We start from the raw sequence: 288,358 nt of genomic DNA on the forward strand, positions 1-288,358 counted from the left end.
CACTGATCTACAAGAAATACAAGAGGAAAAATTTCAAATTGTGATCTTCGATATGCTAAAAGGCTTCACAGTAAATATACAGGAAATAAAAGAGGAAACTGAGATCTTAAAAAAGAATCAGAAAGAAGCCTGGAATGAAATAAGAGTCAATAAATAAAATGAAGACAGCAATAGGAAGAAATTGTGAAAGATTAGATGAAACGGATAACAGAACATTACTGTTAGAAGACAGTTCATCCAAAATCGAGTGCACGGTCAACAGTATACAGAAGACATTACAACAACAGAACGTAAACATCCAACAACTATGGGGTAATATGAAATATCCTAACTTATGGATAAAAGGCATTGAAGAAGGGATGGAGGCACAGACCAAGGGTATCTGTAATGTCTTTAGAGAAATAATTTCAAAGAATTTTTCAAACATAGATAAAGACTTGGACATCTACATAGAGGAAACATAGAACGCTGTTAAGAAAGGGTCAAAGAAAAACCTTCTAACATCATGTAATAATCAAAATGACTAACATAGAGGTTAGGGGAAAAAATCTTAAAAGCAATGAGAGCAAAAGAACAGTTGACATCCAGAAGTAAAACAATAAAAATCACTCCAGACCTTACAACCCATATCAGGGATGCCAGGAGAGACATAATGTAATCCAAACCCTGAAACAAAATAACTTTTAATCAAGACTGCTATATCCAGCAAAGTTATTATTTAAAATTGATGGAGAAGTAAAAATGTTCCAAGATATGCAGAAATTAAAAAAAATCATGAATACTAAGCCAGCACTAGAGAAAATACTTAAAAATAAATCATATAGAAAAAAATAGCAAATCTCAGAACAAGAGAATTAATTTGATCAGCAGGACAACTAAGCAAAGAAGAAATAGCACTACATCAAATAGAATATAGAACACAAAATAATATGATACAAAAATCATGTCTCAATAATAACAGTGAATGTCAAAGAACTTAACTCACCAATTAAAAGACATACTAGTAATGTGGATTAATAAATACAATACAAATATATGCTGCTTGCAAGAAACTCACCTTATAGCCAAAGATATTCATATGCTAAAGGTGAAAATATAGAGCAGTAGAACAATGCTTATATCTAATAAATCGGACTTTAGACTGAAACACATCAGAAGAGCCAAAGCAGGACACTTAATAATAAATGGAACAATCCAGTGAGAGGATATAATGATAGTGAAAGTTGACAAACCAAATGTGGGTGCACCCACATTTATAACACAAACTCTTCAAGACATTAGGTCTCAAACAGACCCAAATACAATAATATTGGGAAATTTCAACACACCACTCGTGCCACTAGATCAATCTTCAAGGCAAAAGACTCTTCAGAACTAAAGAAAATTGAGCCGGGTGTGGTGGCATATACTTGTAATCCCCGTGCTTGGGAGGTGGAGACAGGAGGATTGTGCAGGTTCAAAGCCAGACATGTTGGCTTAAGAGGCCCTGTTTCAAAATAAAAATATATTAAAAAATAGGTATGGGAGTGTAGCCCGGAGGTAGAAGGGCTTCCAGGAATTCCAGTACCACCACACACACACACACACACACAAAAAAAAAAAAAAAAAAAAAAAAAAAAAACTAAAGAAAATTAAAAATCAAATAGACCTAATAGACATATACAGAATATTTCAACCAGCAGAGTACCCATTCTTCTTAGCTGCCCATTGAACCTTCTCCAAATAGATCACATCTTGGGCTAAAAAGCAAACACCAACAAATTATAAAGATGTAATATAATTATCTGCATCCTTCTAGATCACAACAGAATGAAACTAGAAATGAAACAGGAAGATCCAAAGAAATTATATAAATACATAAAGACTGAATAATACACTCCTAAATAAGGAGTGGATAAGATCCAAAATAAGGGGAGAAATAAAAATATTCTGGAATTAAAGAAAAGATACAATATACCATAATATATGGGGCACTTTGAAAGCAGTGTTAACAGGAAAGCTTCTAGAATTGATTGCTTAAATAAGAAGAGAAAGTCATAAAATAAACAACCTAATGACACATCTCAAGAACCTAGAAAAACAGCAAAGCCAGCAGAATAAATAATTAAAAGCAGAGCAGAAATGAATGAAATAGAAAATAAAAATAAAAAGATTTAAAAAAACACATAACTGTTTCTTTGAAAAGATTAATAAGATTGACAACCCCCTGGCCAACCTAGCCAAAATAAAGAAAATCAAATAAAATTATTAAAATCAGAAATGCAAAAGGAAAAAGAGGTATCACCCCAGATAGTGGGGAAATTCAGAGGATCATTAGAAACTATTTTGAAAATTTATACTCCAATAGACTAAAAAACATGGAAGAAATCAACAGATTACTAAGCACATATAACCTACCTATATTAACCAAGAGGCTATTAAATTCTAAACCAATTAACAGCAAACAAAGAAATAGAAACAACAATAAAAATTCTGCCATCAAAAAAAGCTCAGGCCCAGATGGGCTTCCATCTGATTTCTACAAACTTTTAGAGAATAACTAAATTCAATACTCTACAACTTATCCCAGGAAGTATAAAGAGATGAAATTTTTTCAAACTTCTTCTGTGAGGCTAGTATCACATTGGTACCAAAACTAAGTAAAGATACTCAAGAAAAACCAAATTACAGATCAATATATTCGGTGAATATAGAGCAAAAATTCTAAACAAAATACTAGCTATGCACATTCAAAACCATATCAATAGAATTGTACATCATGACAAAGTTGGTTTCATTCCAGAAAAGCAAGAGTAGTTCAACGTACACAAACCAATATATGTTATTCACCAAATAGAACTGAGAACTAAAATCACATGATCATATCAATAGATGCTGAAAAAGCATTTGACAAAATTCAACACTCATTTATGTTAAAAACAGTGGATAAAATTGGAATAAAAGTAATGTATCTCAACATTATTAAGGCAATATTCAGTAAACTGACAGCCAACATCATATTGAATGGGAAAAAAATGCAAGAATTCCCTCTATAATCAGGAACAAGACAAGGTTGACCACTATCACCACTTATTTTCAGTATAGTACTTGAAACTCTTGCCAGAGCAATAAGAAAAAAAAAGCTATCAAAGAAATTCAAGAAAGAAATGAAGAATTAAATTATCTTTGTTTGTAGATGGCATGATTCTATATCTAGAAAATCCAAAACCTCAACCCAAAGACTCTTGGATCAGGTTAACCAATTCAGCAAAGTAGAGATACAAAATCAACCTAAATAAATCAGTAGATTTCTATATGCCAAAAATGAATCAAAAAAAGAAATACAGAAAATAATTCTATTTATAATATCTTCAAAACCAATAAAATGCCTAGGAATAAACCTAACCAAATGTAAAAAACCTCTGCAATGAAAATGACAAAATATTAAGGAAAGAAATTAAAGACCTTGGAAAATAGAAAGATTTTTCTTGCTCATGGATATTCAGAATAAATATCATCAAAATAATCATTCTACCAAAGGTAACCTACAGAATTAATTCAATCCCTATTAAAATACCAATGACATTATTCATAGACCTAAAAAATTCAGTCATGAATTTTTAGAGGAAAAAAAAGATCAAGAATTGACAAAATAATTTTTAGCAATAAGAACCATGTTGTAGGCATCACAATTCCTAACTTCAAATTATACTACAGAGCTCCAGTACTCAAAGCAGCATGGTATTGGCACAAAAACACGCACACAGACCAATGGAACAGAATAAACCCACACACTTATAGTCAACTGATCTTCAACAAAGTGGCTAAATTTATATGCTGGTGAAAAGACACCTTTTCAAGAAATGGCGCTGGAAAAACTGGCTATCCATTTGTAGAAAAATGGAAATAAATCCTTACCTCTAACCATGCGAATCAACACGAGATGGATCAAAGACCCATGAATCAGAGACTGTGAAGTTTTAGAGAAGGGCATAGGTTCAACACTCCAACATATAGGCACAGGTAGCAACTTCCTCAACAAGGCCTCCAATGCTCAGAAAATTAAAACAAGATTTAACACATGGGGTGGCATCAGACTAAAAAGTTTCTGCTCATCCAAGGAAATCATCAAGAATCTAAAAAGAAAAGGAGGAGGAGGAGAAGAAAGATGAAACCCTATTAAAAAAAGCCCTAATATACATGGATGCACACTCACAACATATCAAAATCAATCACTAAGCAAAACATGAGAAGGAGGGAAGAGGGAGAGAATGGGGTGGGAATTGGGGAAGGACTAAATGAGTGATATGTGCATGTATGCCTCTACCATCTTATATCCTGTTAAGATGTATCACTAAGATGCACCAACAAAAATAATAAATAAATAAAAATTAAAAGCAAAAAAAAGAATCTAAATAGAAAGCCTATAGAATGAGAGAAGATCTTTATAATATGAGAGAAGCTATCTTTCTGAAGGAGGGCTAATATCCAGAACATAAAAGGTGCTTAAAAACTTTACCCCAGCAAAACAAATAAACAAATCAAGAACTGGGCAACTGAATTGAATAGACAGTTTACAAAAGAAGAAATCCAATAGCCAATAGATCCATAAAAGTGTTCAAAATTATTAGAAATCAAGGAAATGCAAATCAAAGCTACACAGATGCTACCTAACCCCAATCAGACTGGTAATCAACAAAAGTAAAATAGCAATAAATGTTGGTGAAGATGTGGGGAAATAGAATCTTTTCTACACTGTATGTAGGATTACAATCTAGTTCAGCTCTATGAATATTCCTTAGAAAACTTGGAATGGATACACCATATGATCTGGCTACACCTCTACTGAGTATCTTTCTACAGGGGTTGAAATCAGAGAACTACAGTAATATATGCATACCCATGTTCATAGCAGCACAATTCACAATGGCCAAATTATGGAACCAACCTAGGTCTCCATCAACAGATGAATGGACTACAAAACCATAGGAAATATACACAATGCAATTTTACTCCATAATAAAGAAAAGCAAAATTATGTCATTTGAAGAAGATGGAAAAACCGGAAGAACATTACATTAAGTGAGATTAGCCAAGGACAGAAAGAGAAGGGATATATATGTTTCTCTAATATTTTTGAGCTGGGGAGTATTTGGGATACTAGAGGGACTCCAGATAATGAAGAAAATCCTTGGTGATGCCAGGCAGGAAGGGTAATGAAGGAAAAATTATGAAGTTCATTAATGGAAATACTATCTGTGAATATGTGTATACATGTGAATATAACATTGTTAACCTAGATACTTGATATTGGGATGGAAGAAAATGAGAAGGTGGGCATGGGGAAAGGGCACCAAGTATTGTGTGAATGCATGCCATTGTTAACAAGATGTAAAATATGATATGAGATGATAATGCATCAATATAAAAATAATGCACCCAAACAAAGAGTATTCAACATGTAGATGGTAATTCTGAGTATTTGAGTTTTTTATTGTGGTTTTGAAAAAGATAATTAACTTTTCTTGTCTCTTGTCAGTTAAGTAGCAATCAGGCTGATCTCTTTGTTGCTAGTCCTTCAGTTCTTTTTGACTCCTCTGGAATTGAAAGACAGTTCCTTTGAGGCAAAAAGCAACAATGTCTTCAATGTGTCTATGTTTTTTCAACTTAGAAACACTGAGCATATCTTCACCACTGAAAGATCTCCATTTACACATTCTGTGTTTTTTTTTTAATTTTATATTCAAACACAATGCCCTTTATAGTCATTCCCTAGGAATGCAAATCTTACATTCTTGGCATTAAATTTTCTAAATGGAATTTGCTGTACAGATAAAGTACAAAACACAGCAAGCTTTGACTCTGAGGACATTTCCTTTGATAACGCACACTCCAAACATCTATGGAAATAATAGTTCTTAGCCTCTGTCTTTTTTTTTCCTTTAGAGCAATGACTTTTGCAATGTGAGATGAAGATATTAGAGCCAATTCTCTAAAATATTTCAATTAATTTCTCAAAGAGATATCCTGCCTTATTCTGAATCTAAATCAAGTGAGGCTGTACACTTCAGGACACAATTTAGAGGACTGGCACCAGCCTAAAGCAGTTAGACTGCAGGAGAATTGATATAGGCTATTTAAGCATCAGGATTGACTATGTTTCATTTTTGACACATGAGTTTATGCTTGTTGAATTAGGGTGCTTTAACTCTAGAGTAGCAATAAACTCAATAGAAAGTGTCAGCTGGGATTATAATGCATGTTAAATAAATTTCACCAGTGCTGAAATAGCCTTCATTAACTCTTTAGTAAAGTGCCTGGTTGCTAAATCAGTCTCATCAGTTTTGAGTATAGTAAGATTTGAGACCAACTTCTCTCCTCAATAGACCTGTCTTGTCATTTTTTTGTGCATGTGTGTTGTTCTGGTATTGAATCCAGGGTCATTCTTCCTTTGAGGTATACCTCCATCCCTGTGTTCTTTAAATTTTATTTTGAAACATGGAATCACTAAGTAGCTGAGGACCTTGCTAAGTTGCTAATACTGACCTCAAACCTGTGATCCTAAACTTAGCTTCCCCAAAACTGGGATTATAGGCATGCACTACCACTCCAAGCTTTTTATAGTTATTGAATTTTAATATTAGAAAGTAATACCTATTAGTGGAAGACTTCTTCTAGAATGCACTCACAAAATTATATGACAGCTAACACCTATAATAATTACTTGCTTCTTTTATGTTTTCAGGCATCACTAAAAAGTGAACTAAAACCATTCTTAAAAAATTAAGCTTTGCCCCAGGCGTGGTGGCGCACGCTTGTAATCCCCATGCTTGGGAGGCAGAGAGGAGGATCACGCAGGTTCGAAGCCAGCTGTGCACGCTGGCTTAGGAGACCCTGTTTCCAAATAAAAAATGTAAAAATAGGTCTGGGAGTGTAGCCCGAGGTAGAAGGGCTTCCAGAAACACCAGTACCACCAAAAAAAAAAAGAAGAAGAAAATTAAGCTTTGCTCATTGAGGTCTGAAAACAAAGTCTTCATTGTTGGAATGAAACTAATTGGACATCTGGAAATCTTGTGTTGGAAAAACAGACATACAGATAAGTTGTTCAAAAAATATGACTGGCCAGGCACACACCTGTAATCCCAGTTCTTGGGAGGCTGAGACAGGAGGATCACAGGTTTGATGACCACCTCAGAATTTTGGTGAGATTATCAGCAATCTAGGAAGATTCTGTTTCAAAATAAAAAAAAATAAAATAGGTCAGGGACTGTACAATTCTTCCTTCAGAGCATGTTTTCCAAAAGTAATCCTTTTTAATAAATTTAAGAGGCAATAGGTTTGATAAAAGCATTTGCTAGTTTATGATGCATGGAGTCAGAGGAAAAAATACTGGACAACAGAATTTTGAAAGATGCCTTTTATGAAATACACTTTTCCTCCCTTGAATCAAGGGGTCAGCCCTGCCCACACCCCAAGTTATTAGTCTTAGTTGGCTTTCCTGGCTGGTGAGAAGCGCCACTGCTCAATACTGGTTTTCCTCTTGTGCCACTGTTTTGCTCATCAGCCATGTTGCAGCAAAGTCAGCTGAGAATTTACCAAAGCTGTGCTTTCTGCCCCTTTATGGGTCAGGTAAGACTCTTTCTCCTAAATATAGATTCCTTTTAAATGTTATTGTTCAACTTCTTTTTCTTATTATCTCTAGTACTACTTTATTAAAATGTTAAAATACTTATGATTTGTGCTCTAATGATTAGTTTAGTAACATACTTTAACTTGTTTTTTTCAGTATTATTTTATTAAAATGTTAAAATACTTATAATCTTCTTTGTGCTCTAATAATAGTGTGGTAACATAATTTAACCTTTTTTTTTTTTTCAGTACTGGGGATGGAACCCAGAGACTTTCTACCTCTGCGCTACACTGCTATATTTTATTTTGAAACAGGGTCTCACTAAGTTGCTGAGAGCCTCACTAAGTAGCTGAGGCTGACTTTAAGCCTTCACAATCCTCCTGTCTTAGCTTCCCAAGTACTGAGATTACAAGTGTGTACCACCATGCCCTGCTCTAATTTAACCATTTTAATAAATTAAAATAATGAAGATTCTGGATCCAAATTTAAAACACCAGTTATGTAATTTCTTAGCAATCTCTTTTGTCCAATCTTGATCACCACCACCAAAATCAAGGCTGACTATTGCTAATTGAGCAAAGACCAGACTTCAGCCTGCCAAATAAATTTCTCTGAAATCTTGTCCACATTAAATTCTCTTTCACCAGCTACAATTTTCACAATCTACATTGTCGAAAATGCATGTCAATCCTTGTTCTAACCTTTGGTTCTTTTACATCCTTATCAAAGCACTTCAGTGTGTAGGCTGTTACCCATTACCGGAGTCCAGTGATAGTAGTAATGTACCAATAATTTTTGTCTTTTGCTCTAGATTAGTGATCCTTTCTGTTTTTCATTTTTATGAATTTGATTGTTCTTTTTTTGTGGCTTTGGGGATGGAATCCAGGGGTATTTGACCTCTGAGTTACACTCCCTTCCCTATATTTTACTCTTTATTTTGAAACTGGGTCTCACTGATTTGAAAAGTTCCTCACTAAATAGCTGAGGCTGTTGGTGAACCGCGATGCTCTGGTCTCAGCCTCCTGAATGCTGGGATTACAAGTGTACACCACCACACCTGGATCTTGATTGGTCAATTTTTAAATGACTAAAATATGATCTAGATTTTGTTCTGGTATGTCTTTACTGTATGAAAATCCTCCTTTGGCCCTTCTAGCAAAATGTTACCTCCTGCCTTTAAGCAATCTTACATTTCTTGCTTATTTTCCCAAAATGATTGATAGTTATATAAAAATATATCTTACAAGAGAGAACAAAAGAATGTATAAATATAGTTAATCTTGTAGACATCTTCATATGGTTCATATAATGGGTCATAGACTTCTAGAAAATCTGTAGTTCATGGGCCCACTATGATTATATGTTTCTAATACAAATTAGAAAGCTGGGTTGTTGGGATTGAGGTAAGTTGTTTCATCACCTAGGTTATACTATGACAACCAACTGATTATCAAGAATCTGGTAGTCTGGAGAATCTCCTGTCCTAGAGAATGTGGGTCCTGAATCCTGTACACTCAGAATTACAATTGAGGGACAACTGAAGTCATTCTTTTGGTGAGAGCTGATATGAAAATGTAGCAATATTTAACTGTCTCCAATAATTAATCAACATACCATCTAAATGCAGGCATTTACTAAAATTTTAATCCATAAAAAGTACTTGGAAGAAATTCTGGCCAGGAATGGGGTGGTAAATATGTATGCTGGTTATTTTCCACTGGATCTCTCAGCAACTCTTCTCTGGCTTGATCTCTTCCCAGGAACAGAAACCTCTATAGAGAACTGCACCACCTAGGTTCTCCTGCTATCCAGCTTTAGATTGGATCCAACCAATGGGAGGAAATGTCAGGGAATCAGAAAGAGGTAGGGGAGAAAATAGGGAACTTCCTTTTTGTCTTCTATTTCTGTTGCCTTCTCTGGCTGCAACACAGTGGCTCCTAGCTAAGCTCCAGCAGGGGGCTCTTTCTCCAGGATTGCACAGCTCTTTCCACCCTTCATCCCTCCAGCTTCAGATAAGATAATGCCCTCCCTGTTTTGCTGGTCTTTGAGTGTTTCAACTTCACATTTCCATTTCTTAACTCTGCCCATATCTCTCTAAATAGTCCCTTCATTGCAATCTATCCATTTATATAAGTGGTTCCCAGCCTGTGCTGTACATAATCATCACCAGTGGAGTTTCTTAAAACTAGCAATGCTTGTTCCCCATCCCCAGAGATGAGTTTAACAGGCTTGGGGTGGGCCTGTTGTTTTCTGCAAGTAATGAAGGCAGAGTTGAGAACCATTTATGGAAGCCAACTAAGCAAATTCTGTCTTCCTGCCAAGACCCTGACTGATAGAGTACTCACTGAATGCTACCTATTGTGGTTATAACAAAAACTGCCATCTGCCACCACCTTTATGTCAACTATTCTAGTGTTAATCACTCTTTCCAGTTTATAGATAAGGATATTTTAATACAGCAGTTAAGTAGTTTTCTGAAAAGCACAAGGTTTCTCAATGAGAGTTAGAATTCAATTTATTTGGCTCAACACCTCGAGTTCTTATGTACTTTCTACAATGATACACTGCCAAGGTCAGACTTCTCAAGTTATAATGTGCTTATGAAAGACTTCTTAAGTTCTAATGTGCCTATGAAAGACAAAGATCTTATTCAAATGCTGATTTTAATATAGTAATTCTGAGGCTGGAAAGTGCACTTCTGACAGCCTCCCAGATGGTGCTAATGGGCTGGTCCAATGACTTCACTTTGATTAATCAAGGGTGAAAACAACTATCTCCCACCTTCTTAAACCTTCAACTTCTCCTATCATCATCATTTTCACCTGATGACCTTGCAGCTGAGAAAATAATCATCCAAGAGACTCTGCCACATGGTCACACTATCACATCTACCCACGTATTCACATCTGCACCTGCCCCTCACCTGTAATTACAGATATAATCTTTGTGATCACACTTCAGACCATTCCATCCAGTCCACTAGACCTCATCTTCCCTTGTTTGCTCAAGGGAATATATTCATGAATACCCTCCTTTCTTCTTTACTATTATTTTCTTTCCTCCTTCCTGGATTATTTCTACCTATATAACATACAAACAATCTTTTTCATATTATAAAGCAACAAATATTTAAATTTTATTTCTCCCTTCACCAATTCTAGTCTAATATTTTATTTCTTTATAAATTAAGTAATATTTTTTGTCTCCAACCACATTCTTCTCATCCTTAGACCCATTGCATTTTAATAAGCTCTCATCAAAGTCAATAATGAGATTCACATTGCTAAGCCCAGTGGTCAATTCCAGTCTCCACCTAATTGCTCATCAGAATTTGATACATTTATTAACTTAATGTGGTTTCTTCACCTGTACTTCAGAACATCATACTCTCTTGGCTAGTCTTTCACCTCAGCAACAACCCATGTTAATCTCCTCTGGTTCTGTTGGTGTAGGTAGATTAGCTAGACATAGACAAGGATAGGTGGAAAGAACAATTGTGGAAAAGGTCCTGTTCAGGAATTGGCTCAGAGACACCATTCTCCCTTCACATTTTACACATCATATTCCCAAGGTCATACATGCACTCATAAGCTGCTCTGTTGGTCAATTGACCATTATATGACCTTTTGTTGATGGCACTAGGCCAGAAAGAGTAAAATGACACAAGAACACAGGAACATGTCCTTAATTTTAACAGCACAAGCATACAACTTCTCCCAAATAAAAAACAATTTCACAAAACACTGGGTAAAAAGAGGCATGGCTTCCTGCCCCTCCAAGGTTTCCTTCTGACTACTAGCATCCTAGATTATAATGCTGCACTTGAATATCAACCTCCAGTAACAGTTTCTCATCTTATCACTGGCTTCTTAACTTTCCTGTGCTACAAGACTCAATCTTTGGTTCTCACTTCTTTCTATAATGACTTTTTGGATGACACCCTTCAGCCACATGACTTTAAATATCATACATAGGCCAAATTTATACCATAGGTTCAGATATTTTATCTAAAATTCAGGATCATAAATAGAAATTGCCTATGCAACATCTATATTGACATAACTAAAAACTACTTAAACATAATATATTCAAAACTAAACTTCTTATGGTCTTTCTGATGGTCTTTCTAAAGCTTATCTCACCCACAGTTTTCTCCATCTTGGCCAGCGCATCCTTCCAGGTAAAAAATCTTGAAGTCAAGCTAATATGTGATCTATCATAATTTCTTCACAATGCTCCACTTCTTACCACCTTTACTGCTACCAATTCTTTATGAGCCTCTTGTTCAGAATACTAGTATCCTAAATTCTACACTTGCTACCCAATTTCCACAATGTAGTTCAAAAAGTGTCATTTAAAAATGTAAGTCATATTATGTGGCTTCATTGGTCAATATCCTGTGAAAGACATTTTATTTCAGAGTACAAAGTCTCAGGTCAGTCCAAAGAATCTGCATAATCTACCCTCCTTTTTACCCTCCCCAATCATAGTTTGCTGCAATTTTTCAATCTGTCATTTTTCTCTAGACACATTGACACTCTTGAACTTTCCCAGCAGCTTCTGGAAGGAGAGATAGAGTCCAGAAGAGAAGATGAAGAATGAAAGCTGGAGAGGGAGGCAGGAAGTTACAGAGCAAAACAGGAAGAAAAAGAAAGAGAGAGAGGAGAGAGAGAGAGAGAGAGAGAGAGAGAGAGAGAGAGAGAGAGAGAGAGAGAGAAGAGAAGAAAAGAAGAAGAAAGAAGAAGAAGAAGAAGAAGAAGAAGAAGAAGAAGAAGAAGAAGAAGAAGAAGAAGAAGACAGAAAATCAGAGAGCAAAATGAGAAGGCAGAGAGGTTGACAGCAAACAGAGAGGAAGAGTGAAATCAAGAGAAGACAGAAAACCAACCCCCCTGCAGTCTTCTGCCTCATTTTCTTTTCACTATCATTGCTCTCTCTCATTCTGATATATGGATAGCTAGCTCTAGCAGCACCTTGAACTTTTGCTTACAGGTTACCTTCTCAGCGAGTTTCTTAATGCTTAATTGCACTTGTCCTCCATCTACTATCTCTTTATCTGGGCTTTCTGATTTCTATTAGCTTGCTCAAAAAAAATTTTTTTTGATGGTACTGGGGTTCCTGGAAGCCCGTCTACCTCCAGGCTACACTCCCAGACCTATTTTATTTTTATTTGGAAACAGGGTCTCCTAAGCCAGTGCGGCTGGCTTTGAACCTGTGCGATCCTCCTGTCTCCGCCTCCCAAGCGCAGGGATTACAAGCGTGCACCACCATGCCTGACAGCTTGCTCAGTTTTAAATTTCTTTTTCACAGTATGCATTCTCCTTATACATTATATTCATTACATTGTTGCCTATAAGTATTCAAGAGGCTAGGAATCATTGTATTTTGCTTCATTTAAGTACCTAAAAAGGTTTCTCACATATAGTTATGGTATTCAAAGAATTCTGTTGTAAAGTGAATGAAATAAAAAAAGTAGTTTTATAGTTTTAAGGTGTCATATAATAAACTTTTGTGAGTCAAGAAACAAGGGTCTAAAGGGTCTAAGTTTCCTCTGTATAGTAATGAAAATCAGACATACAAAAAAGTGAAGACAGAAGCTCAATCTTTTTCTAAATTTAATTGGTTATCCATGTCCTAAGAAATGACTTCCAGCTATTCAGAAGTAAGATTTATTGAGAGAATTCCAGGAAGTTGTTGACCAAGAAAAGGAGTATTTATGAGTCCTGCTAACACTTGATCTCTATTGCCACAAAATCAGTGTTTTTCATAGCCAGAAAACACGAGCAGCAGAGAAATAAAAAATGTAAACACAAGGGACAGAGAAAAAGAAGACTAGAAGAACAACTAGAGACCAGTGCAATCTTGCCTCACAGCACCAGGCTCCAGAGAGGAAAGGTAAACAAGGAGCTGAAGTGAGCAGCTGCGGATCATTCGGGTGTAATTCAGCATTTTTTTTTTTTTTTTTAGCACAAAGAACGTCTCAAACTCCCAGTGGCCAAGTTCATCACAGCCTCCAGGGACACAGAACAGAGCTCAAAAGCAGAAAAGAAATATGCCAGCCTCACGGCTAAGGGCATGGCAGTGGCGCCATATTGCCAGCAGCAGTGGCAAGATCACCACGTCCACAACAGCTCCAAATCAGCACGCACAATAACTGCAAATGAAATTGCAGCCCCTAGCCAGGTGTGGTGGTGCACACTTGTAATCCCCATGCTTGGGAGGCAGAGACAGGGGGATTGCGCAGGTTCAAAGCCAGCTGTGCTGGCTTAAGAGACCCTGTTTTCAAAAATAAAAAAAAAGTATAAAATAGGTCTGGGAGTGTATCCTGGAAGTAGTATGGCTTCCAGGAACCCCAGAACCACCAAAAGAAGAAAAGAAAGAAAGAAAGAAAGAAAGAAAGAAAGAAAGAAAGAAAGAAAGAAAGAAACTGCAGCCCCTAAAAGAGAAATCCCAGCAATGCACCTTCAGGGACTTGCACAGCTTTGATAATCTCCCTGGATCTGAGATTTTGCAGTCCAACCCAGTGAAGGAGTACAACTGGCAGAGATACCACACCCTAGTCACAGCTCCCTGTGGGAAAACGCCCAGCCTGGCAGCAGCCTCAATTAACTCCCTGGTTCTGAGACTTTGCGATACAACCCAGTAAAGGAGTAGTGGTGGCTGAGTTAACCACAAATGAGAGATCCAGAGCACCCTAAGTGAAGTCGTGGTAACCCAGGGAAGAACCCAGAGAAGGCACAAACTTTTGAAATCATGGGAAAGAGGAACAACAATAGAGCAATGAACACCCACAACCCCATAATATCAGAACCTGATAACACAGAAATTCAGAGATCTCAAGAAGATTAAATCAGGAATATAACTATAGAAATAATACAGGACCTTTGAAAAGAATTTAGAGAGTCTAAAAGAAATAAAGAATGCAATCATTGAAGTAAAGGCATCAATTCAAACTATAAACAATCAATTAGGCCACATGGAGAATAGAATCTTGCTCCTAGAAGAAGATCACTCCAAAAATGAACACATAATTTATAACTTAGAAAAAAAATCAGACAGCAGGAATCTGACACTGAAGAAATATGGGCCCATTTTAAGAGAGCTAATGTAAGAATAATCATAATAGAGGAGGGAAAAGAAGGTAAAACCAAAGGGATCAATAATCTCTTCAAAGAAATTATAACAGAAAATTTTCCAAACATAGAGCAAGAGGTCAATACAGAGGTCCAGGAAACTTATAGAACTCCCTTTAGATAGGATCAGAGAAGAGGTTCCCCATGCCACATAATTGTCAAAATGACCAATGTAGAAGCCAAGCAGAGAATCTTAAAGGCAACAAAAACAAAAGGCCAAGTGACATTCAGAGGAAAACCAATTAGAATCACTCCAAACTTCCCAAACCAAGTCATGGAAGCCAGAAAGGCTTGGAGTAACATATTCCAAACTCTGAAAGAAAACAACTTTCATCCAAAAATTTCCTACCCAGCAAAAATATCTGTCAAATTAGATGGGGAAATAAGAAGCTTCCATGATAAACAGAAACTGAAGGAATTTTTGTCTTCAAAACCAGCGCTAGAGAAAAGACTCAAAGAGATTAACTACAAAGAGGAAATAGGTAATATACACCAGAACCGGAGTAACAAGATTTTCCATCCACCAGACAACTAAGCAAAGAAGAATAAACAGTATTTCAAAGAGAAATAAAATCTTAACATGTTAGAAATTAAAATTTATCTCTTGGGCCAGGCATGGTGGTACACACTTGTAATCCCTGCGCTTGGGAGATGGAGACAGGAGGATTGAGCAGGTTTGAAGCCAGTCGCGCTGGCATAAGAGACACTGTTTCAAAAATATAAAATAGGTCTGGGAGTGTAGCCCAGAGGTAGAAGGGCTTCCAGGAACCGCAGTACCACCAAAAAAGAAAAAAAAATCTCTCAATAATCACACTGAATGTAAATGGCCTCAATTCCCTAATAAAAAGATATAAAGTGGCAAAATGGATTTAAAACCAGAATCCATCCATCTGCTGCTTACAAGAAACACACCTTACAAGTAAAGATAGGAACAAACTCAAGGTAAAGGGCTGGAGCAAAGTAATTCATGTTAAGTAGCCATCCTAACAAATGTGAAGTAGTATTTCACTATAGTTTTTATTTGTAATTTCTTAATGATTAGTTATATTATGATAATGATGAGTGATATTTATGTGTTTATTGGTCATATAAAAATCTTTGGAGATTCATTATCTATTTTTGTCTTTTACCTATTTCTAAATTGTATTATTTGCCTTTATTGTTGCTAATTTTTAGGATTTTTATTTGGAATATTAATATACCTTCAGATATAGCATTTGGAAATATTTTATCCCATTCTATCAGTAATTTTTAATTCTATTTACATTGTCTTTGGATATAGATTTTTAAATTTTTTTAATAAAGATTGTTTATTGTTTTGTTGCCTGTGCCTTTGGAATCATAACCAAGAAATCACTGCCAATTTCAATGTTGTGAAGTTTTATGACCCAGGTTTTCTTCTGAAAGTTTATAATCTTAAAATTTACATTTAAGTCTTTTATCTATTTTGAGTTAATATTTGTATATGGTGTTAGGTAAGGGTCCAATTTTATTATTTTTCAGGTAATTATTATTTTTCAACAATATTTAGTGAAAAGATTATTATTTCCTTTACCAAATGTTCTTGGAAACCTTGTAAAAATAGCTTGACAATATATGGAAGAATTTATTTCTAGGATTTTTATTTTATTCCATTAGTTTATATATCTGCCTTTATAGCAGTACTACACTGTTTTGATTATTGTAGCTTTATATGGTTTGAAGTCAGAAAATATATATCTTCTAGCTGTGTTCTTTTTTGAGATTGTTTTGTGTATTTAGAGTTCATATTCATGTTAGGATAGTTTTTTTTTTCTGAAAAAAAAAAGTATGATAGTTTCACCTTAAAAAAATAAAGACAAAATATCCTCTGGTAAGCAAGAAACCATAAAAGAAATATTGAAATGTTATCTCTAAGTGATCAAAATTTTGATATCAGACAAATGAATCTGTTATGTGAGATTATCATTGTTAATTTTGAATAAATTGCTATAATATTAAAATAAAGAAAGAAAGAAAGAAAGAAAAAAGATTTATTGATATGTAAGATAAATTCTTTTCCCTAAGCTTTGGCCTAATCTAAAATATCTAAGTCTAAGTGAATAGCTTTTGCCTACTTTATGTGCTCAACAGCACTTGCCAAATTTTATATGATAAAAAAATCCAAGAACATGAATTTGGGGATGACAAAATGTATAAGTGAATATAGCAGTTTTATGGTAATGTTCAATAAACTTTTCTTTGCACAGAACTCTTAGAGTAATGTTCTTAGATAATTGGAGGTTTATTAAATAGCTTTGTTTCCCTCAAATATTAACCTGGTTATTTATCAAGAAAACAGGTATTTATTGCTTTCAGGCAGAAAATAAGTCAAGTAGGTTTACAACCCCTTTTCATCTCAAAAGCTTTCTTTTAGCTTCTTTATCCTCAGAGAAAATTACCAAATAAATCCTTAAGAGGTATACAATTAGTAGGCATCATTTATTTTTCTCAGCTTAGGATGTGGAGATGTGATCGACCTCCACTTAAAAATATATATTTTTGACAGCAGAGTTTTCTCAAGGCTTTTTCTTGGAGCAAATAAACCATATAAATATATGCAAAAGAACCTGACAGGAGGCATGCAGATGGCTTGGATCATGAATCGCAAACAATGGTTCCATAGCTAGCCTTTATTAAGTGAAAGAAGGGTCTCACATTCTTATCCCCAAAATAATTTGAAACAGGGTGAATAAATCACCTGGAATCCTCTTCATTCTTTTGATTATCCAAAGCTTTCAAAGATCCAGGAAAGTGTCCCCCAAATTTTGGAAAGAATAATTACAGGTATAATTAATTGTCAGAGACTCTGAAAATCTCAATCCTAAATTCAGAGAGTACTCAATAGTGTTCTCCAGACACAGGGTATCTTTGAATGCTCTAAGTTTCAATCATTTTAGTAATGATCTTAAAAATGCATGAGATGACAGTGCGAAGGAGAGAAAGTTGTAAGATTTTGCATATCTTTTGTGGTAGAGGAAAACCAGGACCAAAGGAACCTGGAGAATCTTTATCTGCAGTGGTGTGCATGAATCAGCAACAAGTGGAATGGGAATCCAAGTACTACTTGCAGATCCGGTCAGTACATGCTTTACACACATATGCTGCTGTGTGTTTTGTATGGGTATACCACTAAATAAAGTCTATAAGAATCCTTCCAGCTCATATCAAGGTTGTTTTAAAGCCAACTACTATAGGAAAGTATGCTGTCTGGACTCACCAGCTTCACTTTGTCTACAGACTTAAGACACTCACCCAGACATCCATTTGTTCTGTTTATTTTCTTCTTATTTTATATGGATGAGTAATTCCCTGCATACAACATGAGTGACTGCTTGAACATAATGGGAAAGCAAGGGATTTTGAGATTGGCTGCTTGTAGTAGAAGGGAAGACTAACCATAAAAGAGAAGAAATGTTTTCTTAGCCATCATCACTTGATTTCTGGCTGAGGGCTCTATAGCAAAAAAAAAAAAAAAATGTTTATGAAAAGTATACAAATATATGCTGTATGTGACACGGGAGACTTCAAAAGGCAGTAAGTTCCAAAGAAATGGGTAAACTCATGTATTTTTATGCTAAACTTAAGGAAGATGAGAGTGGTCTTGAAAAAGTATAGTTAGGATTATGATGTAATGGTAATCAACTGGGAGAGTGGTGTGGAAAGGACTAGCTAAGACCTGTTTGTTCAGAATCTACTGTGTCTTCAGTGATAAGGTTGTTTCTTTTCTCCAGGTGTAGGGTGGGTACCACTGGATTGAAGATTTTATTACTTACTTTAGGGGAAAGGGTGAGGAGAAGGCACTTTTCTTCTGCTGTTTCCTCAAATGCCAAAGTGCCATATTTTACAGCAGCATCTTTCAGTCTTATTTTTTTATTTAATTTGAAAAGCATGAGAGTAATAAAAATAATAACTTCCCCATGGGTTGAATGTAGGAATCTAGTATTGAAGGCAATTTAAAACTTAAATCTTAATTCCTAAGTATTTTACTGTTTGGGGGGATATTATGAAAGAAAATTTTTTAAATTTCTTTTTCAGTGAATTTATGTTTGGCATACAGAAAAGCCTCTGATTTCTTAAGTTATATTTTGTATCCAGACACTTTGCTGAATTTGCTTTCTATTTGTTCTCTTTTGATTTCCTTCTCTTGCTTTTGCTCTGACTAAAATCTCCAATACTATATTGAAAAAAAGTCGTAATAGCGAACAACCTTGTCTTGTTCTTATTTTTAAGGGAAACTCTAGCTGTTTTGCCCATTAGTTTTTATCCCAGAAAAGCAAGGCTGGTTTAACATATGCAAATCAATACACATTATTCAACACATAAATAGAATTAAGAACAAAAAGCACATAATCATATCAATAGATACTGAAAAAAACATTTGACAAAATCCAATACCAATTTATGTTAAAAACACTGCAGAAAATTGGAATAGAAGAAACATATTTCAACATCATTAAGGCAATATGCAATAAACCCAAAGCCAACATCATATTGAATTGGGAAAAGCTGCAAGAATTTCCTTTAAAATCAGGAACAAGACAAGGATGCCCACTACCTCCACTCCTTTTCAATATAATCTTTGAGACTCTTGCCACAGCAATAAGACAAGAGAAGGAAATCAAATGAATTCAAATAGGAAAAGAGGAATTAAAAATTATCCTTCTTTGCAGATGACATGATTCTTTATCTAGAAGGCCCAAAGAACTCAGCCAAAAGACTTCTGGAGCTGATTAACTAATTCAGCAAAGTTGCAGGATACAAAATCAACCTAAAGAAATCAGTTGCTGTTCTTTATGCCAACAATAAATACACAACAAAACAAATAGAGAAAATGATTACATTTACTATACCCTCAAAACCAATAAAATACCTAGGAATAAACCTAACCAAAGATGTAGGCTGGAAAGGTTGTGGAGAAGTAAAAACTCTACTAATATTGTTGTTAGAATTGCAAATTAGTGCAATAAATTTTGAAAACTGTATAGAGGATCCTCAGAAGAATAAGAATGATTTTTCCATATGACCCAGCTATAGAACTCCTAAATATCTATTAAAAGAATTAAAGCCAAACTACCAGAGTAATGTATGCATATTTATGTTTAAAGCAGCACAATTGCCAAACTATGGAACAAAAAAAAGATGTCCATCAACAAGTGAATGGATTACAAAACTATGGTATATGTACACAGTGGAATTTTTCTCAGATAAAAATAACAAAATTATATCATTTTCAGGGAAATAGATGGAACTGGAGAACATCATGCTAAGTGAGACTAGTCAGTCACAAAAAGTAAAAAAAAAATGGGGTGTTCTCTCTTATATGTGGAATCTATGGAGAAAAAGGGATGTAGGAGGTTCTTCAGACAAAGAGGAGAAACCTTAGATGAGTGAAGAAAGCAACCTGACTGAGGGAGATGGGGGGGAAAGAGAAACACCTCAATGGAAATGAAGCACATACACAAACTTATCCAAGTCACTGTACTGAGCATGGGAGGAAAGGAATTGGAGAAAATAGGGCAGGCCCTAGGGGAGGGTTCAATGAGTGTTGTGTGTATATATGTCTCTATCACCTTAAGTTTCATCAAGATGTGTGATTATAATGCTCCAATACAATACAACAAATATAGTAAAATAGATGTTTTACAAATATTAGATTTTAAAGTGATATATAACCATGTGGCTCACAGTATAAGTCAACTATTTATCATCTTACTTTAAGAAATTGAGTTAGCTGATGGGGAAGATATATGAAAAAATTAGATTTGTTCTTCTATAATACTGCCATTATTATGCTTCTGTTGTCTTGCTTATCTAAATACTTTACATTCATGGGATTGTCCTCCCTGTCTTGTAATCTCTAAAATAAACTCATGAAATTTATGAAGTTTATCTTTTTGAAATATTTCTAGTTTGGGACATCTGATATATAGACTGATTTATAAAGTTAATCCAGGATCACTTGTTCTTTCCCCTCCTCTGTCTGCACTTCAGCTATATAAATTTCTGCCTACTGATAGCACTAAGAGCAGCATTTGGTTATTTCTTTCAAAGAGGATCACTTCTATAGATGATCAAATGAGCTATAGAATATTGTTATGGGCTCCAATTATAAACACCTTTTAAAATTATTTTTTGGTTCTAGGTCATGCTTTTGATGACCCAATTTTCTACCTATAGGAGGAACTTAGAAGGTATCTATTACCAAAAATAATGATTTTTCAGGAAGGAAAATATAAGCTCTCTTTACCAAAAGAATATTTTCAATAGCATAATATATGCATATAAGATAGTATGGAAGTGGTATTACAAATAGATAAGAAAAACCAAGTTACTTTTCTAGCAAAAATTAGCATAGAACCAACTACAAATTGCCTAGATCAAGAACAGGAAATTAGCTAGAAGGGCACATAGAAATATAGGTTAATAAACAAAAGATAGGTTGATTGCAGGTAAATTTTTTTTTAACAAGTTTCTTGTCAAGTCTCACAAGTTTTTAATACACATTTGTCATTTCTGACTTAGTAAAGGAAACTAGTGTATTTCCAAAATTATAATTATTTACTGAAGTTTTCTTTAAAATTAGTCTAGGAAATTATTGATAATATAGCTACTTACCAGTAATAAAGTACATACCCACTACTCTTGTAAGTATTTTTTGTCTTGCAAGAACCTGCAGTAACTTGCTGGGCTCCTCTCCCTTTTTTAGCACAATGTAAGGAACATGTAAAAATGAAAATTTGCTAGAGAAAACCAAGTCAGAAATAGAATGTTGGAAATCTTTAAAAAAAAACTTTAATATCTTAGATTTATATAAGATTGTGTTTCAGGGAGCTATAGAATATTTAATCTTCAATCCATAAAGTGGATAATAGATACTACTACTCTTTTTGATAGCCAAAGAATCTTGCTCTTATAAACTATTGAAAGTCCAACTCTCACTTTGTTTATGTACCTTCACCTTTAATTTATAATAACTTCTCTCTTAATAAAGAGAGTTCTTAGAAAGAAATAATAAAGCATTGCTTATCTTTCACTCTGTTACATTGGGTCTCTTTTAGTACCTTTTTGCTTTTTATTCTGCTCATTGACATTTTCTATTTTCTCTTTTTCTTTTCCAATTTGAGAAAATGGTTAGAAAGAAAGTTGTGTAGCGTGTACTTTGGTATATTCATGAATAATAGAATATTTTTTGGATTTTCTATATCTGCAAAACATGCATTTTAGAAAAATTGACATGGCCAATGTTGACTAAGGGGAATATAAAATTCTGGAAATACCAATAAACATGATTGAAATGGAAAAGTTTTTAAAATAACATTGCCCAATGTTGCTTTCGTGTACCTTAGATGAAGTTTTTATATTTGTGGAAACTAGATAATTAACAAAATATATACAGTATTTCAAAATATAGAGGGAGAAATATTTAAAGGGCTGATATAAAAACTTGACCAAGTAACATAGAAGAAAACTTCAGGCAAATCTCACTGGCAAAAGTAGATGCTATCAAAGGAGATAGCAAAACAAAATTGTAAAACCCTTTAAACTGACTTTCAAATGGACACCTGAGGTAGGGGAAAAAGCATCAGTGAATTTTTTAAATTTAAGTTTATAAAGTGTACTATAGTGATCATGAGATTGCTTTGAGGAATAAGACAAAATGAAGCAGAGGAACATGGATCGCAAATATAGTTGTATGGTTCAGAATTTTAAAAATTATGATTTAGATAGGAAAACTAATTGCTGGTGGGTCCAATTGATCTGGAAATATTCAAAAGGAAGCCTAAGCATAGTTTTTCTCGGAAGTCAACAAGTTTTAGTGGTCAACACTATCTCTCACCATAATTGTTTATGTTCTTTATGTGGTAATTGTTCTCTCTGAAAAGCCTGCATTCCTGACTACTTATCAACAATTAAAGTTTGTGGTGCTCATTCTACAGCTGCGTTTGGTTGTGGCAGGAGTTTCCCTTCATACTGCTGCTGTCAAAATAACAACGATGTATCTGCCAACTTGTAAGAGAATGAGATTTAAAAGTAATATAAATATAAATTTTCTTCTTTAATGTGATAGTAAAGTTATTTGGCTTCATTAGAATATTGGGAACTGTTTTCTCTTTTTCAGATCTCTTGAACATTATTTAACACAGTATTAAACATAATTAATCCATAGGAGATTAAGATTCACCCAGTATTAAAAGTTAAACCATAGGAGGTTAATTTATATGGCTGTTAAAATCATTTAATAGATAAACATAATCTGAGACTGTCTAAGGAGCAGAATATGAAAAATTCCTAAATTTTAATTTGTCATAAAAATTTTTCTTCAAGGATTAAAACTGCTCAATAAAATATACTTTGGGATACTCTAGAAATATTCCAATTAAAGTGAAGAACAATAGAAGCCTGGGAGGTGTCTATAATTTTAAACTTTTTTTCTAAAGTTCTAATACAATACAACAAAATTAATTTTTATATATTTTTTCTTTCATTTATAAGTGGAACATATTGAAAATGATATACATTTAGACTGTGCTTGGTGGCCTCTCTTCCCCTACAAAATTAATTTAATGAATAAATGTTAAAAGCAAGAGAAGAAAATATTTCTATTTGAAAATTGCAATTTTTTCTACAAAATGCAAAATAATTAGCTAAAACACTGTTAAAATTAATAAAAAATTGTAAAAGAACACTATTATAACATATAACCTCTTTTATAAAGGGATGTAAAGTAAAATTCAAAACGCTAACTTTTTCTAATGCTCAGATTGACTACTTTGTTAAAAAAAAAAGCAAAAATAGAATTTTAATTGGGTAAGGACTTTTGTTAAAATAATTTCACAAAGTGATTTTTTAGTGTCTATCTAACAATTTGTTGAGCTCCATTATAACATGAATTTAAACTTGCTAAGTTCACCATTCCACTCTTTAATTTCTTAAACTCTCTTCTTTAAGGCTAAGAGTGAGGACTTCTTTGGTTTCATCACCAGCACTAGCCATGCTTTATTTTTCCCACAAGAGCCATTTTTCACAAATAAACTAAGTTTTGTTCACTTTAAAACAGATACTTTATATGAAAGAAAAGGGGAAGAATGGGGTAAGATAAGGCACGCATGAGGAGGAGAAGCTGGCTTATATATACTGTGGTATCATGACTTTCTCCCATGGGTACTGTTCTAATTCATGCCACCACAAAACTACAGATTATTTGTGGTATGAACCCTTGTGATTGCATCTAAAGAATACTAAATGCTAATAGTAGTAATATAATATTAAAGCCTTGAATGCCAAGAGTCTAATGAACCTTTATTATACATACTTTAATTGGTGCATTAAGATATAATTATATATCAGTGAGGTTCAAAGTCATACAAACAAACATGCACACAGGTCTTGATGTGTTTCTTTCAAGTCCTATACTCCTCTTCATACACAATAGTGAAAATGGTAGTGATACCTTCACACATGGGCATAGCATAATTTGAACTGTTCCTTTAATCACTTCTTTCTTTTTCTCTACCCTCCTTTTTCCTTCCTTCTCCTCTCTCCTTATCCTCTTTTACTATTCTACTGGTCTCTCTTATAAATTATCTAAAGTTCTTTCTGTGTCCTATTATCTCTCTAGTTGCCACATATGAGAGAAAACATTTGACCCTTTACTTTCTGAAATTGGATGATTCCACTTAGCATATTTTCTATTTCCATCCTTTTTCCTGCAAATGACATGACCTTGTTCCCATTTATGGATAAGTAAATTTCCATTCTGTATCTACATAACATTTTTATTATCCATTCATTTTCTCATGAACACATATATTGGTTATATACCAGTTATTGTGAATTACAATACTATAAACTTTTTATAAGTACAGTAATATTTATCACCATGAAGATTAATTTTATTGTTTTTAAAAAGTACCCTAAAATATTTTACTCCAAGTCATCTAAGATAAACACACACACACACACACACACACACACACACACACAAAAAAAAAAAAAATATATATATATATATATATATATATATATATATATATATATATATATATATGAATGGAAAATCAGGGAGCTGCAGAAGAAATAGGTAACACACACCAGAATCAGAGAAACAAGATTTTCCATCCAACAGACAACTAAGATTGGTTATCTTTGGAGATTCATTATTTACATTAGTCTTTTACCTATCTCTAAATTGTATTGTTTGCTATTATTGTTGCTAATTTTTAGGATTTATAGTTGGAATATTAATATACCTTCGGATACAGCATTTGGAAATATTTTATCCCATTCTATCAGTAACTTTTAACTCTGTTTACATTGTCTTTGGATATACAATTTTTTTTAATTTTTAAAAAAATTTTTTCTTTTAACAATTTTTTATTGAACATAAATAATATATATTGAAACTATATTTGGTGCCCTCTCCCCCCCCACCCCCGTTTTTCCTTCCCCCCTCCCACCAATGGTTGTTCAGGTTAACCATGTCATATTCATAATTTTACACATATTAAGATGTAGACCCTCATTAATCAAGATCAGCCTTCCTCCTATCCTATCTTTTTATTCAAATTTTGCTGATATTTCCCCTTCATTATCTGGAGTCCCATTGGTATCTTCTGTGTTTCCTAGTTTGGACATATTAGAAGAAACATATGTACCTTCTCCTTCTGTGCTTGGTTGATCTCACTTAACATAATGTTCTCCAGGGCTTTCTATCTTCTTGCAAATGATATAATTTTGTTCTACTTTATGGCTGAATAGAATTCCATTGTGTGTATTTCCCAAAGTTTTGCTATCCATTCATCTGTTGATGGAGATCTGGGTTGGTTCCATATTTTGGCTATTACAAATTGTAATATGTAATATTACATATTACATGCTATGAACATAGGTATGCATATGTTGCTGTAGTTCTCTGAATTCAACCCCTTTGGAAAGATACCCAGGAGTGGTATAGCTGGATCATATGGTAGATCTATTCCCACCTTTCTTAGGAATCTCCACACAGATCTCCATAGTGGCTGAACTAGTTTGCACTCCCACCAACAGTGTAAAAGAGTTCCTCTTTCCCCACATCCTCGCCAGCATTTGTTGTTATTTGATTTCTTTATGCTTGCCACTCTGACTGGGGTTAGATGGAATCTCAGGGTAGTTTTGATTTGCATCTCCCTGATGGCAAGTGATGAAGAACATCTTTTCATGTATCTATTGGCCCTTGGTATCTCTTCTTTTGTGAAGTGTCTATTTAGTTCATTTGCCCATTTCTTGATTGGGTTGTTTATTTTGCTAGTATAGAGTCTTTTAAGCTCTTTGTATATTCTGGATATTAGCCCCCTATCAGAATGGTGGCTGGTAAAGATCTTTTCCCATTCTGTAGGCTTCCTCTTTAGGTTATTGATAGTTTCCTTTGATGAGAAGAAACTTTTTAGTTTGATGCTATCCCACGTGTTTATTCTTGCTTTAATTTCCTGAGCTTTGGGGGTTTTGTTGAGAAAGTTACTGCCTGTACCAATATGTTGTAGTGTTGAGCCTATACTCTCCTCTAATAACTTCACAGTGTCAGGTCTAATTTCTAAGTATTTGATCCATCTTGAGTTGATTCCTGTGCATGGTGAGATATAGGGGTTTAGATTCATCTTTTTACAAATGGTTAGTCAGTTCTCCCAGCACCACTTGTTGAAAAGGCTGTCTTTCTCCAATGTATGTGTTTGGCCCCTTAGTCAAAGACTGATTGACTAAAGATGTGTGGGTTTGTTTCTGTATCTTCTATTCTAATCCACTGGTCAGTATATCTGTTACTGTGCCAGTACCATGCTGTTTTTACTACTATTGCTCTATAGTATAATTTGAATTCTGGGATTGTGATGCCTCCTGCATGTTTCTTATTGCTGAGAATTGCTTTGGCTTTGCTGGGTCTTTTCTTTCTCCATATTAAGTTCATGATTGATTTTTCTAAGTCCCTGAAGAACTTTATTCTAGGTATTTTATTGGTTTTGAGGTTATAGTGAATGGAATTGTTTTCTTTGTTTCTTTCATTGTGGATTCATTGTTGGCGTAAAGAAAAGCCACTGATTTCTTTAGGTTGATTTTGTAATCTGCGACTTTGCTGAATTTGTCAATCAACTCCAGAAGTCTTTTGTTTGAGTCATTTGGGTCTTCCAGATAAAGGATCATGTCATCTGCCAATAAGGATAATTTTAATTCCTCTCTTCCTATGTGAATTCCTTTGATTTCCTTCTCTTGTCTTATTGCTGTGGCAAGGGTCTCAAGGAGTATATTGAAAAGGAGTGGTGACAGTGGGCATCCTTGTCTTGTTCCTGATTTCAGAGGAAATCTTGCAGTTTTTCCCCATTCAATATAATGTTGGCTTTGGGTTTACAGTATACTGCCTTAATGATGTTGAAGTGTGTTCCTTCTATCCCAATATTCTGCAGTGTTTTTTTTTTTTTAACATAAATGGGTGTTGGGTTTTGTCGAATGCTTTTTCAGCATCTATTGCTATGATGATGTGGGTTTTTTTCTTGGTTCAATTTATGTGGTGAATAACATATATTGATTTGAATATGTTGAACCAGCCTTGTTTTACTGGGATGAGACCAACTTGGTCATGATGTTTTTTTCTTTACTTGGTGGTTCTCTGTCCTTCTTATGTGGGCACTCGATGCAAGAAACTTTCCTCTAAATACTGCCTTCACAGTGTCCCATAGATTTTGGTAGTTTGTGTCTGTTTTAATTTTCCATAAATTTCTTTACTTCTTCCCTAATTTCTGCTCTTACCCATTCATCATTCAATAGTATATCATTCAATCTCCATGTATTTGAATAATTTCTTCTGATTTTCCTGTTGTTGATTTCTACTTTTATTCCATTATGGTCTGAAAGAATGCAAGAAATTATATTACATCTTTTGAATTTGCAGGCGCTTTCTTTGTGTCCCAGGATGTGGTCTATTTTGGAGAAGGTTCCATGGGCTGCAGAGAAGAATGTGTATTCTCTAGTTCCTGGCTGAAATAATCTGTAAATGTCTATTAGGTCAATTTGGTTTATAGTTTTCTTTAGTTCTAAGGATTCTTTACTCATCTTTTGTCTTGAAGATCTATCCAGTGGTGTGAGAGGCATATTAAAGTCTCCCACAATTATTGTATTTGGGTCTATTTGGGATCTGATGTCCAGAAGGATTTGTTTTACAAATGTGATTGCACCCGCGTTTGGGGTATACATATTTACTATTATTATATCATCTTGGTGTATTGTTCCTTTTAATAAAAGGAAGTGCCCTGATTTGTCTCTTCTGATGTGTCTTAGTTTAAAGTCTGTTTTGTTTGATATCAGGGTTGCTAGCCCAATTCTTTTTTGGTCTCCAATTGCATAGTATATCTTTTTCCATCCTTTCACTTTCAGTCTGTGAATGTCTTTGGCTACAAAGTGAGTTTCTTGCAGACAGCATATATTTGGATTATGTATTTTAATCCACATTGCTAATCTATGTCTTTTGATTGGTGAGTTAAGTCCTTTGATATTAAGGGATATTATTAATATATGATTTTTGTTTTCTGCCATTTTGTGTTCTGTCTACTATTGGCTGGTTTGGTCTTTCTTCTTTACTTAAATGCCCACTTATTAACTTACTCTCTTCTCTGGTTCTTAAGTCTGCTTCTTTTTTCTTCCCTATGGTTTATTTCTTTAAGAATTTTCTCTAGTGTTGGCTTTGAATTCATAAATCTTTTAAGATTCTGTTTATCCTGAAATACTTTTGTTTCCCCAATGATTTTGAATAGTAGTTTTGCTGGATAGAGTAGTTTTGGTTGGAAGTTATTTTCTTCTGAATCATATCATACCAGTCTTTCCTAGCATTCAAGACCTGGGTTTTATAGTCTGGATTGATTCCTATTGTTTTTCCTCTATATGTCACCCATCCTTTTGTTCTCACTGCTTTTAAGATTCTTTCCTTGGCCTCTATGTTGGTCATTTTGGCTATTATGTGGCATGGGTAGGTCCTTCTTTGGTCCTGTCTCAATGGTGTTCTGTATGCCTCCTGGACATGAAGATCCAAGTCTCTTTCCATGGTTGGAAAATTCTCTGAAATTATTTCTTTGAAGAGATTATGGATGCCCTTGGTCTATATCTCTATTTCTTCTTCAATGCCTATTATCCATAAGTTAGGGTGCTTCATATTATCCCATATTTTCTGGATGTTTAGGTTTTGTTGCTGTAAAGATTTCTCTATATTGCTGACTGCGCTTTCGGTTTTGGATGTACTGTCTTTTAACATTAATATTCTGTTTTCCTTTTCATCAAATCTTCCAGAATTTCTTTCTATTGCTGTCTTCATTTCACTTATTGACTCTTTCATTTCATTCCAGACCTCTTTCTCATTTTTTCTTAATGTTTCCAACTCATCTTTCTTCTCCTCTAGACTTGTTTTAAATCCTTTTATCATATTGTAAATCAAGATTCGGAACTCTCCTTCTTGCATTTCTTGTAGATCAGTATTCGTGACTTCTGTCGTTTCTCCACTATTCCTGGTTCTCATATTTTCAAAGTCCTCAGGCCTGTTCTTCTGTTGTCTTCCCATTGATTGTGGGTATTGTGTATAGTCCAGTCTTAGTAGTAGGTATTTAGAAGATTTAACAGGTAAGCAGTACCTTTTCAAGTGGTGAGGGTTGGGTGATGGTGGAGTAGCAGGGGTCAGAAGTCAGAAACCATGAACACCAAAACTTTGTTTCTCTTCTTCATAAAATGACAATAAACAGTAGCCAATGCCAACGGTTCTTGAGTGCGCTGTCGCAGACTAGGTGAACTTGCTGCCTCCACCGAAGGCAATGTGATGCTGCTGCCACCTCTTCAGCCGTGAAGTTGGCATATTTTTTTTTTCTGGTTTTGAGCTCTACTCTGAGTCCCTGGATGGCATGCTGAGCCCAGCCCCTGGGAGCTTTAGACGCTCCTTGCAGCAAAAAAACTGCTAAATTACACCCAGCTGTTCTGCAGCTGCTCACCTCAGCTCCCTGTCCACCCCTCCTCTCTAGAGCCTGGTGGCTGGTTGAGTGTGCTGATCTGGAGCCGTCTGGTAAATTCTCTGCTGCCAGCAGTAGTATGGTGCTGCTGCCATGTCCATGCCGTTAGGCTGGTGTATCTCTTCTCCGGTTCTGAGCTCTGTTCTGAGTCCCCCTCCTCTCTGGAGCCCAGCGTTGGGAGGGAAGATGGTGCTGGTGGTGCGGCTTCATGCCCGCTGGAATGCAGGCTGGTTTTCTCTATGGCGTCTGGTCTTAATTCTAACCTTCCTTCTCTCTGTCCCTTGTACTTACAGTTTTTATTTCTCTGCTGTTGGTGTTTTCTGGCTATGAAAAGCGTTGATTTTGTAGTAATAAAGATAGATTGTTAGCGGGATTCGTAAGCGCTGCTTTACTCAGTCGCCATCTTCCTGGAAGTCCATCTTAGGTCTTTTTATTGAGGAGTTGGGACCATTTATGTTCAGTGTGATTATTGAGAGATGATTTTTAATTTTCAAGAGATTTAACTTTTGTTTGAGGTAGTGTTTGTTCTTCTTTGCTTAATTGTTTGCTGAATGAAAATGTTTTATTTCTCTTGTTCTGATAATGTATTACTTATTTCTCTTTTACAGTTAATGTCTTTGAGTATTTTTTCTAATGCTGGTTTGGAAGATATAAATTTCTTTAGCTTCTGTTTGTCATGAAAGATTTTTATTTTTCTTACTAATTTGAGAGATAGTTTTGCTAGGTAGGAAATTTTTGGCTACAAATTGTTTTCTTTTAGAGTTTGAAATATGTTACTCCAGGCCCTTCTGGCTTTCATGAGTTGGTTTGGGAAGTCTGGAGTTATTCTAATTTTTTGCTTCTGAATGTCACTTGGTCTTTTGTTTTTATTGCTCTTAAGATTCTCTTTGGCTTCTAAATTGGTCAGTTTGAGTATTATGCGGTGTGATGAACCTTTTCTCTAATCTTTTCTAAAATGGTTCTATAAGTTTGGAAATTTTTCTGATATTACTTCTTTGAAAAGATTGTTGATCCCTATAGTTTCACATTCGATTTCCTCTTTTATGACAATTATTCTTATATAAGGTCCTGTTGTTTTGGGATTGTGGGAGCTCACTTTTTCCTTATTATTCCTCCTTCTCATGATTTCAGAACCTTGTATCTGTTTCTTTTGGTAGATTTATCTCAGTCTTTAGGTGTCAGCTGGTATATCCACAGGCAAGTTGTGTTTTATTCAACAGTAAAAGCTGAGTGAGGAGGGAAGTGAAATAGTGAAGTTGTAAATACAGGAACAGAGTAAAGGTACAGAGAGAAATAAACACAATGAGAGTATTAGTTTGGTTGTTTGGTTAGGTAGTATAGAGATTAGAAATAGTAAATAATTAATAGTATTCTAGTAATAAATGTAGAGTTTTTACTATACTGGTATAAAGTGGATTTAATACAAGATAAAGAAGTGAAAAGAAGAGAGAAAAAATAAGAAAAGGGATGGAGAGAAGAGAGTGGCTATGTAAGAGGGAAGAACCTTGAGAGAGGGGTTGGGAATAGGGGAATCAAATAATCATATGCACACACATACAAAAACACAGAATGAAAACAATATAATGCAACTCCATAAATATATGAATATTCAGCTGACTGGGCCTCTGTAGTCTTTCTCTGTGAAGACACAGAGTGCCACTGGCACCTTTACTACTGCAAGCCTGGTTCTCTTAGTCTTTCTTAGTCTATGCAGATGAATGGTATCAATGGGGCTGAATCTAGTGTTAAGTGTAGATCACCCTCCAAGTTTTCCACAGGTTTGGAGTCTCAGTCTCTTCATGTCTCTGTAGGTGGCAAATGCCTCTGAGACTAAGCTCAATATAAGACCCTCTTTTCTGCACAGCTAAGGCTGGGCTGGTCTAACTCCTCCTCATTCACCATAATTGGGTGGTCTGTGGTGATCCCACTGTTCCTACTAGTTGAATCTAGTGTTAAAATAGGTTTCCCCCCACACTTTCTACTGATGCAGAGCCTGAGTCTGTTCAAGTCTCTGCTATGTCCAACAACAGACTCCATTCCTACCTTTGCTGGGTCAAACCACAAAATCTCAGACCTAGGGAGTTTATCATGGTGTGCGAGTCCTTGGGGGCGCTGCACTGGGGGTTCTTTCACAGGGGCAGCAGGTTCACTTACTGATGGGGATTGGGTGGTGTTTCTGAGCACTGGTCTGGATCTCTGGAGAGCATGGTGAGCTCAACAGTCACTGCGGCAAATTGCAGCCAGTGTTTATGCAGGAGAAACTGATAAATTACAATTTCTTTGATCTACAGACTCTTACTTCAGGTTCTTGGTTGTTTTTCTGTTTATCTCTGAAGTTGGGTTCAATGAGTCAAGATGGCACTGCTGTGGTGCTGGCAGCTGCAGGGCAGGTGGGTTTCTTTTCTGGTGGTGTTGAGTACCACTCTAGATCTCTGGAGGGTATGGTGAGCTTGGCTGCCACTGCTGGAAGTTGCAGCCAGTGTTTGCACAGGAGAAGTTGAAAACTTGCAGTTCTGCTGATCTGCAGCTACTTACTTCAGGTCCTTGGTATTTTTTTTTTTTCTTATTTGTCTCTGGAGTCAGGTGCAGTGAGACAAGATGGTGTCTTTCTGGTGCCCATGACTGCAAGGTTGGCATATTTCTTTTATTCTCTCTGATCAGTCTTCTTGCCTTTTTTACCTGTCACTTTATTATTTTTAAGTTGTGGTGTTTTCTGGTTTTGTAAGAATGCTATTTTTAAGGCAATGAAGATCAAGTGTCAGCAGGACTGGTATGTTCTGCTTTCCTGGTCACCATATTCCCAAAACTCTGGCAGTTATCTCTTGTAAGTCAAAACAACAAACAACTTACAGTGCCAGGAAGATTAAAAAGGCCAAATTTTTAGTTGTTTAAAAAAAACCTTTTAGTCCGGGTTGGTGGTGCACGTTTGTAATCCCCGCACTTGGGAGGCGGAAACAGGAGGATTGCACAGGCTCAAAGCCAGCCACGCTGGCTTAAGAGACCCTGTTTCCAAATTTAAAAAAAGTATAAAATAGGTCTGGGAGTGTAGCCTGGAGATAAAAGGGCTTCCAGAAACCCCAGTACCACCAAAAAACCCCCAAAACCAAAAAACAAAAAATACAAATCTTTTTCCTTTCTTATGTTTTCTGTTTCTTGGCATATTATAGGGCTCTTTGGTAATTGATACTATTTTGAGTAAAATTAATTAACATTCTAAATAATTTGCATGATTATTACATTCATCATATGATATTATAATGCAAATTTAATGGACAACTTGTATGGTGAAATCACCAAATTTACTCAACTTGTATTTGCAATATATACATATATATGCTTTGTTCTTACCAGAATAATAAAATGCACAAAATTAATTAATTTTTAATTTCTTGATACATATACTTTTTTTGTGTGGTACTGGGGGTGGAACCCAGTACCTATATTATATTTTATTTGGAAACAGGGTCTCACTAAGTTTCTGAGAGCCTCACTATGTAGCTGAGGCTGGCTTTGAACCCGTGTGATCCTCCTGTCTCAGCCTACCAAATGCAGGGATTACAAGCGTGTACCACCACACCCGGCAATACATATACATTTTATACTTGGTTTATCAATACATAAAAAATAAGTAAAAAGGAAAGAAAAAACTGAATTGCATTCCCTTTCTCTTTTCTCCTGTCATTTTCAATATAAAACTTTGCATGATAGAGGAATGTGAACACCAATAGAAATTAATATAAAATGTTTCTTGGTTAGCATTTCTTAGGTAGAATTGCCTTGCTTCTATATTCAAAGCAAATACTTTCTAGTAAAAAGTATTGCTTTGTGCTATATCAGTTAGCTTTCTATCACCATCATAAAGTACCTGAGGTAATTAATTGATAGAAATAAGGCTATTTTTTCTCATAGACCTGGAGATTTGAGTAATATGGCACATACACATTGATTTGGGTGTCTAGTATTGGTGGTGCATCATGGTGGGTGTGGCAGTATTAGAAAATTGCTTTGTTATTAATTTACAAAATGTAAAAAGTAGTCAGGGCCTGGGTGCTGTGTAGGCACTCAGGCAGAGAAGGGGCAGGAGCTATTACAATGATGAGTTCCTGTCTGTCTTTACCCTTTGTTCTAATGATTAATCTATTGTAAAAGCCTCAGAGTCAATTGAAGCTTTTAGCCCTAAAACTGTATAGAGGCAATCAGTGCCTTTGTTTACCTCATCTCCTCTGTGACCTGGCCTGGGTATAGGAAAGGTAAACTTAATGAGTGGAATCAAAACACTCTATTTGATGAGTAACTAGTACTGCCCAATACAATAGAGGCTAGGGCTAGGTAGATTCTTGACCTCTGCACTTGGTAAGTGCACTGTCCAGAGACAGAGGCACTACCTGCCTAAGGAATAAGTTACTAGCCCATTACCTTGGTAATGCTGATAAGAAGATACCAATACAAAAATCTATTTAAAGTTTGGGGGTCCCCAAAATAGGCCAGAGTTTCATTCTTGGGCTCTCCAGCAGGCAGGTCAGTATGCCACTTTTTCCTTGTCGTTTCTATTTCCTACTAATTATGTAGTAAAGATTTTTTAAAGCTGCACCAAGCTGCTTATCAGTTTTATTTTTTCTATTCAACAAACTTTACTTGAACAAATAAAAGAAACCCCACCATTTAAACTGTAACAGTGGGAGTATTTGGTTGAGCATACTGCTTTTCTCACAAGGCAGGAAGCAGAGGGAGATGAGATCAGGGTTCCACAGTTCTATTGAGGGACATGTACCTAGTGACTTAAGGACTACCCACAAGGCTTTGCTTCTTAAAGGACAATAGGGACTTCCGGGAAGATGGCGACCGAGAAAAGCGGGGCTTAAGAGCCCCGCTAACAACAAATCTCCATTACCACAAAATCAGCGCCTTTCAAAGCCAGAAAACAACATCACCAGAGAAACAAAAAAAAAAATCACCAGGCTCCAGAGAGAAAGCGGACTGAGAACAGAGCCACAGAGGAGATCCTCACGCCCAAGGATGCGGCTTCACGCCCGAGGACGCAGCAGCAGTGCCATACTGCTGGCGGCACTGGCGAATTCACGGAACGGCCACAGCAAGCCGAGGGGAGCCGCTGCGGAAAGGCCTGCAGGATTTCTCGGCGCAGAGGGCATCTAAAGCTCCCAGTGGCTGAGCTCAGCACACGCTGCAGGGATTCAGAGTGGAAATCAAAACCAAGAAAAAAAAAATGCCAGCCCCATAGCCGAGGGCATAGCAGCGGCGCCATATTGCCACCGGCGGCAACAGCACCGAATTCACCGAATTCAGTACAGCTACATCTGCGTACTCAAGAACAGTGAGTCAAATTGTGGGCCACAGCGGAGAAATCCCAGTACTGTACTCACTGGGACTTGACCCAGTGGGAGAGGGGCGGTGGCAGTGATATCACACCATAGGAGAACGTGCAACCTGGCACCCCCCATAGTCTAAAGCAGCCTCTATCGACTCTCTGGGTCAGAGACTCTGTGATACAACCCAGTAAAGGAGTAGTGGGGTCTGAGATACTACTGACTCGAGATCCAGAGCACCTTAAGTGAAGTCATAGTGACCCAAGGGAAGAACCCAGAGAAGGCACAAACTTCTGAAATCATGGGAAAGAGGAATAATACTGGAGCAATGAATGCTCACAACCCCACAACATCAGAACCCGATAAAACTGAAAATCAGAGATTTCTAGAAGATCAAATCAGGAAAATAACTGTAGAAATAATAGAGGTGCTTCGAAAAGAACTCAGAGAGAGCCAAAAAGAGATAAAGGATGCAATTAATGAAGTAAAGGCCTCAATTCAAAGCACAAACAACTGATTAGACCACATGAAGAACAGAATCTCGCTCTTAGAAGATGATCATTCCAAAAATGAACGCATAGTTTCTAATCTAGGAAAAAATATCCGACAGCAGGAATCTGATATTGAAGAAATATGGGCCCATTTTAAGAGAGCTAACCTAAGAATAATTGCAATAGAGGAGGGAAAAGAAAGTGAAACCAAAGGGATCAACAATCTCTTCAAGGAAGTAATAGCAGAAAATTTTCCAGACATAGAGCAAGAGGTTGATACGCAGGTCCAGGAAATGTATAGAACTCCCTTTAGACAGGATCGGAGAAGAGGATCCCCACGCCACATAATTGTCAAAATGACCAATGTGGAATGCAAGCAGAGAATCTTAAAGGCAACAAAAGCAAAGGGCCAAGTGACATTCAGAGGCAAACCAATTAGAATCACTCCAGACTTCCCAAACCAAGTTATGAGAGCCAGAAGGGCTTGGAGTAACATATTCCCAATTTTGAAAGAAGACAACTTCCAGCCAAAAATTTCCTACCCAGCAAAACTTTCTATCAAATTAGATGGAGAAATAAGAAGCTTCCATGACAAACAGAAACTGAAGGAATTTATGTCTTCAAAACCAGCACTAGAGAAAATACTCAAAGAGATTAACTATAAAGAAGAAATAGGTAACACACATCAGAACTAGAGAAACAAGATTTTCCATCCAACAGACAACTAAGATTGGTTATCTGTGGAGATTCATTACTTATGTTAGTCTTTTACCTATCTGTAAAGGGTATTGTTTGCCTTTGTTGTTGTTAATTTTTAGGATTTCTAGTTGGAATATTAATATACCTTCAGATATAGCATTTGGAAATATTTTATCCCATTCTATTAGTAACTGTTAACTCTGTTTACATTGTCTTTGGATATACAATATGTTTTTTATTTTTTGGGGAGTTTGTATACTCTTCTGTTGCCTGTGCCATTGAAATCATAACCAAGAAATCACTGCCAATTTCAATGTTGTGAGGTTTTATGACCCAGATTTTCTCCTAAAAGTTTATAGTCTTAAGATTTATATATAGGTCTTTTATCTATTTTGAGTTAATATTTGTATATGGGATTAGGTAAGGGCCCAATTTTCTTCTTTTCCATGTAATTATTATTTTTCAACAATATTTAGTTAAAAGATTATTATTCCCACCACCAACTGTTCGTGGAAACCTTGTCAAAAATAACTTGAAAATATAGGGAAGAATTTAGCTCTAGGCTTTTATTTAACTCCAATGGTTTATATATCTGCCTTTAGAATAGTACTACACTGTTTCAATTATTGTAGCTTTATATGGTTTGAAATCAGAAAATATACATCTTCTAGCTTTGTTCTTTTTCAAGATTGTTGTGGGTACCTAGAGTCCATATTCCATATTAGGATAGATTTTTTTTCTGAAAAATAAATATATAAATATATGATAGTTTCACCTAAAAAATAGAAAAAATAGATTCTCTGGTAAGAAAGAAAGCAAAAAGAAATATTGAAATGTTATCTTTAAGTCATCAAAAGCTTGGTATCAGACAAATGAAACTGTTATGTGAGATTATCATTTTTAATTTTTGATAAATTGCTATAATACTAGATGTCAACTACTAAGCCAAGCATGGGAGGGAGGGATAGGGAGAGAATGGGGTGGGGATCGGGTGGGGGCTGACTGGGCAATGTGTGCATGTATGTCTACAAAAGTATGTATCCCACTATGATGTATGAGTACAGTGCACCAATTAAAAATAAAAAATAAAAAAATAAAAATAAATAAATAAATAAATAAAATGCACATGGACACATGGTTCCAGAACATCTCAAAAAAAAAAAAAAAAAAGGACAATAGGGACTCCCAAAAATAGCAACCTGGGTAAAAAACATTTATATATATAGACCTTTGGGAAACACTCATTCAAACCATAGCACTGGGGTGATTATTACCCTCATTTAGTTATAGAGAGGAGAAGCATATTATGTATTCACTTTAGTATTAGTAAACTTCCATGCATATGGATCCGCTGAAATTGTGTGCTAATAGTGAATATTATAAGTGGGGAGTCACACAACAAGTGCATCCATATTGTGTACTTATCTCATGTTATTGCTCTTTGTACCATAGTGGCTCATGTGTAATCTCAGTGCTCAAGGGGCAGAGATGAGGGGATTACAAGTTTGAGGCCTGCCTGGGCAACTAAGTGAGAACTTTTTTTTAAAGAAAATTTTTAAAAATTGACTGAGTGTATAGCTCAGATATATACTGAAACAGAACTACTGGGATCAATTCCTAACACTAGAAAAAAAAAGAGTGATAGGAAAACTTTGAACTGGGCCTCATTGAACAGTGGAGTTGCAAATCCAGATTTCTGTATCTGCTTACAACTTTCTGCAGTGTAGTTGACAAGGGTGATCACTGAACACATTTTAATGGGAAGTCACATAAAATTTTTCCTAAAACCTACTATACCATATTCTCAAAAATTATTGTGCTGCTAAAGAACATAGTTTAACAAAACTTATTCCATATTACTTTTAAAAAGTAATTATTTTTATTGCAATTCAAACAGCCTGAAATTAATGTATTGGTTATTATTTTGTTTATAGATATTTTGTTTCTAAGAGTTTTACCAAACTTTTGTGCTACATACAGAGATCTTCTTGGGCTGACTCCCAGTTCTGAGGACTATGGAGCCAAGCCCAGATTTAAAGGTCAAGAACTAGAAAATATTTGTATGCTTGAAACTATAAAATTAGGAAAAATGACCCAGTGACCTCAGCATTGAAGAGAGAAATATAAAATTGCATTGCTCTTTATCTCCTGCTACATGGAGTCTCACAGGGGAAATCTATTATATTTTAGAAAGAAAATTAATTGAATGTATAAGTTGATGTTTTTAAACCTTTAGTTTAATATGGATGTGTTAAACTTTAGAAGTTAGGAGAAAAAGAAGGGTTAAAAATTTAGATCTTCTAACGAGAATCCAGCCACAGAGCTTTATGAAAAACAGACAATTAAGGACTTGATTATCATGTACATGACCTTGGCTCTAATACTAGTCTCAGGAGACTTTAAACATCTTGCATTTTATGGATGTTTGTCTTAAGAGTAATGTCCCTTGAATTTTTCGTCACTCTCTATCATTTGGGTTAAGATTATTAATATGATGAATAAAATATCCCAAATATCTGGAACAAAAGAGAAATCTATCACTCAGTTACGTAAAGAGTGTGACAAAAATTCAAGAAAATAAAGACTATACAGAAGGCACAGAGTTGAGAAAGAAAAAAATCCAAGAGTAAATACGGGTTTTGTGCCTTCCAAACCTACTTTCTTAATTTAAATACATTTTGGTCTGTTTTTTAGGTGATTTTTCTCTGTGATCTTAAATGGATTTTTACAAGGTCTGTGGAGTTTCTGCGTGTTGTTACATATGTTTTAGAATGGCTAATGTTCAGTTTTGCATGTGTTTTATTTTATTCCCTTAGCTGCCTTAAAAGTAGGACAAGAATTATTTAAAGTGGAAAAGAGATTATTTCAGTTTAAGAGTCCCAATAGAATTGGGGAAACTTAGAAAGTGTAAAGAGTTCTATATTCCTATTATGTGTGACTCAAAAGCCACCAATGGTTTTATGCAATCTCTCTCTAGGATTTTATTTCTCCCTAGCACTATTTTTCAGACTTGCACAGCAGCTAATCCTTATAAAGGAAAAGCCACACATGAAATTTAAACAGCAACACTTTTTACTGAAATTCCTGCAGGACTATATCTTCCCCCTCTACAACCAAAATAAGTTGATTACATGCAATAGAGTCAACCTTTCCCTTTGAAATTTATCTTTGGATATAAGCCAAAAATTAACTAAGAAATGTATAGAGAATCAGGTGTAATCAAATGCAGATTACCTGTAGTATGTTTTTATAGCCTCTAAAAGTAGCACTTCTTGAAGGGAAGACATATTATGACAGAAGCATGCTAATTACACATATCTAATTTATAATATAGCTAGTTCTTGTAAATGTCATTATATAAGATGTCTTTATATTTGTGGAGAACTCCAAAAAATCTTGTGAAGGGCTAAATTTTATGACTTCTTTTTTTTTCTAAAAAGACTAGATATTTGAAGACTCCTATAGATTTTTCCCCCAAATCCGTTGTTAGCAAATATGGAAAGAGAAAAACAAAGGGTTATAAGGACAACAAAACCCATGAAGCCCTTTTTTTCTTGGGATATCAAACCCTGAAGTGTTCTTAAAAAGATCAAGAGCCATTGATTTTCATTCTCTTCTTAAAGCCTTAGAGTACTTCAGAACCATATTTTTATATTTACTTTTATTAGTATATTGTAATTATATATCATAGAGAGGTTCAACATGATACAAACATAACTACACATAGCACTTGATGTATTTCTTTCTCCATCCCACTCAGCTCCTTCTTTCTTTCTCCTTGTATACATGTTGATGAGATTGGTATTCATTCTTTCATATGTGTTCATATAATTATTTGAACTGTATCCTTTCACAATCCTCCACATTAAAAAAAAACAAGAAAAGATCATAGTATGAATCTCTCAGTCCTTACCCCATTTCAATCGAATATAGTCTTTATTTTGTTGGTCTTCTATGGGAACTTGTAAAAATTTTGTTTTGATGAAGTTACCTTTTTTTTCTTCCTAATGATCAATTTGTTTATTTTTTTCTTTAGGTTATTAAGATACAAGCTATCAGATTTCTAAACAATATAAAGTATCCCACTATTTTTAGTACCAGAACCCTTATTTGATATGGAATAAATTTAACCAGCTCACACAGTACATTTCATGCTATCCTTTGCAGCTAGGTTGATTATGATACCAACCTCTGGCCAGTAAGATGAAAGAAATTGACAATGTGGAGCAGCTGAGAGGAGGAAGCTGACTTGTCCAGAGATTTTTCCTCCTTCCTGCTCTTTCTTTTTAAGATCTGGAATATTAATTTTATAGCTTAATCCTAAAAGTACAGCATAGAGAATAGTTGTTTTAGTTTTATATGATTTATTGGGGCTTACACATCAGACTTACTCTATTATTTATTTTATTTATTTATTTATTTTGTGTGTGTGTGTGTGTGTGGGTCTGGGGATACAACCCAGGGGCATTCTACCTCTGAAATATACCCCTGTCCTATTTTTTATTCTTTATTTTGAAACAGGGTTTCACTGAGTTGCAAAGGGGCTCACTAAGTAGCTGAGGTTGTCTGAGAACCACGATCCTCTGGTCTCACCCTGCTGAATGCTGGGATTGCACGTGTGCACCACCACATCCGGCTTTACTCTATTATTTAGAAGTAAACCTTTGTGTATTCAAACTACTTATAATATCCACATATACCTTATGCTTTATCTGTGTTTATTATATTTTTTTCAGAAAACAGCTGACATTATGTCTTATACCCACTGTAAATAAAGGTTAATCAGGGCCAGTGAATTTTATTCAGTCTCTCCCCTCCCCCAAATGCTAAGGGTTGAACCTACGGCCTCATTTGTGCTAGGCAAATGGTCTACTACTGAGCTATAGACCAAGCTCATATTAATAAAGATTAATAATGTACTTTTCTCCTTACCACATAGAATCAGACCTTTCAAGATAATTTAACATTTTCAGTGACTAGAAATTAATATTTGCTCTTCCATGTAGCACTTATCAAGGATATTTGGCATTTTATCACTAGTTTATTTAGCAGTTACTATTAAGAATTGCCAACAGAATGTAGGATAACTGGAGAGATTTTTCATTTTAAAGTGGGGATGTTTATTTTCCCTAGCATTTACCTTGCAGACAAGTTTGTAATAAAATTATTTTTCTTTTATTGATGAATTATAATTATATATTATAATGAGATTCAAAATGGTACATTTATATACACTTAGTATATTCCTTCTGAATCCCATTCTGGTTCCCTCTCTTTTCCCATGCATGCTAATGAAATTGGTGCTGATACCTTCATATATGAATATAACATTATTTGAACTGTTCCCTTCCTCATGCCTTGGTTTTCTACTATACATCTCCTTTACCCAATACACTTCCATTTTTTTATTGATCTCTCTCCTCATTCATCTAAAGTCCCCTTTGTTTCCTTTTTTCTCTCTAGCTTCCACATAATTTTTTTCTTATTTATGGCTTGATAAAATTTCATATTATGTATATGCCACAATTTCCTTGTCTATTCATCTGTTGACAGATACCTAGGTTGGTTCCCTAATTTGGCTATTGTGAACTGTGTTGTTGTAAGCATAAATATGTATATATCATTATAGTATTATAATTTTACTTTTTAGGAACGATACCAAAAAAGACTATATTTGTGTCATATGATAGTTCCACTTGTAGTCTTTTGAGAAATATCCATACTAATATTTATAGTGGTGAAAGTTCTTGGTTTTAAACTAAAAGCTCCAGGAAAATAAAAATATCTTATTTTGAAATTGTTAGAGACTTTGAAATTCTATCATGTGTTCAGGGTAGCTATGAAAAGCAATTTCATGTTTTAAACTTTTACCTTAGTTGTGAGAATTAATTGTGCTTTCAGTACTTGAAATATGCATATAGAAACTCCTAAAGACATTGACTAGATTAATAAATAAATCTAACATGCACTGAGGATACTTCTGACTTCAGAATCATTGGGGCATAGAATAATTGAGCTAGATATGCACTGGAGATCACATGGTGAAACTTTTAAATTTCTCTTTCATGTTAGTGGGTAAAAAAGAAGTATAAACAATTTTCTGCTAATTTTAATGTTTTTACCCTCAGCATTGAGTTAAGAAAATATACTAGCCATACACCAATAGAAAATAAAATAAAAGATAAAAGTAAGTTAGACTCTTGATTCCCAACTGGCTTCTGGCCTTTAGAAATATTGTCAGTGATGTTTATTATGTTACTTCCTTCTGGATACATGTTTACTCACTGTCAGAAGAAAGATCTCAAAAATTTATCATGCTCTGTTGGCTTTTGGTTGAGGTTCTTGAGAGTATTTGTTGCTTTACAAAAGCTCTTCAGTTTAATGGACTCCCACATATTGATCCACCTTTTAGTTTCTTGTGCCTTTGAAGTCTTGTTGAAAAAGTTTTTACCTGTGTCTATGTGTTGCAGTGCTGGAACTATGCCCTCTTCAAGGAGCCTCAAGGTCTCTGTTCTGATTTTCAAATCTCTTATCCATCTTGAATTGACTCTTGTGCAGGGTGAGAAAGTATGGTTTATTTAAACATTTCTGCATATAGTTAGCCAGTTTTGCCAACATCATTTGTTGAAGAGGCTAGTTTTTATTTCCAGTGTATTTTTTTGCCACTTTGTCAAAAACCAGTTGGCTATAAGTGTGCAATTTTGTTTTTGAGTCTTCTATTATGCCCCATTTGCCTATCGAGAATATACAGAGAACTCAAGAAACGCAGCACTAAGAAAACAACCCAATAAAAAATGGGCAATTAAGTAAGCCGGGTGTGGTGGCGCATGCTTGTAACCCCAGCATTCGGGAGGCTGAGACCTGAAGGATCACGGTTTTTGGACAGGCTCAGCTACTTAGTGAGGTCCTCTGCAACTCAGTGAGACCCGGTTTCAAAATAAAGAATAAAAAATAGGGTAGGGGTGTAGCTCAGAGGTAGAATGCCCCCGAGTTCCATCCCTAGACCTGCAAAAAAAAAAAAAAAATGGCAATTAAGCTAAATAGACACCTCATGGAAAAATAAAATCAAATGTCCAATAAATACATAAAAATGTTCAACATCATTAGAAATCAGAGAGATGCAAATCAAAACTACCTTGAGGTTTCACCGAACTCCAAATAGAATGGCAATCATTCAAAACACAAACAACAACAAATGCTGACAAGGATATAGAGAAGTGGAAACTCTAATACATTGTTGGTGGGATTGCAAATTAGTGCAATTACTTTAGAAAACAGAATGGAAGATCCTCAGAAGAATGGGAACAAACTTATCATATAATACAGCAATACCACTACTGGGTACCTAGCCAAAAGAATAGAAATCAGATTCACAAACTAATGCACGCATATCTGCGCTTATAGCTGCACAATTCACCAATGTCAACTATGGAACCAATCAAGATGTTCATCAACAGATAAATGGATTACAAAATTAAGGGATATGTATACAATTGAATTTTACTCAGCTATAAAGAAAAAAATAATTACATTTACAGGAAAATGAATGGAACTGGAGAACATTATGTTAAGTGAGATTAGTCAGTCACAAAAAATAAGAAATTAGATGCTCTTCCTAATATGCAGAAGCTAGGGAGAAAATGAGTCATAGGAGAAACTCTAGATGAAGAAGAAGATACTACAGATAAACAAATAAGGCAACCTAGCTAAGAGGATGGGAGGGAAGAAAAGGGAAATTTTCTAATATACATGATGTACATTAACAAACCTATCAAAGTCAATCACTTAACAAAACATGAGAAAGAGGGAGGGGGAGAGAATGGGGTGGAAATTGGAAAAGGGCTAATTGGGTGATGTTTGCACATATGCCTCCACCATCTTGTACCCCATTAAGGTGTATAACTACAATGCATAAATAAATTTTAAAAAGTTCTCAGTGTTTTTTATTTAGTTTTTTGCTGAGTCTAATCTCTCGGCAAGTCTCTATTTTCTGGAAAAAAAAAAAAAAGAAAAACAAAACCAAGAACCATTTTGAAGGTGACATTTTTTCTGGTCACTAATTGGAATCTAGGAAGATATCCAGATGAGGCAACTTTACAGTTGTGATTAAAGAAAAAGTTACAGATATGGAGGTAAAGAGAAGTATATATATTAAAACTTCTTTTTTTATATTTTATATTTCTCTCTAGCATCTACATCTGAGTAAAAACATATGCCTTTTACATTCTGTGACTGGCAGATCTAACTTAACATAGTATTGTCTAGTTCCATCCATTTTCCTGCAAATGGCATTTTGTTCTTCTTTGTGGATGAGAAGTCTATTGTGTATATAAACAACAGTTTTTAAAAAATTAGAAACAAATTATTAGAACTGCAAAAACAGGAAATGTATTATAGCCTAAAATAAATTTTATCACATACAGCATATATTTGCAATCTTTAAACAGTATTTTGTTCAAATTCTTTTAGTTTATTTATTTCATTTTGTTAAATCAAGAATTTAGTGAACTGTGTCTGTATCTCTTTTAAACAAAAAACTCATGCTCTAAAATTTAAAAAATATACTGTACTAAATGAATTTTATTTTTATGTTTAAATGATTTATTTTTGTTAACAATTATAAAAATAAGAATTAACATTCTTTTCTACAGTGGTTGCACTAATTTTCAGTCCCACCAATAGTGTATTAGAGTTTTCATTTCTCCACATCCTCATCAGCATTTTTTGTATATTTCATGATTGCCATTCTAATTGGGATTAGGTAAAAATCTCATGGTAGTTTTTATTTTTTTTCTCTCTAATTGCTAATAATGTTGAACATTTTTCATACATTTATTGGACATTTGGCTTTCTTATTTTGTGAAGTTGTCTACTCACTTTCCCATTTTTGGTTGGATTATTTATTTTCTTGGTGGTGAATTTCTTGAGTTCTTTGCATATTCTAGATATTAATCCTCTATTGGAGGAGCAGCTGGAAAAAATATTTTCTCATTCTGTCAGCTCCCTGTTGAGGTTCTTGATAGTTTTTTTTTTTTTTTTTTTTGCTGCACAGAAACTCTTCAGTTTCATGCAATACCATGTATCAATTTTCTTTTTTCTTTTAATTTCTTTTGCCTTTGGGGTCTTGAGGCAGTTTTTACCTGTGCCTATGTTTTGAAGCATTGGACCTATGCCCTCTTAAAAGAGCTACAAAGTCTCTGTTATAATTTTCAGGTCTTTGGTCCTTCTTGAATTGACTCTTATGCTAGGTAAAAAAAAAAAGTGGGGCTTATTTCCATTTTACTGTATATGGTTAACCAGTTCTGACAACACCTTTGGTCAAAGGTGTTTCCAATGTGTGTTTTTGGCATCTTTATAAAAAAGTGAATGGCTATAAGTGTGAGGATGTGTTTTGAGTCTTCTATTCTGCTCCATTGGTCTATGTGTCTGTTTTTGTTCCAGTACCATGCTGTTTTTTGTTTTTTGTTTTTTTTTAAACTGTGGCCTTGCAGTACAGTTTGAAGTCAGGTATTGTGATACCTCCTGCATGGTTCTTGTTGCTAAGAAATACTTTTGCTATTCTGGGTTTTCTGTTGTTCCAAATGAATTTAAGGACTGATTTTTTATCTTTGTGAAGAATGACCTTCATAATTTAATGAGTATTGCTTTGATCTGTGTATCACTTTTGGAAAAATGGCCATTTTGGTAATATTTGTTCTGCCTATTCAAGAGGAAAATCTTTTCATCTTCTAAGGTCTTCCTTAATTTCTTTGTTCAATATCTTATAATTTTTTTTGTAGAGGTCCTTTACCTTCTTTGTTAGGTTTATTTCTAAATATTTTACTCTTTGGGTGGATATCATGAGTGAAAGTGTTTTCTGGACTTATGTTTTTAGTGGATGTATGGGTAACATATAGAAAAGCTTTGTATTTTTTAAGATTGATTTTTGTATCCAGACACTTTGTTTAATTTGTTGATCAGTTCTCTGAGCATTTTAGTTGAGTTTGTTGGGCAAAGAAAGATAATTTTAGTTCTTCTTTCTCTATTTGTACTTCTTTGATTTTCTTCTCTTGCCTTATTGTTCTGGCTAGAGTCTAGAGTAGTATATTGAAATTAGTGGTGTCAATGAACATCCTTATCTTGTTCCTGTTTTTAAGATAAACTCACAGATTTTTTTCCCTTTCAATATGGTGTTGGCTGTGGACCTATTTTATATTGCCTTTATGATATTAAGCTATGTTTGTTCTATTCTGATTCTCTGCAGTGCTTTTAGCATGAATGGGTGTTGGACTTTGTCAAATGCTTTTTCAGTGTCTATTGAAATGATCATGTGATTTTTGCCTTTAATTCTATTTATGTGGTGATTAAAATGGAGTTTTTAAAAATGTATTTAACCATACTTGCATCTCTGGAATGAATCCAACTTTGTTTTGATGTATAATTTTCTGGATGTATTTTTAAATTCTCATTGTTAGTATTTTGTTTAGCAGTTTTGCATCTAAGTTTATCAATTATAGAAGCCTGTAGTTTTCTTTCTTTGAGCTGTTGGTTTTGGTATTAAATGTGATGTTGGTTTCATAGAATATATTTGGGATGTTCCTAGATTTTTATATTTTATGAAATAGTTGAGGAGTATTTGGATTATCTCTTCCTTCTATAAAGGTTTTATAAAATTCGCCTGGAAAACTATGGTCCTGGACTTTTCTTGATGGTAATCTCTTTACTGGTGTGTAATCACTTTATTTCCATTGGTTAGTTTAAATTTCCTACATCTTCTTGATTCAATTTAGGAAGGTTTTATGTGTTTAGGAAATGGTCAATTTCTTCTAGGTTTTCTATTTTGTTGAAATAAAATTTTTCAAGGTTGTTTCTGGTAATCCTCTGGATTTTCTCTGTGTTGGTGCTTTTTGGTCTTTAAATTTAGTAATTTAGTAATTTAAATTTAGTAGTTTGGATTCATTCTCTCTTTCTTTTGGTTAGGTTGTCTGGTGGTTTATCTATCTTATTTATTTTTTAAGAAACAACATTTGGATTTTGTTGGGTTTTTTGTATTGCTTTTTTATTCTGTCTTCATTAATTTTTTTGCTCTGATTTTAATAATTTCCTATTATCTACTGGCATTTGGCTTAAACTGTTCCTGTTCTTAAAGGACTTTAAAGAGGGTCATTAAATTATTTATTTGATAATTTTCTGTTCTTATGTGAGGACTCAGTTCTATGAATTTTCTTTAATACTGCCTTTGAGGTGTCCCAGAAGTTTTGATATGCTGTGTCTGTTTTGATTTGTTTCTAGGAATTTGCTAATTTCTCCCCTTATTCATTCTATGACCCATACCTGATTCAGAAGTGTGGTGTTCAATTTCCAAATGTTTATGTGGTTTCTCTGGGAATTCTCTCTTTTTTTTTTCTAGTTTTATTCCATTCTGATTTGAAAAAACACAAAGCATTATGTCACACTTTTTTTTTTCCACAGAGATGTGGTCTGTTATGGAGAAAGTTCCATGAGCAGCTGAAAAAAAATTATTAATTCAGCTGTATTTGGGTGGAACATTCTATATGTTTCTAATAGGTCCACTTGGCTTATGGAGTTCTTTAGGTCTGAGGCATCTTTACTGATCTGTTTTAGAGAAGATCAGTACAATTGTATAAGAGGGATATTGAATTCCTCCAGTATTATTGTATTGGGATCTATATGTGGTCTAATATCTCAAAAATTTTGTTCTAAGAAGGTGGTTGAACCTATGTTTGGAACATAAATATTGACTGTTGTTATATTCTTTTGCTGTATTGTTCCTTTTACCAGTAAAAAGGGACCTGCTTTGTCTCTTCTGACAAATTAACTTTGAAGTGTAATTTGTCTGATATAGTTTTTCCTCCTGCTTGTCTTTGAGTTCCATTAGTATTGATCATATTGCTCAGGCCCTTCACCTTTATTTTGTAAATATCTTTACTTGCAAGTTGTGTTTCTTGCAGGCAGCATATAGATGGATTACAGTTCTTAATCTACTTTGCCACAGTATGTCTTTTTATTGGGGAGGTGAGGACATTTATATTAAGCATAATAATTGAGAGATAATTTTTATTTTTTATTTTTTTCATTTTATTTTTATTTATTTATTTATTTTTACTTTTTTTTTTATTGTTGCACTCGGCTCACTGTCCACCGCTCCCCTCTGGAGTCTGGTGGGCTGTTGAGTGTGTTGGTCTGGTGCTGTCCAGTAAAGTTGCCACTGCCGCCGGCAGTAAGGTGCTGCTGCTGCGTCCTCGACCGTGAGGCCGGCATATCTCCTCTGTGGCTCTGAGCTCCATTCTGAGTCCCCCTTCTCTCTGGGGCCTGGTGCTGCAAGGAAAGATGGTGCCCGCTGCTCCACGCCACGGCTCCGGCTGCAGCACTGTGGTCTGGTTTCTTTCTGGTGGGAATTGGCAATGATATTTCTAAATCTATTAAAGGACTTAACCCAAGTCCATTTTTTCTGTTTCCTGATTCACTGATGAGGATGAATGGTTCAGGGTCTTACCTGGAGTTCTTCAAAGCCTCTAGAGGCAAGCTTTAACTACCAAGAAATGCCATCTCCTGCTCCACTCCAATATAAAATCAACATGAGATCTAGTCCTAGCTTTTATAATAGGTGGCTCCTGACTGCTGTTTCAGGCTGCTACTCTCTCCTTTTTAAACAATATGGACCTGTGGTCTTCTAAGTAGTGTTTTTTTCCAAGAACAGTCAGATTTCCTATTAGTTTGTACAATGGCTTCAAGAATAACTGTATTCTCAGATGAAATTACCAACACAATGAGTCATGCAGGAGATCCTGATGAAGCCAGTTTGAGCTATTCTCATGTTTATATGGCCACAGAAAAATCAAAAGCTTAACATTTAGAGTCTGACCTGCATTTAAATGCATTTACTGGACCGCTGGGTATTTATCTGTTGAGGGTTTAATGGAGTACTCCCTTCTTTCAATTATAAGCCATTTTAATCTATCCAGGAATTTTGACCAAAAAAAGTCAGGGATGTTAGAACCACTAATTAAGCACTAAATAAATCATGATCCCTGACTCTGGTGTAGAGGGACACATTACTTCCTCTGTTTGGCCTAGCTGATGGACCTCTATAAAATTCTTAGCAGGCACTTATGTCCCGGAAGAACCTCTCTGGAATGAAATCATGGGGTGCTTGAGGACAACACCTCTCTCACATTTCCAAGGTAATTGTCAATCTCGTAGGAACAGAGGAGATGCCCTGGGCTTGTAATTTCTCGGAATGCCCTCTGGGATGGAAATAACATATTATATTTTAAAAATTCAAGCACTCACTGGAGAAGACTTGCTCTTTTGTTTTACTGGACTAGGTGAGGTACTTTCTGTCTATTAGAAAACATATCTTATCCATCTGGGTATGGTGGCGCAGGCTTGTAATCCCAGCATTTGGGAAGTGGAGACAGGAGGATTGCAGTTTGTAGCTAGCCTCAGCTACACATTGGGGCCCTCCACAACTCAGTGAGACCCTGTTTCAAACAGAAAGAATAAAAAAAATAGGGCAGGAGGTATATCTTGAAGTCAAATTCCCCTGGGTTCCATACCCACAACTGCATAATTTTTTTTTAATTTTTTTCTCAAAAGAATAGACTTCTCCATCTGAGAAGTGCTAAGGTGGCCTATCTTGAAAATACAAGCATTCTCTGACATTGTGATAATTTAAGCAAAGGACTGATGTCTATTAGTCAAAAAAGATATAGAAAAAAAATAGAGTGAGGCCCTTAAGAATGCTAAAGTTTTGTCTGTATTCTTTCACAAAGCTAGTACAGACCAATATCCAGAAAAATTGTGCTTGATATAGGGAATGTTTAGGGAACTGAAAGAGGAGGATATGGTGGATAAAAAGCAGAAGACATGGGAAAAGGGTTGTGTGGACTCTTTTTGTCTTTACTTGTAGTTGGGTGAGTAATTTTGGACTTAACACCCTCGATTTTTGTACTGTATAAACAATGTCTAAAAATATTATAAGTAATATCTAGAGGACTGAGTTAGATGTTTTCAGATACTTCTTTATTTCTTAGAACTTTAAACTCATCCTCAAATTAAAGGGAACAAATGATAGAACCATATTATGAAGGGAAATTCAGTATTACTAGTTTGTCAAGATAGGCCTCATCTAAAATTTTTCTCAAGTAAAGGTTAATAATAAATTGATGAATTTTTCTTATAAAAACAGAATGTGGTGACAACTTAAATCTTTGGGTTTTTTATGTTTATTTTTCCAAGCAAAAAATGATTAAAATTAGGGTGACAGTCTATTGTATCTTCCTATAATTTCTTTCTTTGTATTCTTGATAGTAACCTGATGACTTTTGGGGATGGATGGTATAGATAGACAAGTCAGTTGATGGAATTTGGAATTATTTTTCATCTTTATTCTTTGCATGTATAAGATGCCATGAAATGAGACTTTAAGAACAAAGTTTTCATTTTAATTCTGGCAATATATTTTTATGTCTCATAGTCATGTTAACAATACAAGATAGAAAATTGATAAGTGGTAAGTAGAATCAGGCTACCTGGTGTAGTATGCAAGTGACCAAACCCTCCTCAGAAAGAAAGTAAAAATAGAATTTTTCATAATTTCTCCAAAGAGCAGAGGACTGCCTCTGAGTTTCTAGTCCATAGATCTAGCCACTTGTGGAGTATATTCACTTCACATCAAAGGAGATATATTAAAAGAATAAAATGTTTTTCCAATGTTACAATTTTTAATGTCACCAAATCCAGAAAGAAGGATTCATATTCTGATCATGTGAGATAAGTATGAACTTGGCTTCATTTTATATCATAAAAAAACAATGATAACTGAGACCATGTTTCAAAATAAAGAATAAAAAATAGGGCTGGGGGTATAGCTCAGATGTAGAATGCTCTGGGTTCAATCTCCAATAATGCTAAATAAATAAATAAGAAGAAATAAAAATCACAGATAAGAAACCAAAGATGAAAAGTATGGAGAATATTTGATGGAATTAAGTTTTATATTTCTGTTACTTTCAATGCATTTTGTCTTTATTGATCTTAATACCATTTGTGATGGTGAACTTGAGCCAATTCAGAACTGTCATTTATATTTTATAATTAGAAATGTCATATAATATATAGACACTGTGCTTTTTTTCAAAAAGCATATTTCTGAGCAAAATAAAACCCTCAATTACTACAGATTTTGAGTTATGTCAGCAGCTTGTGAGTTAAGCAGAGAAAACTCAATGTCAAATGCCATTTCTTCATTCAACAAACATGAAATGTTTCTCCCCTGCAGTGGTAATCTCTGGGATTTCATGTCAAATAATTCCCAAACCCCCTACACAAATCAGCATTGCCTTTAGTATTTCCAATACAACCAGTTTTCTCTCTGTGCTTAGCTCTAGAAACTAAATTTCTTCCAATGTGTTTATTCATGAAGTAGTAATAAAATAGGTGGTAATCATTAAACAATAAACATACTGTTTGTGATTTGCACTAAATTTATTGGAGCAAATACTGCAGGAAATCTTGAAAAGAAACAACATAAAAATATAATATGTTGGCACCATAAACACTAAGCATTAAAACATATCCTGGAATCCAATCTAAGTTCCACAATCTTGATTTTTTCTTTTCCTTTTATTGGTGTTGTTTTATTTGTTTGTTTGTTTATGTACTACTGGGAATTAAACTGAATACCTAGCACATGAAGTACTTTATCAATGAGTTACATCCCTAGACGATTTTTTCTTCTTATTTTTATTTAAGCCCCACTTCTTCGATATGTTCACTCACCTACCAAATATTCCTTGGGTGTCAATTTGCAAGCACTTCATGCTCTCTTTTAAGCATTGGTGAAACACTAAAATTATATTTTGGATTCATCTTGGGCTATAAATGAAAACAACACAAACCTTTTACCATCTGGAAAGCTACTGGGTTTTGAATATTTTTAACTCTCTAAAATTCATGCTAAAACAATCTCTAGTACAGCAGTATTAAGAACTTTTAAGAGGTGATTAAGTCATAAGGGTTCCTCTTTCATAAATGGGATCAAGGCCCTTTTGAAGGAGGCTTCCAATGGTCCTTGTGCCTTCTGTCTTCCTCCATGGAAAGAAATTCACCAAGCTACCACATTGAAACCAAGAAAGCAAGCCCTCACTAGGCATCAAACCTGCCAGGGACTTCATCTTGGATCCCAGCTTCCAGAACTGTGAAAAATTAATCTCTATTGTTTATAAATTTTTTAGTTTGCAGTATTTTGTTGTGGCAGCTCAAATGGACTAAGATAAAGGTTATTTGTATTTTTTTGTAAAGAGGCAGGGTCTCACTAAATTGCCCACTATTCAATATTTTGTTATAGTAGTTCAAATGGACTAAGATTAAGGTGATTTATTTTGTTTTTTATTTGTTTGTTTTATTTTAATAAATACAGTGTCTTCTCTGTTGCCCAGGCTGGTCTTGGGGCTCAAATGATTCTTCTGCCTAAGCCTTTCTAGTGGCTGGGACTATAGACATGTTCTACTATGCCCAACTTAATTTCTATTTAATGGGGGATGAAGCTTCATAGTAAATGACTTTTTTTTTTGAGAGTATAGATGAGGATGGTCATGGTAGAACAAACCTGTAATCTTCAGTATTTGTGAGGCTGAGACAAAATGATCTTAAGTTCAAGGCCAGCCTCAGCAACTTAATGAAATCCTGCTTTGAAATTAAAAAAAAATAGGGCCAGGTGTGTAGTTCAGAGACAGAGTGTGTGAGTAGAAGTAGTTCAGAGGTAGAAAGTACATAAATTGTCTCTACTAATACACACACACACACTGGATGGAGTGATTTGTTGGAGAATTGAGCCTCTCATTCTTTTCTCTTCTACCTATGCAAACGACCAGCCCAAAGATGGACTAATTTAATCCCAAAGTTAAAGTTCAAGGCCTGACCATTCATTTACAATAGCATACTGATTTTAGCAAGTTAGGAAAGCGAAGTTGAGAAAGATTTAACAGGTAGAGAAAAGCCCCATAGAGCCTTCCAGAGGGAATAGTACCACTACTCAATAGTGTCTTCTAACATCCTCTAGTACAATCCTGTCATGGCCTATAAAATCTACCCTTACATTAATTTCTGAAAGAAAGAGGATGATCTCATGGTCATCTTCTTCCCACTTTTTTCTGCATGTGGAGCTGGAAGCCCCTGGAGGGAGGATCTGGAATGATGGCGCTCATTATACACAATATCATAGGGTTAGCAACTGTTTCTTTCTGTTCTTTCTTCAGCGCTGCTTTATAGGCTTCTCATGGTTCTGTTAATCAAATAATACAATGCAAATGAGCACATGGCTAACCAACAAGTGGTAAATGATGAAATTTGTGCATACCAAAGATAGAGCAGAAAAATTCCGATTTTAAATACTCTTTTTGCTGTATTATAGTTATGCCTCATTGGTTCAAAGTGACACAAATATGCATGTAATGCACACAGAACTTGGTGTGTTCCCCACTACATCCCGATCCACTCTCCCTTTTTGGCATATATGTTAATGAGGTTGTAGTGATACTATATATAGAGAGAGACATATTATTTGAAATGTTTCCTTCTTCAATCCTTCATTACCTGTCTTCACTCACTCCTCCAGTCTTCTTCCACTATTGTACTGGTCTGTCTCCTAATTTATCTGAAGTCCTTCTTGTTTCCTATTTTCTATCTAGCTTCTGCATATGAGGAAAAACATATCACCATTGACTTTTGAGACTGGACAAGCTCACTTAGGATAATAGTCTATAGTTCCATCATTGTCTTACAAATGACATAATTTTTTATTCTTTATAGCTCAATAAAATTCCAATGTGTATACATTTTCTTTATTCATTCATCTGCAAACAGACACCTAGGTTGGTTCCATAATTTGGCTATTGTAAATTGAGTTTCTATGAACATGGATATAAATTAATCACTATAGTATCCTGGCTTTGTTTTGGAAAGATACTGCAACATGACCCAGAAAAATCTTTTGATTCTTTGATTCCTTCAGGAAATGATTTTCTATATTTAGCCAGATGTCAATGTCACTAGCAAATGGAAAGACCAACTATATTAGCCCTATGCTGTTTCTAACTAATATAACTGATCAGAGTTAATCAGTAATGTTACCTCATAGACCCTGCTTTCAGAGAAGACATGGAAGAAGCTGTCCTGGCTTTCTATGGTTATAAGAACAAGACTGAGTAAAACCCTGGCTGCTTTGGAGTGGTTAACCTCCGGGAGAAAGAGACTTCTACAGTGGTAAGGAAGAAAGAAAGAAAGAAAGAAATGAGCACAGGTGGTTTCCTCCTCACATGACTGAGGTTTCTGTCCATTGGAGCAGCATTCTTAGAATCCTCTAACTCTGATTCCTAATTTTCCCTTTATAATTTTAGGTCACAACCCAAACTCTAATCCCTTTAATATTTTGAAAAAGAGGACAGGCTCACAAAAATTTATCTTTACACCTATGTTGTCTGGCTTTTGCTTTTTCTGGCTTGTGCATTATCCATAAACTATCTGGAGCACATTTTTTATCATTCATTATTTACTCTAAAGGTCTTGGGCTAAACCAACAGAAATTATTCTTTAGGATATCATTTCATACATTGGAGCCCTGGAAACTAAAATTTTATTTAAATTGAAATGACTAAAACAAAGCATTCAAAGCAGTGGATCTTAGGTGCTTCTGTGGTCTTATAATTGGTAGACTTGTGCAAAATCCAAATTATTTTTATACATATAAATAGCACATAAAAATCTTTACTCATATTGTTATAGTGTGTCTTTAAATTCATGAGTGCAGTATTGTGTGCCGTTTTAATAGGCATTGATAATCAATGATAGATAATTAATTTAGTTAATAACTAGTTAAGTAGTAAGTTCTTAATGTTGTATATATAGATCAACATTTATAAGTTTTGTTTAAAAGTTTTAAAATGACGGGCAGAGAGCAACTAAACGGGAAACACCCAAAAGCAACTGCCCAGGCCTAGCTCGCCTGTGGGTCTTAGATAAGAAGCCCCTGCCTATGCCTAGTTTGAAGTTAGATGCTTTAGGAATTGGTTTAAGTTTTATAAGTTTGCTGTGACTTAAGATGAATAATTATGACAGTAATATCACTAGGTAATATCAATAGTATTATGATCAGTGGTATTGTGCACCAATAGTTCAATAGTATTGGGTGTTAATTATAAGCAAGCTCAAACAGCCAATATTAACAGGCAAATTCCTAGAGAAGCTAAAAGTATAGGGTATCCACCCTGGCTAAGAGCATTTGCCCCTATCAGGGCTGTAAACCTAGATAAGAGGTCCTCTGCCCCTACTCCCATTATCTTAAAAAATGTTCATACAAGTTATGAGGGAATTGTAGAGCAGAAAATTTAAAAAGTGTCATCAATGATGTAAAACAGTGACTTTCAGTTTAATGTAAATGGTATAAATTTGGCCCCTGACTGGAGCTCTGGGCCCTTGTCATTTCTGCTGTGCCAGCGGTGCTTGGGTCCAGGTTCAAACCTGCAATAATGTGTGGCTTTGTGGACAGACAATTGGCTTTGGAAAGTTATTCTTGCCTGGTTACCATACAACAATATGTCACCCAAGCTTTTCAAATAGTTGTTGCAAGTGTGCTTATCTGTTTTTCAAGGTACATCTTCCTTCTGCTTCATCCATGAGATTTTTTTTTTTATCATTCTTGTCCTCCTTGTTTAATTTTCTCTCTGAACTCCTGCAGTCTGAATACTGCTTTACAAATATTTGTTATTCAGTATTTCCTGCTGGAAGCAAACATCACTCTAGCTATTTTAAGCTTACAGTGATTTAATAAAGAGATTTGGATGCTTGCAGAATTGTTGGAAGGGTTAGCAGAATGGTCTTCAAACTGAGCATCAATAAGACAAGTTTAAAGGTCTTATTGGCAATAAGATCTTATTGACCCTTCAGAAGAAAAACTTACCCCTGTCACATTATGGGTGTAATCATGGGATCTGCTGGGTTCAATGTCTATCCATAGAGCTAGAATTAAGCTTTCTGTAAGCCATTTCTATCATCTTGTAACTACCTCTTTGCAAAGTCCACAATGTTAGTTACTGGAAGCTGCAGGAAATCAGGTCTATAACACCTGGCTTTAGGCAAAAACAAGTGTAGCAGCAAAAAAGTTCTTAATTCACTTCTTCCAAATCTTCAAGAGTTTTTTCCAAATCTCATATGGTGTACTTTGTTGTAAAAATCTAATTTTCATCCAGAACTCCAGTTTTAAAAAGACTTGGAAATAGAGAGTTTAGGCTTTTATATTCTTGAGGCAGAAAAAAAGCATACTAGAAGGAATTTGGGAGAGATGAGGCATGTCAATTTACTATAGCAAACATAGATGAAACATATGTTACTATAAATTATTCTGTTTTCTACTCTCATATTTGCTAAAAAACAAAGAAAAATTGAGAATAAGATCACTTTTCAAATTTCTGAATAAATGCCTTGAAATACCTAGAACAATTTAGTCTCAATAAATATTTATAAATTGATTGCTTCACCAAATAATTTTTATACTTAAAATATGATCATTTAATTATAGTTTTTCTGGGTATAGCAGTTTTGGTTGGAATTTATTTTCTTCCAGGGTCTGGATCACATTATACAAGTCTCTCCTGGCATTCATGACTTGGGTTGTGTAGTCTGGGGTGATTTTGATTGTTTTGCCCCTATATGTCACTCATCCTTTTGTTCTCACTGCTTTTAAGATTCTTTCATTAGCCTCGATGTTGGTCATTTGGACTATTACATGGTGTGGGGAGGTCCTTCTTTGATCTTGTCTTAATGATGTTGTGTATGTCTACTGGACATGAAGATCCAAGTCTCTTTCTATGTTTAGAAAATTCTCTAAAATTATTTATCTGAAGAGATTATGAATGCACTTTGTCTGTACCTCTATCTCTTCTTCAATGCATTTTATTCATAAGTTAAGACATTTCATGTTGTCCCATAGTTGTTGGATGTTTAGATTTTGTTGCTATAATGACTTCTGCATGCTGTTGACTGTTTTTTTTTTTTTTTTGGTTTTGAATGAACTGTCTTCTGACAGTGATATTCTACTTTCCATTTCATCTAATCTTCCGAATTTCTTTCTATTGCTGTCTTCATTTCATTTATTGACTATTTCATTTCATTCCAACCTCTTTCTGATTATTTCTTAGTGTTTCTATTTCCTCCTTCATTTTCTGTAGACTTGTTTTAAAGCTTTTTTTCAGTTAATTTCCCTTTTATTGAATAGTTGTTTTTTTTGGTGTTGAGTTTCTTAAGTTCTTTAATATTCTTGATATTTTTAAATTTTTTATTGGTGTATTATATTCAAACATCATATGGGGGTAAAAAACTTGTGTGTACAAACCTGTACACATCGCTGATTTAACCCCTTCCCAATTCCCACCCCATTCCCTCCCCGTCCCTCCTTCCATTCCTTAGCTTAGTGATTGACTTTGAAATGTTTAAGTACATTGTGTGTTTTAGAGATTTTCCTCTTCCCCCCTCCTTTTTCCTCCTTTAGGTTGTCTTGTTTGCTCCTCTATAGGATTTCCTTTTTCAAAAGTTCCTCCTATGACCCATTTCTCCCTAACTCTCACATATTAGGGAAAGCATCTGATTTCTTATTTTTTGTGGCTGACTAATCTCACTTAGCATAATGTCCTCCAGTTCCACCCATTTCCCTGAAAATGAGTAATTGAGTTTTTTTTAATGGCTGAGAATAATTGCATTGTGTACATATCCCACAGTTGTGTAATCCATTCATCTGTTGATGGACATCTTGGCTGGTTCCATAGTTTGGCTATGGTGAATTGTGCAGCTATGAACATAAATACACATGCATTAGTTTTGTAGTTTGGTTTTCTATCTTTTGGGTAGATACCCAGAAGTGGTATTGCTGGATCAAATGGTAGATTTGTTCCCATTCTTCTGAGGATTCTTCATACTGTTTTCCAAAGTGGTTGCACTAATTTTCAATCCCACTAAAAATGTCTTAGAGTTCCCACTTCTCCACATCCTCGCCAGCATCTGTTGTTGTTTGTGTTTTGAATGATTGCCATTCTAGTTGGAGTTAGGTGAAATCTCAGGGTAGTTTTGATTTGCATCTCTCTGATTGCTAGTGATATTGAGCAGTTTTTTCATGCATTTATTGGCCATTTGAATTTCTTCTTTTGTGAAGTGTCTATTTAGTTCATTTGCCCATTTTGTTATTGGATGCTTTGTTTTCTTAGTGTTGAGTTTCTTGAGTTCTCTGTATATTCTAGATATTAGTCCTCTATCGGTGGTGTAGGTGGCAAAAATCTTCTCCCATTCTGTTGGCTCTCAAATGAGGTTCTTGATAGTTTCCTTTGCTGAACAGAAGCTCTTCAGTTTCATGCAATCCCATGTATTGATTCTCCTTTTAATTTGTTGTGCCTTTGGGGTCTTGTTGAGAAAGTGTTTATCTGTGCCTATGTGTTGTAGTGTTGTACCTATGCCCTCTTCAAGGAGCTTCAAGGTCTCTGGTTTAATTTCCAAGTCTTTGATCCATCTTGAGTTGACTTTTGTACAGGGTGAGAAATTGGGATTAATTTCCAATTTTCTGCATATGGTTAACCAGTTTTGCCAACACCATTTGTTGAAGAGGCTATCTTTTTTCCAGTGTATGTTTTTGGCCCCTTTGTCAAAAATCAATTGGCTGAAAGTGTGTGAACTTATTACTGGGTCTTCTATTCTGCTCCATTGGTCTATATATCTGTTCTTTTGCCAGTACCATGCTGTTTTTATTACAATGGCTTTGTAGTATAGTTTAAAGTCAGATATTGTGATTCCTCCTGCATGGTTTTTGTTTCTGAGAACTACCTTGGCTATTCTGGGCTTTTTGTTATTCCAGATAAATTTAAGGACTGATTTTTCTGTCTGTGAGGAATGATCTTGGTAGTTTAATGGGCATTGTGTTAAATCTTTAGATCACTTTTGGAAGGATGGCCATTTTAATGATATTTATTCTGCCAATCCATGAACATGGAAGATTGTTCCACCTTCTAAGATCTTCTTCAATTTCTTTTTTCAGTGTTTTATAATTTTCTTTGTAGAGATCTTTTACCTCCTTGGTCAAGTTTATTCCTGGTATTTTATTTTTTGTGGAAGATCCTGAGTGGAAGTGTTTTCTGAATTTCTTTTTCAGTGGATTTATAATTGGTGTACAGAAAAGCTTCTGATTTTTTAAGATTGATTTTGTATCTAGATACTTTGCTGAATTTGTTGATAAGTTCTATAAGCCTTTTGGTTGAGTTTGTTGAACTCGGTTGAGTTTGTTGGACTCGGTTGAGTTTGTGGACTCGGTGAATTCACTGCTGATGCTCCTGGCAATATGGCACTACTGCCATGCCCTCAGCCATGAGACTGGCATATTTCTTCTCTGGTTTTCAGCTCCACTCTGAGTCCCTGCAGGGTGTGCTGAGCCCGGACCTTGGGAGCTTTAGAAGTTCCTTGCACCGAAAAAACTGCTAAATGCTGCTCGGCTGTTCAGCTGCTGCTCACCTAAGGTCACTGTCCACCCCTCCTTTCTGGAGCCTGGTGGCTGGTTGATTGTGTTTGTCTGGAGATGTCTGGTGAACTTGCTGCTGCCGCCAGCAGTAAGGCACTACTGCTGTATCCTTGGCCGTGAGGCTGGCATATCTCCTCTCTGGATTTGAGGTCTGTCCTGAATCTCCCTCCTCTCTGGAGCCTGGTGCTGTGAGGAAAATGGAGCCCACGCTGCTCCATGCTGCGGCTCTGACTGTGGCACTGTGGGTTGGTTTCTTTCTGGTGTCTCATTTTTCCAGCCCTCTTTTTCTCTGTCCCTTGTATTTACAGTTTTTATTTCTTTGCTGATGGTGTTTTCTGGCTCTGAAAGGCACTGGTTTTGTGGTAATAGAGATTGATTGTTAGCGGCTCGTAAGCACTGCGTTTCTCCTTCACCATCTTCTAAAGCTTTTTTATCATATTGTAGACAGGATTTAAAATTCCCCTTCTTGCATTTCTTGTAGGTCAGTATTCATGATTTTTGTTGTCTCTCTTCCCAGTTCTCCTATTGTCAAGGTTCTCAGGCCTGTTTTTCTGATGTCTTCCCATCATTTGTGAGTATTATATTAAATCCTGTCTTAGTAGTAGGAATTTAGAAGTGTCAGCAGGTAAGCAGTGCCTTTTCAGTGGTGAGGGTTGGGTAATGGTGTAGTAGCTGGGGTGATGGGTGCAGTAGTTGGGTAAGGTAGATAATATAATTAGGTTGAGGAATATTTTAAGTATAATAAGGTGGTATCTGGTTGAGAATGGGAGAAGGATAGATAGTAGGACTCTTGTAGTTATTAGAATATTTAAGTATGGAGATATGAAATACCTTGAGTATTAAACAAAGAGATATAGTAAAGAGACAAAGAAATTTTGTTTTGTTTTTTTTTTGTTTTTTTGTTTGTTTGTTTGTTTGTTTTTGGTGGTACTGGGGATGGAACTAGGGAACTTCTACCTCCAGGCTACACTCCCAGACCTATTTTATATTTTATTTGGAAACAGGGTCTCTTAAACCAGGCGAGGCTGGCTTTGAACCTGGGTGATCCTCCTCTCTCAGCCTCCCAAGTGCTGGGATTACAAGTGTGCACCACCACGCCCAACTAAAAAGAAAGTTTTGAGAGAAGATAGTAGATAGGCTAGAGTGAAGGATTTTGTAAAAGGAGGGGGGAGAAGCAAACAAATACAAATAAAGTAAAAAAACAAGATACAATGGCTAACTATTATACATCAAATACAAACAAACAAAAATCAACCAAAAGAAAACAAAAAGAATTAAGAAAGAAAAAAACCGATGAAAATAAAATAGAAAGAACTATCATCCCTGTGAGACAACAAAGTGAAACTACCAAACAAGAAACCCAAATAAAAGGAAAAAAGAAAAAAATAAACCCCCCAAAACCAAACCAAAAAAACAACAACAATAACAAACAGTCCTACTAATTTATGGATATGGGGCAGGCCACTATAAATATCTGAATGTCTGATCGCTGTGGTAGCTTCTGTAGTATATTCCAATATCTCTTATTTGCTTTGCACCCAATTGTCAGCTTCTGAACCCACTCTCTGAGTTTTGGGGCCCCTTTCTTGCCTATAATAACTTTGCCTTTAAGTACCAGGGTGTCAGGAGTCACTTTAAGTGAATTCTATGCAAGTCCCTGGTTCTGTAATTCCAGCCTGTAGTCTGCACCTCTGCTCTCAGTACTTTTTTGCCCAAGGGTGGTGGGCATCAAATGTAGTCTTGGAGTGACTCCTTGTGGCCCTGTGCATATATCACACCTTAAGGAACTTACTTGTGTCTCTGTATGTTCTAATTGGACTAGCCCACCTGGCCCCACAGTGCACATGGATGTACATGGTTATCGCCATGTCTGGTGGCACACACTGGGTGCACACTGGGTCCCTTGCCTCATCTGGTTGTGCACTGTTACCTGGCTCCCCAATCTGGGGCTCTACAGAATTGGCTTCTCTGCTGGATCCCACTGCTTCTCTGTGTGCACATGGTTACCAGGTCTGGTTCTGGGTCCCTGCGCCACTGCTGAGCAAACAGTGCCAGTCAGATGTTCGTGTGCAGTTTGCCACTTAAGATGTTGTAGCTCTGTGGCCACTTTCAAACACTTGGGTTTTTTTCTGAGTTTCTTGTGGCTGCCATGCTGGGACTCGTGGATTGGGCTGGGGGCCCACGATGGCTCCAGTGACTGGCAGTGTCTGCAGCAGGACTGTCATGCACTCGGGTTTTTTTGCAGTGGATCTTGTAGTTCAGAGTTACTGAATTCCTCCCACTGTCATCACTAGATCTGTTTAGGGTCATAAGCTATGTTTATTTTTATTAAGATGCTGCCTTCTCAGTCGTTGAACTTAATTTGTTTCAGCTAATGAGACATGCTGTGTCCTTCTGTCACTATTTTAGTTTACTTTTAGTTTCAGAAGAACACAGCTTATCTTGAAATTAGTGCCTTTCTTTCCCTTCATCAGGACTTTCACTCCTGAGCACTGTGAGGCTGCAGAAAACCTCTCTCTGTGTCCTTCCACCTCAGCCCCTCAACTCTCTGGTTCCCAACGCACAGTAAAAGTCCTGCAGGGGAAAAGTAACATGTGGTGAAAATTGGCTGCATGTTGGAGGCTTCTTCATAGCCCAATCTGTTATGCTTGTTCTGTACAAGTAGTAAAGGTTGTGATGGCTTTTCTTCCTTACCAAGGAATCTATTTAGTTTGGTTCATGAATATTCTGCTCATCCTTAGACTTGGAAAGTCCAAGTCTAAGGTGGAGTGGAGAGGACATTGAGGCACAGCTGCCATCTCTCTATCTGGGAAGGCCTCATCCCTCTCTGGAATTTAGATTATTTTGTTTGTTTACATACTCCACAGAGTATCCAGTGTTTTCCAGAAGTTTTTATGGGAGCAGTGGTTTGTCAGAAACTTTTACCTTTTAACTGGAAACAGAATTCCATTCTTCAATAACATTGGGGGGCATCAGAAAGCCTTGTTGATAAATCAATTCCAAATAGTTCTAAAATAGATATTAGGCTTTGAGCATATTTTTGTCTACTAACATTGGAAGAAACACACACAGAGTGATAAATGTGGTTGTGTTCCCTCTCATTATGTGTTCTTAAGGCCTTGTTACATGTAACTCCATTGGCAGAACAAAAAGGATTTGGAGTAGTAGCTGCTAACAAAGTCTGAATTTTGTTACAATTGAAAAGATCATAAAGCAGAGATTGCTTTGATATGTTGCAATGGCCTCATATGGTACTTTTAAATTTGCATTAAACAAAGCTAGATCAAGTATTATGATGGTGAGTTATATTTGCATTATTTTTTATTGGCATAAATTTTGTTAAATACTGGGGTTTGAACTCAGGAATATTCCACACTTTCAGCCCTTTTATAATTTAAAATTTTTTATTTTTGAAACAATGCTTTGCTGAGAGTCCCTTACTAAATTTCTGAGACTGGACTCTAACCTGTGATCCTTCTGTCTCAGCTTCCCAAGTACTGGGATTACAGGTGTGTACCACCTCACTTCCCTGGTTTCTGTTCTTTTTCATTACTTCAAGTAATACTCAAAAAGCAAGAATTTACTTACTAATATTTTATAAAAATGTATATAAGATAATCTTTAGATATCTGTTCTACTCATTAAAATGCAATGCTTTTTATTTGAACAGCATTTCCCGATGCTTTAGAGAACACTGATTCTTGCAGATGATCCAGGGAAAATGATTCTATAGATAATGTATCTTGGGAGTACTAGAAAATAAAATCATTCTATTAATATCACCAGTGAATATGTTAAGGATATAAATAACTGTGCAATAAACCTTTTTAACATTGACATTTTCACATAACTACTCTGTAAAGAAATCTCTCAATCCTTCAAAATCTCTCTCTCTCTCTCTCCTCTCTCTCTCTCTCTCTCTCTCTCTCTCTCTCTCTCTCTCTCTCTCATAATGGTAGTAAGAACTAAATCTAGGGCCTTGATTATCCTAGGAAAGTGCTCTGTCACCAAGGTACATGTCCAACTTTTTCTTAAATTATTTTGAGGAGGGATTTGCTACTTGCCCAGGCTGGCCTCGTAGCTGGATTTAGATTTACTGGTATGTGGCATAACACTCCTCTTTCTCTCTCTCTCTCTCTCTCTCTCTCTCTCTCTCTCTCTCTCTCTCTCTCTCTCATATATATATATATATATATATATTATATATATATAATATATATACATAATATATATATATATATATTATATATATATCCCTCTTTTTCTCTTTCTCTCATCAAGTAACATGCATTACTATTCCATGGATCTAGTGTTCTATGAAGTACACATTGGGAATTATTTTTCTAAGAGGGTAATAAAGTTAATAACAACAATCTGTAGAAAATTTTTAATTATTAATAATAATTGAGATGTAGACAGCTACATTTTTATATATAATACAGCCTAAAAGTCTGTCTTTGTAGATATTTGAGAGGCAATTGAATAGACTTTGGATTTTACATGTATTTTTCTATATGTATTTTTATGTTTCTTAATAGTATAAATCTTGCAAACAAGAAGAATGACCAGTCTTTATGAGAATAAGAAATAATGTTCACCTGAAATTATGGGCTCTCTGGGAATTTTTCAGTTAGATTTTGAATGGGAAGTTAGTTCTCTTAAAGAAGCATATCAATGTGCCTTTATGTCCATATATCTTAAATAATATGTAGGTATTTAATTGTGTTTATTTCCTAATGTCTTCTGACTTTATTGGCAAGATCTCGATGTCTTGACAATATAATCTTGAATAAAAGCTATTGATTTAATTTCCATGAAATTAGCTGGACAAGTTTTGCTAGTTGAAACTAATTTTTAGCTATTATTAATACTAATTTCTATACAGTCAAGAAACTTACTGCAGCATTTCATTTTGAATCCCACACACAAGGGTGATACAACTCCATGATGTCATTCAGAAAATTTAAATTTTTAGAAACACAATGTAAGAATTATCTCACCTGATGGTGAAACATGAATCTCTAGGCATTCTTGCACAGTGTTGATGTTCTCCTTGCCTGGAACTGCCCGAACCCCCCAGTGTTCCTCTCGTTGAAACCCTATTCATCCTTAGGGTTTCAACTTAAATGTTTCTTTCTCACAGAAAAAGAATATAACCTTCCAACAAAGCCATTAAAATTAGCTCCCTATATTTATTCTCTCTCACAATAACATATTTTCTAAAATTTTAAACTTATTTAAAATTTGAAATATTGAATTTCTGTCTGCTACTAGACTATGATCTTTATGAAGGGTGAAATTTTATCTTTTTTCTGTGTGTGTGTGTGTGTGTGTGTGTGTGTGTGTTTGTGTGTGTGTGTGTGTGTGTAACTGGAGATTGAACCCAAGGGTGTTCTAACTCTGAGCTACACTCCCAACTCTTTTTATTTTATTTTAATTATTTTTTTGAAATAGAACTCACTAAATTGCTGAAACTGTCCTCAAAGTGATCCTCCTCTCTTAGTTTCCCAAGTAATAGGATTTGAGGCATGTACCACTATGCTTGGCTATTGCTTCTTCTTTTTGTGGGTCAAGGGTTTTACTTATGCAAGATAAAGAAGTTCTGGAAATCTAATGTGTGAAAATGTGGCTATAGGTAACAATATCATGTTATATATTCATAATTTGTTAAGAGTTTACATTCTAGGTATTCTTACCACATTGGGAGAGAGGGAAAAATGATACATATGGGAAGATAATGAATTGGTTAGTTTGTGGGGAATATCTCACATTGTATATGCAATTTAAATTAACTAGTTTTACTATACCTCAATAAATTAAAAATAAAAACAAGGTATACATTTCAGCATCTCTGAATTCCATTACATAATTTGATCCTAGCAAAGCCAAGTTTAGATTGAGAGCCCCATTCACAAGTGTAGTATGATTTTGCTCTGCATCTACCTTGGTTTCAAGATAAGATAGAAGTTTAATTGATTGACTGCAAATCACATGAAATAAGTTTATATTCATAAAATTTTTCCTCAAAAATAGCTTTAAATTCAAATATTGATTTTAGTAGTAAGAGTAGTTACATTCAATTGCTCAAAACATTTGGACTTCTTTGCCAAATGTGTGTGTGGGTGTGTGTGTGTGTGTGTGTGTGTGTGTGTGTGTGTGTGTGTGTGTGTGTATGCATGCATTTGTGTGTGTATTTTACCAGGAAATGAAATTAGAGACATTCTACCTTTGAGTCACCCTCCCAGCCCTATTTCAGCCCTATTTATTTATTTATTTATTTATTTATTTATTTATTTAATTTTTTTGGAAACATTCTCGCTAAGTTGCCAAGCCTAGCTTCTAAGTTGTGATTCTCCTGTTTTAGTCTCTCAAGTACTGGGATAACTGTTGTATGTAATAGTTCTTGGCTCTAAATTTTTGTTTTAAAAGAAGTCTATATGGCTGAGGCAGTACTCCTAGTACTTGGGAGGCTGAAACAGGAAGATTAAAGGTTCAAAGCCAGGCTTAGCAATTTAGTGAGATTCTGTTTCAAAATAAAAAGTAATAGAGGTATAGTTCAGAAGTAGAAGGCCCCTGGATTCAATCCCCAGTACCAAGGGAAAAAAAGAGACTTTCTGTGTCATTGAAAAGCCTTCTGGTTAACAAAGAAACAGCTGGTGGTAAAGACACAATTTGTATTCTGTGCTCCAAATGAGACTGTGAGCACCTGTTCCCATAGGCCAGGATTGTGTGTGTGTGTGTGTGTGTGTGTGTGTGTGTGTGTGTATTTTTTTTTTAATTTATCAGCAGTTTCTTTCCATTTACTTCTAAAAGTTTGTAAACTTCTCTAAATACAAGTGACTATTCATTCTGGTATTGCTATAGTGATATTAGGTGATATAACTTGCCTGGAGTACTATTAAAATAGCCCTACAATAAATATAAGTGTAAACACTACTAATTTGTTCTAAAATGGTGATGGTTGCTAAAAACATATTTTCCTCAGTACTTTTCTTCCTATGTCTTTCTGATGCCCAAGGGAAAATTTTTTTTTTAAATCATTGCTAAAGATTAGAAAAGGTATTCAGGATGAACTTACTTCCAGCAGGTCCTAAAGAAATGCTGAAAAAGTGTTAGGAGGTTGGGAGAGAAATTCCCAACCTGCTCTTCTTCCTCCTCTCCCAGGAACACACTGGATGGTAATACTTGGTGCTAGAAAAATTGAACCCAAAGATAAGGCATTTATTTATGTCTAACAGAATGGACCATCAGGAGGGGAAAAGTGACCATTGCAGCAGAACAAAGTGATACTTGCTTTAATTTCCTGAGCATTGGGGGTCTTGTTGAGGAATTTTCTGCTTGTACATATATGTTGGAGTGTTAGACCTGTACCTTCCTCTAGTAGCTTCACTATCTTTGGTTTAACTCCACATTGATCTCCATAGTGGTAAATTTCTTAGATTCTGGTTTTCTGCAGGTTTTTTCAAAAATATAAATGGATGTTTGATTTTGTCAAATGCTTTTTCAGCACCTATTGAGATGATCATGTGATTTTTGTCCTTGGTTCTATTTGTGTGGTAGATAACATGTATTTTTCTGCAAATGTTGAAACATCCTTACTTTTCTGGGAGAAAACCAACTTGGTTGTGGCATACAATTTTTTCAATGTAGTTTTGAATGGACATGACTAGTATTTTGCTTAGAATTTCTGTATCTATGTTCATAAATGATATTGGTCTATATTTTTTCTTGAGGTATCTTTATTTTATTTTGATACTAATGTGATAGTGACCTCATAGAAGGAGTTGGGAAGAATTCCATCTCTTTTGATTGCATGGAATAACTTGGGAAGTATTGGGTTTAGTTCTTCTGTAAAGGTTTTGTAGAATTCAGCTGAAAATCCATGTGGACCTGGACTTTTCTTTGATGGTAGACTTTTTATTGCCATTTTTGTCTCCTTTTTGCTATTGTTTAGTTTAGGTTTTCTATGTACTCTTGGTTAAGTTTATATACGTTATATGTGTCTAAAACTCTGTTGATTTCTTTCATAGGTGTAGGATGATATCAAAATAAAATGTTTCTGAACATCAAAGGAAAGCATCAAGAGTCTAAAGAGAAAGCATATGAAATATGAGAAAATCTTTGCAACTATCTCTCTACTAAAGGACTGATATCTAGACTATACAAAGAATGTAAAAGTCATTACACTAAAATTTATCATTAGCAATCAGGGAGATGCAATTCAAAACTATAATGAAATTCCTTCTTACCCCAATCAGAATGGCAATCATCAAGTGTCAAATAACAATAAATATTGGCAATGATGTGGGAAAACAGAAACTCTTTTTACTGTTGATCAGATTGCAAACAAGTTCAGCTGCTATGGGAGATCAGTGTGGAGACTTCTTAAAAAACTGAAGTGGATCTATCATATGATCCAGCTATACAACTCCTGAATATCTTTTCAAAGGGGCCAAAATCAGAGAATTACAGTATTGTATGCATACTCATGTTCATAGAAGCACAGTTCACAATAGCCAAATTATGGCACCAACCCAGGTGTCCATCAACAAATGAATGTATTACATAATTATGGGAAATGCACACAATGGAATTCTACTCAGCAATAAAAAAGAACAAAATTAGGTCATTTGCAAGAAAATGGAAGAACCTGGAAAACATCTTAAATGAAATTAGCCAGTCACAAAAAGTAAAGGGTTACCAGAAAGACTCCAGACAATAGAGGAGAAATCCCAGTGGAGACAGGGAGATGGTCTAAGAAAGGGAGAGAGAGAAGACTGAGGCTCAGCAATGGAAATACTACCATCAACTATGTGTACATATATGAATATACCAATGTCAATCTCAGTACTCTGTATGGGAAAGGGAGTGGATGAAGAGGTGAGGAGAGGGGGAACAAAGTGCCATGTCCATGTATGTCACTGTTAACATGATTTATATTATAATGTGAGACTATAATGCACCAATAAAAGCACATTATTTAAAGAAAAAGAAAGAATAAGATGAGGCTAAGTAATCTTGAGAGAATACTTTGAGCCTCTCCTTTTCTCTTTTCTGTTCTTCCTCCCTTTTCTCCAAGTCTAAGCACAATCCTCATAGAAGAAGCTATTGACATCCCTTAATCTCAAAATTATCTCCAGCATAACACATTTTTATCAATTGTTTTTGTAGTAGATGATGTGTAAGTATAAGATAAAATGCAAAACAGTCTTTCTTCTTTGTGGCTCAGTTCCAACAGGCTTAAACTGACATAAATTGATTCATGTGAGATAATTTCAAAGGGCTAGACCTCTATAATGAACAATTAGCTGATCATAGTTTTTACAGCTGGAAGTTATCTAATCAGATGTCTTCATTTTACAGATGAGGATTAAGTCCTTGGCTCTATTCTGAAACAGCCATAAAAGTTCTTGGCTGCTTTAAGAAGCAACTCCAATGACTCCCCATTACCTTCTACATTCAGTGCAAGCCAACATTACTACTGGATAGAGACTTAATAGAAGCCAGAAGTGTTTCCAAAGGGACTTGGATGTTGGCATGCTTTTTTCACAAGCCACAGTTCTAACTTCCTGAGTTGGCATTTGCTGTGAATTATTCTATGTGCAAGCAGTGATACTTGTATTTAAGATCAAAGGTGGATAGTTTTTTAAAAATATATTAAGAGAATTCTAAGAGACAAACTTCACTTTATTTTTTAACGTATTCTTACTGGTACATAGTAATTAAATATCATAATGAAGTATAGAATGATAGGAAAGCACATGCACATAGCACTTAGTGTGTTTCCTTCTGGGTCCCATCCCACTTGCTCCTCTTACCCATACATGCCTTCAAGATTGATATTGATAATTTTGTAATGTACATAGAATTATTTGAAATGTTGTCTTCATTAAGTCTGCTTTCCCCCTCCACTCCACTCGAGTCTCTCCCCCTTTATCTGATACCCCTTTTGCTTCTTAGTTTTTCTCTAGGTTTCACTTATGCAATAAATCATACAACCATTCACTTTCTGAGACTGACTAATCTTATTTTTTTAGTCACTTCAAATTTGAAAATAATTCTTAATTAACTTCTACTTATTTCTTTTTAAATTTTTTGATTAACATACATTAATTTATACAAGCTAATAGAGTTACACATGAACTTTTTCATTTGAAACAGGGTCTCATTAAGTTGCAGAGGGCCTCACATGTAGCTTAGACTGGCCGCAAACCTGCAAAACTCCAGTCTTAGCCTCCCAAGTACTGGAATTACACCTGGCTCCTCAGGCACTTTTGATGCCAGCAAAATTTCTGACACTGGCAGCCCCAGTGAAGAGGGACCTCAAGTACCTACCCTCTGACCAGGCAGAAGCCTAAAGCCTGCATAAGGAGAGATGGTATCAAGAACTGTAGTACTTCCTCTGTGGTCGCACTCACAGCCAGCCCTGATAGAAGCACATGGTCAGACATGGTGTCGGGGGGGACCATGACAGGGTCATATAGCTTTCCTCTCTACAAGTGACTAGGGCCAAAATAGTGGCTTGAATCATGGATTTTCTCCAGACCCTTAGCTTCAGTACATACCTGGGAAAGGGAAGGAGCTCTAGATAAAGAAAGAGAAACCATAGATGAGAAAATAAGGTGACCTAACTTAGGGGGATGGGAGTAGGAAAGAGGGAAATTCCCTAATGTACATTCACAAACATATCAAAGTAAATCACTAAGCTAAGCATGAGAAGGGAGGGAGGAAAGAATGGAGTGGGAATTGGGAAAGGGCTAAGTGAGTGATGTGTGCATGTATGCCTCTACCATCTTGTACCCCATTAATATCTATGATTACAATGCACCAATAAAAAGGGAAAAGGTGATTTTTTCTATGCAGAAGTTAATTAGGAAGCAGTAGAAAGCAAAGTATAGTAGAGTCTAGAATTAAACTCATTACAGATTTTTGATGTTAAAGTCTTATAAAATTTATTTATTTTAAACTACATGTGTGCTTATTTCTATTGTGGTTGGTTTTCTTTGTTCTCTTTTCTTCCTCCTCATTACCACTGTGGAAATGGATGTGAACCTGAAACATCTTGTTCCATTTCTCTTCTGGTTAAATGTCACAAGGTCTCAGTGGAGAATTGGCAGTCATTCTAATTCATCTTTCATTCCTTACTTTTTGTCCTCCAAATTTGATAACTGTTTCCTTCCTTAGATAAAATTCCAGTCTCTTCTCCTACTAAAAACTATTCTCTTTTCACTTTTAAGCAGCAAACTGATTCATTATTATTCACCACTTGAAACTCTCCCCAGACTTCCTGTTCTTTTATTTGTTCTTATGGATAAGAGGATACAATGTGAGCTAGAAGATAATATTATAAAATGCATTTTATGTGAATGAATGAGGCACCAAAACAATTCTAATTATGTCTTGAAGATCAGGATAGAAAAGACAGACAATTTGGGGGGTAGGAGCATCTTTAGTAGAAGATCATAGGGCTCTGACCTTAATCTTGTCTTGTATAGAGTATTTGAATGAACACAGGGGACACATTAAATTTGCCATTGAACCAAAGTATGGAGAGATAATTAAAAGCAAAAGCAAAACAAGAAACAAATTACTCCTGTGTTTTAGAATTGTGGGCTAAATCCAAGAGAAGAAAACTTAGGAATGAATACAAAATTTATATTTAGTATTAAGAGTAGTTGATTGTTATATGAGAAAGTAATACACAGCATCTCTGTGTCTTTTTGATGATCTTAAAGGTTTTTAAGGTATTAATCAAGTACTGTTTAGAATGTCCTCTTATTATTGGTCCTGGGAATTGAACTCAGGGATGCTCTAACTCCAAGCTATACCCCCATTCCTTCCTTCAACAACTTAGCAAGACTGTCGGAAACTTACTGAGACCCTGTTTCAAAATAAAAAGGGCTAGGAGTGTAGCTCATAGCTGAAAGCCCCTTTTCTTTCATACAGTTACTTATTGTTTTCCCCTTGCCATATTGAACTCTTTGGAAGAAAGTCATTCTGCAAAGCTGACATGTCAGTGAAGAATTGTGCTCTACTTTATTGATGGTGTCATTCCTACATAAATTATTTGCAGTTGCACATAGATTTCTTTTTTCTATAGTTACTAATTTATTAAATAATTAATGTGGATCAGTATGGACCTATACATAGTTTTACACTTTGAATTATAATCTAATAGTACTTTATTTTTGTTCAAAATGCCTGAATTTGGCAATTGGGAGTTCATCCACTCCCTTTGACCTATCTTTATCAATGTGATTGCCATTATTTTGGGAGTTAGGTGAAATTCCAGGGTACTTTTGGTTTGCGTGTCTCTGATTCTTAATTATGTTGAACATTTTTTATACATTTATTGGTTATTTGAATTTCTTTTTGTAAAGTGTCTTTTTAGTTCGTTTGCCAATTTTTGTTAATTATTTTTTTCTTAGCTGTGAGTTTCTTGAATTCTCTTTATATCCTAGATATTAGACTTATATCAGAGGAGTAGTTAGTAAAATTTCTCTCCCATCCTGTTGGCTCTCTTGAGGTTTTGATAGATTTCCTTTGCTATACAGAAGCTATTCAGTTTAATGAAACCTAACATATTGATCTTCCCTTTAATTTGTTGTAGCTACAAATTTATAGTAATAAAAACAGCATGGAATTGGAACAAAAACAGACACATAGACCAATGAAGTGAATAGAAGACTCAGAAACAAATCCTTACCCTTATAGACAATTGACTTTTGACAAAGGGGCCAAAAACATACACTGGAAGAAAGATAGCCTCTTCATCAAATTGTTGGCAAAACTGCTTAACAATATGCAGAAAAATAGAAATAAGTCCCACTTTATTACCCTAAATAAGAGTCAATTCAAGATGGTCCATCTTGGACCTTGCAGCTCCTTGAAGAGGGCATAGATCCAACACTTCAACACATAGGCACAGGTAAAAACTTTCTCAAAAAATCACTTTTTAAAATGAAATTTGTACTCCTGGCTTAGAAAGCCCAGTGAAAAATCTCAAGAAAAATGGGATTTAAAGAACTTCTTAGTTTTTAGAAATGCTTCTTAGAGTGAATCCAGCAAAACCATGTGTGCCTGAGGCATTTCCCAGAATTATTTCCTGGAATCAAAGCTCTCTCTTGATTTTTTTTTTTTTTTTTTTTTTTTTTTTTTGGTGTGGTACTGAATATTCTACCTCTGAGCTACACAGAGGCTGGCTGCAAACCTTGATCCTCCTTTCTCAGCCTCCCATATGCTGGAATTACAAGCATGCACAACCATGCTTGGCTCCTTGGATGTTTTTAGAGTATGCTCATTCTATGTGCTAAAGAGATAATAGCTACCATCTATGAAAGACTTACTACATACATGATCTTATGTTTCTCTGATTCTGATAACAACTGGAGGGGGTAGATGCAATTCTTTTCATTTATACATAAGAAACTGGCAGAAAGTCTGAGCAACCTGTGACTGATATCAAGGAACAGCCTCAAGAATTCTCAATTCTCTGGAACTGTGGGGATTCCTGGCTATCTCAGAGATAACAACTATTCACGTGGGATAGAAGACCTTGTTTCAAAAATTCATATCTGAATAAGGAGAAATATAAAAATAAAATTTGAACCTTACAACTAAGCATTTGACTTCAAACCCATCAGTCTTGACAAATTGGCTTTTTGCTCTTTTACTACATGTTCTGGCTTATGAAGCACAGAACTTTTGGAAGTCATGGCCAGATAGCTATGTTATTGAGAATCATAATCTTTTACCTGATATCTCAAGAGGAAATTTAGAGTTGGAACTTTTAAAAGAAAGTGACATAATGATTGATACTAGTTCAGAGGAGCTGAGACTTAAAATCACTTTTGTTTCTTTCAAAAGCAAGAAACATTTATTTAATTCTGTAGGGGCAAAAACCCTAAGTTCATCCTTAGGGCAACATTTTTTTTTTTTGTTTCTGTCTGATCCTCCCCCATACGTTATGCTTCTATCCTCAGAGGTCTATGAAATATTTCAAACAATAACAAGATGATTTGCAGTTTTTGAAAATAGTAAGTAGCTAGCATAGAACATCAGATTTTATTGTTTCTAAACTTTCTATTAAAACTTTATATATTCTTCCTTGTACCTGCAGAGAATATTTACTATATCAGTGTTATTTCTCAGTCTTGGCTGATTAATATTCTGGCAATAACATTGAGAAAACTACTGTTTCTGTAGAATTAACATTAGCACATTCTTCTTGGAAGATCACATTCTTCAGTCTGCAGTCTGATAATTCTCCAGTCTGCTGGCATAGGGCCACAGTAAACTGGAATGTCTTTTGTTTTATCTACCTCTGTGAAAGTTGGTGGGCTTACTTATTATTGCTCTTCATAGAGCATGACTATATTTATTGCCATTTGGTGCAAGCCTATCCAGCCACATGATTCCAAGGCAATTATTTTAAAAATAAATTCTTAAAGTTTTTACTAGACTATTAGGTAAGTGCTCCTGAATCCTATATGGTGGTATCACTATTCACTCTGCAAGGCAAGAAGGTGAATGTAGGCAAAGGGAACATTGAGGATCCCTTGCCACAAACTAAATTAGACTCTACACAAGTGAGAACAGTCTCTTACATCATTTCAGTTATTCATATACATAGAGTAATAAACCTGGTTTAGATATAGAGAAGAGTTGCTATAATAGCCTTAGCCCATGGAATGCCGGATTTTATTTGTTGATTACTTGGGGAACTCTCTTCTAGAACCCAGGCAGAAATAACCTGATTTCTGTCTATTAGGAGTTTTAAGAAATACATTTTGTACAGAAGCAATACATAAGGTCCCTCATGATTCATCTATACCCATGCCTTAAACCAATTAGAGTCAATGATTATTGGCATTTTTCTGGATCAGGGTCCATGACATTGTACTTGAGCCCCTGTCCCTGATCACTGTTATATTGCAAAATAGAAACATAGTTATTGGTGTATTTATATCATATCCTTCCAATTAGGTTTTCTGGTATGTTGTCCTAACTTGAAGGATTCAAATCCAGCTTTTTAAATCTAGAAGTACCAATCCTGGCTTATTTTTCTCCCTTTTCTTTTATCATCTGTGATTAATAATCATCTACCTTTCAAAATGTACTTCATCATCCATACCTCTAGGAGGTTAATATCTTCTCTTTATTTTGGAGATTTTAAAAATAAATAAATAAATAAATAAATAAATTATTAATTTATTTTATTGGTTCATTGTACTCATAGATCTTTATCGATTTCAAGATGAGAGAGACATACATGCACACATCACTCATTTTGCCCTTCCCCAATTCCCACCCTATTTCCTTCCTACTTCCTCCTTCTCACGTTTGGATAACTGACTTTGATGTGTTTATGACTGTCTATCATGAGCATTAGGGAATTTACCTCTTTCCCCCTCTCACCTCCCTCAGTTAAGTTGCCTTATTTACTCATCTAAGGTTCTATTTTTTATTGGTACATTGCAATTATATATCATATTGAAATTCATAGTGATACAAACACATGCACATATCACTTGGTGAGCTTTGCCCTGGGTCCTGTCCAGCTTTTTTCCATTCCCTGTACATGATCTTGATATTGGCATTGATACTTTCATATGTATGCATAACATCAATGGAAGTGTTTTCTTCATTAATTTTCCACCTCCTATTTTAATTTTGTTCTTTTGGTTGCTGAGTAGAATTTATTGTGTGTATATTTCATAATTTTGTAATCCATTCATTTGTTGGTTCCATAATTTGGGCACTGTGAATTGTGCTGCTTTAAACATGGATGTGGATATATCAATATAATATTATTATTTTATTTTCATTGAAAAGATACCCAGGAGTGGGATAGCTGGATAGCGTGGGCTTCTATTTCCAGTTCTCTGAGTAACCTCCACACTCATCTCCATAGCAGCTGCCCTAATTTGCCATCTAACAAAAAGTGTAGACAAGTTTCTATTTCCCACATCCTCTTCAGTATTTATGATTGTTTGACATCTTAGTGATTGCCATTCTGATTTGGTTTAGACGGAATCTCAATGTAGTTTTGATTTGCATCCCTCTGATTGCTAATGATGTTGAACTTTTAAAATATATTTTATACTGGACATTTGTATTTCTTCTTTTGTGAAGTGTCTCTTTAGTTTGATTACCCATTACTTGATTGGGTTCTTTTCTTTGTAATGGCAAGTCTTTTAAGATTTTTGTATATGGTAGATATTAGTCCTCTGTCAGAGAAGCAGCTGCTAAAGACTTTATCCCATTCTACAGGCCCTTTTTACACTCTTAATGGTTTTCTTTGCTGCAGAAAGCTTTTAATTTAATATCATCTCTCATTTATTAATTCTTATTTTAATTTACAGAGTTTGGGGCATCTTATTGATGAAGTTTCTACCAGTGCCTATATGTTGAAGTGTTTGTTGGTCGTAGGCCCTCCTCTAGTAATTTCAGAGTCTCTGGTCCAATTCCTGGGGCTTTAATCCATCTTGAGTTAACTTTAATATTCTCTCTTTGTGCCTTTTTTTTTTTTGTGTGTGTGTGTGTGTGGTACTGGGGTTTCTGGAAACCCTTCTACCTCTGGGCTACACTCCCAGACCTATTTTTTATATTTTTATTTGGAAACAGGGTTTCTTAAACCAGTGAGGCTGGCTTTGAACCTGTGTGATCCTCCTGTCTCTGCCTCCCAAGCATGGGGATTACAAGCATACACCACCATGCTCAGCTTCTTTGTGACTTTTTTAGAATTATATTCTGTTCAGCATTGGTTAAAATTGTGTATGTGATAAGTGACTTTTGAGAAGAAATATAGGACTCTAAAAATCTGCTTGTAATAAATTGAGATGCTTGGCCCTTGGTAAGGAATATGGCTGACTGGACCAGTGTAGGGTTTCTAAAGTCAGCAGCACCAGTGTGTGAGGGCTCCTGTTGCTCATATTGTCTGGTCATACAGTGAGGAAGGAAGGTTTTCTCTCATTTAGAGGTTAAGGAAAAACTAGCCCTCTGCTGAATTCCTTAATAACTATGATCTTTTTAACCAGAGTTTATACAAAACTACTTTGAAAGTTCTTTCACAACTCCTGGATATGTTTGTGTTTTGATCTGTGAAGTAATATGAACATAAATATTTGTCTGCTTTGATGAACTCTTACAAGTGAGGAAAATTTGAATTCTATAGATCTGCAGGTTTGGACTGCAAAGATTTATCATTGGATTGCCTATGAAATCAAAGCTTAGAAGAATGACTCTCAGTGCCTGCTATCAACTACTTCATGTTTTCAGAAATTAGATGTGATGGGGTGCAAAGAAAAACCACAAGGATGGCATTGTGACATTGTGCAGCAGTGTGTATCATTCACTGCTAGATTTTATAGAACATTTTCTACTGGGAAAAATGAAATTTCATAAGCAGGAGAATATATGATTAAACACATTGAATCAAGTTATTTCACTTATTATAAATATAAAAATAAACTCTTCATACAAAGGACTAAGTCCTAACCACTTAGTCACAGTGCCTTCACCCACCCCTAACCCTTTGAAATCACCAATATGTTCTCACTTTCTATAATTTTGTCATTTTGAGATTTTTTTTACTAGTGTGCTTGAATCCTTTATTTTTTATGAAAATATATTATCTGGGATGGAATCACAATGTAATTGCTTGATTTTTAAAAATAGAATGAATTTACTTTTCTACATAAAGTTGTTTAGTATGTGCTTACATCAAACTGGCCATTCAGCTGGGCATGGTGGCGCACTCTTGTAATCCCCGCACTTGGGAGGCTAAGACAGGAGGATCATGCAGGTTTGAAGCCAGTCGCACTGGCTTAAGAGACCCTGTTTCCAAATAAAAATATAAAATAGGTCTGGGAGTGTAGCTGGAGGTAGAAGGGCTTCCAGGAACCCTAGTACCACCAAAACAAAAAACAAAAAACCTCACCATTCAATTCAATAATATCAAATAAGTACTTTCAATGATAATATTCATATAATCTGGTCTAGAAAAGCCATAGCTTCTGACTGGCAAATAGAGGACTCAAGAATCTACTAATGTGAGATAGTAAAAATAGGCTGTGGAGAAATTATTAAAATGTTGGGCAACACCAAGTGTTGTGTGCATGTATATCAATGACAACATGATTTACATTATAGCATAATACTATTATGCACAAATAAAAGCATATAAAATATTTTAATAAACAAATTGGGCAAGAAATCTTCATCTCTAGAAATTCATATTGGACAAAAATTTATATTGTGTAATATATTAAAAAGAATCTCAAATATTTACAGTGCCTTCAACCAGGAAACAATTGTTGGGAATATTATATGAATGGACTAATATAGTATGTGATCTTTTGAAACTGGGTTTTTCACTCTGCATAGTTCCCTTGAGATCTAAGTTTTACTGCATATTAGTACTTTGTTTCTTTTCAGTGCTCAAAAGTATTCTATGATATGGATATACTACAGTTTGTCTAATCATTCATCAAGTAGACAATATCCAGTTGTTTCTAGTTTGGGGTTATTACAAATAGAGAGGCTATAAACATTTGTAAATAGATGTTTGTGTGTATATGTTTTCATTTTTCTGAGATAAATAACCAGAAGTGTGATTTCTGTATCATATGATTCAGTATTTAATTTTTAAGAAACTCCCAAATTATTTTTAGAGTAGCCACACAAGTTTGTATTTCCACTTTTTACATATTCTTGCCAAGAGAAGCTATATCATTATTTTTATTTTATACTTTATTTGGAAACAAGGTCTCACTAAGTTGCTGAGAGCCTCATTAAGTAGCTGAGGCTGGCTTCAAACCTGTGCAATTCTCCTGTCTCAGCCTCCCAAGCACTGGGATTACAAGTATGTGCCACCACACCCAGTATTATTTTTATTTTAGCAGCTTCAGTAGATGTATAGTACTCCCCACTTCTATTTATTTGTTTATTTGTTTATTTATTTATTACTTGTTTATTTATTTTTATGGTACTAGAGATTAAACCAAGGGCATTCTACCTCTGAGCTACACCATCAGCTCTATTTTTAGCTCTTTATTTTGTAACAGGTTTTCAGTAAGTTTGGAGGGCCTTACTAAGTAGCTGAGTCTGGCTGCTAACCCAAGGTCCTCCTGTCTCAGACTTCCAAGTACAGAAACTCATAATGCAGCAGCTTTTGGCTGGGTTTGTTAAGTTTCTTATTAGAACTACTTTCTTTGTCAAAGCCATGCACTTGCTAAATATTAGATTAGTTGTGTTGAGTTAGTATGTTGTTAAAAAATACTTCAGAGGCTGTATAGAATTTGAACATGCTATATTATCTTTTGTATTTTCTTCTCAGGCATATTAATGTTTGATTAGTTCAGTGTATCTCTTCTCAGTGTGTTGGACACTAATGTATAAAAGTGACAGTTTCTTCCCACTTACTTGGCTGTGGAGAGCTACTTACCCAGATTATACCACTGACTGCCAATTATTATGAACAATCTTATCATTACTTCCTTCCCTGTGTAGATGGTATATTTGATGAGATTTCAAACATCTGTTCTTCTTCCAAATGTAGCTCAGTGACTCAGTTTCCCTTCTCCAGAAGTAGAATTGAAGAGAATTCTAATCACAAGCCAGTCAAGTGGAAAAGAGTGATACCATAAATTTACCAAGGCACCAAAAAAAAAAAAACCAGCCTATTGGGAAGAAAACATATAAACCACAGTAATTTGAACTATCACCTGCTTAAGTGTTCAAGTCAAAGAGAACTCTAAATCATAAATACATGCATTTATAGTCTTTCACTGGCACGGAGGAAGAAGAAATGTAAAGGAACTGTAGCTGGAAAGAAAATTTAAAGCACATCTCTATACATTCCTCTATTACGTGTGTGCTTTTAGGCTATTCAAAAGGCCCCATATTTTCAGAAAAAAACATACAGAAACACTGCTTTTTCCAGAAACGCTATTGATAGAAGTGCCTTCAAGAAGATCAAATATAGAAGATGTTTTCTTCCACTTTTGTTAGCCTCATGAGGATGGCAAACAAGATTTTAAAATTCTTTAATCCAAGAAGTTTGGAGTTCACTGATGCCCCTTGGTATGATTAACTATGAAAATATGTTATCTTCTGGCAGATTGAAATAGCTGTATTTTTAGGAACAGGTCAAAAAGGTTTCCTCAGAATTGTCACAAGTGTCAAAAACCTTAGATCCAGGTCAAATGTAGCATGTATTTTCTACCCAGTTGTTATAAAAAAAAAAAAAAACAAATACTTAAGAATGTAGAAATCTAGTATTCAAACAATTTCTGAAGAAATAAGCAAGGCATTTTAATGAGTTAAACAGGAAAAAAACTTTTAATGAATAATGCTGTCTTGTTTTGAAGACTACTTCTGAAATAATATAAGGTTCTCTTTGAATTCATTTTTCCTTCTCTCAGGCGCTATACAAAATTTTATTTTGTATTACTGCAGGCTCTGAAGGCTGCTATTGCCTTTACCTATCTTGTCACATCATGTGTTAATAAACCTTCATATATTAGATTATTATAGAAATATAGAGTAAACTGATTTTGCTTTGAGATCTGTTACAATTGTTATTTCTGCCTGAAAAAAAAACCTTTGGCTTATTTACTAGGAATAATTTTCCTGGGATTTGTTTGACTAAAATATTTTTATTTTATCTTCTTTCTTTAAAAAATGTATCAAGGTAAAATTACATAGAAATTTTAAAGGTATCAAATATGTCTTCTGAAATGGTCATGTATATTAATATTTATAGTTGACATAAATCACGAGGGTTGTAATCTCATCAGTGGATAAATCTATTGTAATGGATTGATTGGGTAGTAACCTAGGCAGGTATATTGGCTGGAGAAAGTGGGTCCCTGGGCGTGTGAACTTAGGAATCCCCTCGCTTGCTCTTTCTTTCTTCTGGCCCCAGTGATGTGAGAGCAGAAACTTTTTGCTCTCTCCCTCTCTGCTTTCTGCTGCTATGCCCTTAGCTCTGCAGAACTAGCCTCATATCAACTGAACCTCTAAAATCTCCAAAACTGTGAGCAAAATAAATATTTTTTTACTGCCTGGCATGGTGGCACATGCTTATAATCCCAGCATTTGGGAGGCTGAGATCAGAGGATTGTTGTTCAAGGTTAACCTCAGATACTTAGTGAGGTTCTTTGCAACTCAGTGAGACCCTGTTTCAAAATAAAGAATAAAAAAAATAGAACTGGGGGTGTAAATCAGAGGTAGAATGCCCCTAGGTTTCATTGCAAATGCAGCAAAACAAACAAACAAACAAACAACCTTTTTTCCTCTAAATTGTGTGGTCGGGATTATTGGGTCACAGCAGTGAAAATGCTGAGACACCAGGCCAGCTACACAGCACTGCTATTGCCCTAGAAAGTTTCCTCATGCTCCTTTCCAGTCTATCTTAACTATCTCCCAAAACCAAAGCAACTGCTATTTTAATTTCTATACCCATAGATACTTCTCACAAAAATGGAATCTTGCAATATATATTTATCTGGTTCTATTGATCAGCATGTTTTTTTAGGTTTAGCTATGTATCAATATCTTTTTATATTACTGAATACTAGCCCAATGTGTGAAAGTACTACAGTTTATTAAAGCACTCTACTGGTCATAGACAATTTGGATTGTTTCCAACTTTTTTGCTATTATTAAATGCTTAGTGAATTTTAGTAAAAGTTTAAGCACATGTTTTTAATTTGTATGAGTGAATTACTAGAAATGAAATTTATGAATGTATATGTTACATATATATATGTAAACATAAGGTACAAATAACTTCTCTAGTTGTTATACTATTTTATAGTTTCATCCATGGTATATGATAGTAGCCATTTCTTTGAATGTTCTTGAACATTTGGAATTTGAATGAGATTTGCAGCTGCACTAAAACCATTAAATACTTAGGTATGAAGTATATAAAATATTTATATCTATAGAATATTATTTATATTGTTGCTATAATGCTGCTGATTCTGCTGTTGAACTTATTCATAGATCTTTTTGTTTTAGTTATTGTGCTTCTTAGTTCTTTTTCATTTTGTTTTACTTTATATTCTCTATTTCTTGTTAGTGTCTATATTTGCTGAGAGTACTGTTTTTTTCATATTTCTTAAACATATTTTTATTGCCCAAAGAATTCTTATCATGAATGCCATAAAATTATTTCAGATAATTTTAATACTCCAGATCTTGGTGTTCTTTCACTTAGTTTGAAATCTTCCTTTTTTTTTTATAGTGAAAGCTTTTTTTCCCATTGAAACCTAAAACTTTCATATTGGACAATGAAACTGTTTTTTTTTTTTTTTTAACATTCTGTTTTCTCTGGCTTTCTCTGACACTGTTCTGACAGATAAAGGTGAGCCACTGCCTCTTCTCATGCCATTCTAGTGGGAAGGGGAGACTTGCCTTATACTTCTGGGAAAAGATCAAAGCCCAGGATCTTTTCATCATCTCCACCGCTGCCATAGGATAAGGACTTGTTACCATTTGTCAACAGGGATGGAAATTCTGGCTCCTGATGTAGTCTTTTCTAACCTTTCTCTCACACACAGGATTATTGATGCATCTTATTACAGCCTTACAGAACGACTGTTTTACTTTCCACTAAAACTTTAATGGGTGAGGTGGGCCTAAAAAGTATATACAGTTTTAGTATGATGCAGTGGTCAACTTGTATAAGTTTTTCATCTTGGTAGGCTACCTTTTTTTTATTTTTGGCTTTTATCAGTTTTTGATTTTTTGTTTTTGTTTTGTTTTCCCACCCCCCATGGCTCTAGCATTTCTCAGTTAATTTTCTTATCTTCAAGGGTGAAATATATGAAAAAAATCCACAGAATTCGCTATTAGCCATTTTGCATATTTTAAAGTCCCGAGACAGTTTTCTCATTTTCTATTTTTTTGCTTCTTCATATGTTTATTTTACATATGATTTTTGTGGAGTTTTACATTGTACTTAGAGAAATAGAGAAAAGTATATCTATCCCATCTTCCCAGAAGTGAAAATATTCTGCTGTTCTTTTGTGAAATAATTTATCCTTGATGCTTGAAACTTTCACAAAAACTATAGAATATGCTGGTCAATTTCTAAAAAAAAAAAAAAGCTTAGGATTTAGTAGGGAATATATGAAATCTATGGATGAGTTTGGGAAAAATTGTCATATTTAAAATACTATCTTTTGTAATCCATTACCACTAATAGAGATCTTCATATGTTTTAATCATTAATTTCACTCATCAAGTTTTATAGTTTTCACAATATAAATTCTGCAAATTTATTATGTACTTTATATACTTTACCTCTAAGTATGTAATGGCTTCAGAGATATTTTTTATATAGTATAGGTTTTTTTAATTTAAATTTTTAATTTTTCAATGAAAGTATACATATTGACTCAGTCTTCAAATTAAAATCTTATTTTCATATTTTACTGCAGATTTTAAAAATTTTCTATATAGATAACTCTGGTACTGCCAAACAAGACAGTTTTATTTTTTCCTTTTCTCAATCAGAATGTTTTACTTTGGTTTTCTTATCTATTTGTGCTTATTAGAATTTCTAGTGTAATATGGAATAGAGGTGGTAAGAGCAAACATTCATGTCATACACTTAACCTTTTAGATAAAGTATTTGCTATTTAGCCACTAAGTATGATATTATTTGTGGGATTTTTTAATAGCCTTCATCTGAGGATGTTCTTATCTAGTTTTAGTTTGCTAAGAAGTGTTAAAGTTTGTCAAGCTGAAGAAAAAATTATATCACTTAGAAATTTGGATCCATAAAGAGAATTGAAAATTTCAGAAAAATATATTTATCAAACTGCATTACATTTTTAAGAACTATAATTTCTTTTAAACACAATTGATTTAAAAAATATTGTGCTTCATATATATATATATATATATATATATATATATATATATATGTATATATATGTAGGAGGAGAGTATGTGACAGTAGCACAAAGAATGATAGGGAAGTATAATATTGTACACACAAAGAATGATAGGGAAGTATGCTATTATATGTTCTTGACATCATAATTAACTAATATAGTATTAATGTATTTATAATATTTATCAAAGTTTAATAAATTAATAACCAATACACACTGCTAAATAATTACACTAATAAATATTTTTTTCTCTCTTTATTTATTTTTTATATAACAATTTTTTATTGAACATAAATAGTATACATTTACACTATATTTGGTGCCCTTTCCCCCCCCGCCCCCATTTTCCCTTCCCCCCTCCCGCCAATGGTTGTCCAGGTTAACCATGTCTTATTCATAATTTTACACATGTTCAAGTGTAGACCCTTATTAATCAAGACCGGCCTTCCTCCTCTACTATCTTACCATCCAAACTTAGCTAGTATTTCCCCTTCAATATCTGGAGTCCCACTGGTATTCTTTGTGTTTCCTAGTTTGGGCATATTAGAGGAAACATATGTATCTTCTTCTTCTGTGCTTGGCTGATCTCACTTAACATAATGTTCTCCAGGGCTTTCCATCTTCTTTCAAATGATATAATTTTGTTCTTCTTTATGGCTGAATAGAATTCCATTGTGTGTATTTCCCACAGTTTTGCTATCCATTCATCTGTTGATGGTGATCTGGGTTGGTTCCATATTTTGGCTATTACAAATTGTGCTGCTATGAACATAGGTATGCATATGTTGCTGTAGTTCTCTGAATTCAACCCCTTTGGAAAGATACCCAGGAGTGGTATAGCTGGATCATATGGTGGATCTATTCCCACCTTTCTTAGGAATCTCCACACAGATCTCTATAGTGGTTGAACTAGTTTGCATTCCCACCAACAGTGTAAAAGAGTTCCTCTTTCCCCACATCCTCGCCAGCATTTGTTGTTATTTGATTTCTTTATGCTTGCCACTCTGACTGGGGTTAGATGGAATCTCAGTGTAGTTTTGATTTGCATCTCCCTGATGGCCAGTGATGAAGAACATCTTTTCATGTATCTATTAGCCCTTTGTATCTCTTCTTTTGTGAAGTGTCTATTTAGTTCATTTGCCCATTTCTTGATTGGGTTGTTTGTTTTGCTAGTGTAGAGTCTTTTGAGCTCTTTGTATACTCTGGATATTAGCCCCCTATCAGAATGGTGGCTGGTAAAGATCCTTTCCCATTCTGTAGGCTTCCTCTTTAGGTTATTGATAGTTTCCTTTGATGAGAAGAAACTTTTTAGTTTGATGTTATCCCACTTGTTTATTCTTGCTTTAATTTCCTGAGCTTTGGAGGTTTTGTTGAGAAAGTTACTGCCTGTGCCAATATGTTGTAGTGTTGAACCTATGCTCTCCTCTACTAGCTTCACAGTCTCAGGTCTAATTTCTAAGTCTTTGATCCATCTTGAGTTGATTCCTGTGTTTGGTGAGATATAGGGGTTTAGATTCATCTTTTTACAAATGCTTAGCCAGTTCTCCCAGCACCACTTGTTGAAAAGGCTGTCTTTTCTCCAGCGTATGTGTTTGGCCCCTTTGTCAAAGATTAATTGACTAAAGATGTGTGGGTTTATTTCTGTATCTTCTATTCTAATCCACTGGTCAGTATATCTGTTTTTGTGCCAGTACCATGCTGTTTTTACTACTATTGCTCTATAGTATAGTTTGAGGTCTGGGATTGTAATGCCTCCTGCGTGTTTCTTGTTATTGAGAATTGCTTTGGCTATTCTAGGTCTTCTTTCTCCATATGAAATTCATGATTGATTTTTCTAGGTCTCTGAAGAATGTCACTGGTATTTTAATGGGAATTGCATTGAACCTATAGATCAGTTTTGGCAGAATGGCCATTTTGATGATATTTATTCTGCCTATCCATGAGCACGGGAGATCTTTCCATCTTCCAAGGTCTTCTTCAATTTCTTTCTTTAATGTTTTATAGTTTTTGTTGTAGAGGTCTTTTACATCTTGGGTTAGGTTTATTCCTAGGTATTTTATTGGTTTTGAGGTTATAGTGAATGGAATTGTTGTTTTTATTTCTTTCATTGTGGATTCGTTGTTGGCATAAAGAAAAGCCACTGATTTCTTTAGGTTGATTTTGTAACCTGCGACTTTGCTGAATTTGTCAATCAGGTCCAGAAGTCTTTTGGTTGAGTTCTTTGGGTCTTACAGATAAAGGATCATGTCATCTGCGAATAAGGATAATTTTAATTCCTCTCTTCCTATGTGAATTCCTTTGATTTCCTTCTCTTGTCTGATTGCTGCAGCAAGAGTCTCAAGGACTATATTGAAAAGGAGTGGTGATGGTGGGCATTCTTGTCTTGTTCCTGACTGTAGCGGAAATTCTTGCAGTTTTTCCCCATTCAGTATAATGTTGGCTTTGGGTTTGCAGTATATTGCCTTAATGATGTTGAAGTACTTTCCTTCTATCCCAATTTTTTGCAGTGTTTTTAACATAAATGGGTGTTGGATTTTGTCGAATGCTTTTTCAGCATCTATTGCTATGATGATGTGGTTTTTGTTCTTGGTTCTATTTATGTGGTGAATAACATGTATTGATTTGCGTATGTTGAACCAGCCTTGTTTTTCTGGGATGAAACCAACTTGGTCATGATGTATTATTCTCTTGATATAGTTTTGAATGCGTATAGCTAGTATTTTGTTTAGAATTTTTGCATCTATGTTCATTAAGGATATTGGTCTGTAGTTTTCCTTTCTTGAGGTATCTTTATTTGGTTTGGGGATTAAAGTGATACTGGCCTCATAGAAGGAATTTGGAAGAGTTCCATCTCTTTCAATTTCCTGGATTAAGTTATGCAGTATTGGTATTAGTTGTTCACTGAAGGTTTTGTAGAATTCAGCTGGGAACCCATCTGGGCCTGGGCTTTTCTTTGGTGGAAGAATTTTTATTGCCATTTCTATTTCTTTGGTTGTTATTGGTTGGTTTAGGCTTGCTATGTCCTCTTGGCTAAGTGTAGAAAGGTTAACTGTGCTTAGAAATCTATCAATTTCTTCCAGGTTTTCAAGTCTATTGGAGTATAAATTTTTAAAGTAGTTTCTGATAATATTTTGAATTTCTTCACTATCTGTGGTGATATCTCCTTTTTCATTTCTAATTTTGATAATTTGAGTTGATTCTCTTTTTCTTTTGGTCAGGTTGGCCAGGGGTTTATCAATTCTATTAATCTTTTCAAAGAACCAACTTTTTGTTTTATTGATTCTCTGAATTGTTTTTTTGTTCTCTATTTCATTTATTTCTGCTCTAATTTTGATGATTTCTTGCCTTCTGCTGGCTTTGGGAATATACTGTTGCAGAATTTCTAGATCCTTGAGTTGTGTCATTAGGTTCTTTACTTGGTGGTTCTCCGTCCTTTTTATGTGGGCACTCAATGCAATAAACTTTCCTCTTAGTACTGCCTTCATGGTGTCCCATAGGTTTTGGTAGGTTGTGTCTCTGTTTTCGTTTGTTTCCATAAATTTCTTTATTTCTTCCCTAATTTCTGCTCTTACCCATTCGTCATTCAATAGTGTATCATTCATTCTCCATGAATTTGAATACTTTCTTTCGAGTTTCCTGTTGTTGATTTCCACTTTTATTCCGTTGTGGTCTGAAAAGATGCAAGGAATTATATTATATTTTTTGAATTTGCTGGTATTTTCTTTGTGTCCCAGGATGTGATCAATTTTGGAGAAGGTTCCATGGGCTGCTGAGAAGAAAGTGTATTCTGTAGTTCCTGGTTGAAATACTCTGAAAATGTCTATTAGGTCCATTTGGTTTATGGTTTCCTTTAGATCTAAAACGTCTTTACTCATCTTTTGCTTTGAAGATCGATCCAGTGGTGTGAGAGGCGTATTAAAGTCTCCCAGAATTATTATATTTGGGTCTACTTGGGATCTTATGTCCAGAAGGGTTTGTTTTACAAATGTGGTTGCACCCATATTTGGGGCATAAATATTTACTATCATTATATCTTCTTGGTATAGTGTTCCTTTTAGTAAAAGAAGGTGCCCTGATTTGTCTCTTTTGCTGTGTTTTAGTTTAAAGTCTGTTTTGTTGGATATTAGGGTTGCTACCCCTGCTCTTTTTTGGTCACTGGTGGCATGGTATATCTTTTTCCATCCTTTCACCTTCAGCCTGTGAATGTCTTTGGCTGTGAGGTGTGTTTCTTGCAGACAGCATATATTTGGATTATGTTTCCTAATCCACATTGCCAGTCTGTGTCTTTTGATTGGTGAGTTAAGTCCTTTGACATTAAGAGATATTATTGATATATGATTTTTGTTTTCTGCCATTTTGTGTTCTGTCTACTCTTGGGTGGTGTGATCTTTCTTCTTTACTTAAGTGGCCCACTTATTAACTTCCTCTCTTCTCTGATTCTGAAGTCTGCTTCTTTTTTCTTCCTTATGGTTTATTTCTTTAAGAATTTTCTCTAATGTTGGCTTTGAATTCATGAATATTTTGAGATTCTGTTTATCGTGAAAGACTTTGGATTCACCATTGATCTTGAATAGTAGTTTTGCTTGATAGATTAGTTTGGGCTGGAAGTTATTTTCTTCCAGGGTCTGAATCACGTCGTACCAGTCTCTCCTAGCATTCCTAACCTGGGTTGTATAGTCTGGGGTGATTCTTATTGTTTTGCCTCTATATGTCACCCGTCCTTTTGTTCTCGCTGCTTTTAAGATTCCTTCCTTAGCCTCTATATTGGTCATTTTGGTTATTATGTGGCATGGAGTGGTATTTCTTTGGTTTTGTCTCAGTGGAGTTCTGTATGCCTCCTGGACTTGAAGATTGAAGTCTCTTTCCATATTTGGAAAATTCTCTGAGATTATTTCCTTGAAGATATTACAGATGCCCTTGGTCTGTACCTCTATCCCTTCCTCAATGCCTATTATTCGTAAATTAGGGCGCTTCATATTATCCCATAATTGCTGGATGTTTAGGTTTTGTTGCTGTAAAGATTTCTGTATATCGCTGACTGTGTTTTCGGTTTGGGATGTACTGTCTTCTAATATTGATATTCTGTTTTCCATTTCATCTAATCTTCCAGAGTTTCTTTCAATTGCTGTCTTCATTTCACTTATTGCCTCCTTCATTTCATTCCAGAATTCTTTCTGATTCTTTTTTAGTGTTTCTAATTATCTTTAACCTCCTCTATACTTGTTTTAAATCCTTTCATCATATTGAACAACAAGATTCTGAACTCCCCTTCTTGCATTTCTAGTAGGTCAGTATTCATGATTTCTGCTGTCTCTTCATAATTCCTGGTTCTCATATTTGTAGCGTTCTCTGTCCTGTTTTTCTGGTTTCTACCCATCGTTCATGAGTATTATGCTTAGTCAATCTTAATATTAGGAGTTGGGGTATCGGCTAGTCAGCAGAGTCTTTCCAGTGTTGAGGGTGGGTGATGTGGGAGGAGCTGGGGTGATTAGTAAAGGAGTCGGATTAGGTAGAGGAGATGTTTAGGTTGAGAAAGACATTAAGTATGGTAAGGTAAAATCTTGCTAGGAATGAGAGAGAGTTAACTACTAGGACTCTTGTTGTTCATGGAGTAATTATGGATGTGAGAAATACTTAGAGTATTAGACCAGGAGGTATATTATGTGGAAAAGTTTTGGGGGAGAAAAGTATGTAGGGTTAGTGTGGGAAGGTTTGTACATAGGGATGATGGAAGGAGCAGACAGACATAAAAAAAGAAAAGAAAAAAAAATCCACTCAAGATACCAAGACTATTATGTAATCCAGGAAAAAGGGAGGAAAACCAATCAAAGGAGGAGAATGAAAATAAAGGAAGGAAAGAGGAAGAAAGAGGAAAAAAGAACAAGAATAAAATAAAAGGAACTAGCAGCTGTGTGAAATAAAAAAAATAAGGCAAACTATCCAATATATATATAAAAAAAAACATGTGAAAGTAAGAGAAGTGTGGGTTAAAAGAAAAAAATAAATAAAACAGCAATAACCATACCAAAACAAAAGCACTGTAAAAGCAAAATAAAACAAAACATCCACATTAAAAGTAAAATAAACAGTCCTCCTTATTTACGCATATGGGGTCAGGTCTATATAATATGTGCATATCTGATTGCTTTGGTAACTTTCAGAATACCATCCAATGTCTCTTAGTTTTCTTTGTACTCTATTTTTTATCTTCTTAGGTCACTCTGGGTGTTTGGACACCTTCTCTCCTTTAGCTGCTTTAGGTTTATGTGTCCGGATGTCTGGTTTCACTTTTATTTGATTCTGTACAATTCACAGGTTCTGCAAAATTCTAACCTGTGGTCAGTACCTCTGCACCCACCACCCTAGACTCTAGCCTGTGCTTCCCTACAACATGGGTGGAGCATGAACAAGGTATAATTAGAACCTACCCCTGAGGTCCTGTGCAGATATTGTGGCCCGATGGATTTTCCTGTGTCTCTGGAAATTCCAGTTGGGTTAGCCGGTGTGGTCCCAAGATGTACCCTGGGCAAATGGGTGCTGGTTCCTGGGTGCCCACGCTTGTTGCCAGAGCTCTGCCTATTCCAAGAGTGCAGGCTGGGTGTGCTGCTTTTACTGGACCCAGGAGTGAGTGGATGCAGCTGTCTTTTGCTGCTGGTATGCTCTTCCAAGGTGTATTGAGCTGAGTTCTCGCTTTAGAACTAAGCATCTGGCTACCAGGAGGGTGGGAACACCCAGCGGTGGGCCAGGAGTGCAGGATAGGTGCTCAAGGATCCAGTGCGTGGTGCCCAGTAATGGTCTCTGCCTCCCGCGGGATGTAGAAACTGGGGGTGCCCCAAGGAGATTTCCGGTTTACCCAGGGCTTTCGCAGCCTGGAAGGCAGTCTCTGGCAAGGTGGCGGGGGGGGGGGGGGCTAGACACACAGGCAGGCTCCACTTTAGTGGAGAGAGTGGGACAGGCACTGACTGCTAGCAGGGGACCGGGGCGCAGCCCAGGTGCGCAGAGGGGAGTGCTCGGGTCTGAGGCTTGGGCGTGCTGGGGGGTTGGGGTGCAGCGCACGCTAGGGTCCACACTTCCCTGAGCGCCCGCAGGTACCTGTCTTCCTTGGTTCAGGATTCGTGGGAGTCTCTATGCTGTTGTGATCCAGTCGCTGGTGAGCACACAGAATTCTGACGTGGGTGCTGCTCGCTGTTTTCAGTCCCGGATTATCTTGCTGTGGGACTATCGGGACTATCGGGCAGGCAGCTCCGCCAGCCCGTGAAAGCAGCCTGCTGCCGCCGATCAGCGTTCCGGTCAGATTGTATCTGCAGCTGGTCCGGTGTCCGATCTATGTTCTTCTTCTTCTTCAAGTTCAGAGTTCCCCCAAGGTACCAGGATTTGTTTTGGTTCCTGGTATGTATTTATTTTGTTGATTAAGACACAGCTTTCTAAGTTTTTGAACTTTATTTGCTTCAGCTACTGAGGAGTGCTGTGTCCCTCAGTCGCCATTTTGAAAAAAAATAATTACACTAATAAATATTTTTATTAATAAAGATTTTTATCTTTAGCTAATGCATCTTTGTCTGCCTTGGACATACTTCTTTTATCTTTCAAAGATTCCAAGTGTGTTCCTGCCCAGGTGTTTTGTACTTTTAGTCCAGAACATCACTCCATTCGTGGGTGGCTCTTTTCTCACTGAAGTTAGCTTTTCAGAAAGGCTCTTTAATCCTCCTCAGTCTACAAAGCTCTTCTTTTGTCTATTGTATGCCTAAAATTATTTTATTTGCTTTTAGTACATCGTTGTTTCCCTGCAACCATGATTATTACCTCCTGAATTCTTTGAATCTGGCCTTAGCACAAGCTTATATTTTATAATCCTCAAAAGCTTCATTTCAATATATAGGGACAGAACCAAGTTACAGATACTGTATCTAAAGAAAGCACTATAATCTAGGTTTGAAATGTTCTGATATCAGAGTAATTTTCTGGTGGTAATTTGCTGTGATTCTTGGTAGCCACTATTCTCATCAGGCAAGTCAAGATTACTTGACTTTTAATTTAACCTCTTTTCTATTGAAGTACGTTTGGTGGAATGTTAACAAGTAGTCAAATGAAGGAGAACTCTAGATAAATAAGGAGAAACTAGAGATGAGCAAATAAGGAGGCCTAACTAGGGGTGGTGGGAGGGGGTAAGAGGAAAATTCCTTAATGTACATGATGTACATTGATGAACATATCAAAGTCATTCACTACGCCAAACAAAAGGAGGGAGTGGGTAGGGAATGGGGCAGGATTTGGGGAAGATCTAAATGAGTGATTTTTGCATGTATGCCTCTACCATCTTGTACCTCGTTAAGATGCATGACTACAATGCACCCATAAAATATTTTTAAAAAGAAATGTAAAGAGAATAAAAAAAAACAAGCAACTCAATGAAATTTTAAGTAATTTGTAGTTGGCCATAGCTCAAAAACCTAATCTAAAGAAGATGTTAACTTTGTATTCTTAACTTTCAGCAAAGAAACTTTCTTCTTTGAAATATAATTTTCACCATTATGTAGTGATGACCTTTCTTAGATTATGATGGCAACCTCGTATGAACATATGGCCATTATATTTTTTGGCATTTTTCTCATGCTATTACTTATACCTAAGCTTTTTGCTACTCTGTCAAATTAATTGCCTCGTCTATTCATTTTTCTTCAGTGTCTAAGTAACTTTATCTCAAGATGTTTTCTCACCCAGTTTTATTGAGCACTTATTCCATACCAGTCTTTGTGCCAGGTCATGGGTATACATCTCATTTACAAGCCTCCTAAGATTCTTGGAGATTGGACTGTTATTTTAAAATAAAGAAAGTGAGATAAACCTTTATAACATTTCCAAAAGTACAAACTTAAGGATAGAGCTAGGATTCAAACTCAAGTCTGTCTCACTTTAGAACCTGCAGGTGCAAATGCAAAGAGGTTACCATCTCATTCATCTGTGTTTATTTATTTAGCTTTGTACACTCCCTACCAAAAGTTACATTTGAATTCTATCATATGTATGTTTTATTCTAAATATTTTATTTAAAATATTAGTTCAAATATTTTTCTATATACTTTATTCTAAATAAATATTTTAATTCTAAATATTTCTGTTAAACTAAAATTTAAGTATTTCATTTAAAAGTTCTATATATTCTCATTCCTTGGCCCAAAATCCCAAAAAACTCAACATATTATAATCATTTCCAGTGTTTTTTGCAACTGATTCAACTTCCAACAAAATTATTATTGTCCCTGGTTTCTAACTAGGCAAGAAAGTTTTGACTGATGTCATTAGAAATTGTGTGTGTGTGTGTGTATGTGTGTGTGTGTGTATGCACACATGTGCATGTGTGTGTGTGCACATGTGTGTGTGTGTGAGAAAGAGATAGAGCGAGAGCGAGAGTGAGAGCGAGAGCGAGAGCGAGAGTGAGAGCGGAAGAGAGAGATTTAGGTTATAGTAAGACTATAAGGAAAAAAAACTTGATTCAGATGATATCTAGTTACTACATCACTATTTGTATCAAGCTAATATTAAGAGCTATATAATATTAATAATCCAGGCAACCATTTTTATTTTTAATTTGAGGACACAGTTTTTTAAAAGTAGCCCCTTTACAGGGGAAATCAGAGAGGTTTTTGTCCAATGATTCACAGACAAAGACCTTTCCAAAATACTCTTTCATATTTTCAGGATACATATTTACACCATCAGAACGGGTACTTAATACCAGATGAAAGTATTTGTTTGTTCCTCTTCACATTTTTAAGAGAAATTGATTAAAGTTGCCCATCCTTAGCATATGAAAGAAACAGATCTGTATATGCTAAAATGAACAGCTAGAAGGGAAAGTCAAGCCAGGTGTCTGTAAAGATTTACTGAGCTTCAGGAAAAGGAGGACTATGTCAGTAAAGCATGTGTGTATGTGGTTGGCCTAGAATCTATAGACACCCTTGCCACCAGATAGCTAGCCATGCTTCATTTCACCAGAATTATAATTCATTTTTGCATTATCTTTCACAAAACTCTAATATTTAATGACAAGAGAATGTATCAAAGTCTATATTGTCTCACATTGTTCTAAGGTCTTTTTCACAACCTGTTCTTTTGTTTTCTTTAACACAACGGTGGGAAATTAATTATCCATGTCTTTAAAGGATGTGATAATATGCCATATTCAACAGAAACTCTCATTCTTTTCTTCTTATCATTTATCTTTCTTGGGCAAAATTAATCTACTTTCTTCTGAGTTTTCTGTGGCATCCCTCTTATAGTGTTTGGCAGGCTCCTAAATGACTTTCCTAATTTCACCCAGACATGTAGAAAAATTCCAAGGTTGTGGCTTTGGTCTCTCTCTAATCCTTGAAGGGCAGTATAAAGCATAGAACCAACCCTCTGAATTCAGTGACTGCTCTCATTGGATTGAAAAGTCTAATACCATAAATCTTTAGCTTTGCATAAACATTTCTCACTCTCAGTGTTCCATTTTAGTGTCTGAAGTGGTGGTTGCTGATCCCACTATAAAGAAAAAACAAGTTCATAGTTTCTAACCAATCACAAACCCTAGCAATTCTGACTCTTGCTGCCCTTTTGGCATTACTCAGCTCTAGTTCTGTATGAATCCTATCTTAGTATAAATTATATGTTTTACTTTTTTTGCATGTGGTACTGAGGATAGAACTCAAGGACATTCTACCTAAGAGCTACACCACCAGCCAGACTTTTTATTCTTTATTTTGAAACAGGGTCTCACTTAGTTGCAAAGGGCTTCAGTAAGTAGTTGAGGCTGTCCTCAAACTGGTATCCATCTGTCTCAGCCTCCCAAATGCTGCAATTACAAGCATGTGTCACTACACTCCGCTTTGTTTTTCTCTTTTTATATGGAATTATTCTTTATAAAACATACCTAAATCAGTGTTGTCCCTTCTTTCCTCTTTCTTTACCCTCCCTTTTCCTCCACTCTTCTTTTTCTTCTTCTCTCCCTGGAGCCTGTAAACTCCAACATTTCAAATATTTACACAACTCAGAACTTGCAGGAACCTGAATCAATACTCTGTGTCCCATAGGTATGCCCTTTCATTTTAGAAGATCTTACTTCCCTCTTCTGGAATATCAGTATGTACTTCTTTATGAAAAGAATTTAAGGAGTTCCCATGGTCTATTAAAGGTTCTTTTTCCAGCAGTGTTGGGTCTTCCTGGCATTATTAACTTTAAACAGAAGACAATGGTTCATCCATTCTGAGATGTAAAAAAAAAGCTTCATGAATGCAAAAATTTCAATCTACTTTGTTTACAGCACTTATCGGGCACAGAGTAGATTCTGTCAAAATTCAGAAAATTAACTAATGTGATTCTTAAGTATCAATTTGAGTTAAAAATTGTTTTATGTTTTATTTTTTATTGGTGCATTGTAGTCTTACTTCTTAATGGAATACATGCACACATTGCCCAATTAGCCCTTACTTAATTTTCACCCCATTTCCACCCCTTTTCTCCTTCTCATGTTTGGTTTAATGATTGATATTGATATGTTTGTTGAAGTACATCATATGCATTAGAGATTTTTCCTCTTCACCATTCCCATCTCCTCAGATTGCCTTATTTGCTCATCTATAGTATCTCTTTCTTTGTCTAGAGTTCCTCCTATGACCCATTTTCTCCCTAGCTTCAGCATATTAGAGAGAACATCCAATTTCTCATTATTTGTGACTGACTAACTTACCTAGAATAACGTTCATCAGTTTATTCCATTTACCTTGAAATGATGTAATTGTGTTTTTCTTTATGGCTGAGTAAAATTTCATTGTGTACATATTCCATAGTTTTGTAATCTGTTGATGGACATCTTGGCTGTTTCCATAGTTTGGCAATTGTGAATTGCGCAGGTATGAACATAGATACACATGCATTAGTTTGGTACTTCTGTGTCCATTCTTTTGGATAGATACCCAGAAATGGTATTGCTTGATCACATGGTAAGTTCTTTCTCATTCTTCTGAGGACCCTCCATACTGTTTTCTAAAGTGGTTGTACTAATTTGCAACCCCACAAACAATGTATTAGAGTTTCCATTTCTATACATCCTCACCAGCATTTGTTGTTGTTTGTGTTTTGAATGATTGCCATTGTAGTTGGAGTTAGGTTAAATCTCAGGTTAGTTTTGATTTGCCTCGCTCTAATTGCTAATAATGTTGAGCTTTTTTTATACATTTATTGGCCATTAAAATTATTTCTTTTGTGAAGTGCCTATTTAGTTCACTTGCCTATTTTTTATTGTGTTACTGTATTCTTAGTGCTGAGTTTCTGAGTTTTCTGTATGTTCTAGATATTAGTCCTCCATTTGAGTAATAGTTGGTATAATTTTTCTCCCATTCTGTTGGCTTTCAGTTGAGGTTCTTGATAGTTTCCTTTGCTGTATAGAAGCTCTTTGGTTTAATACAATCTCATGTATTTATCTGCCTTTTAGTTTTTTCTGCCTTTGGGATCTTGTTGAGAATGTTTTTACCTGTGCATTTGTGTTGCAATGTTGGACTTATACCCTCTTCAAGGAGCTTCAAGGTTTCTAGTCTAATTTCCAAGTCCTTGATCCATCTTAAATTGACTTTTGTGAAGGGTGAGAAAGTGGAGTTTATTTTTATTTTTTTTCTGAATATGTTTAGCCAGTTTTGCCAACACTATTTGTTGAATAGGCTCTCTCTTTTTTCAGTGTATGTTTTTGGCCCCATTTAAAAAAATTAACTAACTGTATATGTATATTCATTTCTGAGTTTTCTGTTCTGCTCCATTACTCTATGTGTTTGTTTTTGTGCCAGTATCATGCTTTTTTAATTACTATGACTTTGTATTATAATTTGAAGTCAGATATTATGATGCCTTCTGCCTGTTTTTTGTTGCTGAAATCTACTTTGGTTATTCTGGGTTTTTTGTTGTTCCAAATGAATTTAAGGGCAATTTTTTCTATGTCTGTGAGAAATGGTGTTGGTAATTTAATGGGTATTGTGTTGAATCTGTAGATTATCTCTGGAAGTATGGCCACTTTGATGATATTTATTCTGTGTATCCAAGTACATGAAAGGTCTTTCAGTCTTCTAAGGTCTCTGAATTCTCTTTTCAATGTTTTATAATTTTCTTTGTAGGGTTCTTCCTTGGTCAAGATTCTTCTTAAGTATTTTATTTGGTTTATGTGGGATATCCTGAGTGGAAATGTTTTCTGAATTTATTTTTAGTGAATTTATTGTTGGCATACAGGGAAGTTTCTAATTATTTAGATTGTTTTGTATCCAGACACTTTGGATTAAATTTATCTATTCTATAAGCCTTTTGTTGAGTTTGTTGGGTCTTCTCAAGTATAGTATCATGCCATCTACAAATAGTGATAATTTTAGTTTTTCTTTTCCCACTTGTACTCTTTTAATTTTATTTTCTTGCCTTAGTGCTCTTGCTAGAGTCTCAGGTACTATATTGAAAAGAAGTGGTAATAATGGATATCCTTGTCTTGTTCCTGTTTTTAAGGGGAATTCTCACAGTTTTCTCCCATTTAATATGGTGCTGACTGTGGAGCTATTGTATATTGCCTTTATGATGTTGAGGTAAGTTTCTTCTATTCTGATTCTCTGTAGTGCTTTTAGCATAAACAGACATTAGATTTTGTCAAATGCTTTTTCAGCATCTTTTGAAATGATCATGTGATTTTTGTCTTTGGCTCTATTTATGTCAAGAATTACATGGATTGATATTCATATGTTAAGCCAGCCTTGCATCCCTGGGATAAACCCTACTTGGTCATGGGTATAATTTTCTTGACATGGTTTTGAATGCGTGTTGATAGCAGTTTTGCATCTATGTTCATCAATGATATAGGCCTGTAGTATTCTTTTCCTTGAGCTGTCTTTATTTGGTTTTGGTATTAATGTGATGTTGGTTTCATAGAATGTATTTGGGAAAGTCCCATTTGTTTCAATTTCACAAAATAGATTGAGAAATATTGAGATTAACTCTTCTATAAAGATTTTATAAAATTCACTTTTGGAAACCAAAAACCTGGTCCTGGGCTTTTGTTTGATGGTAGGTACTTATTGCTGCTTCAGTCTTTTTGATTGCTATGGTTGCTTAAATATTCTATATCTTCTTGACTCATTTTAGGAAGGTTGTAAGTGTCTAGATATTTGTCAGTTTCTTTTAGATTTTTTATTTGTTTGACTATATTTTCAAAGTTATTTTTGTTAATCCTCTTGATTTCTACACTGTTAGTGGTAATATTATTTTTATCATCTCATATTTATAATTTGGTTGATTCTCCCTTTATTTTTGTTAGGTTGGCTTGTGGTTTATCTATCTTGCTAATTTTTTCAAGAAACCAGCTTTTGGTTTTGTTGATTTTCTGTATTTTATTTTATTTATTTATTTATTTATTTATTTTTTTTTTTGTGGTGCTGGGCTGGGGGTGGAATCTGGAGTCTTTTCTTCCACCAGGCTATACTTACTCCCAGACCTATTTTTATACTTTATTTGGAAACAGAGTCTTACTAATTTTCTGAGAGTCTCACAAAGTAGCTGAGGCTGGCTTCAAACCTGTACAATCCTCCTATCTCAGCCTCCCAAGTACTGGGATAACAAGTGTATGCCATCATTCTCTACTTCATTCTCTACTTCATTGATTTCTGCTCTGATTAATTATTATCTGTATTCTCCTGGCTTCAAGGTTAGACTGTTCCTGTTTTTCTAGGACTTTGAAGTGTGTAATTAGATTATTTATTTGGAGATTTTCTGTTCTTCATATGTTGGCACTCAGTGCTATGAATTTCCTCTTAATACTACCTTCAAGGTGTTCCAGAGGTTTTGATATGTTGTATCTTTTTTTGTTTATTTCTAGGAATTCCTTCTTGTATGACCCATTCTTTTTTCAGCAGTGTGGTGTTCAGTTTCCACATGTTAATGTGGTTTCTCTAGGTCTTCTTATAGTTGACTTCTAGTTTCATTCTATTGTGATCTGAAAAGAAATAGGGAAATATGACACATTTTTAAAATTTGCTAGTGCTCACTCTCACTTTCTGGCAAAGATGTGATCTATTTTGAAGAAGGTTTCATTAGCAGCTGAGAAAAATGTAAACTCTCCTGTAGTTGGGTGGAATATTTTATATGTTTCTAATAGGTCCATTTTATTGATGATGTTCTTTAGTCTGAGGCATCTATACTGACCTTTTCTTTAGAAGATTGGTCTAGCAGTGTAAGAGGGGTATTGAAGTCTTGCAATATTATTTTATTGGAACTTATGGGTGTACTTAACATCACAAAGAGTGTGTTTTTATAAAATTATCTGCACCTATGTTTGGCACATAAATATTGACTATTATCATTTTCTCTTGCTGAAATGTTCCATTCTCCAGAAAAAATGACCTGCTTGTTTCTTCTAATAATCTTGGGTTTGAAGTGTAACTTGTCTAATATCATAGTTGCTACTTCTGCTTGTCTTCAAGTTTCATTGGCATGAATTAATTTGCTCCAGCCCTTTACCTTTAGTTTGTTACTATCTTTACTTGTAAGATGTATTTCTTGCAGGCAGTAGATAAATAGATTCTGTTTTTTTAATCCACTTTAACATATTAAGTCTTTTTATTCAGGAGTTGAGGCCATTTATGTTCAGTGTGATTATTGAGAGATGATTTTTAGTTCCTAATATTTTGAGTTTTAACTTTTGTTTGAAGAAGTGATTGCTTTTTGCTTAGTTGTTTGTTTGGTGTAAATCATTGTCTCTCTGGTTCTGGCATGTATTACTTATTTCTTCTCTGCAGTTAATCACTCTGAGTATTTTCTCTAATGCTGGTTTGGAAGACATAAATTCTTTCAGCTTCTGATTTTCATGTAATATTTTTATTTTCTCATCTAATTTGAGGGATAGTTTTGCTGTGTAGAAAATTTTGGACTGCAAGTTGTTTTCTTTCAGAGTTTGGAATATGGTACTCCAGGCCCTTCTGGTTTTCATGACTTGGTTTGGGAAGTCTGAAGTGATTCTAATTTATTTGCCTCTGAATGACCCTTGATCTTTTTTGTTGTTGTTGTTGCCTTTAAGATTCTCTCCTTGGCTTCTATATTTATCAGTTTGACTATCATGTGATGTGGTAAACCTTTTCTTTTCTCTGATCTATAATTTCTATAAGTTTCCTGTACCTGTGTATCAACCTCTTGTTCTATGTTTGAAATTTTTTCCGATATTACTTCTTTGAAAAGATTTTTAAAACTTTTTTATTAGTGCATTGTCATCATATATTTTAATAAAATAAAAGACTTGTGGAGACATACATGTACACATAATTCAATTAGCCCATACCCAATCCCCACCCCATTCCCTCTCCTTCCTTCCTTCCTTCCTTCCTTCCTTCCTTCCTTCCAATGCTTGGCTTAGTGATTGACTTTGATATGTGTAAGTACATCAGTGCTTTAGAGAGTTTCCCTATTTCCCCCTCCCATCCCCTCAGTTAGGTCACCTTATTTACTCCTCTGTAGGATCTCTTTCTTCATCTGGAGTTCCTCCTATTACCTATTTTTCCTAGCTTTCAAATATTAGGGAAACCATCCAAATTCTTATTTTTTGTGACTTACTAATCTCAGTTAAGTGAAAGGATTGTTGATCCTTTTGTTTTCACCTTCTATTCCCTCTTCTATACCTAATATTCTTATGTTAACTCTTAAGATAGGCCTATATCTCTTCAAAGTCCAATTCATGCTGTTGAATTGTTTTTTAAATTATATACTATGCATTAATTTTTTGAGTGATCATCTTCTAAGAGCAAGATTCTATTCTTCATGTGGTCTAATCTCTTGTTTATATTTTGTATTGATTACATCAATAATTGCATCTTTTATTTATTTCAGGCTTTCTCTAAATTATTTTCAGAAATCCTGTGTTATTTCTACTGTTAAATTTCAGATTTGTCCTTTTAGCAATCACTACAATTCTGTGTTGTCAGTTTCTGTTATTGTGGGGTTGTAGAAGCTCATTGCTTTCTTGTTATTTTTTCTTCTCTTGATTTAAGAAGTTTGTATCTGTTGCTTTTAATAAATTTCTTTCAGTCTCTAGATGTCAGCTGATTTATACATGGTCAATTTTTGCTGTATTCAATGGTAAGGGTTGAGTGAAGAGAAAATTGAAGTCATAAATGCAAGAATAAGGTAAAGCCACAGATAGAACCATATAGAATGAGAGTATGGGTTTGTTAAGGTAGTATATTGTAGAGATTAGAGATATTGAAAATATGGTAGAATTCTAGTAGCTACTATAGAACACTTAGTATAGTGATATGAAGTGGATTTAATACAAGACAAAAAAGAGGGAAAAAAGGGATGTAGAGGTAAGTACAAAGGAAAACTTGTAAAAGGGGTGATAATAGGGCAAACAAGCATACAAAAAAATCCAAAAAACAAAACAAAGCAACAAAAAAAAATGCAACCCTAAAACTATATGAATAGTCAGCAAACTTGACCTATGCAGTCTTTCTCTGTGCCAAAGCCAAGTACCACTAGCACCTTTACTGTTGCAAGCCTGGTTTTCTGAGTCTCTTTCAGTCTCTTTCAGCAGATGGCTGGTATCAATGGAGTTGGATCTACTTTTAAGTGTAAGTCTCCCTCCACACTTTCCACTGCTATGAGGCCTGCATCTCTCCCTGTCTGCATAGGCGGCAGGTGCCTAAGTGTTGCTGAGTGCCACTATGGATCTCTGGAGGTGTGATGAGCTTGGCTGCCACTGCTGCAAGTTGAAGCTAATGTTTGTGCAGGAGAAACTGACCACTTACAATTCCAATGAGCTGCAGCCTCTTACTTTGTTTCAAGTTGTTGAGGTTTTTTGTGAGTCTCCAGCTTTTGGGCATGGTGAGGCAAGATTGTGCTGCCATGATACTTGATACTCATAGACACAGAAGGTATAAGTGAGTGGGGTCCTTTTCTGCTCTCTGATTGTCTTTCTAGCTTATTTTTCTGCTGCCTTTCACTTGTTATGCTTCATTAAAACCTTTACTGCTTTCTTTCTTTTGTCAAAATGCTGTTTTTTGGCACTGGAGACTAAGTTTCAGCAGGACTCATATGTCCTGCTTCCCTGGGTCGCCATCTTCCTGAAGTTTCTTATTTTCAATTTTTATCATAGTTCATGTTTAAGCTCTATAATGAAAACATTTTAAAGAATTTTATATTATAAAATTTAGCATTTTAAGTATTTCCATTTCATCTTAAGTGAAATTATTGAAAATAATGATGGATTTGAGCTTATGTGAGAAACCCACACTTTTGGAAGAATCATCATGGCTACCCAGGAAGAGCCCTAAACTTTATTTTAACATGTATTGTTTGCTGATGACAGTATATGAAACCATATTTGGGGAGTGGCATATCACTTATGAATTTAAAAAGTATATATTCATTGTGGTTGCTGAGTTTTGTTACCTGAGTTCCATACCAACAATTAGCCTTTTTTAATATTAATATATTAGATATACATTTTATAGTCTGAAAAATAGCTATCATGTCCAGGCCCAAAGTGCCAATGTATTAATGTCACATCAGGAGTTGTAATTGTGCACTTAATTGGCATAGTAATAGGAAGGTAGTATGTGAGAACATCCCCATTCTATTGGCATAGAAAAAAAACTTCATATAAAGAACAGAAAAATTAAGGCAAAATCTGTCATCTTCCAATGATCAAAGAATTCTTAGTACTATTGATATTTCTGTAGTAGAAACTACAACTTGGAGAGGCCATTCTGATGGCTTGCTAGAAAATGAACTGGCAATCCTGATGTGGAGCTTGTCATGGATTCAGCTTTCAAAGCTCAATGAGCAAGAGTTATAAGTTGCTCAGGTAACTGTCCTCCTGGTGAAAATGGTACCCTGCTGGAGAATGTAGCTGAAATCAAAGCCTATTTATATAGGCAGCCATCCTCTGATATTCCAGCTGTGGCATGTTTACCACTTTACTATAAGCTATCTAGAATATATGATCAATTTTGGGGTGCTAAAGGAGATGGATAGGCTTCAGAGTGACTGTATAGTTTTAAAAGTCTTTATATTTTATACCTGAATTTTTGGCTGTTTAGACTCCCAAGTTCTTCCTTCCTCCTTTATAAATTAAGAATATTATGGTCACGTCAAACAGAGACACAACAAATTCATGGATGTGGATTGTTTTTTAGGAATGGGAACATATACAAGTAAATAACATATCCCTTGGAAAATTATAAATATTCAGTTATCTCATCATTTAGTAAAGAATATCAAAACTGATTTTAATAATCACTGTCTTAATTCCTATAAAATATTAAAATTTCAAATAAAAGCACAAACTGCTTACAGTAAACTATTAAGTGATAAACATAGAATATGATTTAAATATACATGTAGTTACAATTACAGTTAAAAATAAAATGAAGCCAAGCATGATAATGCACACTTTTAATCTCAGTACTTGGGAGGCTGAGACAGGAGGATTGTGGTTCCCAGCCAGCCTCAACTACTTAGTGAGGCCTCCTGTAAGTTACTGAGACCTTGTTTCAAAATAAAGAATAGGGCTGTAGCTTGATGGTAGAATGCCTCTGAGTTTCATCTTCAGTATTGCAAAAAAATTAAAATAAATAAAAGTAAAGCCTCATTAAAAATACATTTAAAAAGTTAATGCAATGGGTTCATGCATATTTCTCCTATTTTTCCTGTGTGTATATTTAATTTTGATAATAAGTATATCTTATTATAATGGAGATAAAGTAACCTTTCATTTCAGTTGGCAAAATAAAACATTAAGAATGTAAAAATGCCGTGAAAATTAAGCAAAGTAAACTCATCATCAGATTACTAGAAATATGCAGAAATGTTAAACTTGATGAATCATTTATAAAAGCCAGTTAATAATTACATGGCAAATACATTGTTCTATGATGATTCTACATTATAGGGAATTCTGTGGGGAGCTATAAAGGTTTTCACCTAAAAGAATATTTCTGACTCAGCTGACTGTCCTTTGCCCAGAGTCAACAAGGTTTGGGGTCATGGAAGCTTCAAAGTAATCAAGGTATGAGAGAAGATCAGGTGGTGATGGCACGAGGGTATTGATTGACCTGCCCGCGATGTATGTGTTTTGGATCTGTCTTTATTGTATTCAGGTGGTGATAGCATGAGGTTAGAGGTTGGCAACCCTCCCATGCTTCAAGAGAAATAAACACAGGGTCGGCTCAATAGAGATTGGCTACCCTCCCATGCTTCAAGAGAAATAAACTCGGGGTCGGCCAATAGAGATATTGACCCAGGAGTAGACAGGTGACCCTCCTATGCTTGAATTAAATTCTTTGAATTAAATTCTTAGAATTAATGTGTTTCTTAGCTATAACTGCATAAAACTTATAATAATTTTAGTGAGTTATTTAGTATTCTAACCACCCCCAAAATATTTCTCTGGTCTAAGTTAAGAAAATTATTTTATTGGAAAGATAGTCCTAATAGCTTAGCTCGATGGCCTTAGCCTCATTGTTGTAATTATAAATTATTTACTGAAATCTAATATTAGTAGATATGTGTTTACTGAATGATACAGTATCAAAATTTTGGGTCTTTTATTTGCATCTGTATTTGAAGGGGGGAAAGGGGGTAACTTATTTTAGTCTACATTTTAAAACTAGCCAAAATTATTATTTTTCGCTAATTTTCTTTATTACACATTTTGTCTCTATCCTTGTTTTCTATGCTTGGTCATTCTTACTACACATATATTTGTCTTGAAGGCATTTTTCTTTTAAAACAAAATTGCTACTTATAAAACAATTGCAAAGATATTATAGAATTTCCATATATGCCCAGCCAGTTTTCTGTTATTGATATTGTTTATTAGAGTGGTACATTAGTCACAGTCAGTCCTTGGACCCAAAGTAGTTCTCAACAATACAAACTATGCAGTTGAAAAAATAGACATAGAACAATGGAAAAGAATAGAAGACTCGGAAACAAATACACATATACAGCCTATTGATTTTTGAAAAGAGGACCAAAAACATACACTGGAAAAAAGATAGCCTCTTCAACAAATGGTTTTGACAAAACTGGTTAAACATATGCAGAAAAGTGAAAATAAACCCCAGTTTATCACTTTATACAAAAGTCAATTTATCATGGATCAGGGACTTGGAAATCAGACCAGAGACTGTGGATCTCCTTGAAGAGGGCATAGGTCCATCACTGCAACATATAAGCACAGGTAAAAAATTTCTCAAAAAGATTCCAAAGGCACAAGAAACTACAAGACAGATCAATACATGAGATTGCTTTAAACTGAAGAGCTTTTGTACAGCAAAGGAAACTACCAAGAACCTCAACAGGGAGTAGACAGAATGGGAGAAAAATTTTACCAACTATATTATTCAGATAGAGGACTAATATCTAGAATATACAGAGAACTCAAGAAACTCAGCACTAAGACAGCATGTAACCCAATCAAAAAATGGGCAAGTGAACTAAATAAACACTTCACAAAATAAATTTAAATGGCCAATAAATGTATAAAAATGTTCAACATCATTAACAATCAGAGAGATGCAAATCAAAACCACCCTAAGATTTCACCTAACTCCAACTAGAATAGTAATCATTCAAAATACAAGCAACAACTAATTCTTGTGAGAATGTGGAGAAATGAACTTTAATACATTGTTGGTGAGAGTAAAAAAATAGTGCAACCAGTTTGGAAAACAGTATGGAGGATCCTCAGAAAAATGGGAATGAACTTACCATTTGATCCAGCAATAACACTTCTGGGTATCTACCCCAAAGAATGGAAAACAAACTACCAAACTAATGCATGTGTATCTATGTTCATAGCTGCACAATTCACCATAGCCAAACTATGGAAACAGCCAAAATGTCCATCAACAAATAAATGGATTACAACACTATGGAATATGTACACAATTGAATTCTACTCAGCCATAAAGAAAAACAAAATTATGCCATTTACATGGAAATGGATGAAACTGGAGACCATTATGCTAAGTGAGATTGGTCAGTCAAAAAATGTAAGAAATCAGATGGTCTCCCTAATATGCAGAAGCTAAGGAGAAAATGGGTCATAGGAGCAACTCTAAAAGAAGGAGAAAACATAGATGAGCAAATAAGAAGGCCTAGCTGGAGGTGATGGGAGGGGAGAAGAGAAAAATTTCTTCATGTACATGATGCACATTCACAAACATATTAAAGTCAACCACTAAGCTGAACATGAGAAGGAGAAGTTGGGGAGGGAATTGGGTGGGAACTGTGTAAGGGCTAATTGAGTGATGTGTGCATATCTGCCTCTACCAACTTGTATTCCATTAAGATGTATGACTACAATGCACCAATAACAAATTTAAAAACTAATTTCTTTACCAATATTGTAAAGTGTTTTCTACATGTTTCCTTTTATTAATTTAATTGTTTTAGGTTTATCATTTAGGTCTTTGATTAATTTTGAGTTGTTTTTTTGTGTACAATGAATAATGAGTTCTAGTTTTATTCTTTTGTATTTGTATATCAATTCTATCAACATTGAATTGAAGAGAAAGTCTTTTCTTCTGTGTTTTGGTATTTTGTGAAAAAGCTGGTGGCTGTTCAAATGTAGATTAATTTGTGATTCTTTGTTCTCTTTTGTTTTTTTTTTTTTTTTTTTTGGTGGTATTGGGGATGGAATCCTTTTACCTCCAGGCTATACTCCCAGACCTATTTTATATTTTTATTTGGAAACAGGGTCTCTTAAGCCAGCGAAGCTGGCTTCGAACCTGTGCAAGCCTCCTGTCTCCACCTCCCAAGTGTGGGGATTACAAGCGTGTGCCACTATGCTCGGCTGTTCTATCGTTTTGTTTTTTTGTTTTTTTTTTTTTAATACCAGTAATACACTGTTTTTGTTAGAGTAAGTATATAGTGTGTTTTAAACTTAGGTGTTTTGATGCCTCCAGCATTTTTCTCTCCTGAAGATCACTTTAGCTATTCTGGGTCTTTTATATTTTCATGTGTATTTTAAGATTTTTTTTATATTTCTGTCAATACATTTGTTGGTCTTTTGATGGTAATTGTTGGTAATTGAATCTATAGATTGCTTTAGGAATTATAGTCACTTTAACAATATTAATTTCTCCAACCCATGACAATGAGATTTCAATTCTTTTTTTGAAAAAAATATTTTGGTAGTACTAGAGATGGAACCCAAGGGCATTGTGCCTCCAAGCTACATCCTAGCCATAGGTTTTTTTTTTTCTATTTTTATAACATTTTATATAACTCATAAAACAGTGCTTGTATAAAAAATTTACACAAAGTTCTAGAGAGCATACAGTTTCAAAAATGTCCTGGGTTTTTGTTACATTCAGTTTTCTAAGGATGCACTCAAATCAATGGTAGAATGTAGACATGTGGTGTTTCATTATCTTTGGTAAAACTATTCTCATTGTCTTCTCACAGTATTAACTCTGATATCCTTGTGCAGGATCTGCTCTCACTAGGATGTCAGAAAAACTAAGGCTGGATCTATAAGAGGCAAGTAGTTCCAAACAGCAAAACGTCCCCTGGGCCTCCACCCGATCTGCACAGCTCAAGCACCTCTGACTGGTAGTCTCAAGAACCCCTCACAAGCAAGAAACAATTTTTGAGGGCAAAGGTGAAAACTGAGGCCATCTATACAGGAACCCAAGTGTCCATGCCACTGTGTGGTCAGGCCAGTGACTCTTCCCATATACACAGCCAGACCAGTCACCACTAATTAGATCCCATTGGTTGGTAGATGATAGCTGCTGCCACCCACCCCCCAAGAGGAAAGGAAAGTTTGGGGCCAACACTGAAGGGGGAGGGGCACACTGGCGCTAATGACACTAGACACCACTTTATTCCATGTCAAATGTTTGTCATCACATAGACACGGCTGTGTGAACTGAAGCAGGATCGGAACACAGAACTTTCATGACTATCTTTTTACATTCTTTAATCTTGTTACATTCTGTGACATACTATTTTACTTAACATCAGAATGTGTCTGTGCTAATTCTTTAGTCCTTGAGATATAAGGAAAAAAATAAAACCCCAAAACCAAAGAATTTAGACAGGAGGGGAAGAAGGATGGGGGATGCCAACAGACTACTCTAGTACATATTAAGTTCTTTTTTCCTTTTTGGTGATATTGGGGCTCCTGGAAACCCTTATACCTCTGCGCTACACTCCAAGACCTAGGTTTTTATATTTTTATTTGGAAACAGGGTCTCTTAAGCCAGCGCGGCTGGCTTCAAACCTGTGCAATGCTCCTGTCTCTGCCTCCTGAGCTCGGGGATTACAAGTGTGTGCCACCACGCCCGGCTCGAACATATTAAGTCCTGAAAAAAATAAGTATTTGTACTTCATTTGCTTCATGCCCATCAGAGCCACCTGTATGAATGGAGAAGTGAGGACACCATACAGAGCACTTAGTCCAGAGGGATAGAAAACAGCTCCCAGAGTGTGTCCACCTCTTCACTGAAAAGGACTGTAGGATTATGGGGGAAGAAATCTGACACAGGAAAGGTGTTAAGGAAAACACCAAAATATAGTTTCCAAATACTTAACATGCTCTAGGTTACAAAGATCCATTTAAATTCTAGAATGCATTTAATTCCTAGAATGTGAGTAGACAGAATTTTAAAAAAATAATATATGATTGTGCTTCTGAAGTTTCAGGGTCACATTCCACTCTCTAGAAAGCAGAGCAATTTTCACATGGCTTGGAATCCTCTTGGATACATGGTAAAGACCAGAATAAATTCCACAGGAACCCTCCCCTGATCAGTGGGGCCAGCAGGAAAGTGTCACAGCTACTTGAGTATTAGTGAAGACTAAGACATAGAGAAAGGTCCATGTGAGGGAAAGGAAGTCTTTACTGCCCTTTTTTTTCCAGGCACAGAGACAAAGATTTTATTCACATCAGTCCCCTTCATCTCATGTCATTTTTTTAGTAAGAAGTGTGTGTGTTCAGAAGTGTGTGTGTGGTATGTGTGACAGATCAAGTCTCTGTGCATTTTTCAATTTCAGTAATTTAGGTTTGCAGTTTTAACAGTAATAATCTGTGAATGACACTGAACAACTTTGCTCAAAATTCTGTTATAGATATAAAAAACATGCTCATTGGGTGCAAATAACAGCATATCATACAGCCACTGGAATTAAGTTCTTAAACTGTATGAAGAAAATTCAGAGCTGGGCGTGGTGGTGCACGCTTGTAATCCCAACATTCAGGAGGCTGAGATGGGAGGATCGCTGTTCTTGGACATCCTCAGCTACTTAGTGAAGCCCTCTGCAACTTAGTGAGACCCTGTTTCAAAATAAAGAATAAAAATAGGGGAGTGGGTATAGCTTGGAAGTCAAATGCCCCTAGGTTCCATCCTCAGACCTGCAAAAAAAAAAAAGAAAGAAAATTCAGATTATTTATATTATTTCTGCAAAATCTTAAGGTAACAAAATATTACACCGTTAGGTTATTAAATCTGTAACCTCCTATAAGAATTTTATGACTACCCTTGTATGATTTGACTCATTTCCCAAGTCTCTGGTCAGCTATATTGTTTGAGTAAGACTGTTTCCTTCTCCTCCTTGGCATGTGGCTCCAGTGCAGGGCAGGTAAAAGTAACATCTATAAGACTTGACCTGCAGGGGGACCCCATTTGGCGCACCTGGAGAATAGGGTGCTGGCTTGGGGCTGCGTAAGCAATCTCCCAGTTAGGGAGACAGAGTCGTGCAACCTAGAAACCAGGTGATGTGCAGGGGCCAGGACAGCAGACCCTCTAGGGGGTCTGAGGGCAAAGTTCTGAGTGGACCTGGGAGGGAAACAGAAGCCACATTTGAGATAGCCTGTGTTCTTCCAATACCAGGTATCCCCCAGAGGGCTCCAGGCCAGGCCTGTCTAAAGGAGCAAGGGTGTGCTGATAATGGGAAGCTAGCACTGAGGTGTGGGGAAGTCACCACAGAGCTTCCAGAACTATGACTTTTTACAAATGCCCACATGGAAAGTAAATAGTTCTTCGTGAACCTAAAAAGGCCCACCCTTAAATCAAACTGTAAATCAAATGCCCACACCCACTGTTCTCCAAGGAAAGACACAGCTCAAATAAAGACACTGTAAATGTGTTTCAGGTCTAGCTACATTCATATCATCATCCAGTGTTCTGTCTACAGGGTAAGCATAACGTTCTGATAAGGCAGAGACAGATAGGAAGGAGCCCTACAAGCCCTCCAGGCCCCACATTGGAAGGAGAACCTTCCGTGGTCAGAGGGGCTTTGCTCTTCTATCTCATCCCTTATGCTGCCGTCCAAGGGGCATGCCTCTTCCCAAATCAGATGCCAAAGACAAGGTCAGTAAATCAGTCTCTATGCCACCTGAAGCTATGATTACCCCTCATGCATGAACATATGCACTTCTAAAAAATCCATTCATCTGCAATCACATTTAAAAATCTCAGCAACCACTGGGCGTGGTGGTGCACGCTTGTAATCCTTGTGCTTGGAAAGTGGGGACAGGAGGATCGCGCTGGTTTGAAGCCAGCCCCGCTGGCTTAAGAGACCCTGTTTCCCAAAGTAAAAGTATAAAATAGGTCTGGGAGTGTAGCCAGAGGTAGAAGGGCTTCCAGGGACCCCAGTACCACCAAAAAAAAAAAAAAAAAAAAAAAAAAAATCTCAGGAACCAAAGTTATCTTATAGTACTTCATATCACATACTTAAAAGGATGTTCTAAGTAAAATGGCCTCCAAAGAGCCCAATGACTTTTAAAAATAATGGTTTTGATTTAATTAAAAATAAAAATGTTAGAAATGGAAGGTATAAAGTATGGGGAGAGGAATGGGAGTTGTTGAATTTGCATTTTGCATTGTGAGGGGTGGGAGGGCACAGCCAGGCAGAGAAGACCCTAGTCCTCTAGCCTTTCTGCTCTCACAGCTGAGCTCCACCTGACTCAGGACAAAGTACAAGAGAACAAATTCAAGGCTCCTTTCTTGTGGTTGGGCAGGTGTTTACTTGTGCAAATGTAGGAAGCCACTCCCCACTGACATAATGTGCCTGTCTGTGAATACCATATGCGTGCTCCGAAGTGACGCTTGGTCCCAAGGGTGCCCACTGTCCAGCCTTTTGGTGACCCCAAGTCTCTGGGCAGCCCACAGGCCGGTCACTTCTCTACTTGCTTTGAGGATGTCACACTTTTTCCTGTTGGGCCAGTGACATCGCTCATCAATGCTGGGGATACATTCATAGTGCCACATCTCTTCCATCTTCTCTACGGGTAGATGGCTTCCATCTAGTGGCGGATAAGCCTCAGCCGCGGGTGTCTAGCTGCTTCTTGTTGCAGGGTCCAGAATGGCTGTACTGCAGCCGGAGGTTCTCAGCGGTATAGTTCTGGAAAGAGCCTGACCCGGAGCCAGGCGGCAGTTTCCCACCAACAGGCTCTGCTGCAGGATCTTGCGCACCTCCTTGTCCTAGAGGAGGTAGGGAGAAGGCACTAGGAAGTCGGGCGAGGGCACGACCAGCTAGTCCAGAGGGATCTTGGCGAAGTCCTTGCTGCTCCTTTCGGGGGTCAGAGGGGCCCTCTCAAACTCCTCTCGAAACCTCTCGGGGTTAATTTCATAGTTCGCCAGGTTCCTGCATTCTTGGCCCAGCACGTGGACCTTGCGCTGCTGCTGGTAGGAGCGCCTCTGCTCAGTGTCCCAGTGCCGGCAGCGCTCCTCCAGCTTGCCCAGGAACTCCAGAGTCCAGACACAGCCATTCTTGGCGCTGGAGTAGAGCAGCTGCATGCAGAGCAGCTGCACTTAGTGGCAGATCAGCTTGATGCGGGTGGGGTTCAGCTGCTTCTTGCCCAGGGAGCCACTGTAGTTGTACTGTTTCCACAGGTTCTTGTGGGTGAAGAGGGTTTTTTTAAAAAAAATTTTATTGGTGCATTGTATTTATACATCATAACGAAGCAAAAAACTTGTGTATACATAAATGCACACATCACCCAGCCAGGCACCATGCAGTCCCCATTCCACTCCCTCCCCATTCCTCTCTCTCATGCTTGGTTTAGTGGTTGACTATGATATAAATAAGTACATCGTGTGTTTTAAAGAGTTTCCTTCTCTCCCCCTCCCATCCCCACAGTTAGGTTGCCTTTTTTGCTCCTCTATAGGACCTCCTTTTTCACCTGGAGATCCTCCTATGACCCCTTTCACCTTAGCTTTCACATATTAGAGAAAGCATCCGATTTCTTACTTTTTGTGACTGACTAATCTCGCTTAGCATAATGTCCTCAAGATCCACCCATTTCCCTGTAAAAGCTACAATTGTGTTTTTTTATGGCTGAGTAAAATTTCATTGTGTACATATCCCAGTTTTGTAATCCATTCATCTTTTGATGGACATCTTGGCTGCTTCCATAGTTTAACTCTGGTGAATTGTACAGCTATGAACACAGATACACATGCATTAGTTTGGTAGTTTGGTTTCCTTTCTTTTGGGTAGATATCCAGAAGTGGTATTGCTGGATCCAATGGTAAATTTGTTCCCCTTCTTCTGAGGATTCTCCATACTGTTTTCCAAAGTGGTTGCACTAATTTGCAATCCTACCAACAGTGTTTTAGAGTTCCCACTTCTCCACATCCTCGCCAGCATTTGTTGTTGTTTGTGTTTTGAATGGTGGCCATTCTAGTTGGGGTAAGGTGAAATCTCAGTGTAGTTTTGATTTACATCTCTCTGATTGCCAATGATGTTGAGCATTTTTTCATGCATTTATTGGCCATTTGAATTTCTTCTTTTGTAAAGTGCCTATTTAGTTTGCTTGCCCATTTTTTGATTGGATTGTTTTTTTAGTGTTGAGTTTCTTGAGTTCTCTTTATACTCTAGATATTAGTCCTCTATTGGAGGAGTAGGTAGTGAAAATCTTCTCCCATTCAATTGGGTCTCGATTGAGATTTTCGACAATTTCCTTTGCTGTACAGAAGCTCTTCAGTTTCATGCAATCCCACGTATTGATTTCCCTTTAGTTTGTTCTGCCTTTGGGGTCTTGTTGAGAAAGTTTTTATCTGTGCCTGTGTGTTGCAGTGTTGGACCTCTGCCCTCTTCAAGGAGCCTCAAGGTCTGTGGTTGAATTTCCAAGTCTTTGATCCATCTTGAATTGACTCTTGTGCAGGGTGAGAAAGTGGGATTAATTTCCAATTTTCTGTATATGGTTAACCACTTTTGCCAACACCATTTGTTGATCTTCCTAACTCAGACTTTCAAGTACTAGAATTGCAGGTGTACACCACCATAATAAGATAGATTAGGGACTATTCTAAAGAAGAAATTAAACTGGGAATTGGGGAAGACCCTCAGCTACTAAATAATAAGCCTAGACCAACATGACTACAGTGGAAAATATTCAAAGAAGGATGCAAAAGCACAAAAACAAAAACAAAACTATAAAATACAAATGGAAAGAACTTGGTGACTAATTGAATATATGAGAATCCTAGAGAGGGTGCAATGATGCCATGATGGCTTTGAGAAAGTGGGGGTGAGGTGAACCCACAAGTGCCCTGTTCAAATCTGTTCCATGTAGCCCCTGAGTCTATCTCTCAACTGTGGTAGATGTCAGCTGCTAAGATTTGCAATTATACTCTTGTTTAGAGGAAGGTCCTTAAAGACTAATTGTCCTCATTGCAAAGACTGGAGCTATCTATTTCCCAAGAGGCAGCAAGCCAATCTTTTCCTCCTGGTGATCTGTGACAGCTAATGGGCTGTGGGTATGCCTTGGGGTAGAATTTTGGATGCATCAACTCTGTGGAGCTATTCAGAGGTTCCAGTAGATCCAATTGCTACTATACTTGAACTGCAACTCCATCTTCACTTCCTTCTGCTCCTGTCCTATCTGTTCTCCTCACTTCCTTCCAGATTTCTCCTGGCAGAACATCCTCAATAAATCACTTACATAAGAATCCCTGTCTCAGTCTTTGCCTCTATGAAAATTGACCCAAGATAGAAGGGTCAGAAACAGCAAAAGGGAGAAAAAAGGAAAGCAATAGAGTGGTGCTGATTAGAACCTATCTGACAAGTATTATCAATCTTCTCCCAACACAGTTTGAATTCTCTTGGGTTGCACTGCACAGGGGAAGGCTACAATCCCATCTAAAGAAAGAAATCATGAGATACTGACAAAGTAGACATGTTTTAAGTAGCTTGATCTAAATTGACTTTTTTATATCACTTCTTTAACTAGAGAGCTAAGTAGGTGCCCATTGAATTAGTATCTTTTATTGGATGACCTAAATTTTAAAGTCTCAGTATTTTCTAAGTAGAGATAGAGAACCTATGAGTACCTTGGGATCAGCAGCATGTCCCTAACAATTTTTCAAGTGTTTTATTTTTGGCAAAAGTCAGTTTAATTCATTTTGCAAGTGCTCTTCCCTTCAGTTTTGAAGCCTTTGGGCATTTCAAAGGAAATTTAATCCATATGTTTCTTATTCATTTACATTTTAAGTCATAAAAATGTTATTTTTATAAGGGCTGTTTGATATCCAAGAAACTTTCTGAGCCTTTTAAAAAATCTCTTTAAAGTCTTGGTTGGAGCCAGAGAACAGACATGGTGTGTGATACACCACCCAAAAATGTAATCCAGACAGACTCAGCCATAGACTGGCCTCAGAATAGTACTCTCTGCATCTAGGCAAAAAGTCATGGCATCGAGATGATCAAGAAAGTTGGTCTGGACACTAGAGAGTCCTTGAGAAACACAGGAGAAGCCAAAAACAAATGACAGCAAAGACAAGCATGTGATCCATCACTGTGTCACAGATAAGGACTAGATTCTTGTGCCTACTACAAGTTGCCATTCCTGCTGATGCTCAGAAAGATCTTTATACTTAGGCAGGTCAAAATCCTCTGTCACCACCCAAATACTTTATGGAAATAAAATGGTGTCTTTCCTCAGCATTGTATATTTCAAAATAATCTCCAAAGGCTTAAGCAATGTTTTACCACAGAGTACTAGGGAGGACTAAAAATGGTGATTTACAAAATATTCACAATACATCAATAAATGAAAAATGTGTCGACAAACCTATACATGCACAATAGGACCACATTTTTTACAAGAAAAAAGTAGCCAGATGTGGTGGTGCACACCTATAATCTCACTACTTGGAAGGCTGAGATAGGAGGATCACAGGTTTGAGGCCAGCCTCAGCAACTTATCAAAATCCTATTTCAAAATAAAAAATAAAATTACAAAAAAGAACTGAAGATGTAGCTCTAAGGTAGAACAACCTAACTCTGGTTAAATCCCCAGTATCGAAAAAAGAAAAAAAGAATATCAGAACTATGTTTATATATGTACATTTAAAATCTAAGTACTTTTCAAATAGAGAATGGAGAAACCACAACAACTAGTGATCAGCACCATATCTCTAGCAATTTATTTAACTCATTTTACAAGTGCAAAATTAAAATATTAAACAGTAATTCTAGTTGTTGAGATTGGAGTGTTTTTGTTTTGTTTGCTTGGCTATATTTTCTAACTTTTCTGCAACATGCATAGTGTAACTTAAAAAATATAATTTTGGTCTGTACTTTAAACATTGTAGAGAAAGTATTTCTCAAATATTATGAGGGAGCAATGCCCTTACTATTTCTTCTGCCTGGGAACAATAGTGTGCGGGGTCCAAGCCGGAGGGGGTGCTAAAACAAACACTGGATGATCAAATCGTCTGAGAGTCAATGGAATTTAAGTTCTCATCTGGAACGGCTGACTCTGTGGTAACCACGATTTCTGAACCCCAAATTGGTCACACAGTCTAACACATGGGGAGTGTGGAGCAGGATAGATTATTTTAAATCAGAACTGTTCTCAAAACTCCAAGACATATGGTGGTTCTGGCTATAGGGCTTGTTACTTAAGAAGACAAAAAATAAAATATTTCTAAGGGGCACTTTAAGGAACACTCTCTAAAAGAGAAAGTAACAGCTGGTAATTTATAAAGTTGTAGCTGCTGGTACCAAACATCTCCTGATCAAGATCTCTTGATTCTCAAGTAGATGCATACAGCATTATAAATTCAAAAGACTATTACTTTCACATCTATTGGCATCTAGTCAGTTTCTGTTTTAAGCACTCCCTGCACAACTGTACATGACTGCCAATATTATTATCCATGATTCTCCTGAAACACAAATACTTTCCTCTGAAGAGTCCCTCTCTCTAGTATCATTAGCACTCTGTCCCTTTCCACTTTTCCAGCATCCCCACCAACCTCAAGCCTGGTTCTAAATAACAATCATTTTCCTTTCTGTACAGCTGAGCTTATTGGAGCCTCTTTGATCATAGCAAGGAAGGGAAGCAAAGCAGAAACATTTTTTTTTCTGAACCCCATTGGTGGAGAAAAGCTAGATATTTAATCTTGAAAGTTTTTCTTTATTAAAATATTTAAAATGATTCCAAGCCGGGCATGGTGGTGCACACTTGTAATCCCCGCGCTTGGGAGGCAGAGACAGGAGAATCGCGCAGGTTCGAAGCCAGCCACACGTGCTGGCTTAGGAAACCCTGTTTCCAAATTTAAAAAAATATAAAAAATAGGTCTGGGAGTGTAGCCTGGAGGCAGAAGGGCTTCCAGGAACCCCAGTACCACCAAATAAATAAATAAATAAAATTATTCCAAAATATTCAAATCAAAATGAGTAAATGGGAAACTAAAATAAAATGAAGTTATTTAAAAACCTTGGGAAGATTCACTTTTAAATACTCTCTGGTGATTCTATTTAAATATGTTATATTCTCAGCTTCTGAAATGACTGAGTCTATCCTAAGTGGTTGTTAATGTTAAAGCTCAAAAATTATAAAAAGTTAAATCAATCAGCCGTCACAATTAATTGTACTCTCCTACCAAACACTTTCTGCTGGATTCACGAGGATATGAGCTCTCAGTTCCATGTCCTATTGAATAGTTCCCAAAGTCTGAAAATCTATCCTCTAAGGGACAGCATTTTCTTCAGAAATTTACAATGACAATTTTCTTTGCTGTACAGAAGCTTTTCAGTTTAAAGCAAGCCCATGTGTTTATCTGCCTTTTAGTTTCTTGTGCCTTTGAGGTCTTGTTGAGAAAATTTTACCCCTGACTATGTGTTGAAGTGTTGGGCCTATGCCTTCTTCAGGGAGCTACAAGGTCTTTGATCTGATTTCCAAGTCTTTGATCTTTCTTGAATTGATTCTTGTGCAGGGTGAAAAAGTGGAGTTTATTTACATTTTTTCTGCATTTGATTAACCAGTTTTGCCAACATCATTTGTTGAACAGGCTATCTTTTTTCCAGTGTATATTTTTGGCCCCCTTTTTCAAAAATCAATTGGCTGTATGTGTATAGATTTGTTTCTGAGCTTCTACTCTGCTCCATTGATCTATGTGTCTGTTTCTTTTTGTGCCAATACCATGCTGTTTCTATTATTATGGCTTTATAGTGTAGTTTGAAGTCAGGTACTGTGATATCTCGTACAAGGTTCTTGTAGCTGAAAATTTCTTTGGCTATTTTGGTTTTGTTGTTGTGGTTGTTGCTATTGTAAACAAGGAATTGCATTAAACTGAAGAGCTTCTGTACAGCAAAGGAAACTATCAAGAACCTCAACAGAAAGCCAAAAGAATGGGAGAAAAATTTTGTCAACTATTCCTCCAATAAAGAAGTACTATCTAGATAGGATATACAGAGAACTGAAGAAATTCAGTACTAAGAAAACAAATAATCCAATCAAAAAATGGACAAGAGTACTAAATAGACACTTCACAAAAAAGAAACTCAAATGGCCAATAAATGTTTAAAAATATTCAACATTATTTGCAATCAGAGAGATGCAAATTAAAACTACCCTGAGATTTTACCTAACTCCCATTAAAATGGCAATCATTAAAAATACAAACAATTGCCGGGTGTGGTTGAACACACTTTGTAATCCCAGCATCTGGGAGGCTGAAACAGGAGGATCACACAGGTTTGAAGACAGCTTCATCTACTTAGTGAGGCTCTCAGCAATTTAGGAGACCTTGTTTATAAATAAAGTATAAAATAGGTCTGGGAGTATAGCACAAAGGTAGAAAATCCCCTGGGTTTTACCCCCAGTAACACACACACACACACACACACACACACACACACACACATGCACACACACACACATGCACACACACACACACACACACACACACACACACACTACAAACAACAACAAATACTGACAAGGGTGTGGAGAAGGAGAAACTCTAATACATTGTTGGTAAGATTGTAAATTAGTGCAACCTCTTTGGAAAACAGTATGGAGGATTCACAGAAGAATGGAAATTAATCTACCATATGATCCAGCAATACCACTTCTGGGTATCTACCCAAAAGAATGAAGACCAAACTACCAAACTAATGCATGCATATCTATGTTTATAGCCCCACAATTTACAATTGGAAAACTATGGAACCAGCCAAGATGTCCATCAACAGATGAATGGATAACAAAACTATGGAATATGTACACAACGGTATTTTACTCAGCCATATAAAAGAATAAAATTTTGTCATCTGCAGGGAAATGAATGGAACATTATGCTGAGAGATTAGTCAGAACCCAAAAGTAAAAAATCAGATGCTCTTTCTAATATGCAGAAACTAGGGAGAAAAAGGGTCATAAGAGAAAGTCTCAACAATAAAAAAAACCTTAGATGAGCAAATAAAGAGACCTAATTCAGGGGGATAGAAGGAGGTAGGAGTAAAATTCTCTAATACATGATGTAAATTCACAAACATTTCAAAGTCAATCACAAAGCCAAACATGAGAAAGAGGAAGGGGGAGGGAATGAGGTGGGAATTGGGAAAGGGCTAAGTGCACTGAATTGCAACCATTACACTATGTAGTAGGAAACAGAGATGAGAGATTAAATCCCTGCTCTGAAATAATTAATACTATTTTATTTGGACAAACTACTAGGTAATGCCATCCACCATCCCTCCACCAACTATAATCAAACTTCACCCTTGGCTTGACTAATTTCCAAACATTTTTTAACACTCAATGCCATCTTTCCCAGTGATTGGTTTGTCCATTCAGTGAGTTCCTCAAGTTAGTTATTGAATAAATGAATGGTTAGTTAATATGATGAGATAGGTTTTTATTAGGCATCTACAGTCTGTAACAACATTTCTCTTAGACTCAATTTTCTTATCTGGTTTAATAGTTGCAAAACTCCTTTGGTATTTATTAGAGCTATTGGGAGAATTTAATTAAATGGTATGTATAAAATTTCTAGTACAATACCAAACATGTGATGCATATTCTCTTCTTTTCCCTCTTTTAAGGGTAGGGGTCTGAGCAGGAGAAAAGATGCATTCAGCTCATCTTCAAAGTTTTGCTCATGTTTGGCAACATTGATATTTGCCAAGTTGTCCCCTGTTAAGTTAGCCCAGCCTAATTCAGATGGCTCTGTTCTTTCTCATCAGCTGGAATAAAAGTGATATTTAATTATGGATTTGTGATGGTAGTAAAGAGTTTATAATCATAGTTTAATTTGCACAATGGAGAAACACCTGCATTGTAGCATGTAGAACAGAATTGTTATAAGAAATGCCCCCATGGCAGCACAGACACAGTTAATGAACTAACAAATACTGTCAAGTGACCTTTCTTTTGTCAAGTATTAAATTGTAAGGGAGGGGGAAGAGAAAGGTTAGAACTGCATACTTGCTACAGAGTTCAAATTCTGGACTTCTCCTGGCTAACTTTTATTATAAATGACCATATTTGGGGGTTGTCAGTACACTAATCTCCCTTGTGGCCTGACACTATTACTCTAGAACTGTGACCTCTTTCTTACAGCCTAGCACCTGGCAGGAAGCACAGTGTTTTTTCCATATTATGAATGGCCCTTTGCAGGTCTGTTTTGGCCAGAAGATGCAACTTGGTCCTCTCTGCTGCAAAATTCACCCTTTTCAGTCTTATTTCCTAGTCCAGCTCTCCAGAGATTGTGATCAATACTTGCCCTTAATGTTTGCTAAGAAACTCATGAATTTAGAACTTTTCGTCATCATTCCTTATTTCAAATACCTGGTCAGTTCCAGTTCTTTTTATTCAGTCTGACATTACAACTTACATTGCTACAACATTTTGGGTGGGGTCTTTGGAGTTGAACTAGGGGATATTCTACCTCTGACCACACCTCTTTATTTTGAAACAGAATCCCATTAAGTTGCTGAAGCTCTAAGTTGCAGAGGCTGGCCTCAAATCTGAAATCTCCTGTCTCAGTCTTCAGAATACTGGATTCCAGGCATGTGCCACCAAACTCAGCTGATACAAATAGATTTTAAGGTATGTTCCTGTTACCTTTAGAAAGCATAAAAGTTCATTAGCTTTCAAAAAAAGTTTTTTGATACTGGGAATTGGAGCAATTTTAATTTTTAGTTTGAAACAGGATCTTGTTAAGTTGCTTAGACTGGCCTTGAATCTGTGGTCCTTCTGTCTCAGACTCTCAAGTATTAAGATTGCAAGCATGGGCCACTGCATCTGACTCTTGAGTCATTATTTCAATTCCTGTTTTACTTATATGTGGATTCCAGAATCATTTTTCTTTAAACACTTTCATTTTTTCCCAACAAAATGATGAATTTTTTTCACCTTTTCTCAAGTTCTTTCAATGACTATCTAACAAACAGCTAAAAGAGAATTTATTTGGGGATTTAATGGTTCATATAAAACTTTCCAGAAAAATGGATAGGCCCAAAGCAGAATGTTATCTCAGAGGATCTCTGACATTGCAAGTCTTCACTCTCATTCTCTTCTTTTGGCTCCTCCCATGAGCGTCCCTTCTAACTGTCAGGTCTTCTTTGTCAAGTAAGTACTAGCTGGGAAGAAGCTTGCTGCACTCCCTGAGATGGTGGTGAGGAGTGTAAAGGGGGTAAATACAGAAGCAAAGGGGCCTTACTTAAGCTGAGATAAAAGTAACTTCCATTTCTAGAATGGAGAAATGGATACTAGTCATTGAAAGCCTAGGTTCCAAAAAAAGAGGAATTAAAAATTCACCTCCAGTTTGAGGTACAAGTCAGATTTGGTTGATGGAAAAATATACAGTGAGATGAGAAAGAGGCTTAGAAGGAATTTGATATCTCCAGTGCCAATATCATGTGCTATTTTTGTTTCTATAGCTCAGTAGTACAATTTGAAATTGTGATGTCTCCTACATGTTTCTTATTGCTCAGAGTTGGTTGGGCTATTCTGGGTCTTTGTGTGTGTGTGTGTGGAGGGTACTAGGAATGGAACCCAGGGACATTCTACCTCCATGCTATACCCCCACCCTATTTTTTTATTCTTTATATTGGTACAGGGTCTACCTAGGTTGCAAATGGCCTCACTAAGTAGCTGAGGCTGGATGAAAACCAAAATCACCCTGTCTCAGCATCCCAAATGCTGGAATTACAAGCGTGCACCACCATACCCATCTCTTTTGTTTTTCCATGTTAGGACTTTTTAAAATTCAAGTTATGCTACAGAGATATGGTAACAATACAATAGGGTATTGATACAAAAATAAATCAACAGAATAACATAGGCAATACACAAACAAATCCTCATGCTTTACAGCCATTGACTTTTGGCAAAAATTCTAAAACACTGAAGATAAATATTTTAATAAATGGTGCTAGGAAAAGTGGATATCTATCTGTAAGAAAATGAAATCAGATCCCAATCTTTCACTTTGCATAAGAGTCAACTCAAGAGGAATCAGAGGCCTACAAATTCTTTTTTATTATCCTTTATTTATTTTTTAATTTTTATTGAACATAAATGGTATACATTTAAACTATACTTGATGCCCTCTCCCCTCCCCCTGTTTTCTCTTTCCCCCTCCCACCAATGATTGCCCTGGGTAACCATGCCATATTCATAATTTTACACAGATTTGGATGTGGGCCCTCATTAATCAAGTTCAGCCTTCCTCCTCTCCTATCTTTCCATTCAAGCCTTGCTGGTATTTCCCCTTCATTATCTGAAGTACCACTGGTATCCTCTGTGTTCCCTAGTTTGGGCATACTAGAACCAACCCAGGTCTCCATTAACAGATGAATGGATTGCAAAAGTCTGGGAAATATACACAATGGAATTCTACTCAGCCATAAAGAAAAACAAAATCATACCATTTGCAAGAAGATGCAAAGTCCTGGAGAGCATTATGTTAAGTGAGATCAGCCAAGCACAGAAAGGCCTACAAATTCTACCAAAAACATTGCAATTACTAGTAAAGGATGTAGGTCCAGTTTTCCAATATGCAAATACTGGTAGAGTATTATTTCTCCAATATGCAAATACTGGTAGAGTCTTATTTCTTCAATAAGACCTGAAAAGCTCAAGAAGTAACACTGAGAATTAATAAATAAGATGGTATGCAGTTAAAAAGTTCTGCACTTTAAAGGAAACCATCAGGAGTCTGAAGAAAATACTTATACAAATTGGAGAAAGCCTTTTCCAGATACGTCTCTGATAGAGGATTCATGTCTTAAATACATAAAAAAACACAAAAAAGAAAAACAATAAATAAAATAACAATAAAAATAAAAAACAATAAAACAAAATTGGCAATTGAACCAAAAAACACTTCTCAAAAGAAGATAAAAATAGTCATAAATATATTAAAAAGATATTCAATACCATTAGCAATCAAGGAAATAGAAATCAAAATTAGATTGGTTTCCTAATTTGACTATTATAAAATGTGCTGCTGTGATCCTGGATCTGCAAATATTATTAAAATATTCTGATTTAAATTCTTTGGGGAAGATGCCCAGGAGCACTATCTCTGGGTTAGCATCATTATGAATAAAGGAAACTGACAGAATTTTCCTTAAGACCAGGAACAAGACAAGGATATCCACTGTCTCCACTCCTATTCAACATAGTACTCAAAACTCAAGCCTCAGTAAGTAACATGAAAAGAAAAAGGAATCAAAGGAATACAAATAGGTATAGAAGAACTGAAGTTATCTTTGTTTGCAATGACATATCTTTTATTTAGAAAATCTAAAACAAAAATACAGAAGACTTCTATAGGTGATAGTTTTAGCAAAGTAGCAGGATACAAAATCAACCTATAAAAATAATTATCATTCTTTTATACCAATCATAAATCATATGAAAAAAATTAAAATAAAACAAATCACAGTAACCTCAAAAAGGATAAAATTTTTAGGAATAAATTTAGCCAAGGAGGTGAACGACATCTACAATGAAAATTATAAATCACTAAATAAACAAATTGAAGATTTTAGAAGCTAGAAAGACCTCCCATCATCTTGTATAGGCAGAATAAACATAATCAAAATGGATATTCTACCAAAAGTAATCTACATATTCATCAAAATGTCATCATTATTTTTCACAGACCTAGAGAAATCAGTTATAAAATTCATAAAGAAAAACAAAAAAACCTGGAATAGACAAAGCAATTCTCAGCAATAAGAACCATGGAGAAGGCATCATTGTATCTGACTTCGAATTATACTACAAAGCAATAAAAACAGCCTGGCATCAGCACAAAAACAGACATATAACAAAGCCTCATATTTATAACCAGTTGATTTTTAAAATAGAAAACAGTATACACTGTTGGAATTACAAATGAATATAAGCACTATGGAGATCAATTGTAGGTTTCTCAAAAAATAGAAATGGAATAAGTATATGACTCAGCTCTACCACTCCTCAGTATTTTAAGAAGAATTGAAGTATGAATACTATATTGATACATTCATATATAGCAGCACAATTCACAATAACCAAAGTATGGAATCAACCTAGATGTCCATCAACATATGAATGCATAAAGAAAATGTGGCATATACACACAGGAAAATTTTATTTAGTTATAGAGGAGAACAAAATACTATAATTTACAGAAAACTGATGGGATTAGAGAATATTATGCTATGAGGATAGTCTCAGAAAGTCAAGAGTTGAATGTTCTCTACCATATGTGGAAACTAGAGAAAAAAATGGAAAGAAAAACGGACTTTAGATAAGTGAGGAAAGTATTCAATAGGATAGTAGAAAGAATTAGGAGAAGAGGGAGAAAACTGATAAAAGAAAATTCAAATCATGCTCTACCTATGTATAAAGGTATCACTATTATTATTTGAGGTAGTTTGTGTAGCAAGCAGGGTAGAGCCTGAAGGGAAACACCAAGATCTGTGTGCATATTTGCTTGTATAACTTTGAACCTCACTATGCTATGCTATTATGATTCACCAATAAAAATATTTTCAAAGAGACATTCTGTGTTTTTAATTACTTCTTTCTTTCTTAAAAATATGTTCTTTCTTCATTTTGGTAAGAACACAAGCTCCTAAATTTCTCCCTCAAGTTTCTGAATCTCCCTCAAGTCTGCTTCTCCATTGGTGAATCTTTTCATATATACATATACATATGTATATACATATATACATATATATATACATATATACACACATATATACTATATATATACATACATATAATATATATATATATATATATATATATATATATATAATCCAGTGGAGTTTTACTCAAGTATAAAGAACAAATTTATGTTACTGGCAAGAAAAGAAAATGAATGGAACTGAAGAACATCATGTAAACTCAGATCATCCAGTCTCAGAAAAATCAAGAGTGGCATGTTTTCTCTCATATGTGGAAGTTAGAGACAAAATAGAAAAGAAAGAGGCTTCATTAAAATAGGAGGTTCTGGGCATGGTGGTGCACGCTTGTAATCACCATGCTTGGGAGGCTGAGACAGGAGGATCGCACGGGTTCGAAGCTAGCCTCAGCTACTTAGTGAGGCTCTCAGCAACTTAGTGAGACCCTGTTTCCAAATAAAATATAAAAAAGGTCTGGGAGTATAGCCCAGAGGTAGAAAGCCTCTGGGTTCCACCCCTAGTACCCTAGTACCACCAAAAAAAAAAAAAAATAGGAGAGAGATCAGTAGAGTAATGGAAGGAGATGGTGAAGGAAGGAGGAAAAGAAAAAGAAAGAAAACAGTCTGGATTGTGTTATATGCATATATGATGGTATCACTATGAAGCTTACTGACATGTACAATTACAGTGCACCACTAAAAAAAAAATTGACCATTAAACCTCTTACTGCATTACTTAATTTCAGTATTTCAGTTCTTTTCCCAGCTTTATCTTCAGCATGTTTTTACCTATTTAATTTTTTATTTTTTACTTTTTATTTCTTTGTTTCTTTTTTCCTTTGTTTCTTTTTCTTTTCTTTTCTTTTCTTTTTTTTTTTTTTGGTGGTATGGGTTCCTGGAAGCCCTTCTACCTCAGGGTTACACTCCCAGACCTATTTTATACTTTTATTTTTGGAAACAGGGTCTCTTAAACTGGCTTTGAACCTGCGTGATCCTCCTGTTTCCGCCTCCCAAGCGTGGGGATTACAAGCATGCGCCACCACGCCCAGCTACCTTTTATTTCTATATATCTCCTAAAACAGTTCCTGACACAAAGTAAGAATGTGACTAATACTTGTGAAATGAATGAATGATGCCCTATGTTCCTAATATAAGGTTCAATAATATGCCCCAATTCTCCCCTCTATTAATTCTTGGGTAGAATTCTTTGATGTATAGCAATCATAAATTTGGAATCAAACAAGAGTTTCTGTCTGTGTGTAGACCCATTTCTATTTTAAGAGTCATGTGGTGTCTCATTTCCTGAAGTTTTTGGTGGCACAAGGACGGCCATTTGAGGACTGTGTGTGCACCTACCATGAGTTCCTGGACTATAGAAGTCACTGGAACACAAAATAAAATTATGGAAAGTGACTAGCTGCAGGAGCTTTGGCACTCTGCCTCAGAACTTTGAGGGGAAAGAAGACAGAACTGTTGAAAAAGTGTCTGCACATATCAATTGGTCTGCCATGCATTTCCTCTGGAGTAACACTAATTTGAGAAGAAAAAAATTCCAATTTTTATAGCTAATAAGTATATATATATATATATCAAGACAGATCATTATGTGTGCATATGCCCAAAATCTGTGTATAGACACATCTATACTAACACTTAGAGGTTAAATTATTAGCCACAGTAGAAGAAATAAACAAGCATATCTCTTCTTTATGGTTCTTTTTACACTTTGGGCTTCTAGGAAACCTATTAGATTTTAATGCATATGTCCTTATTAGGTGCTATCACTGCATGACAAAACTGACTCATCCTAATGTCCTGGGCATGGTGACACATGTGAGACAGTAAGATCGAAGGTTTGAGGACAGTCTCTACAAGTACTGATACTCTCATCAACCTACCAAGACCCTGTTTCTAAATAAAAATAAAAAACAATAGGGCTGGAGATGTAGCTTAGAGGTAGAATGCCCTTGAATTAGATCCTCTGTGCCACACACACACACACACACACACACACACACACACACACACAGAATATAGAATAAAAGGGACAATAGAAATATTTTAGTCCACGTCTCTTGACACAAAAGAACAACAGAGTTCCAGAGCAGAGCAGTTCCATCCTTTCCACCAAATTCTGTAAGTTCATGAGATAAAGTAGATCAGATTTTAGTTTATATACATGTAAACACATTTACACTTTAATTTGCTCATTATCATTAAAAGTGACATTCCATGCCCAAGCTAGTAATTTTGAAACAAAAATATTCAATTAATAAAGGGATTTATTTTTTTTATTTTTTACTTTTTGGTGGTACTGGGGTTTCTGGAAGCCCTTCTACCTCCGGGATACACTCCCAGACCTATTTTTATATTTTTTTTAAATTTGGAAACAGGGTCTCCTAAGCCAGCGTGCGGCTAGCTTCGAACCTGCGCGATCCTCCTGTCTCTGCCTCCCAAGAGCGGGGATTACAAGCGTGCGCCACCACGCCCAGCTTAATAAAGGGATTTCTATCTACCTTCTATATTAGCCAATTTTTTCTGTGACATGGAATTTAGTCAAACCCACAAATATACATATATCAGGCATCTGTATTCTGCCTCTTTGTCAACCTTGTTTTCAGTTTGATAGCTATTAAGTTACAGTGCAGATCAAGCCATTTCTCCCTCCTGTGACTTAGATTCTCCATCCTAGAAAGAGTTCATTAGCAACTGCACCATGTTTTATACACTTAAGAGCCACAACATAGTGAAATTTTCATGTCAAATGTTTCCAGAGACCAGTTGAAAGTTTCAAATAAAAAATGCTTAAGTGGCATATTTCCCCCCTTCCTTTGCTCATACATAGGTCAGTTCTTTGAGGAACACTGACATTACTAACAAAAGTTATGAGCATTAAAGAGGATAGGAAAGGTGAGCTACTTAGCCAGAGCCTTCTTAACTATGTAGATGGCTAGAAAGATGCCTGGCAAAATACAAAGTTATTTTTGTATACTACTAACACATTAGGGAATTGTACTAATTTTTAAGTTATAAATGTCCAGTGATAGCTGCTTTAACCAGAAGAGATAGAAAAGTCAAGAAGATTAAATAACCCTCTTTACTTAACAAGGCAATAAAGAGTCATCCTATGAGAATGCAAAGAAAATGGTTGAGGCTAGTAGAAGGACTCTATCAGGCTTACAGAAGCTAGATATCAGTACTTCCTACCACTGACCCGTGGCAGACTTGCAACATAGAAACAGTTTGCATGCAACAGCCCTGCTGGAAGAAGGGGCCCAGGGCTGGTTTTGAAGCTAAATTAGTGAGTACATCAATTTTATCTTAAGTTGATCATTTATTCTGAGTAGGCTTATGGGACTGATAAGAACTGGAAGGACTATATCCCCCTTGAACACACATTTATCTTTCTATCTGTTACTCCAGTTTATATATAAACAAATCCTCTTGCACCTTCTTTATCATAAAAAAATAGTAGTTGGTATAGGAACAAATAAAATGGAAAAAAAAAAGCTGTCCTATCTTACTAGAGTGCTAAGAGATCTTAGAAATCATCTTCTCTGTGGTCAAAAGGCCACATGAGAAGCTAAACTTATTGATAATTGTTTATTGATCAACAATCATTAACTATTGTTGGTTAATTATTGATTAATTTTTGAGTAATAAAAACAGGAGTTTTATAATAATATTATCACTACTTTGTGCATATTTGAAAATGTTCACGATAAAGAAAATAGGAAGAAAGGACAATGAATAAAGAAGGAAAGCCTCAAATTCTATGAAAAAGAAATACTGGGCCAGACCATGTGGAGCATGCCAGACCACTGGAGAAACCGGGGCCTGGTATTAAGAACCTGGGTCCCAGGCAGGAGTCAGGCGGAGCACGCTGGAGCCCGGAAGAGCAGAGGCCCAGATTGCAGGACTCTGGGCCCCGGGCCAGACCGTGCAGAACATGCCAGACCCCTGAAGAAATTGGGGCCTGGTCATAAGACCCTGGGTCCCGGGTGGGGGTCAGGTGGGGCACTCTGGAGCCCGGAAGAGCCAGGCCCAGGTTGCAGGACTCTGGGCCCTGGGCTGGACCGCGCGGAGCACACCAGACCCCAGGAAAAACCAGGGCTCGGTCATAAGACCCTGGGTCCCTGGCGGGGGTCAGGCGGGGCACGCCGGAGCCCAGAAGAGCTGGGGCCTGCTGTGAGGCAAGGCCGCTACTGGGGCCTCCGAGGCCAAGATCGGAGCCTGCGGAGGTGTGAGGCTGGTGACGGACACAGCAAAGCTGGGATTGGAGCCTGCTGTGAGGCAAGGCCAGTGCTGGGGCCTCCGAGGCCGGGATCGGAGCCAGCCGAGGGGTTAGGCTGGTGTCATGGCCAGGGAGACCAGAATGGGGGCCTCCCATGAGGCAAGGCCGTGGCTTGAGTCAGCGAGGTCTGCATGAGACAGCGGGTAGCCAGGCCACTACTGGGGCCGTCAAGAGTGGGATCGGTACTTGCAATGTGGCATGCACAGAGAAATATCACAGAAAATAAAAACCAGATGCTTCCCCTAATCAGCAATAACTAGGAGGAAAGGGGCAGCAGGAAGTGGTCGAGCTATAGAAAGGACCCTATAGTGAAGCAATTAAGGTGACCAATCAGAGGGTATGGAATAGGGAAGGATGGAGTCCCTTTAAAACGCAGGAGGTACATAAACCAATGTATCAGAGTTAATCACCAAACAAGCATGGAATCGAGGGAGGGGGAGGGAATGGGATGGGGACTGGATGTGGGCTAATTGGGTGATGTGTGCTTGTATATCTTCTCAAGTCTTGTATTCCAATGTGATATATGATTACAATGCACCAATAAAAATAAATTAAAAAAAAAGAAATACTGATGATTTTCCCTACAGTAAAGGTGAAGAGCCATGCAGCAAAACCTGGGCTTTGAGCCCTGTACTAAATATACCTAAATAAACCAGACACGCACTCTGGCTTCAACATGGCTCCTTCCCTCTTGCTAAAATTGTCCCTACTGCCTCAGCACTTTGAAACAAGTAGCTGCTTTTGAGAAGTGGACCAATGCTGAGTCTGGATTAACCACAGGCAAAAATTCAGATGTGAAGTTAAAATGCTCTCTCTCTACCTCTGTGCTACCAGAAAGATCAGCCCAGCATTCCTGCCTCCAAGCTGCATGGCTGCACCATGAAGAACCACGATCAGTCAAGTATATTGGATCCTATCAGCAATTATGTAGACTCATTTTCTCTTGTTTGTTTTTGGTGGTACTTGGCACTAAATCCAAAGGGATACCTTCGAGATATACTCCCAAGCCCAATTTTTATTTTTTGTTTTGAAGCAGGGTCTCAGTAGGTTAATAAGAGTCTCACTCAGTTGTTGAGGCTCTCCTTGAACTTTCACTCCTCCTGTTTTACTGGGATTACAGATATGTACCACCACACCTTATTTCTTAAAATAGGAAAAATAGACTCTTATTTAGACTCTTATTTTTAAAAAATTCCTTATTACTCAGCAGCCCAGAAATCCATGTAAGCTTTTTATATGCCAAATTAATAACCTGTGCATTCAGATGCTAAGTTCAGAAGGTGTTTTGAGGAGAAATAAGGGAATTTGACATGATAAATAGGGAGAGTTGCCTCTCTGTGGAAAACCAAAATGAGTAAATAGAACCAGTCATATGCCAACCATGGCAGCTTTCCTCAATGCTGCTGAGAACTCATACGACCACTCACAGGCTGAAAGAAAGGTGGGAACATTGGTGAGGTACCTGAGAGTAATTTTTATCAAGTCCACTTGATTCATTAAAAAGTTACACAAAAGGCACCAAGTGCCAAGCACTGTGCTACGTGCTGCAAATAAGAAACAAACAGCTTCAAAATAAAAGTAAGATTTAGAAATAAATGAACAATGATAATATACTGTAAACACGTGTTGCTTTTTTTTTGGCACTGGGTATTTAACCTGGAGCATTCTACCTCTGAGTACATCCACATCCCTTTTTATTTTGAAACAGGGTTTTACTACATTGCTGAAGCTATTCTTGAGCCTTTTATCCTCTTCCCTCCGATGATTATATAAAGAATTACAAGTATAGGGCACCATATTTATCTACTGCTAGGTATTTATAGAAGAAGAAATCATATGAAGCCAATTAAAAAAGAAACATGGCATTTGGGCTGAGTCATGAAGAATGAATAGGAGCTCACCTATCGATGGTTTGGAAAGCACATGTGGTAGTGTCAAAAGTTTCTCTCCATTGTTGTACAGAAGCTCTTTAGTTTCATGCAATCCCATGTATTGATTCACCTTTTAGTTTCTTGTGCCTTTGGGGTCTTGTTGAGAAAGTTTTTATCTGTGCATATGTGTTGCAGTGTTGGACTTATGCCCTCTTCAAGGAGCCTCAAGGTCTCTGGTCTAATTTCCAAGTCTTTGATCCATCTTGAATTGACTTTTGTGCAGGGTGAGAAAGTGGGATTTATTTCCATTTTTCTTCATATGCTTAACCAGTTTTGCCAACACTATTTGTTGAACAAGTTATCTTTTTTCCAGTGTATGTTTTGGCCCCTTTGTCAAATATCACTTGTCTGTAAGTGTGTGGATTTGTTTCTGAGTCTTCTACTCTGCTCCACTAGTCTCTGTACCTGTTTTGTGCCAATACCATGATGTTTTTTTTTTATTACAATGGCTTTGTAGTAAGATTTAAAGTCAAGTATTGTGATTCCTCCTGCATGGCTTTTGTTGCTGAGAACTACTTTGGCTATTTTGGGGTTTTGTTGTTCCAAATGAACTTAAGGACTAATTTTTTCTGTCTATGAGGAACAAACTTGGTAACTTAATGGGCATTGCATTGAATCTGCCATTTTGATGATGTGCATATCTATGTTCATAGCTGCACAATTCACCATTGTCAAACTATGAAACCAGCTAAGATGTCCATCAACAAATGAATGAATTACAAAACTGTGGGATATGTACACAATGAAATTTTACTCATCCATAAAGAAAAACACAATTATATCATTTACGGGGAAATGGATGGAACTGGAGGACATTATCCTAAGTGAGATTACTCAGTCACAAAAAAAGAAGAAATTGGATGATTTCCCTAATCATGAGAAATGGGTAACAGGAGGAACTATAGGTGAAGAAAGAGATCCTATAGAGGAGCAAATAAGGCGACTGAACTGAAGGGATGGGAGGGTGAAAGAGGGAAACTCTCTAAGGCACATGATGTATTTAACATACATATCAAAGTCAGTCACTAAGCTAAGCATGGGAAGGAGGGATGGAGAGGGAATGGGTTGTGGATTGGGTAAGGACTAATTGGATGATGTGTGCATGTATGTCTCCACAAGTCTTTTATCCCATTAAGATGTATGATTATATTGCACAAAAAAATTAAAATAAAAAATATTTCTCTCCATTCTTCTCTCTGCAAAAGAAAGATTTCATAGCCAAATTATGGAACCAACCTAGGTGTCTAATGAAAATGTGATAAAAAATGTGATTGTATGTATGTATGTATATATGTTATATATGTATGTCAACAAGTATATATATATATGTATATATATATGTATATATATATATATATAGAGAGAGAGAGAGAGAGAGAGAGGAGAAAGAGAGAGAGAGAGAGAGAGGGAGGGAGGGAGGAAGGAGGGCGAGAGAGAGAAGAGAGAGAATGGGATTTTTTTTCTTTTTTTCTTTTTTTGGTGGTACTGGGGTTCCTGGAAGACTTTCTATCTCCGGGCTACACTCCCAGACCTATTTTTACATTTTTTAAAATTTGGACACAGGGTCTCCTAAGCCAGCGCATGTGGCTGGCTTCAAACCTGCACGATTCTCCTGTCTCTGCCTCCCAAGCACGGGGATTACAAGCATGCGCCAGCATGCCAGGTGAGAGAATGGGATTTTAATCAGCCATAAAAAAATTATTATATTATGTTCAGGAAAATGGTTGGAACTAGAGAATATTATGATGGTCAGTCTCAGAAAGTCAAGGGTGGAATGTTTTCTGTCATATTTGAAAGTTAGAAAATAAGAAACAAAAGGAACTTTATATACTTGAGGAGAATGATCAATAGAATAGTGAAAGAAAGAGTGAATTGGGAAGTATAAAAGGAAGACCTGATGAAAGGAACCATCAAATCATACTATGCCCATGTATGAAGGTATCACTGCCAAGCTCATTATGATGTGTGGGGAGGGGTGGGCAATGGGGCAGGACATGAAGGTGAATAGACCTGTGTGCATGTTTGTATGATTTTGAACTTCCCTGTGATGTTAACTTAGAATGCACTAATGAAAATATTAAAAAGAGAGAGGTGAACATAAAACTATTCTCAAATCTCTCTGAAGGCTTATCTTTGATTTTCTTTGTTTAATAGTACTGTTTAACTAAAATTACAGGCTGTGTTTCTGGCAATTTGGAAGAGAGACTTTAGTATGTAGATTTGTTTCAGTGGTCCATATAGTTCACGACCAAGACACAGGCTCTGCCACCATGTAGAAAGGGAACAACAACAACAAAAGAACACAAACATCCTTGAGACCTTCTAAGTCACTCTCCAGCCTGAGAGAGAAGGTGGGTTCTGCTGTTGCATCTGCACTATACTTTACGTGAGACCTGGGCACCAAGGGCCAATTTTGCTTTCCGTGAAAGGAGACATCCCATTTAAGAAGGGCCATGAGAGAGAGCAGGACCAGAAACAAGGTAAACATACCTCCAGTTCCCCTGTCAGCCTTGACCATTTACAACCCTGGAACACAGTGCTTCCACTCAGGGACTGATGGAAACCAGCTTCGTTAGAGAAGGCTTCTTCATCCCCCATCCATCCTGCTAAGTTCCCTTGTCCCTCCCCAGGTAACCAGGCATTCTATAGATATTCATAGGAAATTGCTTTAAATTCTAGAATCTCCTCTCCTAGCCCCTCACTAAGTTCAGCTCCTGCATAATCCTATCTTTGTTTCTTATAGATATCCAATCAAGCCTTCCCAGGAGGACTTGAGTCCACAGGACCCTATCAGTGGTGTGTTGAATCCCATATCTTCTTCCTGGACACAGCCATGAAAAGCCATCTCTGGTTCAAATCCCACCTTAGCTAGGCCTCCCCTGAGTAGAGTGTTTATTTTGGAGAACTCTAGCACCAAGTACTCCTTAAGGCTTGAGTTAAATATCCACTGGTGAACCTCATCCATATCCCAGGACCTGTCCTGCAGCAAGTGCAGCACACCTCCACTGGGAAAGGGAAGCTTCAACAAACATCTCGCCAAACTGGAAGGAGCAGGATGCTGGAATATCTTACTTCTTTGTTTCTCCAGTTTCAGGAAAATAGACAAAAGTAATCTCAAGGGGTGACAGGACTCTTATCAGCCGAAAAAAAACTCAAGGAAACTTCAGCTATTTTTGCAGGTTTATTGTTTATTTTCTATGCAATCACCCTGATAGCCCCCTCTGGGCTCACTTCCCTTCCTTGTAAACAACTGGATCTAATTAAACTTCTTCTGTTGAATAAAAGTATATAACCTTGGAGAGTATAAAAAATGGCCTCACTCCCAAGACTTCAAAAACACATGGTCCTTCCATCAGGCCCTTGACAAGGTAAATTTGTGTCGTCGCTATCTTGTTCTGAAGGACTCCGGTTACTTCACATCTGTTCTCTGTCTAATCTTTGTATGAACATTATGGTGGTCTTGGCAGCTCAGCACATGCAGTGGTCTCTTAACTGTTTCCTGACCAAAACTTCCAAGCTTGCAGACTTGATTTTTATGAGAGCTTTCCATTTTTTCCAAGACTGTATCCTAGATTTTGTGTGTTCTTTGACTTTAACATGGAGGAACTGTCCTGCTCCTCTCACTGGGTGAGTTCAGGGACAGACCCAGGACCTCTAGAGGAGAGGAAGTTAATTTTTCTCCCATTTTCAAAATGTAGTAAAAAGATTACATTGAAGGGAAAATTATGTTGAAAATGTGTATGGTGGAGAGCATATTTGCTAATCTGTGGTTATAATTAGAACTTATAAAAAATTAAATAGAGTTGAGTGCTTGGCTGTAATCTTGGGAGTCTGAGACAGGAGGATTATTGGCTGGGGCCAGACTCGGCAAATTAGCAAGACACTAAGCAAAATAGTGAGACCATGTTTCAAAATTTAAAAAATAAAATGCCAAGGGATGGATATCCCTGGGTTCAATTCTTAAGCCCCTCCCAATTAAATTAAATAGAATAAAATACTAGAGCATATTATATTAGGCTATTATTTTATAAAACATTTGCTTTAATTGTATGTGCATGAATATGTGCATGTGTGCGTGTTTGTGTGTGTGTGTGTGTGTGTGTGTGTGTGTGTGTGTGTCCAGAGTGATAATTTAAATGTACCTCCTGTAAGGTAAGTTGTAGCCAAAACAGTTTAAAACTATTCTGCAGTGCCCAGGTTTCTCAGCTTCACAGCATTGCCCTTTTCTAGTGATGTGACTATGAGCAAGTCCATTATCTTCTCTGAGTCCCTCTTTTCTCATTTGCAAATTGGAAAGAATAGGTGCCTATTTACCCAACAGGATTGTTGAGAAGATCCCAATAAACTAATGAATGTAATGAGCCTAACACCAAAGCTCTTTATCAATCAAAATCCATTCCACAGAACAAAAAGGGCCCACAAGAAGGACACTGAGTAGAACAAGGAAGGAATCCTCAGCCCCAACTTGTTTTCAGACTCTCATATATCACTTAATTTATTCAGAAATATGTATCAGGCAGCAACTATGCACTGAGGACTGTTGAAGTGGCTAGGGATAAACAAGATCCTCGCCCTTATTTTGCTTATCTTCTAGTGAAGGCTGCCTAATTTAAATGTGCTTAATTATTTGGCTATAATGATTACATAACCATTGTTATATAATTATTAAAATGTACTTAATTAGCCATCATTATTATATAATAATTGTTATATAATATGACAATATTAATTATATATTAATATAAGCTGGGTGAGGTGGTACACTCTTATAATCCTAATACTTGGGAGGCTGATAGGAAGAACAAAAGTTTAAGAATAGTCTCAGCAAGTAGTGAGATTCTCATCAGCCTAATGAAACCCAGTTCCAAAATAAAAATAAAATAGGACTGAGGTATAGCTCAGAGGTAGAATGCCCCAGGGCTCAATTCCCAGTACTGAAATAATAATGATAATGATAATAATAAGTATTATGTAATTATTATTAATTTACTTAATTAAAATAAGAAAAAGATACTATGTGATATGATGTTATATTCTGGGGAGTAGTTTGCATATGTTCATGCCTTTGTAAGTTTTATCTAATATTCCATGCAAAATTGTTTTAGTAAAGTTTAGTGGCTAAAAGTATCTAAAAAATTATTGTATAATTGTGCAACTTTGGAGTACTATGCAGGATAGCCAAAGATCCATTTTGCAAAGCACACTCTCAGAAATCTCTCCCTTTAGGGGCTTTATGGAACAGTCTCTCTTGATTATGACTCAGTTATGTCAGCATCAGGTTTAATAAAACTTGGCTCTACACTAACAGGAAAGGCTTCTTGTCTGAAAGGAAGTAAACATATGGAATTTATTACTTGAACTGGTGGTAAAAACCAAAATATAAACAAGTTCAAGGCAGATTTTGATAAATAATACATGGTTAATAAATATATAGTGGTACTAAAGATTTTTAAAAGACATTATGAAAACGAAATTAGGGGTCCTGAGAGACTCTGCTCCTGTGTGCTAAGTTGCCTCCTTCTTTTCCATCATCAGCACTATATTTTTGCTCTATTATGACAGAATCTGCACCTCTCAGGCTTGGGTGAATATTTTTAGCACCAAAGTTCAAACCAGAGGAAGGGATCATAGACCATCTGAAGCAGTTGAATAGACAAGGCTGGGAAACCCAGGGGCTCACCTCAGCTTCAAATCTTAACAAACGTGTTAACATTTCTAAGGCTCACTTTCCTCTTTGTAAAATCAAGCTCAATGCACTTGGAGGCCTCACACAGCACAGGAAAAACAAAAACAGAAAAGCCATGATCCTGCCTTTATTTGGGGAGAAGCCCGGATGCTGTTTCCATGATGCTTCATGAGGGAACAATGTGCTTGTGAGTAACCCTTGATCTTAGATCTGTTTTTCAGTCTTGTGAATGCAAAGTTCATTTTGTCAGCACATGAGAATTGGAAAGTAGGACTTGCTTCTCCAGGGTACTGCATATTAGCTAAGCTAGTGAGAATTTGCATATATAAAAGAAATACAATTTTTACTAAAATTGTGAAAATCAAATCTATTTTACTATGAAGTAGAACAAGGTCAGCCAATTGTGGTGTGTTGACCAGATCTGTGTGATGACTGGCTGTGTAAGTAAAGGGTCATGGAGCCCAGAAATGCCACTCATTTGTCTACTGTATGTGCTGCTCTTGTACCACAGTCGCAGAGTTGTATGGTTGCAACAGAGATGCTGTGGTCTGCAGTGCCTAAAATATTTAGACAGCCATGCTCCTCACAAAAAAAGCTTCCAAAATTCTGGATGAGCATATTTTTTTTTCATCACAACTAACACATTTTCTCCTTGGAGGAATGATTTAGAGTGAGAATTTTGGTTAATGAGTTTTGATTAATAGAAGAAGTGGGATTACTTAGATGATATTGAGTATTTCTCAGCTAAAAAAAGTACAAGACATTTTGTCTATAACTGGGACAGCTTGCCAGGGAAGCTATAACAGTAAAATCCACTTAGAAAGCCTGTTTGTGCTGTGCTTGCATGAATACAGCCTAAATTTGTTTATTTTTGTCCTTTGTTACCATGCTTCTGTTGCGGAATAATTGCTATCAGATCAATATTCCCCCTTCGTAACATGAATAAAACCAGTCTTGTTTTCTTCCTTTATAGGGTCCATCTCAACACAGTCACACACCTGAGTGAAATATTGATAGGACTCCAAAGCCAAGAATGTACTCTAAGGATGGATGAAGTCGTGGTGAGGAGATACATAGGACCAGCAGCCAAAGTAGAATGATCAAAACCTCCTGATTAACAATGAAACCAACTCTCCTGGGAGTCAAAAGAAGTTTCAAGATTCCAGTTATTACTGGTGATAAGCAGACACTATCTAAATACCAGGAAACAACTTTAGCCACAAAGAATTAATAAGCTACCAAGGATAAACTGGCCATGAATCCTCAAAAATGAAGCCACTAGCCAGGCGTGGTGGTGCTCGCTTGTAATCCCCGTGCTTGGGAGGTGGAGACAGGAGGATTGCGCAGGTTCGAAGCCAGCAGCACTGGTGTAAGAGACCCTGTTTCAAAAATATAAAAACAGGTCTGGGAGTATAGCCCGGAGGTAGAAGGGCTACCAGGAACCCCAGTACCACCACCAAAAAAAAAAAAAATGAGGCCATTAGACAATTTTAAAAAATCAACATGAATTGGATGTTGCTGCTGAGACCCCACACTTGAGAGGGAATCTCAAAGAAGGATATAAAGCCCTAGAAAAGCCAGCCCCACAAGACCCACATGGTGTGTCTCTCTGTCTCTCTTTCTCTCTTTCTTTCTCTCTCTCTCTCTCTCTCTCTCTCTCTCTCTCTCTCTCACACACACACACACACACACACACACACAAACACACACACACACACACACACACACACACACACACACACACACACACACACACACTTCATCACATGAATTTGGGAGAAGGAGAAGTATCTTCCTGGGATGTACTGCTCCCAGCTAGAGACTAGAAGGCATCTGCTGAATATTAAAGCCAACCCAGGTTCCTAGGGTGACCTCTAGCTCTTTTTGGTAGATCCTGCAGGCTTTTGGAGAAGGCAATGTGCAATCAGTGGGGCTGAGCAAAAGGCAGCTGCTGGACACCACAGTCCCCACTGCCCAGAATAGTGATCTTCTTCTTTTACTCTCCCATTCTCTTTAAAATAACTCCCCTGCTCAGCTTCCTGGTAACTACAAGTATCATTCCTCAAACTCCATCAGACCACAAACTCAGTAAGAAAACCATTGGTTTCAGTGTTAATAAGTACTTTTTGCAACACAGAAAATTGAAGAAAATCATGTCTAGCCAACTCATTGGTACTATAATTAAATTTTTTCTTCCTTCCTCTTTAAAATTCCACCATCTAAGTTGGGTATGTAGCTCAATAGTAATGTTTACCTAGCATGTGTGAGACCCTAGTTCCATTTTCAGCACAAAAATAATAAAATAAGTAATAAATAATTCCACTTCTAACTTGAGTCTTTTCCTCACGACATAGTCACCCTGTCTTTCTCATTTTGAATTTCATTTCCCTGTGTATCGTCATGGCTTTTCTTTTGTACACATAAACTTATGTTCTCCTACTTTATATTCTATATTCCTCACAAGGAGTCTGTAGCTAACCAAGCCAAAAAAAAAAGAAGAAAGAGAAAGAGTAAAATAGAGAAGAAAGCTTGTATACTTTATATTTTAGATGTTATCCCTGCCATATTTCAAAGCATAAATTGCTAGGCATTGAATTATGTCCCCTTCATAAAAAGGTATGTTGAAATGCTAGGTTAAGCTAGTACCAGAGTGTTATAGATTTAAATATCAAAGTGTTCAACACCAGAGTGTTGTAGATTTAAAGATCAAATAATACTAAAGTAGGTTGAGCCTCTAACTCAATATGATGAGTATCTTTTAAGAAGCTAGCCATGTAAAGAAAGAGACTTATAGTAGAATGCTATGTGACCACAAAGGCAAAAACTTGAACTATGCAGCTGCAAGCCAAAAAAGTCAAAGGTTTCCAGAACATGCCAGAAGCCAAGAATCACCAAAGAACGATTCCTCTACACATCTCAAACAAGATGAGCTTGCCATTATCTTCCCCACCCCAGCTTCACTGATAAGTAAAAATTGCAAATATTTTTGGAGTTCAAAATGATGTTCTAATAAACCTATGATTAAAATGATTAAATAAAGATGAACCTCATATATATCAACTCACATACCGTTTTTGTGGTGAGAACACTTAAGATCTACTCTAAACTGTTATCAAATATATACTACATTATTTTAACTACACTCATAAGAACATACAAAAGAGCTCTAGAACTTATTCATCCTAACAGAAACCTTATATCCTTTACTAATATCTCCCCATTACCCTTTCCCCTGCTTCAGCCCATGACAACAACTATTTTGCCTTCTACTTCTATCATTCAACTTCCACATATAAATGAAATAATGAAGTATTTGTCTTTCTGTGTGTTTGGCTTATTTCCTTTAGAATAATGTACTATAGACAGGAAATACTAGTTTATATCTCTAGTAACAGTGCAGGAAACTATTTTATTTTCTCCACAACCTCACCCACACTTTTCTTCTTGATAACAGCCATTCTAACAGGTTAGAAGTGACATCTCATTGTATTTTTTATTTGTATTTCCTTTTCTTTTATATATTTTTTATTTTGTATTGATGCATTGTATTCATACATCATAATGGGATAAAAAAAAAACTTGTGTAGACATACATGCACACATTGCCCAGTTAGACCCTACACCATCCCCAGCCCATTCCCTCCCCATTCCTTCTTCCCATCTCTCATCCCCTCAGTTAGGTTGCCTTGTTTGCTCCTCTATAGGATCTCCTTTTTCACCTGGAGATCCTCCTATGACCCATTTCACCTTAGATTTCACGTATTAGGGAAAACATCCTATTTTTTTTTTTTTGGTGGTACTGGGATTCCTGGAAGCCCTTCTACCTCCAAGCTATACTCCCAGACCTATTTTATATTTTTTATTTGGAAACAGGATCTCTTAAGCCATCACAGCTGACTTCAGACCTGTGCGATCCTCCTGTCTCCACCTCCCAAGTGCAGGGATTACAACTGTGCACCACTATGCCCGACCAATTTCTTAGTTTTTGCAACTGACTAATCTTGCTTTTAGCATAATGTCCTCCAGTTCGATCCATTTCTCTGAAACTGATGTAATTGTTGTTTTTTTTTTTAATGGCTGAGTAAAATCCCATTTTGTACATATCCCACAGTTTTTTAATCTATTCATCTGTTGATGGACATCTTGGCTGGTTCCATAGTTTGATGATTAATGTAGGGGAGCATTTTTTATATATCTGTTAAACATTTATATCTTCTTTAGAGAAATACCTGTTCTGATTTTCTTCACTTTTGTTAATTCTTTTCTCTATAGGCAGAAGCTTTAACTTGATGCATCCCATAACTCTTTTATTACTTTTGTTGCTCCTGCTTTTGTGGTCTTATCCCCACAGACTTACTGTCCAGACCAATCTCAAAATTTTCTGCTATGTTTTCTTCTTATAGTTTTAGTGTTGGGTCTTAGCATTTTCTTTTTAAAAATGTACTATACTTGGCCACTCCTGTTTTTGGTTTGGAGAAATCAATCCATTTGCACTCAAAGGAACAAGGTCTTACTACTGCTACTTTGTTTTATAGATTCATCCTTTCTTCCTTTCTTTCTTTATTTTTTTTTATTTATTTATTTATTTATTTATTTATTATTTTGTGGGCCTGGGGATGAAACCCAGGGGCATTTGACCTCTGAGCTATACCTCCCGCCCTATTTTTTATTCTTTATTTTTTTTAATTTTATTTTATTGGTGCACTGTATTCATACATCATAGTGGGATACAAACTTTTGTAGACATATATGCACACATCGCCCAGTCAACCCCCACCCGATCCCCACCCCATTCTCTCCCCATCCCTCCTTCCCATGCTTGGCTTAGTGGTTGACATCTAGTATTATAGCAATTTATCCAAAATTAAAAATGATAATCTCACATAACAGTTTCATTTGTCTGATACCAAGCTTTTGATGATTTAAAGATAACATTTCAATATTTCTTTTTGCTTTCTTTCTTACCTGAGCATATTTTTTTCTGTTTTTTTAGGTGAAACTATCATATATTTATATATTTATTTTTCAGAAAAAAAAATCTATCCTAATATGGAATATGAATTCTAGATACCCAAAACGATCTTGAAAAAGAACAAAGCTAGCAGATATATATTTTCTGATTTCAAACCATATAAAGCTACAATAATTTAAACAGTGTAGTACTGTTCTAAAGGCAGATATATAGACCATTGGAGTTAAATACAAGCCTAGAGCTAAATTCTTCCCTATATTGTCAAGTTATTTTTGACAAGGTTTCCACGAACATTTGGTGGTGGAAATAATAGTCTTTTAACTAAATATTGTTGAAAAATAATAATTACATGGAAAAGAATAAAATTGGACCCTTACCTAATCCCTCATACAAGTATTAACTCAAAATAGATAAAAGACCTAAATATAAATCTTAAGACTATAAACTTTTAGAAGAAAATCTGGGTCATAAAACCTCACAACATTGAAATTGGCAGTGATTTCTTGGATATGATTTCAATGGCATAGGCAACAGAAGAATATACAAACTCCCTAAAAAATAAGAGAAAATATTGTATATCCAAAGACAATGTAAACAGAGTTAAAAGTTACTAATAGAATTGGATAAAATATTTCCAAATGCTATATCTGAAGGTATATTAATATTCCAACTAGAAATCCTAAAAATTAACAACAATAAAGGCAAACAATACAATTTAGAGATAGGTAAAAGACTAACATAAATAATGAATCTCCACAGATAACCAATCTTAGTTGTCTGTTGGATGGAAACTCTTGTTTCTCTGGTTCTGGTGAGTGTTACCTATTTCTTCTTTGTAGTTAATCTCTTTGAGTATTTTCTCTAGCGCTGGTTTTGAAGACATAAATTCCTTCAGTTTCTGTTTGTCATGGAAGCTTCTTATTTCTCCATCTAATTTGATAGAAAGTTTTGCTGGATAGGAAATTTTTGGCTGGAAGTTGTTTTCTTTCAGAGTTTGGAATATGTTACTCCAAACCCTTCTGGCTCTCATGACTTGGTTTGGGAAGTCTGGAGTGATTCTAATTGGTTTGCCTCTGAATGTCACTTGGCCCTTTGTTTTTGTTGCCTTTAAGATTCTCTGCTTGGCTTCCACATTGGTCATTTTGACAATTATGTGGCGTGAGGATCCTCTTCTCCGATCCTGTCTAAAGGGAGTTCTATAAGTTTCCTGGATCTGTGTATCAACCTCTTGCTCTATATTTGGAAAATTTTCTGCTATTACTTCCTTGAAGAGATTGTTGATCCCTTTGGTATCACTTTCTTTTCCCTCCTCTATTCCAATTATTCTTAGGTTAGCTCTCTTAAGATGGGCCCATATTTCTTCAATGTCAGATTCCTGCTGTTGGATATTTTTTTCTAGATTAGAAACTATGCGTTCATTTTTGGATTGCTCATCTTCTAAGAGCGAGATTCTGTTCTCCATGTGGTCTAATCGGTTGTTTGTGCTTTGAATTGAGGCCTTTACTTCATTAATTGCATCCTTTATCTCTTTTTGGCTCTCTCTGAGTTCTTTTCGAAGCACCTCTATTATTTCTACTGTTATTTTCCTGATTTGATCTTCTAAAAATCTCTGATTTTCTGTTTTATCGGGTTCTGATGTTGTGGGGTTGTGCGCATTCATTACTCCAGTGTTATTCCTCTTTCCCATGATTTCGGAGGTTTGTGCCTTCTCTGGGTTCTTCACTTGGGTCACTATGGCTTCACTTAAGGTGCTCTGGATCTCGAGTCTGTATTATCTCAGACCCCACTACTCCTTTACTGGGTTGTATCACAGAGTCTCCGACCCAGGGAGTCGATAGAGGCTGCTTTAGACTGTGGGGGGCGCCAGGTTGCCCGTTCTCCTATGGTGTGATATCTCTGCCACCGCCACCCCCTCACTGAGTCAAGTCCCAGGGGGTACAGTACTGGGATTTCTCCTCTGTGGCCCGCAATTTGACTCACTGTTCTTGAGTACACAGATGTAGCTGTACTGGACTCGGTGAATTCCCTGCTGCTGCTGCCGCCAGTGGCAATATGGCGCCGCTGCCACGCCCTCGGCCGTGAAGCTGGCGTTATTTTTTCTTCTCTGGTTTTGATTTCCACTCTGAATCCCTGCAGCGTGTGCTGAGCTCAGCCACTGGGAGCTTTAAATGCTGTCTGCGCCGAAAGATCCCGCCTGGCTGTTCCGCAGTGGCTCACCTCGGCTTGCTGTAGCCGTCCGTTGAGTTTGCCGCTGCCGCGTCCTCGGGCGCGTGTGTCTCCTCTGTGGCCCTGAGCTCTGTTCTCAGTCCGCTTTCTCTCTGGAGCCTGGTGGTTTTTTTGTTTTTCTGGTGATGGTGTTTTCTGGCTATGAAAGGCGCTGGTTTTGTGGTAATGGAAATTGGTTGTTAGCGGGGCTCTTAAGCCCCGCTTTTCTCGGTCGCCATCTTCCCGGAAGTCTTCCTTTCTTGTCTTGTATTTTCAAGGTTTCTTGTAGTAAGCTTTGATCTCTTTATCTTTGATGTACCCACTATAAGTTATAGCTCATGGTTACCTTAAGACTCAAGTAGAACATCTTAAAGTTGTAATGTTCTATTTTAAGCTCATAAATTATACACAAAACTCTACATGCCTACTCTGCCAGTTTTTATATTTCTGTTGTCTGTTTTTATCTTATATCACATATTTCTTAGTAAGTTATTGAATATATAGTTATTTTTAACATTTTGTACTGTTAATCTTTGTATGAGATATAAATTATTTTATGCATTATCATTATAGTATTAGAGTATTTTACTCCACTATTCTAATACTATACTTTACTACTATTCTAATACTTCAGTATTCTAATACAATACTATAATACTAATACTATAATACTAATACTACTAATACTAGTTGTATAGTATTGTTACTATACTATTCTAATCTATCATTTACTTACTTTTGCCTATTCTTTTTATGTTTTCACATTAGCCATTATTTATTTAGATAGCATTCCATCTCTTTCTCTCTATTCTCCTTTAATTCTATAATGTTAATACTAACTTTCATCATAATAACCCATGAATTCCATAGTTCTTTTTTTAATTGGTGCATTATAGTAATACATCTCAAAGGAGTACAAGATGGTAGAAGCATCCATGCACACATCACTCATTTAGCCCTTCCCAATTCCTACCACATTCCCTCTCCCTTCCCTTCTTCTTATGCTTGGCTTAGTAATTGACTTTTATATGTCTGTAAATGTACAATGTATATATTAAGGAATTTCCTTCTTCCCCCTTCTCATTACCGCCATTTAAGCCTCCTTATTTGCTCAGATATGGTTTCTTCTCCTTCGTCTTTCATTCTTATTTTGGATATTTTTAGACAAACTACCTTTGAGTTCACAGATACTTTATTCTGCTTACGAATTCTGTATTGCATTTTTCTTCATTTCATTCATTGTGTCCTTGGTTCCAGAACTTCTGCTTGGTTCTTTTCAATTATTTCAATATCTGTTGAACTTGTTTTGTTCATGTTTCATTTTTCTGATTTCACTTGTGCTTTTCTTGTATTTTACTGTTGGATTATTCTTTCTTAAAATAATTGTTTTATTTTTCAGAAAATATCATACAACTCCATTTTGAGGCTATTATTGGAAAATTATGATGATCCTTTGTTAGTGTTATACTTTCTTGGTTTTGCATGCTTCTTGTTGGATTTTGTTAATGTCTGTTCACTTAATGGAAGAGTCATCTCTTCTAGACTTTATGAATTGGTTTTTATGGGGAAAGACATTGCACTATGATTAAAAACTAGGGCACTGTGTATTTGAATGCTGGCAATTCTGATTCCAGTGAGAATGCAGCCTGATAACCTTTATGCAAATCTGCCAGCAGAGTTTGGTATTGACAAAGACTTTAGTGAACTTTAGCAGCCCAAGATGTGGGCATCCACAGTGGTGGCAAGAAATGCTGAAGTCCTCTTGATTTTTCATTCTTCACTTTGCATGTCATGGTTAAGATATTTCCTGGTGCCAGGTCTAGGTTGAGGATATGCTTGTGGTGACTCTGGTGTCTGATGTGTGGTGTCTAGATCACCAGTGTCTTCAAAGTCTGTAGCACTGATGCCTCAGTGGTAGTAGTGCATAAAATGTGAGTATTCATTGAGCAGCCAAGGAGCTGAGTCTGGAGTGCAGGTGAACCCAGTTCTACAGCATCTGTAAGTGCCAAAGCCTTAGCCAAATCATTATGATGGAAAATCCAGTGTATATACAGAAGATGTGCCTGGAGAAATTAAAGCTCTATGGCCCAAGATATGACTAGACCATAATGGCAGTGACTCTAGTATCTAAGGCATCAGGATGTATGATGCAGCCATGAAGATAGATAAGGAGCATAGCACCTCCAGGGTATGAGGAGTAAACTGGCCCACTGTCAAGGTAGCTCAGATGTCAGAGACACAAGTTTTATGAAGAGCAGCAAATATGGAGTCCACAATATGGGCACACTGCAAGCAAGGCCAAAGGCAAGCTAGCCTGCACAGTGGTGGCTCTGGTGTCTGGATACACAAAATTTGGATGTAGATACAGGGCAGCTAAGAAGCTGAAATGCTGGCATATGCTGAATGGGTCCAGGGCCCAGATACATGCAGAGTTTGGAGAAGTGGTAGTCCCAGTCTTTGAACAGCTTGCCATATCCTTCTTGCAGAGGTGAGAGGAGTGCAGCAACAACTCTCACACTGAGGGAGAGGGGGATTTTTCAGTGATGGCCTTGGTAACCTCAATCTCAAAGGATGCAGGTGTCTTCTTCAGAGGAAGTCTGTGGGAATCATGGTGACACCTTTTGTGTAGCCAATATTGATCTCCCTTTTTTGGTTTCTGGCTGTCTCCAGGCATCTCAAGGTCTCCACAGCAATCTCTTCTGTGCAGTTCTTTTGGCTTTTGTTCACTTTTTGTTATTAGGGTTTATTTTGTTTTGGGTACTAGAGGTTGAACCCAGAGGCATTCTATCTCTAAGGCCTATTTGATTTTTTATTTTGAAACAGGGTCTCATCCAGTTGCTTAGGTTAATCTTAAACCTGCAATTCCTGTCACAATCTTCTGAGTTCTGGGATTATAGGTGTGTGCCACCATGGACAGTTTGAAGCTTTATTGGATTCTTGAGCCCTTCCAAGACCTCATTTGTGCATGGATAGCTACCTATTTGTTTTTTATTTGGAGGGATGAAGACTAGTTCTGTTATCTAGTCAATGGCACCCCTCTCCATACTGTCATCTAGATTTTTAAACTTCCAGTCATTGGAACTGTGAGACCACAAATTTCCATTGTCCAAAATCAATTATTTTGTGGTGCTTTGTTACCACAGCCATAGAAAACTAAAACACTAATATATTGGATCAAATTGTGTGCTTGAGGGTAAGACTTTGGGCATCCTAATATATTTCAGTGCACTGCTTTTATAGTTGAAACCTCTGAGAAAATCTATCTCTTTTTCCAATTTTTGAAGCTCCTTGTGTGTGACTCCACTTATGTCTTACATCTGGGAGGGCAGACATTTTTCTTTAAGAATGGTTTATTTGTTTTCACACCGATAGAAATTTTTATTAAAAAAATTTGCACAAATTATTATTTCTTATACATGAACACATTTTTTAAAATATGTGGAAGTGGCAGAGTTCTCTATTTGTGGCATTCAGTAGATTAATAAATCAATACCCTTGCTCCCAAATGCCTTTTTTCCTATGACTGTGACTTCCTGTACTACTCATTAACCTCTACATCTGGAACCAGCCCACACCCCTCCTCCAAATAAGATACAATCCATGTAGATCCACATCCTTAAAGAAACGCATAATTCACAACAGTTTTGTCTGTCACTGGTAAATAACAGTAATGATGATTACAGGAGTTTGGGACTTTTAAATCCATAAACTTAGCTCAAGAATTTTGATTCATAGCTAGATACAAAATATTGTGTGAATGTTGATTAGCAGGTGGTTCCATCAAGTTGACGAATTGATTACACTGTCTCCATCATTACTCATAATTCATTTTCCCTTCAGAATTTATATGTAAGAGTTTGGAGCCCTTGCATGTTTGGGTTTTAGATTCTGGAAGGAATACAATGTAATTTTCTGGCATTCTCTGTTGAGTGATATGTGTGCTGCTCCCATTGGATAATTTGTTTTATGCATGTGTTACAGGACTGGAGTTTGACTTCTGCTTTGGAGATCTCTGCTTTGAATTTGCATGTGTTGGCCCTTCTGGACCTTGTAATTGCACATTTGGATGAAAAAAAAAGTGCTTCCCCAAGAGACAGTTACTCTACATTCTCAGAAAATAGTTAATTTTTTCCTGAATTTTTTCAACTAGGAAGAATCACAAAGAGTAGATTTTAAGGTTGGCAGAAAAATACCCAACTACAATAACTTGAAAATGTGTTGGAAATTTCTTTAAGGAACATGATATTTGGAAACAAGCAAAATGAGAATCACTGAGGTCTCTGATAAGCAGCAAACTCTACTAAAAAGTTTGGTTTGTTTGTGTCTTTGATGATTGTACATGACTAGTGGCTTATCTAATTCTGAGCATGAACATTTGATGGCTTCTGTTAAGCAGAAGGAAGGAAAGCAAATTACCCTGAAGGTAATGGTATTGGAGTATAGCCACCTTTGACATGGTCTCTGTTAGAGTCATTCTTTTATACAGTGATAAACTAGCTACATACATAAAGAATGGCATTGGTCATCATGTCTTCCTCTCCTCCTCCTTCTTCTCCTTCTTCTTCTTCTTCTTCTTCTTCTTCTTCTTCTTCTTCTTCTTCTTCTTCTTCTTCTTTTTTGCAATACTGGGGATGGAACCCAGGATGACCTCTGAGCTACATAACCCCCAGCCCTATTTTTTTGAAACAGGGTCTCACTGAGTTGTAAAGGGTCTCACTAAATAGCTGAGGCTGTCTTCAAACCGTGATCCTCCTATCTCAGCCTCCCAAATATTGGGATTACAAGAATGTGCCACCATTCTGACGAGGTCATCTTGTCTTAAGATAAAAAAATTATTTGCTGTGTCTTAGACAGGCTGAATTTATTTGCTGTAGCACCACTTCCACTGAGTAAGATAACATAGTCTCAATCTTTCAGTTTCTTAAGATCCCTTCAGAATAAAGGGTCATGCCCACAGGGCATTAGTCAGAATACCAGTACTAACAGAGATCAGGTCTGCAAGAACAGCTGCAAAAGGAAACCTGGGTTCATACAAAAGTACTAAATCTAGGTAATTTATATCTTCCTTTTGCTAGGGTAATAAGATATTTTCTAGTGGTCAGGCACCTTGTATGGTGTCAGGAGAAAGCCAGATATACCCGGCTCCATCTCCATAAAGACAAGGCTATATCTTGTTGCTATTGTAAAGGACTTGCATTAATTAGGGTCTGTGATGCAGAAAGATGGCACACTAAGAAGTATAACTAAGGAAAGTTCAATAGATAATCTCCAGTAAAGGTGAAGGGAGCCACCAGGGGATGTAAAAGTACTAAGGAACTGGAAACAGCATGGCCTTGTTACTACTCCTAAGCCTGAAGAACCAGAAGGGAGTGCCACCACTAAAGCCTAGGGAGTTAGAGGGATGATGGAGGGGCACCTAGCAAGTCTTTTGCTATATAGATGATTACACCTCTGACACAATGGCTGTGAGGCAGGAAGGAAATCAGAAATAAACCCTAGGCCCCTCTCCTTCCATCCTGCAACTGCCTTTCTATGCGCTCCTTTAACCCAAACCAATGGGAATAACTGGACAAAGTTTCCCTCCATGTGCTGTCTATATGAGGCCTCCTCTTTAAGTAAGAAGATAAATGAGTGAGCCAGTAACAGTAGTGCCTATAATACCAGTTCCTGGGAAGCTGAGACAGGGATGTCCCATGTTCAAAAGTAGCCTTAGTAACATATCAAGACCCTCGGCAACTTAGAGAGACCCTGTTTGAAAATAAAAAATAAAATAGGACTGGGGTTATGGCTTGGAGCTAAAATGCACCTGAACTCAATAACTAGAAAAGAGAGAGAGAGAGAGAGAGAGAGAGAGAGAGAGAGAGAGAGAGAGAGCAGGAGAGGAAGAAGAAAGGGAAGGAGGAGGAGAAGGTAAAGGAGGATAAGGTAGTGGAGGAGGAGCAGAGGAGGAGGAGGAGGAGGAGAAGGAGAAAAGAAGAAGAAGGAAAGAAAGAAAGAAAGAAAGAAAGAAAGAAAGAAAGAAAGAAAGAAAGAAAGAAGGAAGGTGATGGGGTGTGTCTATACAGCGCCTAAGAAGATTCGGCCTGAGCGGGCCTACGGCCTAAGGCAAAACTTTAAGTAATGGGGTGTGTCTATACAGCACCTAAGAAGATTTGGCCTGAGTGGCCTATGGCCTAAGGCAAAACTTTAAGTAAAGTGATTCAGTAAAAAACAGTCAAGATGGCGCCTGGAGGAAGCTAGGAAGGCGTGGTTTCCCCATTCACTATGGGTGGGGAAACTGAGCGGTTTTTCCCTTTCTACCTTTAAAGGAGCTTCCCACACACATGAATGGCTCATGTACTGGCCTGGGATTGGCTGTAAACTACATGCTAGTGATCTTTATCCCAGATAGGCTAGGCTATTTCTCATGGAAATTCCCCTCGTGGCTTGGTGCTATATAAAAACTGCTTGGAGAGAAATAAATGAGATCTCGCTTGACTTGACTCTCGGCTCGTGGGTTCGAGTCATCTGGTACTCATCATCTCGCCAAGCCCCGTCAGCTGTTGGGCAGGATTCCCGACAGTCTGGTGCCCTGTGTGAGGACCCCCTCTTCACCCCGTAACGAAAGAAATCGCTGGCGAGCAATCAGTCTTCGGGTGAGTATCTCCCCATATATTAATATGGGTATTAATATGGGGAAGTTCAGTTCTAAACCTGACCCTGCCCTAGAATCCCTTCACTCATTCTCAAGAGCTGAGGACTTAATCTTGCTGATAACCAAGCCACCCAGGCCTGGGGGTACCTTTTAAAAACTACCCCATGGCTCCCTAAAAGTTATCTTTATGATTGGGATACCAGAATCAAGTTGAAGAGCAGACAGAGCAAGGGGAGATCCCCCCCCTTGCGGTTCTCCCCACCGTCTCCGCACTTAAAAGTTGTTTTCCACCGAGACCCCTGGAGAAACTCACTGACCGTATCCCCAAGCCAGCGAAAAAGGGGGCTGCCGAGCATACACCCCCCTGTGCTCCCAAAGCCCCTAAAAAACCTCCCGATCCCTCCGATCACTTTGGGGACGCCAAGGACTCCCCACAGTGCCTTTCCCTGACAAATTCCTTCTCCATACCCTCTGCTCCGCCGCTCTATGCTGATGTAGGGAGAGCTGGAGAAACTGTGGGCCTCTTTCCCATCAACGTCATCCCAGGAACAAACCATCCAGCCACCTGGTACCCCTGGAAACAGCAGGATCTTAAAGAGCTCCGAAAGGCAGTGGCGGAGGATGGTCCCAATTCCCCCTGGGCAGATACCCTAGTGGAAGGGCTGGCCCATCAGGCTTTAGTCCCCCGGGACTGAAGAGAGCTAACAAAGGCAGTTCTCCCTGGGCCGCTCTTTATGAAATGGATGGCCTATTACCAGGAGGAATGCCGAATCTTGGGGGAAAGAAATCAAAATGCCGATCCCGCCATCCCCATAACCTACGGCATGCTTACAGGGACGGCGGAGCCGCACACCACTGGCCTACAACAGGCAGCCTTGCCCCCCCCCATACCAGGATCAGGTTAGGGCAGCGGCACTGGCGGCATGGAGGAAATTAGATGATGGGCCCACTGAGGCCCCTATTGCGGCAATCACTCAAAAGCCCGGTGAGGATCTACCAATATTTATAGAGAGAGTATATAACAGCCTTAAGAGGAAGTTTCTGGCTGGTCCATTAAGAGACAAATTTGTTAAAATGCTTGTGTGGGACGGGATGACAGCCGACCATAGGCTGGCCTGCACAGGTTTGAAGGGGCATACTTTAGAGAGATGGATCGTGGCCTCTTGGGACGTTGGCTCTATGAGCCATCAACTCCAAACTATGGCAGTTGCGGTAAAGGAAGGGCAATGGGAGGGCATACAGACTCTGATACAGGCAATGCAGCAATCAAGGGTTGCCCCCCCCCACGTGTTTCAAATGCAGAAGGGAGGGCCATTTCCGCCAAGAGTGCCCGTTCCAGGCTACGCCTCCTATGGGAGGAGGGAAGAAAGGGGAAACTCCCCGGAAACCCTGCCCCAAATGTCGTAAGGGTTTTCATTGGGCCCGGGACTGCCGGTCCAAATTTAACTTAAAAGGAGGAGCTTTTAACCTCCCAAGGGGGCTTCCCCCAGTCCCGGTAAAAAATGGGTTAAGACCCAAGATGGTCGTCACAATTGGAGATAAAAATTCTAAATATTTAATTGATACTAGAGCTGATCGAAAGCGAATCAGGTTCAGATCCCCAAATCCGAAGTGGCAGAGATGTTGCCGGGAGGCATCCAGTGCGGTAACGCGACCGATCCGGAAGAAGCCGGCGGGAGCCCCGGGGAGAGTTCTCTTTTCTTTGTAAAGAGCAGGGCGCCCTGGAATGGGTTCGCCCCAAGAGAGGGGCCTGTGCCTTGGAAAGCATCGCGGTTCCGGTGGCGTCCAGCGAGCTCTCGCTGGCCCTTGAAAATCAGGGGGAAAGAGTGTAAATTTCACACGGGGCCGCAGCAGGTCTCCAAGATAAACAGCCTCTGGCATGCTGGAACAACAGCAGTCGCACATGGGACAGTAGGTCCTAAGGAGATGGGCGAGTGCTGTTCAAAAGGGATGGGTGTTCAAAAGGGACGGGCGATGGCCTGCACAAAAGTTCAAGCCCTATCTGTAAAAGAGGCCATGGATTTTCATAGATTAACCCATGTAAATTGGAGGGGATTAAAACACAAATATCCTCAAATCCCTAATAAGGATTTTAAAAAAATTGTTCGCACTTGTAAATCATGTCAACCCATCCTGCAACTACCCCTCTTCAATCATCTGGAGTTAATACGAGAGGCCTATGCCCCAATGGATTATACAAGTGGATGTAACTCATTTTCAACCATTTGAAAAACTTAAGTATATTTTTGTTTTTATAGATAACTATTCCAGGGCTAATTGGGCCTCAGCTCATTCAGGAGAAAAGACAAAACATGCTATAAATTATTTTCTTCATTGTTTTGCTATTCTTGATATTCCTAAACAAATCAACTGATAATGGCCCTTGTTTTATTAGTCAACATTCCATCTCCTTCCTACAATTATGGAAAATTATTCACACCATGGGCATTCCATATAACCCAAAAGGACAAGCTTTAATAAAAAATATATAATCATATCCTAAAGGTTCAATTACAAAAACAAAAGGGGGAGTTACTACCCTCACATGATCAATTAAGAAAAGCATTATTAACCCTAAATACTTTAAATTTTTCAAAAGACTCCAACCTGTCCCCTTTTCATAGGCATTGGACCACAGAGATTCCCTTTTTCCTCCATCAAAGTAAAATGGAGAGATCCCCTGACGGGAATGTGGAGGAGCCCAGATCCCCTCATAACTGCAGGAAGGGGCTTTGGGTGTGTCTTCCCCTATGATGATAAAAGACCACTTTGGGTCCCAGCAAGAGATATCAAACACCTGCCTACAATAACTGATAATTATGATTTCAGGGAAGAGGAAATCCCTGAAATTAGTCCTTTGTTTTTTATTTTAAAAGAAGATAGTCATGAAAACCCTAATGTTCGTCATCCTGTCCCTGCAAATACGGTATAGTATGCCAGGCTTTGGAGACGCAGGTAAGGCAAGGGAAATATTAAATGCAGGCCTTTGCACCCTTGCCTCCCTGCTCTCCGATATAAATATTATCCTTGAGGAGAAATCAATGCCCATCCCCCCCTTTTTTTTTATTGGGGAGGGCGAAAAAGGAGAGCAGTACAAGCCATTCTGCTCTTAATCGGCCTGGAGATTACTGCCAAAACTGCCATGGGTGTGGTAGGCCTGGAGGTTACTGCCAGAACTGCCATGGGTGTGGCTGGCCTTGGGATGGCCTTTGAGTTACATAGGAGACTCCCTCCGAATAATTGATGGTATTAAGTCTATCTCAGAAATTGTCTGAGACTTACAAGCCCAATTAAACTCCCTAGCCTATGTAATATCACAAAAAATGAATATTAGATTTATTAACAGCCAAAAAGGGAGGCATCTGCTTATTTTTGCAGGAACAAGATAAGATTAAGCAGCTCCAACATGATCTGGAGAGATGGCGAGGAGATCTTCAGGAGGATCTGTTCTGGACCGGCTTTCATGGACTTTTGCCCTATTTTCTTCCTTTGTTGGACCCCTTGCTGTTTATCATAGTTTTGTGCATCGTAGACACCTGTGAATTTAATAAAAGTACATTACCAAAGGCTTGCCAACACAGAAAACAAATCTTAGGATTGGCGCTCTGAATACGACCACCCTCTCCCGCCTTACAATTTCCCCAGATGGGAAAAATTAAAGCATGTTAAAGGGCTGGTAGCCAATGACGGGTAAGATTCCCAGGGGCCATGAAAACCTAAGACAGGAAGTACAGCATGATCTGTATGATCCAATGATGGGTAATCCATGGTACTTGATGGGGACAACCTAAGACAGGCACAGTCCCGATAAAATAAAAGAAAAAGGGGGATATGATGGGGTGTGTCTATACAGCACCTAAGAAGATTTGGCCTGAGCGGCCTACGGCCTAAGGCAAAACTTTAAGTAAAGTGATTCAGTAAAAAAGTCAAGATGGCGCCTGGAGGAAGCTAGGAAGGCGTGGTTTCCCCATTCACTATGGGTGGGGAAACTGAGCGGTTTTTCCCTTTCTACCTTTAAAGGAGCTTCCCGCACACATGAATGGCTCATGTACTGGCCTGGGATTGGCTGTAAACTACATGCTAGTGATCTTTATCCCGGATAGGCTAGGCTATTTCTCATGGAAATTCCCCTCGTGGCTTGGTGCTATATAAAAACTGCTTGGAGAGAAATAAATGAGATCTCGCTTGACTTGACTCCCATCTCGTGGGTTTGTGTTCAAGTCGTCTGGTACTCATCATCTCGCCAAGCCCTGTCAGCTGTCGGGCAGGATTCCTGACAGGAAGGAAGGAAGGAAGGAAAAGAGGAAAAAGAAAAATAGAGAGTGGGATTGGATTGCAGGGAAAACATACAAAATAATTTTTGACTTATTCTCCTAAAAATTCTGTATAAGGTTGTATTACAGTGTGGGATTTATCATGGATCCTTTTCTTAACTCAGTAATAGAAGTAAAGAGCCAGAAATCTCAGTTGCAAAGCCAAGAGGTTTATTACAAAGTGAAAGAAAAAGCACCACACTAAGGTGATGGAGTGCTACCAATAAGACATTTCTATCCCCTGGATTTTCAGGGTTTGCATCTAATTTCTATTTTATTATATAATGAGAGCCAACATCTAGAGCTTACCAGGTCCATCATAACTAAGTATATGTTTTTTATCAGTAACTGGGTGAGGAGATACATGGATTTTTTAATCTCCCTTTAAATCCAGGTGTCTGTAACACTTTAGGCCACAGTGTCTCCTTTTATCCAATTTTTGTTGCTATGCCAGTAGCCTACTTGATACAGCAGTACATGAATCATCTACCTGTAACCAGCTCAGTTGCAACCATAGTTTACTTGAGATAAATCATCTTTGTTCTGCTTAAGGTCACCTGTCAATTTTACTCTCTATTCCTCAAGTATATATTCTCACTCAATTATTGTGTTAATATAGGGCATATAGGTATTTCTTGCTGGGGAAGGGGAGAGTACTATTTCCAGAAATATATAGAATGTAAAATAAACTTTGGCATGATGATGTGGTTTCTGTAGAGAAATTACTAATTTACAAAAAGAACAGAATGTTTTTCAAAGAGTAAATATTCAGAGGGACAAAGAGGTAGTTGTGTTAGTAACAAAAGCTAAAAATTAGAGCTTCCTGAAGTTTCCTGAAGTAGAGCTTGTTTTGTAACAGGAGTGCCTCATATAAAAGGCTCTTCAGATCTGGCCTTTCAGACACAGCAATATATAAAAGAACAATGACTGATAATGCAGTGAAAACTCAACAGAGCTGTGATCTTAGCACTTAGCATGATCACCACTGACTGGCACTGAATCAGACAGCAAGTATATCCAAGATGAAATGGACACATACCCACCAAACCAGCATATTCTGTTTTCAAACATGTGGGCCACTGGCAGCAAGAAATAACAGCAACTGTGAGCTGATCAGTCTGACTCCCCTTCTCCATATGTGTACCACAGTATGAAGACATGAGATATTATGGCTTTAAAGAATCCACTGCTTGATCTGGGAGTGGTGGCGCACGCTTGTAATCCCAGCATTCCAGCATTCTGGAGGCTGAGACCTGGAGGATCGCGATTCGCGGACAAGCCTCAGCTACTTAGTGAGGCCCTCTGCAACTCAGTGAGACCCGGTTTCAAAATAAAGAATAAAAAAATGGGGCTGGGGGGTAGCTCAGAGGTCAAATGCCCCTGGATTCCATCCCCAGACCTAAAAAAAAAAAAAAAAAAGAATCCATTGCTTATATCTGGAGAAAATATTTACACAGAAAAGAACACATCAAAACACGGAAGTATAGCTGGGCGTGGTGGCGCACGCTTGTAATCCCCGCGCTTGGGAGGCAGAGACAGGAGGATCGCGCAGGTTCGAAACCAGCCATGCGCGCTGGCTTAGGAGACCCTGTTTCCAAATATAAAATGTAAAAAGAGGTCTGGGAGTGTAGCCCAGAGGTAGAAGGGCTTCCAGGAACCCCAGTACCACCAAAAAAACAAAACAAAACAAAAAAAAAAAAAAAAAACACGGAAGTATATTGAATTGTCCCTATGCTCTAAGGATTCAGTCTCCCAGTAAGACTAAGCCCAGTAAGATCGAGATTGTTGAGGAATATGGATGAAAACAGAAGAAAGTCACATGCTAAGCAAAGCTTCCATGGATGGCAATACATAAGGTATGCAAGGAAGGTGATGAGAGACTCCTTTGGATGAAGAAGAGTGCATGGAACTTGTTAGAGCCTAGAGAGTTGATGAAAGCAGCATTTAAAGAAAAACTCTGTGGTCCTGGGCGCATCAGATGGATTGTATTGGGCAACTGGAAATAATCATACAGAGGAGGGAACTACAATACCTCAGAAAAAGTTGAGGTATGAAATGATAAAGAGTTATGATAATGGAAATGGAAGGACAAGTTGACTCAGGAGACACCGAGAGAGAATATTTAAGAGGCCTTTCTGGCTCATTGAAAGTGGAAGGAGAGCCGGGCGTGGTGGCGCACGTTTGTAATCCCAGCATTCGGGAGGCTGAGACCTGGAGGATCGCGGTTCGCTGACAGCCTCAGCTACTTAGTGAGGCCCTCTGCAACTCAGTGAGACCCGGTTTCAAAATAAAGAATAAAAAATAGGGCAGGGGGTGTAGCCCGGAGGTCAAATGCCCCTGGGTTCCATTCCCAGACCCGCAAAAAAAAAAAAAAAAAAAAAAAAAGAAAGTGGAAGGAGGACAGAAGAGAGAATGACCAATGAGTATGAGCTTTGTACCTTTAGTAACTCAGAAAAGGATGTTTCTATAAAGAGATGAGGCTTACTTAGCATGCTGTTCTTCGGGTCTTTTCATCTTGTTAAGAATGACATAATTTTGTTCTTTATTGCAGAGTAGAATTCCATTGTGTGTATTTTCCATAATTTTGTAATCCATTCATTTGTTGATGGACACCTTTATTGGTTCCATAGTTTGGCTATTGTGAATTGTGCTGTTATGAACATGGGTATGCATATGTTACTGTAGTTCTCTAATTTCAAATCCTTTGGAAAGATACCCAGGAGTGATATAGCTGGATCATATGGTGGATTCATTCCCAGTTTTCTAAGAAAAACTGCTCTCTATAGCAGCTGAGATAGTTTGCACTGCCACCAATAGTGTAGAATAATTTCTATTTCCCCACATCCTTGCCAGCATTGTTGTTATTTGACTTCTTATGCTTGCCATTCTGATTGGGATTAGATGGAAACTCAGAGTAGTTTGTGTTTGCAGCTCCCTGATTACTAATAATGTTGAACTTTTTTTTCATGTATCTATTGGCCATTTTTATCTCTTCTTTTGTGAAGTGTTTATTCAATTCAGTTGCCCATTTCCTGATTGTGTTATTTGTTTTGCTAGTTTAAAGACTTTTAAGCTCTTTGTCTATTCTGGATATTAGCCTTCTATCAGAATTGTGGCTGGTAAAGTTCTCCCATTCTGGAGGCTTTCTCTTTAGATTCTTGATGATATCCTTCAATGAGCAGAAACTTTTTGGTTTGATGCCATCAAAATAGTTTCTGGTGACCCTCTGAATTTTCCCAGTGTCTCTGGTAATGTCTCTCTTTTTATTTCTGATTTTAATGATTTGAGTTGATTTTCTTTCTTTTAATTAGGTTTGCCAGGGGTTTGTCTATCTTATTAATCTTTTCAAAGCACCAGTTTTTTGCTTTGTTAATCATTTGTATTGTTTTTTATTATCTATTTTACTTATTTGTGCTCTGATTTTAATTATTTTCTACCTTTTGCTGGCTTTGGGATTAGATTGCTGTTGTTTTTTTTTAGGTCATTCACATGTATCATTAAGGTGTTTATTGATGACTTATATGGGTACTCAATGCTATAAAGTTTCTTAACACTGCCTTCAGAATATCTCATAGATTTTGGTATGTTGTGTTTCTATTTTTGTTTAATTTCAGAATTTTTTATTTCTACCTTTATTGCTTATCTTATCCACTCTTCATCCAATAATGTATCATTCAATCTTTTTATATTTATATGTTATTTTGGTCTTCCTGTTTTTGATTTCTACTTTCATTCTATTGTGATCTGAAAATATTCAAGGAATTATATTACATCTTTTGAATTTGCTGGTGCTTAATCTGTGGGCCAAGATGTGATCTATTTTGAAGAAGGTTCCATGTGCAGCTGAGAAGAATGTGTACTGTGTTGTTTCTTGATGAACTATTCTGTATATATCTATTAGGTCCATTTGGTTTATAATTTTCTTCAGTTCTGAAGAGTCTTTACTCATCTTTTGCCTGGATAATTGATCTAGTGTTGAGAATTGTATGTTGAAATCTCTCAATATTATTGGGATGATTCATTACCTGATGTCTTGAAGAATTTGTTTTACAAATGCAGGTACAGCTACATTTGATGTTTAAATGTTTACTATCACTATATCTCCTTGCTGGTTTGTTCTTCTTATTCATACATAGCTCCCTGCTTTGTCTCTCCCAAGGTCTTTTAACATTAAGTCTGTTTTATTAGATATCAGAGTTACTACTCCTGATTTTTTTTTTGTCTTCATTGGTTAGATATATCTTTTCCATCCTTTCACTTTTAGCCTATAAATATCTTTGGCTGTAAGATGAGTTTATTTAAAGCAGCATATATTTGGATTATGTTTTTTAAATTTTTATTTTATTTTATTTTTAGATTTAATACTACTATTTTATTGTTGTTTTTATATATTTTATGGAAAGTAAATGTTATACATTTAATCTGTATTTGGTGCCGTCTCCCTCCGTCATTTTAAATCCCCCCTCCCAGCAATTAATACCCAGGCTAACCTTGCTGTATTCATACTTTTATACTTATTTGGAAGTAGCCCCTCATTAATCAAGTTCAGCCTCCTTCCTTTCTTAGCTTTCCATTCAAACTTTGCAGAGATTTCCCTTCCATTATCTGGACTCCCTCTGGTATACCCAATGCTCACTAGTTTGGGCATATTAGAGGAAACATATGTCCCTTCTCTTTCTGTGTTTGGCTGATCTCACTTAACATAATGGTTTCCAGCACTTTCCATCTTCTTACAAATGGCATGATTTTGTTCTTCTTTATAGCTGAATAGAATTCCATTGTATGTATTTCCCACAATTTTCCAAATCATTCATCTGTTGATGGGGACCTAGGTTGTTTCCATATTTAGGCTATTACAAATTGTGCTATGAACATAGGTATGCATATGTTGCTGTAGTTCTCTGTTTTCAACCCCTTTGGAAAAATACCCAGGAATGGTAAAGCTGGATCATATGGTGGATCTATTCCCAGTTTTCTAAGGAATCTCCACACAGATGTCCATAGTGGCTGAACTAGTTTGCACTCCCACCAACAATGTAAAAGAGTTCCTCTTTCCCCACATCCCCACCAGCATTTGTTGTTATTTGAATTCTTTATGCTTGCCAATCTGACTGGGGTTAGGTGGAATCTCAGCATAGTTTTGATTTGCATCTCCCTGATGGCTAATGATGAAGAACATATTTTCATTAATCTATTGGCCATTTGTATCTCTTCTTTTGAAAAGTGTCTATTCAATTCGAATGCACATTTCTTCATTAGGTTGTTTGTTTTGCTAGTATAGAGTCTTTTGAGCTCTTTGTAAATTCTGGATATTTGCCCCCTATTGGAGTGCTGACTGGTAAAGATCTTCTCCCATTATGTAGGCTTCATTTTTAGGTTCTTGATGGTTTCCTTTGATGAGAAGAAGCTTTTTAGTTTGATGCTATCTGACTTGTTAATTCTTGCTTTCATTTCCTGAGCTTGGAGGTTTTGTTGACAAAATTACTGCCTGTGCCGATATGTTGTAGTGTTGAGCCTATGCTCTCCTCTAATAACTTCAAAGTCTCTGGTCTAATTTCTAAGTCTTTGATCCATCTTGAGTTGTTTCTCTGCATGGTGAGAGGTAAGGATTTAATTCCATCTTTCTATAAATGGATAGCCAGTTTTCCCATCAATATTTGTTGAAAAGGCTGTCTTTTCTCCAGTGTATGAGTTTGGCCCCTTTGTCAAAGATTAATTGACTGTAGGTGTATGGATTTGTTTTTGTATCTTCTATTCTGTTCCACTGGTCAGTGTGCCTGTTATTATTATGCCAGTACCATGCTGTTTTTACTACTATTGATCTGTAGTATAGTTTGAAGTCTGGGATTGTGATGCCTCCTGCATGATTCTTATTGCTGAGAATTGCTTTGGCTATTCTGGGTCTTTTCTTTCTCCATATAAAGTTCATGATTGCTTTTTCTAAGTCTGTGAAGAATGTTGTTGGTACTTTAATGGGAATTGCATTGAATCTATAAATCATTTTTGGCAGAATGGCCATTTTGATGATAATTATTCTGCCTATCCACGATCACAGGATCCATCTTCCAAGGTCTTCTTCAATTTCTTTCTTTAATGTTTTATACTTTTTGTTGTAGAAGTCTTTTACATCTTTGGTTAGGTTTATTCCTAGGTATTTTTATTGGCTTTGAGGTTATAGTGAATGAAATTTATTGTTTTATTACTTTCATTGTGGATTCATTGTTGGTGTAAATAAAAGCCACTGATTTCTTTAGGTTGATTTTGTATCCTGCAACTTTGCTGAATTTGTTAATTAACTCCAGAAGTCTTTTGGTTGAGTTCTTAGAGTCTTCTAGATAAAGGATCATGTCATCTGCAAATAAGGATAATTTTAATTCCTTTCTTCCTATGTGAATTCCTTTGATTTCCTCTCTTTTCTTATTGCTGTGGCAAGAGTTTCAAGGACTATATTGAAGAGGAGTGGTGATAGTGGGCATCCTTGTCTTGTTCCTGATTTTAGGGGAAATTCTTGCTGTTTTTCTGCATTCAGTATAATGTTGGCTTTGGGTTTGTTTTATATTGCCTTCATGATGTTGAGGTATGTTCCTTCTATTCCAATTTTCTGTAGTGTTTTAACATGAATGGGTGTTGGATTTTGTCGAATGCCTTTTCAGCATCTATTGCTATAATGATGTGGCTTTTATTCTTGATTCTATTTATGTGGTGAATGACATGTATTGATTTGTGTATGTTGAACCAGCCTTATTTTTCCGGGAAGAAACCAACTTGGTCATGATGTATTATTCTCTTGATATGGTTTTGAATGCGTATGGCTAGTATTTTGTTTAGAATTTTTGCATCTATGTTCATTAAATATATTGGTCTGTAGTTTTCCTTTCTTGAGGTATCTTTATTTGGTTTGGGGATTAATGTGATACTGGCCTCATAGAAGGAATTTGGGAGAGTTCCATCTCTTTCAATTTCCTGGATTAAGTTATGCAGTATTGGTTTTAGTTCTTTACTGAAGGTCTTGTAGAATTCAGCTGGAAACCCATCTGGGCCTCGGCTTTTCTTTGATGGAAGAATTTTTATTGCCATTTCTATTTCATTGTTTGCTATTGGTTGGTTTAGGCTTGCTCTGTCCTCTTGGTTCAGTTTAAGTAGGTTAACTGTGTTTAGGAATCTACCAATTTCTTCCATGTTTTTTGTCTATTGGAGTATAAATTTTTAAAGTAGTTTCTGATAATCCTTTTAATTTCTCTACAATCTGTGGTGATGTCTCCTTTTTCATTTCTGATTTTAGTAATTTGAGTTGATTATCTTTTTCTTGAGGTTAGGTTGGCCAGGGGTTTATTAATTTTATTAATCTTTTAAAAGAACCAGCTTTTTGTTTTGTTGATTCTTTGAATTGATTTTTTGTTCTGTTTCATTTTTTTAAAATTTTTTATTGGTGCACTGTATTCAAACATCATAGTGGGATACAAAAAAATTTTGTAGACATACATGTACACATCGCCCAGACAGCCCCCACCCGATCCCCACCCCATTCCCTCCCCATCCCTCCTTCCCATGCTTGGCTTAGTGGTTGATATCTAATATTATAGCAATTTATCCAAAATTAAAAATGATAATCTCACATAACAGTTTCATTTATCTGATACCAAGCTTTTGATAACTTAAAGATAACATTTTAATATTTCTTTTTGCTTTCTTTCTTACCAGAGAATATTTTTTAGATGAAACTATCATATATTTATATATTTATTTTTCAGGAAAAAGTCTATCCTAATATGTAATATGGACTCTAGATACCCAAAATGATCTCGAAAAAGAACAAAGCTAGAAGATATATATTTTCTAATTTCAAACCATATAAAGCTACAATAATTGAAACAGTGTAGTATTGTTATAAAGGCAGATATATAAACCATTGGAGTTAAATAAAAGCCCAGAGATACATTCTTCCATATATTGTCAAGTTATTTTTGACAAGGTTTCCACAAACATTTGGTGGAGGAAATAATAATCTTTTAACTAAATATTGTTGAAACATAATAATTACATGAAAAATATTAAAATTGGACCCTTACCTAATGCCATATACAAATATTAACTCAAAATAGATAAAAGACCTAAATATAAATCTTAAGACTATAAACTTTTAGAAGAAAATCTGGATCATAAAACCTCACAACATTGAAATTGGCAGTGATTTCTTGGATATTATTTCAGTGGCACAGGCAACAAAAGGGTATACAAACTCCCTAAAAAATAAAATATTGTATATCCAAATACAACGTAAACAGTTAAAAGTTACTGATAGAATGGGATAAAATATTTCCAAATGCTATATCTGAAAGTATATTAATATTCCAACTAGAAATCCTAAAAATTAGCAACAATAAAAGCAAACAATACAATTTAGAGATATGTAACAGACTAACATAAATAATGAATCTCCAAAGATAACCAATCTTAGTTGTCTGTTGGATGGAAAATCTTGTTTCTCTGGTTCTGGTGTGTGTTACCTATTTCTTCTTTGTAGTTAATCTCTTTGAGTATTTTCTCTAGTGCTGGTTTTGAAAACATAAATTCCTTCAGTTTCTGTTTGTCATGGAAGCTTCTTATTTCTCCATTTAATTTGATGTAAAATTTTGCTGGGTAGGAAATTTTTGGCTGGAAGTTGTTTTCTTTCAGAGTTTGGAATATGTTACTCCAAGCCCTTCTGGCTCTCATGACTTGGTTTGGGAAGTCTGGAGTGATTCTAATTGGTTTGCCTCTGAATGTCACTTGGCCTTTTGTTTTTGTTGCCTTTAAGATTCTCTGCCTGGCTTCCACATTGGTCATTTTGACAATTATGTGGCGTGAGGATCCTCTTCTCCGATCCTGTCTAAAGGGAGTTGTATAAGTTTCCTGTACCTGTGTATCGATCTCTTGCTCTATGTTTGGAAAATTTTCTGCTATTGCTTCCTTGAAGATATTGTTGATCCCTTTGGTTTCACCTTCTTTTCCCTCCTCTATGCCCATTATTCTTAGGTTAGCTCTCTTAAAATGGGCCCATATTTCTTCAATGTCATATTCCTGCTGTCAGATATTTTTTTCTAGATTAGAAACTATGCATTTATTTTTGGATTGCTCATCTTCTAAGAGCAAGATTCTATTCTCCATGTGTTCTAATTGGTTGTTTGTGCTTTGAATTGAGGCCTTTACTTCATTAATTGCATCCTTTATCTCTTTTTGGCTCTCTCTGAATTCTTTTTGAAACACCTCTATTATTTCTACAGTTATTTTCCTGATTTGATCTTCTAGAAATCTCTGAATTTCTGTTTTATCGGGTTCTGATGTTGTGGAATTGTGGGCATCCATTGCTCCATTGTTATTCCTCTTTCCCATGATTTCGGGAGTTTGTGCCTTCTCTGGATTCTTCCCTTGGGTCACTATGACTTCACTTAAGGTGCTCTGGATCTCGAGTCTGTGGTATCTCAGTCACCACTACTCCTTTACTGGGTTGTATCGCAAAGTCTCAGACCCAGGGAGTCAATAGAGGCTGCTTTAGACTATTGCGGGTGCCAGGTTGCGCGTTCTCCTATGGTGTGATATCTCTGCCACCTCCACTCCCCCACTGGTTCAAGTCCCTGGGAGTCAGTACTGGGATTTCTCTTCTGGGGCCACAATTTGACTCACTGTTGTTGAATACACAGATGGAGCTGTACAGATGGACTCGGTGAATTCGCTGCTGCTGCCGCTGCTGCTGCTGCTGGTGGCAATATGGCGCCGCTGCCATGCCCTCAGCCATGAGGCTGGCGTATTTCTTCTTTGTTTTTGAACTCTGCTCTGAGTCCCTGCAGCGTGTGCTGAGCCCAGCCACTGGGAGCTTTAGATGCTCCCTGCACCGAAAAATCTGCCAAATCCCACCGGGCTCTTCCGCAGCAGCTCACCACAGCTCGCTGTCCGGGCTCTTCCACAGCGGCTCACCTCGGCTCGCTGTCCAGGCTCTTCCACAGCGGCTCACCTCGGCTCACTGTCTGGGCTCTTCTGCAGCGGCTCACCTTGGCTCGCTGTCCAGGCTCTTCAGCAGCGGCTCACCTCAGCTCGCTGTCCACCGCTCCTCTCTGGAGCCTGGTGGGCTGTTGAGTGTGTTGGTCTGTGGTGGTAGCCATCCGGTGAGCTCGCTGCTGCCACAGGCAGTAAGGCGCTGCTGCCACGTCCTCAGCTGTGAGGCTGGTGTATCTCCTCTGTGGCTCTCAGCTCTGTTATGAGACCCCCTCCTCTCTGGGGCTAGTGATTTTTTGGTTTCTCTGGTGATGGTGTTTTCTGGCTATGAAAGGCACTGATTTTGTGGTAATAGAGATTAGTTGTTAGCGGGGCTCTTAAGCCCCGCTTTTCTCGGTCACCATCTTCCCAGAAGTCACCATTTATTTCTGCTCAAATTTTAATAATTCCTGTCTTCTGCTGGCTTTGGGAATAGACTGTTGCAGTCTCTCTAGGTCCTTGAGTTGTGCCAATAGGATCTGAACTTGGTGATTCTTTTTTTTTTTTTTTTTTTTTGGTGGTACTGGGGTTCCTGGAAGCCCTTCTACCTCCGGGCTACACTCCCAGACCTATTTTTACATTTTTATTCGGAAACAGGGTCTCTGAAGCCAGCACGCGCGGCTGGCTTCAAACCTGCGCAATCCTCCTGTCTCTGCCTCCCAAGCGCGGGGATTACAAGCGTGCGCCACCACGCCCGGCTGAACTTGGTGATTCTTAATCCTTCTTATGTGGGCACTCAATGCTATAAACTTTCCTCTTAATACTGCCTTCATAGTGTCCCATAGATTTTGGTAAGTTGTGTCTCTGTTTTCATTTATTTCCAAAAAAAAATCTTTATTTTTTTCTAATCTCTGATCTTATTCATTCATCATTCAATAGTGTATCATTCAGTCTCCATGTATTTGCATAGTTTCTTTTGAGTTTCCTGTTGTTGATTTCTACTTTAATTCCATAGTGGTCTGAAAAGATGAAAGGAATTATATTACATCTTTTGAATTTGCTGGTGCTTTCTTTGTGTCCCAGGATGTGATCTATTTTGGAGAAGGTTCCATGGGCTGATGAAAAGAATGTGTATTCTGTAGTTTCTGGATGAAATATTCTGGATATGTCTATTAAGTCCATTTGGTTTATAGTTTTCTTTAGTTCTAAAGAGTCTTTACTCATCTTTCACCTTGAAGATCAATCCAGTGCTTTGAGAGGCATATTAAAGTCTCCCAGAATTATTGTATTTGGGTCTATTTGAGATCTGATGTACCGAAGGGTTTGTTTTACAAATGTGGTTGCACTCACATTTGGGGCATCAACATTTACTATCACTATATTGTCTTGGTGTATTGTTCCTTTTAATAAAAGGCAGTGCCCTGATTTGTCTCTTCTGATGTGTCTTAGTTTAAAGTCTGTTTTGTTGGATATCAGGATTTCTACCCCTGCCCTTTTTCGTTCTCCAGTAGCATAGTATATCTTTTTCCATCCTTTCACTTTTAGTCTGTGAATGTCTTTGGCTGTTAGGTGTGTTTCTTGCAAACAGCATGATTTTTGTTTTCTGTCATCTTGTGTTCTGTCATTTGTTTGGTAGCTTTTTCTTTCTTCTTTACTTTAGAAGCCCTTCTGATCACTTTCCTCTCTTCTCTGATTCTGAAGTCTGCTTCTTTTTTCTTTTTTATGGTTTATTTCTTTAAGTATTTTCTCTATTGTTGGCTTTGAATTCATAAAATTTTTGAGATTTTGTTTATCTTGAAATACTTTTGTTTCTCTTTCAATTTTTATAGTAGTTTTGCTTGATAAAGTAGTTTTGGTTGGAAGTTATTTTCTTCCAAGGTCTGGATCATGTCATACCAGTCTCTCCTGGCATTCATGACCTGGGTTGTATATCCTGCGGTGATTATTATTGTTTTGCCTGTGTATGTCACCCAACGTTTTGTTCGCACTGCTTTTAAGATCTTTTCCTTGGCCTCTATGTTAGTCATTTTGACTCTTATGTTGCATGGGGAGATCCTTCTTTGATCTTGTCTTAATGGTGTTCTGTAAGTCTCCTGAACATGAAGATCTATGTTCCTTTCCATGTTTTGAAAATTCTCCGAAATTATTTTTTCATGAAGAGATTATGGATGCCCCTGGTCTGTACCTCAATTCCTTCTTCAATGCCTTTTGTCCGTAAGTTAGGGTGTTTCATGTTGTCCCAAATTTGCTGTATGTTTAGGTTTTGTTGCTGTAATGATTTCTGTATACTATTGACTGTGTTTTCGGTTTGGGAGGAACTGTCTTCTAACAGTGATATTCTACTTTCCATTTCATCTAATCTTTCAGAACTTCTTTCTATTGCTGACTTCACTTCATTTATTGACTCTTCCATTTCATTCCAGACCTCTTTCTTATTCTTTCTTAGTATTTCGAATTCATCTTTCATCTCCTCTAAACTTGTTTTAAATCATTTCATCATACTGTAGATCAAGATTCGGAATTCCCCTTCTTGCATTTCTTGTAGGTCAGTATTTGTGACTTCTGTCATTTCTCTACTATTCCTGGTTCTCATGTTTTCAGAGTTCTCAGGCCTGCTTTTCTGCTGTCTTCCCATCATTTGTTGGTATTATTTTTAGCCCAGTCTTAGTAGTAGGAATTTACAAAAGTGAACTGGTAAGCAGTACTTTTTTTGAGTGGTGAGGGTTGGGTGATGGTGTAGTAGCTAGGGTGATAGGTGCAGGAGTCTGGTAAGGTAGAAAATATGATTAGTTTGTGGAAGAATTTACATATAATAAGGTTGTATCTGGTTGAGAATGGGAGAAGTTTAGATAGTAAGGCTGTTGTATTTATTGGAATATATAAGTATGGAGATGTGATCAATTTTGTGTATTAAACACAGAGATATATTTAGAGGACAAAGAGAAAGTTTTGAGGGAAGATAGTATATAGCCTAAATTGAAGACTTTGTAGGAGGAGTTGGGGAAAGGAGCAGAGACAAACCGATAAAGAAAAAAATTAAGGTACAAAGGCTAACTTTTATACATCATGTATAGACAGCAACTTCAACAACAACAACAAAAAATACCACCAAGAGAGAACAGAAAAGATTAAGAGAATAAACAGGATGAGAATAAAATAAAATAAAACAAAGCACTAACCACCATATATAAGTAAAAGAAGTAACCAAAAACTTATCTCCCCAGAAAACCAAAAACCAAAACAAACCCAAAGAACCAAAATATAAAACAAACAATACCAAATTGCAAAAATAAAAAATAAAATATAAAAGGACAGAAAAATAATAAAAAAATAAAAAATAACAGTCCTACTACATTACTAATATATGGTGAATGTGCCACTGTCTTGTATTTGCTTGGAGTATCCCCTTGTGGCCCCATGCAGATATCACGCCTTAAGCACCCTTCTGTGATACTGGAGTTGAGATGGTCCCCTCTGTGCATACTGGCACTCACAGTTATCACACTCACTGTGTGCTCACCGGGTTCTGTGGCTACTCTGAGTTTACTGTGTTATCTGCCTGTCCAATCTGTGACTCTGAAGTTCTGGCAGCTCTTCCACTGATTTGCTGCTCCCATGGTTAGCAGGTTCGCTTCCGGGTCCCTGAAGGTCTCCAGGCTTGTCTGCGTGGCCACCTTTGGTGGAAGATCAATGCCACTCAGTAGCTTCAGTTAGCTCACAACTTCAGGTACTGGAACTCTCTGGCCACTTTCAGACTTTATGAATATTAAGGACCCAAAAGTCCTGTTTGGGCTAGGAGCCCTGCGGCTGCCTGCGCCTTTGCCTGCACCTGCAATCCTCTGGCCGCCTCTGTCTTCAGCTCACTTTCTGCTTTCTTTGTGTGTTGCAGTGAATCTTGCAATTCAGTTGTTGGATTTCTTCTGCCATAGTCCCTGAGTCTGTTTTGGGTCATACACTGAATTTTTTCTTTATTAAGATGCATCCATCTCAGTAGTTAAACTTAATTTGCTTCAGCTAGTGAGATATGCTGCATCTCTCTGTTGCCATCTTGATCTCGCTCCTCTTATTTTTTTTTTAATCCACATTGCCAGTCTATGTCCTTTAACTGGTGAGTTAAGGCCTTTGACATTCAGTGTTATTATTGAGATATGATTTTATTTTCTATAATTTTATGTTCCATATTCTGTTTTGTGTAGTGCTATTTCTTATTTGCTTAGTTGCCTTGCTGATCAAATTCATCTCTTCTCTCATTCTGAAATTTGCTTCCTTTTTTCTTTATGATTTATTTCTTTAAGTATTTTATTTAGTGCTTCCTTAGTATTTATAAATTTTAAGATTCTGCTTATCTTGAAATACTTTTATTTGTCCATCTATTTTAAATATAATTTTGCTGAATATAGCAGTTTGGTTGGAAATTATTTTCCTCCATGGTATGGATTGTACCATACTACTGTCTTCCAAATTCATGATTTGGGTTATTAAGTCTGGAGTGATTTCCATTGTTTTGCCTTGAATGTCACCCTTTGTTCATACTGCTTTCAAGATTCTAAGATTATTTTCTTAACTTCTATTTTGGTCATTTTTATTATTACCTGGTGTGAGGAGGTATTCTTTGATTTCATTTTAAAAGTGTTCTGTATGTCTCCTGTATGTAGATGTCCAAGTCTTTTTTTATATATAGAAAATTTTTTGAATTTATGTCTCTGAAGAGATTACAAATACCCTTGGTCTTGCCTCTATCCCTTCTTCAGTGCCTTTTATTTATAAGTTAGGACATTTAATATTGTTTCATAGTTGTTGGACGTTTAGGCTCTTTTGTTGCAATGTCTTCTGTATATTGTTGACTGTGATTTCAGTTTTGAATGAACTATCTTTTAACAGTGATATTCTGTTTTCCATTTCATCTAATCTTTAAGAATTTTTTTCTATTACTGTCTTTATTTATTGACTCCTTCATTTTATTCCATACCTCTTTCTGATTCTTTCTGAAATCTCAATTTTCTCTTTTATTTTTCTATACACTTACTGTGAGACTTTTCATCTCATTGAAGATCAGAATTTTAAATTATCCTTTTTGCATTTCTTGTAGGTCAATATACATGATTTCCCGTATTGAGCTGTGGGAATTATTTCCTCACTGTTCCTTGTTTTTATATTTTCAGAATTATCGGTTTTGTTTTCCTATTATCTTGGCATCTTTTTTCTCTTTGTTTGTTAGTCACTGTTAATAGGTGCTGTTCCAAATTGCTGTTGAAAGAGATAGTTTCAGTTACCACTCACATTTTGATATTTACCCTGAAGACTGTGCCTACTATCATCCCACTGTTTTTCTACTTGTAGATCATCAATACTGAGTTGTTCTGGGGTTCCTTCTGCCTGATGCTATGGTAGTGTTGATAATTTTTAGATGTTAAGGTCATGTATTCTGTCTGCCACTACCTCAGAGCTATGGGCAGAATAGGTTGTAACCTATGCTTTTTTGTGTGTGTAGTACTGGGATGGAACCCTTCTACCTCTGGGCTACTCTCCCAGACCTATTTTTTTATATTTTATTTAGAAACAGGGTCTCTTAAGCCAGTGAGGCTGGCTTCAAGCCTGCATGATCCTCCTGTCTCTGCCTCCCAAGTGAGAGGATTACAAGCATGTGCCATCAGGCCCAGCATAACCTATGCATTTTTTATACCACTGTTAAGTGTTTCCATTTATCAGCTGTGGTTAGTTTATCTTTAGTGTCTGGATTTTCTTTCCTGTGGAACATCTATGGTCCAATCTTAGCCATAGGTATTTAAAGATGACAGCAGGTCTATGCAAAGGGAAGTTGTGTTTTTTCTAATGATAAGGATTAGGTGAGGGGGGAGGAGCTGGAGTAATTGGTACAGGAATTGAGTAGAGAATATGACTGAGTTAAATTTGAGTTTAATAAGATAGTATCTGTAGCCAGGTGTGGTGGCACATGCTTGTAATCCCAGCATTTGGGAGTCTGAGACAGGAGGATTGTGGTTTGTGGACAGTCTCAGCTACTACTTAGTGAGGCCCTTTGCAAGTCAGTGAGACCTTGTTTCAAAATAAATAATAAGAAATAGGGCTTGGGATGTAGCTAATCCTGATTACTTTCTAATGGCCACATCTCTAGCAATCACAGTTGGATTAGGTTTTCAGCCTCTTAATACCCCCACAATATTGATTAAACTATAACATGAGTTTGGGAAAACAAATCATATTAAAACTATAGAATTAAATAAGTGGACATTCATTTTTAGGCCAGAAACTTTTCAATTACTAAAGTAAAACACAGAATCAACTCTCCAAAATATAGGCACCAAAATACTTTCTCAATTATACCCTTAAAGGTCAGGAAATAAACCTTAAAATTAATAAAAGTAATGTCATAAAATGAAAAAACTTTCTCATAGCAAAGGAGAGCATCAAGAGTCTAAAAGGAAAGTCTACAGAATGGGAGAAAATCTTTTCCAGCTGCTCCTTTGATAGAAAACTAACATCTAGAATACACAAAGAATGTGAAAAACAACACTAAAAAAAAACACAATCAAAAAGTAATTAAACTGAATAAAGAGTTCTGAAAAAATTGGCCAATAAGAATACGGAAAAATGTTCAATATTGCTATCAATAAGAGAAATACAAAGCCTAATTTCCTTGCGATATTATCTAACTTAAATTAGAATGACTACCATCAATAATACACACAAATTCTGGTGAGAATGTGGGGAAATAGAAAGTGTGTGTGTGTGTGTGTGTGTGTGTGTGTGTGTGTGTGTGTGTTACTAGGAATGGAACCCAGGGGCATTTTACCTCTGAGCTGTATCACCAGCCTCATTTCCTTTTTTACTTTGAAACAGAGCCTCACTAATTTGTGAAGGCTTGCAGAAGACATGCAATTCTGTCTCAGCCTACCAAGTACTAGGATTACAAGTGTGCATCACCATGCCTGGCTGGAAATAGAAACTCTTATTGTTGTTTGTACTATTAATCAGTACAACTACTATAAAGAGCAGTATGGAGGTTCCTCAAAAGACTAGGAATAGAACCACCATATAACACAGGTATACCATTTCTGGGCATCTTTCCAAAACAAAGTCATAATACTATAGAAATACATGCATATTCATGTTTATTGAAGCACAATTCACTAGAGTTAAATTACTGAACCTACCTAAGTGTCTATAAGTATATAAATGAATAAATAAAATTTACTATATACATAAAGTGGAATTTCACTCAGTCATTAAGAACAAAATTATGTCACTTGCAGGCATATGGATAGAACTAGAGAAAATTATTCTAAGTGTAATCAGCCAGTCTCAAAAAGTAAAGGGCTGTATTTCTCTCTTCTGGCCAGAAGCTAGAGGAACAATAGAAAACATAATGGATTTTAAACAATGTGGAGGGAGACCTACAGAGTCATGGAAAGGGATTAATAGAGAGTTAGGGAGCAGAAGAGAAAGGCCTGAGGAAGGAAGCAGATCAAATAGCAATATGTGATAATATTATGACCAATCTCACTAACATATACAAGAAAGGAGGAGGGAGTCAGGTGGATGTGAAGGGAAATACACTGAGTTGTGTACATGTGTTTTATCACATTGAAAATTGCTATGATGTTTAATTGCAATACACTAATGAAGTCATTTAAAAATCATTATGAACTTAAATCATTATGCAATAAAATTCAGAGGAAAACAATGAAATTCTATTTAAGGTTTTACAAGTATTTCTTAAAAAATACAAAAGGCTATAAATGATAAAAATCATTTATAAACAATTATCAAACTTTTTAATATTTGCTATTTGAGATTCTGCACATCAAAGGAAACAAGAACAAAAAAGAGTCTATAGGATGAGATAAAATCTTTGACAGTTAGTTATTCCTCTGGCAGAGGACTAATATTCAAAATATATAAAGAACTAAAAATTTAACACAAAAAAACACAAATAACCAATTAGGTAATTGGCAGTTGAAATAGACATTTTTGAAAGGAATAATATATGTGGCCAACAAATATATGTAAAAAAGTTCATCATCATTAACATTGAGGGAAAAGAAAACCAAAATAACACTGAGACTCCATCTGATATTCCAGTTGAATGGCATCATCAAGAATACAAAAAATAATAAATGCTGGCAAACACGTGGGGGAAAACAAAATGCTTATAAACTGTTGGTTAGATTATAAATTACTACAACTAATATGGAGATCAGTATAGAGGTTTCTCAAAAGACTAGAAATAGAATCACCATATGACCCAGTCAAACCACTCCTGTATATATTTTGAAAAAGGATTAAAGTTACAATACTGTAGTGACATGTGCATACCCATGTCTATAGCAGCACAATTCAGAATCCAAGTTACTACACCAACCTAGGGGTTAGTCAGCAGATGAATGGTTAAAAATGTAACATAAACACACAAAAGAGTTTTATCATCCATGAAGAACATTGTCATTTGTAGGGAAATTAATTAAACTAGGCAACATGATGCCATGTGAAGTCAGCCAGGCCCCATATTTTCTCTCATATGTGAAAGCTAAAGAAAAAATAGAAAATAAGAGGGACCTCATAAAAATGAGGGGAAGACCAATAAAACAGTAGAAAAAAAGGCTTGGGGAAGAAAACAGACCAAATAATGTTATGTGTGTATATGAATGTACCAGGATCAATCTCACTATTACATATGAAATGGGAGTAGAAGATGAGCAGAATGGGAAGAAAAATATACTAAGTAATTTTGTACATAAGTAAATGTATCATCTGAATCTCAATATGATGTATAATTTCAATATATCAGTGAGAATGTCAGATCAATGGAAAGTTTTAATAAACAAATATTAACAAATAATGCATGTAAAACATTTGTCTTTTGTAAAACGTGATTAAGCATGTAAAAAGATCAAAGACTAGAAGAAAAAAATTTTAAGTTATGTATATAACAAAGGACTTAACCATAAAAAGAATTCTTACAGCTCAATAAGAATGCAGAAACTTTTATAAAAATCAACAATTTGAATAAAATCTTTATTAATGAAGGTTTACAAATGACATTAAGATATATAAACTACATCATTCACCAGGTAAATAAAATTAAACTACAATGATATGCGATTATTCATCCATTATAATGAGTACAATTAATGTTAATAAGAAGGTCAAGTGACTTGAATTCCTTGAATTCCGGAGGGTGGAAAAGTAATATTGTACGAGTGCTTTGAAAATGCTATTTGGTAATTTTTTCAAAACTTAAACACAAGACCCAGACATTCCACTCTAAGTATTTACACAAAACAAATAAAAACATATGTTCACAAAAAGACTTATATACAATTATTTATAGCAGCTTTTTGTGCAATAACCAAAAATTGAAAACAATCCACAGCAGTTTTATGCATTTAGCAAAAATTAGAAACAATCCATATGTTTACAACAGATTATGGATAAACAAAAAGCAGTGCATTCATACAACAAAATAGTATTTAACAATAAAAAGAAACAACTAATATATACAATATGAATTAATGCCAATATCATTGTGGTCAGTGTAAGAGCCAGAAATAAGATTATGATCCATAAAATTCTAGCCAATAAAAAAGCTATGAAAAAGAAATAAGAGGACAGAAAAGAATCCAGAAGAAATGTTGGATAGCAATAGCTATATTCTCTATTTGCTTGAGGCTATCATTTCACAGATAGATACAAAACTGTGCACTTTACTTTTTTTTTTTTGCATTGGTGCATTATAATCATACATCTTAATGGGGTACAAGATAGTATAAACATATATGCACAAATCACTCATTTAGCCCTTCCTCTTTCTCACTCCATTCCCTCTTCCCTCCCTCCTTTTCATGTTTGGCTTAGTGATTGAATTTGATATGTTTATGATTGTACATTATATACAGTAGAGAATTCCTTTTTTCATCGCTCCCATTCTTCTCAGTTGGGTAGCCTTATTTGCTCACCTATGGTTTATTTTTCTTTGTCTAGAGCTCCTCTTATGACCCTTTTTTATTCCTAACTTCTGCATATTAGGGAGAACAGCTGACTTTTTAGTTTTTGTTACTGACTACTCTTGCTTAGCAAAATGTTCTTCAGTTCCATTCATTTTCCTGCAAATGATGTAAGTTTTTCTTTATGGCTGAGTAAAATTTCATTGTGTACATATCTCATAGTTTTGTAATCCATTCATCTGTTGATGGACATCTTGACTGGTTCCATAGTTCGGCAATTGTGAATTATGTGGTTATGAGCATAGATATGCATGCATTAGTTTGGTAGTTTGGTAGTTTGGTTTTAATTCTTTTGAGTAGATATCCAGAAGTGGTATTGCTGGATAATATGATAGATCCATTCCTGTTTTTCTGAGGAACCACATACTGTTTTGGAAATTGATTGCACTAATTTGCAGTCTCATCAACAATGTATTAGAGTTTCTACTTCTTCACATCTTCACCAGCATATGTTGTGGTTTGTGTTTTCAACAATTGCCATTGGAGTTAGGTAATTGGAGTTAGGTAAAACATTAAGGTAGCTTTGATTTTCATTTCTCTGATTGCTAATAATTTTGAACATTTTTCATACATTTATTAACCATTTGAATTTCTTCTTTTGTAAAGTGTCTAGTTCACTTGCCCATTTTGACTGGGTTGTTTTCTTAGCTGTGAGTTTCTTGAGTTTTCTGTATATTCTAGATATTAGTCTTCTATTGGAAGAGTAGTTGGCCTCCTCCCACAGATAATAGAGTTCTTTACATCCTTATACTTATTCCTAAGTAATTTTTGTATGATATCATAGGGGAAATATTTTCTGGTTTTCTTTTTGAGCAAATTTATTGTTGGCTTAGAGGAAAGCTTCTAATTTTTTAAGACTGAGCTTATATCCAGACAATTTGTTGATCAGTTTTATATGTCATTTTGTTGAATTCTTTGGTCTTCTAATTTGTTTGGTCTTCTAACTATAGTATTATGTCATCGGCAAGAGTCTCGAAGACTATATTGAAAAGAAGTGATGATAGCAAGCATCCTTGTTTTGTTCCTGATTTTAGAGAAAATTCTTGCAGTATTTCCAAATCAATATGATGTTGGTTTGGGGTTTATTGTATATTCCTTAATGATGTTGAAATATGTTCCTTCTATTCCAATTTCTGCAGTGTTTTTCACACAAATAGGTGTTGGATTTTTTCAAATGCTTTTTAGCATTTATTGATATTGTCATGTGGTTTTGTTTTCAGTTCATTTTATGTGGTGAATAACATGCATTTATTTGTGTATGTTGAACCAGCCTTGCTTTACGGGGATGAAACCAACTTGGTAATGGTGTACAATTTTCTTGATATAATTTTGAATGTGTATGGCTAGTATTTTGTTTAGATTTTTTCTTCTATTTCCATCAAGGATATTGGTCTGTAATTTTCTTTAGGTATCTTTATTTGGCTTTGGTATTAATGTGATACTGGTCTTGTAGAAGGAATTTGGAAGAATACTACCTCTTTCATTTTCCCTGAATAAGTTGTAAAGTATTGGGATTAATTCTTCACTGAAGGTTTTGTAGAATTTAGCTGGAAACCTGTCAGGGCCTGGGCTTTTCTTTGATTGCAGATATTTTTTATTTGCTGTATCAATTTCTTTGCTTGCTATTGGTTGGTTTAGGGTTATGTCCTCTTGGTTCAATTTAGATAGGTTACATGTGCTTAGAAATCTATCAATTTCTTCCACATTTTCAAGTCTATTGGAGTATAAGTTTTCAAAATATTTTCTGAAAATCCTGTAAATTTCCTCACTGTGGTGATATCTCCTTTTTCATTTCTGATTTTAATTATTTGAATTGATTCTTTCAGTTAGGTTGGCCAGGGGTTTGCCAATCCTATTAATCTTTTCAAAGTACCAACTTTTGGAGGGGGCAAGGTGGTAATAGGACATGCATTCCTCGGAGCAGCCCTGAACACCAGATTTTGGTAATATCAGATTGGGACAACTTAAGGGAACATTTTCAGCTGTGACTTTCTATCTAGAATACAGGAGAGAGAGTGGATAATGGCAGAGTTAGAAGCAAGATGACAACGAGGCACCTGCCATGCAAGAAAAGTGATTTTTGGAAGAATATCCCAGAAGAGATTAGAGAAAAGGCCAGGTCATCTGGGGAACTCTTTTTTTGTGGCAATTATTTATTATTATTTTTTTGTAATCATACATCACTTTGGAATACAAGACTTGAGAGGATATACAAGCACATATCATCCAATAAGCCCTCATCCAATCCCCATCCCATTTCCTCTCCCTTCCTCAATCCCATGCTTAATTGGTGATTATCTTTGATATAATTGTTTACACACCTCATGAGTTTTAAAGAGATTCCATCCTCCCCCCTCCCCTCCCCTCTGACTGGTCACCTTAATTGCTTTTCAATAGGGACCTTTCTACTACTCGACCTCTTCCTGTTATCCCTTTCCTCCTAGTTCTTGCTAATTAGGGGAAGCATCTGGATTTTATTTTCTGTGCTATTTTTCTGTGCATGCCAGATTGCAAGTTCTGAACCCACTCTTGATGGCCCCAGTAGTAGCCTGGCCACCCGGAGGACTCTGATCCTGACCTCACTGGCTCCAGCAGCGGCCCTGCCTCATGGGAGGCCCCAATCCTGGCCTCGCTGGCCCCCGCACCAAACTAATCTCTCAGCTGGCTCCTCTCCCAGCCTCAGAGGACCCAGCAGCAGCCTAGCCTCACGACAGGCTCTGATCCTGGCCTCACTGACCCTGGAACTGGCCTAACCCCTCAGCAGGCTCCTATCCTGGTATCACAAGTCCCAGCTCTGTCCTTGCCTCATAGCAGTTTCCAATCCTGGCCTTGCTGGCCCTGGCACTGGCCTTACCCCTCGGCAGAGTCTGATCCTGGTCTTGTAGGTCCCAGCACCAGTTTTGACTCACAGCAGGCTTCGATCCCAACATTGCTGGCACCGGTCTTGCCTTGCAGCAGGCTCTGATCCCAGCCTCCCTGGCTCCGGCACTGGCCTAACCCATCAGCTGGCCCGATCCCGCCCTCGGAGGCCCCAGCACCAGCCGTGCCCCATGGCTCACTCTGATCCCAGACTCGCTGACCCAGGCACCAGTCTAATCCCTCAGCAGGCTCCGATTCTGGCCGGAGGCCCCAGCACCAGCCTTGCCTCATGGAAGGCTCCTATCCCGGCCTTGTTGGCCCCAACACTGGCCTAACTGCTCATCAGGCTCCAATCCCAGCCTCAGAGGCCCCAGTACCAGCCTTTTCTCCCAGCAGACTCCAATCCTGGCCTCACTGGCCCTGGCACTGGCCCAAACCCTTGGCAAGCTCCAATTCCGGCCTCAGAGGCCCCAGCACCAGCCTTGCCTCACAGCAGGCTCCGATCCTGGCCTTGCTGACCCCAGGACCAGCCTAACTCCTTGGCAGGTTCCAATCCTGGCTTTGGAAGCCTCAGTAGTTGCCTTGCCTCACAGCAGGCTCCAATCTCAGCTTTCCTGGCCCTGGCACCAACCTCACCCCTTGGCAGGCTCTGATCCGAGCACCCTTTCACCCAGAAGGTTGTCTCACGTTGCCAAGGGTGCATGGTGGTAGTATTCCGCCTTTGAGGTAATTTCTTCAAAAGTTCCAGATGTATTAGGTCAGATCTCTGCCTCCCCTGAGTACTTGCCACTGCCAATGTGACTGCCTCAACCATTTCTAATCTTTCCCAAGCTCTTTTTCCATACTGCATAATGTCCAGTGTTCCTAAGCATGTGCGACAGTAGCATTCGACCTTTGGGATAATTTCTTCAGACGATCAGGGTGGGTTGGATCAGATGCCTGCCTCTCCTAAATCCAAATCTCCACCGCCATCTCTGCCACTGCTGCTGCCACCGCCTTCCTCCTAGGTCTCTGCTAGACTCTCTCGTTACAGGTGATAAACAGGATTCTTAGCAATGTAGAGAAGCAGTCCTCCTTCACAGTGGTGGCAGCAAGGGCAATGGCAGCCAGTGCTTGGGAGAGGCAGAGATCTGATCCAATCTGCCTTGGCCTTGAACTTTTGAAGAAATTTCCCCAAAGGTAGACTGCTACAGCATGTTCTGGGAGACATCAGCCCTCATGGCCACTGCTCTCCTCTGTGTAGTGCGGGAGGCCAGGGTGCACATGGAGCAGCAGAGCCTGCTACAGAGAGCTGTGGACCTCTCCCTTCAGAGGGGAGACAAAATTTATTTCCACAGGGTATTTGGGCGTCCAGCTTTTGCAAAAGACATGGTCTGCTGCTGCCACGCATGCTCAGGAATTCTGTACAATGTGCTATGTGTGAAATTTGTTTGGGAAAGAACCAAGATAGTTGCAGTGGCTAGTCATTGGGAGAGGCAGGGATCTGATCCAATCCACCTTGAACTTTGGAAGAAATCTCCCCACAGGTAGGCTGCTATGGCCACACATGCTCAGGAATTCTTGACAACTAGCTGTGTGGGAAAAGTGGTTGGGAGAGAGTGGAGATGGTGGTGGCAGCAGCAGTGGCAGAAGCCAGTAATTGAGGGGGCAGAGATCTGATCCAATCCACCTTGATCTCTTGAAGAAATCTCCCCAAAAGTAGAATGATACCACCGCACATGCTCAGGAATTCTGCACAACTTGCTGTGTGGGAAAGTGTTTGGAAGAGAACTGAGATGGTGGTGGTAGCAACAGTGGCAGTGGCAAGTGTTTGGGAGAGGCTGAGATCTGATTCAATCCACCATGATCTTTTGAAAAAATCTCCCCAAAGGTAGAATGCTACCACCACACATGGATGGGAATTTGGGATGGCATGCTGTGTGAAAAAGGTGCTTGGAGAAGAACTGAGATGGCAGTGGCAGTGGCAGCAGTGGCCAGTGTTTGGGAGAGGCAGAGATCCAATCCAATTCACCTTAAAATTTTGAAGAAATCTCCCCAAAGGTAGACTGCTACTGCCACACATGCTCGGGAATTCTGGAAAGCATGCTGTTTGGGAAAGGTGTTCAGGCGAGAACCGAGATGGTGGTGGTGGCAGTGGTGACCAGTATTTGGAGGGGCAGACGGATCCAGTCTAATCCACCTTGAAAATTTTAGAAGATCTCCCCAAAAGTAGACTGCTCCTGCCACACATGCTCAGAAATTCTGGACAAGATGCTAAGTAGTAAAAGTGTTTGGGGCATATCAGAGGGAGGACCAAATAGCTGGGTTGGACCCCCATGCTGCCTGTTCTGGGAAACATCAGCCCTCATGGCCACCACACTCCTCTGTGCAGCACGGGAGGCCAGGGTGCACATGGAGCAGCAGAGCCTGCTCTCTGAAGTGAAGCTGTGGACCTCTGCCTTCGGAGGGGAGACAAAATTTATTCCCACTAGGTATTCAGGGTCCCAGCTTTTGCAAAAGACATGTACTGGTTTCTCATATTTAAAAAAAATGGAAAAATTCCAGGGGTGGTGGCACACACTTGTTATCCCTGTGCTTGGGAGGCGGAGACAGGAGGATCATGTAGGTTTGAAGCCAGTCTCTCTGGCTTAAGAGACCCTGTTTCCAAATAAAAATATATGAAAATGTCTCTGGGAGTGTATCCCAGGGGTAGAAGGGATTCCAGGAACTACAATACCACCAAAAAAAAAAAAAAAAGGAAGAAAAAAGGGAACATCTGTAGACGACCGGCTCACAGTGACAGAGACCAGAACCTGCTGCACAGCAAGGCTGGTGTCAGGGCCTCTGAGGCCAGGATAGGAGCCTCCCATGAGGCGAGGCCGGTGCTGGGGCCAGTGAGGCCAGGATCTGAGCCTGCCATGTGGTGAGGCCGGTGCTGGAGTCAGCGAGGCCTGGATAGCAGCCTGTCTTAAGGCAAGGCCTTTACCAGGGCCAGCAAGGCAGGGATCAGAGCCTGCCATGAGGCAAGGCTGGTGATTGGACCAGAAAGGCTGGGAAAGGAGCCTGCCTTAAGGCAAGGCCGGTGGTGGGGCTAGCGAGGCCGAGTTCGGAGCCTGCCATGAAGCAAGGTCAGTGATGGGGCCACCGAGGCCAGGATCAGAGCCTGCCACATGATGAGGCTGGTGCTGGGGCCTTAGAGGCCAGGATAAGAGCCTGACAAGAGGCAAGGACTCTGCTCTGCTGGAGCCAGCTAGGCTGGGATTGAAGCCTGCTATGAGGCAAGGCTGCTTTTAGGGCTTTTGAGGCCAGGATCAGAGCCTGCTGAGTGGTAAGGCTGGTGCTGGTGCCAGTGAGGCTGGGATCAGAGCCTGCCTTAAGGCAAGGCCAGTGCTGGGGCCTCTGAGGCCAGGATTGGAGCCTGCTGAGCGTTGAGGCCAGGGCTGGGACCAGCGAGGCTGGGATAGGAGCCTGCTATAAGGCAAGGCCAGTGCCAGGGCAGGCAAGGCCAGCATCAAAACCTGCCATGAGGTGAGACCAGCGAGGCCGTGACCAGAGCCTACCTTGTGGTTGGGGCCGGTGTTGGGGCCAGCAATGCTGGGATCGGAGCCTGCCATGAAGCAAGGCTGGTCTGGGGGCCAATACCACAAAAAAAGGCCAAGATCAGAGCCTGCTATGCAGCAAGGCCAGGGCCTGAGAGCCCAGGATCAGAGCGTGCCCTGAGGTAAGGTTGGTGTTGGTGCCTGCAAAGCTGGAATTGGAGCTTGCCAGGTGCTGAGTCTGGTGCTGGGTCCAGTGAGGCTGGGATTAGAGCCTGCCATGAGGCAAGGGCAGAGCTGGGGCCACTAAGGCTGGGATTGGAACCTTCCATGTGGCAAGGCCAGTGTTGGGGCTTGCAAGATCAGGGTGGAGCCTTCCAAGTGGTGAGGCCAGTTTTGGGGCCAGCAAGTCCAGGATCTGAGCCTGCCATGCTGTGAGGAAAATGCTGGGACTAGCGAGGACATAATTGGAGTCTGCCAGGCAGCAAGGCTGGGATAGGAGACTGTGGTGTGGCAAGGCCAGTGCCAGGGCCAAAGAGGCTGGGATGGGAGCCTGCCAGGCTTTGAGGCTGGTGCCAAGGCCTGCAAGACCATGATTGGAGCCTGATGTGCAGCAAAGCCTGTGCTGGGGTCTTAGAGGCCAGAATCAGAGCCTGCCATGAGGCAAGGCCAGTGTTGGGGCTTACGAGGCCAGCATCAAAACCTGCCATGGGGTGAGGCCAGTGCCAGGGCCAGTGAGGCTGTGATCAGAGCCTGCCGTGCAGTGAGGCTGGTGCCAGGGCCTTCAAGAATGGGAATGAGGCCTGCAATGCGGCATCTACAGGGAAATATCACAGAAAATAAAAAAAATCAGATGCTTTCCCTAATATGCAAAAACTAGGAAGGAATGTGTAATAGGAGGAAATCTAGTTGAGAAAAGGGCACTATGAAGAAGCAATTAAGGTGGCCTATCAGAAGGGATGGGAGGGAGGAAGATGGAATCTCTTTTAAACACATGATGTACTTAAATATATCAAAGTCAATCACTAAAACAAGCATGGGATTGAGGGAAGGGGAATGAATGAGATGGGGATTGGATAAAGGTGAATTGGGTGATGTGTGCTTGCATATCGTCACAAGTCCTGTATTTCATTGAGATGCTTAGCAACAGTGTGCCAATAAAAATGTATCAAACAAATTAATTATGTCTGTTTTAATTTTTTCCCAGTTAAAAAAAGTACCAACTTTTTGTTTTGTTGATTCTTTGAATTGTTTTTTTTATTCTCTAAATTATATATTTATGCTTTTATTTAAATTATCTTCTGCCTTCTACTGGCTTTGGGATTAGGCTGTTGCAAGTTTTCAAGGTCCTTGAGATTTGTCATTAGGTTTTTTACTTGGTAACTCTCTGCTCTTCATATGTGGGTACTCAGTGCTATAAACTTTCCTCTTAACACTGCCTTCAAATTGTTTCATAGATTTTGGTATGTTGTGTCTCTATTTTTTATTTATGTCCAGAAATTTATTTGTTTTTCCCTCATTTATTATCTTACCCATTCATTAGTGCTCAGACTTAGTAGTATATATTTTAGTTAAGAAAACATGTATTAACAGTCACAAGGGCTTAAAGAAGATTGTTCAGGAAGAATGAAAAGATAGCAATGCCTCTTTTCAAAATCTTTGAATGGTATTAGGTTTTCTGCTCTACTCTACAGAAAGAGAATAAATGAGTGACCTGTTTTTATTTGTGTGTTGGATGGGGGTATACTGGATATTTAATCTAGGGGAATTCTATCTCTGAGCTATACCACCAGCCCTATTTTATTTGTTATTTTGGAGCAGCTTCTTGCCAAGTTGCTGAGGGCCTTGCTAAATTGATAAGGCTGTCCTCTAACCTGAGATCCTCTTGTCTCAATCTCCCAAGTGCTGATGTTATGGACATGCCCTATTGTTCCTGATTAAATTTGTGTTTTTAAGCCAAAGTCATTATTATAATAGCAAGTTCAGCACTATGGACTTTATGTCCTGAGTGTTATAGATTTGCTTCTAATATTGCAGAAATAAGAAGAATGATTATTACACCCATTGAGAAAATTAGGGATAGGAGTTAGATTGCTGGAGAAATAAAATATCAAAGGGATTCTTTGACAAAACAAGGAGATGTTTGAATGCATTCACATAGGGTGTGGCATAGCTATAGAGACACATTGGGCCAAAGGACCTTTCAAATTCTTTTCACCCAGGTTCTTACAGCTTTTGCTGAACATATTTAAGAAATCATTTAAGGATGGCAAGAAAGCCTATTTTCCTAGTTCATTTGACTAAAAAGTTCACTTAAAAAAACTCAGGAGTAAGGTCTATACACTTTGAATATCTGTATCTCTTCAGGAGACCAATTCTGAAATGGAAACTAAAAATCCTTTCATCTGCTTTCTTAATATTGAAGCAATCTAGTGTTTGCTTGTAATCCATGTGTTTAGCATTTTCAGAGTCAGCTTTCTTTCTGGTTCACAAGCCACTAGGGAATTTCTCCTTACAGTTGGACAAGCCATTGTGACCTCTAAGTTATGAGCCTAAAAATTCTCTAAAGAAAATTAGTAGTAATAAACTCAAGAAGGATTTCTATTGTCTGAGAAAGTTTGATATTGAAGGCAAGTAAGCACAAGCAAACCTGCACTAAGGCTTCTGCTCTATAATTCTAGACAATGCAGGGGTTTTAGAGTAAGAATTGATCATACTCCACCAGCTCTGAGTTTATAAATAAATTAGCTGCTGATGAGAGAAGGTTCAAACAAAAAAAGTATCAAGCCAGGCATGGTGGCACAAGCATGGAATCCTAGTACTTGGATAGCTGAGAAAAGAGGATTGCAGGTTTGAGACCAACCTTAACAACTTAGTTAGACCCTCAGCAACTTAGTGTGATCCTATTTCAAAATAAAATGTAAAAAGGGCTCATGGGGGTATAGCTCAGAGGTAGAATACCCCTGAGTTCAATTCCTAATACCCAATAATAATCATATACATAATTAATATTATTAATATAATAATAATTCCAGACAAAACACTGGTATTACCAGGAATTATTCCCCCAGTTAAAAAAAATCAGTGGAAGCTTTCCTTTGATGCAGACTAGATTTCAAAAGACATCTCTAAGTAAAAGTTAATATTAGAGTTTGGAGAGAGAGCCTAGTTCATCCTTTCTCTCTTTCTTTATTTCTTTATCTATCTTTCTTCCCCTTTTCTTTTTTTATTCCATAATCTGAAGCCATATATTTTGTGTAGCAAACTTGAAATCAATGCTCCTGTCCAGAGATTTGACTTAAACTATTTTAAAATACCAACATCATGCATTTACATACAGGTTATCTGCACATCATTAAATGTGAAAAATATAAATACTTTTTTAAAAGCACCAATATTTTTAAGTGCCTCACTCCTCACTGATAGCCAAACATAACATATGCGTGAGACAGTGTAAAAAATGAACTTTCATTGGTGAATCTCTCAATAAATTTGTTCTTACATTTTTTTGGTACTAGGGATTGAACACAGGGGTGTTTACTTCAGAGCTATACTCCCAGGTAGTTTTTATTCATTTTTTTAAAGAATCTCTGTACACTTTATTTTTTATTTTTAGTTTTTATTAATTTTTATTAATTTTTTATTGGTGCATTGTATTTATACATCATAATGGGGTAAAAAATTTGTGTAGGCATAAATGCACACATCACCCAGCCAGCCCCCACCCAGTACCCACCTCACTCCCTCCCCATCCCTCCCTCCCATGCTTGGTTTAGTGGTTGACTTTGATATGTTTAAGTACATCATGTTCTTTAAAGCGTTTCCATCTCCCCAACTCCCACCCCCACAGTTAGGTTGTCTTATTTGCTCCTCTATAGGATCTCTTTTTGCACTTGGAGTTCCTCCTATGACCCCATTCACCCTAGCTTTCACATATTAGGGAAAGCATCTAATTCCTTACTTTTAGGACTGACTAATCTCACTTAGCATAATGTACTCAAGATCCATCCATTTCCCTGAAAATACTGCAATTGTATTTTCTTATGGCTGAGTAAAATCCCATTGTGTATATATCCCACAGTTTTTTAATCCATTCATCTGTTGTTGAACATCTTGGCTGGTTCCAGTTTGGCTATGGTGAATTGTGCAGCTAAGAACATAGATTCACATGCATTAGTTTGGTAGTTTGGTTTCCTGTCTTTTGAGGAGATACCCAGAAATAGTATAGCTGGATCGAATGGTAGATTTGTTCCCATTCTTCTGAGGATTCTCCATACTGTTTTCCAAAGTGGTTGCACTAATTTGCAATCCCACCAACAATGTTTTAGAGTTCCCACTTCCCCACATCCTCACCAGCATTTGTTATTGTTCGTGTTTTGAATGATTGCCATTCTAGTTGAAGTTAGGTGAAATATCACACCATTAGACAGATCATCTAAACAAAAGGTCACTAAACATGCCTCAGAACTAGAGAACACCATTATTCACATAGACCTGTTGGACATATATAGGATATTTCACCCAACTACAGTGGAGTTTACATTTTTCTCAGCTGCTCATGGAATCTTGTCCGAAACCGAACACATCCTGGGACACAAAATGAGCACTAGTAAATTCAAAAAATGTGTCATATTTCCCTGTGTCTTTTCAGACCATAATGGAATAAAATTAGAAACCAACTATAAAAAGACCCAAAGAAACCACATGAACATGTGGAGGCTGAACAGCACACTTCTGAATGAAGAATGGGTCATAGAAGATATGAGGTGAAATCAAGAAATTTCTAGAAACAAATGAAAATAAAGACACAACATATAAAAACCTCTGGGACATACTGAAGGCAGTATTAAAAGGAAAATTTATAGCACTGAGTGCTCACATATGAAAAACAGAAAATCATCATAAATAACCTAATGACACACCTCAATGCCCTTGAGAAACAGGAACAATCTAATCCCAAAGCCAGTAGAAGGCAGGAAATTATTAAAATCAGAGCAGAAATTAATGAAATGCAGAATAAAAGAAACAATACAGAAAATCAAGAAAACCAAAAGCTGGTTTCTTGAAAAAATTAACAAGATCAACAAACCACTAGCCAACCTAACAATAAAAGAGAGAATCAACCTAAATTATGAAGATAAGAGATGATAAAGAAAATATCACTACTGACAGTGTAGAAATCCAAAGGATTATCAGAAACTATCTTGAATAACTATACTCCAACAAAATGGAAAATCTAGAGGAAATTGACAACTTTCTAGATAAATACAACCTTACTCAGTCAAGCAGGTATAGAATACTTAAACCAACCAATAGCAATCAAAGAGATTGAAACAGCAATAAAGATCCTACCATCAAAAAAAGCCCAGGACCAGATGGCCAAGTGACTTCTATACTCCTCAATTTATTTTGTGAAATAGAAAAAACAGAATTCTCCCAAATACATTCTATGAAGCCAACATCACATTAATATCAAAACCAAACAAAGACAGTTCAAGGAAGGAGAACTATAGGCCTATATCTTTGATGAATTTGGATGCAAAACTGCTAAACAAAATACTAGCAACACACATTCAAAAACCCATAAAGAAAATCATGCGCCATGACCAGGTAGAGTTCATCCCAGGGATGCAAGGCTGGTTCAACATATGAAAATCAATCCATGTAATTCATTATATAAACAGAACCAAAGACAAAAATCATGTGATCATTTCAATAGATGCTGAAAAAGCATTTGATAAAAATCCAATATTCATTTATGATAAAAGCAATGCAGAGAATCAGAATAGAAGGAACATATCTCAACATCATAAAGGCAATCTACAATAAGCCCACAGCCAACATCATACTAAATGTGGAAAAACTTCAAGAATTCCTCCTAAAAACAGGAATAAGACAAGGATGTCCATTTTCACCACTTCTCCTCAATACAGTACTTGTTTTTATTATTTAATTTAAAACAGTCTTGCTAGGTTAATGAGGCTGGTCTAAAATCTACATTACTTCTCACTCAGCCTCTTACTGGGGTTATAGATGTGCACCACTACACACAATTGTTCTTGTCTTTGGTGCCTTTGGTTTTGGTACCAGGCTCTCTTTTGCAGTGATACTTTCCATCTCATGTCCCAATTTTCAATTTTATTTCATTCCTATATTAAGGTCTGACATAGAGATGGTATTCAGCCAAGTATTGTTAAATAACTTTACATAGGTGATTGTTATATAAATGACTTTTATGCCATAAAGCAACAAATTGAACACTTACTATGTACTATAAAGACTAGAAAGATGAAAACACACATTTTTAGAAAGAGAATCTGTGGTAAGTGCTTTATCACTGAACTAATTTTTCAACTTTAAATTTTTTCTATTTTTTCCAGAAGTAACTGAAATCTATTGATTGACTTTCTTCAGAGTATTTTCAATGAGGCTTCCTCCAAAGTCCAACCCTTTTTTCCCAAATTCCACTACAAAATCTTATGATTACCTAAGAGCATTTTTGAGAAATTATTACATACAGTTCAAAAGTTATGTGCTGGGCATCTTGGCATATGCTTATAATCCCAGTACTTGAGAGGCTGAGACAGGAGGATTGCAGGTTCATAGCCAGCCTCGGAGACTTAGTGAAGCTCTCCACAATTTAGTGAGACCCTGCTTTAAAATAAATACTAATAAATAAGTAGACCTTGGGTGTGGTCCAGAGGTAGAATGCCCTGGGTTCAATGCCTAGTTCCACAAAAAAAAAGTGCTCCCTCAGTACAAAAATTCATTGATTTCCCATCTTCACTCTCAATATATGAGGAAGTGGCATAGAATTAGAGGATCTACAGCAGTTGGGATGTTGGACCACATACTGCTTAACTACTAAGAACCCAAGGTTTTGTTTTACACTATTCTACCATATCCTCGAAAGAAGGAAAAGAACTTTGACCACTCTTCCTGAGAGCAATTAATGGTTGATTTGCTATGTTTTGAATGTATATTTGAGTGAATTCCAAAAATGTGCCTACCCTTGCCAGGGGGCATATAAAATACACAAATCTTTTATAATAAAATATTCTGATTGGATATATCATTAATGATCATGAGTACTGTTTGGGGTATAAGGCCTGTTCTGAAATTCAACCTTAAGCAGAAACTCTGTTTTAGCAAATGGGCAAAGGTACAAACTCAAAACAAACAACCTTATTCAATGTATGTTTGAAAATTTCTACATATCTTTCTTTGCAGATATCGTCTTTGGCAATAATTCCCATTCTGTTGCTAATGTTCATTAAATGACTTTGAGTGAACCAATAGTCTGTAAAATAACTTAAAAGTTGTTTTGAGAGTAAATATATCCAAGATATCAAATATTTAGTATTGTGCCTGGCATTGCAAAGTTATTCATTAAATACATGTTCATTTGATTTTGTCTTTTCAACATATGTGGCACTATAAACATATTTTATTACTTGAAAATTTATATAAGCTTTGGGAAAATACACTTGAGTGTCTTTCTCTTTCTTTCTTTCTTTCTTTCTTTCTTGATTCTGGTGTGTGCCTATGTTGCTGGTGATGGAACCCAGAGACATTCTACCTCTGATTCACACTCCCAGATCAATTTTTTATTTGAAGGGGCCTCACTACACTGCAAAGGCTGTCCACAAACCTATAATTCTCTTGTTTAAGCCTCCAAGTACTGGGATTACAATTGTGTGCCACCACTCCTGACAATGTTCCTTCTAATAGTGTATTTAAACATTAAAGAACTTTGGTGTAGATCCTGATTGAGTGTACCATAAAATGAGGATTCGCTTAATTCTTATAGGATGTCTGTGCATATTCTGTGTGGAATTTTGTGTCATACATACTTTTGGTTTGAAAGCTAAGGTAAATAATGAACAAGGAAAAAGTGTTTTCCAAATCTTTTATTTTTTCTTCTCAGCAAAAATTTTAAAGCTCTAGTAATTTGGACTAATGATAACATGATTAAAAGGCTTTGTAATCCCCGTGCTTGGGAGGCAGAGAAAGGAGTATTGGTAGTAAAATAAATGTCTCTGTTTGGGGTAACAGATCAGTGCCTAAAACCCTTCAAAGAAACTACATCCACAAAATGGTGGAATATTCCCCCACTCTTTCTGACTGGTCCACCAGTCAAAAATTTATCTATTTCTCTGATAAAGAACCAATCTCTAGAATATACAAGAAATTTAAACCTAATATAAAAAATCAAATAATCTAATCAACCAAATAGGCAAGTGAACTAAATAGATACTTCACAAAAAATAAATACAAATGGTAACTATATTTAAGTAACTATACTATGATTCTAACTAACCCCAATTAAAATGAAAATAATAAAAATACAAACCATAATAAGTGTTGATGAAGATTTGAGGAAAGAAAATCTCTAATATACTGTTGATAGTATTGAAAATTAGTGCAGGTCTTATGGAAATAAGTGTGGACTGGCAATAAACCTACTACATAATTCAGCTATACCTCACCTGGGTATCTTTCCAAAGAAATGAAAGTAAGAATATTATAATGGCACATGCATTATAGCAGCACAATTCACAATAGCCAAATTATGGAGCCAAACTAGTTGTCAATCAAAAGATGAAAAGATAATGAAATTTATTCATTCCAGAGGGAAAAGGGACCTAGACTGGAGTAAAAAATTTGTAACAGGCTAATATAAATTAAATTTCCAACTAAAAGATCATCAGGGCAAGAGACTCAGGGTTTTGTTTAGAAACTTTTCCCATTTCCTTATTTCAAACCTTTCTTTTTGCAGTGTTAGTCCAAATCATGTGTTCCTGTCACTAAAGAAGATAGAAACTGGGTTCATTCTCTATATAAAATCCTAGTATAACAGATTTTTTCTATTTTTATTTTTCCTCATGTTTCCTATAAGCCAAATTTGGTTATTATGAATGCAAATAAAACAAATTTTACATTAATAAAAATAATCTCTAGCCAGGTGTGGTGGCACACACTTGTAATTCCAGCATTTAGGAGGCAGACACTGAAGGATCATGGTTCTTAGATAGTCTCAGCTACTTAATGAGGCTCTTTGCAACTCAATTAAACCTTGTTTCAAAATAAAAAAAAAATAGAGCTGGGAGTGTAGCTCCAAGGTAGAATGCCCCTGGGTTCCATCCCTAGTACCACAAATAAATAAGTAAATAAATAATCGCAAAACATATTCCTAGAGTACTAGACCATATTTTAGAAAGTTGCACAAGATTCCAGAATCAATAGAATTAATTCAAATGATCTTTAAAATTCCTTACAACAGAATGTAATTAAAAAGCCTAGTTCTTTAGATTTAGGCATTCTTACACAGCATATCCAGTTATATGCAATATTTGGAGTCTTTCCAAAGTTATGGTTATTAATATATGTAAAAAATAGGTTTATAGAAAGTGGAGTTCAGATCAGTAAAAAAGGAAAGCAGTTAGGGCCTGGTTACTGCCAGTCACTCAAGTAGCAGTTATAATGCAATGTACCCTCACTAAAAGTAATTAGCAAGTGAATAGAGGAGGTAAGACCTAGGAGTTTCACATTCTACAAACAGGTTTGCATAATAAATGATATCTAGCAAGAGGCTAAGAATTCCCCAAGAGTATGGGAAGACAGTACTGACCTTTGTGAAAAGGGAACAAATACCATGTGGCCCCTAACCTTGTGAAGCATTCAGGTCTTAACAAAGAAAGCTAGACTTATATCAAAAGAGGTCTGCAAGGAGTTAAGGGGTAGACTTACACCTAGGTCATAGAATTACATGGTAGAGTAAGATGGGGAACTTTGTATCTATAAAAAGTTGTTTTATATTTGAACTCTGGTGATGTCATTTTGGGGTACTCCCCTATACTACCCTCTGATAGTATAGGGCTGTAACTGTATTTTTTTTCTATCTTTGTAATAATAAACTCATTTAAGTCTTTAGCAAGAGTTTGGACTAGTGTATATCTATCCTAAGTCTGGACAAGGACTCGCATTTATGGGAACAGTTTCTGGGAGCCTAACAGAGGTCCCTGGGAACAGTTCTCCAATCCATAACGGTTTAAACTGTAATGGTTACTATTACAAATAATAATTCTCCATCTCAAACTCCATTTCAAGCTGGAAATATAAAAAACAAAAAAGCTCCTATTTAAAGGACATAAAGGGGAGATTAAGCACTGTAGTTTTAACTACACTGTAGTTTTAACTATTTGGAAATGTAGTTTTAACATTTCCAAATATTCAGCCTTTTAAAGTTATTCTTTGTATTCTATCCAAGATAAGTATATTTTAGCTGTTTCCGAAACCAAATATATAATCAAAAGAGAAGATTTATCATTTATGAGAAGAGTCCACATTATTTGATTGTATACATTTGGTTATGCTTGTTGATTCTTGAAATGAACACATTATGTTTTAGTCTTACCTTGTTTTATGTATGATTTGGGGATTTTTTTTCTTCTTTTTCAAGACTCCATGCCATTGGAAAGTAGTCTCTTTCTTATCAGGGTTGTTCACTTATAAAAGTCATTAGGTAATTGCTGTTGAAAGGTCTGCTATTTCATAGTTGTAAAGAAATTCTATTAAAAGATATTGTGCAATTAATCATTATAGGCCTTTCATAATAAGAATATTTAAAATATGACCAGGGATATACTCTATCTTGCTCAGAATAGTATAAGCTGCTGACTTGGGTGTTTTTCTTTGTCCAAAGCTTGAAGAATGGTAAAACTGTCTCATTTTTTAAGGTAGTGAGAATTGAATCCAGAATTGTTCTGCCTCTGAAATACAGCCAAGCCCTTTATTTATTTATTTATTTATTTATTTATTTATTTATTTATTTTATTTTGAAACAGGATCTTGCTAAGTTGCTGAGAAACTTACTACATTGCTGAGGATCTTGATACATTGCTGAGGCTGGCCTTGAACCTGAAATTCTCCTGTCTCAGCCTTCTATGTACTGGTATTATGGAGTACACCACCACACCCAGCAAAAGCATCTCATTTTTTAATACACAGAAACTTGTTGGCTTACATGGAGTTTTGTACTGACTAAATATGATAAGTGAAAAATATTATAAGTCAAAACTGCACTTACTACACTTACCTTGTGGTGCCTCTCAGCCTAGCAACACAGCACATTGTGAAGTATCAGGGTTGTCCACCCTGATGATTGTATGGCTGCCTGGGAGCTGTGTAAAACAGCATCACTAACCTGGCCTAAGAAAAAATGCAGAATATAGTTTCAATCACTTTAGCACCATCATAATGTAAAAATGTCTAGACTTTATTCATCACAAACGAAAGCACTGTAATTTGGGGGTCTTCTGTACCTTAAGAGTGAATAAAAGCATATAGAAAGAGGTAAGGCTTGTGGCAGGATAATGAGGCTATTAGAGAGATAGCAGAGTGAAATGGAAAGCAAGTGTTCTGTAGGGTAGCTAAAAATGCTACTGTCTAGGATTCCTTCAAAATAGCCCTGATCTGGGTTTAGTTAATTCCCATCATGATAATTAATAATCTTTAATAATTCTTATATTTATTTATTATTACTGTCTAAATCCTATCTATTGATGTCCCAAATGATGACAGCCATAAAAACCCTCTCTCATTGAAACTGAAAATTATTTCAACCTTGTCATCTTACCCAACTTTCTTTTAAAGCCATGTTTAGTTCTTTCATTGATATATGTGTCAAATTCTTTTAGGGTATGCTTATCTCATAGAGGCTATGGAATTCAGTTGAGTACAGAACATTTTCTCATATTCGGCTCTTCTGAGATTATACCCTGTCTACTTGCTGTGCTTAATTATTTTCTTGATAGAGGTAACTGCTTTCAAGGGAAGGCTAAATGACTGCCCACACTCTACACAGACAGCTTTCTATTGTTGCTACATTTAGCTTATAATCAAACAAATGAAAGCAGGCAACTTTCTTAAATACATTGCAACTATCACTAGCTTTCATTGACCATTATCTTTAATTCATTTGTATTTAACTGGTGAGTAAATGCAAGAGTAAAATAATTCTGATAGGCTCATAACGCCATCTAGTGGAGTGTCTTCCAAACACCATCTAATGGACCTTTTTTTTTTTTTCCTTACCCTTCAAATTAATCCTTATTTTGAAGAAATATCTCTAGCTACTAGCCAAGAATTTTTGGTTGGAATCAAACCCTGAGTCAAGTTTGTGATAGCATTTATAACAATGGTGCCATCTTTGGGAAAATTGACTTATCATCTGTGTGGCTTGGGTTTCTCATATGTTCAATGGATGGAGTTAATACCATTGGAACAAAAGTTATCTGCACAAAATTGTAGCCCAATGCACTCCATTCAGCCTAATTAAAAGTATTCAATATTATATATCTCATATTCACCATCTCATGCTCACAAATATAATCACTTAGTTATCTTGGGTATTATAAGTATAAATGACATTTGTATAAAGTTATCTTATTATATAAGAGTTTTATAAATTTCATATAACCCTAATAGTTTCTTTGCAAAGGTGGTATGATGTACTCATGAGACACATGAGGAAATTAAAATTTGTAAAAATTAGTGACCTGAATAAAATCTGATACCTATAAGAAACTCAAACTCAATGATAGATTTTCAAAACCATAAATTAGTTGTACATTGAGTGATACTTAATGACAAAGGAGGTCTTTTCTAAAAAATGCTGAGATAAGTAAGTATATGCTCATCTGTTAATATGATTAGTAAGCATAAAAAGGAAAATTGTATCGTTATTTCAACAGATGCTTAGAAAAAACTTGATAAAACTCAACTCCCAGTCTTAATAATAATAATTGTAGTATGTACTAAAAAGATGTTGTTGTGGCATGATAAAGACTCTAGGCAAGTCCTTAGATATAATGGTGAAGCATTATAATTATTTCTAGAGAATATCCAGTAATGACAGTATTTCTGGAATTATCACTGTTAATTCAACCATATACTTGAACCTCAGTCAATGCAATAAGACAAGATATAGATTTGGCAATTAAAAGTTATTTCACTGTTTACCAAAAAATGACCAGAGCCTTTAGAATTACTAGGAAAGAACATAGAACCAACTCTCTAAATATATAAGTACTGGTGGCAAATTTCTTTAATAAGACTTTAAAAGCTCAAGAAATAAAAATGAGAATCAATAAATGGGTAGTATCAAATTGAAAAGCTTCTGTGCAACAAATAAAACAATTAAGAGTCTGAAACAAGAGTCCACAAATTGGTAGAAAATCTTTGCCAGCTATTTTTCTAATGGAGGGCTAATATCTATAATATACAAAGAACTTAAGAAATAACACTAAAAAATCAACCGGGTGTGGTGGCACATGTCTAAAATAAAACTACTTGGGAAGCTGAAATGGGATCCTGAATTTGAGACCAGGTCCAGAAATTTGGTGAGATTTTCAGCAACCTAGTAAGACCCTGATTCAAAAAACTAACAAGAACATAAACAAAGGCCTGGATGTAACTTGAAGGCAAAATTCCTCTGGGTTCAATTACTAAAATATAAAAGCAATTGAACCAAATAGACATTTCTCAAAAAAGGAATATAAAAAAATAAATATATGAAAAATGTTCAACATCATTGTAAAGGAGAAATCCAAATCAAAACTATACTGAAATTTTATCTAACTCCAGGTAGAATGGTAATCAACAAGAATACAAGCAATAATAAATGCTATCAAAGATGTAGTGAAATAGAAAATTTATACACTGTTACTGTAATTGAAAATTAGTACAGCTGCAATGGAGATTAGTATGGAGGCTCCTCAGAAGACTGGGAATAAAATCACCATATGAATTAACTATACTATGGCTAAGTATGTTTCCAAAGGAATTAAACTCATAATACTATAGTAACACATGTATTTTCATGCTCAAGAATAGCACAATTTATAATAATGAAACTATGAACTAGCCTTGGTGTTTATCAACAGAAAAATGAAGTACAAAACTGTGGTATGTATACACAATACAATTCTACTCAGCCATAACAAAAAAAATTATGTCATTTCCAAAAAAATGCAACTAAAGAATATTATGCTAAGCTTAGCCAGTCATAGAAAGTGAAGTGTGGCATGTTTCATATATGAAAGCTAGAGAAAAATTAGGAAACAAAAGACACTTCAGATAAATGAGGAAAGATACCGGTGGAATCATAGAGCAGATTTGGGGAGGGAAATATGAAGGGCAGAAAAAACATTTGATAAAGTTAACAGATCAAATAATTTTATGTTCATATATGAAGTTATCAATACCAATATCAATAACATGTATATGGAGAAAGAGAGAGCTGAGTAAGATCTGGAGGGATGCACACTATGTGCTGTGTGTATGTGTTTCTATTAAGCTGAACCTCATTATGACATATAATTACAATGCATTGGTAAATGAATATTTTTAAAAAGACATTAGAATTAACACCATAGAAATACACAGGATTGTTGTAGAAATAGCATTCAGTAAAATTCAACATCTCTTCATGATAAACATACCAAAGAAACTAGGTATAAAAGGAATGTCCCTCAATCTGATAAAGCCATTTGTAATAACTCAACAGCTAACATTGTACTGCATGGACAAAAGCTTAAAGCTTTCTCTAAAAGAATTAGAACAAGACAGGATGACCACTTTTGCCACTTTCAGTCCATGCACTAATAGAAGTTCTAGCCAGACCAATTAAGAACGAAAAAGGACATCCAAATTAAAAAGAAGTCAAGACAGGCACAGTGGTATGCTACTGTAATCATAGTACACAAAAGACAATCTGATAATTGTGGGCTTGAGACCAGGCCTTGGCAAGGAACAAGACCTTGTTTCAAAATAAAAGATAAAAAGGCAAAAATTTTTCTCTCATTTTGTAGGCTCTCTGTTAAGTTTCTTTTTTTTTTTTTCTTTTTGGTGGTACTGGGGTTCCTGGAAGCCCTTCTACCTCCGGGCTACACTCCCAGACCTATTTTATATTTTTGAAACAGGGTCTCTTATGCCAGCGTGGCTGGCTTTCGAAACTGCGCGATCCTCCTGTCTCCGCCAAAGCGCGGGGATTACAAGCGTGCACCACCATGCCCGGTTCTGTTAAATTTCTTGATAGTTTCCTTTGCTGTATAGCTTTTCAGTTTGATGCAATCTCATGTATTGTTTCTCCTGTATTGTGCTTTTGGGGTCTTCTTGAGAAATTATTTTACCTGAACTTATGTGTTACAGTGTTGGGCCTAAGCCCTCTTCAAGAAGCTACAAGTTCTCTGGTCTAATGTTCAAGTCTTTGATCCATCTTAAATTGACTCTTGTGCAGGGTGAGAAAGTGGGGTTTATTTCCATTTCTATGCATTTGACTAACCAGTTTTGTCAACCCCATTTGTTAAAGAGGCTATTTTTTCCAGTGTATGTCTTTTGCCCTATTGTCAAAAATTAATTGGCTGTAAGTGTGTGGATTTGTTTCTGAGTCTTTTATCCTGCTCCATGTGTCTGTTTTTGTGCTAGTACCTTGCTGTTTTTATTACTATAGCTTTGTAATATAGTTTGAAGTCAGGTATTATGATGTCTCCTGCATGGTGTTTGTTGCTCAAGACTACTTTGGCTATTATGGGTTTTTTGTTGTTCCAAATGAATTTAAGGGCTGATTTTTCTATATCTGTGAAAAATGATATTGGTAATTTAATGGGTCTTGCATTCAATCTGTAGATCACTTTTGAAAGTATGGCAATTTTGATGATATTTATTCTGCCTATCCATGAACATAGAAAATCTTTTGCCAACTATTCCTCCAATAGAGAACTGATATCTAATATACAGAGAACTCAAGACACTCAGAGCTAAGAAAACAAATAATTCAATCAGAAATGAGCATGAGAACATATAGATACTTCACAAAAGATAAAATGTAAATGGCCAATAAATGCATGAAAAAATTCTAAACATCATTAGGAATTAGAGAGATGCAAGTCAAAACTACCCTGAAATTTCACCTAACTCTAACTAGAATGATAATCATTAAAAAACATAAACAATAACAAATGCTGGTGAAGATATGGAGTAGAAACTCTAATACATTGTTGGTGGGATTGCAAAGAACTGCAAATAATTTGGAAAACTGTATGGAGGATCTTCAGAAGAATGAAAATGAACTTACCATTTGATCCAGCAATACCACTTCTGAGTATCTATCCAAAAGAAAGAAAACCAAATTACCAAACTAATGCATGTTTATCTATGTTCATAGCAACACAATTCACAATTGCCAAACTATATAACTAGCCAAGATGTCCATTAACATATGAATAGGTTACAAAACTGTGGGATATGTACACAATAAAATTTTACCCAGTCATAAAGATAAACAAAATTGTGTCATTTACAGGAAAATGGATGGAACTGGAGAGCATTATGCTAAGTGAGATTAGTCACTAAAAGTAAAAAATCAAAGCTCTCCCTAATATGTGGAAGCTAGGGAGAAAAAGGGTCATAGAAGGAAATGTAGATGAAAGAAGAAAAACCATAAATGAGCAAATAAGGTGACCTAACTTGGGATGATGGGAGGTGGAAAGAAAAAAATTTCATAATGTCCATGATGTACATTTACAAACATATTAAAGTCAATCAGTAAGCAAATATAAGAAGGATAAAGGGGTGAGAAGGAATGGGGTGGTAATTAAGGAATGACTAAAAAAGTGATGTGGGCATATATGCCTCTACATTCATGTACTCCAATAAGATGTATGACTACAATGTACCAATAAAACCATTTTAAAAAGTAAATAACATAAACTAAAATATAAAGGGTTTGGGGGCAGTGTACACAGAGATAGATGCTGAGGAAGATGATTCATATGATTCTGAAGACCTTTCTGCACAGAAATGAAGGAAATACAAACAACCAAATACAATTTTGAAATTTGGGATCTGTGTTTTGAAATGACTTTATTTGTAGAATGAGAAGTATATATGGTTACCTTTCTGAATATAGAGATATGAGAAGAGAGTTATGAAGGAAAAAAAAAAAACAACAAAGAGCCTCATCTCCCCATCCTATGCTATCAGTGTAGTTGGTCTCTCTAGGACTGAAAAAAGACAAATTTAACTGTGGAGTTGGAAAATCTTGTTTGTGCAATAGACTTGTACAATTAAAAGCAGATGAATATAATCCAGAACATATTTCTGTGCTTAGCACCACTGACTTCAGAGGATGAGTAGTAAACAATGACCACTTTTTATACTGTGGGTACATAACACAAAGTGGTGAAGATGGAGTAAAGTGTAAAATCCATGTCAATGAACAGAATTCATTGATGACCAGATATTCTTGCCTCATCGAAGTTTGTGTTTGCAATCATACATAAAATATGTAGCTGCCTCTAAATTACAGTTCGCAGAAAATCTAATGTACATTTGCACTGATCAACTAGGCTTGGAGCAAGACTTTGAGCAAAAGTAAATGCCTGAAGGGAAGCTCAAAGAAAATCGATTTTTACTGGTCATCAATGTGAGTCAGGGGTGCAATAGGAAATTTGATGATGCATCAGCAGAAGACCTCGTGTGTGTCATATGTGGTGGTCCATTTGGTGTGGATCTTATTCTTTCACTCTTCCTTGATTTTCATTCTTGCAGTGTCGCTCAAACTGGAGAGAGTAATTTCTTAATGCTTGATAAAACTACTGGTGAGAAAAGGATACAAATACAGATCACAATATTATCACATCTGTCCTAAATTGGAGTAAAAAATGATGAATTGGTTTATGATTTTATATTAGTTTACTCTGCCAAATGGAAAGCATGAATGGAAATGTATCGAGCATTTCTCTCAGAAGTTCAAGACACCATTCCTGTACAACTGGTGGCAGTTACCAACAGTCAACCATATTTTTTGTTTTGAAAATGAGGCCATCAAGGAATTGATGACAGAAGGAGAACCCATTGCAATGGAAATTACTGATAAATTTACAGCATTGTATTCATTCACTCAGTATCACTGGAAAATTGAGGTCTTTACTTTCTTTTTAGTGATTTTTCCAAAGAAAAATATGATAGAAATTTCTATTTGTTTGATAATAGAAGAGAATCAACCAATCAAAGTGAAAATGTTTTTCTACCATCTCTGAGAGATTGCATTTCTTATGACAACTACCCTGATTCAGATGATGACATAGAAGTATCACCTCCTTACAGTCCAATTGGGGATGATGTACAGTTGCTTCCAATACCTAGTGACCATGTGAGATACAGGTTAGACCTGGAAGAAAATGTTCATAGCACCTCAAACTCTCCTGTTCATAGCACCTCAAACTGCTATGATCATGAATGTAACAATAAAGTGCCTCCACCTATTAAACCTAAACCTAAGACAAATGTGAAAAAATGAATATAAACCTTTCAAAAACAACCGAAGCTGGTGTTGGTAAAAATCCAAGAAAACAGACTTCCCATGTGTCTCTGGAACATCCTAAAGATGTGGATGCTGCAGAATCCACAGACACAATATTCAATCAGAAGGGCTATTCTGATTAGATTTATGTTGTCCCAGATGATAGAATCAAATTATTAAAAGTTGAAACTCATTTGTAAATAACACCCAGGAAGATGAAGAAAATTGATTTTCCGATATGACCTCAAAAGGTTATGGGGGATGAAGGCCTTCAAAATACAAATATAAATCTAAAGACTTGTTTAGTAAACCCAAGTCATACTATAAAAGAACACATTCAAATGCAAGTAATGATGAAGCTTTCTCTACTTCTTAAATAGAAAGAAAAGGAAGACATTGTGGAAGTGAAAAAGTTACACTTCTTTCTCCTGTTGAAACTTGGAAAGGTGGTATTGATAATTCTGCAATCACTTCTCACCATGAGATAGATAAGGAGATGATGAAGAAAATCCACAAAGTAGAAGATAAAAAGAAAACTAATAAGAACTTCAGTCCACCATGTAGTAGAAATTGGGAAAGTATTTTGAAATATCACTCCAGGATCTGGTTACAGTTGAGAAGCCCATACCACTGTTTGTTGAAAAGTGTGTGGAATTTATTAAAGATACAGGGTTATGTATTGAAGAATTATGAATTAGGTACTAATTCTACTGTTTTAGTGGAAACAAACTGATTAAGATAGCATTCAAAAAGTTTCATCAAAATTATAATATCAATCTCGTCTCAAAGAAGTAACAATAAATGCTGGAGCTGGGGCTCTTAAAGCTTTTTGCAGATATCCCAGATCCTTTAATTTCATATTATCTCCATTCAGAATTATTAGAAGCAGCAAAAATCTGAGGTAAAACTGAATATATTCATGCTTTGAAAAATTATTAAGAAACTTCATCCTGTAAACTATGATGTATTCAGATATGTGATATCACATCTAAGCAGTGTTAGTCAGCAAAATAAAATCTGGTTTTGGCCAACCTTGATGAGACCTCATTTTGAAAATTGAGAGTTTCTGTCTGCAACTAAATCCATTAGTCTGTCATTGAAACATTCATTCAATGGTCCAATTTTTCTTTTACAATGGAGAAATTGTAGATACTGAAAACACTGTGGTTCCTCCACCACCTTTAAACCCAGGACAGTTGGTAGAATTGATGGTACCACTTCACTTACTACCACCATTGGAACCTCAAATGATACAACCACAATTACAGACAAATCCTCTTGAAATTATTTAAGTAGAAAGTGATTGCAGACAGCCTGAAACTGGACAAAAATAAACCTAGATGTACTTCAGGCTTCATACAGATAATTCACATTAAAAATGATGAGACATTTTCTTTCAGAACTGTATGGTTATTCCTTATTAATTTATATTACAAATCTCAAAACATGTGATAACCATGACTTAAGAGGGTTAATTTTTATAAACAAAAATAGCTATAAAATATAAAGCTAGTGCTGAATGCAACCTTTTGGCAATTAGTATATAATTCCTCTGGCAATTTCTGTCACATATTGTGAATGAATTTTTTTTGGCAATTAAATGATTTTAAAACTCACATATATAAAACATCTAATGCTATTCAGCCTGCTTTATGGCTGATTTTGTTATTTGTTGTGCTAATTTGGACAGCTTAATTTACATTTTAGTAGTCTATATAGACAACTAAAAGCCCAAGTTAAATATTTTATAATTTCAGGCTTCTTCGGTCATGCTAGAGATGTTGTTTGAAAGAAAAATTACACTCAGCATATTTTAAATTTCTACACCTTCATTTTTACTTCTAAGTAAATCTGGATTATTTGATAAGGGGAAATGTACCTATTTCTTTCATGTGCATACCAAGGACATAAATGTGGCTAAAGATAATTGATATTGTTGTGCAATGGTAGTTGTCACCAATTTATTTTTTATTTACTTTTTTATTGGTGCATTGAATTTATACATCATAATGGAGTAAAGAACTTGTTTAGGCATAAATGCACACATCACCCAGCCAGCCCCCACCCAGTACCCACCTCACTCCCTCACCATTCCTTCCTCCCATGCTTGGTTTATTGGTTGACTTCGATATTAATAAGAATATCATACACTTTAAAGCGTTTCCCTCTCCCCACCTCCCATGCCCACAGTTAGGTTGCCTTATTTGCTTCTCTATAGGATCTCTTTTCACCTGGAGTTTCTCCTATTACCCCATTCACCCTAGCTTTCACATATTAGGGAAAGCATCTGATTCCTTACTTTTTGTGACTGACTAATCTCACTTAGCATAATGTCCTCAAGGTCCATCAATTTCCCTGAAAATACTGCAATTTTATTTTGTTTTAATGGCTGAGTAAAATTTCATTGTGTACATATCCCAGTTTTGTAATCCATTCTTCTCTTGATGAACATCTTGGCTGGTTCCACAGTTTGGCTATGGTGAATTGTGCAGCTATGAACATAGATACACATGCATTAGTTTGGTAGTTTGGTTTCCTGTCTTTTGAGGAGATACCCAGAATTGGTATTGCTGGATCTAATGGTAGATTTGTTCCCATTCTTCTGAGGATTCTCCATACTGTTTTCCAAAGTGGTTGCACTAATTTTAAATCCTACCAACAATGGTTTAGAGTTCCCACTTCCCCACATCCTCACCAGCAATTGTCATTGTTCGTGTTTGAATGATTGCCATTCTAGTTGGAGTTAGGTGAAATCTCAGGGTAGTTTTGATTTACATCTCTTTGATTGCCAATGATGTTGAGCATTTTTTCATACCTTTATAGGCCATTTGAATTTCCTCTTTTATGAAGTGTCTATTTAGTTCACTTGCCCATTTTTTGATTGGATGATTTGTTTTTTTAGTGTTGAGTTTGTTAAGTTCTCTATATAGTCTAGATATTAGTCCTGTATTAGAGGGGTAGGAGGCAAAAATCTGCTGTTCTGTTGGCTCTTGATTGAGGTTCTTGACAGTTTCCTTTGCTGAACAGAAGCTTTTCAATTTCGTGCAAGACCATGCATTGATTCACCTTTTGGGTTGTTGTGCCTTTGGGGTCTTGTTGAGCAAGTGTTTATTTGTGCCTATGTGTTGCAGTGTTGGACCAATGCCCTCTTTGAGGAGCCTTAAGCTCTCTGGTCTAATTTCTAAGTCTTTGATCCATCCTGAATTCACTCTTGTGCAGGGTGAGAAAGTGGGATTAATTTCCAATTTTCTGCATATGGTTAACTAGTTTTGCCAACACCATTTGTTGAGCAGGTTATCTTTTTCCAGTGTATGTTTTTGGCTCCTGTGTCAAAAATCAATTGGCTGAAAGTGTGTGGTCTTGTTTCTGAGTCTTCTATTCTCCTCCACTGGTCTATGTATCTGTTTTTGTGCCAGTATCATGCTGTTTTTATTACAATGGCTTTGTAATATAGTTTAGTCAGGTATTGTGATAACTCCTACACAGTTTTTGTTGCTGAGAAGTACTTCAGCTATTCTTGTCCTTTGTTATTCCAAATAAATTTAAGGACTGATTTTTCGACTTCCGGGAAGATGGCGATGGAGAAAAGCGGGGCTTATGAGCCCTGCTAACAACCAATCTCTATTACCACAAAATCAGTGCCTTTCATAGCCAGAAAACACTATCAGCAGAGAAAAAAAATGTAATTACAGGGGACAGAGAAAAAAGAGGGCTGGAAAAACGAGACACCAGAAAGAAACTAGACCACAGTGCTGCGGCTGGAGCCATGGTGCGGAGCAGCGGGTGCCATCTTCCCTTGAATCACCAGGCCCCAGAGAGGCGGGGGAGCTCAGAGCCAGAGAGGAGATATGCCAGCCTCATGCCTGAGGATGCAGCAGCAGCGCCATACTGCCAGCGGCAGTGGCGAGTTCACTGGATGTCACTAGACCAATGCACTCAACAGCCCACCAGGCTCCAGAGAGGAATGGCTGACAGCATGCCAAGGAGAGCCACTGTGGATCAGCTGGGAGGTATTTCAGCAGATTTTTTCAGCGCAGGGAGCATCTAAAGCTTCCAGTGGCTGGGCTCAGCACACCCTGCAGGGACTCAGAGTGAAGCTCAAAACCAGAGAAGAAATATGCCAGCCTCATGGCCAAGGGTGTGGCAGCGGTGCCATATTGCCACCAGCGGCAGCAGCAGCAAATTTACCGAGTCCACTACAGCTCCATCAGTGCACTCAACAACCATGAGTCAAATTGCGGTTCCTAGCAGAGAAATCCCAGTACTGCACTCCCAGGGACTTGACCCAGTGGGGGAGTGGCAGTGGCAGAGATATCACACCATAGGAGAATGCCCAACCTGGCACCCCCTACAGTCTAAAGCAGCCTCTATCGACTCCCTGGGTCTGAGACTCTGCAATACAACCTAGTAAAGGAGTAGTGGGGACTGAGATACCACAGACTTGAGATCCAGAGCACCTTAAGTGAAGTTGTAGTGACCCAAGGGAAGAACCCAGAGAAGGAACAAACTTCTGAAATCATAGGAAAGAAGAATAACAATGGAGCAATGAATGCCCACAACTCCTCAACATCAGAACCTGATAAAACAGAAATTCAGAGATTTCTAGAAGATCAAATCAGGAAAATAACTGTAGAAATAATAGAGGTGTTTCAAAAAGAATTCAGAGAGAGCCAAAAAGAGATAAAGGATGCAATTAATGAAGTAAAGGCCTCAATTCAAAGTACAAACAACCGATTAGACCACATGGAGAATAGAATCTTGTTCTTAGAAGATGAGCAATCCAAAAATGAATGCATAGTTTCTAATCTAGAAAAAAATATTCAACAGCAGGAATCTGACATTGAAGAAATATGGGCCCATTTTAAGAGAGCTAACCTAAGAATAATGGGCATAGAGGAGAGAAAAGAAGGTGAAACCAAAGGGATCAACAATATCTTCAAGGAAGCAATAGCAGAAAATTTTCCAAACATAGAGCAAGAGGTCGATACATAGGTACAGGAAACTTATACAAAAGTTTTTTTTTTATCCCTTTATAATGTATGAATACAGTGCACCAATAAAAAAAAAGAAATAGAAAAAAGGACTGATTTTTCTATATCTGTGAGGAATGATCTTGGTAGTTTAATGGGCATTGCATTAGATCTGTAGATCACTTTTGGAAGGATGGCCAGTTTGATAATATTTATTCTGCCTATCCATGAGCATGGAAGATCTTTCCACCTTCTAAGATCTTTGATGTATATTTTTCAATGCTTTATAATTTTTTTGTAGAGATCTTTTACCTCCTTGGTTAAGTTTTTTCCTAAGTATTTTATTTTTTGTGGGTGATCTTGAATGGAAGTGTTTTCAGAATTTTTTAAAGTGAGTATATGGTTGCTGTACAGAAAGCTTTTGATTTTTTCAGATTAATTTTGTATCCAAACACTTTGCTGAATTTGTTGATCAGTTCTATAAGCCTTTTGTTTGAGTTTATTGGGTTTTCTAAATATAGTATATTATCATATGCAAATAGTGAAAGTTTGAGTTCTTCTTTTCCTATTGTACTACTTTTATTTCTTTCTCTTGCTTTATTGCTCTGGCTAGAGTCTCAAGCACTATCTTGAAGAGAAGTTGTGATAATGGACATCCTTGTCTTATTCCTGTTTTTGGGAGGAATTCTTGAAATATTTCCCCTATTTAGTATGATGTTGGCTGTGGGCTTATCGTACATTGCCTTTATGATATTTTCCTTCTATTTCAATTCTCTGCAGTACTTTTATCATAAATGGATGTTGGATTTTATCAAATGCTTTTTCAGCATCTATTGAAATGATCATGTGATTTTTGTCTTTGGTTCTATTTATATGATGAATTACATGGATTGATTTTCGTATGTTGAACCAGCCTTGCATCCCTGGGATGAACCCTACCTGGTCATGGCGTATGATTTTCTTTATGTGTTTTTGAACGTGTGTTGCTAATATTTTGTTTAGCAGTTTTGCATCCAAATTCATCAAAGAAACAGGCCTGTAGTTCTCCTTCCTTGAACTGTCTTTGTTTGGTTTGGTATTAATGTGATGTTGGCTTCATAGAATGTATTTAGAAGAATTTCGTTTTTTCTATTTCACAAAATAAATTGAGGAGTATAGAAGTCACTTGGCCATCTGGTCCTGGGCTTTTCTTTGATGGTAGGATCTTTATTGCTGTTTCAAACTCTTTGATTGTTATTGATTGGTTTAAGTATTCTATATCTTCTTGACCCAGCTTAGGAAGGTTGTGTTTATCTATAAAGTTGTCAGTTTCCTCCAGATTTTCCATTTTGTTGGAGTATAGTTTTTCAAAATAGTTTCTGATAATCCTATGTATTTCTATACTGTCAGTAGTAATATCACCTTTTTCATCTCTTATCTTCATAATTTGGGTTGATTCTCCCTTTTTTTTTAGTTAGGATGGCTAGTGGTTTGTCAATATTGTTGATTTTTTCAAGAAACCAGCTTTTGGTTTTGTTGATTTTCTGTATTTTTTTTATTCTCTACTTCATTAATTTCTGCTCTGATTTTAATAATTTTCTGTCTTCTACTGGCTTTGGGATTAGATTGTTTCTGTTTCTTAAGGGCTTTGAGGTGTGTCATTGGGTTATTTATGATGATTTTCTGTTTTTCTTCTGTGAGCACTCAGTGCTATAAATTTTCCTCTTAATACTGCCTTCAAAGTTTCTTAGAGGTTTTGGTATGTTGTGTCTTTATTTCCATTTGCTTCTAGAAATTTCACCTCTTATGTCTTCTATGACCCATTCTTCATTCAGAAGTGTGATGTTCAGCCTCTACATGTTCATGTGGTTTCTTTGGGTCTTTTTATAGTTGATTTCTAACTTCATTCCATTATGGTCTGGAAAGACACAGGGAAGTACGCCACATTTTTCAAATTTGCTAGTGCTCATTTTGTGTCCCAGGATGTGTCTGATTTTGGGGAAGGTTCCATAAGCAGCTGAGAAAATGTGTAATTTGCTGTAGTTGGGTGAAATATTCTATGTGTCCAACAGGTCCATGTGATTAATGGTGTTCTTTTGTTCTGAGGCATCTTTACTGACCTTTTGTCTAGATGATCTGTCTAATGGTGTGAGAGGTGTGTTGAAGTCTCCCAGTACTATTGTATTTGGATTTATGTGTGGTTTTAGGTCACATAGAGTTTCTTTTATAAAAGTACCTGTGCCCATATTTGGGGCATAAATGTTGATTATTGTTATTTACTCTTGTATTGTTCTTTTTATCAGTAAAAAATTACCTTTTTGTTTCTTCTGTTAAGCTTAGGCTTGAAGTCTAAATTGTCTGATATCATAATTGCTACTCCTGCTTGTCTTTGAGTTCTATTGGCTTGCAATACCTTGCTCCATCCCTTTACCTTAAGTTTGTTTCTATTTTTACTTGTAACATGTGTTTCTTGCAAGCAGCAGATAAATGGGTTTTGTTTTTTAACCCATCTTGCCACTTTATGTCTTTTTATTGGGGAGTTGAGGCCATTTACATTCAGTGTGATTATTGAGCGATGACTTTTAATTTCTAACATGTTGAGATTTTATATCTCTTTGAAGTAGTCTTTGTTCTTTTTCACTTAGTTGTCTTCTGGATGGAAGTTCTTGTTTCTCTGGTTCTGGTGTGTATTATTTATTTTGTCTGTAATTAATCTCTTTGAGTATTTTCTCTAGTCCTTGTTTTGAAGACATAAATTCCTTCAGCTTCTGTTTGTCATGTAAGCTTCTTATTTCCTCATCTAATTTGAAAGAGTTTTGCTGGGTAGGAAATTTTTGGCTGGAAGTTGTTTTCTTTTAGAGTTTAGAATGTATTACTCCAGGACCTTCTGGCTTTCATGACTTGGTTTGGGAAGTCTGGAGTGATTCTGATAGGTTTGCCTCTGAATGGCACTTGGCCTTTTGTTTTTGTTGCCTTTAAGATTCTCTGCTTGCCTTCTACATTGGATATTTTGACTGTTATGTAGCGTGGGGAACCATTTCTCATATCTTGTCTAAAGGGAGTTCTATGCATTTCCTGAACCTGTGTATCGACCTCTTGCTCTATGTTTGGAAAATTTTCTATTACTTCTTTGAAGAGATTGTTAATCCCTTTGGTTTCATGTTTTTTCCCTCCTCTATGCTGATAATTCTTAGGTTAGCTCTCTTAAGATAGACCCATATTTCTTCAATGTCCAATTTCTGTTGATGAATTGTTTTTTCTAATTTATGACCTATGCATTCATTCTTGGAGTGATCATCTTCTAGTAGCTAGATTCTATTCTCCTAATTGATTGTTTATAGTTTGAATTGATACCTTTACTTCAATGATTGCATCCTTTATTTCTTTCAGACTCTCTCTAAATTCTTTTCTAAAATCCTGAATTATTTCTACAGTTACATTCCTCATTTAATCTTCTGGAAATCTCTGGATTTCTATGTTATCAGGTTTTGTTATTGTGGAGTTGTGGGAGCTCATTTCTCTGTTGTTATTTCTCCTCCCATAATTTCAGAAGTTTGTACCTGTTGCTTCTGGTAGATTTATTTCCGTCTCTAGGTGTCAGCTGATATATTCAAGGGCAAGTTGTGATCAATAGTGAAGGTTGTGTAAGGAGGGAAGAGAGGGAGCAAATGGAAGAATAGGGTAAGGTTAGATAGGGTCAAATAGTATGAGTTTATGAGTTTGTTAAAGTATTATATACTAGAGATTAGAGATAGTACCAATGTAGTAGAATTCTAGTAACCAATATATAGTTTCTGGTATAGTGATACCAGATTCAATACATGACTAGGGAGTGATTAAAAAAAGAGAAAAGATAGATGAGAGAGAGGAGAAAGTAGATTTGTATAAGGGAAGAAGCATGGGAGAGGATTTGGTATGAGGGTTAAAGAACAACAAAAACAAACAAAGCAAAACAAAAATCATAAAAAGAAAACAAAAGACCCACAAACCTCTTCCAAAAAAAAAAAAAAGCAAAAAAGCAATCAGGTATACATACACTCACACACACAAAAAAAAAGAATGAAAAAACCCAAACAATCCCACCAATGAATTGATGCAACACTACAAACAAATTCAGCAGTCTCTCTAGGTAGATACCAATTGCTATAGTGACCTTTCCCTTTGTGAGACTGGTTCTCTTAGTCTTTTCCATCGATTCAGATGGATGATATCAATGTGGTTGGAATTAATGTTGAGTGAAGGTCACCCTCCACAATTTCCACAGACTTGGAGCCTAGATCTTTCCCTGACTCTGTTGCCAGCATATGCCTCTGAGATGAAACTCAGTGTAGGGGTCTCAGTTCTTCACAGCTTGGGCTGGGATATTCTGACCTCTCTCTGTTCCCCCCAATTGGAATGTCTGTGGTATTCCAGGCAATCCTGCTTGTTGGGTTTAGAGTTAAGTGTAAGATTCCCCCTACACTTTCCACTGGTCTGAGCCTGAGTCAGTCTGGGCTTCTGATATGATCAACAGCAGATCCCACTCCTACCTTCTTTGGGTTCTACTCCAGTTTACCAGGAATTCACTTATTGTGTTCTGGATCTCTGGGGGGTGTGGTTATATCAGCTGCCACTCCTCCTTCTCTGAGTTGTATCACAAAGTCTCAGACCAAAGGATTTTGTTGCAGCTGTGCCAGACTCAGGTTTCTGGGCCGGGGGCTTTCCTTCAGGGAATTGCGATTAGAGTTTTGTAATTTCTGCCACCCCTATTCCTCTACCACCTTGAACCACAAGAACTCAGACCCAGAGAATTTATCAAAGCTGGTTGAGTCCCTGTGGATGCAATGCTGGGATTTCTTCTGTAGGGGCCGCTACTTCACTTATGATTGTAGTGGTGCTCTACTGGTGCTTTCACTGGTGCTCTCATGGGCATGGTTAACTCACTAGCTTTCTGGCAATATGGTGTCACAGCTGCACCCTTGGCAGTAAGGCTGGCATATCTCCCTTCTGGTTTGAGCTCCACTCTGAGTCCCTCGAGACAGTAATCGGCTTGGCCACTGAAACTTTTAGCTCATCTTTACACTGAAAGTACTGCTGAATTACATCCACCTGGACTGCATCTGATCACTTCAGCTCTTTTCCTTATCCTCCCTGGAGTCTGATTCTGTGCCACAGTGGCATTGGGTGGCCCCTGCCATGGCTGGCCGCTTTCTTTTCTGCTTCTCAGGTTATTCTATTCTTCCTTTTTTCTGTCTTTTGTATTTATAGCTTTTATTTCTCTACTGATAGTAGTTTCTGACTCTTTAAGGCATTATTTTTGCCTCTATGGAGATCAAGTGTCAGCAGTGTTGATAAAAGCTGCTTTACTCAGTCACCATCTTCCCATAGGTCCACCAACTCATTTCTTTATGATCCATAATGAGATAAACATTTTGTATACAATTCTGTAAACAAATGCGTGTTCAAAAGATCTATTATGGCCTAATAATCTTAATATAATATATTTTAGATATTTTAATTTTTTCCCTTTTAGGGAATACATTTAGTGTAGTATAGAAAAATGCTTCTATAATGAGATAAACATTTTGTATACAATTCTGTAAACAAATGCGTGTTCAAAAGATCTATTATGGCCTAATAATCTTAATATAATATATTTTAGATATTTTAATTTTTTAAAATTAAATAGATAATGAGATAAACATTTTGTATACAATTCTGTAAACAAATGCGTGTTCAAAAGATCTATTATGGCCTAATAATCTTAATATAATATATTTTAGATATTTTAATTTTTTCCCTTTTAGGGAATACATTTAGTGTAGTATAGAAAAATGCTTCATGATATTTTCATATAAGATTATATGACTTTTCATACATAAAAATAAAATTTGTTGTAGAAAATTCTTTAACCCAAACAGTTTAGAACTTTAATCTGTTCCTTGAATCTGATTTTATGTGGCCCTTAGAAATATACCAAAAAAACATTGCTAATACAGCTATAAAAATACTTGGGGTACTGACAGACTCCTTGGAATATGTATATATAAAATGACAAACTTGTATTCATATTCTTTTCTCTGATGTGTTGTATGAAAATCCAAATCTTTCACATTTTAAACCAGTTTCTTTGATGTTGGTACCAGAGTTGTTATAAATGACTGATTGCTGCTTTGGGAGGTTAAATATTTGGTTAGTAAAATAGAACCAGAATACTAATTACGGATAAAATTTTTAGGTTAGGTGGCACAGGTATTAAACCATGCCTAAATAACACCATCAACCAAATGGACCTGTTAGACACATATAGAATATTCCATCAACCACAGCAGAGTTTGCATTTTTTTCAGCTGCTCACAGAACCTTCACCAAAATAGATCACATTCTGGGGCACCAAGTAGGCACAACCAAGTTAAAAAAAGTGACATACTTCCCTGTGTCTTTTCAGACCATAATGGAATAAAGCTAGAAATTAACTATAGGAAGACTCAGAGAAACCATATAAACATGTGGATACTGAACACCACACTGCTGAATAAATAATGAGTCATAGAAGTAAGAAGTGAAATCAAGAAATTTTGAGAAAAAAACAAAAATAGAGATACAATATATCAAAACCTCTGAAACACTTGGAATGCAGTATTAAGAGGAAAATTCATAGCACTGAGTATTCATATAAGAACAAAAAATTACCAAATATATAACCTAATGACACACCTCAAAACCTTTGAAAAACAAGAACAATCTAACCCCAAAGCCAGTAGAAGACAGGAAATTACAAAAATCAGAGCAGAAATCAATGAAGTACAGAATAAAAAAATAATACAAAAAATCAACAAAACCAAAAGCTGGTCTATCAAAAAAATTAACAAGATAGATAAACCACTAGCCAACTTAACCAAAAAAAAGAATCAACCCCCCAAAAAAAGATAAGAGATGAAAAAGGAGATATCACTATGACAGTATAGAATTACAAAGGATTATCAGAAACTACTTTGAAAAACTATCCTCCACCAAAGTGAAAAATCTGGAGAAAACTGACAACCTTCTAGATAAATATAACCTTTCTAAACTGAGTCAAATATATATAAAAATTTTAAATCAACCAATAGCAATCAAAGTGATTGGAACAACATTAAAGAACCAAACATCAAAGAAAAGCCTAGGATCAGATGGTTTCCCAAGTGAATTTTATAAAATATTTATAGAAGACCTCATCCAGATACTTCTCAATTTATTTCATAAAATAGAAAAAAGTGAGACTCTCCCAAATACATTTTATGAAGCCAAAATCGGATTAATACCAAAAACCAAATAAAGACAGTTCAAGGAAGGAAAACTACAGGCTTATATCTTTGATGAACTTGGATGCAAAACTGTAAAACAAAATACTAGCAATTCACATTCAAAACCACATAAAGAAAATCATACACCATGACCAGGTAGGGTTCAACCTAGGAATGCAAGGCTAGTTCAGCATATAAAAATTAATCCATGTATATCATCACATAAACAAAACCAAAGACAAAAATTACATGATCATTTCAATAGATACTGAAAAAGCATTTGACAAAATCCAACATCCATTTATGATAAAAGCACTGCAGAGAATCAGAATAGAAGAAACATACCTCAACACCATAAAGGCAATTTACAATAGGTCTGCAGCTAAAATCATATTAAATGAGAAAGCTGTGAGAATTCCCCCTAAAAACAGGAACAAGACAAAGATGTCAATTTTCACCATTTCTCTTGAATATAGTTCTTGAGACTCTAGCCAGAGCAATATGGCAAGAAAAGAAAATCAAAAAGTATAAATAGAAAAAAAGGAACTCAAACTTTCACATTTGCAGATGACATGATGCAATATTGAAGATCCAACAAATTCAACCAAAAGGCTTATAGAACTGAACAACAAATTTAGCAAAGTGTCTAGATATAAAATCAATCTTAAAAAAACAAAATCTTTTTTGTATAACCAATCATAAACTCACTGAAAAAAATATCCAGAAAACATTTCCACTCAGGATTTCCCACAATAAAATAAAATACTTAGGAATAAATTTAACCAAGGAGGTAAAAGTCCTCTATAAAGAAAATTATAAAGCATTAAAAAAAAGACAGTGTTCAAGACCAGTGAATGGTAACTTAGACTATGTTTGAGCCAGGCATAGTTGTATGCTTTTGTGATTCCATGGCCAGGAAGATGATAGGTTTTCAGACTGTCTTAGTGACTTATCAAGGCCCTCTGCAATTTAGTAAGACTTTGTTTCTAAATACAAAATAACATAGGGCTGGGAGTGTAACTCAGAATAGAATGCCACTGGGTGTGGTTGTTGTGGTGCATGCTTATAATCCCAGCATTCAGGAGGCTGAGACCTGAGGATTGTGGTTCATGGACAGCCTCAGTTACTTAGTGAGGCCCTCTGAAACTTTGTGAGATCCTGTTTCAAAGTGAAAAATAAAAATAGGATATGGGGTGTAGCTTGGAGGTTTAATGCCCCTGGGTTCCATCCCCAGACTTACAAAAAATAAAAAAGTATGTCACTGGGTTAAATTCTCAGTAACAACAACAACAATAACAAAAACAGAGAGCATTAAAAATGAATTAGAGGTGTAACTCAGTGGTATAACTTTACTGGGTTTAAATTCTAGTACTATAAAAATAAATACATAATAAATAAAGACATGATAAATTTGACTTTTCAAAATGTTATGGTGATTTGGGATTTTTTAAAGTGTTGTTCTCTACTCATCTACTCTTTTATCTTTTTCTTTTTTTGGTACTGGGGATTGAACCCAGGGGCATTCTACCTCTGAGCCATACTCCTAGCCCCTTTTATTTATTTATTTTTTATTTTGAAACAGGGTCTCAGTAAGTTGTTAAGGCTGATTTAAAATCTGTGATCTTCTTGTGTAAGCCTCCCAAATACTGAATACAGGCATGCTCCATTTGAATGTGGCTGGTCATTATTCTTTTAAGGTGAGAGCACTGCCAGGAAAACCCTAAGATTCCTAAAATGAAATTGGAATATATGAGAGAACCCTGAAAAGGCTGGGGAAGTTGAATCTTTACATTCTGATAGATTTATCCTGCCAGAAGACATTCCTCCCTACCCTCTATTAAATCAGATTATCCACTTTTTCCTGAAGGAACTAATTTAGCATTGCCTGTGGAAATAAAGTGAGATAATGCTGATACTCCTCTGGACCTATCCTCCCTAACCACCTTCACCTATAAGCCTATAACTAGAAGCAAATGTAAGCAGACCCCTAGAGGTAAGGTACAGAGTGTGACCCATGTGGAAATATACTCCAAAGGGACTCCTTGAGTTTTCTAATTCATACAAACAGAGGCCTGGGGAATATGTGTAGGAGTAGATTTTTAAGGTATGAGATAATGGTGTGGAATAACATACAACTAGATCAGGTTGAATTTATTGATATGGGCCAAGTAAGCAGAAATTCTAAATTTAATGAAGCAGCTTGCAATGTTAAAAAAGGTACTACTATTTCATTTGGTGGGTTAGTTGAGGTATGGACCAAAAGATGGCCTACTGTGAATGAGTTGAAATGCCTGATCTCCTTTGTTTTTGTGTGTAGGAGGGCCTTCAAAGGCCCAGAGAGCCTAGAATGCTAGAGTAGATTAATCATATAAGACTTTCTCCTTCGCAATGTACATGTCCAAAGGATGTGCCCTTCACTTGTACTTTATGAAACAAAATTGAGGGGAGGGGTGAAACTATCCCTGAAGGGGTCTATTATTGTTATTCTGTTTCCTGTATCTTACAGTGGGAGACACAATTGATCAACCGTTAGACTTAAATGTGATGGGTATTATTGTATTCCATAGTGGCAGGGGCCAACTGGTGGCTCTTTACTGCCAGAGGCAAGGTGGATTACATATCATAATGGCCAGCAGAGGTGAAACAATGAACAGAATTGTCTGACTTGTTCGGATCTATGGGGTTGGATGATTAGTCATGGTGTTCCCAGAAGTGAAATAGATAGAATCCCCCCCCCATTTTTATTTTATTTATATAAGCAGAACAATTCCAGAACAAGTGAACCTGACACAAATCACAAGAGGAGGGAATCTTGGCTCCTCAACCAATTCCGAGATTTGAGTCAGCTTTATAGATCCAGGTCCCATTGACTGAAGAGAAGGCCAGTCCCCTTGAGGAAGGACCTTGATACAGGACCAAAAAGTTCTACCATTAATCTTTCTCCCATTCTTCCCCAAAGGGACCTATGGCTTTTCACCAGGGGAACTATACATGGGGAAAAAGGAAATTAATTTTGGGGACTACTTGACACTGGATTTGAATTGATGTTGAATCCAGAAGATCTGAAATGTCATTGTGGTCCTATGATCAAAGTAGGTACTAATGGAGGTCAGATGTTCAAAGGTGTTTTACCCAAGGTCTAACTCATAGTGGGTCCAGTGGGTCCCCAAATTCATCTTGTGGTTATTTCTCCAGTTGCAGAATGTAAAATTGGACTCTTGACACAATCCCCCCCATTAGTTCTTTAGCCTATGGAATCAGGGCTATTATGGTGGGAAGGCCAGATAGAATCCATTAGAGATAACTTTCTCTGGGAAAATAGGGAGTCAAAAACAATATTGCATATGTGGAGGGATTGCAGAGATGAGTGCCATCATCAAGAAGCAGGAGTGGGGGTTCCCAATACACCCCCACTTAATTCTTCTATTTGGCCTGTACAGAAAACAGATGGAACTTGCAACCTGACAGTTGATTATCATAAGCTTAATAAAGAAGTGACTCGAACTGCAGCTGCTGTTCTAGATGTGGTTTCTTTGCTTGAGCAAATTAACATGTCTCCTGGCATCTAGTATGAAGCTATTGACTTGGCCAATTGCTTTTTCTTCATATCTATTCATAAAACCCACGAGAAGCAATTTGCTTTCATTTGGCAAGGCCAAGATATTCACTGTCCTACCTCAGGGGTGTGTCCATTCTCCAACCCTGTGTCATAATTTGGTTTGCAGAGATATTAATCATCTTTATCTTTTACAGGATATTACATTGGTCCATTACATTGATTGAAGAAAGTGAGCAAGAGGTAGCAGCCACTCTAGACTTGTTTATGAATCATTTACATGCCTAGGAATAGAAAATAAATCAAACTAAAATTCAAGAACCTCCTACTTCAGTGAAATTTCTAGTCCAGTGGTGTGAGGCATGCTGAGACATTCCTTCTAAAATAAAGGATAATTTGTTGTATCTGGCCCCTCCCACAACAAAGAAAGAGGCACAATGCCTGGTGGGCCTATTTGGCTTTTGGGGGCAACACATTCCTCACTTGGGTGTGTTACTCCAGCACATCTCCTGAGTGACTTGAAAAGCTGCTAGTATTGAGTGGGGCCCAGAGCAGAAGGCTTTTGAACAAGTCCTAGCTGCTGTGCAGGTGCTTTTCCACTTGGTCCTATGATCCAGCAGAACTTTGGTATGTGAGTTGCCAGTGCCAGATTGAGATGCTTTCTGGGGCCTTTAACAAGCCCTCATAGGTGAATCACAGAAGAGGCCCTTGAGATTTTAGAGCAAGGCCCTGCCATCATTTGCAGACAATTACTCTCTCTTTGAGAAGCAGCTTTTGGCTTGCTACTAGGCCTTAGTGGAAACTGAACTCTTAATAATGAGCCACCAAGTTATCATGTTACCTGAGCTGCCCATCATGAACTAGATGCTGTCTGATTCCAAATCATAAAGTTGGTTTTGTGCAGTAATAATGCATTATCAAATGAAAATGGTACATAGGGCCTGAGCTGATCCTAAAGACACAAATTACATGAGGAAGTGCTGATTTGGTTATAGCCACTGACAAATGTCCAATCTGTCAGCAACAGAGACTGACACTGATCACCGAGTATGGCAGCATTCCTTGAGGTGATTAGCCAGAAACTTGGTGGCAGGTTGATTACATTGGACCCTGTTCACCATGGAAAGGGCAGCACTTTGTTTTTCCTGGGATATACACTTATTCTTTTGGGTATGGATTTGATTTTTTGACACATAAAACCTCTGCCCAAACTATCATCTGTGGAGTTATAGAATGCTTTATCCATCATCATGGTAGTCTACACAGCATTGCCAAAAAAGAAGTGTGGCAAAGAGCTCATGCTCATGTTATTCACTGGTATTACTATGCTCCTCACCATTCTGAAACAGTTGGTTTGACTGAACATTATAATGACCTTCTGAAGACTCAGTAACAGTGCTAGCTAGGTGGCATTACCTTGCTGGGCTGGGACAAGGTTTTCCAGAACGCTGTAAATTTTCTAAATTAGTATACAGTATATGGCACTATTTTCCCTATAACCAGACTTCATGGGTCCAAGAATCAAGGGGTTGAAATTTAAATAGCACCACTCACCATTACCCCTAGTGACCTACTAGCCGAATGTTTTCTTTCTGTTCCTGCAACTTTATGCTCTGCAGACCTTCAGATTTCAGTTCCAGAAGCAGGAATGCTTTTACCAGGAGACATAACAATGATTCCACTAAACTGGAAGTGAAGACACTCCCAGGCCACTTTGGGCTCCTCATGCGCTTGAGTCAATAGGCTATAAATGTAGTAATGGTGTTAGCTGGGATAAATGGACCAGACTTCCAAGGGGAAATTGAATGTTTACCTCACAATGTAGGTGAGAAGTATGCCAGGGAAGTAGAAGATTCCCTAGGACATCTCCTAAATTGTTATGTCCTATTAATACAGTCAATGGAAAACTACAACAGCCTAATTCAGGAAGAATGGCAAATATTTCAAACCCTCCAGAAAAGAAGATGTGAGTCCTCTCTTCAGATAAAGAACCAAGACTTGCTGAAGTGATGGCCAAAGGCAGAAGTAATACAGAATGGGTAGTAAAGGTAGTTATAACTAACAATTATGGCCATAAGACCAGTTATAGAAACAAGGATTGTAATTGCCATAAATATTCCTTTTCTATTTTGTTAAGAATATGTATATTGTTAAGAATATGCATATTTCCCATTTTGTTAAGAATGAGTGTATATATATATATATATATATATATATATATATATATATATACACACATATGTTTACATGTATTAAGCAGATATCTGTTTTATCTCCTCCCTTCCTCCTCTACCATGTAACATAATATTGATAATATTGATGGGCTTGATATAAGTACTTAAGTACTGATAAATCTACATTACAGTATCTAAGTATCAGGAGTAAGCATCACTCAGAAAACTTTGCCTCATATTCATGGAAAGTAGCAGGCATATGGGAAAGTTTTATCATGTTAGGCAAGATTTTGCTATTGTGTTTATTTGAAGATTAATATAATATAAAGAGACAGGGTTAGAAGTCAAGTTGATAAGGGGTGGATTTGTGATGATTAGTCTGGATTATCAAACTGACTAGATTATAAAACACCTAAGATTGTGTGACTTTGGATGTGTTGATGAGATTATTAATTTGTGTAATGGCAAATTGAAGGGGAAGTTCTGCCCTGAATGTAGGCAGTATAATTCTAATAGATGCAGGAACTAGATAAAAAAGAAGAAAGACGCATAAAGGCATGTGTCATTCTTCCTGAATAAAGTGTCTGTTCTCATCTAAATATTGGTCTTCAGTTCTTCTAACTAAATCTTCATGGTCATTTGTCTGGAAAGTTCCCTGACCTTTCTATCTTGGACTGGTAATGAATTATGATCACTCTGATTCTGAAACTCCAGCTCTTGGACCACTCCACCAGCTTTTCTGGCTCTCTGTGTCTACTCAGAAACATGGGACCACACTACTTTGGACTATAAGCTGATTTAATAAATCTTTTTCCATATACATGTTCTGTGAATTCTGTTATTCTAGTGAACTCTGATCAATACAATTAATCTACATGTATATACTGGTATTAAAATCTGCAACATAGATGATAAAGAGTTTTTAAAATTTCTCAAAAGGAGTCCTAATCCAAAATTTTTCCTTCATTTAAAATAAAGTGCCCTAATTATACCAACCAGTGGGTTTCAAATATCCTCCATTCCCTTCTAACTCTTTTGAACTCCATGATCTGTGAGCGGACTAAGCAATAGAAGGGAATGCAACTCTTTTTAAAGTTCAACTCCAGTGAAATGAAGGGATAAGGTTTATGAGAATCTTCTTCAGAAGAGATAGAAAACTCAGAGGAAATTCTCTGGGGGTTATAAGTTTTTTTCACAGTTGTTTTCTCTTCCCACAATATCGTTCTGGATTAATAAAAGTTTCTCAACTGAATTATATTCAATTTTAATCTTTGAAACCAACTGTCTATATATTAAAAATTTTAATCTTCTTAGCCAAACCTTATATTTCATACTATATTTAATCTATGACTAATTAAAATGGGCACTTTATCCTCTACTGCAACATTTTTGTCTAATATATAATTTTCAGACTGATCTCTGGAAAGTTTTTTCTTCATTCATGGCATTTTACATTAGCCAACTTGCATTAATATAAAAATCATGGAAGAATTCCCACTTTTCAGAGTAAGAGCAAATCTGTCCATCTCTTAATTATTTTGTTTTTACTATCCAGGTCATTCCAGTTACTTACAATGCATATCAAAAGCACATTTTAATAACTTGAAATCAATTTAATTATTAATATTATTACATGTATAATCTGTAAGTCTTGGACACTTTTAAATAAAGGACTCACAAAATACCCTGCATTTGCAAAGATTCAAAATAAAAATGCTGTATGGTATTTATATTATTAAAAACATCTTTAATAAAACATACTATGGGACAATGACTAGGATATTATGATATAATTTCATCTATAATTAATACTAAAGTACTCTTGACAGGATACAAAGTTAATGTAGAGACGCCTAGAGTTTTATATTTTCTATCTGGATGAGATCCATGGGTGGAGTTCATTTAGCTGATTCCCTGGTATTATATATGACAATGCAGATATTTAAGTTGCCAACTTAAAAGTTGGCAACTTTTAAGGTTATGCAAAACTGGTGAATATAGGGCAAGGATCCAGGAATGTTTTTGCTCCAAAGAAGTCATAAAAATGGGTAAACATGTAGGCTCAGTGTTACTTGATAGCTGTGGGAAGAACAACATAAACTTCTGTGAATTTTAGTTTTCAGAGAGGAAAAAGGACATAGTTATTACACAGACATTTTTAGGATCATTTGAAGTACTTGTGTGAAAGTATCCTATAAATATAGTGGTGTCATTAAGGAATAATGATGTGTGTTTTGTATCTAAAATGGAGCTATCATTAATGAGATCTTGAGGAGCCAGAATGTTATGATACCTCTACCAGGGCACTTTACTTCTTACCAATATTAAAAATGACTGATATGGATATCCCCTTGGTTCTTTGAATAATCTTAAAAACAGGAAATTGGTTCTTGAAAATCAATACTTGCTGTAGTTCTAACTATAACTTTAACAGCTGTTTCATCTATCTTAAATAGAAATCACTCTGCCACTGAAATCTGAGCATATTCCATGTGACTGACAGTTCTTCCTGAAGCTATAACTGAGCCTGTTGGATAAAGGTTAATTGGTATCTGTGGAGTGCTAATGATACCACATTGATGAAATTACAGGATCACTGATAGAGAAAAGCTCCTAAGCACTGGAAGCCAGAGGGAAGTTCTAAATAATAGTTATTGATTTGTTTTTTCTGAAGGCCACTAAGTAGCACAAACAACTCAGAAGAACAAAAATTATCCACAGGGCTTACATTCATTTATAGTTTATTTCTTAGCTTTCAATTTTCTGCCTGCCAATAGCCAACTATAATTTAATAAATATGTGTCTCAAAATAAGTAGTTTATACCTCAGATAAAGAAATAAGAATTTTTTTTCTTTTATTTCTTCATATTTAGCTGGATCTCTTTTGATGGGTGTGTAGTTATAAAGCTTGATAATCAGGCAGAAACCTTGAGCTTTATTGTGGTTTTAAGACAAATGAAGGACCAAAGGAGTGGTAGACTAAAAGCATTTAAAAACAGTTAACTTCAGAGAATGCCTCATGATCCCTAGTGTCCAAGCTATGCTTCACTCTTGTCTGAATTAGGCCCAAGAATTATCTGACCTGTCTCATCTAGTGGTAGATTGAACTCTGAGAAACACTACCTTTTTCTTCCAGTGTCATTTCTATCACTATTGGCATATATTGACCAAGAAGTTGTACAGCTTCCTCTTGAGTTTTACATATACTGCCTTATGTAATTATATACACCCTAGGAGCCTGGTATTATTATCTCTATTTGATGGTTGAGGCAATTGGAAATCAGGGGGTTAATAAGCCCCCTGGGGTTCAGATGGTCATGTCAGAGCTGAAGCTGAACTTTTGTACCTGTGTAGGGTCCCCAGAGCCACAGTTTAGAAAATATTCCTCCTTTCCAGTTACTCAACTTCTTTCTCAGGGATCCCCAATTTTTCAGAGCAAGATATCTATGTTCTTATGAAATTCATTTAGTCTACCTGAGAGATCTGACCAGGTCCTTGCTATAGTTTTAGCAAACATAAAAAAAACCACTTCTAAATGCATAACAGTCTGACAGTAAGTGTGTGATGGTTAGACATCAAGTAATTCTTCAGTTCTCTGCAGATGCCAACAAAGTGTCTTACAATCAGTTTAATCTAGTCCAACTGTGTGAAATTAGGACAGACCCCACAGGTTAGGGACTCAGTCTCATAAGATTGTCTCCCAGTGCAGATGTCTAGAGAAAGTAGTGAGTTCACACATTATACACACTTCTTGTCTAATGGGGATACAAATTAGGGCTCCCACTAATCCCTTTCTCGGTTTTAAGAATTTGTTATAACAGCTCAAAAATGTTAGTGGAACACTTTAGCTGCAATTCCAGTTCATTACACAGAATAAGAATGAGTAACCAGATGAAGAGGAACAGCAGGGAAGGTCTGGAAGGCCTTGAGCACAAGAACTCTGTCCCTAGGGAGGCATGTATGCCACCTTCCTGACATGCAATATGTTCACCAATCTGCTGAACCCTGCAGTTAGGGTTTCTATGGAGGTCTGTTATATTAACACAACTGGCTACACAATTGGCCACTGGTACTTAATCGATAGTTTTTCTTCCTGGAGTTTGAAGGTAGGGCCAAAAGTTGCAACTTTCTAATTACCTATTTGGCAACCAGGCCTCATTGTACCAAAGTCAACTCATTAGCATAATATCAGGTATGTTTGAAAAGGGCTTATTATGAAAAAAAAAAGAATGTGCCTATTACATTTTTCCCTCAATAAGTCACAGAGTTTTCAACATTCTGTGCCAGGAACCAGGGGTAGAGACCAAGTACATAATTCTTACTATGTCACTTTGTGTACAAATGTGTTGTGGGATTGGGGGACTAGAAATTGAACCTAGGGGGTTCTGCCTCTGAGTTATACTTACAACCCTTTTATTTATTTATTTGTGGTACTGGGGTTCCTGGAAGCCCTTCTACCTCAGGGATACACTCCCAGACCTATTTTATACTTTTTTATTTTTGGAAACAGGGTCTTTTAAGCCAGAGGGGCTGCCTTCAAACCAGCGCCATCCTCCTGTCTCCCCCTCCCAAGTGCAGGGATTACAAGTATGCACCACCATGCCTGGCACTATTTTATTTTTAATTAAACAATCCATTCATTTCACAGCTCCTGGAATAATGGACATTTTATTTAACATCTGCCATGAGTAAGAAGCAGTTTTAGATGCTAACATTAGCCAGGATCTATTTATGAGCCATCATGGTTTATCAAATTGCCTATATTTTTGGACAACAACTCAACTATATTTCAATTTTCTATTTTATAAATTATCAATGATCAAGTTTAAAATCTCAGCCTCTTCCTACTACCTAGCATATGCTGATAACCCTCCAACTTTGAGCTGACTAGAATTTAGGAGATATATAATTACAAATCAAATTGAAAAATGTAAATATGCTTGGGGTTGGGGGAAAGCACAACATGCCTTGTTGTTGTTATTATTATTATTATTATTATTATTATTATTATTATTTGTAATCATACATCACTTTGGAGTACAAGACTTGAGAGGATATACAAGCATATATCATCCAATAAGCCCTCATCCAATCCCCATCCCATTTTCTCCCCCTCCCTCGATCCCATGCTTAATTGGTGATTATCTTTGATATAATTGTTTATGCACTTTATGAGTTTTAAAGAGATTCCATCCTCCCCCATCTCCTCCCATCTGATTGGTCACCTTACTTGCTTCTCAATAGGGCCCTTTATACTACTTGTCCTACTCCTGTTACCCCTTTCCTTTTAGTTCTTGCTAATTAGGGGAAGCATCTGGATTTTATTTTCTGTGCTATTTCTCTGTGCATGCCGGATTGCAAGTTTTGAACACACTCTTGATGGCCCCAGCAGTGGCCTGGCCACCTGGAAGACACTGATCCCAACATCGCTGGCTCCAGCACTGGCCTTGCCTCCTGGGAGGCCCCGATCCTGGTCTCGCTGGCCCCCACACCAAACTAACCCCTCAACTGGCTCCACTCCTGGCCTCAGAGGCCCCAGGACTGGCCTAGCCTCATGACAGGCTCTGATCCCAGCCTCGTTGACCCTGGCACTGGCCTAACCCCTCAGCAGGCTCCTATCTTGGTCTTGCAAGTCCCAGCTCCATCCTTGCCTCACAGAAGTTTCCGATCTTGGCCTCGCAGCCCCAGCACTGGCCTTACCCCTCATCAGAGTCTGATCCCGGCCTCAGAGGCCCCAGCACCGGCCATACCTCAAGGCAGGTTTTGATCCCAGCCTCACCAGCACTGCCACCAGCCTAACACCTCGGCTGGTGCTGATCCCTGCCTCTGAGGCCTCAGTAGCAGCCTTGCCTCATGGCAGGTTCCGATCCCGGCCTTGTTAGCCCCAGCACTGACCTCACTCCTTGGCAGGCTCCGATCCCAGCCTCAGAGGCCCCAGCACTGGCCATACCTCAAGGCAGGCTCTGATCCCAGCCTCGCTGGCCCCGGCATTGGCCTAACCCCTCAGCAGGCTCCTATGCAGGCCACAGAGGGCCCAGCACCAGCTTTGCCTCACAGCAGGCTCCGATCCTGGACTCAATGGCACTGGCACTGGCCTAACCCCTCAGCAGGCTCCAATCCCAGCCTCGGAGGCCTCAGCACCGGCCTTGCCTCACGGCAGGCTCCGTCCCTCGCCTAATGCATCAGCTGGCTCCAATCCCGACCTTGGAGGCCCCAACACCAGTCTTGCCTCACGGCTGGCTCCGATCCCAGTCTTGCTGACCTTGGCACTGGCCTAACTCCTCAACAGCCTTTGATTCAGGCCTAGGAGGCTCCAGCACCGGCCTTGCCTCACAGCAGGCTCTGATCCCAGCCTCGTTGGCCCCGGCACTGGCCTAACCACTCAGCAGGCTCCAGTTCCGGCCTTGGAGGCCCCAGCACCAGCCTTGTCTTGTGACAGGCTCCAATCCTGGCCTCCCTGGTCCTGGCACCAGCTCAAACCCTTGGCAGCCTCTGATCCCGGCCTAGGAGGCCCCAGCACCGGCCTTGCCTCATGGCAGGCCTTGCTGACCCTGGGACTGGCCTAACCCCTTGGCACGCTCTGATCCCAGCCTTGGAGGCATCAGTAGTGGCCTTGCCTCACAGCAGACTCCATTCCCAGCCTCGCTGGCCCTGGCACTGGCACTGGCCTCACCACTTGGCAGGCTCTGATCTGAGCACACTCTTCACCCAGAAGGTTGTCCCACATTCCCAAGGGTGCGTGGTGGTAGTATTCTGCCTCTGAGGTAATTTCTTCAAAAGTTCCAGGTATATTACGCCAGATCTCTGCCTCCCCTGAGTACTTGCTGCTGCCAATGTAACTGCCTCCACCATTTCAAGTCTTTCCCAAGTTCTTTTCTCATACCACATAATGTCCAGTGTTCCTAAGCATGTGCGACAGTAGCATTCGACCTTTGGGGTAATTTCTTCAGAGGATCAGCATGGGTTGAATCAGATGTCTGCCTCTCCCAAATTCAGGTCTCCACCGCCATCTCGGCCACTGCTGCTGCCACTGCCTTCCTCCTAGGTCTCTGCAAAACTCTCTCCTTACAGGTGATGTCCAGGATTCTTAACAATGTAGAAAAGCAGCAGTCCTCCTTTGTGGGGAATTTTTCCAAAAGTTCCAGTTCAGATGGATATGTTTTGTCTGCATCTCCAATATTCTAGCTGCCACCAGGGTCATCTTAAACCCTCTCGAATATTTTTCTTTTTTTGTTTCCCTTTTTAAAAAAAAAAAAATAAGAGAAGAGAGTATGTGTTGTTTGGGGGGATGTGGGATCAGGCACTTGGTAGTGATGAAAAATTTATTTTTTCTTCCCAGGTAGGAGGGGGGCTCCTAAGGGTGCCCCACCTGCACCCGCCCACCTACCCAGGGTTGGGGCCTTGCGGCTTCGACCTCTGGGGCCTTCCGGGTGTGTAGGGGTCACCTAAGAGAGCCCCGCTCAAGCCTGCCGACCCTCTCGGGGTTGGCTCCATGCGGCCTGGACCTCAGGGGCCTTCTGGGTGGGGGATGGTCACCTAAGGGTGCCCCGCCCATGCCCGCCCACCCTCCCAGGTTGAGGCCATGTGGCTCAGACCTCTGGCCTTCCGGGTGGGGGGGATGCCTAAGGGTGCCCTGCCCATGCCCACCCATTCTCCCGGGTTTGGGGCCATGTGGCCCGGGCCTTCGGGGCCTTCCGGGTGTGAGGGGTTCGCCTAAGGGTGCCCCGCCTGCACCTGCCCACCTGCCCAGGGTTGGGGCCATGAGGCCTGGACCTCCTGGGCTTACAACCCTTTTTATCATGTATTTTTGTGGTCCTGGGAGTTGAGTCCATGGGCATTCTACCTTCAGACTACACCCCAGCCTTTTTTATTTTGTTGAGATGAGGTCTTGCTAAGTTGCTGAGAGTCTCACTAGATTACTGAGGATAACTATGAGGTATAATCATCTAGTCTCATTCTTCCAAGTACTTGATGCTTAATCTTTTATCTAAAAGTTGCAAATTTCAGTGAGTTCTTCCTTCCTGTCTGTTTATCTGTCTGTCTGTCTTTACTTACTTATTTATTGTGGTACTGGGAATGGAACCCAGGGGCCTTCTACTTCTGAGATACACCTCCAGACCAATTTTTAATATTTTATTTGGAAACAGGATCTCACTAAGTTGATGATAGCCTCACTAAGCTTCTAACAGTGGCTTCAAACCTCCTCTCTCACCTTCCAAGTACTGGGATTACAAGCATGTGCCACCATGCCCAGCTTTTTTTTTTTTAAGTAGTTCTAGTCATCTCAATTTTTTATATAAATTTGAATAATAAAGGAAGACACTAAAGAATAACAAAGGAAAGAGCAATCATTGATCCACTCAAAAAAAAGGAAAATAAGTATTTATCATTTAGGGAATCTAGGTAATTTTCACAAAGAAAGTGAAGTTTAAGCTGAATCGAAGCATGCTCTCTTCCTCTTTCAGAATGTGCACACATGTGCACGCGCACACACACACACACACACACACACACACACACCATTTTGAGGGATTTAAATTGATTATGAGATACCAGCAATTATCATTGTGCTAGGAGATGTTGGGAAAAACACAATAATATGATGTGAATAATATGAATATTCTAAATACTGTGATGTGAATATTCTAAGTAAACCTTAAAAATCATGAAGATCAATTAAAGGTTCATTTAAAATAAGTCAATCTTTATCAATTTATTTCTCATTGCTCCAGAATTAGAGGTGGTAAGTGTCAATGAATGACTGGACCAGAAGGGAAAGAAAAGGTGTTGTTCTCAAGTACAAGGCATTTCACAATGCAGAACTTTGCCATAATGAAATCAGAAAAGTAGTTAATGGATTTTATCAAATGCTTTTTCAGCATCTATTGAAATAATCATGTGATTTTTGTCTTTGATTTTGTTTATATGATGAGTCACATAGATTGATATTCATATGTTGAACCCACCTTGATCCCTGGGATGAACTCTACCTGGTCATGGTGTATGATTTTCTTGATGTGGTTCTGAATGTGTGTTGCTAGTATTATTTTTAGCAGTATTGCATCTAAGTTCATAAAAGATATAGGCCAGTAGTTTTCCTTTCTTGAACTGTCTTTATTTGGCATTTGATAAAATCCAACATCCATTCGTGATAAAAGCACTGCAAAGAATTGGAATAGAAAGAACATACCTCAACATTATAAAGGCAATCTACAATAAGCCCAGAGCCAACATCATAATAAATGGGAAAAACTTTGAGAATTTCTCCTAAAAACAGGAACAAGACAAGGATGTCCATTATCACTACTTCTCTCCAATAGAGTACTTCAGACTATAGCCAAAGCAGTAAGGCAAGAAAAGAAAATCAAAGAAGTATAAATAGGAAAAGAAAAACTCACTTTCACTATTTGCAGATAACATGATACTATACTTAGAAAACCCAACAAACTCAACCAGAAGGCTTATGGAACTGATCAACAAATTGAGCAAAGTGTCTGGATACAAAATCAATCTTAAAAAATCAGAAACTTTTTTGTTCACCAACCATAAATCCACTGAAAAAGACATTTAGAAAACACTTCCACCCAGGAATTCCCACAAAAAATAAAATACTTAGGAATAAACATAACCAAGGAGGTAAAAGACTTCTACAAAGAAAGTTATAAAACACTGAAAAAGGAAATTGAAGAAGATCGTAGAAGATGAAAAGATCTTCCATGTTAATGGATAGGCAGAATAAATATCACGAAAATGGCCAAACTTCCAAAACTGATTTACAGATTCAGCGCAATGCCCATTAAATTATGAAGATCTTTTCTCACAGACATAGAAAAACCAGTCCTTAAGTTTATTTGGAACAACAAAAACAAACAAATAAAAAAACACAGAATAGCCAAATTAGTTTTCAGCAACAAAAACCACACAGGAGGGATTACAATACCTGACTTTAAACTATACTACCAAGACATTGTAATAAAAAATTTCATGGTACTGGCACAAAGACAGATACATAGACTAATAAAGCAGAATAGAAGACTCAGAAACAAATCCACACACCTACAGCCAATTGATATTTGACAAAGGAGCCCAAAACATACACTGGTAAAAAGATAGCCTCTTCAAAAAATGGTGCTGGCAAAAATGGTTAACCATATGCAGAAAAATAAAAATAAATACCATTTTTACCCTACACAAGAGTCAATTCAAGATAGATCAAAGACCTGGAAATTATACCAGAGACCTTGAGGCTCCTTGAAGAGGGCATAGGTCCAACATTGCAACAAATAGGCACAGATTAAAAACTTTCTCAACAAGACCCCAAAAGGCACAAGAAACTAAAAGGTGAATCAATACATGGAATTGCATTAAACTGAAGAGCTTCTGTACAACAAAGGAAATGGTCAAGAACATCAGTTGAGAGCCAACAGAATGGGAGAAGATTTTTGCCACCTACTCCTCTAATAAAGACTAGTATCTAGAATTACAGAATACTAAAAAACTAAGAACCAAGAACCTGTTTGATCCTCCTGTATCTGCCTCCCAAGCATGGGAATTACAAGCATGCATCACCATGCCCAGCTCTAATGGATTTTTATGGAACACTCTTAAATGATAAACAAGCTACACAGCACTCTTTTTAAAAATATAGTATAATGTATACATCCTTTCTCTTCCAGGAGGGAGACTTTCAAATTAAGAAGGAAGGCTGTCTTGTCTTTTGTATCTGTGAGATCTGATTGTAGTGTTATGATATAAGCCAATTGTCAGCTAGATGGCCAACAAAGGACCTCCTCTATTTTCTGGGTTATTACAGATCTGATAATGTTGCATATCTAGGAAGTATGTGTTAAATTATATCAGACAAATTCCATTATAGCTCATACCAAATGCAGAAGTAGGGAGCATTTTTTTTCCTGTGGTACTGGGCATGGAACCCAGGGGCATTCTACCTCCAAGCTACACTCCCATCCCTATTTTCTTCTGCACCCTGCACAAGAGTCAATTCAAGATAGATCAAAGACTTGGAAATTAGACCAGAGACTTTGAAGCTCCTTGAAGAGAATATAGGTCCAATATTGCAACACATAGGCACAGATAAAAACGTTCTCAGCAAGACTCTAAAGGCACAAGAAACTAAAAGGCAAATCAATTCATGGAATTCCTTGAAACTGCAGAGCTTTTGTACAGCAAAAAAAACTATCAAGAACCTCAACTAAGAGACAACAAAATGGTAGATTTTTGCCAACTACTCCTTCAATAGAGGACTAATATCTAGAATATACAGAGAACTCAAGAAACTCAGCCAGCCCTAAGAAAACCCAATAAAAAATGGGTGCCAGTTATTATCACTCTCAGCTTGCTCCTACTTGTGTCACATCTCACATATTTCAAAATGAAATAACTGAGTCTGTTATCAGTTGAGATTCAGAACATTATTCTCTGCTCAGCTATGCAGAAACCCATGTGAGATTTATCTTATTTTACTAAATTAGATGGGAAAATTCTTTAACTTAATACTATCTTTTTCCAGTTAAAGAAACCTCACACTAACTCAGGTTTATTAGTTACAGAGGCTGTAGCTAGCCACCACTTAGTGTTACCACTGGTCTGTGTTAAACTGGATCATCACTGTGTTTCTTTTAATGCCCCGAAAACAACAATATGCTTATTATAAAGGCAAAGCCAGGATTTCACCCAGTTCTACCAAATCAAAATTTACATATTTTTCACATTCCCCAGGTGATATTTAATGTGGCTTAACTACTAAGACCCTTCATTCCAAAGAGAACAATGGAGGATTGGGGAAAATTTTACTGGTAGCATATGTTCTCAAAACCTCATGTCATGGTTCAGATATAGAATGTCTGCTGATAAGGTAATATATTAATTTTCTGAGTTAATATAATTAAGTGGTGAGGATTGTAATCTCATCAGTAGATAAGTACATTGTAATGGATTTATTGGGAAATAACTTAAGCAGATTGAGTATGGCTAGAGGAGGTAGGTCCCTGGAGTATGGACTTAGTGACTATGCTCATGTCCTTTAAGCCTCTCACTTATTCTTTCTTGCTTCCAGGCTCCCTTCATAATTTGAAAGCAGAGGACTTATGGACTACCCCCCCCCTCTGCCTCCCACTGCCATGCTCTGAGTTCCACAGATTACCAGCCTAACATAGAGTGAACTCCTGAAATTTTCAGAACTGTAAAAAAATGAATTTTCCTTTCTCTAAGTTGTAGTAGTCAGATGTTTTGGGTTATAGCATTGAGAATGGTCTTCAAACAGCTTCAGCATCACCTGGGTCTTGTTAAACATTCAGAATCCTTAAGCTCACACAAACCTACTGAATTAGAATGCATTTTACAAGATCTTCTGGTATTTCTATTAAAAATAAAAATTTAGAAGCAGTGTTCTAAGAGCCTTTGGCCTGTCAGAAGACCAAATTCAGTTTTGTTGCTTGAATCACTCAGATAATTGCCTCTACCTTCCTTTGTCTTTCATAAGAGAGTGGTAGGCAAAACCATCTTTGACAAGGAGATTTCCAGAGATTCAAAGTTACCCTGGACTGGCTGAGAAATTCTTGTTTAAGGCAAATGCTCACAGCACCACTGGGGAAAAAAAGAAAGAAAGATCATCTAGAGGCATCACAGACAGTTGCTCTAGGAAAGCCAGCTTACCTCCTAAAAAACACACAATGACCTCCTTGCTCAAAATCCCCAAGTTGAGTTGAAGGCTAATGACATAATGCCCAATTGCCATGTTTATTTTGCTTTTTAATTCACCAAAACTCTTGAACAGATACTGAATATGAATCCCAAAGATGAGAATCATAAATAAATCTAACTGGCAACCCAGCCAGATTCTTTTTCCCCTTGAATTACAATTTCACGTGTGTGTGTGTGTGTGTGTGTGTGTGTGTGTGTGTGTGGTCTGGGGATGGAACCCAGGGGCATTCAATCTCCAAGCTACAGCCCCTGCTCTATTTTTTATTCTTTATTTTGAAACTGGGTCTGAGTTGCAGAGGGCCTCACTAAGTAGCTGAGGCTCTCCGCAAACCACAGTCCTCCGGTCTCAGCCTCCCGAATACTGTGATGACAAGCATGCACCACCATGCCCAACATTCATTTTATTTTTAATACTTAAGTCATTAGCCAATTTAGCTAATCTTATTTTCTTTTAAACATACCTCTTTCTATGATGTGGTATAATGTAAATCCCATATTCCAAATTCCTGGACACAAAGTACCACTTCTTTATATTTTGGCTTCAGAAGCTAACACAGAATTTGGTCCTGCATTCCAGCTAAATAAAACTTAACTTTAGGTCAGAAATCCTTTTTTTTCATTGGTATTATTGTGAGGCCTTGCACAAGTTATTTAACCTCTCTGGAACCTTATTTCTTTATGAGATAGAAATAATGATGCCTCACACTTGGATAGGCCTTTAATTTTTCCCTTCCTTTCTTAGGATCAAGGGAAAATATTTTTTAGAGTACTTTGAAAACATAAGTGTTTTACAAATTTTTTTCTGTAGTACTGGAGATTGTGGGCACTGTGAGATCTGCTCAGTGGAGATAAAAAACAAATAATTTTTTTTAAAAAGGCTCAAAAGCAAGGAGAAGTGCCCCTAACCATCCTTTGTCCCCAGACCATAAATTAACCAACTTTTGCCCAGTATCAAGCCTACCAATCAGAAGAATGCATGACTTCTTCTGCTTGCCCACTTTTTCTAAGCCCCATAAAAGGCCTCATGTTTGGAAGGAAGTGGGCTTCTGACTTTTGTGGGTCTTTCCTTGGTCAGTCACTTCTTCCGTGGTTTTATACCTGAATAAAGCCCATTCCTTGCTGTTGAGTTGTGTCTCCTTTGTCCCTATAACTCCTAACATGGATGGAACCCAGGGCCACATCTATTCTAGTGGAAGAAATAAAAACAACCTTTTCTATTAAAGTTACAAGACCACACAGAAACTGGCAGGCTTCCATTTTGTAATTGTAGCCTAGGTGTACATTTTGTAACGTTTGTACATGTGTCTCTATCTTCCACTCCTAGGTGTACTGATTTCATATTTCTCCTTTTTGTAAAATCTTCTCAGTAAAAACTAGCCAACCAGAGTAGATGATAAAAGCCATACTCCAGTCAATGAGGAGTGGTGCCATGGCCTTTGAGTTAGGAGACAAAAGCCTTAGTGAACTGGGCACCCAGAGTACTCACACCCTTCTGCACACACAGAAGTAATTGCCTTGCTGAGTTACTTTTGGTTTTATGAATCTTATTTGCAACTTCCCTAAAATCTTATTCTAACAACTGGTGGCATGTCCAGGATTTCAAATCATCATTCTGGTGAGTGCTGTAGGCTCTCCACTTGGGGGGATGTATCCTACTGCCACATTTCAGTAGCCCCTGAGTGTCCAGAGCAGCATGTCGGTCCTAACTACCATAGATCTGTTCATAAAATCTCTCAGCAACACAGAAAAATACTTAAGGAAACACCATTTCTGACTAGATAATTCTGTGCTTGAACCTAGGTAGGAAATGCCACAGGAAATCACAAAGTATTAACTTGTTGGTCAGATTATTCCAGAAGCTGTGTAAATGTGAATGAAGCTGTGTAAATGTTTAAAGAAATGAAAAAAGTGTGGATTTCCTAACTGCAGTTCCTTTGGTGGGTTCATATGACTCATCATAGTCCTTGTGGGCCTAGCTAAGGATTTGTACAGGCCTACTTATTGCTAAGAAGTGACTAATTTTTTTTTTCATGGAGACAGCAAGTGAGTAGTGAAGGTCTCAGGAAAGTGAGAAAGATCTCTCATGGGGAGGTGTCAAACACTCAGAGCCAGGTGTCTGGAATGGAGAACAAGCAAAGTAGTAAACACTGTAATTAGAAAAAGAAAAATGAGAATATGATTCCCTCAGACAGCCCTCTGAGTTAATGCTTAAATACTAGGGAGATAAACTGGGAATTTAAGGCAAAAAGAAACAAAGGATAAACATTATTATTAACATTATTTATCCAGATCTACAAGCCCATATTACAACTGGCTGTCTTTTAGCAAAAATTCAGGCCAAATAAGAATTGGATATATTAGTTATAGGTCAATGAACACTAATATTTTTTTAAATGGATACAAATGCCTTTTAGTTCATATGACCTATAAACATTTAACAAATAAGATTAACCTTGGTAAAATGAAAATAAATGATGTTATTAAAATTATTTTTGCCAGACAATTAAGATTGTATTGTTTTACAAGAACAGTTTGATTAAATGAACAAAAAGAAAAAATTTCAAAGCAGCTAAGTATTCAAACTGCACTATGGATATTGATGTCAGCATTCAGCAAGTTGTACACTGAATTTTGAGAACAAAAAGTAAATCAGAGAAACTCTATAAATTTACAGTTTGGCCAGAAAGGCATGTGTAAACTGGAGCCCAGAAAGATGATGTTAAAAAAATTGCTGAAGGGAGGTCCAATGATAAAGGCAATAATTAATTCTGCTTACCACCCACTTAGCTCTCCCACAAAAAAGCTTATCCACAAGGAAGATGAGAAAACTCTGAGTGAGGCAAGTTCCAGAACCTACCAAGACTGCAGAGACCCAAGAAACTGTGGAGGATAACTCATGAACCACATTCTCCCAGCAGGGATGACAACATTTAGGTGGCTGGGTGAGGGCACATCAGGCCTGCCAGGCATCTAGCCCAGCCAGGAGCCCCTGGTCACCATGGTCTTCATGGGCTACAAGAATGTTGAGTATGAATTGGAGACCAAAGAGGTGCTGGGGCTCCAAGACACCATAAACAAATCCAGTAGCAATGCAGGCTGGTTTGAAACAGTACTGTGACTGTGCTGAGTTTGTAATGTTCCATGAGTTGCCCATAGTTAAGATAAAAGCAGGCCCAATGGCAATAAGTTTTTGTTTAAGTTAAAATAAAAAATACCCAATAAATAAGAAGAGATATTTATTGATATAAGTAGATTTTTAATTTAAAAAGGCTAAAAGTAAGAAGAAATTGATTTTTTCTCAGTACCATAAAAACAAATAAATAAATAAAATGAAAATAAAATCTATTCTTATTAAACTTTATAAAAACTATTATAGATTTTTTTTGTATTTTACTAAGACAATATCCTGTTTTTTTTTTTAAACAATATTTTTTTTCTTTTCTCTAGGTAACAATTTACTGAAAACTAGCTTACTCAAAGATTTTGCATCATTATCAAGATAATCTTTTGGTTAGTCCTTTGGTCACTTCATTTTAGCAGAGTCAGGGTTTTAATGCCTCTATTTAACAGCCTGTTAAATGATCAATTTAAGCTGGGTGTGGTGGCTCACACTTGTAATCCCAGCATTTGGGAGGTTGAGACAGGAGGATCTGGGTTTGAGGCCAGCCGCAGCTACTTAGTGAGGCCCTCCACAACTTAGTGAGACCCTGTTTCAAAATAAAGAATAAAAAATAGGGCTGTGTGTACAGCTTGAAGGTAGAATGCACCTGGGTTTCATCCCAAGTACTGCAAAAAAATTATTTTTCTTTCTTTCTGTCTGTCTTTTTTTTCCTTAATTATTTATTTGTGGTACTGGGGAGGGGGGGGTGGAATCCAGGAACTTTCTACCTCTGAGCTATACTCCCAGACCTATTTTATATTTCATTTGAAAACAGGGTCTCACTAAGTTGCTGAGAGCCTCACTAAGTAGCTGAGGCTGGCTTTGAACTTGCGCAATTCTCCTGTCTCAGCCTCCCAAGTGCGGAGATTACAAGCATGCGCCAGTACATCCAGCTCAGAAAGATCAATTTATAACTCAAGCTAAATGAACAACTATTATTTGGGGTTATTATATACTTGACAACCTACATTTCTGTGACTATAGATGTGTATACATCTGAGAGCTAAATATGCTGTGCATCTGATGTTTATTTAAAAGTTTCATAAAAACTTATAAAGTTAGATATATGGGTTTTATGAACATGCAAGGTAACCAGTAAATTATGTCTTTATGCAATAAAGATTGTATCTGGGGTTTAGTACCATTCAAGCATTCCCATCATTTAAGACCCGTTTTACATGTTTTCTTTGACTGAATGTTTTACTATGGTATTAAAAAGATACAATTGTCCATCAGATTTTAAGCCTGTTTCCGATCATTAAGATTGTTATCTAAACTTATAACAGGTCTAGAAATATTGAGTTTTTGTCAATGCTGTTAACTTTCATAAATCTGTAATTATAGTTATTTTACTGAGCATTAAATTCTAATTTCACTCTGATAGTAAGGATTAAGTTAATATATATGCAACTATGATGTTAATTATTACTGAACTCTTTGTAAGTTAAGTATATTTGTGTTTCCTAAGTATCTTCTAAAATACAAAGCTTGTTGTCCTCTAAACAAAAATAATTGTTAATAGCAATAGATTCTTTTATAGGTGTATACTTGTGTTTCTAAATTTTACTATGACCATCTTTAAGCAAAGATAACTAGAGGTGTTCAAACATTTGACATTTCAAACTGATTAAAAAGTGTATATTAACAATATATGTGTACATAAACAAGTAAAATATATAGAGAGATTTTATTCTATTATCAGATATTGTCAAAACTATTATACAAGCAAAATTTTTGTCTCATTTTGTATTTTTTTGCAAATCTTTGTATCTGTTGTCTGTTGTTTTTTTTTTTTTTTACAGAAATATAACTTCTAGCAGAGTAAGTTAAACAGTGTTTTGAGGTGAAAGCCATCACCTGGAAACAGTTTATAATACTGATCCCTATTAATTAAAAAAAAATTGCTAAAACTAAGCTACTGGATGTTCAACAACTAGGACTTGGAGAAAATTACAGGACTAAGGATAAAAACAGCCAATTTTTTGTCCCTTGCCCTCCAAGGTCAAATAAGACTCACAGATGATGGGACCCCTAAGGGCTCTGTAATTGTGGTAAGTCATTCCACCCCCTGATCATGGGGATTATAAAGATTGTAAAAACCCCAGGGACTAAGAGACTTTAGTGCATATTCTGTAAAAAGGAGGGTCACTGAAGAGGGAAACAACCCCAGTGCTTCAAGAGAAGCCATATAGTCATCAAGACCATGACTCATCCTGCAGATTGCACAACTTTTAAAAAGATAAGCCTCACAAAGATAACCCTGAGAAGGTTTGACAAACCTTAACAGTAAAATTAATTTTATAAAAAGTTATGTTGTTCCCACATAGTGCTACTTAGTTGGTCTTAAATCCACAACAGGAAAGTTTAACCAGAAACAAGTGTGCTATTCTGGGGTAGAGAGCCATTCTCATGAAGTCATTTAAAAGACCACCCACATAATTTAACTAGATACCTTCTGACTTTGCTTCTCCCTTGTATTCTAAATATAATTTATAATGGTGCTTCTGCTTTTAAGATCACAGAATAAATAACATTGCACTGATGTCCAAAACTTTTTAGTCTTTATAAAATGATATAAAATTTAAACCTGTCCCTCTTGAGATTTTGCAGGTCCAGGACCACCAGACACTTAAAGGAGAACAGATGGGTGCAACAAATATGTAAGAACAAAAGACAGATATTTGTGAGTAAACCTTATAATAAGAAAATTACTAATATTAATGGACAGAGTATTAGTAGTCAATATTTAAATTGTTTTTAAAATATAGAGTGGAAGAATTATTCATATTATAAAGAACAAATAGCTAAATTAGTTGCTACTAGGCAGATGACATGAGAAAATAGCTCTACAAGGATTAAAAACCCTAGTAAATAAACTTGCTGAAAATTTAGGAATATATGATCTCTTCAGTAACCTAATGGAACAATGGTTCTGTAAATAAAGGGAATAATGACATCTGTCTTGACATATCATAGTTATCAGAATGATGATTTTTGATAGAATGCTGTATAATCTCTTGCATATGATAATTTGTCCAGAAACGAATGGCCCACTGCCATTCTCTTCTCACCAGGTTAAACTAATGGAGCTCTTCAGTCCCCTGCTTCCTGTGCTGCAACCAATTCCACTATATTTTGACTGTCTTTTTTTCTGTTGAGTTCTGAATAATATTATTCTCTTGTCAAGAAGGAGTCTTCCTGCTGACTGAGTTCTGAGTCCTGGAACAACTTAAACATGCTTTCTTCTTCTATTGTTCTATTTTTAATCTCCTGAAACATTTTCTTAAAGCCCATTTATATGGAAGAACTCTTTATGGCTAATGAGTTCCTAAAGGCACCACCTCTGAATACATTGGCAACACCTGAATTTTGAAAGAGACCCATGTAATTAATAGCACATTTCTTTTGTTGGTTTCTGAATTCCTAGAGAAAAAACAATACTGCTTCTTTATATTTTTAGCTTCAGAACCTAACATAGTGTCTGGCACTTAGTTTCACACTGTAAATATTTGATGGATAAATTTTAAGAGTTCATCTATGAATTAACTTCACTGTGCTCTAATATAAGAAGCCTGTCTTAATTCAGACTGACTGAATGGTTGCGACAATAGAAATTATTTCTCACAGTTCTTATGGCTGAGATCAGGGTGCCAAAATGTTGGGGTTCTGGTGAGTCTTTATGGTTTCCTTATATGACAGAGTGAAAAGAAGTAAGTGTTCTATGGTCTATTCTTATAAGGAAACTGATCCCACCATGAAATCTCTACCCCGTAACCTAATTTCCTTCCCCAAAACCCACCTCTAAATATCACATTGGCAATTAGAATTTCAACATATAAATGAGGAGAGGGGAAACAAACATACTGAGATCCAAATGAAAAGCCCCATCTAAATCCATCTCATGCACAGTAAATTTAGACCTGTACCTTTAAGTTGTCGATTTCCTCCAGATTTTCCATTTTTTTGGAGTATAGTTTTTCAAAGTAGTTTCTGATAATCCTCTAGATTTCTACATTGTCAGTAGTGATATCTCCTTTTTCCTCTCTTATCTTTGTAATTTGGAATGATTCTCTCTTTTTTTTTTAATTAGGCTGGCTAGTGGTTTATCTATCTTGTTAATTTTTTGAGGAAGCAGCTTTTGGTTTTGTTGATTTTCTGAATTTTTTAAAATTTTCTATTTCATTGATTTCTGCTCTGTTCTCCACAGCTAGGGCTGGACTGGTCTGACTTCTCCCCATTCACCGCTATTTGGAGGTCTGTGATGATCATGGAGATCCTACTAGTTGGGTCTACTGTTAAGCCTAGGTCTTCCCCCACATTTTCCATGGATCAGAGCCTGAGTCTCTCTGAGCCTCTGCTATGTCCAAGAGCAGACCACACTCCCACCTTCTCCAGGTTGTATTGCAAAGTCTCAGACCCAGGGAGTTTATTGGGGCTGCATAAGTCCCTGGGGACACTGGGATGGGCATTTTCCTGTAGGAATCGCAACTTCACTTACAATGTTATTGAGCACTGCTTTGGATCTCTGGAGGGTGGTAATCTTGGCTGACACTACTCCTTCACTGGATTGAATCTCAAAATCTTAGACCCAGGGATTTTATCATTTCACTTACAATTATGATGTGTGCTGGTCTGGATCTCTGGCAGACATGGTGAGCTCAGCTGCTGCTGGCAAGGTGGCACCACCATGGCCCCCTTGGTTGCGAGGCTGGCGGGTTTATCTTCTGGTGTTGAGATTTTCTCTGGATGCTTGAGAGCATGGTGAGTTCAGCTGCTGGAAGTTGTAGCTGGTCTTTGCGCAGGAAGAACTGATGAATTACAACCCGTTGATCTGCAGCTGCTTGCTTCATATCCTTGTTTTCCTTTTGTCTCTATAGTGCGGTGCTGTAAGGCAAGATGCCGCTGTCATGCAACCCACTGCTACAAGGCAGGCATGTTTTTTTCTGTTCTCTGGTCAGTCTTCTAATCTTTTTTTCACTGTCCCTTGTATTTATCATTTTTATTCCTCTACTGATAGTATTGTTCTGGCTTTATAGAGTGCTGTTTTTGAGGCAATGGAGATTGGGTGTCAGTAGGACTCATATGTGCTGCTTCTCTTGGTTGCCATCTTCTTGGTAGTCCTATATCAAACATATCTTCTAGCCAATTAAAAAATATAATATTCTTTTGATAGAAAATTTAGAAAATATAAAAGAATTAAAATGTATATAATTTTATTTTACAAAAGATTAATATACCTGTATTCTGACTTTTTTACTTTATTATTTGTACCTTTAGCATTTTACCATGTCAGTCTTTCAAATATTACTTTCAATGTGTACTTAATAATCCCATTTGTGACTGTATCACTATTTATTTTACTGCCTCACAGGAATTTAAGTTGTTTTATCATCTTTATTCTAATACTTATATATAGTTCTTTGTATGCCTTTTTATTCTTCATGACAAACTCTTAGAACTACCATTTCAAAAAAAATTATTCAAAATTTTTAGATTTTTAGTATTTGCACACATATTTGTTTACCCTTGGGAAATACATACTTTATTTTGTTCAACAGTAAAAATGTTTATTTAAATTAATATTTATTTGGATAATAGTGAGAATGAACAGCACTAATATTTATTCCATAGTTATACTTCATTTCTACATTACCTAGTTTATATTTATTTATTTATTTATTTAATAGTGGTGTAGTTCTAGGTAATAGACAAATTGGTGGTACTGGGGTTCCTGGAAACCTTTCTACCTCTGGGCTACACTCCCAGACCTATTTTTTACTTTTTTTTGGAAACAGAATCTCTTAAGTCAGCTCAGCTGGCTTCAAGCCTGTGCGATCCTCCTGTCTCTGCCTCCCAAGCACGGGGATTACAAGCATGCACCACGACGCCTGGCTAGTTTATTATAAATTTTAATTGAAAAATTATATGAGCTCCTTATATTTTAAAAACATTAAACATTTATCATTACTATTCAAGGCAAACATTTACTCTCTTTGTTAAATATTTTAATTGTTTTTATTTATTTTTGCATGCAAAAGTTTTGAAAATGTTATGATAAATTTTTTCATTGCTTTTAAGTTGTGAAAGGCCCTGTGTTTAAGAGAACAGCTAGCATAATGAATGCTTAGTAATAGTTCATAAGTGAGTATATAAAAAAATGAATGAAATATTTGGCCCATACTGACATACAATACCCTATTGTTTTTTGTTTTTCCTGAAGATGTAGATCAATTTTTCTAGTCGTTTGTCTATTACCTAGAACTACAAGAAAAACTTAGGCTTAATATTTAATTTCTGATGACAACATATTCAGTGTCTAAGGAATTACCATAACATATTGTATTTCTAATAGGACCCTCTAAAAAAAAACATGATCCTGTACTCTGAACATTCATCCCCAGATGAACACTGCAAATATGTTTTATCTCACAGGGTCAATCCTCTTTTGAATTGATTAATTTTTTTAAAAGTATGCTTTTACTCATTAATTAGTGTTTTAAATTTATATTCACCCACCTAATCTTCATTTTACTTGTCTCATTTGTTCTCTTCCATTATAATCTTGAGCACAAATAATTCAAAAGAATAATTGAAAAAAATAATAATTGAAGATCAAAAATAAAACAGGATTAGTAGCATAAAGCATACACAAGAGAAAAAATATTTTATCTCAAAGTTCTATCATGAAATTATGCTTATATAATTTGTATTTTGGAGAAAGGATGTAAGATAGCATATCACTAGCTGTCAGGGAAGTGGAAATCTTAACAAACTTGTGATTTCATCTAAATCCAATTAGAATGACAATCTTCAAGAACACAGAGAGTAAAAAATGTTGGAGAGGTTGTGAGGAAACTCTTGTGCACCATTGGTGGCATGGTAAATTAGTACAACTACTATGGAGATTAGTATGTAGGAACCTCAAAAGACTTGGAATGGAACTATCGTATGATAAGTTATAACATTTCTCATTTTCAACTCATTAAAGTTAGAACACAATAGTTACTCATGTATAATCATATTTATAGAAGCACAATTTGCAATAGCCAAATGATGGAGCCAACCTAGGTGTCTGTCAACAGATGAGTGGATAAATAAAATGTGGTATATACACACAATTGAATTGTACTCAGACATAAAAGGAATAAAATTATGTCATTTTCAGGAAAATAGATGAAAGAATAAAATATTATGATAATTAAGATCAGCCAGTGGCAGAAAGTCAAAGGTCATATATTTTCTCTAATATGTGAAACCTAGACAGAAAACAGAAAACAAAAACTTCAGTCAAATGAGGAGGTAGCTAAGTAGAATAATAGAAGGGGAATGAAGGAAGATGGTGGGGAGGGGAATAATGGGGCTTAATAAGGGAACAGTTCTAATTAGTTGATGTCCATATAGGAAAGTATCACTACCAATCTAATGAACATGTATGGGGATAGAGAAAGGGGGAACAGGTGGGATACAGAAGAAAATATACCAAGGGACATGGATTTTTTGTATCACTTTGAATCTCACTATGATTTATAGTTACAATGCACCATAAATTTATTTTAAAATAATCATTATAATACTATTTCATATAGTAACTGAGTTTAGTCATGAATTCTTATCAACAGGGCCTGAACTAATGAAGAAAACACTCTAAACAACAGTTTTACATTTGTATATGTAGCAGCACATAAAGCATTTTCCTGTTGGCTTATATGATTCCAATGCTGTGAAGCAGTTAAGACAGCATCAAATGTTGAAGATATTTCCCAGCATCATACAGATTGTGTATGGTAGAACAAGACCTTGAACTTGGATCATCTGACTTGAAGTCCAGCCAGTCCTCTTTACATTACAAAACTGATTATAAATCATTACCAATAAAGAATGTATTGGCTGAACTCCATAAAACCAGTTTTCAAAGTTTATTTTAAAAAGGTACTTCTTGTTTACATCTTCTGTTTTAACAGGATGATTCTTGAACCACACCAATAAGGGTAAATATATGCTGGGTCATTAGTGCCCAGTGGGGGTGGAATTTCAGGTTCTCCATTTGGCCTTCCTTGATATGATAGTAGAAAAGAGGTGACTCATCTCTGTAGTACTTAATAAGAGGGCTCTGAAAAGTCCATCTGCTTTATCTTTCCATTAGTAGAAGGCTTAATTTCTTATTTTAATGCTAACTTCCCCTAAATTTTGGATGTTTTGATGACAAGAACAATAAGACAGAAACATGTATACTAAGTTGACATTTAATTTTGAAGAGACAACATGAATTTGTGTCAACATCTTGTCAACAAAGACAATATGGCTTGCTGTACAGATGTATTCTGTTATTGAAAAAATTAAAAGCCGTGGTGGTACATGCCTGTGCCCCTAGTACATGGGAAGCTGAAATAGAAGAATCACAGGTTTGAGGCCAACCTCAGCAGTATAGCAAGATCCTTGGCCACTTAGCAAAACCCTGTTTTAAAATAAAAAGGGTTAGGAATATAACTCAGAGACTAAATGTCCCTGGGTTCCATCAACAATACCAAAACTAAGTAAATAAATAAATAATTGAAACAACATAAAGAAAAATGTACAAAATCAAGTGGATCAACTAATTTTAAGACTCAGATAAATCTAGGTTTGAGAAAAAGAACAGTTCAAATAAAGTTATGACCATACATGAGGGCATCAGTACCAGTCTCACTAACATGTACAGGGAGGGGGAAGGGAGGAAGAGGGAATGAGGTGGGATATGGAGAAACCTACAAGTGTTATTACGCATGTGTTTATGTTTCACTTTGAATCTCACTATCATGTATAGTTACAAGACAATAAATATATCAAAAATAATCTTTTAGGCAAATTAGACAGCAAATTTATATTGGCTGTTAAAATTTTAAAACTGCAATAAATGAGATAAATTCTAATCTGAATTCTGCAAAAAATACTAATTAATAAATTGGAAAATTGTATGAAAATGCAGTACAAAAGTCAGACAGTAAAAACACTGAGGGGAAGTTAAGAAAGAAAAAAGAGATTGAGAAGCCTAAATGATAGATATTTAATAAAATATGCAGAAGCAGGAAATGGAAGGAAAAATAAAAGGCTATATTCACTAAAAATATTAGAAAATTTACTAAAACATGAAGTTTATATTACAAATGTACTTCAAGAACTAAATTAAAAATAAAAATTAATTAAAATAAAATGAAAATAGCCGGGCTTGGTGATGCACGCTTGTAATCCCTGTGCTTGGGAGGCAGAAACAGGAGGATTGCACAGGTTCGAAGCCAGCCACACTGGCTTAAGAGACCCTGTTTCCAAATAAAAAGTATAAAAAAATTAGGTCTGGGAGTGTAGCCTGGAGGTAGAAGGGCTTCCAGGAACCCCAGTACCACCATAAATAAATAATAAACAAATAAACAAATAAATTCAGACTTAATCACATAGTGTAAATGTATAATATTAAATTAAAAGAAAATTATAAAAGCCATGAAAGGATGAAAAACTTTGATGGGCTAATAACATACTTCTCATCAATAAACAAGATTAGAAATCAACAGAGTGGTATATTCCAAGTGCTGCAGAAGAATCACAATGTAGAATTAAATATCAATCAAAATACTCTCTATATTTAGAGCAAAATCTCATTAAAAATCCAAAAATATATATACTAACATTTACTGAAATAATTTTAAAGGGTGTTTTTTTTAAGATATAACAATGAAGATTGTCTTTTAACTTCTATTTAATTTCTGAGTAGATATTGCGTTCACATGGTGATACATTCTAAATGTATAATCAAAAAAGATACTCTGTGAATATTTCTCTTTGCACCCCTCTCCATTTGGTCTTCTTTCCCAAGACACAGTGTTTCTTCTTTATACTTCCAAGGATATATATTCCATTTATATTTAAGATTTCATGCATCTATTTCAATATATGGAGATAGTTTATGCAAAAAGTAGTATATGTCCTTGCTGCACTGTGCTTTATCACTTAAATGCATCAGATACAAGATAGGAGGTGATGCTGCACACTAACTTTCTTTTTAAACAATTTCTACATATGGTGAAGACTAAAAAGTTGGAAGTGCTTAACCTAAGTCAACTTGAAAATTACTTCTATTCCTGCCCACCTCCCTAACTGTTACCGCATATACAGTCCCTTATGTTCAAACAAATTAGTCCACAGGATAAAATCCAGTTATCAAGGTATCTCCCAGATGATGTTATAATCATATATAATTACATTTTACCACGTTATATAATCATTTAAATAACAACAGAAATTTTTTGACACTCTTTCCAAGGTAACGGGACAAATGTTGGTGTTTGGTAATATTTAGAAGTTAAAGAAGGCCAGAAAAAATAATTCAAATATTTTGGAGTAAGAATTAGAGAATAATATTTTTTTCTACTGTAAACATAGTGCCTTTGCTTCAGATATGTATCTTATTCCATTTTCAGAAAAATTCAAAGGCTAAAAACTCATTGCAAGTTAGGTAAGGGCTAACTGGGTGATGTATACATGTATGTCTCTACCATCTTGTGCTCCATTAAAATGTATGACTGCAATGCATCAATAAAAAATAAAAAATAAATGAATAAATAAAAATGGTGGTTAAAAAGAAAAACCTAGCCAGGTGTGGTAGCACATGCTTGTAATCCCCACGCTTGGGAGGCTGAAACAGGAGGATCATGCGGGTTTGAAGCCAGCCTCAGCTAGCTTAAGAGACCCTGTTTCCACATTAAAAAAATATGAAAATTGGTCTGGGAGTGTAGCCTGAAGATAGAAGGCTCCTAGGTTCCATCGTTAATACCACAAAAAAAACCCTATATGTATTCATAACTGTCCTAGTTCATGGAATGTTTATTAAGTTCTCATTATGTTTAACTTCATTTATGAAGACTTTCTCAAATACAAGTATTGACAATCTTAAAAAAGCACTTTCTTTAAGATTAAATAAATAATTATATAAAAACTCATTGCAGGCAATCTTGTCACAATAAGGTACGAAGCATCTCAAGATCTATTTTGTTTAGTTTTTGAAGAGATTTTTCCATCTTTTCCCACCTGTGAGTCTCTAAGAGTTTATTCATCATGTGATTTACACAAGGCTTGCCTTAGCTAAGAATGGCCAGTCAATTTAAAAAAAATTGTGTGGCAGCCCATAACACTTGCAGATCTGAATGACCGTGAGATCCCATCTTTTGGAAACAAACCCAACTATTTCTGTTTTTTTCTTGGGCTTTCAGCATAAAGGGTTTTAAACATTGAGGCATTCTTTCTGGTACAACTATGAAGAACCAGCTTTTGGGGTATCATCTGTGATAATATGCCCAGATTTCTCTAATTAGTCATATTCTGAGACTGATTTGGCCAGGAAGGTCCTGGAGAACTTGGAGTATCTTCTGATTAAAGACACACGCTTTTCCCACTGTTTGCTCAAAACAAAATCTAAAACTCAAACAAAAAATAAAAGTGTCTGTAACTATAAATAAAAGGTGTAGTATAATCAACAATAAGCTGATAATATTTCCTTAAACCTAGATGATCTCCAACTACACAGAGATGGCAAATTGTTTTAATCTCCCATAGCAATCCCCAGTCAGCTAGCGGTGGATTATTGAACTGCTACATTAAAAATAATCCTGATACCGCATGCTTCATGGAAAAGAGGGTTTTTTTTTTCTGAAGCAATGTCTACCATGAGCAAACTGAGAGGAGTAGTGGCTTATCTGTCATGAAGTTACCACCTGCATGATTCAGCTTGACATGACTGGTGCCATTTGAGTCATAACCACTATGATTGAACCATAAAATACCTGGTCAGCTTTTACTGTACAGTAAATGATAAAATAAAACCATTAGAGTGGTATGTGGTGCTTTATAACCAGACACTGGCACCAGAAATATGCCTAGCTTGATATTAGCCTAAAATATACCAGGTACATTTCTGGCTTGGATTAAGTCACTTTGTCCTAATGAGAATATATGCCCCTGCTTCTGACCCAAATTGTGGGGATCAGCTTGGTCTTGCTGCTACCCTGGATTACACTTCTGTCCATAAGTTCCCTAATAAATTGCACACTATATAAGCCTAGACTGGTCTGCTTCTCTTTCTTTAATCCGTTGATTCCTATGGGGCTGATTCTCATACACTAGACAAAGTTGTTGTGGAACAATACTTCTATGCTCAATTTTAGCAATGATCACTAAAGAAATTCATCCTGCTGGAAACTTCAGATCTGAAACTATAAAGTCTAGTAACTCCAAATAAATATAAACCAAGAAAAAAAACAGGAAATGTGCTCATGTTAATAGTAGGGGCTTAGGGCATTATATCTGAAATATTGGGAGAATGTTATTTTTTCTTTTTCTTTTTGTGGTACTGGGGATGAAACTCAGAGGACTTCTACCTCCAGGGTACACTCCCAGACCTATTTTATATTTCATTTGGAAACAGAGTCACACTAAGTTGTTGTGAGCCTCACAAAGTACCTGAGACTGGTTTCAAACCTGTACAATCCTCCCATCTCAGCCTCCCAAGTACTGGATTACAAGCTTGAGCCACCATGCCCAGCTGGAAGAATGTATAAACAATTACTTTTAATCCCAATCAAACGATGAGGAACATAGACCCCAAATAACTCACAATGTTTATGAGGTAGTTATTTAGTTAGTTAGTGTGTGGCAAATGGCTAAATATTCTCCAGTCAGTTTCTCCTTTAAAGTAACAGAATTTTAGCAAGGCACATTACTATAGCATGAATCTGCATTGTCTCCCAAATGTGTTAAAGGCTTGATCCTTAGATTGGTGCTATTAGAATATGGTAGAAATGTTTAATTGGTGAGGTCTATTGGGAAGTTTAATGTCATTGGAACATGTTATTGAAATTGATTTTGGCACACTCATTTCTTTCTTGTTATCTCTCTCTCAATGAACATCTTGCTCTACCAAAGGTTTTCCACCATGACAGCTGCCTCATTACAACCCCCAAAACAATGGCATCTACCAACCATAGACTGAAATCTCTGAAACTGTGAAAGAAAGTAACTTTTTCCTTTTTGTAAGTTTATTATTTTAGGTATTTTGTTGCAGCAACAGAAGGATCCTAATACACATGAGAATACTCAACTACTTTTTGTATCTTCCTTGTGAATAGTGTGGTAACAGAAATAATTTCTTTGCCTCTGAGTCAAATGTGAATAATTGGGAAGCAAAGATATGTATGAATTCTTCATTACTTGCTTAAGGGAAAATTGTTTGTGTACCATCTTTTTTACATGGGTTGAGATGTCAATGTAGCAGTGAATTTCTTTCAACTTTATAAGTAAGAAGGACACTGCAAGATGTGTTGATGAATTGATATCAATTAAATAAGACTAGGCCTCTGAATGAGTGCATAAGGTTGAGTTATAGCCTGTCGGTTGGCACCATTCATGGTCAGACTATTATTTTAGAGAAAAAAAAATGACTACCTTGTTCAAGTTGTATCTTGGGGGTCTCTATTTTAGAAACTTCTGCCCAAAATCCAACTAAAGTACAAACCAATAGGCAGTAGATAAAGTAAGTAAAAAAAAAAAAACTGGAATAATCTAGCAAACCTAGCAAGGTCCCCATGTGGCTACTGGTGTTTCAAGAGGGTAAAAGGAACATGAGTTCTCCCTGCTAGATTGAAATTCTTTGAGAAACTGATCTGTTTCCTTGTTTAAAAAAAATCACTGTCTTAGTAAGTTTTCTACCACTATAACCAAAATACTGGACATAAACAATATAGAGGAGGAAAATTTCATTTGGGCTCTCAATTTTAGAGGTATAGTTCAGAGTCAACTGACTCTGAGGCAGACATTGTGGTATCATGGTGTAAGGCAGAAGACAGCAGCACATCTCTTGGTAGCTAGAGAGTGGAAAGAGAGGCAGGAAGTGGTCAGGAACAGATAAAGTCCCCAAGGCCATGTACCTAGTGACCCACCTCCTCCTCCAGCCACACTCTACCTGCCTAAGTTACCGCCAAGTAAGTCTATTCAAATTATTAACCCATCAATTAATTTACCCACTTATGAGATTAGAGACATGGTTCAATTATTTAACCTCCAAACAATTTTTTACTGCTGACACATGAGCTTTTCTGGGAGAAATTGTATCTTCAAATCATAGCAATCTCTTTTTTTATTATGCCCAATTTTATATATATATATATATATATATATATATATATATATATATATCTTGCATAGAGACAGGAGGTATTTCTGTGACTTTTCCTAATTTCTTCATGTAATAACTTTATAAATTCATATTACTTGGTGACATTTTATAGGTAAGAAAATGTATCATCAGAAAAGCAAATACTTCTATTCTTTGGACATGGATGTGCATATAATAGATGCTTATGGCACAATTAAATAAATGACTGAGAATAGATTACATAAGGTCTAGAGGAGTTTTATATTACAGGAAAGATGTGCTTCATCAGCTAAGAAAGTAGACAAGAACAGCTGAGAAATAGAAATGTTCTTTTGTTTTTATAAATTGCTTTCATAAAATGGGTAAATGCAATGACTGGACCACCTATGATTTGCTCCTATGAAAATACAAATATCACAAATGCACCTGTTGAGTCAGTGGGAATAAAGGCAAAATTTACACATGCAACTGGGTTTCTCAGGATTAGTAAACATTGTTTCATTTGGTAGTAGTCTTTTGCATAAACAATTTTAGTCAGTTGTCAGTCTACAATGAAGAAAAACACTTTTTTTGCAGAGAGGATGGTATGTCTTCCTAATGTAACTTAGAAATCTTCTCAGTAATCCGAGATGGGGAAACTGATGGTGGAATTTGAGTTTTGTTTACTGTTACTGGGACATGAGTTTTGTTTACTTTTCACTGTTACATCTGGCTGTCCAATTATAGAGGTCACAGAGTTAGATTTTCCTATTTCTGCAATTTTTAAAAGTTACTTATAGATGAGAGACCAAAAGCAGAAGCCTTTATCTGACAATGAAAAATGCTTTCTTAGCTTCTTCATAGCTATCCCAGGAAGGAGCATGGCTGAGAAATGATACATTCTATTCCTCAAGGTAGGAATTTGTCAAATCTGGAAGAGATTTATGTACTTACCTAGTCTAACTTCATCAATTCATCACTGGAGAAATATAAGTAAAATGACTTACACAAAATTATATAAAATAAAGTGACCAGGACCTCACAGTTGCTTCCAATGTGTAGAATGGAAGAAATTCAAAGTAGCTGCTATGTTAACCATAGAGGAAAGCAGAACATCATTCACGTCATAGCCAATATCGGGGGTCTGTAAAATTTCAGCTAGAGTGAAAAGCATGATGGAGACATGAAATAAATCTTCTGTTTATTCCACTTATTTTTGATATTTAGCAAAGTAGTTTCCTAATTTGCAAAATGCAATTTTTAAAATTACTTCTTTTGCAGGATTTTAAGAGGAATTGCAGAATGTGGCCTGACACATAGAAAAAGTCAATAAATGCTGATTCCACTTTTAATAATCTTCAAGTTGAAACTTGAAAAGTAAAATTAGGATTTAAAGAGAAAAAGAATGCCAAGAAATTTATATTTCAATCAGGAAAGAGCTATAAATACAACTTGAATCATATTCAGTCTCTTGGACAAATAACAGAGGATATAAAAGAATTAATATAATTTTTCATTAAGTGTTTAAGACATATGGACAATTCAACTCTGGCTCTTTTCCCTGTGGCCAGAGAACATTTTAGTCACAATAAAAAATGGAGCATGATCAGTCTAATGCCTTCAATAGAGTAGCTGGTGTTTGCACACTGCACATAACTTTGTCTGAAGGACTCTGTGGAATCTCTCACCACCTTCATCTAATGAGCAGCAGCTGCTTTGAAATAATCCTTTCATATTACTCACCTAGTAGACTACAATAAAACATCTCCTCTCATCCTACCCTGGGACAACTGTTCTTCTTGCTATCTGTAATGTTGACAGTCCTTTTAAGGTAGTTTTTTCTATATCAGGTAGTTTTGTCTTCATGTTTTCCACTGAAGAATTGGTTCTTCCTTGAGTTTATTTGATGTTACTTTATTGGAACTTTTTGTTTTCTCTTGAATGCTTACTTTGCAACAATACTAAAAAACTGGTTTCCACCCTGGGAACTGGCACAGAGACAATAATATTGTCCTTAATAGTCCAAAGCTTGTCCTACCCACCTAGATCAGCTAGTTTCTTTTGTTGTTTGTGGTCAGATTTTTTTATTCAAACTCCAGATAAGATTTTTGAGTGACATGTACCACTGCTTTCTTCTACTTTATATCTTATCAGACATGAATAAGAGAAGGTAAATAATGTGGGTTTAGTCTTTGTATCCTTATAATTTTAGAACATTCAGCCTCATATCATTTCTTTCTTGCTTGCTTGCTTTTCCTCATCTCTATCTATGCCTATTTTTAACTAAAATTTCAGAATGATGATACTAAATATTTTAATCAATTTGATAAAGAAATAATAAATACTAAAAGAAAAAGTTGAGCCAGGCATGTAATCTCCGCGCTTGGGAAGTGGAGACAGGAGGATCGTGCAGGTTTGAAGCCAGCCTTGCTGGCTTTTATTTGTTTCCAAATAAAAGTATAAAACAGGTCTGGGAGTGTAGAAGTTTCTAGGAACCCCAGTACCATAAAAAGAAAAAAGTTGGAAGCAGTTGCAAAGTGATTATAAAATGATCCTTAAGCTGGCCGTGGTGGCACAGGCTTCTAATCCCAGCATTCGGGAGGCTGAGACCAGAGGATTGCTGTTCGCAGATAGCCTCAGCTACTTAGTGAGGCCCTCGGCAACTTTGTGAGACCCTGTTTCAAAATAAAGAATAAAAAATAGGGCAGGGGGTGTAGCCCAGAGGTAGAATGCCCCTGGTTCCATCCCCAGACCCACAAAATAAATAAAATAAAATGATCCTTATACATGAGGCTTGTCCTCTAATTTTTAATACATTTTCATAGATATTTACTACTCAAGATAACATTTAAAAATGAGAATAATCAAGAGTACTGATTCATGGAACTTTTGTCTTTTGATTTATAAATTTTAATTTAACATGTAATAAAATCAAGCCATATAGTGGAATCAGAGTTATCAGTCCTGGTCTCAAGTAATAGAATTAACCCTGTGTGAGCAGAATTAGACACAGAAACACACATACACATTTTATCTGCATATGCAAAATATACATATATGTATAAATTAATAGTATACAAATATCTGTAGGAATATGTATACATATATCTCTATCTTGAAAAAATATACCCTACTATATTTTGGATAAGTGTACCACAAAGATCAGTATGTTAAAGGTATAATCCTTAGGGTGGTATTATTGGATGAAGTAGAAACTTTGAGAGGTGGAGCCTAATGGGAGGACTTTAGGTTACTGAGGGTATGTCTTGGAGGAAATTGTGGGACCATGCTCTCTCAGTCTTTCTGCTTCCTGGATCACTAGGTGAGTATTGTATTCTGCTATTTACCACTGCTGTGCTGTCTGTACCAGAGGCCTAATGAAATAGAACTACCTGATCTTGGCCTGGACTTTCCAGTAAAATGAGTAGATATAAATTTTTTCTCTTTGTAACTTACTTGTTTTAGGTAATTTGTTATAGTGATAGAAAGTGTAGTAATACATATACCAATGTTTTCATAAAGAATTTGAAACAAATCTGAATAACTAAAGAAATTCACATGTGAAAAATAAGAAATAATGGAATAAAATATCAATATTTTAATACTTTTAAATACTTTCATAATCATATGCATGCAGAGATTAGCTATACATTAAACCTAATTTCTCTTCTTAGGCTCATATTTCTCAGCTAACGTTATATATGGATATGTGACTGGGTCCAACAGGATGTCAGTGGAGGAATTTCTGATATGGCAAAAACAAATCTTCAACATGAATCCTCCATTTTTTACTCTTTCCATTGAGGACAGTCAACTTGGAAAGCACATGTGACAAATCTGAGTATCAGGATGCCTGCTTGAAAGATGCTGCCTGACAATCAAAGCACCAGATGGGACTATATGAGAAAGAAATGCATTTCTATTAAGCTTGAGACTTATCTGTTAAAGCAGATGATAGAATCAAATGCCAGGTTGACAAATGCTAGAAGTAAAATAAGTCTAATTTTAGTTGAAAAGAACCCAATTATGACAGTTAACTGTAAAATCAGGCCTATATGAGGACCAGCTAATAATTGTTCAAAATGTAATCTGGTCACATTAGCAGTGCCCACAGGAATAAATCCTAAAGTCCTTAGGGGAGATTTTGCCAATCCTACAGCCCAGTGAAATTTCTCAGTTATAAGTGAACATTTCAAAGAATCCTGATTATTTCTTTCCAAAAGAATTTGCATATGAGCTGAGCGTGGTGGTGCATGCTTGTAACTCCAGTGCTTGGAATGCGGAGACAGGAGGATTGTGCAGGCTCAAAGCCAGCCTTGCTGGCTTAAAAGATCCTGTTTCCAAATAAAATATAAAATTATAAAATAGGTCTGGGAGTGTAGCCCAGAGGTAGAAGGGTTCCATCCCCAGTACCACCAAAAAAATTTGCATATGAGTATGTTCATTTTTTGCCAAGCAATCCCTCTCCAAAATAAACTCTTTTAGAACCCATTCTTAGTATTACAATACTGTTAGATGGTATTTAGCATTTCCCATTTCATTAGTATCAAAAGTCTACCCTGCAGGATTTGTATTTATTAAATTCCCTAGGAAGATATTTGTTTTATAACCATGTTAACAACTAAATGTGACTCTTTCCTTTCTCTTTTTTAAAATTTTTTGATTCTTGCATTGTAGTCATACATCTTCATGGGATAAAAGACTTTTGTAGACATACCTGCACATATCACCCAATTAGCCCTTACCCAGTTTCCACCTCTTTCCCTCCCCCATTCCCCTTCACATGCTTGGCTTAGTGATTGACTTTGATATGTTTAAGTATATCATGTACTTTAGAGAGTCCAAGTGAGAATTGTATTTGTGTTTGATTAAAATTCTGTACATTTCTGACAAAACCTCATTTCTCTGATACAGAAGTAAAATACCACTTACATTGATTTTAATTGATTTTAATTGATTTTAACATATAGTTAGCCAAGAACATTTTCTTGAAAAGCAGATAATCTCTTGTTTAATTACCTGAAAAAATGGTTATTCACACACATTCTAATTGGAATCCCAATAGCAGTTAACTGACAACTCATCCAAGGAAAACAAATACAATTTTAGCAATAATTATCCAAGAAAAAAAGAAACATTAAAAACAAGTCTTAAGCCCAATATATTAAAAAATGTCCATGCTCTGAGTTTCTTTATTTAGGTGTCCTAATCATTTTATATGGAATAAATATTGATCAGTAAAGTGAACAAAGATACAAAAACAAAAGAAAAATAATATATAAAGTAACCCTTCCAGCTAACTTGAACTTGGATTTAAGAAACCCTGCACTGCACTGTGTCTTGCACTGGCAAAAAGAATAGTTTCGCAAATTTTGCAAAATTTTTCGAGTTCAAAACCACAGGCATCCTAACTATGAGCTATGTTACACTCCCAGCCCTATTTATTTTTTACTTTGAGACAGGATTTCACTAAGTTGCTGAGAGTCTCACTAAATGACTGAGGCTGGCATCAAACTCACATCTTCCTGTCTAATCCTCTCAAGTACTGGGATTACAGATGTGTTCCTCATACCAGGGTGCAGCTCTGATGCTTACTACCAATTAAACCTGGGGCCATAATCTAAAATTTTTTTAATTTATTTTTATTGGTGCACTGTATTCATACATCATAGTAGGATACATACTTTTGTAGACATACATGCACACTTTTCCCAGTCAGCCCCCACCCAATCCCCACCCCATTCTCTCTCTATCCCTCCCTCCCATGCTTGGATTAGTAGTTAACATCTAGTATTATGGCAATTTATCTAAAATTAAAAATGATAATCTCACATAACAGTTTCATTTGTCTGATACCAAGCTTTTGATGACTTAAAGATAACATTTCAATATTTCTTTTTGCTTTCTTTCTTACCAGAGAATATTTTTTTCTATTTTTTAGGTGAAACTATCATATGTTTATATATTTATTTTTCAGAAAAAAATCTATCCTAATATGGAATATGGACTCTAGGTACCCAAAACGATCTTAAAAAAAAAAAAAACAAAGCTTGAAGATATATATTTTCTGATTTCAAACCATATAAAGCTACAATAATTGAAACACTGTAGTACTATTCTAAAGGCAAATATATAAGCCATTGGAGTTAAATAAAAGCCTAGAGCTAAATTCTTCCCTATATTGTCAAGTTATTTTTGACAAGGTTTCCACGAACATTTGGTGGTGGAAATATCAATCTTTTAACTAAATATTGTTAAAAATAATAATTACATGGAAAAGAATAAAATTGGACCCTTACCTAATCCCATATACAATATTAACTCAAAATAGATAATAGACCTAAATATAAATCTTAAGACTATAAACTTTTAGGAGAAAATCTGGGTCATTAAACCTCACAACATTGAAATTGACAGTGATTTCTTGGTTATGATTTCAATGGCACAGGCAACAGAGGAGTATACAAACTCCCTAAAAAATAAAAAAAAAATTCTATATCTAAAGACAATGTAAACAGAGTTAACAGTTACTAATAGAATGAGATAAAACATTTCCAAATGCTATATCTGAAGGTATATTAATATTCCAACTAGAAATCCTAGAAATTAACAACAATAAAGGCAAACAATACCCTATAGAGACAGGTAAAAGACTAACATAAAAAATGAATCTCCACAGATAACCAATCTTAGTTGTCTGTTGGATGGAAAATCTTGTTTCTCTAGTTCTGGAGTGTGTTACCTATTTCTTCTTTGTAGTTAATCTCTTTGAGTATTTTCTCTAGTGCTGGTTTTGAAGACATAAATTCCTTCAGTTTCTGTTTGTCATGGATGCTTCTTATTTCTCCATCTAATTTGATAGAAAGTTTTGCTGGGTAGGAAATTTGTGGCTGGAAGTTGTTTTCTTTCAGAGTTTGGAATATGCTACTACAAGCCCTTCTGGCTCTCATAACTTGGTTTGGGAAGTCTGGAGTAATTCTAATTGGTTTGCCTCTGAATGTCACTTGGCCCTTTGCTTTTGTTGCCTTTAAGATTCTCTGCTTGGCTTCCACATTGGTCATTTTGACAATTATGTGGCGTGGGGATCCTCTTCTCTGATCCTGTCTAAAGGGAGTTCTATAAGTTTCCTGGACCTGTGTATCGACCTCTTGCTCTATGTCTGGAAAATTTTCTGCTATTACTTCCTTGAAGAGATTGTTGATTCCTTTGGTTTCACTTTCTTTTCCCTCCTCTATTGCAATTATTCTTAGGTTAGCTCTCTTAAAATGGGCCCATAGTTCTTCAATGTCAGATTCCTGCTGTTGGATATTTTTTTCTAGATTAGAAACTATGTGTTCATTTTTGGATTGCTCATCTTCTAAGAGTGAGATTCTGTTCTCCATGTGTCCTAATCGGTTGTTTGTGCTTTGAATTGAGGCCTTTACTTCATTAATTGCATCCTTTATCTCTTTTTGGCTCTCTCTGAATTCTTTTTGAAACACCTCTATTATTTCTACAGTTATTTTCCTGATTTGATCTTCTAGAAATCTCTGATTTTCAGTTTTATTGGGTTCTGATGTTGTGGGGTTGTGGGCATTTATTGCTCCAGTATTATTCCTCTTTCCCATGATTTCGGATGTTTGTGCCTTCTCTGGGTTCTTCCCTTGGGTCACTATGACTTCACTTAAGGTGTTCTGGATCTCGAGTCAGTAGTATCTCAGACCCCACTACTCCTTTACTGGGTTTTATCACAGAGTCTCCGACCCAGAGAGTCGATAGAGGCTGCTTTAGACTGTGGGGGGGTGCCAGGTTGCATGTTCTCCTATGGTGTGATATCTCTGCCACCGCCCCTCCCCCACTGGGTCAAGTCCCAGGGAGTACAGTACTGGGATTTCTCCTCTGTGGCCCGCAATTTGACTCACTGTTCTTGAGTACGCAGATGTAGCAGTACTGGCCTCGCTGAATTCGGTGCGGCTGCCGCCGGTGGCAATATGGCGCCGCTGCTACGCCCTCGGCTGTGGGGCTGGTGTTTTTCTTCTTGGTTTTGATTTCCACTCTGAATCCCTGCAGCATGTGCTGAGCTCGCCACTGGGAGCTTTAGATGCTCTCTGCACGGAGAAATCCTGCCTGGCTGTTCCGCAGGGGCTCACCTTGGCCTGCTGTAGCCGTCCCGTGAATTCGCCGATGCCGCCGGCAGTATGGCGCTGCTGCCGCGTCTGCCGCGTCCTCAGGCCTGAGGCCAGTTATCTTCTCTCTGGCTCTGTTCTCAGTCTGCTTTCTCTCTGGAGCCTGGTGATTTTTTGTTTCACTGGTGATGGTGTTTTCTGGCTATGAAAGGCACTGATTTTGTGGTAATGGAGATTGGTTGTTAGCGGGGCTCTTAAGCCCCGCTTTTCTCGGTCGCCATCTTCCCGGAAGTCCCCATAATCTAAAATTTTGACAATAACAGTAATAATATATTTTCTCTAGGATTTTTGGGTAAGTTAAATGATGTTAGTTCACAAAAAGCATTCAATAAATCATTAACTATTATTTAATATTCTTTTATTGGTACACTATAGTCTCACATCTTAATGTAAATCATGTTGACAGTAAAATATGTGCACACAGTACTTGGTATTCTCTCCCCATCTTCCTATGCTTTCCCTTTCCAATACAAAGTATATTCACATATGTACAAATAGTATTTCCATTAATAGACCTCTGTCTTCCACCTCCCCATCCCTTAGACGACCTCCCTGGTTGCACTGGGGTTTCTCCTCCATTATCTGAAGCTCCTTTGATATCACAATTACTCCCTAGCTTTTGCATATTAGAGAAGATATATGACCCTCACTTTCTGTGATTGGCAAATCTCATTCAATGTTTTTAAGATCTTTCCATTTTCTTGCAAATGACATAATTTTGTTCTTCTTTATTACTTAGTTGAATGCCGTTGTGAGTATATCCCTTAATTTGTAACCCATTAATCTTTTGATAAACACCTTGGTTGATATCATAATTTGGTTATTCTGAATTATGCTGCTATGAGCATGTGTATGCATATATTATTGTGGTTCTCTTATTTCAGCTCCTTTGGAAAGATACCCAGGAGTGGTATAAACAAATAATATGATAGAACCATTCCAAGTTCTTTTTTTTTAATTGGTGCACTGTATTCATGTATCATAATGGGATAAAAAAAAACTTTTTTAAGGAATCTCCACACTGTTTGAAAGAATAAGAAAGCTACATTTGTAGGGAAAATACACCATGGTAGACCAAGCCTGCGTATTTGTGATAGAGATTTATTGTAAGGAAAACAGAACAATCAACATGGCACTTTGGTGTGTTGACTACTTGGGTATATGTGGCATAATAGTAACTAAAATGTTAATTCTGTTTTTTAATACATAACCTTAGTACTTTTTTGCTTATTTCAGATTATTTATTTTTAAAATACTATTACTGGGGCATTGTAATTATATATCATCGTAAGTTTAAAAGTGATACAAACTTACATGTATGTATAATTTTGGAATATTTAAAGCGATACAAGAGCCAGGCATTGTGGTGCATGCTTGTAATCCCAGCATTTGGGAGGCTGAGACCAGAGGATCGTAGTTCGCAGACAGCCTCAGCTACTTAGTAAGGCCCTCTACAACTTAGTGAGACCCTTTCCAAAATAAATAATAAAAAATAGGACAGGGGATGTAGCTCAGAGGGCAAATGCCCATGGGTTCCATCTCAAAACCTGCAATACAATAAAATAAAATAAAGTGATACAAACTTACATGTACATATAGTTTATTTTATTTACATTCATTGCCCCCCCCACAAACTCAGCACTCAGGGACCTTTTTAATCAGGATTTATGCTTTCTAAGAGATATATAAATTGTTTCATTGGTTATTATCCAATATGGAACAATATTTGGGATAAGCTTCTATTTTTTTAATTCATTTTTATTGGTGCATTGTAATCATATATCACATTGGAATACAAGACTTGAGAGGATATATAAGCACACATCATCCAATTAGCCCTAATCCAGCCCCCATCCTATTCCCTCCCCCTCCCTCGATCCCATGCTTGTTTGGTGATTAACTTTGATACATTTTTTTATGTACTTCCTGCATTTTAAAGAGGCTCCATCCTTCCCTATTTCATACTCTCTGATTGGTCACCTTAACTGCTTCACTATAGGGCCCTTTCTATAACTTGACCTCTTCCTGTTGCCCCTTTCCTCCTAGTTATTGCTGATTAGGGGAAGAATCTGGTTTTTATTTTCTGCGATATTTCTCTGTGAATGCCACGTTGCATGTACTGATCCCACTCTTGACGGCCCCAGTTGTGGCCTGGCTACCTGGTGGACTGATCCAGACCTTGCTGGCTCAAGCAGCAGCCTTGCATCATGGGAGGCCTCAATTCTGGTCTCACTGGCCCCAACACTGGCCTAACCCCTTGGCTGGCTACGATCCCAGCCTCGCTGGCCCCAGCACCGGCCTACCTCAAGGCAGGCTCCGATCCCAGCCTCGGAGGCCTCAGTAGTGGCCTTGCCTCACGGCAGGCTCCGATGTCGGCTGCTGGCCCCGGCACCAGCCTAACCCCTCAGCAGGCTCCAATCCCAGCCTCGGAGGCCCCAGCTCCGGCCTTGCCTCATGGCAGGCTCTGATCCTGGCCTTGCTGGCCCCGGCACTGGCCTAGCCCCTCAGCAGGTTCTGATCCCAGTCTAAGAGGACCCAGCACTAGCATTGCCTCATGACAGGCTCTGATCCCCGTATCGCTGGCCTCGGTACTGGCCTAAACCCTCAGCAGACTCCGATCCCAGCCTCGGAGGCCTCAGTTCCGGCCTTGCCTCACGGAAGGCTCTGATGCTGGACCCTGGCCCCGGCACTGGCCTAACCCCTCGGCAGGCTCTGATCCAGAGCTCAGAGGCCCCAACACCAGCCTTGCCTAATGTCAGACTCTGATCCCAGCCTTGCTGGCCCCAGGACCAGCCTAACTTGTTGGCAGGCTCCAATCCCGGCCTTGGAGGTCCCAGCACTGGCCTTGCCTCACAGCAGGCTCCGATCCCAGCCTTGCTGGCCCCAGCACTGGCCTAAGCCTTTGGCAGGCGCCGAACCCGGCCTTAGAGGCCCCAACACCGGCCTTACCTCTCAGCAGCCTCCGATCCTAGCCTCAGAGGCCCCAGCACCGGCCATGCCTTAAGGCAGGCTCCAATGCCAGCCGCTGGCCCCGGCACTGGCCTAACACCTCGGCAGGCTCCGATCCAGGCCTGGGAGGCCCCAGCACTGGCCTTGCCTCACAGAAGGTTCTGAGGCCAGCCGCTGGCCCCGGCACTGGCCTAACACCTCGGCAGGCTCCAATCCCGACCTCAAAGAACCCAGCACCGGCCTTGCCTCATGGCAGGCTCCAATCCCGGCCTCACTGGCCCCAGCATTGGCCTAACCCCTTGGCAGGCTCTAATCCTGGGCTTGGAGGCCCCAGTAGTGGCCTTGCATCACAGCATGCTCTGATGCTGGCTGTTGGCCCTGGCACCAGCCTAACTCCTTGGCAGGCTCCAATCCCGGCCTCAGAGGCTCCAGCAGCAGCCTTGCCTAATGGCAGGCTCTGATCCTGGCCTTGCTGGCCCCGGCACTAGCCTAACACCTCAGCAGGCTCCGATCCTGGCCTTGAAGGCCCCAGCACCGGCCTAACCCCTTAGCAGGCTCCGATCTTGGCCTTGGAGGCTCTAGCACCGGCCTTGCCTCATGGCAGGCTCCAATCCCAGGTTTGCTGTGTCCATCGCTGGACTCACCCCTCGGCAGGCTCCAATCCGAGCACCCTCTTCACCCAACTAATTGTCCCATGTTCTCAAGGGTGCGTGGTGGTAGCATGCTGCCGCTGAGGTTATTATTTCAAAGGTTCCAGGTGTAATGCATCAGATCTCTGCCTTCCCTGAGTACTGGCCACTGCCATTGCCACTGCATCCACCATTTCAAATCTTTCCCAAGCTCTTTTTCCACTCTGAATGTTGTCCAGTGTTCCTAAGCATTCGCGACGGTAGACATTTGGTGTAATTTCTCCAAAATATAATGTTGGTAGGGTCCAATTTCTGTTTCTCCTGAATACAAGTCTCCACCAACATCGCAGAGACTACTTTGAACACCGCCTTTCTCCTAGGTCTCCGATAAACTCTCTCCTTACAGGTGATGTCCAAGAGTCTTAACAATGTAGAGAAGAAGCAGTCCTCCTTCACGGGGAATTTTTCCAAAAGTTTTGTCTGCATCTCCAGTATCCTGGCATCCACCATAACCTTCTTGAACCCTCTCCGATACTTTTCTTTTTTCTTTTCCTTTTTTTTATTAATAAGAGAAGACAGTATGTGTGGTTTGAGGAGGTTGTGGGATCAGGCACTCAGGAGCACTGTGACCCAGGCCCGGTTTCCCCAGGGGTCCAGCATGCTCCTCACGACTCCGCCTGGGGCCCAGAGTCCTGCCACCTGGGCCCGGGCTCTTCCAGGGGTCCAGTGTGCCCCAATTGACCCCCACTTGGGGCCCAGGGCCTTGCAACCAGGCCCTGGTTTCTTCAGGGGTCTGGCGTGCTCCTCTCAATCCTGCCCAGGGACCAGGGTCCTGCTACCCGCCCCGGTTTCTCAGGGGGTCCAGCATGCCCCTCCTGACCCCCAACAGGGACCAAGGGTCTTTCAACCGGGCCCCGGTTTCTTCAGGGGTCTGTCATGCCCCGTGCAGTCTGGCCTGGGGCCCAGAGTCCTGCGACCCAGGCCCCGGCTCTTACAGGGTCCGGCGTGCCCCGCCTGATCCGTGACCAGGACCCAGGGTCTTACTACTGGGCTCCAGTTTCTCCAGGGCTCTGGCATGCTCCTCGTGGTCTGGCCCGGGGCCCAGAGTCCTGCGACATCGACCCTGGCCCCGGCTCTTCTGGGTTCCAGCCAAGCTTCTATATTTTTTAGTGAAGCATGAATACAAATCCCCAGGGCCCAATCAATCCAAACAAGAATATGAAGGGAGAATTCACTAATGGATCATTACACATGCTGCATTACAGTGACTTTAGACACAGAGAAAGGGATAGCACTATTTTTCCTTGGAAAAATGTAGGATGTATGGAGTATAAATATTCATGGAAATGCCACTAGTGCAAAAGCCCAGATAGAAAATTTACAAATTTGATTACAGAGTATCTAGGAATTGATTGTAGTCCATCCACTTGGGTTCTCCCTCTGTGACCTAAAAATTCGCATAAGGAAACAATTAATATATAAAGGCATCACTACCAATCTCACTAATATATAAGGGGAGGTGAGGGTCAGTGTGGGATCTGGAGGGAAACATACAAGTGCTTTTGTCATGTGTTTGTAACACTTTGAACCTCACTTTAATGTAAAATTCAATGTACAAATAAAAGTATATCTTAAAAAACTTCCCCAAGAAATTAAGCTGCAGCAATCACAGGACCCAGTTTATTCAATTGTTCTTAGAAATCTTAGGGATTGTTCTTAGCAATCTTATTCCATTGTCATAGGAATCACTGCCTTGCACTCTCTGACATCCAAAATCTAAACACCTTGTTTTATATATTTCCATCTTTTTTTAAGTTGCTTGAGACAGAAAGATATGTTTGGCCTCTGTTAGTTTTTGTTGTCCAAAAGCAGATGTCACCCCTGTATCGCTGTTGAAATGCATTGAAAATGTAAAAATCCCAAAGGTTAGGAGAAAAGAGGATGCTGAAATGGATGTAGAGATTTTCAGAGAAAGCTGAATTTCAGATAAATTATTGTTAGACAAATTGGTTTAAAGCAGAACACACTGTATCTGTGTTTTCAATGAAGCCATCATTTTTCAGTCTGAAAGTGATAGTAGCCTTCCAGGAAGCAGTCAAGGGCTAACTAGAACTTCAGTCAGACAATGAAAAATAGCAGCCCATTCCCACAAATGGTTGAATCTCCCTCAAACATGACTTGGGAGAGATTAATTGAAGGGTCAGCCTGATGACAAGCCTCTTGTACTTTTTGATTCATCAAAGGTGTAGACTGATCGTGAGTTCAGGAAGGAGAGTATACTAATAATCTAAAGACATTATGTAAAATGATAAAATTTCATTTAAATAAGTTTCTATAAACTTTCACTGTTACTGACTTGATTTCTAGAGGCAAAATACTTATAATTCCAACCCTTAGAAGAACAGAGAAAAGTATCCAGAGACACAGAGCCAGTGCTTTGTTTCCCAGACAAATTACAGTTTAACACAAGAGCCAAACATCTTATTACAATCATGTACTCAACTATTGCTCTATCAGTCCCTGTGCTACACACTGGGGATATGATTACAACCAACATATTCCTCAAATATATTTGTTATTTCTTGAAAAACCAAGGGAAAGAAGGGGCCTGCCAAGCCTGCCTAATAAAATTCATTTCTAGAGCCTATGCAGAAGAAAGCAAGGCCTACTTTATTTAGGTATTTTGGAATCTTATTTAAAGAAAATAAAAATCTACTGTGAGTAAAGGTGTGACCTTATTTTCTTTTCTACCACATTCAAGCAGCCAACTTAGAAGCCTCAGTGTCCATCACTGGATAATAGCTCACACCTGTATTTATTTTGCACTGGCTAGCAGTGAAAGTACCAGTCAGTTAAGAGCTATGTTGCTAAATTTTCTGATCCAGTATCTTTTCCAAGGACATCCTCTTTGCATCCCATTTTTAATGAAACTGTATATTTGTGCCAGTTTTTAAAAATCTTATTTCCACCCTAAAAATAAAACTGTCACATTTATCTTATTTTTAGTTTTATGTTTGCATTAGAATTACAATTTTATGTCTTTGAATACATTGCATAATGAACATAATTTTACTTATATTTGGTTAAATAAGTATTGCTCTGGTATCTTGAGTAAATTTGAAACCTTTACATAATACCAGAACCATCATTCACTATAAGCTTTGGTAAGCCAGCCTTTTGCAAATTGTGTATTTCAGTGACTGTGTGTGCAGCTCTAATTATCATATTTCCTCTATGCTTAAACCTCTGTGTTCTGTAAATATGTGAAAAGGTTCAGTGTGATAAAGGCAAGACATAGACATACCTGAAAAAAGAACACTTTGTGAAGAAGCATTGCACATTGAAATTTTAAAGCGCTGGTTAAAATAATTCACAGTTTGACTATAAATGAAACTAAAGAGCTTCTATACAGCAAAGGAAACTATCAAGAATCTCAATCAAGAGCCAACAGAATGGGAGAAGATTTTTGCCACCTACTCCTCTGATAGAGGACTAATATCTAGAATATTCAAAGAACTCAAGAAACTTAGCACTAAGAAAACAACGTAATCAAAAAATGGGCAAGTGAATTAAATAGAAACTTCACAAAAGAAGAAATTCAAATAGCCAATAAATGCATAAAAAATGCTCAACATCTGTTGAGCATGGTGGCACATACTTGTAATTACAATATTGGGAGGCTGAGACAGGAGGATTGCACAGGTTCAAAACCAGCCTTAGATACTGAGTGAGGCTCTCAGAAACTTAGTGAAACCCTGTTTCCAAATAAAGTATAAAATAGATCTGAGAGTATAGCCGGGAGGTAGAAAAGCCCCTGGGTTCCATCCCCAGTAACACACACACACACACACACACACACACACACACACACACAAAGCTCAACATCATTGGCAGAGAGAGGTAAATCAAAATTACCCTGAGATCTCACCTAATTCAAACTAGAATGAAAATCATTCAAAACACAAACAACAGATTTTCTTCCAGGAAGATGGCGATGGAGAGAAGTGGCATTTATGAGTCCTGCTAACAATCAATCTCTGTTACCACAAAATCAGCTCCTTTCATAGCCAGAAAACACCATCAACAGAGAAATAAGAACTGTAAATACAAGGGACAGAGAAAAAGAGGGCTGGAAGAATAACCAGACACCAGAAAAGAAAACAGCCTGCAGTGCCATGGCTAGAGCAGCGGTGGCGCCATCTTCCCTCCCAGCACCAAGCTGCAGAGAGGAGGGGGACTCAAAACTGAGCTCAAAACCAGAAAGGAGATACGCCGGCCTCACGGCTGAGGACATGGCAGCAGTGCCATACTGCCAGCAGCAGCAGCGAGTTCACTGGACAGCTCCAGATCAGCATACTCAACAAGCCACCAGACTCCAGAGAGGAGGGGTGGACAGTGAGCAGAGGTGAGCAGCTGCGGAACAGCCAGGTGGTATTCAGCAATGTTTTCAGTGCAAGGAGCATATAAAGCTCCCAGGGGCCAAGCTCAGCACACCCTGCCAGGGACTCAGAGCGGAACTCAAAACCAGAGAAGAAATATGCCAGCCTCACAGCCAAGGGTGTGGCAGTGGCACCATATTACCAGCGGTGGCAGCAGCGAGTTCACCGAGTCCACTATAGCTCCATCAGCACACTTAACAACCATGAGTCAAATTGCAGCCCCTAGAGGAGAAATCCCAGTACTGCACTCCCAGGGACTTGTGCAGATAGTCTCCCTGGGTTGGAGATTTTGCAGTGGGGGAATGGCAGCGGCAGACATATCACACCATAGTTGCAACTCCCTGCGGGAGAATGTCCAGCTTGGCACCCCCATGGTCTAAAGCAACCTCGATTGACTCCCTGGGTCTGAGACTTTGTGATACAACCCAGTAAAGGAGTAGTGGTGACTGAGATACCACAGACTCAAGATCCAGAGCACCTTAAGTGAAGTTGTAGTGATGCAGGGAAGAACCCAGAAAAGGCACAAATTTCCGAAATCATGAGAAAGAGAAATAACAATGGAGCAATGAATGCCCAGAGCCCCACAACATTAGAACCTGATAACACAGAAATTCAGAGATCTCTAGAAGATCAAATCAGGACAATAGCTGTAGAAATAATAGAGGACTTTCTAAAAGAATTCAGAGACAGTCAAAAAGAGATAAAGGATGCAATCGTTGAAGTAAAAGGCTCAATTCAAAGTATAAAAAAACAGATTAGAGCACATGGAGAATAGAATCTCACTTCTAGAAGATGATCACTCCAAAAATGAACGAATAGTCTCTAATTTAGAAAAAAAAATTAGCAGCAGTAATTTGACATTAAAGAAATATGGGCCCATTTTATGAGAGCTAACCTAAGAGTAATTGGATACAGGAGGAAAAAGAAGGTGAAACCAAAAAGATCAATAATCTCTTCAAGGAAGTTATAGCAGAAAATTTTCCAAACATAGAGCAAGAGGTCGATACACAGGTCCAGGAAACTTAGAGAACTCCCTTCAGACAGGATCAGAGAAGAGGATCCCCACGCCACATAATTGTCAAAATGACCAATGTGGAAGCCAAGGAGAGAATCTTAAAGGCAACAAAAACAAAAGGCCAAGTGACATTCAGAGGCAAACCAATTAGAATCACTCCAGACTTCCCAAAACAAGTCACAAAAGCCAGAAGGGCATGGGGTAAAATATTCCAAACTCTGAAAGAAAACAACTTCCAGCCAAAAATTTCCTACCCAGCAAAACTATCCATCAAATTAGATGGGGAAATAAGATTCCATGACAAACAGAAACTGAAGGAATTTATGTCTTCAAAACCAGCGCTAGAGAAAATACTCAAGATTAACTGCAAAGAAGAAATAGGTAATAAATGCCAGAGCAAAAGAAACAAGAATTCCCATCCAGCAGGCAACTAAGCAAAGAAGAATAAACAGTATCTGAAACAGAAATAAGATCTTAACATGTTAGGAATTAAAAATTATCTCTGTATAATCACATTGAATGTAAATGACCTCAATTCCCCAATAAAAGACAAAAAGTGGCAAAATGGATTAAAAAGCAGAATCCATCCATTTGCTGCTTACAAGAAACACACCTTACAAGTAAAGATAGGAAAAAATTCAAGGTAAAGAGCTGTAGCAAGGTAATCCATGTCAATAGAACTCGAAGACAAGCAGGATTAGCAACTATGATATCAGACAAGTTAGACTTCAAACCCAAACTTATTAGAAGAGACAAAAACGGTCATATTTTACTGGTAAAAGGAATAATCCAGCAAGAGGAAATAACAATAATCAGCATCTAAGCCCCAAATATAGGTGCAGCTACTTTCATAAATCAAACTCTTTGAGACATGAAGTCACACATAAATTCCAATACAATAATACTGGGAGACTTCAACACACCTCTCACAACACTAGACCGATCTTCCAGACAAAGGGTCAGTAAGGATGCCTCTGAACTAAAGAACACCATTAATCAAATAAACCTGTTGGACACATATAGAATATTTCACCCAACTACAGCTGAGTTTACATTTTTCTCAGTTGCTCATGGAGCCTTCTCCAAAATAGATCACATCCTGGAACACAAAATGAGCACTAGCAAATTTATAAAAATGTTACATACTTCCCTGTGTCATTTCAGACCATAATGGAATGAAACTAGAAATCAACTATAAGAAGACCCAGAGAAACAACATAAACATGTGGAGACTGAACACCACACTTCTGAATCAAGAATGGGGCACAGAAGATGTAAGAGGTGAAATCAAGAAATATCTAGAAACAAATAAAAATAAAGATACCACATATCAAAACCTCTGGGACACTTTGAAGGCAGTATTAAGAGGAAAATTTATAGCACTGAGTGCTCACATATGAAAAACAGAAAATCTTCAAATAAATAACCTAATGATACACCTCAAAACACTTGAAAAGCAGGAACAACTGAACCCTACAGCCAGTAGAAGACAGGAAATTATTAAAATTAGAGCAAAAATTGATGAAATAGAGAATAAAAAATACAGAAAATCAACAAAACCAAAAGCTGGTTTCTTGAAAAAAAATTAACAAGACAGATAAACCACTAGCCAACCTAACTAAAGAAAAAGAGAGAATCCACCCAAATTATGAAGATAAGGGATGAAAAAGGATAAATTACTACTGAGAGTGTAGAAATCCAGAATATTATCAGAAACTACTTTGAAAACCTATACTCCAACAAAATGGAAAATCTGGAGGAAATCGACAACTTCCTAGATAAATACAACCTTCCTAAACTGAGTCAAGAATATATAGAACACTTAAACCAACCAATAACAATCAAAGAGATTTAAACAGCAATAAAGAGCTTGCCATCAAAGAAAAGCCCACGACCACATTGTTTCCCAAGTGAATTCTATAAAACCTTTATAGAAGAGCTAACCCCAATATTCCTCAAACTATTTCACAAAATAGAAAAAACCGGGACTCTCCCAAATACATTCTATGAAGCCAACATCACACTAATACCCAAACTGAATAAAGACAGTTCAAGGAAGGAAAACGGCAGGCCTATATCTCTGATGAACTTGGATGCAAAACTATTAAACAAAATACTAGCAACACGCATTCAAAACCACATCAAGAAAATCATACACCATGACCAGGTAGGGTTCATCCCAGGGATGCAAGGCTGGTTCAACATACAAAAATCAATCCATGCAATTCACCAAGGACAAAACCAAGGACAAAAATCACATGATCATTTCAATAGACTCTGAAAAAGCATTTGATAAAATTCAATATCCAATTATGATAAAAACACTGAAGATAATTGGAATAGAAGGAACATAGCTCAACCTTATTAGGGCAATCTGCAATAAGCTCAATGCAAACATTATTATTAAATGGGGAAAAACTTAAAGAATTCCCCCTAAAAACAGAAACGAGACAAGGATGTCCATTATCACCACTTCTCTTCAATATAGTACTAGAGACTCTAGACAGAGCAATAAGGCAAGAAAAGGAAGTCAGAGGAGTACAAATAGGAAAAAAAGAACTCAAACTTTCACTATTTGCAGATGACATGATACTATATTTAGAAAACCCAACAAACTCAACCAAAAGGCTTACAGAACTGATCAACAAATTCAGCAAAGTATCTGGATACAAAATCACTTTTTTAAAAATCAGAAGCTTTCCTGTACACCAACCATCAATTCGCTGAAAAAGAAATTCAGAAAACACTTCCACTCAGGATCTCCCACAAAAAAAAAATACTTAGGAATAAACTTAACCAAGGAGGTAAAAGATCTCTACAAAGAAAATTATAAAACACTGAAAAAAGAAATTGAAGAAGATCTTAGAAGGTGGAACAATCTTCCATGTTCATGGATTGGCAGAATAAATATCTTTAAAATGGCCATCATTCCAAAAGTGATCTACAAATTTAATGCAATGCCCATTAAACTACCAAGATCATTCCTCACAGACATAGAAAAATCAGTCCTTAAATTTATCTGGAATAACAAAAAGCCCAGAATAGCCAAGGTAGTTCTCAGCAACAAAAACCATGCAGGAGGAATCACAATACCTGACTTTAAACTATACTTCAAAGCCATTGTAATAAAAACAGCATGGTACTGGCAAAAAAAAAAAAACCAGATACATAGACCAATAGAGCAGAATAGAAGACCCAGTAACAAGTCCACACACTTTCAGCCAATTGATTTTTTACAAAGGGGCCAAAAACATACACTGGAAAAAACATAGCCTCTTCAACAAATGTTGTTGGCAAAACTGGTTAAGCATATGCAGAAAATTGGAAATTAATCCCACTTCTCACCCTGTACAAAAGTCAACTCAAGATGGATCAAAGACTTGGAAATCAAACCAGAGACCTTGAAGCTCCTTGAAGAGGGCATAGGTCCAACACTGCAACACATAGGCACAGATAAACACTTTCTCAACAAGACCCTAAAGGCACAACAAATTAAAAGGGAAATTAATACGTGGGATTGCATGAAACTGAAGATCAAAGGAAACTATCAAGAACCTCAATCGAGAGTCAACAGAATGGGAGAAGATTTTTGCCACCTACCCCTCTGAGAGAGGACTAATATCTAGAATATACAGAGATCTCAAGAAACTCAACACTAAGAAAATAAAGCATCCAATAACAAAATGGGCAAAAGAACTAAATAGACATTTCACAAAAGAAAAAATTCAAATGGCCAATAAGTGCATGAAAAAATGCTCAACATCACTGGCAATCAGAGAGATGCAAATCAAAACTATCCTGAGATTTCACCTAACTTCAACCAAAATGGCAATCATTCAAAACACAAACAACAACAGATGCTGGCGAGGATGTGGAGAAGTAGGAACTCTAAGACATTGTTGGTGGGATTGCAAATTATTGCAACAACTTTGGAAAACAGTATGGAGAATCCTCAGAAGAATGGTAACAAATCTACCATTTGATCCAGCAATACCACTTCTGGGTATCTACCCAAAAGATAGGAAGCCAAACTACAAAACTAATGCATGCTTATCTATGTTCATAGCTGCACAATTCACCATAGCCAAACTATGGAACCAGCCAAGATGTCCATCAACAGATGAATGGGTTACAAAATTGTGGCATATGTACACAATGGAATTTTACTCAGCCATTAAAAAACTCAAGTGCTAATTTTCAGGGAAATAGATGGAACTGGAGGACATTATGCTAAGTGAGATTAGTCAGTCACAAAAAATAAAAAAGCAGATGCTTTCCCTAATATGTGAAAGTTAGGGAGAAATGTGTCATAGGAGGAGCTCTCGATGAAAAATGAAATCCTATAGAGGAGAAAACAAGGCAACCTAAAGGAGGAGAAAGGAGGGGGAAGAGGAAAATCTCTAAAACACACAATGTACTTAAACATATCGAAGTCAACCACTAAGCCAAGCAAGGGAAGAATGGACTGGGAGGGAATGGAGTGGGAATTGGGTAGGGGTTAAATCAGTGATGTGTACGTGTATGTACACACAAGTTTTTACCCCAATATGATGTATGAATATAATACATCAATAAAATTAAAAAAAACACACAAACAGCAAATGCTGGTGAGGATGTGGAGAAGTGGAAACTCTAATGCATTGTTGTTAGGATGCAAAGTAGTGCAAACACTTTGGAAAACAGTATGGAGGATTCTGAGAAGAATGTGAATAAACTTACCATTTGATCCAGCAATACCACTTCTGGGTATCTACATAAAAGAAAGGAAACCAAACTACCAAAATAATGCATGCTTATCTGTGTTCATAACTGCACAATTCACCATTGCCAAACTATGGAATCAGCCAAGATGTCCATCAACAAATGAATGGATTACAAAACTGTGGGATATGTACACGATGGAATTTTACTCAGTCATTAAAAAAAACTCAATTACATTATTTTCAGGGAAATAGATGGAACTGGAGGACATTATGCTAAATGGGATTAGTCAGTCACAAAAATAAGAAATCATATGCTTTCTCTAATATGCAAAAGCTAGGGAAAAATGGATAACAGGAGAAACTCTAGATAAAGAAGGAGATCCTACAGAGGAACAAATAAGGCAACCTAACTGAGGGGATAGGAAGGGGGAAATAGGGAAACTCTCTAAAGCACATGATGTACCCTAACAAACATATCAAAGTCAATCACCAAGCCAAGCATGGAAAGGAGGGATGGGGAGGGAATAGAAGGGATGGGGTATGGGCTAATTGGATGAGGTGTGCATATATGTCTCCACAAATCTTTTATTCCATTAAGATGTAGGACTACACTGCAGCAATAAAAAATTTAATAAAATTTAATATTTAATTCTTCAATCACACTAGTCACCTTTTAAATGAGAAATTGGTCAGTGGTTAGTGGCTGCCATATTGGAAAACACAGAGAGATATATAACATTTTTATTGTCACAGAATGCTTAACACCACTCTAAAATTCTTGTTTTATGTTCAACTACCAGAAGTTCATCAATTGCCTATTAGAACTTCAGTTCAGTGGGTATAGGTCAGTGGTATAACACTTTCATAACATGTATGAGTCTCTGGGTTTTATACTCAACACAGTAAATAAAGAAACAAATAAATGATGCATAGAAAGTGATAATAAATGTATGACACTCAATACTAAAGGAAAGGAAAAGAAACTTTTCCAAACAAGAAAAAGTATAGAACCTCATTTAAGATGTTAACCTCACTTATCATGGGGATATTTTTTAACAATTTTTTTATTGAACATAAATAGTATACATTTAAACTATATTTGGTGCCCTCTCCCCCCCCATTTTCCCTTCCCCCCCTCCCGCCAATGGTTGTCCAGGTTAACCATGTCATATTCATAATTTTACACATATTCAGATGTAGACTCTCATTAATCAAGATAAGCCTTCCTCCTCTCCTATCTTTCCATTCAAACTTTGCTGATATTTCCCTTCCATTATCTGGAGTCCCACTGGTATCCTCTGTGTTTCCTAGTTTGGGCATATTAGAAGAAACATATGTACCTTCTCCTTCTGTGCTTGGCTGATCTCACTTAACATAATGTTCTCCAGGGCTTTCCATCTTCTTGCAAATGATATAATTTTGTTCTTCTTTATGGCTGAATAGAATTTCATTGTGTGTATTTCCCAAAGTTTTGCTATCCATTCATCTGTTGATGGAGATCTGGGTTGGTTCCATATTTTGGCTATTACAAATTGTGCTGCTATTACAAATTGTGCTGCTATGAACATATGTATGCATATGTTGCTGTATTTCTCTGAATTCAACCCCTTTGGAAAGATACCCAGGAGTGGTAGAGCTGGATCAAATGGTGGATCTATTCCCAACTTTCTTAGGAAACTCCACACAGATCTCCATAGTGGCTGAACTAGTTTGCATTCCCACCAACAGTGTAAAAGAGTTCCTCTTTCCCCACATCCTCGCCAGCATTTGTTGTTTGATTTCTTTATGCTTGCCACTCTGATTGGTGTTGGAATCTGTGTAGTTTTGATTTGCATCTCCCTGATGGCTAGTGATGAAGAACAACTTTTCATGTATCTATTGGCCCTTTGTGTGTCTTCTTTTATGAAGTATCTATTTAGTTCATTTACCCATTTCTTGATTGGGTTGCTTGTTTTGCTAGTGTAGAGTCTTTTGAGCTCTTTGTATATTCTGGATATTGTTCCCCTATCAGAATGGTGGCTGGTAAAGATCTTTTCCCATTCTGTAGGCTTCCTCTTTAGATTACTGATAGTTTCCTTTGATGAGAAGAAACTTTTTAGTTTGATGCTATCCCACTTGTTTATTCTTGCTTGAATTTCCTGAGCTTTGGAGGTTTTGTTGAGAAAGTTACTGCCTGTGCCAATATGTTGTAGTGTTGAACCTATGCTCTCCTCTACTAACTTCATAGCCTCAGGTTTAATTTCTTTTTTTTAACAATTTTTTATTGAACATATGTAGTATACATTTATACTATATTTGGTGCCCTCTCCCCCCCGCCCCCCCCCACCAATGGTTGTCCAGGTTAACCATGTCTTATTCATAATTTTACACATGTTCAGGTGTAGACCCTCATTAATCCAGATCGGCCTTTCTCCTCTCCTATCTTTCCATTAAAACTTAGCTAGTATTTCCCCTCTAATATCTGGGGTCCTACTGGAATCCTTTGTGTTTTCTAGTTTGGGCATATTAGAGGAAACATGTGTGTCTTCTCCTTCTGTGCTTGGCTGATCTCACTTAACATGATGCTCTCCAGGGCTTTCCATCTTCTTGCAAATGATATAATTTTGTTCTTTATGGCTGAATAGAATTCCATTGTGCGTATTTCCCACAGTTTTGCTATCCATTCATCTGTTGATGGAGATCTGGGTTGGTTCCATATTTTGGCTATTACAAATTGTGCTGCTATGAACATATGTATGCATATGTTGCTGTATTTCTCTGAATTCAACCCCTTTGGAAAGATACCTAGGAGTGGTATAGCTGGATCATATGGTGGATCTATTCCCAACTTTCTCAGGAATCTCCACACAGATCTCCATAGTGGCTGAACTAGTTTGCACTCCCACCAACAGTGTAAAAGAGTTCCTCTTTCCCCACATCCTCGCCAGCATTTGTTGTTGTTTGATTTCTTTATGCTTGCTACTCTGACTGGGGTTAGATGGAATCTCAGTGTAGTTTTGATTTGCATCTCCCTGATGGCCAGTGATGAAGAACATCTTTTCATGTATCTATTGGCCCTTTGTATCTCTTCTTTTGTGAAGTGTCTATTTAGTTCATTTGCCCATTTCTTGATTGGGTTGTTTGTTTTACTAGTGTAGAGCCTTTTGAGCTCTTTGTATACTCTGGATATTAGCCCCCTATCAGAATGGTGGCTGGTAAAGATCCTTTCCCATTCTGTAGGCTTCCTCTTTAGGTTATTGATAGTTTCCTTTGATGAGAAGAAACTTTTTAGTTTGATGTTGTCCCACTTGTTTATTCTTGCTTTAATTTCCTGAGCTTTGGAGGTTTTGTTGAGAAAGTTACTGCCTGTGCCAATATGTTGTAGTGTTGAACCTATGTTCTCCTCTACTAGCTTCACAGTCTCAGGTCTAATTTCTAAGTCTTTGATCCATCTTGAGTTGATTCCTGTGTTTGGTGAGATATAGGGGTTTAGATTCATCTTTTTACAAATGATTAGCCAGTTCTCCCAGCACCACTTGTTGAAAAGGCTGTCTTTTCTCCAGCTTATGTGTTTGGCCCCTTTGTCAAAGATTAATTGACTAAAGATGTGTGGGTTTGTTTCTGTATCTTCTATTCTAATCCACTGGTCAGTATATTTGTTATTGTGCCAGTACCATGCTGTTTTTACTACTATTGCTCTATAGTATAGTTTGAAGTCTGGGATTGTAATGCCTCCTGCATGTTTCTTATTGTTGAGAATTGCTTTGGATATTCTAGGTCTTTTCTTTCTCCATATAATGTCCATGATTGATTTTTCTAGGTCTCTGAAGAATGTTGCTGGTAATTTAATGGGAATTGCATTGAATCTATAGATCAGTTTTGGCAGAATGGCCATTTTGATGATATTTATTCTGCCTATCCATGAGCACGAGAGATCTTTCCATGTTCCAAGGTCTTCTTCAATGTTTTCTTTAATGATTTATAGTTTTTGTTGTAGAGGTCTTTTATGTCTTGAGTTAGGTTTATTCCTAGGTATTTTATTGGTTTTGAAGTTATTGTGAATGGCATTTTTTTTTTGTTTCTTTCATTGTGGATTCATTGTTGGCATAAAGAAAAGCCACTGATTTCCTTAGGATGATTTTGTATCCTGCGACTTTGCTTAATTTGTCAATCAGCTCCAGAAGTCTTTTGGTTGAGTTCTTTGGGTCTTCCAGATAAAGGATCATGTCATCTGTGAATAGGGATAATTTTAATTTCTCTCTTCCTGTGTGAATTCCTTTTATTTCCTTCTCTTGTCTTATTGCTAGAGCAAGAGTCTCAAGGACTATATTGAAAAGGAGTGGTGATAGTGGGCATCCTTTTTTTGTTCCTGCCTTTAGAGGAAATTCTTGCAGTTTTTCCCCATTCAATATAATGTTGGCTTTGTGTTTACAGTATATTGCCTTAATGATGTTGAAGTACTTTCCTTCTATCCCAATTTTTTGCAGTGTTTTTAACATAAATGGGTGTTGGATTTTGTTGAATGTTTTTTCAGCATCTATTGCTATGATGATGTGGTTTTTGTTCTTGGTTCTATTTATGTGGTGAATAACATGTATTGATTTGCATATGTGGAACCAGCCTTGTTTTTCTGGGATGAAACTGACTTGGTCATAATGTTTTATTCTCTTGATATAATTTTGAATGTGTATAGCTAGTATTTTGTTTAGAATTTTTGCATCTATGTTCATTAAGGATATTGGTGTAGTTTTCCTTTCTTGAGGTATCTTTATTTGGTTTGGGGATTAATGTGATACTGGCCTCATAGAAGAAATTTGGGAGAGTTCCATCTCTTTCAATTTCCCGGATCAAGTTATGAAGTATTGGTATTAGTTTTTCACTGAAGGTTTTGTAAAATTAAGCTGGAAACCCATCTGGGCCGGGGCTTTTCTTTGGTGGAAGAATTTTTATTGCCATTTCTATTTATTTGGTTGTTACTGGTTGGTTTAGGCTTGCTATGTCATCTTGGCTGAGTGTAGGTAGGTTAACTGTGCTTAGAAATCTATCCATTTCTTCCATGTTTTCAAGTCTATTGGAGTATAAATTTTTAAAGTAGCTTCTGATAATCTTTTGAATTTCTTCACTATCTGTGTTAATATCTCCTTTTTCATTTCTAATTTTGATAATTTGAGTTGATTCTCTTTTTCTTTTGGTTAGGTTGGCCAGGGGTTTATCAATTCTATTAATCTTTTCAAAGAACCAACTTTTTGTTTTATTGATTCTTTGAATTGTTTTTTTGTTCTCTATTTCATTTATTTCTGCTCTAATTTTAATGATTTCTTGCCTTCTGCTGGTTTTGGGAATAGACTGTTGCAGAATTTCTAGGTCCTTGAGTTGTGTCATTAGGTTCTTTACTTGGTGGTTCTCTGTCCTTCTTATGTGGGCACCCAATGCAATAAACTTTCCTCTTAACACTGCCTTCATGATGTCCCATAGATTTTGGTAGGTTGTATCTCTGTTTTCGTTTGTTTCCAAAAATTTCTTTATTTCTTCCTTAATTTCTGCTCTTACCCATTCATCATTCAATAGTGTATCATTCATTCTCCATGAATTTGAATACTTTCTTTCGAGTTTCCTGTTGTTGATTTCTACCTTTATTCCATTGTGGTCTGAAAAGATGCATGGAATTATATTACATTTTTTGAATTTGCTGTTATTTTCTTTGTGTCCCAGGATATTGTCTATTTTGGAGAAGGTTCCATGGGCTGCTGAGAAGAATGTATATTCTGTAGTTCTTGGTTGAAATAATCTGAAAATGTCTATTAGGTCCATTTGGTTTATGGTTTCCTTTAGTTCTAAAACGTCTTTACTCATCTTTTGCCTTGAAGATTGATCCAGTGGTGTGAGAGGCATATTAAAGTCTCCCAGAATTATTGTATTTGGGTCTACTTGGGATCTTATATCCAGAAGGGTTTGTTTTACAAATGTGGTTGCACCCACATTTGGGGCATAAATATTTACAATCATTATATCTTCTTGGTGTATTGTTCCTTTTAATAAAAGGAAGTGCCCTGATTTGTCTCTTTTGACGTGTTTTAGTTTAAAGTCTGTTTTGTTGGATATCAGGGTTGCTATCCCTGCTCTTTTTTAATCACTGTTGGCATGGCATATCTTTTTCCATCCTTTCACTTTCAGTCTGTGAATGTCTTTGGCTGTAAGGTGAGTTTCTTCCAGACAGCATATATTTGGGTTATGTTTTTTGATCCACATTGCCAGTCTATGTCTTTTGATTGGTGAGTTAAGTCCTTTGACATTAAGAGATATTATTGAAATATGATTTTTGTTTTCTTCCATTTTGTGTTCTGTCTACTCTTGGGTGGTTTGATCTTTCTTCTTTACTTAAATGGCCCACTTATTAACTTCCTCTCTTTTCTGATTCTGAAGTCTGCTTCTTTTTTCTTCCCTATGCTTTATTTCTTTAAGAATTTTCTCTAGTGTTGGCTTTGAATTCATGAATTTTTTGAGATTCGTTTTATCCTGAAATACTTTGGTTTCACCATTGATCTTGAATAGTAGTTTTGCTGGATAGATTATTTTGGGTTGGAAGTTATTTTCTTCCAGGGTCTGAATCACGTCATACCAGTCTCTCCTAGCATTCATGACCTGGGTTGTATAGTCTGGGGTGATTCTTATTGTTTTGCCTCTATATATCACCCATCCTTTTATTCTCACTGCTTTTAGTATTCCTTTTTTGGCCTCTATGTTGGTCATTTTGGTTATTATGTGGCGTGGAGTGGTCTTTCTTTGGTCTTATCTCAGTGGAGCTCTGTATGCCTCCTGGACATGAAGGTCCAAGTCTCTTTCCTTATTTGGAAAATTCTCTGAGATTATTTCCTTGAAGATGTTACAGATGCCCTTGGTCTGTACCTCTATCTCTTCTTCAATGCCTATTATCCATAAATTAGGATGCTTCATATTATCCCATATTTGCTGGATGTTAAGGTTTTGTTGCTGTAAAGATTTCTGTATATCGCTGACTGTGTTTTTGGTTTGGGATGTACTGTCTTCTAATCTTCTAATATTGATATTCTGTTTTTCATTTCATCTAATCTTCCAGAATTTCTTTCTATTGCTGTCTTCATTTCACTTATTGCCTCTTTTATTTCATTCCAGACCTCTTTCTGATTCTTTTTTAGTGTTTCTAACTCACCGTTCACCTTCTCTAGACTTGTTTTAAATCCTTTCATCATATTCTACATCAAGAATCTGAACTCCCCTTTTTGCATTTCTAGTAGGTCAGTATTCGTGATATCTGTTGTCTCTTCATAATTCCTGGTTCTCATATTTATAGCATTCTCTGTCCTGTTTTTCTGATTTCTACCCATTGTTTGTGAGTATTATGCTTAGTCCAATCTTAATATTAGAATTTTAGGGGTATCGGCAAGTCAGCAGAGGATTTCCATTGTTGAGGGTGGGTGATGTGGGAGGAGCTGGGGTGATGGGTAAAGGAGTTGGATTAGGTAGAGGATATGTTTAGGTTGAGAAAAATTTTAAGTATAATAAGCTAATATCTTGCTGAGAATGAGAGAGAGTTAACTAGTAGGACTCTTGTCATTAGTAGAGTAAGTATGGAGATATGAAATACTTTAAGTATTAAATAAGGGGGTATATTATGGGGAAAAGTTTTGGGGGAGAAGAGTATATAGGTTCGTGTGGGGAGGTTTGTAAGAGGGGTAATGGAAGGAGCAGACAAAGATAAAAAAATCCACACAAGATACTAAGACTATTATGTAATCCAAGAAAAATAAAGGAAAACCAATCAAAGGAGGAGAATGAAAAAAGGAAGGAAAAAGGAAGAAAGAGGAAAAAAGGACAAGAATAAAATAAAAGGAACTAGCAGCTGTGTGGAATCAGAAAACAAGGCAAACTATCAAATATATATATATATAAAAACAAGTTAAAGCAAAAGAAGGATGGGGAAACAAATAAAACAGCAATAACCATAACAAAACAAAAGCACTGTAAAAGCAAAACAAAACAAAACATCCACAGTAACAGTACAAAAAAAAAAAAAGTCCTATTTATTTACGAATATGGTGTCAGATCCATATAATATTTGCGTATCTGATTGCTTTGGTAGTTTTCAGAATATAATCCAATGTCTCTTATTTTTCTTTGTACTCTATTTTTATCTTCTTAGGTCACTCTGAGTGTTCAGACACCTTTCTTTCCTTTAACTGCTTTGGGTTTATGTGTCAGGATGTCTGGTGTCACTGTTATTAGATTCTGTACAATTCCCAGGTTCTGCATAATTCCAACCTATAGTCAGCACCTCTGCACTCACCATTCTAGACTCCTGCCTGTACTGCCCTACAGCAGGAATGGACGATGTCCAAAGTAGACTTGGAACCTTCCCCTGCGGTCCTTTGCAGATATTGTGTCTTGATGTATTTTCCTGTGTCTCTGGAAATTCTGACTGGGCTAGCCAGTGTGGTCCCAAGATGTGCCCTGGGCAAAGGGTTGCTGGTTCCTGGATGCCCACACTTACTGCCAGATCTCTGCCAGTTCCAAGAGTGCAGGCTGGGTGTGCTGCTATTACTGGACGCAGGTGTGAGTGGGTGCAGCTGCCTAGTGCCTGCTGCTATGCTCCTCCACGGTGCATTGGGCTGTGTTTTAGACTAGAACTGAGTATCAGGCTGCCGGGTGGGCGGGAACTCCCAGCGTTGGGCCAGGGGCACGGGATAGGTGCACAAGTGTCCGGGGGGCACAGGTGCTGTGAGGTGTCCAGCAATGATCTATGCCTCCCACAGGCTGCAGAAGCTGGGGCCCCGAGGAGATCTCACGGGCACACAGAGCTTTCGCAGCCTGGAAAGCAGGCCTCTGGCAAGGTGGGTGTCTGGGCTCCAGTAGGGGCCGGGAGCTAGGCACACAAGGTAGGCTCCGATTTAGGGGTGGGGGTGCCGCAGGCACTGACTACTAGCGGAGGTCTGGGGCACAGACAGGGTGCGCGAGGACAGTGCTGGGTTCTGAGGTGTGGGACAGATGCCCCAGCCAGTGCTGGGCCTGGGGTGCATGCTAGTACCCACACTTTCCCTGGACGCACTCAGGTATCTGGCTTCCTTGGTCCAGGGGTCCGTGGAAGTCTCTATGCCATTGTGATCCAGTCACTGGTGAGCACACAGGATTCCAACGTGGGTGCTGCTCGCTGCTTATGATGAGGCTCTATGTCATTTTTCAGTCTCGGATTATCTTGCCACAGTGATTTCAGTCAGGGCTCGGGAGTGCAGTTCTCGGGAGTGCAGTTCAACATGGGGATATTTTTAATATTTCAAGTTGAAAGAGAAAAAAAATGAAAAAAGGGGAGAAAAGGGGAGGGAGTGAGAGAGGGAGAAAGGGATGGAGGAAAAAGGACAACTTCATTTTTTATGGTATTTATTTATTCCAAGTCCTAATTCACATTAAAGTACACAGAAAAGTTTATTTCTTATGGCCTCAGCATATTTTCTTAAGTGTCACAGACAGCTAACAGAAAATCTTTACAAGTCAGTTTTGATTTCTTATCCACACACATGGCCTCATACCCAATTTTATCTGAATCTTATCAACTAATGTTAAAGTTCTAACATAGTGCTTCTTATCTCTCAGATTTAGTATAACCAAAAAAGGAAAACTCTTAAAAGAAAGAAAAGATCATGCAAAAAGACTCAACTCAGGGGTGGGAGCACTAAAATATTTATACGTAGAGGTGTTATATATTTTCAATACATATAAGTGATTCTCACATACATCTCCAGAAGGAAAACAACCATTTTCATTGAAAATAACTGTAAAAAGGTTTCTCACAGGAATGTTCTGGCAAGTTTCAATCTTTGTCATCATTACTAGTTCTCTTTTCTCTAAGATATCTTGTAGGCATACTCATAAAATTTGAGTACTTGGCTACAGGGAATTAGTCATATACATTAATAATCTATAGGTTGAATCTGAAGTGCCCCCCCAAAGGCTCATGTGTCAAAGGCCTGATCCCTATTGTATCAATGTACAAATGTGGAGCTTTGGGGAAATGATTAGATCATGAGGGCTTGGGCTTAATCAGTGGACTTATAATTTAATGGCTTTATTAGATGGTGGTGTAAAATGGAGGAAGTAAGACTTAGTTGAAGAAGTAGGTCCTTGGGGTATGCATTGGCAACTTCCTCTTTCTCTTTCTCACTTTCTAGCTATAATGAGCTGAGCATCTTTTCCTCATCATGCCCTTCTGGCATGATGTTATGTCTCACCTCAGGCCAAAATCAATTGCTGACGTCTCTGAACTCATTAGCAAAAATATTTTTTCTTTGTTGTTTTTCTCAGATATTTGATCACAGTGATGCAAAGCTCACACAATAACCACATATATAATAGAATCATCATATAATTAGTTTAATATTTTAATTAAAATCACTTTAATACTCATAAATGGGTGAATCATCTTTCATTCACCTCCTGCTTTCTTCCATCAATACTTCTTCCACCAGTATTTAGACACTATATTGAATATAGGTATAAATCAACAGATATCAGCAGGCCAAATAAGATGCAGAAAAGCTTATCAGTTGTCTACACACAAATACTAGAATACATGCTGTTGGTAGATAAGTGTATATAATTTACTCCAAGGAAAGTATCTAAAATTATTTCTGCTAAATTTAGCTACTTATTATGAGGGTATTAACTTACCAATGCAACATGTGTTGGCAACAGTATGACCAAGATGGTAGTATATTATGTTTTAGACTAGTATCATTAATTAAGTACTCATTGTGTTTTTTTTGTGTGTAATTGAAAAAAAACATACTTACAAATAGTCACAGCTGTTGAGGTTTGCTGTTGATAAGACTGGGATCAACTTTTTCCATATATAGAAATTAATGAATATCTTCACCAGGCTGTAATTGGGATACAAGAGATAATCCAGTTAATGGAGGAGAAACCTCAGTGTATCCAGGGAGGAGGTCTACAGGAAGGGGATGAAGAAGACTGAGATTCATGAATGAAAATACTACCATTGACTATGTGAATATACCAATGTCAATCTTAGTATTGTCTATTGGAAAACAAAAAGGGGGAGGCAAGGGAGGGAGAAGAAGAAGTGCTGTGTGCATGTATGTAACTGTCAACATGATTTAAATTATAATGTGAAATTGTAATGCATCAATAAAAGAACATTAAAAATTAAATAATTAAAATATTATGCCGAAGAATTTTATGACTTAAGGTAAAAAAGGGAAGAGGATAAAAGGTCAATTTCAAAGCCTGTCATGGGTATTTAATTACGTAACGGTGGCAATAAAATACATGAACCTAAGCCTAGCAGATCAATGAAACAGAGCTCTGAAATGTCATTTATAGCTCTCATCTGGAAACAGAAAGTGAGCCCTCAAATTTTTATGAATTACAATATAAAGCATTATAAAAAATGGAAACAATGTGTAGGGGAACTCATATAGAATGTTATGTTCAGACATTTGCCTTCATTGTGGAGGAGGGCTGAATTGTTTTTAAGCATTATTATTCATCTCTGGGAGATAGTACAGTTAGTATGATTCCACTGACAACATACTTCAAAAAAAAATTTCAATTTGATTGCAAATCAATATATGGCTCTGAAAGGTTAGTTAGTTTTGGGTTGGTTTAAAGTGTAACTCTAAAGAGGAAGACTAGTTTCTTTGGGTAATGGAAGATAAGTATCCTGACTGTGGTGGTGGTCACACATATCCATACATAAATATGATTTTTAGAATAAAGTATATATAAAAAAGATTAAGTGCAAATAAGGTTTGTAGTTTTCCTAGTAGTTTATATTAATATTATTGTGTAATTATGCTACAATTTTCTAAGTTATAATTATTGAGGGAAGCCAGGTGAAGGATATATGGGAACTCTATCTCTTACCTTTGTAATTTCTATATGAGCCTAAATTTATTTCCAAAATAAAGTCTTACAAAAGAAATATTTAAGCTGGGCATGATGGTGTTTGCCTGTAATTCCAGTTTTGGGAAGCTGAAACAGGAGGATCACAGGTTTGAGGCCAGCCTTAACAGTTTGGAAAGACTCTGAGCAACTTAATGAGACCCTATTTCAAAATAAAAGGGGCTGGGTGTGTAACTCAGAGACAGAATGCCCCTGGGTTGAATCTCCAGTAACATAACACACACACACACACACACACACACACACACACACACACACGCAGTATTCATCTTTAAAATATTTAAAAACAAAAATCCTAAACCAGAAGTAGACAAATTTTTGTATATCCTTGCAAATTTCTGTTTTAATTATATTAAAAAATATTTTTGTTTTGGTTTTCGTTTTACCTATTTTATTTTTTTATTGGTACACTATAGTTAACATAACAATGGCATATATTCACACAGTATTTGTTGCCCTCCCCTCATTTCCCTTTCTCCCCCCTCCCAACAATGAGTGTCCAGGTTGACCATGATACAGTCACACTTATACATATATTCAAATGTAGCTCCTCCATTAATCAACCTCAACCTTCTTCCTCTCCTTCCCTTTGTTTTAGCTTTGCTGAGGTTTTCCCTTCATTATCTGGAGTCCCCCTGGTATCCCTAATACTCCCTAGTTTGGGCATATTAGAGAAAACATATGTCCATTCTCTTTTAGGCTTAGATGATTTCACTTAACATAATGTTCTCCAGGTCTTTTCATCTTCTTGTGAATGTCATGATTTGGTTCTTCTTTATTGCTGAGTAGAATTCCATTGTGCTTATTCCTCTTAATTTTGCAATCCATTTCATTCATCTGTTGCTGGAAAGGAGAAACTATAGATGAGCAAAAAAGGCAACCTAACTGAGGGGATGAAAGGAGAGAAGAGAGAAATTCTCTAATGCACATGATGTACTTTAACAAACATATCATTGTACTTAGCCAAACATAAGAAGAAAGGAGGATGAGGAAATGGGGGCTGGGAACTGAGTAAGGGCTAAATGGGTGGTGTGTGCATGTATGCCTCAACCATTTTGCATCTCATTAATATGTACAAATTAAAAAAAGAAAGAGCCTATAGAATGGAAGATCTTTACCAGCCGCAACCTTGATAGAGGCCTAATTTAAAAAAAAGACTTAGGTTGGTTCCATATTTTGGCTATTACAAATTGTGCTGCTATGAACATGGGTATGCACATGTTACTGCAGTTCTCTGATTTCAACTCCTTTGGAAAGATACTCAGGATTGGTATAGCCAGATAATATGGTGGATATATTCTCAGTTTTCTAGGGAATCTCCACATGATCTCCATAATAGCTGAAGTAGTTTGCACTTCCACCAGCAGTGTAAAAGAGTTTCTATTTCCTTATATCCTCACCAGCATTTGTTGTTATTTGCCTTCTTTATGCTTACAATTCTGTTTGGGGTTAGATCGAATCTCAGCATAGTTTTGATTTGCATCTTCCTGATGGCTACTGATGTAGAACATCTTTTCATGTATCTATTGGCCATTTGTATCTCTTCTTTTGTGAAGTGTCTATTCAATTCAATTGCTCATTTCTTAATTGAGTTATTTATTTTGCTAGTATAGAGTCTTTTGAGCTCTTTGTATATTCTTGATATTAGCCCTCTATCAGAGTGGTGGCTAGTAAAGGTCTCACATTTTGTAGGTTTTCTTTTTAGGCTCTTGATGGTTTCTTTTGATGGGAAGAAACTTTTTAATTTGATGCCATCTCACTTGTTAATTCTTGTTATAATTTCCTGTGCTTTGGAGGTCTTGTTGAGAAAGTTACTACCTGTGTCTATATGTTTAAGTGTGAGGCTATGCCCTTCTCTAATCTCTTCATAGTCTCTGGTCTAATTCCCAAGTCTTTGATTTACCTCGAGTTGATTCCTTTGCATGGAGAGAGGTAAGGATTTAGCTCCATCTTGAGTCTCGAGGACTATATTGGGAAAAAAAAAAAGTGGTGACAGTGGGCATCTTTGTCTTGTTCATGATTTTAGAGGAAACTCTTGCAGTTTTTTTTCCATTCAATATGATCTTGGTTTGGGGTTTACTGTATATTGCCTTAATGATGTTGAGGTATGTTCCTTCTATTCCAATTTTCTGCAGTGTTTTTAACATGAATGGGTGTTGGATTTTGTCAAATGACTTTTCAGCATCTATTGATATGATCTGTTGTTTTTGTTCCCAGTTCTATATATGTGGTGAATAAATGTATTGATTTGCATATGTTAAACCAGCCTTGCTTTTCTAGGATAAAACCAACTTGGTTGTGGTGTACAATTCTATTGACATGTTTTGGAATCTATATAGCTATGGTATTTTGTTTAGAAATTTTGAAGCTATGTTCATCAAGGATATTGCTCTGTAATTTTTGTATATTTTGTTTAGAATTTTTGCATCTATGTTCACCAAAAATATTGCTCTGTAATTTTTTTTCTTGAGGTCTCTTTATTTGATTTTTGTATTAATGTGATACTTGCCACATAGAAGGAGTTTGGAAGAATTTCATCTCTTTCAATTGCTCAAAATAAGTTGTGAAGTTTTGAGATTAGTTCTTCTTTGAATGTCTGTAGAATTTAACTGGATACACTTCTGGGCCTGGGCTTCTCTTTGATGGCAGAATTTTTATTGCTGTTACTATTTCTTTACTTGCTATTGGTTGGTTTAAGCTTGCTATGTTCTCTTGGTTCAATTTAGGTAGGTGATATGTGCTTAGACATCTATCAATTTCTTCCATATTTTTCAATCTATTGGAGTATAAATTTTCAAAATAGTTTCTGATAACTCTTTGAATTTCTCCACTGTCTTTGCTGATGTCTTCTTTTCTCACTTCTGATTTTAATGATTTGAGTTGATTCTCTCTTTATTTTGGTTAATTTGGCCAGGAATTTGTCAATCTTATTAATCTTTTCAAAGAACCAGCTTTCTGCTTTGTTGATTCTTTGAAAATTAAATTAAAAGAAAAACACAATTTGTACTAGAAAACTATAACTCAAATTTTTTAGAAATGAAGATGTATATGATGGATAAAATCTGAAATTTTTGAAGAAAAACTATGAAGAAACTCAGTTAATGACTTGCAAAATACTGATACATTTCTCTGAATGGTCTAAATAAAAATATTTAATAATCTCTTAAAATATATGTATATAACACTATCTTATGATTATTGAACTTTGGGAAAAATTCTTCCAATTGTCATGGATATCAGGTTTCTATGTAGCTGGAACTCAACAGCAGGAGTTTTTTTGTTTGTTTTTGTGGTAATGGGGTTCCTGGAAGCCCTTCTACCTCTGGGCTACACTCCCAAACCTATTTTATACTTTTTATTTTTGGAAACAGGGTCTCTTAAGCCAGTGAGAATGGCTTCAAACCTGTGCAATTCTCCTGTCTCTGCCTCCTAAGCACGGGGATTATAAGCATGTGCCACCATGCCTGGCAACAGCAGATTTTTAATGAGAAGATTGAAGTTTTTCTCAGGGAAAGCTTATGGATAAAAAGAACAGGTGGACTGCCAAATAAATAACTTGAGGTGGGTTTTGTAGAAAATCACATTCTTCAAGGTATTCTATCATATCTCACATAATCTGTAAAAGAGTGGGGATTGTTCAGTGTGTTAGGTGATTATCAGAGAGTACACTGCTTTCCCTGGAGAGGAGGCAGGTGTCTAAAATTCCACATCTCCAAGCTTAGAGAAATGTTTCACCTGAGTCTAATTCAGGAGCTGGAAAAATATGAGAACAGGACGCTATTAAAAGTCTCTCCATCCTAAGCCCAAGAGAGTTCCTCATGTAGTAATACAGATGTACCTGGGAATATTCATCCAGAATATTCATGTCTTTGTTTGCCAAGGACCCCAACTGTCAAGTTTCATTCTTGAACAGAGGTGAGGGGTAGGCAGTGGAGCCTGGATTTTAGGTGGAACTCCTGTCCCAGGGATGAACTGTATTGAAGAATGAAAAACAGTAGCTGGTATTAAATACCAGAAACCAGACAAACACACCCATGCAGAAATAAAAGTAAAAATGGGTGAGGAAGACATCATTTGCGTTTTGGATGAGTACACAGAGATTTGCCCAGAGAACTCTAGACACATTCTAAAGTTTAATATGCCATGAGCCTTGGTTCCTTTTGTTTGTTTGTTTCATGTTTAATAGCCAAATTTTAATTTTATTTAATTTTTAAAACTGGTTCTTATTGATTCACAAACTTTTTATTGCTAGTAAAAAGCAGAAATTAGTGATTTAATGTTGTTATTCTAGTAATGCACATCAATTATGAAAGCATTTGAAAAACACTTTTAAAACTTTAAAGGTTAGAGCCAGGTGTGGTGGTGCACGCTTGTAATCCCAGCATTCAGGAGGCTGAGACCTGGAGGATTGCGGTTCACAGACAGCCTCAGCTACTTAGTGAGACCCTCTGCAACTCAGTGAGACCCGGTTTCAAGATAAAGAATAAAAATAGGGCAGGGGGTGTAGCTCGGAGGTCAAATGCCCCTGGGTTCCATCCCCAGACCAGAAAAAAAAAAAAAAAAAAAAACTTTAAAGGTTAGGGATGAAGCTCAGTGGTAGAGTATTTGCCTGGCATTCATGAAGTCCAATACTAAATAAGTAAATATATGATAGATGATAGATAGATTAGATAGATGGATAGATAATAGGTAAATAACTTAAAATAATCTGGGTATAGTGGCTCACGCCTGTAATCTCAACTTTGGGAAGCTGAGACAGAGGATCACAGATTCAAGATCAGCCTCAGCAATTTAGAAGACTCAGCAAACTAGCATATAGAGCAATGAGTTCCCATAACCCCACAGTATCAGAACCTGATAACAGAAATGCAGAGATTGCCAGAGGATCAAATCAGGAATGTATCTGGAGAAACAATACAGTACTTTCTAAAAGAATTGAGAGTCTGAAAGAAATAAAGGATGCAGTCGCTGAAGTAAAGGCATCAATTCAAACTATAAACAATCAATTAGACCACATGGAGAATAGAATCTCACTATTAGTAGATGATCACTCCAAAAATGAATGCATAGTTTATAACTTAGAAAAAAATTACACAGCAGAAATTGGACATAAAGAAATATAGGCCCATTTTTAAGAGAGCTAACCTAAGAATAATCTAAATAGAGGAGAGAAAAGAAGGTGAAACCAAAGGGATCAATAATCTCTTTAAAGAAGTAATAGCAGAATATTTTCCAAATACGGAGCAAGAGGTTGATACACAGGTCCAGGAAACTTATAGAACTCCCTTTAGATAAGATCGGAGAAAAGGTTCCCATGGCTCATAATAGTCAAAATGACCAATGTAGAATCCAAGTTTTTCAAAGTAGTTTCTGATAATTCTCTGGTATGTACACTGTCAATAGTAATGTCTCCTTTTTCATCTCTTATCTTCATAATTTGGGTTGATTCTCTCTTTTTTTAAGTTAGGTTGGCTAGTGGTTTATCTGTCTTGTAAATTTTTTCAAGAAACCAGCTTTTTGTTTTGTGGATTTCATTCAAAACACAAATAAGAACAAATGCTGGCAAGAATGTGGAGAAGTAGGAACTCTAAGGAGGTGAGATTGCAAGTTAGTGCAACCTCTTTGTAAACCTGTGTGATGGACTGGTTCGGTTGTAGCACTGGAGACTCTGCCAGAGCACTAGGACCCATTGGGACTGATTTCTCGAAAGATGGGCAAAGGCTTCAGTTGTAGTTCTGCAGAGGCTTCTCTGCAGCGATTCCTCTCCCTTATCAAATAAATTTTCAAGTCCCCGTTCACAACGCTAAACGTGGGGATTTGTCCCCGGGGGCTTGGGAGAGAGAAATACTTATGAATGTTTCACTTTGAATCTCACTATGATGTATAATTACAATGCACCAATAAAATTGTAAAACAAACAGCAAAAATGCAATACATGGGAACTGTGAAAAGTATAATGAAGGAAAAACAGGTGTCTAAAAGATGGTAACAGAAGGGAAAGTAGTCTGGCTCAGGAGTTCATTAAATGCTCCTCTGCAAAAATACAACTTATAACAGAGCCTTGAGTATAAAATTGGCCATGTAGGGGAGAGATAAATAGGGTAATATTGATAAATTCTAGGGTATAGAGAGGTAGCTGGTTACATTGTCCCTGCAGAATGAGAAGAGAAAACACAATTGAGATTTATCATCAGTGGTACTCAAGATGGGAATTGGGCATCAAGGCCAGTTCAAAGACTGATTATCAGAAAAAAACACATTCACAGAAGGACTAACAGAATTGAAAGATAACTCTAATGACAGACTCAGTGAGTTTATCCTTGACTAGAGACCTAAAACAATGATGTTTCTGATATTTTTTCATAGACATCTTTTCAGAATGTTCCTTCTTGATCTCAAAGAAACCAGATCTGTTAATACTTTGATACCCTTATCCAAAGCCCTGACCCCATCTACTGAAAGGCCCTCAGAGCCCATGCTGGCCAGAGTGTTATAGACCCCCTGAAACTAAGCCAGGGTACACAAGCTCCCTGTAAACTGAGAAATCCTGCTCTTTCAGGGCCATATAAACCTTCCAATTGATCTTCCTCTAAAGACCACCATAGATACCTGTAGGATCTTCAGCAAAGGTTCAGATAATAGGTCATTTGATCCAATTTTGTCAATTAACGGAAAAAATTCTGAGTGCTGAAATTGCAAACTCTAATACAAATATTACAAGCCCACAGAATGGCATAACAGGTGCCTGAATATTTCAATAAGGGCTATTTTTAAAGCATCCTGTGCAAATTAATGTGTGACATTGGATATACTTATGTAAGGAGAAAGAGAACATTAATGTATTTAAATATACAATATTTGGCTTAACTAAGCACCAGAGCTCATTTGTTCATGCTATATATAGGCAGCAAGTCCCCATGTTTACATAATCATGAATTATTGAAAAGCACTTTGCGAAAACTTGGCTGGAATCCCTGAGCCACAGTTTGAATAAGATTTTTAAGCTTCTAATATTTCTTCAGTGTAACCCTTTAAAAAGAGGAGTGCACAAGAGAGATCAGAACACTGAATAAAAAGGTTTTGTAATTATATAACTGAACCAGTGTCATGAAAAAATACACAGGTAAGAACACCAGAATACAAGTCCTGTGTTTTGGTTTCAGTTTTACCACTTCAAAGACACAAGGCTATGGGTAGCCCTTAATTTCTTTGAATTTCTTTTCTCTAATTTATAAAGTGGAGAAAACAATGCCTATCCTTCCCAGACTCTTGGCCAAGAGAAACTGTGACTCTTTGTCCAAGAACCTGCTATTGTTTTAGATATCTACACAAATGTGTGTGCATGTTCATGCATATACAGAAATTAAAACATCAAAATGTGAAGGATAATAACAGTAGAAATAAAAGAAATCAACCCCAGTGTCTATCAACAGATGAATGGATAAAGAGTGTTATATATACATAACAGAATACTATTCACCTTAAAATAAGAAGAAAAGCAACTTATTTGCAACAACATGGATGTGTCTAGAGGAAATTATAGTTAATAACAGTGTATTTGATATTTAAAAATTTCAAAGAAAGCAATTGTAAGTGATCTCACCACAAAAAAACAAAAACA

Source organism: Muscardinus avellanarius (assembly GCF_963383645.1).
Source record: "Muscardinus avellanarius genome assembly, chromosome: 14".
NCBI classification, from domain to species: Eukaryota; Metazoa; Chordata; class Mammalia; order Rodentia; family Gliridae; genus Muscardinus; species Muscardinus avellanarius.